This window comes from Panthera onca, chromosome C1 (genome assembly GCF_046562875.1).
Source record: "Panthera onca isolate mPanOnc1 chromosome C1, mPanOnc1 haplotype 2, whole genome shotgun sequence".
NCBI lineage: Eukaryota > Metazoa > Chordata > Mammalia > Carnivora > Felidae > Panthera > Panthera onca.
This window is the reverse complement of record NC_138346.1, coordinates 36,102,228-36,390,585: the sequence shown is the minus strand read 5'-3', so window position 1 is coordinate 36,390,585 and position 288,358 is coordinate 36,102,228. Positions and strand designations below refer to the sequence as shown.

At 39.0% G+C, this 288,358-nt stretch overlaps 1 protein-coding gene across 1 annotated transcript; it reads right to left on the bottom strand.

Annotated features, from left to right (window-relative positions):
- Positions 1-95,510: 95,510 nt before the first annotated feature.
- Positions 95,511-253,579, bottom strand: FTCDNL1 (formiminotransferase cyclodeaminase N-terminal like). Its single transcript, XM_060622835.3, has 7 exons — positions 253,464-253,579; positions 250,440-250,529; positions 228,386-228,399; positions 227,222-227,389; positions 104,157-104,329; positions 101,099-101,186; positions 95,511-98,126 (listed from the first exon to the last, which is right to left on the bottom strand). Exons 1-5 carry the CDS (start codon positions 253,574-253,576, stop codon positions 104,217-104,219), a joined length of 498 nt encoding a protein of 165 aa, XP_060478818.2. The 5' UTR covers positions 253,577-253,579; the 3' UTR covers positions 95,511-98,126; positions 101,099-101,186; positions 104,157-104,216.
- Between the last annotated feature and the right edge of the window lie 34,779 nt (positions 253,580-288,358).

Here is a 288,358-nt window from a genome sequence, read left to right as displayed (position 1 = left end):
ATATTGTGAATTATGAATTGATGGAACAGCCTGGAGACTGTTTAGTCTGAAGGCCTGAGGCTTAATAGTCGCTACTCAGTACAAAATGTTCCAAGGCTGCCATTTCTTTACATGCTACTCTGGTAAAATTTCTTTTTGGTTTCCATATATTAATATTTGAAATACATGAATTGGTATTTTACTATATTTGAAGTCTTATGAGATCTCTCTTTAGAAAAATGCTTAAAAAGAGTCCAAAGTGTGAATATGGTTTTTTTAGGGTCATAAGCAGGATACCATCGCCTAGTCTGGGTTTCTCTCCGTGACCGTGTGGCCTTTTATTTATTTCTTGCCCTAGACTCCCTCTATGTCAACTTTGATTGTGTCATCAGAGTTCTGAAGGACAAATTTAATCACATCTCTGCCTTAAGAATATTTATCCTCGGGGCGCCTGGGTGGCTCAGTCGGTTAAGTAGTCAAGCTTCCCGCTCTTGATTTTGGCTCAGGTCATGATCTCGCCGTTCGTGAGTTTGAGCCCTGCATCGGGTTCCTCACTGACAGCACAGAGCCTGTTTGGGATTCTCTCTGCCAGGCATGCTCGCTCTGTCTCTCTCTCTCTCAAAATGAAGAAATAAACTAAAAAAATATATATTTATTGTCTCCTTCTAGGCCTAAGAATGAAATCCTAATTCCTCAGGAAGACATGCAAGGCCGTCTCACTTTTCCCTGGGAAATCTTCGGCTCTGTGTGCTCCATGCCAACAGAATCATGGCCGGTTTTGTTCACCATTTTCTCACAGGTTCAAAGGCAGCCAGCACAGGACATGGAGAGAAGACGGCAGGGTGGAGACTGGGGTGAACTGGCAAGCACATGCCTCTTTCCGAGAGGGAGGAGGTACAGGGGCTGCTACCCAGCTCCAGTCGTTTGTTGCCATGTGGGAATGTGGGCCCAGTGTTGCCAGATCTTCTGATTTTTTTTTTCAAGAGAAGCCAGAAATCTGGAATTTTATGAGAAATCTTCCAATTTTTAAATCTTGGCAACTAATTCAAAATATTTTTAAAACACTGCATGGGCCAAAAAGAAAAAAAAAAAAAGAGTCTGCCAGCTGAGACTGTGACCTCTTTGGTAAGAGCCAGAAAGTGTTCGCTATTTACCTAGCCCTGTGTTCCATCCACACTACACTTCCTGCCATTCCCCAAATATGCCACGTATTTTGTACTCCTCTTCTGCATTGATCTTGCTGCCAGGAATGCCCTCCTCATACTCCACTTGGAAACTCCTACTCATCCTTCAGGACCCAGCCCAAATGTCACCTTCCCTGGTGAGGTCCACCTTCCCCAAGGAGGGATCATCTGCTTCCACCTGGACTGTCGAAGCCCGTACCATGTATATGGCGATCCTTACGCACCAGGAGGGGCTCTCTTATGAATCTTCTCTGGCATCCAGAGCAGGGTCTGGCACATAGTAGGCTCTCACTAAATGTTTGTTGAAGGATGTGTTCCCATCAGAATGAATATATGAGATTTCCTGAGGAAATAAACACTTTTCAGTTCCTCTCATCTTTGCCATGTTGATTTCAATGTGGTAGGCAAATCCATCTGTGGGTGCTGGTGTCCTTTTTCAGTTCTACACTACGTGCAGACGGTACTCTTTTTGGAGCTCTCCACGGTTACCACACTCATTGGCTTAGGGTTAAAGCATAGCTAGGCAGATGGCTATATAACTATTTGTCTTAAATGGGCTAAATTATTCAGGTTGTTTTTCAAGAACTTAAGGTATAGTAGAAGAGTTGTTTCTTCAGTGACCTGGAAGTGAGTTTTATAGAAATAAAATTATTCCCTGCTGAGTCAGGTAGTTCCAATTTTAAAAATATGCCTACTAATTTTGTAGTTTTGTAAGCTTACCTTCTCTGTGAGAATTTCATTTCTTAAAACTGTTTGAATTATGTTTGATGTACATTATGAGAATAATGCCAGCCTAAATGATTTCATATGAAAAATGAAAGCCACTCCAATCCATCCTTACCTCTGTTAAAGTAAAACCATAAGGGCTTCTAATTCCTAATTTCCTGTATACACCCCATACTTCCCAACAAACAAGCCCATCCACATAATTTGACCACATATCCACCCACACAAAAAAGCCCACAGATTCCATACACATACATGCATATAAACAGAGAAATACACTAAGCAATTTGCATATAATCATTCTGTCTACACAATAATATTCAAAGTAGACTTTCCTCCTCTGGAATTCAATACACTCGAATGTTAATTAGGAAATCGCATTTCTCCTGTTTCCATAAATCCATACACTCCCCTCTTTTATTTTTCTAAAATTTTCTACTTATTCTAGGATTAAGACATAATGTGTCTGAAAATGTGAAATGGTTTTGAACAAAGGGCAAATTGTGTTCCTAAAGTTATCAACAGGAATTTACTCTCTTATTCAGGAGCTGACTCATTAGTGAATCAAGTAAGATCTGAAGGACGATCTCCCTACCCATTATTACTATCATCCCGATAAAATCTGAAAGAGCAGAAAATCAGTTAAAAAGAACCCCCAAGGACAGCAACTTTTCTTTAATAAGAAATTTCAAATTCGACATGATCCAAAGGATGACTAAAATGCATGAAATAGGAAATTCCAAACAGCAAAAAACGAAAAGAATAAGGCTTTCAAATAACTTGTTTCCCAAGTCAATAAGATATATCATTTTTGCATGATGATTAACAATAGATTACTATAATATGAAAATGATTATATTTTCTCTACATGATTATGGAACAGTATTTGTTCTTTGTTCTATAATCTTTTCTCCTAAAATACACCACTAATAGGATTACTCAATTAGGGTCTCAGGAACTCCAGAAAAAGGTCAGGATAACACACAATGCTATGCTTGGCAGTGAAGTCCAACCACAATTCCAATCTCCCTCCTCTGCCCTCACACACAAGGCTCCAGGGGCAAAAACATGCCAAGTCATTGAAGTGTCACCGATTAACTTAAATGACAGTAAGACTCCAAATGAATGAAGAACTGAAAACACGAGTCAATGATCTCAAAGGTCAGAATTTTGAATTCCAAGCTGGTGGGATCTTGGCCACTGGCTAGCAATAGGCATCGATCCCCTACCCATTTATTTATGTTCTCTCATAGACCCTGTGGCTGCAAACATGATTAAGATGTAGGCTTTCAGAGCACAGGGCTCCTGGTCTGCAGCCAAAAAGGTCAGACCCCATTGTGTGGGTATACTGGATTCCAGGCTCTCCTGGGTTCCGTGTTTCCTTAGTCTCCCACCCAGGACAGGTGCACTGTTCTAAGGTGCTGTGCACCATGTTTCACCTTGGTGGTTTCCTAGTCCTTTCTGCTATTCTTGATTCCTATTCATTCATTATAAAGCATTTTCAGGAATAATTGTGATGGCAAAAAAATTACAAATGTCTCAATTGTCAAAGAGAAAATATAATACTGTATCCACAAGTCATGGAACAGAAGGAACAAGGATATAGTGGACTAGGGTGAAGTTAGCTATTAGTGAAAAAGGAAAATACTTTAACTAGGACTTTCTTGCTCTCATTCAGTGAAGCTTGTCCATAATTTTAATTTTCAGAGACAATAGGGAAACACCAGACAATGAAGGTAGTTAGGATTTCCAGATGGGAAACTCTAGCAGGTCATTTTTAGACTAAAAAATCTGCATCTTTCCTTTTAAGGAAAAAAAAAACCCTTTGGTATGATGTGGTCATAGACATGGTTCACTATTAGGTTATAAATTTTAAAAACCTTATTAGGATCCCCAAACCAGGAATATAAAAGTACAGTTTGTCCCCTTCCCCATAAAGACATATTTATTGGCATCCACAGTGAAAAAAAAAAAAAGGCTTCTGAAAGTCCCAAATGTATCTAAATAAGCAGTTAAGAATACACAATGTGCATATGCCACATCAAAAGAGGTATTGTAATTTAAGGACTGTAGGGTAAAAATAAAACCCAAATCTGCCACAGTTGCATAGAAATGTGTTTAATCCTCTGTCTGAGTTATTTGGTATGAAACATTACCCTGCCCCCACAAACCTTGACATAGACTTTGGTGGAAACTCAGCCAGGCCACTGGTTTTTTGCAGGCTCTGTGGTAGGGTTGGCCAGTCTTCATCCCCTCCCAGGGCTACCATGCTTTAAATAAACTCATCTGACTTTAAAGGAATGTTATACAGACAGATTGTTTGTTTGCACTTGTATTTCTGAAATGGAGATGCTTCTGCTTTTGTTAATATGGGAGCAGAAAGCTTCATAACAAAGAACAGAGTCAGGAAAATCTCATTTGTACCTGGTAGAGGGACAATGTGGGTAGGCCCACATACTAAATTCTCCTTTCTTTGGGACTACAGTTGTCCTTTAGACCAGTCAGGAACTCTGGGCTCATGAGGCCTCCACATGGTATGTGGAGAAATCAGGGGCATTTCCCCCTAAATTATATTAGCAATGCTTTGGTGCCAAATGAGTGATTTTTTTTTTTTTTTTTTTTTTTTTTTTTTTTTTTTTTTTTTTTAGTTCCAATCACATGTGCCTATAATGATCATAATACTAAGTAAAAATTATTGACATAGCAATAGAACTAAAATTGGTTTTCTCCACACTTTCACATGTTTATTAAACATCTACTTCATGCCAGGCTTTGTATTGACTCAAACAGATACATGAAAAGGGCATGCATGTGGGGCAGTAAAAATAGTTCACAAAAGCTAGACAGTGAGTGCTAGAAGGAAATGAGTGCTTTGAGGGAACTGAAAAGCATTGTACCAGAATCTCAACTTAGCCAAAAGACAAGTGGTTAAGGCCAAAAGGCAGAGAGCAAGACAAGAATCTCAAAAAATGTCATCATCCTTGAAATCTCTCATGAAGCTACCCTATTAGTGCCCATGTGCCATCTGTCAATAAATTCATCCTGGACAAGCTTTCCTCCCATCTTCATAGAGAGAGCTGTTTTTCCTGTTGAGTACCAGATTTTAAAAAATGTCTTCCATTTCGAATTCACATTGTATAAGAAATACATGTATTTAGGCATTGTCATCCCATTCAGAGTGGTGAGATGTCCACCCCCCAGAAAGGCACAAAGAAACTCTTGAATGAAGGTAACCCAGAGTCATGTCTCCTATCTCCCACTTGCACTGGAGCATGCTCTCATTGAGTGAACTGGAGTGCAAGTTTTGCCTGCAGCATTTCAGTACTGAAATTGTAATTTCTGTCACTCTTGACTCTTCTATAAGATACTAATGGTTGATTTTTAGAAAATTAAAGGAAAGAGTGTGAACAATATCACTTGGCCAACATTTGTGGTTTAGAATGGCTATTGTAGCTTAGAGGAGGGGTAGGAGGAAGGGATACAAGTGATACATTTGGATACTGTTGCAAAGGTTTTCATCAAATGGAGGCTGTGGGTATGGAAAGGAGAAACTTCAGAGAGAAAAATGTGGGTGGTGGAATTGACAGGGTTTGTGATTACCGAGATAAAAAGGGTGAAGCAGGGGAAGGTAGGAGTCACCCTAAGATTGATTTTTAACAGGATATGCAAAAATTTGACATCATTCTTACAAACAATTTATAACTTGGGCTACTAACCCAGAGGCACATATAAAAAAGCTTGCCATTTATTATATGGACTGTACTACAATCTTTTCCCCAATATCTCTGTTGTGAAGAACATACAGATTAGGGTTTAGTATTTATTTGCGTGCCAAAGTTTTTATGTTGCTATCACTTGAAGTTATGAAATAATTTTTTTAAAAGCCAGATTAATTTTGGTAACGAGGATATTAGACTGGTATATGGAGGTACAGTGCTGGTGACTAATTGGCTTATGACTTCACCTGTTTCCCATGAATGCCTGCCACTGACAAATCAGCGAATTATGGATTCTACCAGGTACAACAGAATACTGTTATTAGCAAGAAGTAATTAGGGTCAAAGGTCTTAGTTGTTCATTATGTATAATATAGCACTTTTCATAAAAACAAAAATGTCAGCTTTGACTCAAATTTAAGGAGACATGCCATTTACGGGTGTTTTCTTTCACTGTGGTTTATTTCTAGCATGAATTTGAATCCTTTAGGATTAGGATCTGGTATTTGTACCTGTGGCTGAAGTATGTAGGAAATTAAAAAAAAAAAATCAATAAAATTCTATCTCAACATTCTGACTAGTTAAACTTAATACTACCTGCATTATATCTGTTGAGGACTATATTCTCATCCCTTCTATTTTTGAGCCCATCCAGGAAAGAATATCTGTGCGTGTGTTTGTGACATTGATTATTACCATCAAAGTGAAATTAATTGTGTTTGTTCAACTTATTTCTAGCTCTTCAGTGATTTTAGTTAAAGAGACATGAATGACTGTATCTTACATTAAGCGATAATGGTATGTGGCAATGCTGAAATTAACTTTCTTGTCAGATTTCCTTTTAGAGAATTTTGTCTAGGGGCTGAGATATTATATAATATACCCAAGGTAAAACTTGCCAGGTATTTACCTTCTGATTATTCTAACACTACGATTAGCCTTATCTTTAAATTACAAGACACACATCTTTTTAGCATTGAGTAGCATTTACTATCAAATCATGTTATAAAAATCTTTTTTTAAAAAAAGAGACACTTCATCTATAAGATGGTTATATAACAGATAACATTACTCCCTAAATTAATAAGAGATGGGCAAAATTTAGGAACAACATTAAAAAAACTTAACCATTGAGGAATACTAAAAGCTGAAATAAAGTATATCTATCATTTTAATGTCCTAAATTGTTTTCTTTTCAAGAAGGCCTGAATATAGTGAAGCCTATTCAACACAATGAAAACAATTTTCAATTTGGCTATAGGAAACACGCTGCATTCAAGTAAACATTCTCTTTTAATGACTGAAAATGACGTTACCTTAAGTCAATAATGGATGTCAAATTAAAATATGCTCTGTACTGGGTATGCAGTTGATCTCAGGTATAGCCGATTTTTATTTCTACCTTTTAGCAAGAATACATCACAGGTCTGAAGTAAAACCTTCTTCAGCATAAAGTGCATTTCTGGACTATTTAAGTTTGGTGGGAGAGGTAATAAAATGGTTGGTATCTTCTCAATATCTGCGCATCCAAAAAAAGAGGGATCACAGTTTTGATCAAGCCCTGATTAAGAAAAAATCCCACTATATGTAGGAATGAAAACAAGCTAGAAGCATGGGAACACAACTGAGAAAATTTCCCAGTGCATCTGGCCCCTGGCACCGTGATCCCAGAGGCCACTCTGGAGGGTGCAGGAGCCTCCTAAAGACGGGGCACATGGCCCCCTTTCTCCTGAACTCAGGCAAGTCATGTGTTTTCCCTGAAAATCTGGGCCCAACTCTCGGTTTCCTCCTCTGAGGATTCTATACCCTAAGTTTTCTCTGTAATGCTAGAAGCTGGCCTGGATTTCCAACATTTCAACATCCTAATTAAAGGAGGATTGTCTTTATCCGGCTGGCAGATGGAGTTGCGGCAGAGTCTGCTCAAACTGAAATGTGTTTGCAAGGCCTTCCCTGTTGGAGACTTAGCAGGAGAAGCAAATGTACTGGGCACACCTCCCATGGCAAGTCACTAGGTGGGTAGACAGGTCCTCAGAGAGACAGAGATAGACATAGAGAGATAGGGAGAGAGAGCCAGAGACAGGGGTAGAGACAGAGAGAGAAGATGGGGATAAACAGAGGGCTAATATGACAACTTGGAAGTCTTTCCAACTTGACGCCCTGCTCTAGCTTGCTACAGGATGGTGGCTAATATCAGGGACCAGAAGTGCAGCAGACTATCTTGAATCTCTGTTCTGTCAGTTATAGAGGTTAATTCTCTGCAATTCAGTTTCCTGATGCATAAAATGGGGGCAACACAATTTTACCAGAGGGATAGTATTAAGAACACACGAGGTCTTAATTTAAGGAGATCATTTAAGGATTTAAGGAGATCATTTTGCAACTGATATTGACACGGTGTCTGGTCTCAATAAATAATTTTATATTATTAAATATAAGCTAATTGAGTTTATCACTATACAAGATATTGGAGATATAAATTAAATTGTTGTTATAGAGTGGCTAGCCTCAATGCTACTGATTTTGGTTAACTCTGAGATGTAGCTCACCAGATTGTGCCATTAACGTAGCACATAGACACCAGATCCATGGGTTTCTGCTTGGAGTACAATCTTAATTTTGGACCTAGTAACAGCTAAAGGTTTAACTTTCAAGGACATCTACTCTGAGTTTTAAATATCAATGTCAAGGTTAAGTTCTCTGACAGTTTATTCTTTCTGGTTTTACCATACTTCTACAGGCCAGGTAAACATTCTAGGAAAAAGTAAAGTATAAAATGTTGAGGCTATAGACTGGCTGTTGGCCCAGGGGTGAGATGATGGTGTTCTTTCTCATCCCTAATCTTGATATCTTTCCTGAATCTCTTTGGAATCAAAGTCAGGGTCTTAACAATCAAGTTGTCCCTGAACTGTCAGCTATGGTGTTGACTAACAACAGTTTCTCACTAGAGAACACTTGAATAGCCACAGACTTCAGGAAGCAATATATCATCTTCACTTGCAACATTTTAGCCAAGTGTGTGGCCAAGGAGCCTTCCAGGAACTGCCCTCTAATGGCCCTAAATTAAACTCCTGTAGTCATCTACCTGGCAATTGTGGCAAACGGAAAATCTGTAGGGGATGGGACCTGAGAAGTCTCAGGGACAACTAAAAACATAAAAGAAATTGGGGACAAAAGCCCTCTTCTTTCCTCTCCCTCCAACTCTTCTACAAATGGAAGAAAATTTACCAAATTCATTTCTTAAGAAAGGCATTACTAGTGGCAAGTATTGTCAGGGTGCAGAACAAGTGGAACTCTCATGTACTGGGGGTAGAGGTGTAAATTGGTACAATCGTTTTGGAAAATCACTGGGCAGTTACTACTAAGGGTGAACTACGCATACTCCTTGACTCAGCAATGACACTCCCAACAGTAAGGCGTACATATGCCCACCAAAACCACGTACAAAATGTTCCCTTGTGGTATAATAGATACAAACTGAAAGTAACTCAGATGTCCACCAACAGTAGAATGCATACGTAAATTTCGATAGCTATACAATGAAATACTACATGCCAAAAAATTAAATAAAATGTCATTACACACAACACAACAGATGAATTTCATGAACATGTTGAATGAAAGAAGTTAGATACCAAAGGGTACACACGGTATGTTCCATCTTACCTAAAGTTCAAAACAAGGCAAAATGAACTTACGGTGTTGGAAGTCAGAACAGTGGCTGCTCTTGGTACGATCATAACTGGAAGGGGCCCAAGGTGAAAGAGGGCTTGGAAACGTTTTGTTTCTTGACATGGATGTTTGGTTATACAGGTGCAATCTCTTTGTGAAAATGCGCTGTGTGCAAACTTGTGATTTGTGTATTTTTGTGTGCAGCTATGTCATATATCAATAAAATTTATACAATAAAACAGGATAGTCTCTTGTGCAAAGACACAAAGGTGGCCCACACTTCGGAGAGATGCTTTGCTAGTTGAGCCAGTGCTCTGAGAAGGGACATTAGAGGCAAGATCAGCACACCTGAGTTCCACTTAAGGCATTTGAACAAATCACTCGTTCTCTCTTGGCCTCATTTTTCTCTTCTAAAAGAGGAAGGATGTCACTAGAGGTCCCTAAGATTTCTCATGGCTTTATCGTGGGCATAGTGGCCTCAGAACGAGCACACTTAACCACCAAACTTGTTGCATGCGTCAGCTGGATAACAGGCAGATTGCAGTCTCTAATGTTCCCCCCGAGGTGAATCCCGCTTCCTCCTCAGATAGATTCTTGGGCAGTCTGATAGAAACTACATTAGAATAGATTTCTAGAAAAGATTTTTTTTCTCTGGTAGCCTGTATCCTTTCAATGTTGGATCTCATTAAGCAATAATCCCCCAAAGAGAATTCATCTTTAATCCTAATAGAAGTGAGAAGGGTTAAAGCAATAATTACACTTGAGGTAACCAATCTAAAGGCATTAAGGAAGCTTTTCGGGTAGGAGCCGGGGCGGGGGGGGGGGGGGGGGGGGTGGTTTGGGTGTGTTCTTGAAGCTGCCAAATGCAGCATTGGATTTTTGATTACCTATTGCATTTGACTTCCTAACAAACTGGGATTATCAACAGCCCCTTGCCAACTAAATTCTAATGAGGAGGTCTGAACTGAAATTAAATGCAGATAGTTTAAATGAGGCCTTATTATGCTAACCATGTTCTTCAGCTGGGCCAAAAGCTTCTCTAAATTGGGATCTCTGCTTTCAGATGGCTTTTCCCTTGCCCCACACGGGGAGGAGGAGAGGCTCATTTCATCAGACCCCTCTCCCTGGGCCCCTCTTTTCTTACCTTGGGACAATCTAGAAAACGTATTAGGATGGAAAATGTTTTGCTGAAATTTTTTTGCGTATAATTTCCGAGAAATTTCCAAAATAGCAAGGGGATGCTGACTTCCCACTAGGACTCAGTAGAGTATAGCAAATCAAACAATTTTCCAAAAGGCATTTTCCTACCACTCATCTAACCACATTTCCCACCCCACAGAGAAGTACTGTGGCTGCAAACAGAATTAGATCTGAAATTCTCGGAGTGAAATAGGTATGTTTTCACATGTTGGAGGGAGAAGGGAGCAGAGAAACACTCCAGGACGAATTTTTGAGTAGGTCACAGGGGAAGGTGGGAAATGACAAAGGGTAGCAGTGCAATCAGGAAAGAAACAAAGTCACTTACTTTCTGTAACTGAGCTGAGGTGGGGTGAAGACATCGGCACCCTGAAGCGCGGGGACAGTGACGTCTTGAGCAACCCAGAGAACAGTTTCAGATTCTACTCTCAGTGATCTGCGGGTCTTGTCTAATCAGGGAAACTTTATTTTTCACCATTCCTTGCTGAGCTGTGACACATGAAAATAATTACTGAGGTTAGGGATGGAAAATATTTATTAGGTCAGCTCGACCATCCTTCCCACTATGTAGGCCGGCTCCCCGCTGGGCCGGGAAGACATAACTCTGACAACAACCTGGCCAGTCCCTGTCTCCCAGCACCTGAAAAGCAGGTTATTTGTTCCTTCTTGATCTTTGCTGGGTTTATGAATGCCAAGGAGGAGAAGAAAGGAAGACAGCAAGATACAACCCAGCCACAGGAAGTCCTGTCGCCCAGCCACTGACCAACTATTAATATGGGACGTGGTCCGATTTGGTTTCAGAAGGTTGAGGTCCAGCCCATCCTTGATGTCTCCCCTACTGTTTGTTTATGACAGATGCACGAGGCCACATTTAAGGTTGGGAGTTATTTCCAGGTGGATTTCATCCTGTGCTCATCGCTTTTCCTTGGGCAAGACCTGGCTCCCCAGACCTGGCGCTCAGCAGATCCGTGCTGAGGGGCCTGCATGCTCCACTGGTTGTCACTGAGCCAAGGAGGAGAGAGCTGGTCCTCTCTCTCAGTTTGCCAAGTCAAGGCACTCCCCCGAGCCTTCTTCCTTTCTGCTGTTTTTCTTCTGCATGATTTCCAGCTCGCTAACATTGAACCTGTCCTAAAGAGACCAGGGAAGCACTTAGCAGCCTAAAGATGGTCTCTTCAGAGCCATAGAGACAGCGCTGCCCCCCCCCCCCCCCCACCCCGTGCTGGGCCTCCCAAATAAACAGCTCTCCTCAACCCCCCACCAGCTCCCGTCTATGTGCCCTTGTTTCACGCGGAAGTCCGGGGCTGGTTCTCTACAGGGCTCGGTGCACAGAGGCATTTAACCTATGTAAAATGGTGCTCTGGCCTCCCCACCCCTCCCCGTATGGCCAGGGGTGCAGGGCCGAGGGGGCTTCGTCTCCTCAGAATTGCCGGCACACGCTGAGAAGTAGCTCAAGGGCCCCACACAGTACTGGTCTCCGAAAACAGCCCAGAAGAATTGTTTCAAATTCCTATCCAAGCCCCAGAACATGTAAGGGGAAAAGGGAGCAAAAGTTGCTATAAAATCAAGGAAGTGACTGAGGAAAATGTTATAATGATTGCAGATATGCACACTGAGTGCTACGGTTGCTTGTACAGGTGGCGCAGGGTAGGAATAAGCGTACAAGGAAAGACAAATGATCCATACAGTCTGCTTGTCCACATACAAGAAGGACCTATACGGGATGTTTTTAAGGTAACTGAAAACCGTCCACAATTCTCCGGGGCAATTTCATAGGTGGAGAGGGAGATCTTTTCCTGGCGCTAGATAGGGCCCTAATATTACCCCAAGCTGTTTACATCCTTCAGGGCCGCGAAGCAGACCCAGCGATCACTGAGTCCTCAGCTCTGCCCTAAGACGCTGTGTCTACTAGTGAGTGCGGATTTACATACAGATCTTCTCACAGAACTTTGAATATGCTGAATTTTAATTAAGTCAAGTCACCGGCCTCCTCACTCCCTCATCCACATCTGCTGCCGGTACACAGTATACCCCAAAGCCTTAAAGTCCTTCCCACACTGCAGCTAGGAACATGTTGTTCCAGAGAGAAATGTTCTCCCGACAGGAACTGAGGCACTGAAATCGAAGGTTCTGTCAACCTTTCAACTGACCAATTTAGTTTTTTTTTTTTTTTTTTTTTTTTTTTAACGTTTATTTATTTTGGAGACAGAGAGTGAATGGGGGAGGGTCAGAGAGAGAGGGAGACACAGAATCGGAAGCAGGCTCCAGGCTCTGAGCTGTCAGCACAGAGCCCGACGCGGGGCTCGAACTCACGGACCGAGAGATCATGACCTGAGCTGAAGTCGGACGCTTAACCGACCAAGCCACCCAGGCGCCCCACCAATTTAGTTTTAAAAAGTGAGGGAGGTCATCGCAACCATTTAAAAAATCCAACTTATCATTTTTACTAATTAGTTAACTGTATGCCATGAAGCCTTTTCTCCTGAATGTTGACTAGCAGGTATTATGATCATATAGAATCCTGGGCAAAACATAAATATGAATAAGATGCCATAAGTGATTGGATATGTGCAATTAAAGGTAACAGTTTTAAAGCAAGAATTTCTCAGGGGCGCCTGGGTGGCGCAGTCGGTTGAGCGTCCGACTTCAGCCAGGTCACGATCTCGCGGTCTGTGAGTTCGAGCCCCGCGTCGGGCTCTGGGCTGATGGCTCGGAGCCTGGAGCCTGTTTCTGATTCTGTGTCTCCCTCTCTCTCTGCCCCTCCCCCGTTCATGCTCTGTCTCTCTCTGTCCCAAAAATAAATAAAAAACGTTGAAAAAAAAATTAAAAAAAAAAAAAAAAAAAGCAAGAATTTCTCAGACTCAAAAAAGAATAAAAATTTTAACTGTATTTCGAGACTCTTCTACTCTATGTCAAAGCTGAATTATATCTCTTTTGGTTTTACATTTAACTTTTTTTTCCCCCACAGCTCCATACACATTGAGGGGACCATAGAAGGATACTTGTGAGCCTCATTTCAACAGATTTTTCTAATTCATTTTAATATCCATAAACACTTCAATTTTCTTCCCTATTCTACTGCAAAAAAATTATGCTTTTTACTTTTTCTTTTTGGAAAATAAATTAACCAAAATGTAACGTGATATTTTGGTGAAGAGTGCAACTGACATTAAATGGTCCACGTGGCATTACATTATGTTTTCTGTTTTGTTCTATGCATCTTTCTAATACAGGCTAAAGCTGGTGTTCATGTAAATTGCTCTGGTTTTATAGAACAGGATGCTGCATTCTTTTTGAAACTCAGGGCTCTGGTGCAGTAATAGAAAAAAAAAGAGGCAGCAACAAAATAATGGGCACCGGCAATCAAACTATCATTATAGGTACATTATGTGAGGGGTGCTAAATTGGTAGAAGGCCTTTATTTTTAATTTCTGCTCATCTGTTCACCATTATTAAGCAAGCTTAGACACCAGAAGAGATTTAAGAGTGACAGAGGGTAATTATACACTTTAGGAAAAGATATTTTTCATCATAGGGTTAGAACCACACCAGGAAAAAATATCCCTTCAGGATTTTATACAGAGCCTCAATGTACATTTTTGTTTGGACAGGTACATACTTTTCATTTTATATTCCAGTTTGTATTTCGCATAAATGCTATTCCTATTATATTTTTACAGTCTGGCTATATAAAATTTCATAGTTGTTTTTAAGGGCATTATTTTAATAAATAATTGTTCATTTTGTACTCCGTACTTAAAAATAATTCACAATGCAGTTAATGAATTTCCAATTTTCCAATTACGGTAAGCGTCATTGGGATGAAAATGTGAGCATTTTACACATAATTGGAGACTTTGGTTAAGTGGAATTATTAATGGCACAAACTCACAGAAACTATACCAATTGTAGCAGTTTTATTGGCATATAACTGACATGCAAAAAACTGCATGCATTTAAATTGCATACTTTCATAACTATTGATATATATGTGATAGATACATGCATATGATATATATATATACATATATATATATATATATCTACATATAAACACACTCTAACGAAACCACCACAATTACAATAAAGATAGTGAGCATAGCCATAACTCCCCCCAAATTTTCTTGTGCTCCTTCCTATGTAATTCCTCCCTTGCATGCCTCCCTACCCTCTGCCCTAGGTAACAATTTACCAGCCATCACTATAGTTTAGTTTGCATTTTCTACAGCTTTACTTAAATGGAATCACATAGTAATATACTCTTTTTCTGGTTTCATTCATTCAGCATATTTTGAGATACATTCATGTTATTGCATGTATTGATAGCTTATCCCTTTTTATTGCTATTCCATTGTATGGATATATCACAATTTGTGTATCCATTCTCCTGTGGTTGGACATTTGGATTGTGTCCAGATTTTGGCTATTATAAATAAAGCTGCTCTAGACATCCACGTGCAAGTCATTGTGTAGATATAAATATTCTTTTCTTTGGGGTAAATACTTAGGAATGTCATAGCTGATTCATATTTCCTTATTAAGAAACTGGCAAACTATGTTCCAAAGTGGTTGCACCATCTTCTATTCCCACTTCAATCTATGAGAGTTCAAGTTGCTTCTCATCCTCATCAGTATTTGGTATGGTCAGTCTCTTCAATTTTAGACATTTTATAGGCATAAAGTGACCTCCCATTCTGGTTTGCTTTTTTTTAATTCCAGGACTTACCATTCAGTGTTACATTAGTTTCAGGTGTGCAGTATGTGATTCAATAATTCTATATATGACTCAGTGCTCATCACAAGTGTACTCTTAGTCCTCTTCGTGTATTATGCCCATCCTCACCCATCCACCTCCTCTACCATCATTTTGTTTTCTAAAGTTAAAAAAGTGTTTTTTGGTTTGTCTCTTGTTTTCTTTGTTCATTTGTTTTGTTTCTTAAATTCCACATAGGAGTAAAATCACATGGTATTTGTCTTTCTCTGACTGACTTATTTCACTTGGCATTATACCTTCTAGATCCACCCATGTTGCTGCAAGAGGCAAGATTTCATTCCTTTCCATGGCTAAGTAATATTCCATTGTGTGTGTGTAGGGGGGATTGCATATCTTAGGTTGCTTGCATATCTTAGCTATTGTAAACAATGCCTCAATTAACATAAGGGTACATATATCTTTTGAATTCGTATTTTGGTATTCTTTGGGTAAATACACAGTAGTGGAATTACTGCATCATATGGTAATTCTGTTTTTAATTTTTTCAGGAAACTTCACACTGTTTTCCAGAGTGGCTACAATAGTTTGAATCCCCCCCAACAGTGCAAGAGGGTTCCTTTTTCTCCACATCCTCACCAGCACTTGCCATTTCTTGTGTTGTTGATTTTAGACATTCTGACAGATCTGACAGGTCTTCTTTGGAGAAATATCTGCTTATGTCTTTGGCCCATTTTTTAATTGTCCTTTCTTTCTTTCTTTCTTTCTTTCTTTCTTTCTTTCTTTCTTTCTTCTTTCTTTCTTTCTTTCTTTCTTTCTTTCTTTCGTTTTTTTGTTTGTTTGTTTGTTTTGTGTGTGTGTTGAGTTGTAGTTCTTTATATATTTTGGATACTAACTCCTTATCAGATATGTCATTTGTAAATATCTTCTTCAATTCAATAGGCTGTCTTTTAGTTTTGTTGATTGTTTCCTTTGCTGTGCAGAAGCTTTTTATTTTGATGTAGTCTCACTAGTTTGTTTTTGCTTTTGTTTCCCTTGCCTCAGGAGATATATCTACAGAAATGTTGCTAAGGCCAATGTCAGAGAAATTACTACCCATGTTCTTCTTTTTTTTTTTTTTAAGTATTTTTATGGTTTCAGGTCTCACGTATAGGTAGGTCCTTAATCCATTTTGAGTTTATTTTCGTGTATGGTGTAAGAAAGTGATCCAGTTTCATTCTTTTGCATGTTGCTGTCCAGTTTTCCCAACACCATTTGTTGAAGAGACTGTCTTTCTCCATTGGATATTCTTACCTCTTTTGTTGAAGATTAATTGACCATATAATTGAGGATTCATTTCTGGCTTTCTATTCTGCTCCATTGATCTGTGTCAATTTTTGTGCCAGTGCCATACTGTTCTGATTACTGCAACTTTGTAGTAGATCTTGAAATCTGGGATTGGGATACCTCCAGTTTTGTTCTTCTTTTTCAAGACTGCTTTGGCTATTTGGGGTCTTTTGTGGTTCCATACAAATTTTAGAATCGTTTGCTCTAGACCTGTGAAAAATGCTGTTGGTATTTTCGTCAGGATTGCATTAAATGTGTAAATCACTTCAGGTAGTATAGACATTTTAACAATATTTGTTCTGCCAATTCATGAGCATGGAATGTCTTTCATTACATTGTGTCATCTCAAATTTCTTTCCTCAGCACCTTATAGTTTTCAGAGTACAGGTCTTTCACCTCTTTGGTTAGGTTTATTCCTAGGTACCTTATTATTTTTGGTGCAATTGTAAATGGATTGTTTTCTTAATTTCTCTTCCTGTTACTTCATTATTAGTGTATTAAAATGCAATGGATTTGTGTATATTGATTTTGTATTTTACTGAATACATTTTACTGAATTCATTTATCAGTTTATTTATTTACTGAATTTTACTGAATTCATTTATCAGTTCTAGTAGTTTTTAGGTGGAGTCTTTAGGGTTTTCTATACATAGCATCATATCATCTGAAAATAGTGAAAGTTTTACTTCATCCTTGCTGATTTGGATGCCTTTTGTTTCTTTTTGTTGTCTGATTATTATGGCTAGGACTTCCAGTACTATGTTGAATAAAAGTGGTGAGAGTGAAAATGCATGTTTTGTTCCTGATTTTAGAGGAAAATATTTCAGTTTTACACCACTGACTATGATGTTCACTGTGAGTTTATCATATATGGCTTTTATTATGTTGAGGTATGTTCCCTCTAAACATACTATGTTGAGGGTTTTTATCATGAATGGATGTTATACTTTGTCAAATGCTTTTCCTACATCTATTGAAATGATCATATGGTGTTTATCCTTTCTTTTGTTGATGTGATATATCAGTTAATTGATTTGCGAATACTGAACCACCCTTGTATCCCAGAAATAAATCCCACTTGACTGTGTTGAATGATTTTTTTAAATGTATTATTGGATTCAGTTTGCTAATATTTTGTTGAGGACTTTTCTCATTCTGGTTTTAATTTGCATATCCCTAATGGCTAATGATGAGCATCTTTTTACATGATTATTTGCCATCCATATATTTTTTTTGGTAAGGTGGCTGTTTAATACTTTTGCCCATTTTTTAAAAATAGTTTTTTTCCCATATTATTCAGTTTTGAGAGTACCATGTTCTACCTAAGAAATCTTTGTCTAATTCAAGGGCACAAATATTTTCTTCTATGATTTTTTTCTAGAAGTTTTATAATTTTAAGTTTCGAGTTAAATTTTGTATATAAGTATGGATGTAAGTTCATTATTTTGCATATGAATTTTCATTTGTTCCAGTATGATTTGTTGAAAAAGAAAACACCTTTATTTTCTCTACTGAATTGCCTTTGCACTGTGGTAAAATATCAGTTGTTCATGAATGTATGCGTCTATTTCTGGACTCTATTCTGTTCTATTGATCTATTTATTGTTATACCAGTATTGAGTCCTCTGACTTATGAACAAGGTTTATCTCTTCATTTACTTAGATTCTCTTTAACTTCTCTCAGTAATGTTATACAGTTTCAGTACACAGGTCTTTCAAATCTGTTGCCAAATTTGTTTCTAAGTATTTCATATTTTTGAGGTTATTATAAATAGTATTACTTTTTAATTTCAGTTTCTGATTGATTGTTGCTAATGTATACAAATACAGTTGATTTTTATATATTAATCTTGTAGCCACCCACCTTGATTAATTCACTTATCCTAGCTCTTTGTAGATTGCATTAAATTTTCTTCATATATGAATATGTAGTCTGTGGAATAAAGACAGTTTTAATTCTTCCTTTCCAACATGGCTGTCTGCTTTTTCTTTTTGTTTGAGTGCACTGGCTGGAATCTCCAGCACCATGTTGAACAGAGGTGGTGACAGTGAGCATGCTTGTCTTCTTCCTGATTTTACGGAGGTTTTCAGTCTTTCACCATTGAGAATGATGCTAGTTATAGGTTTTTCAAAGATGTCCTTTATCAGGTTGAAGAAGTTCCTTCCTATTTCTAGTTTTCTGAGAGTCTTGATCAGAAATAGGTGTTGGATTTTGTCAGTTCTCTTTCTGCACTTATTGAGATGATCATATAATTATTCTTTTACAGTTTGTTTGCTTTTCAAATGTCACACCAACCTGGCACTCTTGAGATTAACTCCACATGGTCACGGCATTATCCACTTTGTACGTTGTTGGATTTGATTTGATAAACGTTTGTTTAAAACATTGTGTTACAGGCAGAATGCAGAGAATTTTTAGGACAGTCCATCTTCTCTCTGTAATACTATCATGGTGGACACAGGTCATTACATAATTTGTACAACACCAAGAGTGAACCCTAATGTAAACCATGGACTCTGGGTAATAATATTGTGTCAATGTTAGGTTCATCAATGACAACAAATGTACTATTTTGGTAGGGGTTGTTGATAATGGGGGGAGTTTTACATGTGTGGGGCAAAGAAGTATAGAGATAGCTCTGTATCTTCTACTGAATTTTGTTGTGAACCTAAAGCTGCTCTAAAAAATAAACTACTAAAAAAAACTTCTGGACATGGATAGTGGCAGATAGTCATGCAACAATGTGAATGTACGTAAAACCACTGAATTGTACACTTTAAAAATGGTTAAAATGCTAAATTTTGGTTTGTATGTATTTTACCACAACAAAAGTTATCATAAGGTCTTTCATGAATACAAAAGAATATAACACATAATAAATACATATAAAAATGAGCACCTATACCCACCACTACATTAGGAAATAAAGCATTATCATACATAAGTCTGGGTACTCCTCTGAGTGTCACTCTCTTCCTCCCAAGGATAACTACTCTTCTGGTTTTATGTTTACCATTCCTAGGCTTTTCAATCTTTATATATCTCTAACAAATATTTCAGTTATTGTATGTTTCTATACTGTGTATATATAATACCTGGTAGTACCTCACAAGTGTTCCTTCTTACTCAAAGCTATGATTTTCAGATTTATCCACACTGTTAGATGTAACTACAGTTCATTTTCATTGACCTTGGAATGCATTAAGTAAATATACCACATTTTGTTTATCCAAAAAAAAAAAAATACCAAGTTAATTTTTGTTAAGTAAACTCTATGCCCAATGTGGGGCTTGAACTCATGACTCCAAGATCAAGAGTCCCATGCTCCACTGACTGAGCCAGCGAGGTGCCCCAATACAGTGTTACTTTAAATAATATGATGTTATTTTGTTCAAATACAGTGAGTATCTTAAAATTTGAACCCTGGTTAATTCTTGAATGGTTCAGAACAGAAAACCTATAGGATCCATAGAATTTTTAAAGAAAAAAAAAATGCTTTTAAGATAAAGGCTGATGTTGAACTTCTATAACATTTATTATCTGCACTACACACATTAAGTAATTGTACACTGCCTGTACCGGGCTTTTTTAAGTTTATTTATTTTGAGAGAGAGAGAGACAAGGAGTGTGCATGTGTGCGAGGGTCGGGATATGGAGGAGCAGAGAAAGAGTGGGAGAGAGAGAATCCCAAGCAGGTTCGACACCATCAGCACAGAGCCAGATCTCACAAACTGTGAGATCATGACCTGAGCTGAAATCAAGAGTTGGACGCTTAACCAACTGAGCCACCCAGGTGCCCCTGTATATATTGTTTTTAATTATAGAACTTATTTACTATTGCTTCTCCAGTTAAATTATATATCTTTTAGCAGGAATCACGTTCAATCTACCTTCTGTGCTCCTCTCAGCACCTAGTACAATAGATGGCTATCAAGGCCCAGAATCTTACCAGAAGGTGTTTAATAAAAATACTCACTGACTGAGATGGACTGATTGAATAAACTAATTTCTGCTTCTCAGTGTCCCTCAACCCTGATGATTTCAGGATTGGACTTTTGAGAGTAATGGAAAAAGTATTAAAAATTACACTTTTTTATCTTTTCTGCCTCCAAGTCTTGTCTTATCTCCAAGCATGAAAATAGTCAATAGAGAAAGAGTGGGAGGGGCTGAAATTCAGAGGTGGGGGCAAGTATAGTGGGCTCTAGGAAAGGCCACTGGGTGCTCGCATATCTTGGGGTCAGGTCACCTATGCATGCAGATTGGTAGCATGTGGAGAATTCAGGTCTCAGCTATGAACATAAGAATAGCAATTGCAAGATTAGATCACTATTATTAGTTGAAGTCTATTGAATTTATACTCATGCTTGAGAAGTAACAGTCACAAATTAATGGCATTTAAAACTGTTCTTGTCTTGGGTACTGAAAAGGACTTTAGACGTCCAGAAGAGCTAGGGTATCTTACATACAGTGCAAACCTACTTGTATAGGATTATACTACTACTTGTGTTCTTTTGTTTTTATCAGTAGATGGATATAATTTTTATATCTAACCCCTTATTAACATGGAAGACAAGAAAAAGACTGGAAGTATATGATACAAAATTTTAACACAGCTGATAGAATTAATTATAGGTAATTTGTGTTTTTCTGTGACCTTAATTTTCCATAATAAATATTTCTGTAATATTTATAGTTGCTTTTCAGTAACAAAAGACTTTTAAAAAATCCAATTAAATAATACTAATGGTTATGATGCTAGCCATGTCAATAGCCAAGTCCTTGAACTAGCTTACCTGCTAGAGTCAATCTATTCCCATCTTATGTTGCTCAGTTTGCTTCCCAGAAATCCCAAGTAAATGACAAAATTTTGTCACATCTGTAGATAAAGTAAAATGGCAGTTTGGAATATAGAATTAGAATTTACCAAATTCTTTTTACAGAGCAAAGTAAGCGTCCATGAAAAAAAAGTAAACCAACCTGAGTTCATTGCCTGGAATATAAAAATTCAAAATCAAGAAAAGAAAAACAACCAGCCAAGATCGCAGGAATATCTGGAAAACAAGTGAGGCAAAGGTGATAGTTTGGTCAGAAGTACATCAGCCAAAACCAGAAGGGACAGCATGAGTGACTGAAGTTGATATCATGGATCAGTTGCCATGATCCCTAACCTATCAGTTGAAAGCAAACATCTCTGCCCTGATTCAGGATAGGTACCACAAAGAATGACACAATAATGCTTATCCTTCCTAAGGATGGCAGAATACTAGTGTTACCCAGTACATGCTGGTATCTAACGGCACTAAAAATGATGAGTGATGATGATTCATACAGGTTTATTAATAGTCACCATATTTTTCGTATGCTGATAAGCAACTTTCAAAGAACATGAACACCAGAGAGTATATCCTCAATTATGACACATTAGGCATAATTTGTTCTTTTATAAGTCAAAAGATTTTTCAGCTCTTAACAATGACTAAAAGTCATTGGAGTATATAAAAATTCTAAGGAAGTGTTACTTATATATAGGATGTTAGATTGAAATCTTGGAGAAATCTGTTTTGTAATAAATTATTTCCTTGCCTTTGTACAATACCATTTCCTTAAAATGTGTAATTATGAAAATAATGCATATACAAATATATAAATGGCTAAAATCATAATAAATAAAAATACCCATATATCCACTACCAAGGCTTTGAAATCCCTGTGTAACTTTCCCAAATTGCATTCCTCTCTCACCTCATGACAACCCAATCCTGAATTTTGTGAATAGAATTCCCTTAAGTTTTATCATATAGGTATGTCCCTAAACATTATATTGTTTTGTTTGCATAGTTTTGAACTTTGTATATGCTGAATCATTGTGTATTTGTTTTTCTAACTCCACATTAAGTTTGTGACATTCACCTATGCTGATACAGCTAACTGTAGTTCATTCATTTTTTCACTGCTGTAGAGTACTTCATTGTTGAATATACACACTAGGCATTATATATTGTGTCCAAGTTAGAAAAAAACTCCAATCATTTCCTTCTTGAGAAATGGTGCAGGGTATGTGAGTAAGGCTCACACCTTAGCTTTACCAGTGTGACTTTTGATTGGTTACTTACCTCTCTGACCCTCAGTTTCCTCATTTGTATTGTGAGGATAACAAAAATAGTACCTATCTTAAAGTTGTTACAATGATAAAATGAGCTAATACATGTAAAGTGTTTGGAACAGTGTCTGGCTCATGTTTAAGTGCTCAGTAAACATGATCCACTATAAGAGACAGAGATTTAGAATAAAGTCTAGATGTTTCTGTAGATTTAAGTGTATATAAGAAGCATTTTAAGAACTGTCAGTTAATGAGCTAATGAGAAAAGCATTGTTCCTAATACTTCTGGAGAAGAGATGACAGATCTCATCTCTTCCTTGTACCATCTGCAACATTAAAGGTAATGCTAAGTGGAGCAAAAAGGAACAGGAAGAAGGATAAGCTTTCAGAAAAGATTGTACTACTAGCATCCAGCCCTTAAATGAAAGAGGTGAATATCTCTTATTTACACTGTAATCATAGACTTCATGTAGCAAGTCCATTAGGATATAAATTTATGATGTTCTTTAAAGAAAGTTTATCATCATAAAGACTTCTAAGTGAACTGAAAGCTCAATGAGTAATTGGAGATTAAATCATCATCTTATGGAATGAGGCCAATTTACTGCTAAAAAACTACAACCATCTCCACTTTTACCCTGGAGAAGAAACAAACAGAAGGAGGGAGCGGAGGTAACTTTCGACTACAGGAAGCATTTATGTGACACTTGTGCAGAGAAAATGAATATTCCTTAGCTGTTCCACAAATGGGAGAAAAAATTTAGGATTTTTAAAGCAGGCTCCTTTATTCATTATTGGTTACAAGTTCATGTTGAGTGCAGAAATGAGCCTCATGAGTAAATATTTACTTATCCTTTTCAAAATCTGTTACCCTTGCATTTATATGGAAGATAATAGAATTATAGGAATGGAAGTGATCCCACGTGCTGGGCATGGGTTAATATATTGCATTTCTAGTCACTGAAAGACGGTGAGTGACATGATTCCAGAGACTGTATGTGTCTTGGCCCTTTTTGTAGCTCCAGGCTTAGCAGAGTGCTTGAGGCATTGATATGTGGATGATGCTCAGTGAATAACTGTGGAATAAATACATGAACAAATTCCTGTGTTACCTTGAAATGATACTAGTCTCAATTATTTCATTGGTGTAGCAAAGTACATTTCAGTGCTTGTCAGTTAATAATTCTTATTGCTAGGAAATTCATCTTTATACTACACTCACATCCCAATGCTATAATCAAAATCAGTGGTTTCCAGCCTTTTCAAATACAAAAGGCCCCCTTTTAATGGCAAACATCACACCAGAAACTATTGTTATACTTTTTACATTTAGTATTTGATAAAATATATTTGAAGATCCTTTATTTAGTTTTCAGTGTTTGTTTATTTGCTTTTGAGAGAGAGAGAGAGAGAGAGAGAGAGAGAATAGAAGGAGGGGAGAGAGAGAGGGAGAGAGAGAGAGGAAGACACAGAATCCAAAACAGGCTCGAGGTTCTGAGCTGTTCAGCACAGAGCCTGACACGGGGCTTGAACTCATGAACCACGAGATCATGACCTCAGCCAAAGTCATACACTTAACCAACTGAGCCACCCAGGCACCCCATAAAGATCCCTTTAAATAATTCAGTGCCAACCTCCCTCTCTGTCCTTCCCACCCAGAACTGGAATCCACAGATTGTAAATCAAGTTCTAGATTCAGTTCTTGCCACTCTTGTTCTGAATAGAAAGAGAAAATGATAACTCTGTATCCACTCTATGAAAACTTCAATGTGATCACTAATCACAGTATGTCACTCTTAAGTATCTTTAAACCTTTGCAAAAATAAATCCCTTTAATCTTGCCTCTCAGGCTTTATTTTTCCAGTACTTTCACTTTTCATAGACTTTTCTGAACCTTCTCCAACGTTTCCACATTTTCAAGTTGCAGAACCCACAAGTGGTCACAGCACTCTGGTGGTGCTCATTTAGTAAGTGTAACAGAGTGACAGGCTTCTTACAGATGGGCACTTTTAAATATAGGAAACAGCAAATAAAAATACAAATCAAGAAATATCACTGAACAACTCTAGCCTATGATGTTTAGTGAAAAAGATATCACAATAATCCATAAAGTTATTGTGTTTCTTGGACCTTATCGTTCCCATACTAGTGTTGTTCTGCTGGTAACAGGATACACAGTTCATGTCTCTAACCCATAAAAATGCAGGAATGAATCCCATATGTACCTTTGCCTAGTCTTTATGATGTAGACTCTGATTAGCCTCTGGGCCACACAAGTTGAGTTAACGTGTCTTTCCAAACAATTCTGTTATATCTCATTGCTTGGACTCCTGTTGGCTGGCTGATGAAACGAACAGCTGTTCTCTCTACTTCCTCAATCCAACTATAGGATCTTGGAGTATGTTCCTGGGAGCTAAACTGTCACTTCCTTGTGCAGCCTTTTAAAGCATTAATAAAGCACACATCACATCATTTTTATCAGTGGAGGTGGGAATTATGAGCAAACAGGAGATTTTTGAAAATCCTGGGTTGGCTGCAAGTTGATGTGGTAATTTATCTAACCCTTAGAGCCACTGCACTGTGGAAGAAGTGGGGGGCGTACGTGCTCGGGTTTTGTTCACATTACATCTGAGAGTCCCAGCTGCACTGGAGGACAGACATATTAAAATCATGAGCTAGGCGCTTTCTCAATCTGAGAAATCTTTTCTTTCTACCAATGCTTTCTCTGACTCAATTTGAATTTAATAGAAAGAGCAACAAACTTGAATCACAAGATGCATTCATTCCTGGCTTTCCCCCTTATCATCTGTGTAGTTTTGGGCAAGTCAGTACTTCTCTGAGCTTGTTTTCTCTTCTCTAATATAGGAATAATGATGTCTGCCATAAGTGTTATTTTGAGGATCAAATGGGACAATGTTCAAGGATATGCTGGATACACTATAAGGCAGAGTGAAAATGGAAGGTATTATTGTAATTATCAGCAGCAGCATCTCACAGCCCCATGATTTATGTGTGACTTTATCTTCCAGTGATTCCATAAAGGGGTTGGCAAAATAAGCCCAGTGGGCCAGATCCAGCCCATGGCCTGTTTTTGAACAGTCTGCAAGCTAAGAATGGTTTTTACATTTCTAAAGAGCTTGTAAAAACAAAACAAAACAAAAGCAACAAGAAGCAACACCAGTGACAGAGACCATATGCTATGCACAGAACCTAAAGTAATTTACTATCTGGCCCTTTACAGCAAGTTTGCTGACCCCCAATTCTACACTGAAGGACCATGAATACAAATAGTCCATTATTTTATTATTGATGAATGGGCACAAAGATTCTTCGATCACATATGAAAGATTTAGAAAATTCTCAAATCACATGGTTCGGGAGGTCAGCAAATTCATGTACTCAAATTGAACTGCGGGCACAAATTACGTTAGGAAAGACCCAAGGACTGCACATTTCATATTTTTGTTTTCCCCTTAATAATCTGCTGCAAATAGAATTATCTCATCTCTCTTTCCCCTATCACCACAATCTTCCAAACCTCTCAATCCAAACTGATACTGGTGGCAAAGAGCCTCTGACATAATTAAATTGAACCATATGGATTCTGGATCAAGATTAAGAAAAAAATTAAAGCGTTTATTGTGTTGAAATTTCTTATGCCAATTTTCTGCTAAAAAGGAAGACTCAAAAGGTCAGGGACTTTGCAGTACAGGCTTAGTGGTATATTAGTTACAGTAATTCAGCCTGAAAATTCCGGCAGAAATAAATACAATGGAATGCCATGAATTACAAGAGACCACAACTTTAATCAGATCATGGGAAAAGAAAAACATGCATTTGCCTATTGACAGTTGATAAACTGAATCCTGAACTTGTTTAGAGGCTGAGGCGCACCAAGGGCTCACCACCAGGGCTGTTATGTTGAAGCAAACATTTTGAGCTTCCATTTTTTTTCCCTGCTGGTTGTGATATAAAGGCATTCAGGGCAGAATCCTATCTAATTCTTCTTGCAGCTACTCATTATATTCATTTAGTGGGTGTTCTCTGAGTCAGACAATACCCCAAAGCATGGGAACCAATATGGTTACATGGTAAGAGAACGACAGAAAACTTTATGAATTATTTTGCTCTCATTTCAGATGCAACATTACAAAACATAACACAAACTTGTGCATTCTGATGTCACAAATCTTATTGACACCAATTTATGGTAGAAAACTCACAATTAAAGAGAACACTATGCCAGGCATATAAATACTCATTAAATTAATTTTACATCAAGAACCTTACAGAATTCTCGAGCTTTTATTGAAACAGAGTATCCAGATTTTATATGAATTTCGACCCATAAGAATCATGCTTAAATTTATAAATCCTTTAGCTTCTTCAGATCAGTCAGCAATGTCAAAGAATTTTTTTTCTAGCTTCTTAAATAATTGTTTCCAAAATTCATATAGAAGACAAATAGATGGTAATAGTCAAGGAAGTTTCTTCAAAAGAAAAATAATGGTGTAAAAATTCTCCCTCCACACAGTAAAACACACTCTAAAGCTGCAGTAATTGATATGGTAAGGCACCAATACAGGAATAGGAGATAGCTCCCTGAAGTAGAATAATCTAGAAAAAAGCTACTGAATGTGAAGGAATTTACTCTATGGGAAAAGTGGTATTTGGGATCAGTAAGTTAGAGGCAAATGGTAGAATGAATTGGAAAAATGTTTGGTCATATATAAAATACATATAAACCATATATATTTCTCAAACCATATATAAAAATTAATTATATAATATTGTTATAATTATTTTAAGTATCTTATTTTAACTATTTTAAGTGTTAAAAAAAAGAGTGTATGAGGCACCTCGTTGGCTCAGTTAGTTAAGCATCTGACTTTGGCTCAGGTCATGATCTCATGGCTTGCGAGTTCAAGTCCTATATTGGGCTCTCTGCTGTCAGCATGGGGCCTGCTTCAGATCCTCAGTCCCCCTCTTTCTCTGCCCCTCACCCACTTTTGCTCTCTCTTTCAAAATTAAATAAACATTTTTAAAAAATAAGAGTAACTTGGCAATGAGAAAGAATAAAATCATGCCATTTGCAGCAACGCGGATGGAACTGGAAGGTATTATGCTGAGTAAAATAAGTCGGTCAAAGAAGGACAGATATCATATGTTTTTACCCATATGTGGATCTTGAGAAACTTAACAGAAGTCCATGGGGGTACGGAAGGGGGAAAAAGTTACAAACAGAGAGGGAGGGAGGCAAACCACAAGAGACTCTTAAATACAGAGAACAAACTGAGGGTGAGTGGGGGGTGGGGGAGAGGGGAAAATGGGTGATAGGCATTGAGGAGGGCTCTTGTTGGGATGAGCATTGGGTGTTGTATGTAAGCCAACTTGACAATAAATTATATTTTAAAAAAAAATAAGAGTATATAAGACACAATTTTAAAATAATACTTGAATGGTATGACCAGTGTCAAAATCCATAAAGGAAACTATGGGAAAGACTTGATAACATACAATGTCTAAACTGTTTTATGATGCAGGTGACATTAACAAAGTTGAAAGACAAACAGCAAATAAGAAAATAACTGAACCATACTTGGCAAAGATTTTCCTAACTACACAAAGATCTCTTACGGATCAACTATTTAAGAAAAAGATGAACACTATGACAGAAAAACATGAATAGGCAAGTCACAAAAGAAGTACAAATGACCTATAAGCACATGAAAAGATGCTCAGATTCATTGAGAACTAGAGAAATATAAATTGGCAACACTAAGATTAAAAAAAATTGCCTTTTGGGGCTCCTGGGTGGCTCAGTCCGGTAAGCATCTGACTTCAACTCAGGTCATGATCTCACAGTCTGAGAGTTCGAGCCCCACGTCAGGCTTTGTGCTGACAGCTCAGAGCCTGGAGCCTGCTTCAGATTCTGTATCTCCCTCTCTCTCTGCCCCTCCCCTGCTCATGCTCTGTCTCTCTCTGTCTCAAAAATAAATAGACACATTTTAAAAAAATAAAAAAAAAATTGCCTTTTTTGAAGGCAATCTGGCATTATATATTAAAATTTGATCCAGTAATTTTACTCCTAGAAATTTAACCTACAGAAATTATTAGACAAATGCACAATGAAATATATTTGCACGTGGTAATAACAAAAGCTGTGACAAAGTAATAATTTACAGAGAGCTGGCTACCTAAACTACATAGGACAATAATTTTGAAGAGAATGATGAAAACTATTTATATAGGAAGAAGAAATATCTAGAATTATGTTCACTTAATATTAATATGTTCACTCATCATTTCTATGTAGCATAATATTTTTTCTCCAGATTTACTTTCTCCAGATTACTTGATTAAAACAATAATGCACATGAATCATTTAACAATAAAGCAAAATCTATGTCCTCTCATGAAACATATCCATGACTTTTTAAAGTGAGAAAAGCAATTTACAGGACAGTATGTGTATCGTGATCCCATTCAAGTAAAAGTATAGAACGATTATACAATGAAAAGAAAAAAGAGACCAGAAGGAGGTACATACTAAGAGGTTTGCTGTGGCTGAAAAGAGAGATTACAGATGTTTTTTCCTATTTGATTTTTTCTTTTCTTTCTTCTGCTTCTTTTTTTTTTTTGCTTGAAATCTGTATTGTCCTTGTAATAATAAAAAGACAGAAACACTATTTTTCAATGAAAAAAGATTGAATATTTGAATACAAAATGAAGGCACCAATCAAGATGCCACACAGTAGGTCTTCATTAATTATTTTTGTTTGTTTATTTGTTCAGAAGATCGACCCTTAAAAGCAAATATTAGGGGTGCCTGGGTGGTTCAGCTGGTTAAGTGTCCAACTCCTGGTTTTGGCTCAAGTCACGATCTCACGATTTGTGGGTTTGAGCCAGGCGTTGGGCTCCACGCTGACTATGCGAAGCCTGCTTGGGATTCTCTACTTCTCCCCTCCCCCGCTCTCTCATTCATTCTTGCAAAATAAACTTTTAAAAATATATAAAAATAAATTAATAAAAGCAAATATTAAATCATCAGAAGAACTCAGGCTTCACTTCTATCTCATTCCTGTCTGTTTGTCTCTCTATTGTGAAATGGCGATGGTGTTATTAGCTAACCTACTGAATGGCCACAAAGAATGAGAAAATAAGTTTCTGTAAGTATAATGTGTTACCTAGTTTCTGCTTTAAGTGAATAACAATTGTAAAATTAATAAATGACAAACTTTCTGATTATATACCACTGCTGTCCAGGGCCTTCCTGTAACTCATGCCAAATTTCCATTAGCCTAAATGGGAAACATCTTCAGAAAGACTGAAATGTTGGCATAAGAATCACTTTTTAACATGTTCCTTCCTGGGTAAATTACTTTGTGAAAGAATTAATAATTGGCCCCATGTCTGGAGTGCTGAAGGAAGGGCTGTATATAGCCTGCAGTGAAATCTACAATGTTAATGCTTGTTTAGGCAGTTAATAAAACATACATGCCTATTATCCAATAGTCCATTAGGGCTCCTTTAGAGCCACCACTGCTGCTTTTGAATCTGTAGAAGACTGCACCAGAAATATATGCTGTTCCCTTATAGAACAGAGTAAGTTTTAAATTGTTACAGAGTGTAATTTAAATTTCTACCCAGGTTTTTTTAAAAAATGGACATCTGGTGAAAAGAGTAATAGTTTCTCTGCTTCACTGTATAAAGAGAGATATCAGCACCTCCCTAACATTGCAAACAGGCAGCCAAACATCACACTAAATGGTTTTGTGGAGCCTGTATAGAAAATTAGCCCAGGTGATGATTCTACATGGCCACAAAAATTATAACTGATCTGACCTCATTTATAAACCATGAAGTTTATTTTGGTCCAGTATTAGAGTATAGTCGTCCTTATCACATTACCAATAACTAAACACCTGTCTGTTTAAGGTATCCATGTTTGAAGCCCTATGCTCACTCAGATTGGAAAGTACTGTCATGAGCTCAGGCAGCTCTTTCTTTGCCTGTGCAATATTTCTGCAGAACGCCTGGGAGTGAAGGCATTGGGAAGGTGGTGTGTTTTCTGTTTTGGTCACTAACACAAGTGTATGCAACAGTAACACTGAAACTTTAAGCGATTTATTGGTGCTACCCATGCCAGAAAATGATGGGGAAAAAAGAAATAAGTTCAAACTCCATTTCCTTAGTGGATGAAAGGTAGATATGTGGGTAGTATCCAGTGGAAAATGAACATGTAACCAGGGGAGATTCCAGAACTACCTATTGGGATGGAGATTAAAAATAAATGAACCAGGGCTGCAAGAATAATCTTTCCCAAGCTAAGAAAACAAAGAAGAAGAAAAAAAAGAAGGAAGAGGAAAGAAGGAGGAGGGGGAAGAGAAGAAGAAAGATAGGAAGATGGATTGGAAGGGGGAGGGGGAGGAAGAGGAGAAAGAAAAGGAGATCTTTTTCCTCCTTCCCTGTGGAAAGATATAACAAAGAATTCTATTTTCTTTTTTTTTTTAAACAAGCTTCTACTTTTATTCTTTTTTTAAATGTTTATTTATTTTTGAGACAGAGAGAGCATGTGCGTGGTGGGGTAGGGGGCTGAGAGAGAGGGAGACAGAGGATCCAAAGCAGGTACTGCACTGACAACACAGAACCTCATGCGGGACTCCAACTCACGAGCCATGAGATCATGGCCTGAGCTGAAGTCAGACACTCAACCGACTGAGCCACCCAGGCGCCCCAAGTATTTTCTTTTAAATGGGATGTGCTTTAACTTCTGTAAGCCAGAAACACCACCATCAGTCAACCACATTTATTGAACATCTATTTTACGCCTTTTTTAAAGCTGTCATTAGCCTTTGATAAGGTCAAAAACTCACATCTGCTAGACCCCAGAATTCAGATGTCACAAAAGTTTGACATCTCATCATCAAGGACAAGAAGATGATAAATAAATTTCTATACAAATTTAGAAAGCATGTTTCTAAACTGTTTACCCAGGACATTTTTAGGTAGTTGAGGAATCATGCGTATGTGTTATATATTACAGTTTCTTCAGAGTTTTCCATCTGGATAATTATATGTCAGAGATTGGGGGACTATAGTCTCGCTTATTAAACTACACCTTTTAAAACTGAATTTTGCTTGGCCAATTCCTTCTTTCACATACTGAGCCCTTGTATGTGGTAGCCCTGGTGTTACAAAGGAGAGTAAGACAAAGCCCTTGCCCTAAGGTGCTCACGTTTTACTGGGGACAACACACGTAAATAGGTAAATTCTATCTTTGTGATAACTGTCATCCATGGCAAAGGGTGTCTTTTCACCACTCATTCTTGAAGACATAATTTAAAAGCAGTCATCTCTTAGAACCCTTCAAAACCTTCCTTGTCACAGGTGGAATTACCCACTCTCAAACCATCTTACTTTCCATAGTACTTCACCTTATTTCTAGCAGAACACGGATTTAGTATTATGGATTATGGATTATGGTTAATTATATATATGTATATACACACACACATATATATAATTTTATATATATATATTCATATGTATAATTGAATCATGGGTAGACTGTAAGCAGTCTGAGGTCAGACAGGGGCCAGGTATCATTCATTCTATATCTTGGATCCCAGAATAGTATCTGATTTGCCATAGACACTCAACAGATGTCTCCTAAATTGAACTGGATTCCAATGAGCCATTTAATTCCTGGTGTGTTGGGTCATCTTTTTGTGTGTTCCCTCCAAAGGGAAATTTACAATGGACTGGTAAGCCTCAAAAAATTAATCCTTGGGGGAAAAAATCTACAGTCAATAGTTGGTGCACAAATGGAAATTGCTGTCAGAGCTCTAATATTGTTTTCCTTTTGGTTAACACTGAGCAGACCTTCACGGTAGTGGGGGTGCCACTGGTCACTGAGAATGAAGGGAGCTGCTATTTCCTCATTAGAGCTGTAATCAAATGTAAGGGCTTTTCTCATGGTGCTTTAGTTTACTATGTTAGGATTAATTTTCCATCTTCTTAAAATAATTACTTTATTTATTTATTTTGAGAGACAGAGAGAGAGGGAGAGAGAGAATCCTAAGCAGGCTCCATGCCGTCAATGAGGAGCCTGACGCAGGGCCTGATTTCGTGAACCATGAGATCGTGACCTGAGCCAAAACCAAGAGTCAGGCACTTAACTGACTGAGCCACCCATGCACCCCTTAAAATCATTATTTTAGAAAAGAGTTACTGTACCCAAGTGAAAAAAATTTTTAAAAGTAAGGTGGAAGTTCTAGATAATTCTTTTAAAAAATATGTCAGATTGAGAATGTACTAATACTAATGACTTGTTTTATATAATTTTAGAAATAATGTCTTGCATAGAACAACTGATAGGAAATAAAAGCAGTCAATGGACACAAAGCCTTTTTTTCCCATTGTTATTCTACTCTGACTGCTCCATAAGGTGGTCTCTCATTGTCACCAAACAAAGAAAAATTGGGGAGCTCAACATAGTTTTGTCACTTTTATGTTACCAGATAAGGGCTTTACAAAAACAAAAGTCAGAAATTACTATTTATTATCACATTATTTCATAAAAGAAAGGACTTTCTAACATACCAAACATAGGAGGTCTTAATCTCTGAAGACAGACATTTAAATTGAATAAACTTAGCTTTCAAAAAACCCACTTCACATCCCTATTATTCTTTTTGCTGTTCACTGGTAAACACTTTGGCATGGACTTGCAGGGTCCACTGCTCAATCTTAAGTTTCTGTGCCTTATCCTTCTCTCTCAGTCATGCCTGCATCATTCCATCATCCAACACAGCCTCCTGAGCCCCTCCTGGGCACCACGCACAACTGCCACGACAGCCATCTTATGTGTCCTCCCAGCACTATTGAAGCAATCTGCTCGTGATAGGTTAGGGCTTCATAATCAACAGTTCCATTGCATGCAATTGAACTAGACACATATCACAAGAAAAGTTGGTGATTTTAACAAAGATTTCATGAACTCATAGCATTATCAGTTTGTTTAATGTAAAAATAAAAAAAGACAAGTTTTTTTTGGAGTATACGTTACAGAACAGCAACTGCATTTGTGATAGCACTCTAGCATTCTAGAAGAATTAAGATAATAGAACATATCTTACTAAAGGGATTTCATCTTTAAAACCAACTAATGTTAGAGGCAGTATCTGTACTCTGCACATTGAAAAGAAATTGAAGCAGTACGAAAGAGCATATGGTGAAAAGTCTCTCTCCTTCTTCTGAACCCCAGTTTCTCAGATCCCCTCCCCAGAGATAACTACAGCAACTATGGTTACCAGATTTTTGTATATCTTTCCATAGATAGTCTATGATTATGCAAACACATATATCCTCTTTTTTTGAAACAAAAATGATAGTATACCATATATGTTATTCTCTATCTTGCTTTTTTAAGTTAATAATTTTATCTTAAGGCTGGTCCACACTAGCATCTACAGATCTGCCTCATTCTCCTTAACTTTTGTGTACTATTTCATTGTGTGGTTACACATAATTTATTTAACCAATTGCCTTTTAAGGTTTTTTATAGTCTTGCGCTGTTGCAGATAATAATGCAACCAGTATACTGGTACCCAGATATGTGTGTCCCTGTAGGATGTCTTCCTGGAAGCAGAGTCACTGAGCTCAAGGACATGTACATTTCTGGTACTCTCCTTGCCTTTCAATAACAATTGGGGGATTTTAAAAGATCCATCCTGCTCACCACCTTGCCATCTAGCCATTTTCCAAACATGCTAACCCTACTTCCTTTGTGCCAGCAATTTAAAAAAAAAAAAAATTTTAATGTTTATTTATTTTTGAGCGAGAGAGAAACAAAGCATGAGTGGGGGAGGAACAGAGAGAGAGGGAGACACAGAATCTGAAGCAGGCTCCCGGCTCTGAGCTGTCAGAGCTCAGACCCACAACGGTGAGATCATGACCTAAGCTGAAGTCAGACACTTAACTGACTGAGCCATCCGGGCACCCTATGCCAGCGATTCTCAATCCTGTTGCCCATCACAATAACCATGGAGCTTTAAAAAATACCAGTAACAGTCTCAGAGATTCTATTTCAATCAGTGATTCTAACATGAGGCTGGCGAGTCTACTTCCCAGTCCCATTACTCCTTCTCTGGGCATCCTTCAATCTGTCCTAGGCAGAAAATAACCCTAAACCATAAAGAAAATACAGCAAAAATTGCTCTTGAGATCTGATTGAAGAAGTGTTGGGGAGCCTAGGTGGCTCAGTAGGTTAAGTGTCAAGGGTCCCACTTTGGCTCAGGTCATGATCTCACAGTTCATGAGTTTGAGCCCCACGTCGGGCTCTGTGCTGACAACTCAGAGCCTGGAGCCTGCTTCGGATTCTGTGTCTCCCTCCCCCACTCGCGCTCTATCTCTCTCTCTCTCAAAAAAAATAAAAACATTAAAAAATTTGTAAAAAGTGTTGAATCATTTGTATGAGGGCCACTTATTTATATGATAACTATATATTTATGTACCTTCAGGGGCAGAGGAGAAGTCCCTCCATTCTTGTCTTTGCTCTCAGCCCCCTCTTTCACTTCTGAACTTGTTACCTTAAGTAGCCCCAGAGATGTTGCTGAGTTCTCTGCTTCTTTATTAAATATGGGATGAAAAATCAGTATTAGTATACATCAGGAGCCAAACTGGGAGTGAGGTGTGAGGGTCCATCATGGTCTGAACTCCTTACTACACAGTGGTTAGAGATCATTGGTTTTTCTCCATTTTTCATATATATTTTTTTCCTTTTACTCTCTTTTGCTCTTCCCCTCTCATTCTCCTTTCCTTTTTCATGCTTCTGTTTGTGACTTCTTTAACGCATGTGGAAACTCACTGCTATGAGGAACAAATTATGGCTGATAGTATCCAGTCCGAGTAATTTCTTGATTTTTGTGTCTAACAGGGTGAAGTCAGTGTGTAAGTTTTCCTGTGCTTAATGCTGCAAAGCACCTATCGTTACTCTTCGATAGCCATTCGTGGTTAGAGTCTCATCAGCTCTGGAGGAAAGCTGATGAAATACGTTATCTCTTTACTTTAGCTGTTCATTTACAGATGCTGGAAGCCCCAGTCAGGGTGTCTTTATAAGTCTGCTTTATAACAATGAAGCTAGCTGTGGTAGGAAATTAGTTCCAGCATGTTTTATGGGCAGCTACAATTTTGGTTCAAAGGAAGGAGCACGTAATCTCAACAATTCCAAAAGGGAAACATTACAGGCAAATTCTGACACATTTCCATCTCCTGGCTATTTCAGAAACCACTGACACCTCCCATCTGTATGCTTCTTCCTATGCAGTAAGTTAATAGTATAACAATAACGGATGTACTGGGAAGGCATGGGGGTGGAAGCTGTTCTCTTCTGGGGGTGGAATGATGTGCCCTTAGTATGATAAGCCGATTCCATCCCATTAAATCACAAATCTGTCTCCTCTGTGCATCCCACATGAGCGGCTGAAGAAAAATCATGGAATTGCTAACACTTGCTGCAGCTGTCAGGAAATGATACTAATTAGTTTAATTTGCAATAACACAAGCACTTAACTCTCCAAATAATCTAAGTTAGTAAGTCAGTTTTTATATTATGACAATGTCATGTTTAAGAGACTCTGGAGCACTGCTTTTTTGACCTTTGACACACATTTCTGATAAAGGAACACATCAAAGATGTTTTGTTTTCCTTCTCCATTATTCTTTCATCTGTTTCAGTGCAAATTATTTGATAAATGAGAGGTAGCTTTACATAGGAGAAAAGGAGCTGAGATTGATGCCTTAAAAAGCCCACATTAGCCAAAAGGATTATACTTGCAAAGAAGATACTATTACTATATACAAATGGTGATACCTCTCAGATCACTAAATCTCCTAGAACTCATGAGTTCCCATTTAATTCTATCCATTTTTTCCCCCTCTGTCCTTTTTTGGTGATTGTCAGGCTGGGAGAGGGGTGCTCAACTGGAGAGTTTCACTTTCTCCTCTTTCCCGGCTCCTTCTCTTCTCAGGCAAGGCAGCTGCTCCTGCCCTTTCTCCTGACAGGCGAATGTTTAACGTCTCTTTCTCCTTTTTCTTTTCCATACATTTGGTATCAACATCTCTTTCAGAAGCCAAAGAAGAAAAAGCTCTCAAAAACATAGGTCTACCTATGAAATGGTCTTCATCTGGGGTCTCCTGAGGTCCCCCTGACCTGGGAGTTAGCAGTTGGACAGGCTTTCTGTTTCTCTGGAGTTGCTCCTTCCTTCGTGTCATAGTCTTTTTCATTCCACACAAGACCAGGGGTTTGTGGCTGCTACAAAGCGCGTGAACAATTCCAGACCTTAATGGAATCCTCATTTGATTATCTGTTTAGATCAGGAGAGGTTGCCTGGTGATCTGGGATTCCTGTGCTCAGGTCCCTAGGCTACAAAGAGCTCTTTATCCAAGGGTTTGTTATTTTCATCAGAGGCTCAATTTCTCAGGCACCTTTTTATTTTGGGGGAAAAATATTATAAAGCTTAATCTATCTCTGTGAAGCCTAAAGACAAGCATTAGGAATTTCTGTTGTTATTCAAATAGGTGAAAATTGTCTGGCTTCTTGAAGAAATTTTGTTCATAGCCAGCCAGATTTAAACTCGGATAGTGATTTTTAAAGGGAGGATCAGATATAAGTTTCTTCTTCCCCTCCTAATTGCAGTTCAGAGGTAAAAGCAAAATGTTACTTTCTTCTGGAAGATTTAATCCTAGTCAATGAGAGCTATACTTAAGATCAAGCACCAAATGGCCATAGAATACTGCCTTGCTTTGTCTTGCTTTTTAAATCAATTACTGGGGAAACAAAAACAGGTTTTACAGTTTAAAAAATCTGTAAACATTCAGGTCTCTTTTTCAAGGGGGAGACGAGGGATATGTAGAGTTGATGTCAAATCTAAAAATCCATTCCAAAGATGGATCGGAAACCTTTGAAATGGAGTGGGGGTGGGGGCATTAAAATAACCACTAAATAATTTCAGCATTTGCCCGTTTTGGAAATTCTACCTCACTGGCACATGTATCACTGAAGCCACTACAGTTAACATGCTGTCAATGTTTCCATCATAAATAAGCCTCAGTGTTGAAAGCTTTATAATTTGGTTATAAAAATTTGCTTTCTACTAAAATTTGACAGGATATGCAAGATCCAATTGTCCCAGAGAGAGATTGTTTTAAAAACATTTGGGAGGAATAAATAAAGAAAGATTAACATATTGTGAAATGAGAATCAGAAGTTTTATACCATATTTTTTAGTGGTCTAAACAGTCACATATTTAGATAAATCTTGGCCCCAAAAGTAAAATTTTGGAAAAAATTCACTTATCCATTGGTAACTGCTGAATAAACATGTCTCTAGTGTCCCTCATTACCCAGGGCACTCTAGGTAGTATTTGGTGATGTAAAGAAATACAGACTATATATTATGGATTAATATAGAGAGACTATGGAGACAAAGATGCTAAGATTTTTTTGCCTTGCTCTAACCTGATTTGCTTTGCTTTCCATTGTGTATTTTACTTTTTTCCCATACATTTTTACTAATTCATAGCAAGCACCTATGTTACTAATTGTCGCTCAGCTTAAGGGTAACTCCCATAAGTTTACTAGATTCAGTTAAAATAATGTTAGTGCAGAAAAGTTTAAAAAAATAAAAGAGAGAGAGAGAGAGAAAGGAGAAGATTGGTCAGTAGGAGCCCAGGAATCTAAGCTGAGTCCTGCTGCCAACTGGTTATGTGACCTTGATCATGTCATTTAATGTCTGTGGAGACTTTGGTTTCCTAAACTATAAAATGTAAGTGTTGACGTTTTAGTTTGTTGCTCCTATCCGCACGGTTTTGTCATTTTAGGTGGACGGGGGAGGGGGGGTGGTTGTGGAGGTTCAGGGTTTTCTCAGAACTGTGCAAAGCCTCTGGCTGAATTAATAGAACCTGTGGCTTCCAGAATGGTTTGGGGAGGGCTTCTGTTTCATAAGACCATGCTTTACAGGGAATCCTTTGGGTTTCAGCTATCCCTGTGGCTGTAATGCTTGAACAACAGCAGGGCCTGTGTAAATGGTATATTTCATGAAGCACTTTTGAGTACACAATCTTGTTTAACTCTAACAAAGCATCTACAACCTAGGTATTGACTCCATCGTTTAGTTGAGAACACTGAGATCAACCAGATTCAATTACTTGGCCAAAACAGTAAATGCTGGGGATCCCTGAAGCTGAATTCGGTCCTGTTTTGGTACATTTCTCTCTAGTTCTAATTCCTCTGAGAATGCTTTAAACAAATTAACACAACAAATTAATACAACTTAAATTTAAAGATCTACGGGCAAAGAGGACATGTCTCTATGTGTGTGCATGTTCACATGTGAACAGGTGCTTTTTAGATTCTTGTCCTGTGGCTCTAGTAGTCTCATAAGAGGCAGCAAAATGTCCCTGGGCTCCACCTCTGTGCCTCAGCCCCAGTCAACGTTCAGATGTTGGGACTGAGTTCAGCTACAGGCCTGTTTAATTCCAGCTGCCAGGAGTCTTCCTCTCTCTGGCTTGTATAGCCTCTTCAAAGCAGCCAAGAAATACAGAAGCTCTTAGATTCTTACAGCTGAGTGAGACTTTTTGACATTATTTGGGCCCAGATTCTCATTTTTCCAGAAGAAGAAACAAAAGCCCCAAAGACCTGAGAATTCCTCTAACTGGCTGGCGGAAGAGCCAGGACCAGAATTTGGTCTTTAGTGTCAGACCCCAGCGTCATTCCTATGGCTCCAGGCAGGCTTACCATCTTCACTCCGCAGTCCAATTGGACTTCTGCAGAGAGAAGCCACGGAAGCCTATTTAAATGGGTGGATTAAACTACTCACGGAAAGCCTGGCTAGGGCACCTGAGATAGGCAGGTGTGGCTGCAGTTTGTCAAGCCACCTCTGCTGCTTAGTTCTGCACACATTACATGCATTCATCCCTCCAAGCAGCTGTCTGTTTTCCTTAGTGTCATTCGCCTTCTGCCCCAGTGTCTAGCCTCTTCCCTGTTTCCTTCCATCCCACTCCCAACATATATACATATGTGACATAATGACCACATGCCAACATTTGCAAATCTTACTTAGTTCTTTAAGCTTTTATACATATAATCCTCGACGCTCTGATCTCTAAACCATGAAAGAAATTCAACCTTTAATTCAAAACAGCTGATTTTGGGTTCTTCATGTTCAGAGCAAATAAAAAAAAGCTCTCTGTTTTCATCTATGGTACCCAAACTGACAAAAAAAGCTGTTACATGACTTGCTCGGATTGCAGTAGGACAAAGTGGGGCATGGAGAAGGGGAATAGGGTGAGGGGAATGGAGACTAAAGAGTTATCTACCGCTTTTTTAAAGGAATGAAGCAGCGATACCATCTAGAATGCAAGATGGGCCTCGATATTTCTGGTCAAATATTCAAGGTCTCGGCTTTAGAGAGAAATAAAAAAGAACAATGCATTCCCTTACCAGAAATGTTCAGCAGTTTTGCATCATAAATCAGTTGTTTGAAACCAAAAAAACCTAGCTATTATCCTCTCTTATTACACAGCGACCACAATAGTGTAGTGAAACTGACATTTTGGTCTTTTCCGGGGGGCAAGGCCAGACCTGCTGGGAACGGTACCCACAGTGGACAACATTCTGGTTTTGCTTCTTAAATCCATTATTATTCAGAACCTGCTGTAATCCAGATAACACCCCTTGTTTCTAAGAGGTATCACTTGCCTTTGTGATTTATGTCTACACTTCGGTAAACAGAATTCAAAGATTCTGAGGAATTAAAGAAGGTCTTGGAATCAGGCAAGCAAATTGAAGAAAATAAGCGAGGTGTTGATTACATAGACTCCTCTGGAATACAGGGCTCTCGGGCAGCACGCATGTAACATACGAAATATCCACTCTGTAGAGGACTCTCAGTGCAACCTTCACATCCTTGAGTCCTTGAGTCGAGCTGCATTCACCAACCTCTCTCTGGGAAAATAACATCGATAAGGTGAATATTTGAAGGGACAAAATTCTTTTCTTGCCTTTACTCCAAGGAAACTTACCACAATGGAGCCCACAGCAATTGGAAACATAAGCCTATACCTTGATCTTTAGGCGAGGAAAATCTAACAAAAAAATAAGAGATGGCTTCCGTTGGCTTTTTGGGCTGTAGTAAAAGTGTGCTATGTGTCTCTATGAGATGAAAATTCAGTTTGGGTAACACAGCTATTCCTGACATGGATAATATCTGCAATTAAGTAACTTCACGGGGCCCACTTCTTCCCTGGCAGAGCCACTTTGCATATTGAGGTACACAGGTGATCTCTGTCACTCTTCCCCTTTTACAAAGACCAGCTTCAAGGCTAAATGTGTTTGTTCAAAATGCCTCCTCCCCTCAAGTCACCAGGGCTGCTCACTGTAACCAGTAATTTAGAAACAATAAGAACACTTTTCAGTAGAATTATAATGCGGTTGTCTGATACCCAGAATGCCCCCTTGTCAAAGCTTCACTTATAATCAACATGAGAAATGCAGGGTGAGCTGGCAGTGGCCTTGGAGAAAGGAGTGGGTGGAAGCAGGAGTTTGTGCCACATCAGTGCCTGTCTGATGGAACTTTATTTTTCCCCCTTCAACACATCAATACAGAATTATCCCAATCTAGGCACACACACCCCCACCCCCAACTCAGATTGCTGTCACCTTTCCTGGCACCAGAAATCAGTAACAGATGTACCAGGCCTTGAGTAAGAAAACAGAGATCATCGGGTACTTTGTAATATGCCCCAAACTAATCCTAGAGCTTACATACAATTAAATTAAACTATGTCGGGATTCACGCTTCAACAAAGTCTAACACTTTGGAAAACTCTACCTTTTGGTTTTAATAAGTAAAATATTAAAATTTCCCTGGAAAGAATTCACAAATGCTAGATTTACTCTATATCTCACATTGCTGATCAAAACTCATATTACTGAATAATTACTGCTTATTTCAATGGAGTAGATGAATATGAGACAAAGGCACTCAAATTTTTATCTTCAGAGGTCTGAAGGCTGTTGGTTTTTTGGTGTTTTTTTTTAAAGTGACTTTCATTAGAAACATGAAAGATAACCTTACTCAAATTATGAGAGACCAGGTTCAGGGAGAAGCTTGAAGCTGTCAGCAGGTTTTAGTTTACCCTTGTACAACAATAGAGTTTATTCCCACCTGGAGTGCAACATGCCGTTCTGGTCACTGCATCTCAAGAAATACAGCACAGCCTGTACATCTATCCATAGAGGAATATGGGAAAATGATCCTGGGTTTTAAGGGGTTTCTCTGCTGAGATTAGACTGTAAAAGTAACACATTTCTCTCTGGAAAGATCAAAGCTGATCAAAGTTAAGTCATAAAAGGTGTCAATACCAATCTATCTAAACTCGGATTACCAGATCTACAGAGAAAAATAGTTTTAGGTCAAGTAAAAAGGAGTTCAGGTTTCATTATATTCTTAAAAACGTTGTTACCTCACATATTCGAAAAATCAGATTAGAGTTTAGGTGGGATTATAGGTGTCAATTTCTAGTTGGTTTTGAAGGGCGGGTGGGGCTACCTGGGAACGTCTTTTTAATTTTCTTCTGTGAGCTCATGAGGATGGCTATCACCTCTGACACCCCTGTGTACCGGAGATGAATGGAAGGTCTGACCCAGGGTGGTATTCCCTTTGTTCCCATGACCTGAGGAGGTGGGAGGAATAGGCGTACATTTTCATGGAACTTTCAGGCTACAGTAGTATGGAAACCACAGCCGAGAGGCTTTGGGGGCTAATTTTTTCTAGCAGAAATCGAAATCGTCATGATACATCTCTTATCACAGTATTGTTACAATGGCTATAATTATTTCCCTTACAAAAAGAACAATGCCCAGGTCTGAAAAATCTCGCTAATAATAGCTTCTATATAAATGTAAGAATTGTAGGGAAGTGCATTTTATTTAATGCATAAAATAAAAGCTAAAATAAAATAAAAGCTTTGGTGCCATTTTTTTTTTTTTTTTTTTTTGCTTTAGTCACTGGAAGCCTATGGATCATTAATGCAAATTAAAAACAACAAAGGTTAAAAGTGCGTTGAAAGGCATGATCGAGAATAGCATAAGCCTTGGCCTTTGGATGCCATTTAGCAGGTTTTTCAAACGGGGCGTTCGGAGCCTTAGGTCCTAAGAGGACCCAGAGACAGTAATTGTGAATGTCTCTCCTCTAGGGAGTGTGTTGACCAACTGCCACCACCATTGTGGGACAATGGTGGTGGCGCTGCTAGGGGGTTCACTGAGACCTCAGGGCTCTCTGACCAGTTCCCGGGCTTCTGGGGGCCTGGAAAAATTGAACGTGTAGTTTCATCATGGCTTCCCCTTCTTGAGGTCCCATTGGTGTATGATACCAAGACAGACCCCAGGATTGGCCATTGTCACGTATAGGTCCTCAGCTGCAGCTGTTGAAGCTGAGGGGGTAAAAGGGGAAAAACAAAATGTTTTAATGACTTGTCTAGTTCCTAAGAGCCTGATGCCTGCTTCTTCCCCTGAAAGAAAGATGCTCTTTATAACATGCTCACTATGAGTAAATGAGGAGAACAGAAAAGTGCTGGAAGATTAGGAAGTCAAGCAATGTGTCCCCCATTTCCCCCATCATCCTTTGGGGGGATATGGAAGTATCGTTCAGCCCAGTAAAGCCAAAGAAGTATTTTATTTCTCCCCTTAGATCTGAACTTGGTGGTATAAGCCTCTGGAGTGCAAGCATGCTACCCAGGGCCCCACTGCATTAAGGATTTTAATTTATGAAGGTGTTGGCAGTGGTTCTGCATGTCTTATTTTAGGAAAGTTATAAAAGTTAGTTTCAGCAGGTACTAGGACCCTGGGGTCCCTGTGACCTTCAAACGCCTGACCCCATTCACATCGCCATTCCACCTCTCTGGCAAGACAGTGTTGGACACCTAGGCCTCTTTTGAAAATTGTTAGGAGCAAGGGGAGGAAATAGTCCATAAAGAGATTTTTTATTTTTTTTCTAAATGTTAAGTAAAAGTACCTTATCTCCGCCGCTGCCCTAACTACCTCACTAATTCTGGTAGCAAAGTCATGCTGTTAACGAAATAGCTGATTTAAACAAAGCAGGAGTATTTTTAGAACCATAAAAAAACCTATTCATGATATCTAATTATGCAAACTGTGAACAAGAAGATGCTAGTCTTGCATTAGCTGAGACTTGACTCTTGTTATAATTTGCTCTTTTTTTGCAGCAGAAAGCGGTTCTTCTTTGTCGCTTTACTGCCTTAGCGTGGCTTAGCGCTTTCGGCAGACACAGCACAGGTCACCGCAAAGTGTCTCTGTTGCGTCGGTAGACTGCAGTTAGGGAGCGGGGCAGGATAATGTATTGTGATGCAGATTACGGTGCTTTGCTGCTGCGTGATTCACAGATATGATTGCATCTAATTTCAGAAATAAGTGGAACCGTCTGCTCTTTTGTGTTAGCTGAAAAGCTGTTCGATGGCATTCAAATGACGGCTGCCTTTGCCACCTAGAAAGAGAGAAAAGAAACCCACCCATATCACAGCAGTAACTTTCCTCATTGTACACCTCAAATTCAGCACCATATTGGTTTTTATAAGAATTGTGGTTCTTTTCATCTTTCTTCCGAGCAACAGTATGGCCCCATGTTTTGGGGAGTGGGTATGTTTTATTTTATTAAATTTTCTCGCCTCTTCCTCTCTGAGAAGGACCGTGCTACACGGTTCGTTTTCCTCACTTGCTCCTGTGGTTCTGTAACAATGTTCTTTGGACTCTTTGAAGAAAACATCTCCGTGTAAACCCTTCAGTGAAAAGTTCCTAAGAAATGACTTAGCATCCACATTTGGCCACCGTTATGAGGCCCGTGGATAACTAGAGACTTCACAACTGAGAAATAATTACGCCTCCGATTATTGATCAGATCCATGTAGGTTGATGAGTTTTATCCGTTTGTAGGTTTTTGTATAGCTTTCCAGCTCCCTGGCCTCCTCCACTTTGAAGGGAGGCGGTTCCCCAAAAGCAGAGGAATCATGCACACACTCTTTTCCTCTTCTGTGACCACACACAGTCCTCATCCCTTTATGAAATCAGCCTCCCCGTTTGAGTTTGCATGCCCCTAATTATGTGCTTTCTTAAATGTTTGTTTTCCGTTCCTCTAACTTTGGTTTTGCATATCGCTCTAAAAAAGCCCACAGAAACAAGTTAACTATACTTTTCATTCCAAAGAGAAATTAAACCTAGGTAACAAACCCTTTGGCAGGAAAACAGTGGGATTTCCCAACGAGCCACATGAACGCAGAGGATTTTGGAAGCCAGTGGTCACTGGGGACCCACAGAGCACAGAGGTTAACGTGAGGGAACATCCGCCAAAGGTCTGTGAAGAAGCAATCCACAATTTAACACTGACACTTAGTTTTGTTCGGACTGCAATGAGACCAATCACAGGCATGTTCCCCCTTCTGATTTAACGCGGAAAAATTCAACCCTGCGGATAAGCACAAGATTAAGAATATGAACCCAGTGGGGGGAAATTTTTAAACAGAGGCAACTCCTTCTGGCTGACTCACTCACTCTCTTCATGGAGGCTAACCCTATCTCCCCACGCTGGAGAGTTTTTGATGATCTTTTGATCTGACCCACAATAAGTATAAATCCGTGTAACAATGAGGTCTCCGAAGCTGGAGCTATTGTATGCATGTATACGTACTCTTATTCTCTCATATGATCCTTAGACATTATCCTCTATTAGGGCTTTGAAGTTGAGTCAAGTGGCATTTTATCTGGGTGGATGAGAGTGTATGATATTATCATTCATATAAAATTCTACTAGGTTTTTGGGGGATGCCGCTGTTCATCCTGTGAATCCCCAAACTGCCTGATGCCTAGGTCATTGGCACATCTTTCTTTACTGGTCTTCACAGCAAGGAGCAAAAGGGCTGAAGCTGTCCGGCTGCAGCCAGAGCATTTAGTAAGATGTCACAGGAGATTTCTTCTCTAGCACAGTGATTATCAGAAAGCACCTAGCAGGCATCCTGAGTATCCAAGACAGAAGGCCCAGTACCCCTCTGCATGTACACACTAGGGTCTTTACTATGGAAAGAACATAATTAATAATTATCTCACTGACCCAAAACTCTAGGTGGGAGAAGCAGCTCATTAGGAAACATGAAGTTTTCAAAGAACAGAGGATTTGATTCCCCCCAAACTTTAAGTTAATTATAATATTTGGAGCCCCTGGGTGGCTCAGTCAGTTAAGCATCCGACCTTGGCTCAGGTCAATGTCTCACACTCCGTGAGTTCGAGCCCCATGTTGGGCTCTGTGCTGACAGCTCAGAGCCCGGAGCCTGCTTCAGATCCTGTGTCTCCCTCTCTCTGACCCTCCCTCATTCATGCTCTGTCTTTCTCTGTCTCAAAAATAAATGAACACTAAAAAAAATTTTTAAAAACTAATTATAATATTTAAATAAATTTTATTCTCACAATTAACAATCTGCTTCAAACACCACAACCTACAAGTACATGGAGAAGAATATAACTCCCACCAAATACCTTTCTCACCTTCACTTTGCACATCTACCCAGCTTGAGGTGTAAAGCCAGAAGAAAAGCAATATGGCTGGGAGTGGGGGCCAGGAATCAGTTCCTATATTAATTCACATTTAGGATAACATAACATAACATAACATAACATAACATAACATAACATAACATAACATGACATAACAACATAACACATTTAACATAAAATATAAGTTTAATTTCTTTAAGAGGGTGTAAGTTAAACTCTTTCAGTAGACACAGTAGGCAAAAAAGTATTCTTTATTAACCCAGTGAGAGAGCCTTACTGTAATGCAGAGATGAGGTCAAGAAGGTAAACAGGACAAGAGGCCAAATGCACAGAAACAATAGTGTCTTGAGTTGAAAACTAAGAAATTTAGGTTCCCTCCTGGCACCAGTCACCTAGGGAAAGCCTCAGGTTCACCATCTATAAAACGGGGAGTTATCCTACTTTCTATCTTCACAAAGATACACTACTATCCTATCTTCACGAAGATACAAAAATTAAGAAGTGTCTTGAAAAGTACTTCAAAATATATACTATTTTAACCTACTGTCCACCACTGGGCCCAGAGCACACAGCTCGGATTTAAAGGTGGAAAGGACATGGGGCACCTGTGGGGCTCTGTTGGTTAAGCATTCGACTTCAGCTCAGGTCATGATCTCCTGGTTCGTGGGTGTGAGCCCCGCACTGGGCTCTGTGCTGACAGCTCACAGTCTGGAGCCTACTTCGGATTCTGTGTCTCCCTCTCTCTCTGTCCCTACCCTTGCTTGCACTCTCTCTCTCTCTCAAAAATAAATAAACATTAAAAAAATTTTTTAAATGGAAAGGACATCAAGAAGGTGATTCTAGTGGGACAAGGGTCTGCAAATTCCATGGCAGCACTCAAAGAATGCCAACGATGGTATTAGTTATACCTGGGGAGCACTGACTGGCATTAAAAATGCCCAAGTTACAGAGGGCAAAGGACACTTTCCATAGAAAACTTACAGAGAATGGAATGGCAGGTGTGTGGCTGTGGCTATTTCCTTGCTGTGCGTAGGGGTCGCCTTGTTATCGGCACGGCAAGGCCTAAGCCTCATGTTTAGGAGCCGAAGTCTCTGTGTGTGGAGAGAGGTCTTAGTCTCCAGACACAGAGAGGAACAACTCGACCATTGGGGAAGAGCTAAGTCCATGCACAATATTGCTAACTGGCCTGCAGAAGCCCTCTCAGTTGACACTTTCCTTCCTCTTCCTGTGCCTGGCTCAGACCACATGCCAGCATTACTTAGGGAAGGAGATGATGATTCCCTGTCATTGTTTTTGAGTAATGAATGGGCAATTACCAAACTCTTCTGGAAACTCCTGTCTTCTCAGAGCCCTAATGGAGCATTTGATTCCGAGTATTGGGAACACAAATAGCAGTGAGGGTGCCCACATATTTCAAAGGCTGTAGAAATTATATTGCACAACGTAAACCACCAGAAGTTAAATGGCTTTCTGAAAGGATACTGCTGGGATATTTTTCATCACTTTTATAATATTTTTTTCCTTGCTGTCATTTAAAATAGATCCTTGGAAACTTGAAACTTAAATCTGTTTCCTTACCAAAAGTTTTCCTTTCAGCATGCACACTCACACACAGACACACACATATAACTGCTTTGTTATTTTAGGATCACTCATGGACTGGTGGCACTGATTTTTTTTTAATCAGAAAAACACATAAAAGCTTTCTCTCCACATATTTTCCCCACACACGCTGTGCCTCACAATGGTAAATTAAAGCCACGTAGACAAAAGAGAGACATCCTCACTTATTATATAGAAGCCCTCTTTTTACATAAGTAGCCATTAGAACTATTTAATTTGGGGGGGGCTATTTCTTTAAATATTTAATTTGTAAATAAAAACACATAAAAAATAATTGTATTAGGTATAAGGTTTAAGTAATGTTTACAGCTACAGCTGCTAACTAAAACAACCTTCATGCTCTTTGCATAAGAAGGCCGGCAAGTAAATCTGATTTTCATAACAGCTCGGATCCACATACATTTTTCTTGAAAGTCTACGAAAATATGCTTTGTATTAGCTCTGCTAACTTTATATTCGGTTTTTCTTTTAAAAATTTAATTGCATTTCCCATTGTTTCTATTGCATTCTTATAACACAATTTGTGTTCCCTTTGGTAGCTAAAATTACACCTGTAACTGTCCAAAACTATTAGTAAAGTCAGCTTAGCCTGTGGGATAAAGTATCTGTCTTGTATTTCAGACAGATTGTGTTCCAACACCATTGTGGTCAGATTTTTATTAAAAATTCTTCATATTTCTTTTCTCTTGGTGCCAAACAGATCGCTACATTTTCAACACTTAATCATCTTCATCATCTAAAAATATTTCCACATTAAACGAAAATATTTAAACTTCTTTTTGATGCAGCAAAACTTAGCACACTGTACAAAGTCTGGTTTTCATAAAGTTTCGCAAAAGCTTAGTGTGCATATAGAAGTGACTCTATTGTAAATAACTGTCAAGGTCAACTCCAGAAGAAATGCAATGGTAGCAACAGAATGCTTCTTTCTCTGAGATTTCAGATGAGCTACCTCAGCAGGGAAGCTCGTTCCCTTTTTCCAAGGAATGTCTGGAGAGTTAGCCCTGCTGATGTAAAGTTATGGCTTCCCTTAGTGGAGACACTTCCCTCAGCATCACTGAATGTTTCAAACTCATTCAAGAGAGGGGGGAAGTGCACCAAGATGTGACCCTGTTCCCAAATGGCCCCAGGCAAAATCCTTAAATACTTGCTGCTGTAATAGTCAGGGTCCAATCAGTAAAATAGAAACCTCTCTGAGCATTTAGAACAAGAATTTTAACACAACGGATTGGTTACTCTCCTGTTGCAACACGGGGCAGCCAGGAAACCCGAGATTAACATCAGTGAGAAGCCATGGGCTCTCCTAGGTTGGAGGGACAAGGGAGGAGGTGAAGCATGAGCCAGGCAGGAGATAGTCACTGGCTGAGATATTACCTGACGCAGAAGAGGACAGCACGGCTCCTAGGCCAGGGCTATAAGATCTGCACTTGAGCGTTTTAGAGTCCATGTGCTGTCCTCCAGTTGTGGGCTCCCCACCCTTGCCATGGAGGGAGGAATGTCTGGGGCTTCAAGGAGGTACAGGTGAAGCCAAGGGCAACTATTTGGGATGAAGGGGATGGAGCTTGGACACACAGACAGGGATATCTGCATGTGGGCATGGAAGGTCACAGGAAGTGAGTGGCAGACCAGAGGCTGGGCCAAAGCATTGGTGGGGGTGGTGCAAGGGGGTGGAGACCAGGGCCAAGTCTACTTGCACCACCATGGCCCTGGAGGCCAAGAATTCTCCAACTAGCCTTCCAAGTCGGTGTGCAGGGATAACTGATGCAGTAGGAAGAGAGGGTGTGTTTCGTTTATCAATTTGTTACTTTGCTGTATAACTCTTAAATATTTAGGCATGTGGACGTAGGGTATGGGGACCTCCATTTGACCTTTTATCTTGGACTCTGTGGATGTGAGGCATAGGCCCAGGGAGGGAAGAAATACCTTTGGCTTCTCCTTTCCTCTACCCCTGTGATCTTTCACCAGCGCCTGCCACTGCTGAACCTGACAAGGCAGGCCCCCTATGATGGCAGCCGAGCAGAGGAGAGGGGGACAGTGCCCCGACAGAAAACAGGCTTAGGGCTGCGACACTCTTTGCTGCCTGCTGAGGGTCTCTGAGCTCCCCAGGCCAAACTGTATGTCCCTTTTAGGCTAGGTTATACATCTGTTATTTATAGCAAGTCTTAAACTTCTATCCCATTCAGTTTTTTTTTTTTTCTTACCCAGATTTTCCTCTTTCTTCCTTCTTCCCAAACTCCATTAACTCACTCCTATGAGGAGCGGCAGATTAACCCCCCTAGCACTTCAGTGTAAATGTGTCTGTTAAATATTTTTCCAGGTCTGGAAGGCTGGAGGGAACAGCCTGTCTAGGAAGAGATAGGAGGGAATAGAATGGCCATCTGGTGACTTTCTGCAAAAGTCATTCTGTAAAACTATGCAGATTATAAGATACAAATAATCAACGACAGTATCAGCCCTGGGGAGCAAATGGTACAATAGTTAAGATGAAAATTAAAAGCTGGGCTACTGTCTGGACTGAGCAAACGTATTCAACATCTCTGTTCCTCCATGTCCTCATCTGCAAAATAGGGGTGATCATAAGACAATTTTTCAGGATTGGAGGGAAGTGAAGTATATAAAGTGCTTAGCACGGTGCTTGCCTAACATAGAGCTATCACTCAATGAAGGCCAGCTGTGAAGATTTTGTTGTAGCCTGAATAGTGGCCCCATGAAGGTATCCATGTCCAAATCCCCAGAAACCTATAAATATACTACTTTACATGGCAAAAGGGATTTTTCAGATGTGATTAAGTTAAGGTTCTGAGATGGGGAGGTCATCCTGGATTATCCAGGTAGGTCCAGTGTAACCACAGGGTCCTTATAAGAGGGACACGGAAGGATCAGAGTTGACACTAGCAGATGTGACAGTGGAACCAAGAGGTAGGTTGCAGTGACGGAAGGAAGAAGCCAGGGGCCAAAGAATGCAGATAGTTTCTAGAAGCCAAAAAGGGCCAGAAACGGATTCTCCCCTGAAGCCTCCAGAAGGAACAGAGCCCTGCTGACACCATGATTTTAGACACTGATGCCCAGGGTCCAAAAGAATAGATCTGTGTTGTTGTAAGTCACTAAGTGTGTAGTAATTTCTCACAGCAGCAGCAGGATACTAATACAGATGATTATCTCAGATGATCTGGAGGTGCCTGGGAGGAGGGAAAATTCAGCTGATTTTATTTGAAACTTCTTTTTTTTTAAAAAAAAATGTTTATTTATTTTGAGAGGGATGGAGAGAGCACACGAGTGAGCGGGGTTGGGGGTGGGGCAGAGAGAGGGAGAGAGAATCCCAAGCAGGCTCCGCACTGTCAGCACAGAGCCCTATACAGGGCTCGAAGTCACAAACCATGAGATCATGACCTGAGCCAAAAATCAAGAGTCAGAGCTTAACCAACTGAGCCCCTTATTTTAAACTTTTAAATCTAGGAACAAATTAAGGATGGCAGAGAGACAAACTTACATGGTACAAGATCTAATAGGAATAAAGAATTTTCCTATACACAGGTGTTCAAGAAAGTTGGCTGTTCTCTGATAAGTTACTCAGTTGTACGGGATTCAGGGTTAAATCTGGCTTTCTTTTCTCCGTGGATAATTTTGGGCATGAACAACTTCTCCTTGCCTATGGGCACCCTCTATGGAAGTACATAGGAGCAATGAGGAGCAGGGGTCTGGCAGCCTGGGGAGAAAGGTCTCGGAAGACTGCTAACCCACACTAGCTGACAGTATTTCACATATTTTGTGGTAGTAGACAAAAACATTTTGCAGATTTGATTTTTCCCTTATCTTATTCTTCTTTGGAATTTAAAGCTTCTTACCTTTAATTCAATATCCATCTAGCAATCACGTATTAAAGACCTACTCTGAGCCCCATGCTGGGCAAAGTACAGGGAAACATAGATTAATGACAGAGGAAACCTTTCACATGAGGAGAAAGGGGATGAGGGGAACGGGGCAGATGAGTCACAGGTAATTACAATAAAATAGGATGTGAACTACAATATATAAATGAACAGAGTGCTCACATACCTAACTCAAGAAGTCAAAAAATAATTCTGAGTGGAAGTACTTTATGTAGGGTTTGAAGGGTGAATGGAAATCGACCAAGTGGAAAATACTGAGAAGAAAACATGTGCAAAGGAGCAGTTTCAAGGACATGATGTGTTCAAGAAAGATTCAGAATTAGAGGTGAATTAGGGACAGAGGGAAGATGAAAATGGAAAGCTAGTAAGGATCAGATTATGAAAGGTTTTATATGCCATAGCATGGAGGTTAGAAAGGCAGAAATAGAAGAGGCTGAAGAGTAGATGGATTTATGTGTGACTCTGGGGTCTGATTTTGCCACTTATTAGTTGTGTGATGTTGGGCAAATTATTTAACCTCAGTTTCTTCATTTATAAAAGACAAATGGCTAATAAAATAGAAAAATGGAAACATCTAGATTTGTGAACATTCCTCTGTGTTTCCTATCCTTTCCCCCAGTTACTGTATTCTCTCTCTCGTGGTTTTCCTTCCCTACACCCACACCTCTGCAATAGCTCCTTTGAAGATAAACTCTCCTTCGTTTGTCCTGATCTGAGCATGCCGTCTCTTTCCTAGACACTGGCTGAATCAGTCCATAAAACATGTGGCCACATGATAGGATTTAGATTCCTTCCCTCCTTCCCTTAAGGATCTTGGGCTGCATTTCGAACATTACTGGGAACTCCTGAGCTTTTTCATGCAAGAGAATGGATTCATCTGTGTTGCTGTTTGGAAAGATGAATATGATGACAAGTAAAAAGGACCTTCAGATGGGAGAAGGAGAAGGTAGAGCGGCCTAATCATCAGGCCCCAATCTGAAGATCTTCCCGGGGGGTCTCAGGATGCGGCAGATGACTAGTCATAGTGTGGAGGAATAAGTGTCCCCTGCCTCTGTGGCTTCAAAGAATGGTAGGTAATGTCACTCTTCGTTAAAAATAGGAATCAAGAAGAAGTGCAGCAGAAATTGCAGAAAATCTGAAGGAGCAGATAAGGGATCACTTCCTTTCTCTCACCTTCTATTTGTGAGAAGAGGAAAATGAGGGGAAGGATGTGGGAAGAAAACAAGTAGACGGCAGCAAACTCAATCACTGTGAGGGAGTGCGGACAGACACCGAGGAGAGCAGCACCGGTCACTGTGCGTGAATGTCTCCCTCTATTTCTATTTGCTAAAGAGGATTGAACTACACAGCCAGCCCAGTCTTCTCTCCTGAGATTCCACCACATACCTGCACTCAGATGTCCCAAAGGAACCTCAAACTCAAAATGTCCCACCTACCTGACTTTCTATGTTCCCAGCTTGGTCAGCAGCATGAACATCCATCCAGTCGTCCAGGTTGGAAACACAGGAGTTCTTTTTGAGGCTCCACCCCACCATGCCTCACCAGTCAATGACTAAGCTATCTTGGTTCTGTCTCCTCTCCTCACTCCCCCCCACCCCACCCCTCCTTCCAGATCTTAGTTCTGATGCCCAGAGCCTCTTCGCTGGACTATTGCAAGAACCTCTAAATAGTATCTTCACTTGGTCCTTTTTGAGTCCATTCTCCACATCACTGTCAGAATGATCCATCTAAAAGACAATGGGAGTATTTCATTCCCTAGGTGAATGCTTCAATGGCTTCCTACTCCGGTTGTCCTGGTTTTAAAGACCAGACCCTTAGAGTCAACAATCTCTGGCCTCACAAAGTAATAAAAGTGGAGGCTCTCCTGCCAAATTGCTGGGTTCATATACTGGCTCCTCACTCTTTGGACGTGTGATCTTGCGGCCTTGATTCCCTTATCTCTAAAATGGGGATACAGAATAGCAGCTCCTTGGCAGGGTTGTCGTGAGATGCTTGGTGCACATTATATGCTCCATGAGTGTTAGCTGCCATGTCTCCAGCGCCATTTCACGCCTTTCACACATTTCCTCCTTCTGCGTGAATCATACTGAACTCTTCTGCTTTCTCAATTGACCCCGTGTGCGTTCAGTGCTCTCTACCTGTACTCCCACTGCTTCCTCCTACACTTTTAGTCTTCATCAAGGACTTGTGTACATCTTCCCTACCCCCTTCCAGACTAAAAGCTCTGCCAGAAGCTCCCACGTTTCCTTCCTAGTACACACTACGCCCTTATTAAGTAATTAATGGTGAAACGAATAAATAGTATTTACTGCACTTTATGGAAAGTGCTTTTCTCAGTTTCCCTCACCGTAGGTCTCAGTGTGTATGAAAGTTACTTTGTTCACCATTGAATCCTGGTATCTGGTAGACAGAATGGCGCATAGTAGGGGTTAAGGAAATATGTATTGAATGGACAAATACATTTGCCATCCTAGATAAGTACTGACTTTTGAAATCTACTTATACACTCAAATGGATCCATCATGACTCATAAAATTCAGTAAATTTTGCCAATTTACATTAGAGGATCTTTAAAAAATTTCATGTTCTAAGTCTTTTACTCTTTCTATACTCATTCTTTAATTATCAGATGTATTAGATAATTTTGAACTTTGGGGATTTATTTACTTTGTATCATGTGGCAAAATGTTTTTTGATGAATTTTAGACCTTCTCTCTGATCCCGCCAATGGAGTGGCTATCTCAGGTTTTTGTAGGTATGCAAAAAGTTATGCTAAAAGCAAGCTATCCGTGCGACCACTTTATAATGTCAAGTAAACAAAAATATCTCAATAATTCCCTTGCCTTTTATCATTTTCTTTTTTAATATTAGCAAAACTGCCAACCAAAGATCACTTTCATATTTCAGATGGGCTATCTTTCACTGGATTACATTAAAACATTGATTAACTGTAATCCAACATTCCACTATCTAGGGTTTACTTTTTGCTTTACGCTTGAGGAAAAGAGTCAAAAGACAAAGAAACAGGTCAGTTTTAGTAAAAACAGCAACAACAAAACACCAGTAGCATACATTCGGGGGCAAATGCATATTAATGCAATAAAATAAACTTTCCTTTTTTTTTTTTTTTTTTAGGAATCATGATTTAGCAATACACCAAGTCACCAAAGATTCGATTCTTTCCCTCCATTCTATCTAAAATGGATTCAGAAGAATTGAATCACTCATTTAGATTTTTCAGAGAACTGAAACAAAAAGGTTGCTGGTTTGATCTTTGTTTAAACAAAAAACTCGATTTTACTTTCACTCCATGTTTCTTGGTAAATTGTGCTCTTATATTTTTACTATTACTTTTAATGACATCTTAATAAGCAAATGCTTTTGATTTACAATAAGATACCTCTTGCTGAAGAAGCATTCATTACGCATGGAATAAATAAATGAATGAACAAATAATATATATTAACATATTAATATATTTTAAGCTGGATCTGACTCCTATAGTAAGACATTTATTTGACTCAGTCCAATTCTGTGTATTTCATAAATGAAAGAGAAATAGGTGACAGTAAACCAAGATGTTTGGAAGACTTATGGAGAGGGAAATAGCTCAAACCCCTGAAAATAAAGCTGTTAAATATTACAAGCGCAGCCATGCCTTGCTAAACTCATTTTTCAGGACAGAAAAGCAGATTGTGGAATTATTCACGCCAAAGTAATCCTTGCCTAATTTAATCATCGAACTAGGTTTCCTAATATGGATATTTTTTTAGACTTCAATTTGTTACATAGCTAACTTATTTTCTAATAGACTATGTTGGTAATAAGAAAATGAATTACACGCTCTTGGCAGAGAGATGACAAGTTAGATCTGAATTTATCCCCCACAAACTTGGTACCCCCTTTTAAATTCAATAAGCTTGGGATACCTCTATAATATATCAGGTCTGGATGCCGATTATAAACAGATGGCAAGCCTCTGAAGGCCAAGCATATAGGATCGAGCACAGGCCACGCCACGCTTTTATCAGGAACTGTCCACAGGCATCATGGGAACTATGCATGGTCCAGGGGATCCTGCAGAAAGACCACTCAGCTTCCTATTTTAGCACCTTCTAAATGCATAAATCCAGTTGCCTTAGCATAAGTAGGACCTAACACCCCAGTAAATTTAATGCTCCACCCTGGGGAGGATAGTAACACTCATGAAGAGCTGACACATCATCAATTGGATCTGAACAATGAGATAGGAAAACCATTGAATGAGGTGTCTGGTTCTGAAAAGACCCGGGTCTTTCATTATTCCTGTTTCCAAACATGAACCATGAGAAATATCAAAGCAAAAAAAAAAAAAAAAAAAAGCAACAGTTACTATTTCATCCACTCTCCATTCACAGCAGGGACTTATTCAAAAATAATAATGCCTTTCTATGACAGGAAACCTAATTATGAAGAGCATTAAACACCAAGAGATTGCCACCCTTCACACTGGCTGCAGACCGTTTGTCTCACTTGTCAAACATGAGTTCATTTTTGACACTGATTTCTTAAATTTCTGCTGACTTGGCAATCTGCAGCCACTTCTCACAAGCTCTGTAATATCTTAAAGACTTCACAGCTAAGCAGTTAGAAAGGATTTGGGGTTTAATTCAGCTCACTGACCTGTTTAAGAGAATAACGGAAATAAAACAATTTTCAGCTAAAGGCCCGAGAAGGCCTCTCTCCTTCTGAAAGGCTCTTTGTATCAATGCCATGAATCAAATGGTTTGTCTAAGTGGTTATTCTGTACCACCGGTGAAGGCCCAGCAATGTAGCAGTGAATCACATTTAATAACTTGTGGTTAGCTGTCATGAACACTTAATTTGATGTTGAACACAAACCCTGCAGGGGCAGAGGGGGCTGGGGAGGAGAGGTGGGTTAGGAGTGGGGGGCAGAGGGAGTTAAGATCGACTTGAGATGCTGCGGCTCCTTTCTCCCCCTGACTCGGTGGGGGAAGGATGCGGATCGCGTCTGCGGGTGTTTGTGCGCGGCTCTGCAGCCAGGCAGGAGAGGGCCTTTGCTTGCCGGCTTTCACCCACCCCTCGAGTGTTCCTGGGGTCCCACTCGCCCCCAGAAGGCAGGCTAGCCCAGCGCTGCAAGAACATTGCAGACTTTTCCAGAGTGCTATTGGAGAGCTGTGGGGCTGGCTAGAAGAATTCAAAGCGCTCAGGGAACCCACAAAAGATTTCTTGCAGCTTTTTAGCCGTCTGGCAGGCAGTAGAAACCCCTCTTGTGTCAACTGCTAAACACTGCTGTCCCTGTGTCCTGGATGGAATGCGTCAAAACTCGGGAATACCGCAGCTTCACATGTTGGCCATGTGTGCTGGCGGCAGCGGGCTCCAGCCGCTTCAGACGTTTTAATTTGTCACTCAGGAAAGCAGATGTGTCAGGGAGTTGGAGGACGTGGGAGGTGACCACAGCGAACTCCCCGAGGGGCTTACCCGGCCGGGACTCTGCCCAGCCCCTCCCCTTCGGAGCGGGGCTGAGGGGACCGAGGGCAGGGACAGCGCGGGCGCCTCCCACAGCGGCGCCGCCCAGGGCTCTGCCACACGACCCTCCCTGGACGCCGAGGCACCCCCGCTTGCTCTCTCGCACGCCCCTGTGTCACGCTCTGTTTCTCAGAAGCACTTTCCAGCCAGCTCCTCAATCCCTGGTCCTCTGTCTCCTCTAGCCAGAGTGCTTAGGGCTGCACAGGCATCTCTCCTGCATATCCCTAACTTGGTGCCAGGGGCTTTCAAGGGCATTTCAAATGCTACTTTGCAGGGACATGAAGGAAGGAATAAATCTTGACGATTCCCCATCGGCCCAAGCTCCTGATACCTGCTTCTGAGGAAACCAGAATTTGACATTAAAAAAAAAAAAACAAAAAACAGTAGTCCTGTTTTGAAAGTGTAGCACTAAGTGTGTTTTCGGGTAGTGTGGACTGATTTTACAGCAAAGCAAACTTTAATACATCTAAATAACACTAATTAAGTCGTAACACCTCTGAAAGCATTAAGCACACCCTTGGGATGCCAAGAACCCTGGAGTCATTAGAGACTTTATCTTACTTCCACAGCACCTCACCTCCATCTACCCCTGCCCTGCACCCACCAAGGCACCCCTCACCCACCAGGACACCAGCGCATTGCCTGGCTCAGGGTAACTCCTAAATCGATGCGTGGCACCAAATTCCTACAAACTCAGATGACAGGATGAATGTGAAAAATACACATCTCTATTTTGCATATTTTTATTTTCATTTATTTGTAGCAAAAACAGAAAAAAAATGTTTACATTAAAAAATAATCCAAACCCATGGAATAAAAGTAGCAAGCCAGTAACTACCCCATAAAACACACCTAAAAAAAGAGAGTCATAATCCATGAAATAAACACACACACACACAAACACACACACGCGCGCACACACACACACACACACACACACACACACGAAGCTTCTGTATTCTAAAAATGTAACAGGTACATTCAAGTCAGAGCTATGGCACCAAGTTCTTTGGAACAAACTAGTCCCCACAGTAATATTAGAAAAACAAAACCCAAGAATATGCAACAAGAAAATCAACACTCAAAGGTGTAATTGTGTGTGTTCGCTTTAGAAAAGACACTGAAATAATAAAATTAAAAGATTCTAAAACAGGAAAAGTCTATAATGTTTGCTTCATTTAAATTATTTAATGTTTCATTTCAATGAAAATGAATTTCATCTCATTTAAATCATTTAATACTTTGGAATTATGAGGAAATGGGAGACACAGCTGGTTTCACGACATGCATGAAGCCCTAAGCTGGCTGGTCTATCCCAGGCCTGAGATGAAAACTTACCTGCGCATCCACGAACGCTGTCTCACCCCCTTCCTCCCACAACATCTATGAGAATGGTAATCATTTGTGGCAACGTTAAAGGGCAGATGTTGAGGCAAATACAGGTAAAAATCCTGAGCAAATGGATACCAGAAAGAGTCAGAGGAGTCCTCATGGCTAACCATTCCACAAAAAACAGTTCTTATTTTAAGAAGTGATTTTCTTAAACCATTTAAATTCTCAGAACATTATGGGTAGACCGAAAATATGCAGATAAACACATTAAAATATTTTAAAACTATTTCCTCCTTTACTTACTTTCCAAGACCCGAACTCGGATTTATGCTTCTCTTGAAAGAATTCCCAAGTCTTCTTTTCCAAGCAGCAGCACTAGGCCTTGGTGAGGGCACTGTGATTGCGAACCGAAGGCAACAGAGAACACGAGAATCCAGGATCTGAGGGAGCTCTGGTCTTCTCGACGTTCAGCGCCACATCTTCAGGATTTGGCTTCGGCAAGAAGGAAGCAAGTCCTCATTCTTTCAGGACCATAATTTTTCCATGAAGACGCTACGTTTATTAGTTTCGGAGCTGTTAATTTGACACTTGCCTTCTTAGAGTTTACCTAAAAATAGGGTGTGGGGGAGGGGCAGGAAGGCAAAACCAAACACTAAAATGTAAAGGATTCTGACTAGGATGGCAAAAATCATGTCATTTATAACATTTCAGTCAACAGGCTTACTGCATGCCACATCTTCATAGAAATCCTATTATCAAAGCCACCAGACACTATATTTGCTTCCTAATTATAGACCCTGAGCTAACAGTTACTTTTTCTTCCCTATAATAACAACAACACTTTGTATTTATCTAGCGCCTTTCTTCCAACAAGCTCAAAATGCGTTGCAGACATTAACTCCTGAATCCCAGGCCTCTGGTAAGTGGCATCAGTGATATCTCTTTATCTCTACAATCTGTTGTTGGAGAAAATCAGGCACAGAACAGCCAAGGACTCAGAGAGGGACCTGGTGAAGGAGTCAAACTCTGGGCCTTGGAGCTTCCTCCACTGTTTGCTTCTATTTGGTCAAGTCCTCCTCGACACACCTGAAAAAACCAGGGGAATTCTTGGGTCCGATGAAACTTCCATTTTGGGCATTTTCCTTTCTTCCTTTGCTTCCTGATCATGACTTGTAAAAATTTTTAGCAGGGCTCTTCATTAATTCTGCTCTTGAGCTTAGCCACAAGGATTTTAATCACATCTATCATCCTCTACCACCACAAGCAAGCCCTGGGATGCTTAGGGCCCCCAAAAGCAAGAAACAAAACACAGGCCTTCACCAGGGAGGCTAGGAATTGCCTTTTAGACAGATTTAGCTGGAGGCCTGGGATTTTTACTTTACACTGTTACTGAAAGTTTCCAAATGGATTTCCTCAGTGGGCTCCTTTAAAACTTAACTAAAAATAAAACACAGGATTGCAGAATCTTGAAGTTAGAAAAAATTTGGAGGCCTTCTAGAATTCCCTCTCTAATACTGCTGACATACCATCATTCAGCTGTTGCTTGAACATTTCCAGTTTTCAAGGAACTCAGGCAACAGCCCATTTATTTTTATAATAACTTTCATTGATAGAAACGTCTTCATTATAACAGGGCTGAAGTCATCTGCCTTACAATTTCATCTCATTCAAGCTAGTGTTGCCCTCAAAAACCCAGCTTATAATCAATCACCCTTCCACAGATCAGCCCTCCAAAAATTCAAGGATACAATATAATTTTCCCTTTTAAGTTTTCTCTTTGCTAGGTTAAGCCCTCAAAGTTTTTAGTACTTTCTCACCTGACATGTTTTCCAGACGCTTCACCTTTGTTAGGGCCTTTTTTTTTTTTTTTTTTTTTTTTATTGAGTTTTACCTGTCTCTGAAACTGGGTTGTGTTCTGACCAGTACAAATCACCACAGAATTATATCCCCTCTTATATGGTCCTCTCTGCTTCTAGTAATGTAATTTAGGGTTTCGTCAAGTTTTGTTAGCCATAACACTCTCCTGGCCACTATTCATTTGGAATTCAACTCAGCCCCTGGGTCTTCTTCATGTTAAATAAGAGTAAAGCAGGCCTCCTTCATTCTGTTCTCAGAGAGGTAGATTTTGAATCATTGGTTTCCATTAAAACTAATTTGGTTAGTTTTAGGTCCAGCATCCTGAAATCTTTCTGATTTTTATTTTGCCAGGTTGGAACTATTTTCTCAATATTCGTATCTCAAATGTATTTTATCTTTTTTTAATGCTTTCAGTTGTTCATTGATGTACAAAGTTCCCTGTGTAGCTGGTGTTATGTTAGGTAAGAGAAATGTAAAAATAAATAAGATAGTTGTCCTCAAAGCATTCACCATCTAGAGAGATGTAGAGATGGGGAGCATGAGGCAGGAGGCTGGAGAGATAGGCTGGAGTCTGCTTATGATGGCCATCACTTATCCCATTAAGGAGACTGCACTTGCCCTTTAGGCCTCAGGGGATTTTCATGCAAGGAGAGCAACCTGACCACATTCTGTGTTAGAAGAACATCTCTGTCAGCAGCAAGGATGATGGGTTGAAGGAAAGAACATTGGAGTCAGGCCAGTAAGGAAGCTATTGCAAAATTCAGGTAAGAGTTAACAAGGACTGGAGTACTATAGCTAGGGCAATGGGAGAGAAGAGGAAGGAACAGAACTGGGAATTTTTAGAAGGTGGAACCAGCAAGATTATGTGAATTATTAAATATAAAGAGTAGGAAAAAAGAGGTCAAGAGCATTCTCAGGATTTCAGTCTCAGTAACTGATATTATTCACATGGTTTAGAAAGCTTAAGGGAAGCAGAAACCTACTCAAAGGATAGACAGTTGAAATTGGAAGCTATAGGTTTACAATTTTCTTCAATATTTCTCACTAGCCTGGGATCATTATGAAAGGAAAGGGAAGGCTAAATTATTCCAAAGGTAGGATATTGGTAGGTCAGAAGTAATAGAAGACCAAAGCCTGATGCAATAGTGCATGTGAATGTCACCAGGGGCAGTAGGCCCAGGGGAAGAGAAAGCTGATATGCAGTAGGTATAGGGAAGAACCAAGACATGGGAAATAGGAAAACAGTTTTGGTGGAAATTCAAGAATTGAAAAGGCCAAAGCTCAGGAAAATTATGTGAGCCATCTAGATCACTGAAAAAACTGAAGTTCTCAGTAGTACATTCCCAAAAAGCTGTTTTTTGGGTTGATTTCAACCCATTAATCAATACCAGCTCTAACTACACTCTACAATCATCAAGGTGACATTCCCTCAACTTCTCCATAAGGCAATCATGTGTGGTTTTATCAGATGTCTTACTGATAATGCCCATTATGTTGAGAATACTTCATTAACAACCCAATAAAAAATGAAAAGTCCTTTTTCATGAAGGTTCTTAGTGATCCTATGTTAGCACCTGGTAATCACTGTATTCTTTCCTAAATATTTATCTCTTTGATTACCCATTCTTGAAAGTTGGAAATAATTAATAATCAAATTTATCAATCTACGTTTTCCCCATTTCTGAAAATCAAGAACATATTTTTCCAGCTCTATTCTTTAAGTAATTCCCCCCTTTCATCATTATTTCTCAAAAATCCACAGGTGTTTATGAGATCACACCATGAAATGTTATTTAAAGTTCTGGCTGTGACTTGCCTAGGCTTTGAGATGTGAAACTGGTAGATTTTGCTCTAGGATACATCGCCTTCTCTATTTTCTTAACCAAACTTGCACTACTCTTGCCAGTTTGAGGAAAATTATTTTCCTTAATAGACCAGATGGAGTCAACACAGGGGTTGAGAAGTTCTGCTTCTTATATGCCACCTTTTACATGACAAAATGTCCTAGCTTTTCCTTGTTTCTTCCTCTTTTGCAAACAAGCTTGAATAGTTGTTTGTGTTTTATTGTTTATGGGGGGGGGGGTTATTTTTGTTTTTTCTGGTTTTGCAAGTCCTCAGTTCCTTAAGGATTTTGGCTTTCCTGGATCTAATCTAATTCCTATCAGTCTATTGTATATAAATCATTGGGAAATGTCTTAGGACAGGTTTTATCAGAATCAGCCCTGACACAAGGATGTATATGCAAGGTGTTTGTTCATGAAGTGAACCCAGGAAAATCCAATGAGGGAGTGGAGGATCTACGCAAAGGGAAAGAAGTCAAGCAAGGATATAATTCAAGCAGAGGCCCAGCCTCAGCCTGATTGTGCTGTGTTTTGTCCCCAGCCAAAGTAAGGGAACTAGGTTTTCATAATCCTGCACTGGTCAGTCATTAACTAGGGGTACAGGTGGGAAGAAGGCGTGGACGGTGAGTGTGTGGGGGGAGAGTAAACTGCCAGGTCACTCTGGTTCTCTGCATGGGAGTGTGTGTGTGTGTGTGTGTGTGTGCGCACGCACGCACACACGTGCACAGACGTGCGCACATACAATAGTTCATGGGCAATCTTCACTAGTTCAAGACTAAGTTCAGTAGTTTAAGGGAAATCTTTTGAAGATAGATAGTTACAGGTGCTAGCTGATAGAATCAAAGGCACACAGAAATTGAAAAGGGAATCTAAGGGGTTTGTATTGAGTATTGACAATGTTCATATATTGTCTATATATGACAATATTCAGTGTCATATTCAATACGTCAAATATTCTATTTTTATCTTTTTTATACTTCTCTTTGACACCTGAGGTCATCAAAGGCTTCTTTGTGCAATCAAGTTGGTTTACAAAATGTCTATCTTTTCTGTGACAGGATCATTTGTGTCTGTATTGTCGGAATCCCTCTTTTGGAAAGCACTGCTTCTTGAGCTGTCTTCTCCTGTACAGCCTTGGACAAAACCACTCCCCATCCCAAAGATGCTCACACCAGAAACCTGCTGTCATTCTTGACTCTGTTCCTCTCCATCAGCAACCCCCTCTTCCATTCACATTCACTTGAAAAGTCACCCATTCCTGTCCTTCCTCCCTGCAAAACGCATCTCAAATCCATCTACTTTTTTCCCATTTTTACTGCCTAGTATGAATCATCATCACGTCTTGCTTATATTCTCATCAAAGTTTCCTAACTGTTCCGTAGTCCTTCACATTTGTGCCCCCTAACCCATTTTCTACACGGTGACTGGAATGATCTTCTTACAACATCAGGCAGACCGTGCTGGCCTGTCCTGAAACATTCCAAAGCACTCAGGTGAAAGTCCACTCCGTTCTGTAGATCACAAAGCTGCTGCCTGCAACCTGAGCCATGTCACGAGCCCTGTGTCCCTGTTTACTGCACTTCTGCCACACCTCCCTATATTTCCGTTGTGCTTCCTGACCTCGGTGACTTCCTCCGTGGTGTTCCTTTGTCTGGAATGTCCTCCCTTCTGCTCATCACTCCGCTACTTCCTCCTGATCCTTCAGATCTCAGTGTCTTTCTCTACCCTAGGTAAACCTGGTGTCCCAACCTGTTATTCTCTCTCATGATATGCACAGCACAATGGGAGGAGAAGCTATGGCAAAGCTCTTTGCCTAGATGGTATTTATCATAGTTTGTAATTAAATATTCATTTATGTCTTACTTCCTTGGTATTGGTCTCCCCCCTTAGACTGTAAGGCTCATAGAGGAAAGGAATGCATCTATTTTATTCTTTGATGTATAGCCAATAATAGCTGTTGAATAATAAGTAAGTTCTTATTTTCCAAAACTGTTTTGAAATCTGTCATGCTATATTGAGGACACAGACTTGAATTGCAAAACAATAACTTCCATTCACAAAACAGCCATTTTACAATCAGTGTGAAGAAAAGCTATGAAAAGGTGGCAGTTAGGACCTCATGCAAGGACCTACATCTTCTGACTTGTGGAGGCTTCTGCTACTACAAAGAAATTCTTAGGACTTAAAATCTCCCAAAGAGGAATAGCATAGAACAGGGGTATTACAGACTGAGTCACTGAATTCATATGTTGAAGTCCTGGCCCCCAGTAAATCAGAATATGACTGCATTTGAAGATAGGGTCTTCACAGAGCTAATTAAATAAAGATGGGATCAGTAGGGTGGGGCCTAATTCAATATGGTACCCTTATAAGAAAAGGAGATTAGGACACAGACCCACACAGAGGTAAGATCATGTGAAGACACCAGAAGATAGCCATCAAAGCCAAGGAGAGTGGCCTCAGAAGAAACCAACCCTGCTGATACTAGATTTTAGATTCCTGGCCTCCAAAACTGTCAGAAAATAAATTTATGCTGTTCAAGCCACCCAGTCTATAGTATTTTGTTATGGTAGCCCAGATTGATTAAGACACTTGAGGGAGTAATATCTAAGGTTGAAAAGAGTGTTTTCCTTGACATAGCTGAGGGCTCCATAAGAATGGGTTCCCTCTACACCAGAGCAGCCCAAAAGTTCCAGGATTTTCTCTACACCTGGAGGTGGAGTTAGAGCCACAGCCCAAAGGACTCCCTCTTACTACACCACAGAAAAAGTGGGTTTAGATCTGAGGTCTTCAGTGCAGGTCCACCGAGGAGCAGATACGGCCATTGCCCACAGGGCCACAGTGATTAAGGCAATGTGACAATTATAGTCAGAGTTCTTTGTTTTTTAAATTTTTTAAATATTTTTTTTTTTGAGAGAGAGAGAGAAAGAGGAGGGAGGGGCAGAAAGAGAGAAGACACAGAATCTGAAGCAGGTTCCAGGCTCTGAGCTGTCAGCACAGGGTCCCACCGGGGTCTCGAACTCACGAATTGTGAGATCATCGCCTGAGCCAAAGTCGGTAGCTCAACTGACTGAGCCACCCAGGCACCACCAGAGTTCTTTCTAATTTGGGAGGTAAAAAGTGTGTTTCACCTTTACACTCACCCTTCCGTCTCTTTCTCACTGTGCCCACTGAAATGATCACTGTAGGCAGTGGTCTCCACTTATGATTCACAAGGGAGTTTATCAGTTTTCATTCATCTGAGTATGTCTCAATCAACAAAGGAGTGGGTATGTCCACAAAACTGGGTCCAAAGATTTTTCAGATCTAGGATCCTCAGAGATCCCATTAATTTAAAGCCTGACTTATTTTGTCTATTATTTCACAGTATGACTCTTTAAAATACATTGCTTTGAGATAACACATCTGCCTTTTGAATGCTAAAACTCCATGAAGGTGTGTGCGTGTGTGTGTGTGTGGGGGGGAAATCTATATTTGATCAGATTTATGACATTTAGTTTGTCATTTTAGGATAAAGATTCTTCTAATCTTTCAACATATATATATGATTAAGTGAGCTTAATATTTAATAAATTTTGACTCAAGTTCAATAAAACCTTTGTCAGTATTTCTTTAGCTTTAGTTCACATATTCTTTTTTTTTTAAGTTTATTTGTTTACTTGGAGAGAAAAAGAGAGAGAGAGAGAGCACACAAACACGGGAGAGGCAGAGAGGGGATAGAGAGAATCCCAAGTAGACTCTGTGCTGTCAGTGCAGAGTCTGATGTGGGGCTTGATCTCACAAACCATGAGATCATGACCTGAGTTGAAATCAAGAGTCAGAGGTTTAACCCACTGAACCACCCAGGTGCCCCTACTTCAGCATATTCTAATTATTCATTAAACTAGTAGCAAAGTTTTATTGGCAAGCCAACTGGGCCTAAAAAGGAGAAGTAGGATGATATTGAGCAAAGGAAAATATAGGATGTAAATCAAGTGAGAAACTACTTAAAAAGGGAAAGCTGGATCATAGGGAACTTTGAGCTGGGTGGTACATTAGAAATCCCTCATTTGTTCAAAGAAAATAGGAATTAAAAATGGGTTGTTTACATTTTTTGCATGTTTTAGAAAACATGTAGATTCTTAAATGCTTAGAGAATTGGGAACAACAGTGAAAACATATTTTATATATTTAAACCCAGTATTTAAAAACTAGGTTTCTATATAAAGCCTATTTTGCACTTATAAATATTAAAAGCTATGTGTTAAAACCTGGTCCCTGTGCACCCATAACAGCACCTCGTCAGTGACCCCAGCCCAGCCAACTGCATTTGTAGGCTGCATTTTGTGTGCCGTCAAACATTCCACATCTGCACAATTTTGCACATCAATTTTCCTCTGGCACGTTTTGAAATAAAAAAATGCTACCATTATAGATGAATCGATATTAAAAGAATGATACTCTTTGGGAAAAATAATACATAAATTTCCATATTATTATTAACATGATAGAGTTCATTCAATCTCTCAGAAATCTTTATCCATCCAGTAAGCTGATTCACATTGGGACTGAGAGATGTGCAGGCCTATTAGGGCAGTTTGTTTCCCACTGAGGCCGGGCACAGCTGGCAAGGGCTGGAAGCTGTGGACTTCGCTGTGATTGCCACACAGGGTTGACCACTGTGTGTCCAGCAAGTCAGAGCCTGCCTACATCTGGGACATGAGCATTGGGAATGTGACAGATCCACAGCGGGGAGGGAGAACTGAAATGGCAAACAGAACAAGAGGAAACAGCAGAGGCACAGAGTTAGAGCCAACCACAGCGCTGTCTCCTCTCTGCTCCATGACCTGGGAAATTCTAGAACGTTTCTAGGCCCTGGCTTTCCACCTCTCCAACATGGGGGAAATAATACTAACCTCTTGTCTTAGATTGGGATCCCAAGGTGACAGACTGGGAGGAGTTAATTGTGATGACGTACATCTCAACAGCAGTCTTAGTGGGTCCTCCGGGGATCTCCTGATGAGTGAATAAAGCTCTTCAGAGTTGTCCTGTAACTGAGACAAAGGGGCACACCAACCAGTCACTGTATGCAGACAGCTCCCCTCCTACAGAGGCAACTTGACCCCGGAAGAGGAAGCTCCCTTCAGCTGATGGCAATCCTGGGAGGGGCTCACCTGAAGCCATGAACAGGCACTAATGCTGGCAGCTGGGAGAATAAGAAGCTTCCCCGAAGAAAGGGTTTGGGCAGTACCCAATATTCATCGCATGCATCCTGAGACACTCATGTATAAGTACAGCCCATCTGGAAACAGCTCCTCCAGGATTCTCGATGGTTTCTCTTCCTGGGAAAGCTGACAACGGGAGGCATAGTGGATGAACCAAAAGCCCCCAACATTGCAGCCGGTACTAAGGCTACAAATGGTCCTTGTGTCCCTACTCTACTACATGTTCTAAATTCCCTTTACCTTTTAGCATCTCTGCTGGTCTAAGTGGCTCATGTGGTGGAGGGACCCAGATGCCTACTCCTGAGTGGTCTGAGCTTCTGGCGGCCCTTCTGGCTATGGCTGTTGCACGTGGCCATTTATGGTCAAACTTGGGGAACTGAGTACCAAGAGATGACCCAGTGGATGACCCGAGTACCATGTGAATTCTTCCCTTTTGTAGCAGCTTCCATGCTTCTTCTGATGGTTAAATTATAGCTGCCTCATGGTGACTCCCTTCTTTGCCTTTGGCACACAGAGATTAAAGTAACCAGCTTGCAGCTGTAGCTTCAAGTTGAAAGGCATTCTTGCCGCGAGCCCCACTGGAGGCATTTTTCCCTGTGGGAACCAGGACCACTAGATCCTCAGAGCCCAGAACTGCAGAGCTGGGCAGCACAAATGGTACATTGTGTGGATCCTGCAGCTCCTTCAGTGTCTAGGCTCCTCCCACCCTCAGCAGGCCCAGTAGTATATCCCTGGTCAGGTGGTGTTGGGGTGTATCCCTAATTAACTGTCAGCAGCCATGAGTGGAGCTGGGGGTAAATCCTAAGGCAGGAGCAGTGTGTTTTCCTACAAGACAGAGGACTCTGCTCCATCTTCAGACAAGGGGAGTGATGCCCTATAGTAGGGAGAAGTGGGCTACTTTTGCAGGAGCCAAGGGTCCAAGGACTCCTGGGGTTTTGGGTGTTCTTTAATGCATTCACCCAGGTGACCTCATTCCAGATTAATGGGTCTCATTCCTTCCCAATCAAAGCTCTGACCTTGACACAGCTGACTTGCTGGAGAGCAGACCATTCAACCTTCTCTGGTTCTCAGCTATGCTGGTAATTAAGTCCTGAGACTGATCCTCTCACATTTTCTTCTCTCTGGCTACAGGCAATGTGATTGTCCTTTCAGATGCTTCTGAGAAGGCCCTCTGAATTCACACTTTGCTTCAACTTGCTTCACTTTTTATTGTCTTTCTTCAGTGTGTTGATCACACTCAGCAAGAGTAACCTAATTCCATTGCCTTTAAAATTACAATTGCACTGCTACAACATGCCAGGGACTGTCCACATTCCATGTATTACCAGGAATGGAGACCTCATTGCTAATTAGTTGGCAGATGACCTAGTTCCAAAATCCCATTTTAGAGATTACTTTCCAGGACTATTCCCGGCACCAAGGTCTTAAACTGGGTTCTCAGGGAGGCAGAGTCTGTGATGTAGATTTGCATACAGAAATTCCATTGGATGTATTCCTGGAAAGAGTACGTGTGGGGAGAGGGTAAAGAGAGAATAAGACTGAGCAGAGGGAAAAATTGAACTGCAGTGAAATAGCCCCAGCTAATCTGGGGGATCTCTAGATCTGAGATGACCCTTCAGAGTTGCTTGAATTGAAGTGAGGGGACCGGGCCTGTGTTGCACCCTTACTAACCAAACTGTCATTGGATATGAGCTCCTTTGGGGAAAGAACACAGAATTGTATAAGGCAGCTCCCTCTGGCCTCACTAGGTGCCATCAGCTGGCAATAATCCTGGTGGCTGGTAGAATAACCTCTGTCCTGAAGGAGGGGCAGGGAGAGAAATATGGGGCCTACTAATGCTATTCTGAAAATTTCATGAGATCATGAATGTGGAAGGGCTTTAAATTTGTTCAACACTTTATAAATCTGTTATTTTCATTATTTCATAATTTTGACTTGGATTGGCATGGGCATGGAATTAACCGCCATAGTCAGTAGAAACTGTCTCTTTTAATGACAAGTCATTGGCCTTCAAATAGTCTATCATCTAATTCTAAGACTCCAAATTTCTGGTAGGTTTCAGAAAAATCTCTCACTGAGCATCATGAGGAAATGAAGGACCCACATTCGACTTCTTGTTTCCTATCCAAGATTTTTCCTTTAGTGAGCAGTTCTGAACATCTGAAGGGTTAAAGGCTAGTATCATTGCAAAGTTGAAACAGAACCATAAGTTTAATATTATTTTAAAGTTAAAGTGATTTAACATGACACCAAGCTTGAGTTAACATTCTACATGGTTGTAGAGATATTAGGGTTTAAACAGATGTCAGCAATTTTTTTAGAAAACGGAAATTGAGTTCTACAGATGGTGAAGACTGAAGGGCTCAAAGTGTTGTATAAAACATGTACACTCGAGTAAAAAGTAATCATCTTTATATTTCAAGTTTGAAGACGCCCTTTTGGTGATGAGGATAATTTTCAAGCCGATCAGACAGAAATCTATTTACCTTTTACTTCCATATCATACTTTTATTTTTCCTCTGCTACATTTTCTAATTATGGAAGGTATCTGTGAAGTAATATAGGACTTTATCCTTTCCCAATTCCCACCTTTATTCTACCTAATTTTTCTATTAGCGCAACATTATTCAACCTGCCTCATCACATTTTCCATAGTAACAGGCCATGGTGTTGTAAAAATCATTGCCTTCTAGACTTTTATTATTTTCTCTATGTAGTTGGACTTCTTTTAGAAACTTGCAATTTTCACACATTTATTTTAATGGAGATGCTCTTGCCATTTAAGGAAAGGTTTTCAGGGATGTAAGAAAATATTTAGGTATGTGAGTTTCACTCACCCTCATCAGTTCTTGCAGTTATACTATTTGGAATCAGAAGATAAAATTTTCCATAAATGATGAAACAAAATCTGCATTTTAATTTTTTATTTTTTTAAAGTTTATCTATTTAGGGGGTGCCTGGGTGGCTCAGTTGGCTAAGTGTCCGACTTTGGCTCAGGTCATGATCTCACAGTTCATGGGTTTGCGCCCCGCATCAGGCTCTGTGCTGACAGCTCAGAGCCTGGAGCCTGCTTCAGATTCTGTGTCTCCCTCTCTCTCTGCCTCTCCCCCACTCGTACTCTCTCTCTCTCTCTCTCTCTCTCAAAAATAAACATTAAAAAATTTTAAATCATAAATAAAGTTTATTTAGAGAGAGAGAGAGAGAGAGAGCACTCACATGTGAGCAGGGGAGGGGCAGACAGAGAAGGAGAGAGAGAATCCCAAGCAGGCTCGTGCTGTCATCACAGAGCCTGATGTGGGGCTAGATCTCACGAACCTTGAGATCATGACCTGAGCTGAAATCAAGAGTCAGATTCTCAACTGACTGAGCCACCCGGGCATCCCAAAATCCACATTTTTAAATGAGGGAATGTAAAAATACAACATCAACAAAATTATCACTTCCTGTTTTCTCCCAATCAGTTTTAGGTTTTTCCAAATATATAATCAATCTTCTGTACTTAAAACCCTGACTGCTGGAGAAGTATAAAAAAAAACACACCCCACAATTTTGTTTGAACAGGAGGAGATTCCAGAGACTGGAAAGAGGTTGAGGAATATGGGATCCACTGTGGAAAACATGTGGGACATAAGATGCCTCCATTTATAGGTGTGCTGGTTTCTAGCCTAAGACCCTGGGAAAAGTGTGTTGTAACAACAAAGCTACCAACCCTGGTGGAGAATATCTGTTCTATTTCCAGTACAAAGAAGATCCACACATAAAGACTGCCCCTGACTCCCAAACCATCTTACCCTTGAGGGCCAGAGTTCTCATTCACAACTGCCTGTCACCATACCCAGCATCCTCTTTCCAGTAGGTTCAGGAAGGACTTTCAGGGTCATGAAGGAGTTGAAGCCATACTAGATAAATGTCTCTTCCAGCAACTCCCAGTGGGACCACAATCCCTGCTTCCTCTACCAGTCTCCATCTAGAGAGTTCTATCACTTTGAGTCTTTCTTTCTCTCTGGCATGGCTCTACCTTATTGTCTTTAGAGAATATCATTAGCTGCTTATTCCCTGGTCCCCTTCCTCAGCCTTGAGGTTGTCTTGTTTCCCCTCCTTCCATCTTTTGAAAATCACCCTGAGTCCTATCCTTTCAGACATGAGGGCTAGACTCTGTATCACTCACTGTTCTTCTTTACCATCCCTTCTCAACAATGACACCAGCCACCTTTTAGTTAGCTCTGTTCCTTATGATGACCCTATAAGATTGAGTTTTACTTCAACTTTCTAATGAGAAAACTGAGACTTGGAAAGCTAAGTAACTTGTTCAATGCCACAAAGCTAATAAATGACAGCACTTAGACTATATACTTCTCCCAGCATTACCCCCTTCAGCACATTACCTTCTGAGATGAAAAATAAGATTCTTATCCATCACAGAGATGGCAGGCACCCATTCCCACCACACTTCCTGCACACTTCTCATGTGGCAACATCAGGGTAGGTGGAAAAGGAGGACGGAGTGACTGCAGACCAGTGAAATCAGATATTTCTGAGCAGCTGTGGGGAGAGTAGAATTTCTCAAATAATATTGCTGCTACCGATGCCTCCCAACCCGAGGGCTGTGATTTACCAAACCAATAAGTAGGTTTACTTGAGAACAGACCAGAATTCTCCTGGATGTCCAGGAGAAGTCCCTGGATGGTTGTCAGTCACTTCAGCCTGAAAAGTGGAAGGCAATTCAAGAACCCCCCACTGTTCCAGCACTACAGATCCTAGTATCAATGAGATTGAAAAGATAACAGATCCTAATGCCTCGCTTAAGATGTCCAGACTTCCCACACAGACACCATTAGGTCAGGATAGCTACTAGGATCTGTTATTATTTTTTTTTTTCCAATCCTATGTTAATAGGATCAGCATTGCTTGAACATTGAGAGCTCCTGGAACCTCATTCCACTCAGCTCACTAAGTGGCAGATATCTGTTTTATATATGAATATCTTATTGCCATTTTAGCCTTTATATTAAACCTATTTTAAAAGCATAGCCCAAAGCCATCTCTGCCATTGGCTTCTTTCTCTTTGCTCTTTTCTTTGAGCTACAAACTGAGCACATCAATAGCTGCTCTGAAAGCTTTGATGCTTCTTTGGCAATGACTTCAGTCCTCTGCATTTACCACAGAACGGCAGTGACTGTCTTATGTGGAGAAGCATATTTGTGGTTGATAAAATGCTAGTTCAATAGGGGGGAAAAGTGAATTGATTATATTGAGCGTTTTCATAACTGTCACTTTTCTAAAAGACAAAAGAGAATAAATTTTGGTTCCTTCATCTATTCCATATATACACTGATTTTTAATTACAATCAAACATTATTAAAGGAAATCCAAGCGAAACCAGGGAGAAAATTATAACTATGGTTTAGTACATAGGATTCCATTTGGGGTGGGGGAGGTTGGCAGGCGCTTTCAAGCATTTACATTTGTGCAATATTTGATTATGTACACAATTACTCTGAAAGTATTCTACTCAGTATACTTACATGGAGAATAATACGTGGTACGTAAGGTTCTGCAACCCTCTTTTACAGTCTGAATTCTGAGAAATAAGATTTCTACTGCCCTCTGCCTAAAAGCATGGTTTAATTCTATCATATCCTACTTTTTCATCCCAAAGATTTTTTAGCTGAACAACTTTGCCTTTGGAACCCACCATTCTTCTTCCAAGAGAGGCAATGTGATAGTGGTTATTTATGTGCAGGGACTCAGCGACCAAGACTGTTTAGAATCAAGGCTGCATCACTTAGTAGCCTTATTAGCCTGTGGAGCTAGTTCCTTAATCCCTCTCCATTTCCTCAGCTGCAAAGTGGGTATAAAGCACTATCTGCTTCATAAGATCATTGGGAGTAACAAATGCAGTCCTGAGCACCAAGTTATTGAAGATAGTAATAATAAAAGTTAGTTGTCATTATTACCAGGGCGATGACAGTCCTCAGTGGAACCGTGGGACAGACCATATTGTTTTAGAAGGCTCACTTGCCACATGAGAAGTAGTTTGATGGATGTGAGCAAAATCCCTATAGAGATATGGATTCTGCTTCTGAAAATGGTTTCTGGAAATGCTCCTTCTTCTGAATGACCAAGATGGTTCCAAGTCCTGGCAGGACAAACTGAGACCATGTTCCTTTGACTGACTATGTAAATGAATCCAAAACTAGAGTCAAGCTTTAATTTTGACATTATTCTTTCTTTTAAGGTGATTTATCCTTCTGGGCCCTCCTAAGCTGTGGTGATAATGACAGCTGGCACTCCAGGAATACTTTTCAAACATGGAAAAATTATTTGGCATTGGAGGGTGTTTGGGTAAAAAGGAGAGGCCTGCTTTGAAACTAGGATTTACAGTCACCTCTGGGCTCTGCTGCTGTTTCTCTGTTGATGTGCTTGTAATTAGATTATTTCATCAGCGTTTCTCAGTGAGTGGTCCTCTCAATCACCAGGGGGAGGGTGTTCATGAAAAGTGCGTATGCCTGGGCCCCACCCCAGACTTTTGGGATCAGAGGTGGGCAATCTGCATCTTAACCCGATTTCTGGGTGATCCTCATGCACACCCAAGTGTGAGAGCCTCTGATATCAAATACCATTGTGCATGTTAATGTCACTACTGACATTATTTCAGCTTCGAGCACTTCTCACTTTGTTTTGAGGAGAAAGAGATGGTTAATACTTAAAATTATGTGTTCATTCATGGGCTATGGGCCTTACACCTTTACTTCTCTGTACATGGGAGTTATGAGAGCTCCTGAACTGTTTTTAATGTAAGAATGAATAAATGTTTAGTGTTTGGGGATCTCTGCTAAGAGGTGGTGTAAATGTGCCAAGCATTATTATAGGAGAAATATGTAGGTGGGGTTGACATATGTGTGCCCCAAACCCCCATTTGCCATAATTTAAGAAAATAGATACCGAAGTGGTGCCAGTGAATCTTATAGCTAAGCTACTGTTTTGGCTCTGTAGAGGGAGGGCATGCTTAGCCCAAGGGAGCTATAAAACATCAGCTGAGCATTGATGGAGTTGGGAGTCAAATAGAAACCTGTTCTCCTGTGAAAACATGCACATATGTGGAATTGCATTGCTATAATCAGGACACGACCAAATTCACAGATGTGCCCAATTTTCTGTTTCCTCTATATTTTACCAGTTTCACGGCACAGTGACAAATGAGGAAAGTACTAAACCGATTTTGCATAGCATATCATAGAAGCTGCTCACAAATCTCACTGGTGGGAATGAACCTCACAAATGTTAATAGTTAAGTGCTACATCTGTCTAATCCATCTCTGGGACACACTAAGCTCTCTGTTACTTTGCATATAGCAAATTGAAGAAATACCATTATTCTAAGTCAAGTTTAAAAAAAAAAAAAGAAAAGATTTCCTTAACAAAAAAAATTCATCTCTCCCCAATGATTTTCCTCCTTCTATTTTCACATTTCCAAGTGTGTATGATTGATAATTATAAAATGGAATCAGAAAAGAATAGCTGACTGAGGAAATCAGAAAAGGGGGAAAGATAAACCCCGAAGTCTTGTCACTCCCACTACATGTGTTTCTCACTATATTTTAGCTCCTAAGATTCTAGGGGGCTCTTAAAACTCCTCTACCAATACCCAGAAGAAGGAAGGCAGGATTTTCATAGTTTGAAAAAAGAGAAAAAAAATATTGTAGTGGACAATTATTTTTTCTGACCATCAGTGTCCACCCTCACTCCCACTCTCTTTTTCTTTCTTTCTCTTTTTTTTCTTCCTTCCTTCCTTCCTTCCTTCCTTCCTTCCTTTTTTTTCTTTTTCTCCTTCCTTTCTGTTCTTTCTTTCTTCCCTTCCTTCCTTCCTTCCTTCCTTCCTTCCTTCCTTTTGGTAACCAGATTCCAGTTTCCTTTGCAGGAAATCACCTGACTCCATTAAGTGCAGTCTTGAGGGTCTGTCAATTAAGATATCCCTTCTCTCTCCATCCCAGTGATTGAGTGCCTGACTCAAGCTGGGTCAATCAGACATGCTCTCCTGAGCTTTGAGCCTTCAGCACAGGATAACAAGGATGGCTGAGTGCTCACTCCTAGGAGCAGTGCCTTGCCAATACTGTCCATTACTGCCAATATTGTCCATTTCTTGTCACCCGGAACCCCAGAGCTGCTCTCAGTCCTGAACTTTTCCCAGTATGAATCTTCACTCAGCTTTTCTCCTTTAGCCCCTCCATATCTTTCCCATACATTCCTTTCTTTCATAACCTAGCCAACGTTCTTCACTGTTGCTTAGAATCAGAGGTGTCAATCAAAATCTTCACCAACTGGCTTACCAGTGGGAAAAGGCAGTGACTAAATGGGCCATGTCCCTCAACAAAGAGAATGGTCAGGGTGCCCACCAGTGGGCTACTCACAAGCAAAGGGCTTTTACTAAAGATATTAGATCTCAGTGTTATGCTTAGTTTAGGAATAGTGGTATTTTAACCTGAGTCACCTGAGGTTTACCTGGATTCATAGAATAGAAATAAAAGATGGCAATATTAAAAAGAGAAGGGGGAAGATACTGACAACCAAGCAAGGATTGTCAGAAGGATTGGTAATGAACATGATGTTGAGTAGCATAAGTGAAAAGCTGCACGATGAGCAGGTCTGCAGTAAGAGTAGCTCTCAGATCTGTAGAATCCTAGAGATTCTTTTGGGATTCCCACAAGACACTACATCCATGGCTTAAGAAAGACTTTACTTGGGTAGAAAAAAGCAGTAAGCATACACAACTGTAGACAAATTTTCTTTACTGAGGAATACCAATAAATGGTATTGATAAATCCTTCACTGACTTTTACAGATGCCTTGGGAAATTAGGATAAAGTCACAACCTCTCCAATTAGCATAATGGATCCGTGAAACTGTGAAAGACCAGCATCTGGTTTACTTGTGGGAGAAGGCAGAGTTATAGCACAGGAAGGTATGACGCTGAAAGTTAACAATGGACCCGGGTAGAGTGTGTGATCATGTGATTGAGTCAGTGCCTACCTTTGCAGCCTCCTTCCTCAGCCAGGCACGCTCCAGTGCAAGCATATGGAATTAGCTCCAGTTTCCCTAGGGCACCATGCTAGTCCATGTCTTGTACAACCATTCCTTTCACCTGGAATGTCCTCCCACCTTGTCTAACTGGGGATGTCTACTCTTCCACAGCCCTCGGTTCATACGCATCTCTGTGCACTCTAGAAAAAGCACCGCTTGCTCAAGACACTTCATTCTCCTGCCAGAAAATTGTTGAAGTATATTGGTTTTTGTTAAAAACATTTTATCAATATTATTATTATTATTTTTTTTTAACTTACATCCAAATTAGTTAGCATATAGTGCAACAATGATTTCAGGAGTAGATACCTTAATGCCCCTTACCCATTTAGCCCATCCCCCTTCCCATAACCCCTCCCGTAACCCTCAGTTTGTTCTCCACATTTATGAGTCTCTTCTGTTTTGTCCCCCTCCCTGTTTTTATATTATTTTTGTTTCCCTTCCCTTATGTTCATCCGTTTTGTCTCTTCAAGTCCTCAGATTAGTGAAGTCATATGATTTTTGTCTTTCTCTGACTGACTAATTTCACTTAGCATAATACCCTCCAGTTCCATCCACGTAGTTGCAAATGGCAAGATTTCATTCTTTTTGATTGTCGAGTAATACTCCGTTGTGTGTGTGTGTGTGTGTGTGTGTGTGTGTGTGTGTGTATCACATCTTCTTTATCCATTCATCCATGGATGGCCATTTGGGCTCTTTCCATACTTTGGCTATTGTTCATAGTGCTGCTATAAACATGGGGGTGCACGTGTCCCTTTGAAACAGCACTCCTGTATCCCTTGGATAAATGCCTAGCAGTACAATTGCTGGGTTGTAGGGTGGTTCTATTTTTAGTTTTTCGAGGAACCTCCATACTGTTTTCCAGAGTGGCTTCACCAGCTTGCATTCCCATATCAATATTATTATTTTAATTCTATTGATAATTATTATTTAAAATGCACTAATCTGTCATAAATACTGCCCCTTATGTTCAGCAGCACACAACCTGCATGCTCATCTGGACGGCTCTGGACGACAAAATATCCAGAGATGCTCACAAAGAAAAAGCTCAAAGCTTACAAACTTCATCTTTTCCTTGTGTGTGTTCCCACTCTGTGTAGAATGCCAGCTCCACTGTGCACCAAACAATGGTTTTGAATGCGTTTGTTTATATACCTATCACCCCCACAACAAGGGGAAACAGTTGAGAAGAGAGACCTTTTCTTATTCACCTCTGTAACTCCCGTGACCAGCTAAGTATTGGTAAATGATAAGACACTCAGTAGATTTTTGTTGAAGAAATGTTTATACATAGCGCCCAAAGCAGGGCCTTGCACATAAATAGCATTGACTCAGTTAAACTTCTGGAAACAAAAATTGGTGGTATTGGTACTTTTATACCAGCCAGTTACGATTTTGGGGTGGGGGTGGTGTGGGGGAGGTGAGCACACACATACGTGTTTATGTGTGTGTTGAGATCTTAATGATAGCATCGAATTCAAAGTGAGGGTATTTTCATCTTTTAATACTGTGTCCTACTAGTACCTAACACAGTGTATATGCTCAATAAACATTTGCTAAATGAATAAATGAGTGATCATGAACGAGTCAGTGAGTGAATCAGAATGAAGAAAGTGTCACCATCACTCTTATTTACAGGCTAGCAATATTGAGACTTGCTTTCTTAATGAAGTGTGGAGCTTAGTTTAAAAGTCTATCACATCATGATAAATGTTTGAGAAAGTATGTTTTTCCCTAATATAAAAGAAACATCTCTCTCCTATTAATATGGTAGGAGTACTGATGCAGAGAAGGGTAAAAGCCCATTATATTAGGTGCAGAATAAAGCGTTGCTCAAAAAGTTAAAGGATTTTCCCTCAATTTTTTTAGTAAGATTGATTAATTGAATGTTGACTGTTGATTGAATTGATTAAATGTTGCACTGGCCTTTACACTGTAATGTCAGCAAATACACTGACCGGCAGAAACACTAAGCACTTCTGCACTCCACGTTCACCAGAAAAGATCCAAGTCTGTAAGAATAGCTGAAAGCAGGAATTTGTTTTTTAAAAAGAAAATCAACATTCAGGAACTAGTGCTGTGCCATCCCAAACTTAAAAAACAGCACTCAGTTAGTTGAGTGGCCAACTTCAGCTCACCTCATGATCTCACGGTTTGTGAGTTCGAGCCCTGTGTTGGGCTCTGTGCTGACAGCTCAGAGCCTGGAGCCTGCTTTGGATCCTGTGTTTCCCTCCCTCTCTGCCCCTCCCCCACTCATGCTCTGTCTCTCTTTCTCTCTCTCAAAGAATAAATAAACATTAAAAAATTGAAAAAAAAAAAACAACACACCATCAGAGCCCATTCAGTTGAAATTGACGTTGGCTGTGGATAATCCTCATCATGAAAGATCTCATTTTGTTCCATATATGCTATTTTCTAGGGTTGGAAAGTAAGTTAAGACAAGAAGAACTAAAGGAAACATGCTTTCTGGTTAACTCTGAGACAGCTCAAAATTCCTTTAATCAGAAGACTCAAACATTCCAGTTACTCCAGGTTTTACTGGCTTTGAATTGGTGTGGGATCAGCAAACTCTATGATAGTCTATTTGTCAGTGGGATCAGGGAAGCTTTTCAGTGACAAGAACTTTTCAAAACATTGACATTAGGTTTAATGGAGAAGACTAGGTCTTCTACTTATGGTGCAGCAAATGGGTAATGAATGTGTGTCCACACACTCACTGGGGCCAGCAGACATTGCCAGGTTATTTTCCACATTGAGTGTTAAGGGCATAATACCTGGAGCCTCTGAGATTTCCAAGGACCTAAAAAACAGTTTAAAAGACAAAATTTAAAAAAATTATTCAAAATGCAAAAAAGGCAACATGAAATTAATAAATGTTTAATTAAATGTCTCCAAAACATAAGACTATATCAAATTCATTTAGTGTTAAATTTAGAATTCATGAAATTTCCATTATATTTAAAAGCAATTTGTCAGCTAGATTTTATCATTTTGCCAAGTGATCAAGAAATCAGTCAACTGTGAATTAAGTATGCTATCTATAGCCAAATAATTTTTAGCATAAGAATATAAGCATCAATTTTATAAAATGTATAAAAATTATACTATGAAATGTGGGTACATTTCCACATATTTGATATCAGGTGCCCTTGAAGAGAGATTGCCTGGGGTCTGCAGAGGGGGCTCAAACCCATGGTGATTCTATCACTTGTAAGAAAGAACCCAGGACCTGATGCATCTTTTGTTCTCACTCTTCTCTTCTGGGGTCAGCTCACGCAGCAGGAGGCAGTCATTCAGCGTGGAAAAGCACTGGATTTGGAGTCAGAAAACCAGGTTCAAGTTCTATGTGGGCTACCTCCTTTGTTATATGACCTCAGGGGCTGAGGCTCTGCACAACTAATGGGCTCCATCCACAAAAAGGAATAAAATGAGACAATACATTAGGTTGTACTAGATGAAACATCTATTTGTAGGGCAAAACAGACTTCCACCGCAAGTTTCCTGTGCCTCAGCCTAATATTTGAAAGCATTTTGCAAAGAGTAAGTAATTACAGGGATGAAGACACGGAGAGACTTAGAAAAAAAAAAGGAAGGGAGAGAGACCTTGGTGAATGCCTAGATAGACTGGGAATAGCAGCGTGAGGGTTACAGAACCACAGCACCAAGGCTTCTAAGTTTCTCCCAGCCAGAGGCAACTCTTTGATCCCTGGTCTGGCACCCTCTGTGCTAACAATTATATCCTCCTTGCCAACATTCCCCCCAACTGTTGCTACTTAGAGGTCTGTGGACTTATATGTACCCCCAAAGCACAAAGAGATATGACTTTGACCTCTGGCCCCCCCGTCCCCTCCCCTTCAAAGCAGATGCAGAGAACAGGGTAGGTATGGTGGGGGCAGTCTAGAAATTTCCAGTCCTAGAAGCTGGCATTTACTCTGTGAGGCTGACAGATTCAGAACTGCTAATAACCTATAAAATGTTTCCACATCCACCTCTGTTTAAAACTCCACAACCACTGGTTAGATGATGACTCTATGTATTCCATATGGATGTTGCCTTAGAAAGTCCTTCTTTTAGGTTTGCAACTTGTAGAAGCATAGTCTTCTCAGCTTGCTTTTATTCATGGAAGAAGAGACATACCCGGGGGCTGACAGGACCCTGCAGGGGAAGAGGCTCCTCCCCTCTCGGTGAGGAAGGGGAGTCCCTTATTTTGCTAGACTCATTTCTTCGTTAATTCAACATAATGATTACAGGTAAAAGACGAGCAAGTTTTAGATAAAAGGCCAGAGGTTATCACAGGAAGATTTTCAGTTGGCTCTTGTGCTAAAAGAGGAAGCTTTGAGGGTCAAGCTCCTCCCTGCCACACACTTTCCTTCCTCACTCTCAAAGCCTCTTTCCACTTCCAGCTCTGCCGAGGGTGAGAGGGTATCAGAGAACTTTGTAGAAGCTTCCAGACATTCTCAGGATCCCCTGACTGCACACTTGCTTGGTTAAGGGAGAGGGAAAAAAGAACTTAAAAGAAAAAATAGGGGGAAGGAGAGAGGAGAACGAGCTCTCCTAACACTCACTTGGTTGTGGCTCCCGGCTGCTGAGGGTCACCTATGAGTGGTTCCTGAGGCATGGGCTGTGACCACCCTGCTATCGATTAATTCTTTCCTCTTATAACGTTGGGCTTCAGTATACTTAATGAGGGAGAAATAGGATGTGATTTTTTTTTTTCCCTTCAGAACCACTCCAGTACGATCTGCAGGATGATTAGCGTGGCTCAGCCTCAGTTGGGATATTATGGCTTAAATTATTCCTATTAGTTTCCAGCTGACCTTGGAACACAAACATTACATCTGATTTCAATGAAACTTTAGACTTTGTTGTTCTCAGTCAACTAATGAAACAGTTGAACCTTCCCATGACTTGCGGTAATTATAATAAAGGGTAAGTATTATCACGAATAATGCAAACTGATTTACAAGATGGCAAAGCGAGATTCTGGAAGCTGTGCACCAAGACATAAAAAATGTGAACCGAACACAGAAAAAAAAAAAAAAAAGTAGGGCCTTCTAAAAGGTCGATCCATTACTGCCGAAATACAGCCCCACCTGGCAGCATTGCTTTGTACAGTGAGTTTTGGCACAACTGACTGGTTACAAGAAACATTATGTTAACAGGAAAAGCCACTTTAAAAGTCCGTTTGATGCTTAAAGCTCTCAAGTACCCCCTAAACGTTTAAACCAATACTCCAAACTGATTAAAGCATTTACGGAAAATAAAAGTGTTTTGCCATGGGGGGAAGATACTGGGGATCTTGGTTGTTGTTGCTTATTTGTTTGGTTTTACTGAGGTGTAGAGCAGAAACCCCAAATTTGACAGATTTCCCAGTTCTAATTTAGTTTTAAAAGTTTAAGAGTTTATGCCACCCCAAAAAATTTACCCAAACTCAATGGATTTTCAAATCAAACATTATGACCCTCCTGCCATAGGGATGTGATGGTGCCCTCTTCATGCTTATGTTCTTAGTACTGAATGTAGTACCCGGCACATAGTACATGCTTAATAAATGAGTAATGAAAACTAGTGGCCTAAAAAGTGGGAACTCGGCCTCCTAACTCACCTTGGAACACTCTACCATCATATCATATTCAAATGGACATTTCACAGACGTTTCATACACACTGTTTTCTGGAACCAGAGTGTCATATCTCAGCTTCCTGTCCTCCTACTCCCCATGTGCCCAGTGAACTCCTGTTCATCCTTCAGATCACTTTTCCAGAAGAATCCCAGACCTGTGATGCCCAAGGCTCTGGATCAAGGCAGTCTAGGTTCAATTTCTGGCTCTGCCACTTTAATAAGTGACTTGACTCTTTTGTGCCTCAGTTTCTCCATAGGTAAAGTGGATTTTTGTAAGGATTAAGTGCGTTAATATGTATCATCTGCTGGTCACTCAACAAATGTCAACTCTTAGTGCCTTAAGTTACTTGTCACACTGTACTGCAATTATTTGTTTCCTTATACTCCCTTTGCTCAATTCCATCTCATCCCGTGTGGGCCTTCTGTCTTTTTATGTTTGTACTCACCAGGTTTACAAAGCACAGACTCTAAACTTTATAAGCAATAAATACTTGATGATTCAAATAAACCAAAACCAACCCATTCCCTAGGAGGGTGGTACGGCTAATTTCTCTCTTCTTCTTTAGGGAGGTCCTTCCAGTTGGAGAAGGTCATTTGGGTTAGAAACATATAAATTCCACTTCCTGTAACTCACCTTGGTGGGAATGAATTAGAGACATTAAACTTCATCTAGAATTGTTAAACAGCTGGTGTTTCACTTCGGCCAGGCTTTCTTTTAGAGACATACACGTTGACTTGCAGTGTGATTTTTGCTTTTAAAAAATGGTCGCCTTTCCTTGTTATTATCTTGAACAAACGTACATCATGCTTGCTGTATTTCATGTTCTGAACGGAAGTCACCTCCTTCGTAGCTTGCACAGCCAGGGTCAGGGAAGAGGAGAGGTTTAGGGTATACACCGCTTTCTTCCCAAACTATCATTGATTGGAAGAATCTGTTTTTACCCCAACTTTTAACCACATTTTAAAAACTTGTACAAAGTGTTTCCCCAGTTTCTGTTCTGACTGATGTCATTCCCCAAGAACCTAAGTATTTAAAGAAAAATCATAGTAAAAAAATGCACTTTTAGGCCACAAAACGCAGCATAAAACTGAAGCTATTTTGTTGTTTCTAGAAAAATAATTGCTTATATACTGAACCCTTGGTGTTAAGCTCTAGCATTAGGTTAAAAAAATGTGGACATATTTTTAGAAAAAAATCAAAAAATACAAATAAAACTATTCCTTGCATAGGGTAAAATCTGTGACTGTGGCAAGTAAGTGACAAAGGCTTGAGAAACCCTGGGTCAGAGAATATTCCTAAAGTTATTCAACTCTTCCATGAGGGCAGAGGAGCGTTACATCTTGGAGCTAGGATTTCTTCCCCAGTATCTCTCTCTCTGCTCCTGTTGGTGCCTACTTAGGGAAGCAGGACAGTCATGCTACTCATTGGCATTGGTATTTGGAGGTCTTGAAGCCTAGCCACTAATGAGGCTGTCATTATACAAGACAGTAGGAAACGGGTCCCTAGCACAGTCTTGCCTTTCTCTCTGCTATATCAGAAGAACCTCAATTTCTTAGGACCCTTATGCAAGTCTTTTCTCTCAGCCGAGAGGATGCAGGTCTTAGTTGATGGGTGGATATTTTTCTTTCCTATTATGGAAATGAACCACTGAGTTGCCCTCAATAAAAGCAGTTTGTCATTTAACCATAGGGGAATTACAGACAAAAGAAGTTTCTTAGATCATTGGGTCCACCGCCTGCCAGCCTGGGACCCTCCCAACTACCACAGTGTTATTCCCAACTTTAACCCACTCTGTTTTCTGTGTCCCAAGAACTTCCCTCTGACCACTGCTATATTACTTGGGTGGGTCACTTGTAGGCAGGTTATTCTTGAGTGTCTGCACAATTGTTCTCATAGGTAGTTATCAATCTTGATGCCCCATGGTGAAGTATGACTTTTGTTCTTCCCCCACTTACAACAGACAATTCCTAAGTGCCTACTTTGCACCAGCCCCTGAGGCCAGGCCGGGAGATATGATGCTCAGGAAGACCCAGTTCCTGAGTGGCTTGGCCTCTACACAATGAGTTATTTTCACTTTTTCTTCTCTTTCCAACCTCCTGATGATCTTGGATTATTCTCAGGAGGAGTCCCAGGCCTACTGGGAAATAGGGCCCAATTGTGTGCAGGGAATCCGCTTCCTCTGCAAGCTTCTCCTCAGGCATCCTCTGCCCCTGGACAGGCTCCCTACAGACCACCACATGGGAGGTCCACCTTCATCCCAACCAACCTCCATCCCCATCCTCCAATAGCTGATAGCAATTATTTCCAGGTGACAAAACATTTAATTTGCATTTGAGCCTTATCTCTGCTTGTGAATAGAAAGTTCTTGTTTTCTTTTAGAGAAAGGAGGCTTTTCCAAGTGTCCAAAATTGTATTCCACATTGTACCCACGCAGAAGGCTAGTCTGAGGGGGCAGAATGGACAAATTATTTGATTATGGTCAGGAAACCTTATCTTGAGGCCCAACTCTGTCACCACCTCCTTGGATGATCCTAGGCAAGACACTTAACCTCTGTGAGGCTAAATGGCCCACCTTATAAAGTGGAGCTGCTCTTCCTCGGCTATCCTACTTCAAAACATAATGTTTAAGCTCTCACTGAGGGGTTCCAATAAAACAATGTTCATGAAAGTGACCATGATTGCCAAGTGCTCTGCAAAGGCCAGTAATATGATTGCACGGTGACACTTTATTTTGTGTAGAACCCCACTCTGCTTGTATCTATGGGGTGTCTTTTTGTCCTTTGCATTCCCTCACCTCTCCTGCTGAGGCCCCACAGAGCCCCTATAACTTCCGGGGCAAAAGCAGAGTCTGCTTCTCTCCAAAAGCACAGATGGTCTTGCCCCATCCATGTGCCAATTCTGGTGGTTAGGCCACTGGTGCCAGCACCATGAGGACCTAAAATGCTCTACGAGACGGGTGCTGAACCTGGGCCTGTGTTTCCAGTGTTCCATGACTGGGTGTTAGCAACTTGATAAGCCTAATGAAGTGTTTTGCAAAGTCATATGCCAATGCGTGTTTCCTTTTTTGTCTGTTTGTTTTGAGAAAGTATCTATAACTTCCATCAGATTTTCAAAAGGGCCCTTAGCTCAAAAAGTTAAAAAATTCACTGCTGTAAGATAGCTTTTTAAAATTAGTACATTGACATGGATTAGGTTGCTTCATAGCCAGGTAGGAAAAGCATGGATAAAACACTAAAGTCTTATTATATGCTTTTTAGTTGGGAAGTTGCCACTTTAAGAAAAAGATTCTCAGAACCTCCATTTTCTTGGAGTCCCATTTAAGGGTTCCAATGAGACATCAATGCAAGTGCTCTGTGAATTGCCAAATGCTATTTAAATGAAGTTTTACCACACTTTCCCCGCCTTTGACATTTTTTCCCTCTTATCTCTACATTTTCCATTTCCCTACCACTTATATTCTTTTTTGTAATCTAAGATACTTTGTGCTTGTACATTAATTGATCAGAAAAATTGAGAATCAAAATATAAGATATATAATGGTTACATATATAATTACACATGTAATTTTTAATATACACATATACACATAAATGTTCTTTTATAATTTTTGTAGTGTTCTGTATTTTCCCCTTTGTTTATTGATTCCCATTTCTTTCTATTGTTTATATTAATATTTTGAATTATTAGAATTTATTCTCTAGTATCATAGATCCTGAATAAGGCAAGACTTATTTGTTTGTTTTTGTCCAAAACAATCCCTTAGAAGAAAGGAAGTTGTCAAATATTTGAGCCCAAATTATTTCATATCACAGTACACCTTCTCAAATATTTTGCTGAACATCATCATAGTTTAAGCACCTGATCTACTCTTATGTAAATCTTATGTAAATGATACCTGTAGCTTGGTGATCTCATTTTATTCAAGCATATAAAGAAATGTTTGAGAATTAGTTAATGGGTAATATATTTTCTGAATTTCTGCATGTCTTCACATTTAATTAGTAGTTCAGTTGTGGGAACAGAATGTGAGGCAATCATTCATTTTTTTTCTTATAATTTTGAAGGCATTGCTTCATTGTTGTCTAGCACACAGTGTTGATGATGCAAATTCTGTTGTTCATCTGATTCTTGATCCTTTTAGGTAGTAGGGTAGTCATGAATCCTGCTCACCAACTATTTAGGATGCTTTTCCCTTCCTAGCACTTGGTAAAGTTACTTCTTGGACCCCTTGAGCTTGAATGGCGTCATGTGACTAATTCTGGCCAATGAGTTGTGAGTAGAGGGATATGTGTCACTCCCAGGCCAGAGGATTTATTCTGAGAACCTCCAGAACTCTCCCTTTTCACTCCACCATGGCAAAGGGCAATTTCCTATGCAGTGAAATCATTAGCCTAGGTCCCAGAGTGAAAATCGTTATGACCCAGGAACACAGCCTTTCCATATCTGTTGTATATTGTGGAGATATTCAACCTCTCTTGTGATTCTTTCTCAGCTCCCCAAACCCTCGCTACAAAGCTTTGGGCATAAATCACACACTTCCTTTAGAGTGCAATATTCGAGCTTTAGTCTAGGTGCATAAGTTCCTACTACCAGACACTATGGTAGGAGTGGGACAGGGATGCTCTTTTAAAGAATTAACCCAGTGACTGGCCTACCTTGCCCTTTGCATTTAGTGATGTCAAACATGGAGCCTTTCTCGGGCTCCTAAAGATGTCCCTTACTTATTTCCAGTATTTTGGGCTATGGTTTCTTTGGCTCTTTCTGTCTATTCTGATCACATATGTTTTTGTATTCTAGGAATTCTTCAACATTTTTGACCAACATATGGTTTCCAACGTGGTTCTGCCTTTATTAAAAACAAACAAACAAACAAACAACAAACAAAAAACCTTTACTGTCATCTCAAAGGGATCTTTGGAGAGAAAGGAGAGGTAGTTGCCCATGCTCAGTCTGCCATTTTTAATTGGAAGTTAAATATTCACTTTTAAATGAGTTTTCTTTCCAGTGGAAAGAAAAAAATCATATTGATTCTGAATTGCCTAAGTAGAAGGGCAATATATGAGAACCTTGAGAATATAAACTATCTCCTTTTCCTGAGGCCTTTAAAAAGCAATTGTATGAACCTTTAATAAACAACTGTACTTAAGTTTTAGAAGCACAACTTAGAAGGACATGGCAAGGTTATAGAGGCCTAAAAGGATGTAATAAAGATGACTTGAGGCTTGGGCAATAGGGTTTTTGAGAAGAAGTAAATGGAATTAGTACTATTTATTTTAGCCAAATAAAATTTCAGAGTGTCCTAATATAGTAATGCATAAAGTGCTAATGTGCAGATCAAATTTTCTGTATCTCTACTAATGCCAAAATAAGTAGAAACTGAATTTAACTACATAAAAAACAAAAAAAAACTTTAGATGAAAAATACAAAAACAACTTTCTGAATGTTAGAGTTTTTAAAATAGGCAGTGGAATATCTAAGGAGGGTACAGAAACCAGTTCTCCAATTCTTACCAAAAAATTGGGAGAGTTGGTTCCGGTGTAGGTCGGTCTGAAGATAGGAGCCTGCATTAGGCTCTGTCCCTATGACACTATGTTTGTCTGAGAAATTAAGTTGTGGTAAGTCTTTGGCACAGTGGAATATATCATGAACTGCCTATAAAACCGTAAGCAATCTTGTCCTCCATCATCCTTGTAACATGACATAATTCAAGAGAAGACTGAAATAGTAATGTGTTGTGTTGGAGTATTTTTGGCAACTATTAAAAAGCTCACATTTAACTTTTCAATTATGAACTTGAGCCTTCCTTGGAAGTTGTCTTCTTCCCATAAAGTCTTCCCAGATAATGTTTTCCTAGCAACATCTGACCAGATAGCCTAACACATACCCTTGTTAGTTATAAAACATAAGCTGCTTATTATTCTCTATTCAATTATCTCTAGTGGTACAGTTTTTTTTTTTTCTCATTATTCATTGTTTTTGATAAAATTGCCAGCATGGAAAAACAGAAGAAGAGAAAAAAAATAAAGACTATTTTAGCCAAATAAAATTTCAAATTTTCCTAATTTAGTAAGTTTTCAAATGCATAAAGTGCTAATGCGCAGATCAGATTTTCTGCATCTCCACTGAGGCCAAAATAAGTAGAAACTGAATTTGCAGGGAAAAAAGATTTAGGTAAAAAACAAAAAAAGACTCCAAATGTTAGGATTTTTAACTTTGGCAATGAAATACCTAAGAAAGGGATAGAAACTAGTTTTCCAATTCTTAACAGCCTTTTCTTCTCCTGGATAAACTGCACTCGTTCCTTTGACATTCAGCAAATATTCACCAAGTTTCAGGTCTTGTGTTAGGTCCTTGGTGAATGAGAGTGGATGTGAATAGCTCAGTCCTTGTTCTCAAAAAAGAGCTTATATTTTAGTAGCAAAAACAGACATTAAAGAAGCAGACAGCTAGGCAGTGAGATTCAGCAATTACTATAATCTGCATTTTTCAGATGAAGAAACTTGGACTTAGCTTAAGTAACTCATCCCAGGCCATACATCTTTTTGTGAGTTAGATGGAACAGATATTGTATTGTACAAGAGCATACAATCTTATGATAGAGAAAAGACTGGCTGAAAAAAACCCAGTGAGAAAGTTACTGATGAAGTGTTAATATGAGCAACATAGGAAATAGTGCCCTAAAAGTTCAAGAAAAAGGTAGAAACTTATAGACATAAGCTGACACCGGTGAGAAAGTTCTTTCAGAAGAATCAGACCTCAATTCGGGCTGTAAAGCGGTGGTTCTAACTTGAGCATGCCTCTGGCAGGCTTGTCAGATTGCAGTGCTGGACCTCACCCCCAGAGTTCTGAATTCACATCTAGGATGGGTGCTGGTATATAGCATTTATAACAAGTTCTTCTTCCCACCTTCACCTGCTAGGCTGATGCCGCCAGTCCAGGACCACACCAAGAATCTGCTCTAAATCAGTGGTTTTTGAACAGGGGTGTGGGAAGTAATGTTGCCCCCAGGGGACATTTGGCAGTGTCTGCAGATATTTTTGGTTGTTATACCTGGGTGCTACCACTGACATCTAGTCAGTAGAGGCCAGAGATGAAGCAAAACATCCCACAATGTACCGGACGGCCCCCACAACAAAGAATTATCTGGCCCAAATGTCAATAAGTGTTGAGGCTGAGAAATCTTGCTCTAGAGCTCAACCTTGGCAGCCTATTAGGAACCCCTGGGTAGTGGGGGGTGGGGGGTGGGATAGCAGGTCCTGGGTGGCTCAGTCGGTTAAGCATCCACCTCTTGATGTTGCCTTAGGTCATGATCTCACTTAAGGTCATGATCTCCCCATTCATGAGTTTGAGCCCCACATCGGACTCCACGCTGATAGTGCAGAGCCTGCTTGGGATTCTCTCTGCCTCTCCCCTTCTCCCTATCTCTCTGTCTCTCTCAAAATAAATAAACATTAAAAAAATATTTCATTTTTAAGTAATCTCTACACCAAACAAGGGGCTTGAACTCACAACCCCAAGATCAAGAGTCACACACTCCCCCAACTGAGCCAGTCAGACGCCTTTATGTTAACGGTTTCTTCATTCTCTTTGTTCTATAGTAATCCATTGTAAAAGTATTTCACAGTGTCTTTATTCATTCTAGTATTTGTGGGCATTTGGGCTTTCAGGTTTTCATTATTATGAAGAATGCTGCTATGAAAATTCTTACCATGTCTTTTGACACACATGTGTGCATTCCTTGGGAATATACATTTAGGAGTGCTGTATTAATTTAGTAGACATGGCCAAAAAAGATTCCAAAGTGGTTGCCATCACCGCTACCACTGGTGGATGGACATTCCTGTTGTTTTACATTTTCAACAACACTTGTTGTCATCTTTTTTCATTTTAATCATTCTGGTGGGTTCACAGTGATTTCTCATTGTGACTTTAATTTGCAATAATTCCCCTGATGATTAATGTGGTCAAGCACCTTATCATATATTAAGTATCCATTTGGGTATCTTCTTTGTGCAATGCCTGTTGAAATTAATGCCCATTTTTCTATTAGATGGTAACTTTTTTTTTTGATTCATAGTTTTTTGTGTGAGTCCTTTGTTGTTTATATATATATGCAAATATCATGTCCCACACATGGCCTGTCTTGATCCTTTCTTGGTGGTTTTTAACAAAAAGAATTCTTAATTTTAATGTATTAATGTATTAATTAAATGTATAAATTAAATCAAAATTTAGGACCTTTTTCCTTTATGGTTAGTACTTTTTTGTGTCCTGTTTCAGAAATCTATGTCCCAAATCCATGAAGATATGTTCTATTCTCCTACATTGCCTTCTAGGAGATTTATTGCTTTACCTTTCACATTTATATGAACAATCAAAACAATTTTGTGATTGGTGAGAGGTAGATGTCAGGGTTCATTGTTTTCCACATAAACAAATGAGCTTTGATCATTCATTAAAAAGGTCATACATCCTTGGGGCTCCTGGGTAGCTCGGTTGCTTAAGCAGCTGACTCTAGATTTCAGCTCAGGTCTTGATCCCAGGGTTGTGGGATCGAGCCCCACACTGGGCTCCATGCTGAGTGTGGAGCCTGCTTAAGATTCTCTGTTTCTGGCCCTCTCCCCCACTCATGCTCTTTCTCTAAAATAAAATTTAAAAACTTTTAAAAGACCATTATTTTCTTATTGTTATAAATCAAGTATCCAAATATGATTGGTTTTAGTATTGTGGTAATTCTGAGATCATAGATGAGTTATATAGAATTAGTATTAGTTATTTCTTAAATGTTTGGTAGAATTCACCAGTGAAGCCATCTTGACCTGAAGTTTATTTCCCCCCTCTTAGGAAGATTTTTAATTATATTTGATTTCTTTAATAGATATAGGATAGTTTAGATTATTGCTTTCTTCTTCAGTGAGCTCTGGTAGTTTGTGTCTTTCAAGGAATTTGTCCATTTCACATAACCTGTATTTATTGGAAACTCTTAGTTTTGTTAATCTTTTCTATTGTTTTATTGCCTATTTCATTTATTTGTGTTCTAATTGTTTCCTTTCTTCTACTAAATTTGGCCTTAGTTTGTTCTTTTTCTAGTTCCTTGAGGTGTAAAGTTAGGTTGTTTATTTCAGGTCTTTAGTTTTTCTTGATGTATGCATTTATAGTTACAAACTCTCTTAGAACTATTTTTGCTGCATCCTGCAAGTTTTGGAATGTGTTTTCATGTTTGTTTGTCTCAGATATTTTTTAATTCCTTTTTGATCTATTCTTTGATATTGGTTGTTCAGGATATGTTGTTTATTTTTTATGTTTCTGTGAATTTCCCAGCTTTCTTTCCATTGTTTCCATTTTCGTAGCATTGTGTTTAAAGAAAAACTTGATATAATTTCTATCTTCTTGAATTTGTTAAGACTAGTTCTAGGGGCGCCTGGGTGGCTCAGTCAGTTAAGCGTCCGACTTCGGCTCAGGTCATGATCTCACAGTTCGTGACTTCAAGCCCCGCGTCGGGCTCTGTGCTGACAGCTCAGAGCCTGGAGCCTGTTTCAGATTCTGTGCCTCCCTCTCTCTCTCTGACCCTCCCCCGTTCATGCTCTGTCTCTCTCTGTCTCAAAAATAAATAAACATTTAAAAAAAAAGATTAAGACTAGTTCTGTAGCCTAATATATGATCTATCCTGGAAATTATGCTATGTACACTTGAGAAAAATGTGTATTCAGCTGCTGTTGGAGGAATTTGTTCGATATATGTCTATGAAGTATGTTTGTGTACAGTATTGTTCAAATGTGCGGTTTCCTTCTAGATTCTCTGAACGATCTATCCATTATTGAGAATGGGATATTAAAGGCCCCAACTATTATTATATTGCTGTCTATTTCTCCTTTTAGTTGTTAATATTTGCTTTATGCAAGTAAGTGCTCTGTTGTTGGATGCATAATTATTTACAGTTGTTATATCTTCTTGATGAATTGACCTCTTTCTCATTATATGATAACCTTCTTTGCCTCTTTGACCATTTTTAGCTTTAAGTCTCATTTGTCTAAGATAAATATAGTTACTCTGCTTTCTTTTTGGTCACATTTTGCTTAAAATATTTTTTTCATCCCTTCATTCTCAAGTCTATCTGTCCTTAAAGCTAAAGTGAGTGTCTTGTAGGCAGTATTTTGTTAGGTCTTGTTTTTTTATCCATTCAGCCATTCTATGCCTCTTGATTGGAGAATTGACTCCATTTATATTTAAAGTAATTGTTAGGTAAGGACTTACTGTTGCCATTTTGTTCATTGTTTTCTGTTTTCTAGATCCTGTGTCCCTTGCTACCTCTCTTTGTGATTTGACGACTTTTTGTGGCCACATGCTATGACTCCTTTATCATAATCACTTGTATATTTACTACAGGTATTTTCCTTTGTGGTTACCAGAAGGTTTACATTAAAATTTTTATAATATCCTATGCTATGCTGATAATAACTAGCTCCTGGTAATCATAATTCTACTTTCTGTCTCTATGAATTTGGCAACTCTTAGTACTTCATTTAAGTGGAATCATGCAATATTTGTCCTTTTGTGTCTGATTTATTCACCTAGCATAAAATATTCAAGGTTAATCCATGTTGTTGAGGGTGGGGGATGGGTATTGAGGAGGGCACCCTTTGGGATGAGCACTGGGTGTTGTATGGAAACCAATTTGACAATAAATTTCATATATTGGAAAAAAAAAATCCATGTTGTTACATGTATAAGAATTCCATTGCTTTTAAAGGTTGAATAATATTCCATTACAAGTATATACTGTATTTTGTTTAACCACCCATCTTTCTGTAGATATTTGGGTTGTCTCTACCTTTTATGTATTGTGAATAATGTTACTACATACAATGGTGTAAAAATATCTGTTCAAGTCCCTGCTTTCAATTCTTTTGTGTGTATACCTAGAAGTGGAAATGTTGAATCATATGGTAATTCTATGTTTAATTTTTTGAGGAATCAACATACTGTTTTCCACCAAAGATGCACCATTTAATTCCCACAGCCAATGCACAGTGTTCTCATTTCTCCACATCCTAGCCAACACTTGTAGGTTTTTGGTTGGCTGGTTTGTTTATTTATTTATTTAAATGTTTTTATTTCTTTTTGAGAGAGAGAGAAAGAGAGAGAGAGAGAGAGCAGGGGAGAGGCAGAGAGAGAGGGAGACACAGAATGTGAAGCAGACTCCAGACTCTGAGCTGTCAGCACAGAGCCTGATGTGGGGCTTGAACTTGTGAACAGTGAGAACATGACCTGAGCCGAAGTTGGATGATTAACCAACTGAGCCACCCAGGTGGCCCTGTTGGTTGGTTGATTATAACAACCATTCTAATGCATGTGAAGTATATCTCACTTTGGTTTTGATTTGTATTTCTCTAATGATTACTGATGCTAAGCATCTTTTCATGTGTTAATTGGCCATTTATGTTTCTTCTTTGAAGAAATACTTATTAAAGTCCTTTGCCTATTTTTGAACTGAGTTGTTTGTTTTTGTTGCTGTTGTTAAAGAGAAACATTTTAAATAAGATAAACTGCTATAATATTGTCAGGATATACAGGGGCACCTGGGTGGCTCAGTTGGTTAAGTGTCCAACTCCTGATTTTGGCTCAGGTCATGATCTCACAGTTTCTGAGACTGAACCCTGCCTCAGGCTCTGTGCTGACAGCATGGCCTGTTTGGGATTCTCTCCCCTCTCTCCCTCTGTCTGCCCCTCCCTTACTAGAGTTCTCTCTCTCTCCCAAAACAAATAAATAAACTTTTTTTAAAAAGCAGTATTTCCTAATACAATGTTGCCAAAAAAGTTTTTGAAATAATTAGCAGTGCATATGTCTCAAAAAGGACTTTTATCCAGGATATATATCTTTATATATATATAAACTACAACTCAAAAAGATAAACAACACAATTTGAAAAGGACAAAAGATTTAAACAGTTCACAAAAGAACATATACAGATGGTCAATAAACACATGAAGAGTTGCTCAACATCACTAGTCATGAGGGAAATGGAAATTAAAATCACAATGAGATACCATTACACGCCCACAAGAATGACTAATATTAAAAATAAAAATACTACTAAAAAAAAAAAGTCTCATCACCAAAAAAAGCAGTTATAAGTATGGGGAAAGATGTTAACAAGACTTGTTGTGGTGACCATTTCACAATATATATGAATATAGAATCATTAAGTTGTACACCTGAAACTACTATAATGTTACATGTCAATTATACCTCAACAACAAAACAAAAAAGAAAAAAAATAGTACTAAATGTTAGTGAGGATGTGGTAGAACTTATACACAGTTTTTAAATGGTGCAACCAGTTTGGAAAAACATTTTGGCAGTTTCTTAAAAAGTAAAACACATTTATCATACAACCCATCAATTTACTCCTAGGTGGTTACCCAAGAGAAATGAAACCTGTCCATAAATAAAAACCTGTAAATAAATGTTCAGAGTGGCCAAAAGGTGGACACAACTTAAATGCATACGGATGAACAAACTGTGATAGTCATAAGATGGAATATTGCTCGACAATAAAAAGGAACAAACTACTGATACCTGCAACATGGATGAATTCCAAAAATATGATGCTGTGTGAAAGAAATTGAGCCACTAAAAAATACATACTATATAATTAAATTTATATCAAATTCTAAAATAAGGAAAACCAACCTACTATAGTATACAGTAAATCAGACCTTGCCAAGGGCCTTCAAGGGAGGAGATGTCCTGCAAAGGGAAACAAAGGAACTTCTGGGGATGGTACAAATATTCTATATCTTGATTGTGGTGATGGTAGTTCCATAGATGCACACATTTCTCAAATTTCATCTAAATGCATACTTAAGGGGCGTCTGGGTGGCTCCATCGGTGAAGTGCCTGCCTTCGGCTCAGGTCATGATCTCACAGTTTGTGGGTTTGACCCCGCGTCAGGCTCTGTGCTGACAGCTGGAAGCCTGGAGCCTGCTTCAGATTCTGTATCTCCCTCTCTCTCTCTCTCTGCCCCTCCCTCACTTGCACTGTCTGTCTGTCTGTCTGTCTCTCTCTCAAATATAAATAAACATTTAAAAAAATAAAATAAATGCACACTTAAAGTGGGTGCATTTCATTGTATGTAAAGTGATACCTCAATAAACTTAATTTTTTAAAAAGTAATTTCTTTTAGTAACCAAGAAACTTTGATGATAATCTAAGTTTCCTGACTATAAGGATATATGTGGGTCTGACCTAAGTATGACAAATCAACACCTTACAACGGAGGAAGGCATGTAAGTACCTGGCTTTCTTTATTCATCAAGTGAAATAATTGCCCATGATACCATTAGCAAAATAATTACATGTATTCTTTCTTTTTCAGGTTTTCTGAATAGGCCACTACATTTCAAACAAATGAACTGAAGAATAGAATAATATATATTTAAAAATGTTTGAGTTACCAGAGAGCAAAAAAACCATTATTTACCACATTCCCCAAGTAAATGGAATAAGGCATTTCAAAATGATTTCTTTTGTATTTCAAATATACTCTGTTATGTTGAATAGCCCTTTAAACATAAACCAAGCACATGGGAAGTTCCAAGGGTGTCAGCCAGGTCTTCAGTTCTGTTATTGAGTTCTTACACAAAATTGTACAAATTCTGTTTGCCATTTTGTGTGGATAAAATAGATAAGCCTAATGAAGAAAGTTTATCTTTAAAGCATAAGGAATTAATTGAAAAGTAACTCTTAAAAATAACATATAACATTTTGATACTAGGAATAAAAAGGATAACCCAGCCATAAAAACATACTCTTGTATTCTAAGATTAGTCTCAAAGGATAAGATATTGTTACTATCTTCTGAAAATAAATCTAATTGTTGCCTTGAACATATCCTGGATAGAATGTTGTATCTGATGGTGTCATCTCCTAGGGTCTGAGGTTTTAACACTAAGAAAATGTTCTTGTTTTCTTATATTTTCATGACAAAATAGCATTCTTGTGAAAAGTACTAGATTACAAAAAAGGGAGAGAGAAGCAGGGAGAGGGGAGAAGACTCTCACCCAGAATGTCAGGTTTCAGGAAGATATCCTAATGGCCTGAATCTGTACATTTCTCTGTGGAGGTGTGGCTTCCACAGTGTGTCTGTCTACAGTGAGCTGTGGAATAATTATACAAATTGCACTGACTCATTTTACTCAGGTAAACTCAACCCTTAAAACTAGGAAGTGCTGCCAATTTGACCACAAATCTATTCTTTAAAGATCTTTGAGAAAATCTTTTTTTTTTTTTTTTTCTTCTTCAAGTTGTAGCATGGGATCCATTAGACAGCGAAGCTCTTCTGTCGATCCAGAAGAATGTCATGTCTGAGTCTTTTGATTTTCTGGTTTTGAATTATACATAGTCATGAAACTCAAGGCTTGTCTTCCCTCAAAGCTCTTCTACTGTAATATTATGATTTACTAGAAAGTTACTTACCATATAACACAGCTTCAAAGACCAGGTCCCCTGTATTTGCTCCTTGGAGTGTTTCATTATAGCAATATGGATTAATGCCAGTTGTTACACCAGGAGAGATCAAACCGAAACTTCCACAGAAGTCTAAGTAACGGGAATCTCACAGGGAGTGATAGATACTACGATTTGCTCTTCAGTGACTGATGGACCATGTTTTATGTTTAAAAAAAAAAAAAGGTAACAAAATTGAGCAAGCCCCCCAGGCATAAAACAAACTGCAAAAATAAATACAAGGAGAGTAATTTACAAATTTAAAAATATATAATCAATAAGGATGGGTGAATATGGCAGCATTTTGAGATAGAACTGCATTTTCAACTATTTTTAAAATGTTTCCCATTTGGCAGAACCCCAAATGGGCTTTGCCAAGCACTTTTTCTTCTTAATTTTTAAGTGCGTATGTATTTCAAGGAAAATTTAATCCATATGTTCCTCTCTCATTTACACAATTTATCAAAATGTTGCTTTGAATGAGCCATTTAATGTCTAAGAAAACTGAAATACTTCTCCCCCCCCACCACCACCACCAATAGTAGTTTTTAGCTTTTTTTTTCTTCCTCAATTAAATATTGTTTGGTACTATACATGAAGCTAATTGAAAAATATTCAATTCTGTTTTAATATTCAGAATCAAACAAAGTCTGATAAAATTAAAAATAACAGAAGATACACTCCCCCCACAGTACTATATTTTCAAGTTTGTAAAAGCCTTCTCTCATTCACATGGTTCCTATAAATCAAAGAATGCGAGAATGAAAAGTTCCCTCAGAAATGTTAAATTTTTTTTCCCCTCACTTTAAAAACCAGGAAACTGAGTCCCAGAGAAGTTTAAGAATCTGCCAAAATCACAAAGCTAATTAGTGGCGGAGCCAAGACATGTATCTTCCCGTTCCAGTGACTTCTTTGGTTTTTCCGATTTTAATTAGGATTTTATCTATATCTAAACACACAGAAGTATCAGTATGATACTAGGTCATTAAACAACAACAGCAACGAAAACAGTGTAGCTCACTTCTGCATGAAATGTATCTGCCTGCTTCCAAAAGATCAACACCTGGACAACTGACAGGCTGGAAATGAAAAGTTCAACATCTGGTGTTGCCATTGAAAATTTCAATGGCTCCATGCTCCGTGTGATCCTGACTGCATCTATCCTTTACTATCTCCACAAGGGGAGGTGATAGATCCATTTAAAAGAAAAATTAAGTCCCAGTACACTCTCAACCCTTACCAGTAAGATGTTACAGAAAAACAAGCTGATTAGGCTTTAATGATAAGGATATTTCTTCCTCCCCTCTTTCTTCTCCTCTTCTTTCTTCTTCTTCCACTAAAGGGGATCATTCTGGGCTACACAAAAATCTGGTGATGGGCATTCCAGGACAGAACAGAGATATGCCTTCAGGCAAGATAAAAAGGCACAGATTAGTAAATAACTGCTATCCCCAGGGAAAGAAAAGAAGAAGAGAGGAGAGGAGAGGAGAGGAGAGGAGAGGAGAGGAGAGGAGAGGAGAGGAGAGGAGAGGAGAGGAGAGGAAACCATTGGAGCTTCCACTTGCTATCTTAGGAGGCAGTCATGAAGTACACACCACAAATCACAATTAAAAGAACTATAACCTTGTAACTACTCACCAGTGTTGATACTGTGTTACTCTGTTTTATTACAGCAATTATTTTTTTTTAATATGATGGAAGGGGGCATATAATATGTATATGCATTTGGGGACAAAGAAGAGAATTGGAGGACCTTTTTCTAGAGGGAGAAACCAAAATCATACGGTGCAGAGCATCTCAAACACCAATTGTTTAACCTCGGGTATGTTACTTAACTTCTCTTCATCTGTTTCCTCATCTATACAACAGAAATAATATCAGTACCTACTTCATAAGGATTCATGAAATAATACATGTAAAGCACTTAGGACAGTGTTTGCATACAATAAGACCTCAATAAAAATAACTGGTTGCACTGTTATTTTTTTCTTTACACTGAAATGGGAAAACAGGCTGAAATCCTAGGACTTGTGGCAAACAGAAAAAGAAAATACAGAAATATTATTTAGGACTAAAAAAGAGCTTGGAGTCTTGGCTCTGAGTCCAAGCTATTATAAATTTACTGAATTGGGATTCTAAACACAACTATATACTCCAACACAAAACAAGGACTCAATCGATGCTACTATAACAAGTGCTCATATCATGAATACCTGTAGCATTTGGAGCACTGTAGCCCTACCTTCTTCTATCTTGACCTCCAGCTGTTAAAAATAACAGTATATCCAAAGACTGGACAACCAATGGAACCCAATGCAGAACATTCAGGAGCCTTCACAGAATTTCTGGTTCTAGAAATGGTTACTTTGTCAATGACCTTAGACGCGATAGCTTAGGGGTGGGAGTGAGATAATTTCTGAGTCTTTCTTGGTGAAATTTTTCTCTTTTGATTGTAATTTGGTTGGTTTTACCAGATGAATAAATGGATTGAGAAGCACCCTGGCTTAAGAAGAGGGGGACTGTGACGGAAGCCTTGGTCTTGGTTTTGCCTTAGGTGCCACTCTGAAGACAACATTCTATTTCTAGGGGGTTCTCGGTTATGTAAAAATGCGGTTATGTTTGGTGATCATAAATGTCCCTACCTCTCTAACATGTCGTGGACCTATAATGGTATAAAATGCTATAATGTAGCATAAAGTGGTATAAAGTGCTATGAAATGGTATAAGATAGTGAGATTGGTTTTCCTGGTCATCATGACTTTATTGACAGAGCACCTTTCTTTGAAAGTTCCATGCATTCTATACAGAACAATTGATAAAATAGAGAGGAGTGTGGTGAATACAATATGCTTTTGCACTGGATCTGTGTTCAAATTCAAACTCTCCCACTTTATAAATAGCTCAATATTGAGCAAATTACTTTACTTCTCTAAGTCTAAATTTGTTCAAACATGAAATATGTTTCACTTTACCTATTTCATTGGGTTGTTCAAAAATTAAATGAGAGAACATGAGTCATGAGCTTACCTCCTAATAGGAGCTCAAATAGAAGAGAGCCAATATTACTGTTGCAGGAAAAGAAATGACGGATTCAAGCCAAAAAGGTCTTTCATCTAAGGGAGTGTCAGATTGCACTATACACATGAATAATGCTCCCCTAATCCAAGAGAGTGTTGTCATTTTTTGTCACATGCTAACATATAATCAGCAGAGACCCCAGAGGAAGCAATGTGGCAGTGTTGGTTGAATGAATTAATAAAGTTGCTCTCTTCAGCCAGGACTCTTGGGCATTGCTGAATACTTTCACAATGTGTAGAGTCAAATTATATCATAAAACTGACCACTGTAGTCTTTCATAGTACCAGACATTTTGGGACTAACGGACATAAACATACATTGATGAGTAAGTGAATGTTTCATATTCAAATGGTTAAACAATTTTAAGTTTCCTCCTGATAGGTCTAAATGAAACGGCTAAAAAAAATTAATTTTTCATAAGTGGGAAGGGGTACATGAGAATATGCCCAAAGAGGCTACTTCTAAGCTGTGCATAGCAATAATAAACAAATACCCTCTAATCAAAACTTCACAGATGGCCAGTTCCCCCTTGATGTAAGGAGACATTGATAATGTAGCCTGGGTGTTATCTTCAGGCTTGACCAAGGGCCATCTTGAAAGGAAGGACTTTGACTTCAGAAGAGGAGCTCTGGTTGCTGAGATCAGGCGGGACCACTGCATCTGAGCTTTCAATTGACAGAAGAAGTCAGGAACCAAGAGACCCAGGATTACTCTGTCAGCTCTGCAACTGCCCCTTGGTTATTATTTTGGTTGCCTCGGACAGTTTCCTATGATTATTGCCAATAAAAGCTCTAAAGTAATTTTAAAAAGCAATGTACATTCTGGAATGGTGGTGGGGAACTGTTTCACATGCTGCAACCAGACTTGAATGTGGGCAGGAAAATCACAAAGGATGGAGGAAAGCAACTGTGGAAGAATAGAGGAAGTAGGGCTGACTCCAGAGGCTTCCGCTAGGAGGAAAGGAGACCATTCCGGCCAGCGAAGGGATTCTGAGAATCCCAGATACTGCGTAGGATCAAGCAAGGGAACTGCTGTCTCTCAGGTTCTAGCAATACAAGTTTTTTGGATTATTTTCTTCAGGCTTACAATCTATTTAAAAATCTGTACTCTACTACAAAATAATTCTTTCTTACAACTTTTCACAGGGCTTTCTGAAAGAGTTTATTTTCTGGGTTTGGGAAATGCTGAGAAGTCCAGCTCACTAGGAAATAAATTCAACCTGATTACTTAACCAAACTTCCTGAATGGCCAATATATGAATTTATCTCCAACTCAAAAATGAACAGAGCATTGTCTTACCAAATGTCATTTCCTGCTTTTGAGAAGAGACCAGAAAGACTTGTGCTGAACCATTTCAGAGCATTTTAGATATGTCTTCAGCTGAAACCTGGAAATCAAAGCAAAATAGAAGAAAAATAAATATGTAAAAACAAAATTTGTGAGCTTTGGGAAACAAGTGGTTTGGGGGAAAGCTAATTTTCAAAGGTCTCCATCTACCCTATGGCCACTCCCTTCTCTTCTAGGACCTTTCCGCCTCTCTTCATTTCAGTTTTGAGTTAGAAATACTGGAACTGATCACTTTTCAGCCTCAATAAGTCCTTGCTAATTATTTTAACATTTCAGGTTCAGGAAACCCAAACCCAATGTTTGTTAAGTGTTCTTTCCCTTGATTTGTATTCCCTCTTATATTTCAAGGGAAGCAGGGTCCATGTGTTTCTGATTCATTTTTACTTAACTCATCAAGACATTGTTTCATGAAGGCCATTTGATGTCCAAAGATTCTGCTGAACCTTTTGTTCATTAAACCATATAGCCAGTGAAGCAACACGCAGTTTATAACAAAAGAACAGAATTAGGAGACCCAGGAACAAACTATCCTACCTCTGTCTCTCATGTGCTTTCATACAATGATAAATCACTTTCCTCGATATCTGTGTTATCTGGGGGAAAGATAACAATGTTTTATGCTAGGTTTAGAGAATTTTGTAATAAAATATAATTTTGGAGAGTCTTTGTAAAGAGTAAGGCATGTTATAAACCAATACCAAAATAGCTCTCGAGTTGAAAGAATGAGTTTTTGCCGGATGTTGAGGCTGTTATACTAGTTTTCCTGGCCAAGTACCACAACTCAACATTAAAATTTCAAATGGTGATTAGACAAAACATAACGTTTCCACCTGAAAGCATTAATTCTTATACGGATTTATACACTGGGAGAGTTCTAGATTTCCTACTGGTTTCCTTTTTGAGCTAACAATCACATTGCCAATTTGTTTAAGGATTTGCAGAAAGTTGAGAGGTAGATATTTGACATAGAGAGATGTTCCTGTTTTTTACTCAAAGACAAATTATCCTAATGTTTTATTTTAGAGCATGGAATACTGAAGTCAAACTTACTCTAAATGGAGTGGCAACAAATTTAGCAGGTATCAACAACAAAATAATTTGTTTTAATTCATTCATTCATTCATTCATTCATTCATTCATTCATTCATTCCAGTTTTCCACTAGGTTCATTATCCTGCAGTTAATTTGCTGCTCTCTGGGTATGCAGGTGGCACCATGATAGTTTACCAAGCCTGCAGAGGACAAAAGAGAATTCAAGGATCAGTTTTGACTGGGGTCAAGAGCAGAAATCAAGGGAGTTCTCAATCAAAATGACAAGGAAGTTGCAGGAAACATGTTCAGGCAAACTAAGAGGATTTGCCTTTCTGGCTTTTTGTTTCAGGAATCTAGAAAAGAAGAGAGTGATCATAGGATTGATGAAGACCTTTGAAAATTAGCTTTTTACCCAAAGCACTTGTTTCCCAAGCTCCTAAACTATGCACGTACGTATGTATGTATGTATGCATGTATGTGTGTATTTTCTTTTGATCACTTGATCTCCAAGCCATGGCCTAGTATCGGGCAAAGGGCCCAGTCAAACATGGCACAATCAGCACCCAGAAGAGACTGAGACACACATGCAGAGGGTCAGTAGACATGTATGCAGTCCGCTTTTCTCAAGCTTCCCAGGAAGAGGGGTGGTTGGACTGGGCATGGCCAGATATACCATGGGTGCACTGCAGGAGAGGCACCTAGCCCTGCTCCCGGTCTTTTTATAGAGTTCTCACGAAAGCAGCCTTGTGGTAAGGGGGGAAAAACAACAGCTACTAGCTGCTCAGGGGAGGTACATACCAACTGTCCAGTACCAATATTCCCTGGAGATCTCACGGCAAGTTGAGACCAGCCACTTACCCTCCTGATAAAGTAAGAGGTATTAAATAATACCAGCCAGCTCCTGCCAGGGAACCTAGAGAGATTCACTGGACAAGCCTTCTGGTCTCTCCACAATTGGTTAGCTATTGAAGCCTATTAGGAGAATACCCACTACTTGCCCAGGGACTGGGATGAGGAAATCAAGAAAGACATAACATCTGTATTTGATCCATAGCAGGGGAGGTGGGACAACTGAAGGCTTGCCTTCCAGGAGTTCACAGTCTAATGAGTGGTGTCAGAACAAATAATGACCTCACAACATGGGAAATGAGTTTATAGAGGTATGAGCACCATCAGTGATAACAGCAAATGACGTGGTGATCAACTCTCATGGCGGGAGGGAGGGTTTTTGGAAGCCTTCCAAAGACATATATGCTTATGGGAAGGCAGGCTATGGGTGCAGGCTGAAGGAAGCGCATTCCAGGCGGAGGGAACTACATGTAGGCAGGAACCCTAATTATAGCCAAGCCGAAGAAAGTTTGAAAGAAATAACCTCCTCCCACAGTTTTACATATTCCAGGGGAGTCGAATCCTAAGAAGCTAAAGTCCAACAGTGTACCACAGTTTTCAAAAATTCCACAAATAATTAAGCTATCTTCAAAAGTGAAGATTCTTTTAGAACCCTCTGTATTCATGAACTGCCCCTCAAACGTCATGTGTCCCTTTCTCCTACCTGAGTGGCCTGGTTGATAAGGTTATCAATTGGTCACTGAGCTTGGGCGGTATTAGCTAAACTGCCCTTGCTAGTTGGCTTTCTTATCTTTTGGCTTGGGTGTTCTTTCCAGAAATAACCCAAGTACCTTATATACCCTAAAAGAAGCATAGAAATTCCTTCTGGTCAGGCCAAAGAATATAGCTCCTAGAACAGAACTCAAAGTTCTGAAAATAAGAGAATCCTTCCTTTTAAGGTTGACTGTATTCACAATCATTCCTGCTTTAGAATGTGAAAGGTTTAATCCCAGTTGGGTCACAGTGTCGTGTCCCATGATCTGCGTCACAGGAAAGTTGACACACTATCTCCTTTAAAGGCTTACACGTCTTTTCTCTAAAAAAAAAAATTATTCTGTTTGTGTCAGGGATGCCAGTGCACTCCGATCACCTGCTAATCGACTTTCATTGTAGCTTGTGTGCCCGGGTCCTCCTCCATCTCTCTTCCTCCTCAGCCTTGAAGTGAATGAAGTGACATTCTTGGTAGCTCTGGAAAGGCTTCAGGGAGTCGTGAATTTTCATATTCATACCTCTCAAGCTGGTGTGAGAGGGGCTTTGCTTTTGCTATTTAACAGGAGAAATGGAAATAAAATTTAGAAGTCCATCAATAGATTTATTACTTGTAAACCGTAACATGTTTTGAAAAGCATGATGCACTTAAATGGGTGAATCTGGCTGATGTTAACTTAGCGAGAGTATTTGTTACCTTGCGGTATAGCAAATCACCCCAAAACTCCGTAGTGTCTAATAATAATAAGCACTTCTCTTTCCTACTTCTGTGAGTCAAGAATTGGGGAATGGCTCAGCTAGGTGGCTTGGGGTCTCATGGGGTTATAAGCAAATGGCATCTGGGCCTGGGGTGGTTTTGAAGGTGTTTTCACGTACAAGCCTGGTGCCCTAGCTAGGATGACTCAAACAGCCGCTGGCTCGAGCAAGTGGGGCTCCTCTGGATGGTCTCTCTCCATGTTTTCTGTATCATGGCAGCGTTAGGGTATCTGAACTTCTCACATGGCAGCTCAGGCATATTTCCTAAGATACAGAGTGAGGGGGAACCTGTGTCACTGATGCCAATCTAGCTGCAGAAGTGTGTCAGGAGACTGCTTCCTCTCATTCTATTTGGTAGCACTGACTCACTGAGTTTGGTGCATGTTTAAGGGAAGGGTAATTAGACTCCACTTTTGTATTGCAGAAGGGTCAGAGAATTTGCGGTTTTGTTTCAAAACAATCACAAAGGAAGTCGGGAAGAGGGGAGTGCCAACTGAAAATGACAGATAAATAGAAAAATATAAAAGCTAATCATCAGAATTTCCAGACACTTCTTTGAAATTTGTCATGAGTCCAATTCAGACTTTTAAAAATTTCTCAGTATCATTTTTGCCTTTTACCTAGTTTCTAATTTCCTGTGACATATATCTATTTTTTCTCAATGACATCAATTTTCTTTTTAATTTAATTGATTAAATCTTGTTTTGCACCTACTAGATGGTAGGCATGTGCTAATTGGGATTCAGATGCAAATTTATACAATCCATGCTTTCGAGGAGTTCACAGCCACAACTGCAATTCCTTGTGACAACTGCAACATTAGAAGCATAAACAAAGCATAGAGATGAAATAGACATGGGAAAGGAAAGAAAAAACTGGATAAATCCTACCATATATTTTCATTCTACTTCACAGACTTGCAAAATGAGACTTTCAGTTGCATCTGTTTTACATGTGCCATGAACCACATTGTTAATATTAATTTATAAAGTATTCCCCAAGGTAGTTCTTCAGTGCGCAAGCCAGACAAAGATTTTGTGAGGTTAAAACACAGAGATCTAAGCATAGGATTCTCATCTAGGTATAAATGATTGAGATGTCATTTGGTTCAGCCCCACGCATACAAGCAGATCTCAGCCTAGCCCAAATCCATGGAAATCTATTGTACTGTTTTCAGGATGGTACTAATAGGAATAGCTCTTGCATTTGATATGGTGAAAGATATTTCCTACACTGCAGGAGGCCCTGTTGTACCATCAGGTATGAACACCCTATGAGGAAGTATGTGCAGAAAGAGGAGGGCACAGGACAGCACCTCAGGGTGTACTCAGAGGCTAGAAGAGGAGGAAAGTCACTGAGGAGATAAGACTGGCGGTCAGAGTTAGGAAGGTAAAGAGGAAAAGAACTAAGACAGCACAATGTCATGACAGCCTAAGAGGGGAAACTTTTCATAAGGAGAGGAGCAAGAACCCTGGCAATGAACTATGTGGGTCAAGAAGAATGAAGGCTAAGATTGGGGGCTTCTCAAATCACAAAGGAGTTCAAGGAGGTCATTGATGAACTTCACATCATATCTTCAGTCAAGTGAGGAAAAAGCTGCCGAGATGGCCCCAGATGACTCAGCACAGTGTTTTACCAGACAAGGGGCCCTCTGGTTCTACCGGGATTGCAGCACACTCCTCAACGCGATTCAACAGCTATGCGTTTGAGCACCTACTGTGCTTCTAGCCACTTTTTAAGTGACTGCACACTCCCCACCAAAGAGACTAAATTCCTTAGCCTAGTATTCACTGCTTTCCAATATCATTAAGCCTGGTTTATCAACTACTATTTCTTCACATACACACTTTATTTTGTCCTAATATGATTATGCTAAAAAAAAAAAATGTCATGCTTGGGTTTTTATTTCTCTCTTGCTGCCAGGGAAGAAGTCCAAAGAAGCTAATTCAGAGATTCACCATGGTAGGAATGTGTTAGAGGAAAAGAGACTGTTTAGATAAAAATTTTAGGCAGAATTCAGGAAAAAAACTAATCTGGTTAAAGCACATCAGCTGAAAGGGCAGGAGCTGATTTCCCAGAAGAGCTCTTAATTGCATTAGAGTGTATCAGAAAATTGCTTAAGCATTTATCAGGAATACTAATTTCTTCCCAGAAGAAAGTTGGTTGTGAACTCTCTCACACAAGAAGTATTTTATCCCAGACCAAGTATAGGGCAATTTTCTTTGCCATCTATTTACCCTTCCCCATGAACACTTAATCCTTTCTCAACATCAGAACATATTTTGCACCTGCATGGCCACCCCTGAGTCCCAATCCCTGTCACTTCTTTTTGCTCCAGGCCAAGATCAAATGTTCTCTCCTACTTATCAAGTTTTTTTTTTCTGTTCTAAACCACAGTTCTTTTATTGCTACCCTTACTTTTTATTGTTGTTGACTATATTCATATTTCTTATTTGAACTATAAGAAATTTTATCTTTACCTCTGGATGTACTCATTAATATTAAACAAAGGTGGAATAATAAGTGTACAATCCATAGTATGCAAGATGTTTTATAATGCAATCTTCAATATATTGTACTTCATGGAAATATTTCATGATCTAATTTATCACTAGTCAGATTAGATCCAGTGGTGAATCTTCAGTATGAGTCATGGTATAAGATGGATGCTTCATGTTTAGCCATTGCACTCTTACACCTGCCAGCAGGAAGGGGGAGGGGAGAATGACACACCCCTTCTTTGTAAGGACACTGTTCAGAAGTTGCACAAAATTGTCAGAATTGTTAATGCACCGAAAAGCCAAAGCACATTTGATTATATCCCATTAGTTACCACTCAGTCACTTTACACCACCAGTAGTGAGGGAAACTGAGGAATGAGCACTATTTAAAAATCATGGGTTCCACTACTAAGGAGGAAAAAAGAACAAATATTAAGGGAGAGCTAAAAGTTTTTTCTTATACAGCAGGCTAATTCTAATATTTCCCAAAAGTCACTCATCAGGAAATTCCTGTTTTAATTTAACTTGTTTTTCCACGCTCCAGCATATTCATTCCTCTTGGCTTCTCAGTAAATACTAAAGAGACCCTGTTTTTTTAATGTAGCAAAATATCAGTTCCAAGCTCTAGGACTATATATATATATATTGCAAAAAATGGACCACTTTTATGTAAAACATCATGGCTCCCAACAGTTTTTGATCATGTGCCACATTCAATAAATATTAACCCCCATGGTATACTTACATTCATCTATTAATATATTTATAAATGTACTACTACATTGTATTGTATAAATTATAAACATCCACAAAAATTAAAATTGAAAAGATAAGGAATGAATACAAATAAAAGTTCTAATATTTTCTTCACTCACACCAATGGACTTTCTTAGGCAACACCAAACTAACAGATTTTAAATATCTTGACTTAACGCTCTTCAGCTATCACACACATCACCATCATTTCAATTGAGAATTCGACCAAAACCTAACAGAGAAGGCTAGGACAACATGCTAACTATATGTTGTTATATTGTTATGTCCCACATGGAAAAGAAATAACAATTGTTGAAACTCCCACATTTGGGGTCTGACAAACAAATTAAGCGTCTCGACAAAATGTCTGCATTGAAAAACCCATTTGGGCTTTTTCACAACATAGTTGACTTTGTTAAAGAGTTCAATGTCTTCTTGTTTATGAAGTTTTAATTCTACTACTATTGGGTTACTCAGATGGAATAAACAAGGAACACTGCTGTTCTGCTCATTGTGGTCATGAATTACAGGGCCCTGGAGAAGCATGTTGAGGTACTTTGGAGTCTCGATTTCAATGTGCTGTGTGTATACTCTATGCTTCTATACAACATGAATGTAGACTTTCAAGTTTTTCAAACGAAGCTATAGTTGAAGTTGCCGGACCAGTCACGTTGCATTTCCCTGAGGGCAAACCCCAAGATTGACAGCTCTCCCTTTGTGTTACAGAATGAAACTGAGCAATCAGGACCAAGCAGACCCCTGCCACATAGCTACTCACTGATATCAATTACTTGGCCTAATTATCTTGACAAAGTATACTATTCATTAAAATTTTTCATTTTCTGAAAACACAAAAACAATAGAGACTGCAGGAAAAAATGATCACGCCATCTTGGAATTGCTAATACCTAATATGTAGACTTTTGATCAAAGAACCAGCATGAACATAACTCCTTAAGAATGAAAAAAGTTAAAAAGCAATTTAGAGAAAATTCAAATATGGCTTTGTGAAGAGAGGCTTCAAAGGAGAGCGTGGCTTAAGAAAGATGGGGGGCTCTAAAAATGGAATTCCGACACATTATGATAAATCAATGTAGAGATAAAGACAGCAGTAAGACTGCTCAGAAACTCTGATGAGTTTAGATTTTGAAAGAATATATATAAAAAATCCAAGGAAGGTCATATAACCAAGGACACAAATTGTGCAATGTATAAGAAAATTGTCAGAATCGTTAATGTGCTGATAAGCCAAAGCTTACAAAAGTGACAGAGGCAATAAAACCTATCATTTCAACTCTATTTAGATCACAGATGTGAACAAGAAGTAAAATGTACGATACTGGAAATGACAGTATAATGCTGGTAGATGAAAGGAGCCTTTCAATCAAGGAAAATTATCTTCAAAACTTAAGAAGTCCAACATGGGTTAAAAGGATACACGGATTGTGAGAAAGAACGGGCTGCTTAAATGAATCCTATATTCCGTCTCCCAGGCATCCCAGGGTGCATCTCCCAGACATGCACCCCAGGATTCTAAGGGAACTTCTAGGCATGATTGTGAGGTGACTTAGGGCAATCACTGAATCACGAAGACACTGAGATATGTCAGGAGACTGAACAGAACAGACTCCCTTTGGATTTTCAGAAGGTGGTCAATATAGGGTTTGGGAGCAGATTCTAGAAACTGTAAGTAAGTAGACATGATATTGTTATCTTGAAGAATCCTGGAAAGGACAATTAAAACAGGTGGGCTGTTGACCCTAACAAAACAAAATGCTGATCAGTAGGATCTGGTGTGTGTTCATAATGAAAATCCACTCCAAATGTGCTTCATTCCCTGTATAGTAAATAGAGTAAATAGATGAGCAGGTAATAAACATGCACCATAAACCTGGCACAGAGGAACTCTTATCAGGTAGTCTCTGTAAACACCAATGTGAGAAGCAACTTTTCAGCAACCTTTATGCCACAAGGGATTTTTTTTCCTTTTTAAAAAATAATTTATTTTCTAAATATATAAGCAATATTTTTTAAAGCATGTGGACATACAGTTCTTTTCCGACTCCAAGATGCAATTCATTTTGAGATACTGCAGCAATATAAAAACAGCTTTTGGGGTTGAGAAAGGAAATACGTTAAATATATAATACATCTTAATTTATGAAGCACTAAAATATGAAAAATGTACCTTAGAATTGAGGAAACGCACACACACACACATTTATAGGACTAAAATCATACATTTCATTCACTTGACATCTGATTATAATCTTTGACTCCATGTCATTTAAAACTCTATAAACATAGGGGCGCCTGGGTGGCTCAGTCGGTTGGGCGTCTGACTTCGGCTCAGGTCATGATCTCACAGTTTGTGGGTTTGAGCCCCGCGTCAGGCTCTGTGCTGACAGCTCGGAGCCTGGAGCCTGGAGCCTGGAGCCTGGAGCCTGGAGCCTGCTTTGGATTCTGTGTCTCCCTCTCTCTGCCCCTCCCCCACTCATGCTATGCTCTGTCTCTCTGTCTCTCAAGAATGAATAAACATTAAAAAAATTTTTTTTAAACTCTATAAACATAATTTCTAATGGATCCATAACACATTATAATTTATTCAGTCATTACTCTATTATTCTGAAAATTTTTTGTTTTTATGTAAATAATTTTGCAATTTATTATTCAGAAATAATTACCTGCATTTCTGATTATTTCCTTAGGACACATTTCTAGAAGTGAAATTATGGAGCAAAAAGATGTCTTAAAGATTCCTGATACACAGTACTGAACTAATTCTTTGAAAGCTTGCACCAATTTACATCACTACCGGAACTGGTTTGAGAAAAAACCCATTTTACTATGATTCAAAATAATCTTTCCTTTTCAAATTCTTTGTTGATTTGGTAGGCAAACAGAGCAAACAATCTCAAATTTTCTTTTAATTTGGTTTGGATTTTATTGACTAGAGCAACACTGAGTATTTGTTCATACAAATATTACCATTTGTGTTTCTTCTGTAAATTGTTATTCTTTTATTCATTTTTCTAATGGAAATTTTTTTTTATTTTGTCAATTAGTATGGGGTCTTTATATATCAATGATATTAATCACTTTTTGTTCAATTAGTTGTAATTTTTTATGTTTTTATAGTAAACATTTGTGTCATTTGGTTTAAATCTGCCTATTCTTTATCTTTTCTTAAGCTCATCCTAAAGAATATATGCTTTTAGAAAGCTTGCAACACTTACTTCAATTGTTATACCTGATATTTAACTTTACCTCTAGTATTTTGTTTATTCCTTCTGTTTCTGGGTAATGTCTTGCTGTTTATTTTGTGTGTGCCTGTGTTTTGCTCTATGATTGGTGTTTTGATTGCTTTTATCTTCCACAGTGATTTGGAACGTAGACATCTTATCTTTTTTTATTTTACTTGTGATTGCTGCTAAGTTTTTCAAATCATATGGGAACTTGTATTTCACAAGATATCAAATTCATGAATGAAACAAAACCTTTGATTCTCTTTGTGTGATATTAGGAATTTGGTATATTTATATTCTCCCTATCTCATTCACTTTACTTCATGCACTTTCTGGCCTTTATTGATATAATCTGGGATTTAGAGCTGGATCATTACTCCTCAATTATTAATTTTCCATTTATAACTTTTAAGATATTTTTATATTTCCTTTCAGAGGAATTATTTTATGTTTGCATTCAATTTTGTTCTCATGTAATACTGATCATTTTTATTTAAATGTATGTTTATTTGGTTTCATTGCTCACACGCAGCAACAGTTCTTTTACATTAGAACCTTAATGTTTCTGGGTCCTGGATATTTTATGTAATTATCAGACAGCTAGATTTTGAAAGGCCAGAACAATAGATTGACCAGATAAAATTTAACAACGAAGATGGAGAAGAAAGGATGGAGAGGTTCTTGACTGGCAATGATTGTAATGAAAAAGACCAGGAGATTTGAGTTGTTATAATCTCAACATGAGGGGCATCTGGATGGCTCGGTAGGTTAAGCATCTGACTCTTGATTTTTGCTCAGGTCATGATCTTATGGTTCGTGAGATGGAGCCCTGTGTTGGGCTCTGTGCTATAAGCTTAGGATTTTCTCTCTCTCCCTCTCTCTCTCTCTCTCTCTCTTTTTCCCTGAAACTCCCTCTCCCCCCGCTTTCTCTCTAAAAATGAATAAACATTAAAAAAATAATCTCAATATGAGCAAACCATGAAAATGATGGTTAATAAACCAAATGTAACTACAATTGTCATGCTAATAAGAGTAAGTCATAGGAAAATACAGTAGTAATTCCACTTTACTAGTGCACTTTGGCTGGTGTACTTAGGTCAGTTCTGAGGCATAACATTTAAATCTAGCAAACATCCAGAAGCACAATTAAGAGAGAGAAGAGTCTAAAAATCATGTCATATAAAGATTGATTGAGGGAACTTGGGGCTTTAAACTGGGAAAAATGAGATTTAGGAGCATGTAGTAGTCATGTATTTAAAGGGCCATGATAGGTAATAAAGACTCATTGTTCCTGGAGGCAGACGTAGGAGAATGAATCAATTTGCAGAGGAGAAGACTTTGACACAAAGGAGAAAATTTCCAACAGTTAGAGCTGTCCAAAATTGATATGTGCTGTCTCACACACTACCATACTTCCCATCCCCTTACAGAGTGGAGGGCATCAGTTGAAGAGGGCATATGACTTACATGATTTAGGCAAAGAAATGATTCATTAGAAATGTCCTTGGGACAAATATATTATTATGTGTGATCTCCCAGCTTTCTCCTCTTTGCTACACAACCTTCCCTCACCCCCACTCCCAATACTTCTAAGGTTCTCTTCTGCTAAAGAGAACCTTGCTTTCACCTGCTCATTCTTCTCCTCATTCATCTTTAAAGAGAGTTCTGCTTTTGCAGGGTAAGGCCCTGGGCTTGTTGTACAGAGATATCAGGTCTGGAGAAGGGGAAGGAAATTGGGAAACACTCTTGCTTGCTGGCTTAGTTTCTAGAATCACTTGGTTACTGAGAATCCAGGAAAAGTATGATTAATATTTTTAAAAGAATTGCCTTATTCTTGAAAAAAGTTAAATGGATAGAATGCTGTGAGAAAAGAGAGAATGGCCAAGCTTTGTCTCTGAATGTTTGCAGGTTTTAGAGTATGAGAAGCTCTGAATGTCTGTGAGATATTGCAGGGCAGGAGAGAAGAGAAAAGTAGATATGATCAAGTTCAGAAGACTGCCACCCTGAAATAAATAATATTCCCTGCCTAGACTGGCTTGAGACAAGAGTCTTATGGAACAAACAAAAGATGAGAAGAATCTAGAAGAGTTTCTGGATCTTATTTACATAGGCAAGTCACAAGACTCTCAGTGGGAAGGAAGTAGAATTTTAAACAAAATCCCTTCCCCCACTTTAAATATTATGCAAATGGATATATGTACTGGCTAGTGTTAATTATCTGGCAAAATGTATAGTGTTGTCATTTCATAATGTGAATCCATTCATTCTCTATTAACTATTCCCTGCTTTCACAAAATCTAACTATGAACTCCTGTGTGTGTGTATTTGTATTGCTTCCTATCACAATCAAAATTGTGCTGCCCAAATTGGGAAAAAAGAGAAAAGCAACACTCTCCTTCAAATGCAGCTATTGGCTATCATAATGGTTAACTTTATGTGTCAGCTTGGCTGGGACATGGTTCCCAGATATGAGGCCAAACATAGTATTCTGAGTTTTTCTGTAAGGGTGTTCTTGGATGAGATGAACATTTAAATCAGTGGACTTTGAGTAAAGCAGATTGCTCTCCATAACGTGGGTGGGCCTCATCTAATCAGTTGAGGGCCTGAATGGAACAATAGGTGGACCTCCCATAAGTAGGAAAGAATTCTGCCAGCAGGCAGCCTTCAAACTTGAACTGCAACATCAGCTCTTCCCTGGTCTCCAGGCTACCAGCTCATCTTGCAGATTTTGGACTTGCCAGCCTCCATAATTATGTGAGCCAATTCTTTAAATATTCTTTTTATATATACACACATCCTATTGGTTCTGTCTCTGTGGAGAACCTTGGCTAATACAGGTTTTCCATACACTGGAGCTATAAAAAGTCACTCCATCTTTTCTTTGAAAGTCTCCATCTTTTATTTGAAAGACCAGACCACATGAACCTACAACTCTGGGCCTACTCTGAGATTTTATATTCTAACAGGCTCCAGATTCCATATAAAATTACAGCACATTGTTTAACAGACACAGTGTTTATATGGACAGGGTTGCAACTCACCAAAACTTTGAAAATGTCTTAATCTACCTACAAATAGATTAGGCAAAAATATTCAGGAAGGTACTGTTTGGGTTGAGTGATGATAATCAAGGCATATGTATATTATGTATATTATCAAAAAATGTGAGTAAATTCTTGAGTTAAAACAGAACTGGTGGCAAGTAATAGATTTCTTCTCCTGCTCAGACCCTTTCACTTAGAGAACACCTATCTAAAATGGATTACTTACCATCAGATGCTACAGTGAGAATTCTTCTATAGGAAGCATTTTATAGGTTCTCTTCAGAACACAGAGAAGATAATCTGTCCTCCAGGAATTCATATTCAAGACAGATTATTCAATGACATCATTTGGGTGTCCTATTCTGCAACTGTAAGGAAGGGACACATTGTTTTCAAAGACCAAAGTCCCTTTCATCTCTCCCCCCACTATACAACTCCATTTAGGTCTGAAGTTTTGCATCCATCCAAAACTATGAGCTTTTAAGACTTAGATCTGATTCATCACAATCCTTTCCAAGAAAAATTATCTTGCAGTTTCTTCCAAATTAAAACAGCAATAGAATGCTATTCCATTAAAAGCACAATGACATTATGTGAATTGTGAATAATATATTAAAATAGAGTTTGTATTTGGATGAAGTTGCTAAAATAAAGAGCAGAGAAGAACAAATGATCATGATGAGTCACAATGCATATGATAGGGCCTGCCTTACTGCTTACATATGCTAGAAAAACAATAAGTCATAGGGTCCTTTTTTGCCACTCAAATATTCATATTCCCAATTAAATACAAGTTCAAATCCAGTGTATCACTCAGGGGAATATTAAAATTTAAATTTCCTACAGCTTTAATAGGCTTGTTTTGAACACTGCCAGTGACAATCTCATGTGACTGACATTTCCATATAAGTGGGAAGTTGGCTAAGTGGCCTTCAAGATCCTACCCAAATCAGATACTCCGGAGCTTTCTTCTGGGAGAATGCAATTGGCTGGTGGAAGGATGAAGTGGCCCATTCACATTCTTGACAGAATTTTCCTTTGATCCTGAATGTATTTTTGTATTCACGCACTCTTAGGGTAATACCTGACTGAGGCATTAAGACTTTCAATTCCCTGTGGAAATCATAATTCTCCATCTTTTGTCTTAGAGCTTACATTTTCTACGGCAGTTTGCCCAGGGATATACGGCAGCCAGCAAAGTCATGTTGTTTGAAAAAACAAGAGGATTGAGAAGTATTCAGTTTGCACACATGATGATCTGCTGCTATCTGTTCTCTCTGGTAGGTGCCTAGAAGTCAAGGTCTATGCCCACTTTAATTGTTAGTATAATCCACCGTGTGTGGCCAGTGGCCTATGGGTGCTTAATAAACACTATCAGGTAAAGTGATGATGGGTAACTGTTGCTGATGTTGTTATCACTTGCCCAAGAATTAGACTACATTATACTTTCAGTAATTACCTCTTATGCCAAATTGTTTCCATATGGACCCAAACATTGCCACATTAGGCTGGATTCACATGATAGCAGTGATTACTTAATTATTCTACTGCGAACAGAGGCCGGTATGCAAAAGAAACAACTTTCACAACTCACTAAACAAACCTTTGGTTTGCAGAGGGTATGATCATGGCCCAGTTGAGAATGAGATGGGAGTGGGATGCAGCAACTTTTACTGAAGACAGATGGCGCTGTAACTGCCCTGCTTTCCAGAGCCATGGCGCCTAAAGTCCCACATCTTTTCAATAAAGCAGTTACATTGCTAACCATCTCAAGTATGAAACCTTAAATGAGGTATACACAAACATGCATTATATCAATAGCATTTTTGTACTGAATCATGTGCAACTTCGATGAAAGAATCTGAAGGTATGGATTGGGATAAGGCATATGCTTCTACAGACTCGGGCATGCTCAGCAGACCACAGCCCTACCCTCCTCTTTTCAGTTAATACTCTCAGTTTCCAAATTCTCTGGATTAAATACCCACAATGTTGAATAAGAACATTTTTACTGAATCTCAGATTAGGTGTCAATTTAGTTGACAGGGGAGAGAGGAGTTGGGGGCAGGGCAGATTTTAGAGAGTATCAAAGTCACTTATAATCTTTTTTTTTAAGTTTGTTTATTTTGAAAGCACACAAGCAGGACAGGTGAAGAGAGAGAGAGAGAGAGAGAGAGAGAGAGAGAGAGAGAATGAATCCCGGGGGAGAGAGAGAATCTGCACTGTCAGTGCAGAGCCCCATGTGGGGCTCCAACCCATGAGCCACAAGATCATGACCTGAGCCAAAGCTGGAAGCATAACCAACTGAGCCACTCAGGTACCTCTAAAGTCACTTACAGTCTTTAAGGAACATTTCACTTCTAAGCATGAGGTACATATAATTTCTTTCTAAAAATTATTAATTTGGTAAATAATAACTTTTGAGAAAATATATATGCTTTTTTAAAATGTGGCAATAATACAGGTGACATATCTAGGAATAGATTTAAACTACAAAGGATGGTTGTACTTAAGCTTCTCCACAAACAGACAAAGGTTTCTGTGGTTTTCTTTTTTCCATTGAGTCTGTAATCTTTTATGATGATCACTTCATTAAAATTTACCACATGCTGACTTGTATTTCCTCTGTGGAGTTGTGCTTCTTCCGTGATGATGTTGCTTTCCCTTTCTCTGGACTGATCTTGACTTGACTGAAATAATGCGCAGTCAAAATAATAACTTAAAGATGTAAAACCTTTTATTCCAGATCATGATATAATCAGCTTCAGTAATCTATAATGGAAACACTAATACAAAGAGAAACACCAACCCAGAGGCATATAAGGAGAAGAAATATTCAGCCAATATTGACCACCATTTAGTGCCTTCGGCAAGAATATGACTCAAGTGACAGGATTTTGAAATAGAGCCTTAGATTGGATAAAAGTGCCTTTATCCAGATACTGTACTACCTCAAGAACCTCCTAAGATACCCTCGTCCCCAATACACACATACATCATCTTTCTCTCTATACTTCAGGCCACCCATCCATTCCATATTATATTCATTTGACTGTACAGATTTTTCTCAGCCAAATGTCTCCCAGAATTTACAGGTAGCTCCATTCTTACTGTGTGGCTGATCAGCATTACAGTCTTGTTATAATTCTAATGTGCTTATGCATGCATATATAAGGGGAAAAATTAAAGCAAATCTTTTAAGTAATCCAGTTAAGTTGCAACCAATTTATATAATTCAGTCAATAAGTGTTTTGAAAATACTATACTCCTAATCCAATGTTGCAGGAATATAGAACCCAATTTCTGCACCCAAGAGCTTGTAATATTAACCAGATACAGAATGCAACCTCACAAACAAAAGTGACAATACAGCAACTGATATTAAAATATAGGCTAGTAGAAGTTTAGAGAAAGAGCCAGTGTGTGAAAGATAAACCAATTGGAGCAATCAAAGGCTCCCCTTGACCTGACATGTTCCTGGAAAGCTCTAGGCTCTTCTTCACTTCATATGTGAGAAAGATCTGACTGAAGTCTTAATCTGTAGCACGAATAGCTATGGAACATAAATCCTACATTTTACTTAGTAGACCACTGGGAAAATTTCAGTTAATAACTGAAAACTAATGTGGGTTATGGCAGGACAGCTGGGGAAGTATCCCAAACTCACTGCACACCCCAGAAGGAAGCCAGTGGGCTATCTCCACCGTTCATCATGAGTGTGAACAGAGATAGGATCATGTTGGTAAAAAAAAAAAAAAAAAAAATCAATTGGTTTTCTAAAAGGAAACCTTGGGTAGTCAGATTTATTTTTCTTTGTCATACGCTATGAATAAAATGATACTCATATCACTGCATGGTTCAAATTATTTCCTGGAGTGCCGTTGAGCTTTGGAAGTCAGTGATTTTAAAGTAATTTTAAAGTAATTCTCGGGGGTGAGGGGCAAAAGGAGTTGGCATTGCACAGTGAAGCATTTCATCACCTAAGCTCCCTCACCCCCTACCCCCTAAAAAAGAGAGAGAGAGAAAAAGAAAAAACTCTTTATATTTTAGGTACAAAAATTCTATTACTTTAGCCTGAGATTGAGTTTCATCATTCCATAGGTTCAGTTAACACACTCCAAATGAAAGAATACAAACAGACATTTGATAAGCTATCTACCATGTATTGAGTCCATGCCAGGTGATTAGACGAATATATTCTGAAATGACTAGCACTTCTTTGACAATACTAATTTATTACCTGTCAAGCTGCAAGGTACGCTTTTGATATGCAGAAGTGAAATAATATTGAAATAAAACTAACACAAAGTTAAAGCAGGAGTCATGCTATTTCAAATAGATCCCAGATGACTACGAAAAACTTATTTGTCTGGAGAATAATAATTAGATAAGTGACACATGGTTATTACATAGATGACAAGCTTCAATGCAGTATACTGTGTAAGTGCTTCTACCCTATTAAAATACAAGACAACACTGAACCCAGGAACACAAATGGAATATAAATTTGGAATTAGGAATTTGAAGAGTGATATATGGCAAAAGTTTGGTAAGTAGCATCAAGGATATGAGTTATTTCCTTCAAGTCAGTTAAGAAAACATCAGGAAAAGTCAGTTTACCTCTGAGTTTCAGACCCATACTTTAGAGAAAATGTGTTATAATTGGTTCACTTTGGGTGAAATGACTGATATTTTCAACATACGAAACCTGTTATTTTGTAGCTGAGGTTTATCCTGCTTTCCTATAGCTTCACAAACTTTCCATTTTAAATTACAGAACTTCCATGCTAATTATAAACTTTTATCTTTAAAAGTGCTGCTGCCTTTAATCATTTGCTGTAGTTGAACCTTACAGAAACAGTACTGTTCTTAATTTTGACCAAGAAAGATTTTATTCGTTTCGCAGAAGCTCAAGGTCTTATTGATATTCTAGGAAGTCTTGGTAAAAGGCAGAATTTGATGCAAAGCAAGATGTTTAAACACAAGAATTTATCCTTAGAACATACAAATGTTTATCTAGGTTAGCAAAGGAAAGAAAAGTTCTCATCGTTTTCTACCTGTGGAATATATTGAGTACTATTTCTCCCTTTCTCAAAATTAGCCATGGCTGGGTTGGCTCAGGTAATGAGGAAAGCTGTAGTCAGCTCATGAGGGGCCAGTTAGCATTATTCTCTTCTCTATCATCTCTAGCTGTGCCCTAAGCTTGAAAATCTGTGCCTCCGTGCCTCTGGAGGTGAAAGTCGAGGGGTAAGTGCAGATCCATCTCCAAAGAAGCCTAAACTGCTAAATATATGTGGCCCAGGGATAGTGGTTCAGTAGCCTTAACCTCAAGTGACAAAGAAACACAGGAATGGATGGGCTGTGGAAGACTACATTAATGCTAGTCATTAAGTACCAGCCAGTGTAAACAGCAACAATAATAACTGTGATTTAATTTAGTGCTCCTTAAGACCAGGCATTGTGCTATGTATGTCCTCCCTCTGTGTAATGTGTTTTTATCTACATTTTACGGAGGCTCAGAGTCTATATAATTTATGCAGTGATGGACCCATGATTTGAAGCAGGCATGCCTCATCCCAAAGCCCATGCTTATAAGAGGCTTTCAAACCTGGTTCTATAGACCAAGAAGATCAGAGTCACCTAAGAAGTTTCTTGTAAGCATATTTCCTGGCCCCAGGAGCCAAAGAATTTGTTTCTGTGAATCTAGGGGCAGCCTGGAAGTTTGGTGTCTCCTTTTTTTTTTTTTTTTTTTTTTTAAACTGTTCTCTAGGGGATCCTGACCCTGATCTAGACTTGGAACCCATTGCTTTAACCAGTGTCTCCCAATCTTGTTCACATCAAGCCACATTAATAATGACACTATCTGTATGGTTTACAGGGAAAGACGGACAAAACTACTCCCAGACAGAAGTGATGGGTCTGGATCTAGCCAACACTGATCCTACCCAGGCTCAAGGGGTCAAAATTCCAGCACACAGGTAAGCCAGTCCAAGAATACTAGTGGGATTCGTGTTGCCTCAGTTAGGACTCCCCAATCTAACACCCTAAGCCAGGCGGTGAGAGCCCTACACTGCTTCGTGTTTTGATACCATCATATAGAGAAACACTTGTATCAGAAACCAAAAGAACCAAACTTATGAAATGGCTTCAAAGTTTCCAAGCCTGTAACCCACTCCCCAGGAAAGGCTGCTGTCCTGAGAGCTATATTACTCATTGGTCTCAATCTTGGCTGAGAAGTGAATTACCTTTCAGACAAAATGTAAGGAGCTTAGAAGTGGAAGGTTGGAGAAGAGAAGGGAGAGAATTTTTCGTCACTTGTTTCATGAAGGTGATTTTTCTAATCTTGATAATACAGAATTAGCCCATAAGCTAGCAAATACTCAACAGATGGATAGGTTTCTTTGAACTTCTCTGTAACGTATAGGCAGGATGGGGCAAGGGTCTACCTAAATGCACTCTCATGCAGCTTTGCTCGTAGGTTTTTGTTTTTTTTTATTAAAAAAAATTTTTAATGATTATTTTTGAGAAAGAGAGACAGAGAGACAGAGCATGGGTGGGGGAGGGGCAGAGAGAGGGAGACACAGAATCTGAAGCAGGCTCCAGGCTGTAAGCATATAACCTGATGTGGGCTTGAACTCAAGAACCATGACATCATGACTCGAGCCAAAGTTGGACACATAACCGACTGAGCCACCTGGATGTTCCTGCTCATAGATTTTTAAATCTGGGTTTGCATTCTGACTCTGTCACTCACCAGCTTTATGATCTCCTTAACCTAATCACGTGAACCTCCTATGAAGACTACATGAGACAGTATGTTGCACAGCAAGCATCCTTTAAATGCTGGCCTTATTGTCCAACCACATTCATTGTGAATGAATGGTAGCCTGCATGGTGAGAAAGGTGAAGGATTCCCCCCTGCCCAACCTTTCTGTATTGTTAGGGTCATGCTGTGAGCAATTAAATGTGACGGGTCCCTTATGTTCTGAATAATGAAGGGCCACCCTGGCACCAGTGCACACCCTAACCATACCACCATCCATGAAATGCCCAAGCTGGAAATCTGGGAGTCACCATGATTCCTCCTGCCTAGACACGCTGGAAGTCTTTCAGTTCCACTACTGCAGCATTATTTACAATAGCCAAGATATGCCCACTGATAGATGAAAGGAGAAAGAAGAAATGATAAACGTACACAATGGATAACAGGTAAAATAGATGAAGGGGGTTAACTTACAGTTAAAAAATAAATAAGTCATACAGATTTAAAAAAAATACAGCATACAGAACATAGTCAATGATGTTGTAGTAACATCATATAGTGACTACACTTAACCTGGTGAGCATTTCCTAGTGTATGTAACTGTTGAATCACTAAGCGGTACACCTGAAACTAATATAACATTTTTTTAAGTTTATTTATTTATTTTGAGAGACAAAGAGCATGCAAACAGGGAAGGAGCAGAGAAAGAGGGAGAAAGAGAATCCCAAGCCATTCCGTATTGTCAGCAGGATTGAACTCACGAACCATAAGATCATGATCTGAGCCGAAATCAAGTCAGATGCTTAACTGACTGAGGTACCCAGGTGCCCCAATATTTTATGTCAACTGTACTTCAATAAAAACAGACCAAAAACCCCACCAATGCCTCTTTGTTCTCTCTCTGTGTGTCCCCTCAGCCTAGAACACTCTATTTTTCATCTTCTTCTCTTCTGGTTAACTTTCTCCCAAAGATGCCAATTCCTTTGTAAAGACCCCCTCTGATGCTAGAGTCTGGCTCAGGTGTCCTCCTGCAGCTTTCCCAACACCCTGTGTGTCCAGTATCTTAACACCCACTGACCTGCATCGTAATCGCTTGCTTCCTTGTCTAGATGAACCTTCTGCTACTAAAAATGTTGTAAAGCGACAATCTTGTCTTTATGTTTATCTCCCCAACACAGAACATAGCTGCTGGCATGTAGCAGCGACTGATAATTATGTGTTGAATAAGAGATTTAACTCTGCCAACCTTTCCTATTTGAAACAAGAAATGTCCTAGGTAATTAAAACTCCATTCTTATTTAACCAAGACCTAGGCAGTGCTCTCAAGTCAACCCTCTGTGTTCACTTTAAGAAAGAGGTGTTGTCTTTAAATTGTTGGCTCCTGGCTCAGGACTGCACAGGATGGGAGAGGGGAAGGATATAAGGTGGAGAACCACAATGGGGTGCCTGGGTGGCTCAGTCAGTTAAGCTTCCGACTTTGGCTCAGGTCACGATCTCGTGGTTTGTGAGTTTGAACCCCTTGTCAGGCTCTGTGGTGACAGCTCAGAGCCTGGAGTCTGCTTCGGATTCTGTGTCTCCCCTTCTCTCTGCCCCTCCCATGCTCATGCTCTGTCTCTCTCTGTCTCTCAATAATAAATAAACGTTTAAAAAAACAACAAGGTGGAGAACCACAGGACCTGAGTTCTATTCCCCTGTAGCACTCTGCAAACATCATTTCATGCATTCAGGCTCAGTTTTTCATCTATAAAAGGAGGAAGGTTAGACAAAAAGACGCTTTTTAGTTCTAAAATTCTGTGTCAGAAAAAGCACATGCCTGGCTTGGAAGCAACATCAGTGCCGTTCTGTCTTTGGTTGATACTGAATTCCTTCATTCAGGGCCATGATGATAAAATACCTGCCCCAAGCCTTTCCAAGTACACATCCTCGAGTTTTTTTGTTGCCCCCTTTTCCTGCCCTCTCTATAACCACCATGTAAAGAGCTGCGCATAAAGAAACTACTCAGGTAATGTTCATTTGAATTAAGTGGGGTCATTTTATTTACCTTAATAGAGAATAAAATAAAAGAATTTTTAATAAAAGAAAATTAATAAAAGAGACTTTTTCTAATGATTTAAGTCTCAGCATTTAGATCAAAAGAAGTTAGGGGTGCCTAGGTGGCTCAGTTGGTTGGGTGTCCAGACTTTGGCTCATGAGTTAGGGCCCTGCGTTGGTCTCTGTGCTGACAGCTCAGAGCCCGGAGCCTGTTGGGATTCTGCGTCTCCCTCTCTCTTTGCCCCTCCCCCACTCATGCTCTGTCTCTCTCTCTCTTTCAAAAATAAACATTTAAAAAATTAAAATAAAAAAAGAAGTTAAAAAGTTGGTGATGTAAGGAATAGGGAGTAAGGCAGAATACTCGTTCCTAAGAAAACTTAGGGTACATAATACAGGACTCCTGTACTATCTTTGTCATTTAGGTATATCCATGTTTCCCACCATCCAAGATAGGAAGCTGGAGGTCATCCCAGTTGTCTTCTTTTTTTTTTTTAAATCATTCATATATCAAATATTTATTTAGCACATATTATGTACCAGGTAGTGTGTTTGGGCTATAGGCAAAAAAAAAAAAAAAAAAAAAGAACAAAGATCTAGCTTCTGACTTCAAGGTTGTCTCAGACAGTTTGGGTTAACAAAAAAGACATAATAATTACAAGATCTATTGCAGATGCCTTCCTTTTTTGATCTATCACATTCAAAAGGTCACACTGATAATTCTCATTTGATCAACAGAAACAGTCTTCTAATATATCTCTTGGCCTATAACCCTACCCTTCTCCAGGACAATTTTCATGTTTCTCTGGAGGGCGATCTGGCAATATGTATCAAAGTCATTGTAATTGTTCCTAATCTGTCAGCTGGCAATTAAACTTTTAGGAATATATCTTAAGAACCTAATCACATATGGGCACAAAGATGTATATACACAACGATGTTTCATGGGCTGTTGTTTATGACAGCAAAAACATATGAAAATAATACATATATCCAATAATTTTTTCTCAATTGGAATTCTTCTCCATGATGGAATATTATGCAATTGCTAAAAGTCATTTTGTAGGGGCGCCTGGGTGGCTCAGTCAGTTAAGCATCTGACTTTGGCTCAGGTCATGAACTCAGTTTCTGGGTTTGAGCCCTGTGTAGGGCTTTGTGCTGACAGCTCAGAGCCTGGAGCCTGCTTCAGATTCTGTGACTCCTCCTCTCTCTGCCCTTCCCCTGCTCACACTCTGTCTGTCTGTCTCCCTCAAAAATCAACATTAAAAAAAAATAAAAAAATAAAAATAAAAATCATTTTGTAGAAAAAAATTGATATGGTAAAATGTTCAAAATACACTCACTGTAAAGTGAAAAAACAGGTTATCAAACAGCTAGTATGAAGCCATTTAAAATATGTGTGTGTGTGTGTCTGTGTGTGTATATATACACACACACACACAGATAGATACATACTACAATATATACATATATAGAAGAGTGATCAGAAAAATCTATACCAAAATGTTAACAATAGTCATCTCTAAGTTGCTGGAGTATTAGCATGTTGAGGTTTCCATTATATGTGTTTAATGTGTTGCATTTTATAATAGAAAATATATTATTAAGATGCAACCACAGAAATCCAATTATGTCGACTCTTTGAGTGATTAATTACCTCAAAAAGCAAAATCCTAACATGGCACCTAAGAGCCCTCCCAACCCAACTCCTGCTTAACTCCTGCCTAACCTCAGTCCTCACGCTCCCTTCCATTCACTTCACTCTCCAACGCTATCAGACCTGCTTCCTCTTTCACCCACTGTGACTTTGCACACACTGGGCTCTCTCCCTGGAATCCCCTCTGCCTTTCGTGACTGGCAAATTGTAACTGACCCTGCAGAGACCACCGCAGAGAGGCTCTCCTCAGAGACAGAGACGCTTTCCCTTCCTCTTCTGCCGCAGGCCTGTGAGGTGGTCACAGCTTCCTTTGCGCTATGTCCAAGGACACCCCCTTCCACTAAGGTTCTACGTTAACTTTTCTGTTTTCCCTACAACACTGTGAGCTCTGAGAAAGCAGGGACCAGGTCTGGGTCTCACCAGAATTAAGCACTGAGGTGGAACATTTTTCAGGGATTCAAAAATTACATGTTAGATTGAAACAAGTGACAGAAATTGAAGGAGGAATTTCTGCTTCCTCTGCATTTTTGGTAGTTAGGCTTCAAGTTCACAGCTGGCTTCCTCTACATTAATTTACTCCAGGTTCTGAACTTTTGGACCCAATGAAATTTGCATGCCCAAACTATACAAGCTTAAGCTCTTTCAAAGTAGCTAATTTCCATCAGATAAGCTCATTAAAATAGTGAAATGACCCACATATACAAATACAGCTAAAGTCGATAAATAAAAAATGAAGAACAGTTTCACTCCTGAGTAAAATGGTTTCGAGATCCAAGAAGAAAAGTGTAGTACTTGTTAAGTTGCATTGCTTTTGGTTAAATGTTTTGGTGAGAATAAATATGGCCAATTTTTATCAACACTAAATAATTGTTGACATAAGAGCCACATTTTGTAGAATTATATTTTTCTATGTAAATATTTTCCTCCAAGAAAACCCCAAACTACTTTAGTCATGCCAATGTTACAAATGGTAAAGTGTAAGTCCAATAAGATCATAAAACTGGAAATAAAAATTATTTTTAGTTTGGTCGTTTTACCAGAATTTCTCAACTTTGGAGGTAAAATATCATTAGCATTTTAAAAAAATTTTTTAACATTTATTCATTTTTGAGAGACAGAGAGAGATGGAGTGTGAGTGAGGGAGGGGCAGAGAGAGGGAGACACAGAATCCAAAGTGGACTCCAGGCTCCAAGCTGTCAGCACAGAGCCCCACGCGGGGCTTGAACTCACGGAGTGTGAGATCATGACCTGAGCAGAAGTTGGATGCCCAACTGACTGAGCCACCCAGGTGCCCCTCATTAGCATTTTTAAAACTGTTCTATACTGTTCTTTTGCCACATCATCATACTATGGGTGATTCTGCCTTAAATGCAAACCCAGCTGAACATCATTCATTATTCATTTTAGCAAATATTATAGCTTTGACATTCTCAAGTTTCTCTTCCTCTATCCCGCGCATGTACCTAACTTTATGAGATTGGTATTTAATGTGCAATTGTCTTCCAACTTTAAAAAAACAAATTATTGACCAATAACAGCAGGGCAAGAGACACAAAAGGTTTTATTGATAGAACTCATAGAAATAACATACTGAGATGACTCTCAGAAATTTCTCCACTCATGCATCTATATTCTTGAAATAGCTTCTATTAAAATATAACAACACTCATAAGGTATATTCTATGCTATTAAGTCAAAATTTAGAGCAAACAAGTAAGGGCAGCAGAAGAAAATGTGTAAGAAGAATGGCAAAAAACGACATTATCCAGATCTTTTTTTTTTTTTTTTTTTTGATGTAACATAGATCAGACTAGCTTCATTCTTCCAAGGCCTCAATAATACTCTACCAGGCATTAATTTTAAAGCCTCAAGCCACCTTGAGTCACTCAATAGAAACAAAAATCTAAGCAGGGGGCAGAGAAGACTAGCAATTTTTTTTTAAAGAAATGCAACTAGAGAAAATGAGATGTGTTTTGTTCCACTAGAAATATGACTCTTCACTTTCCCAATCTAACCAGAGCTTATTCTTGTAATATGAATAATATAGCTGTAACTCATCAGAATTGTCTACATTCTAATTTGAAAAATAGTTCCTATGTTAATCTTTAATAGCCTGTCTTCTGGACCAACAGAAAGAGTTACAAAAGAAGTCATTTACAGTGGCTTAATTAAGGCCTATGAGAAGCATATTTAGTAATGCGGTGCTGTTCTCCTTTTCATCCAATGGCCTTGCTGGTATATAGATCCACCATTTGATCAGTGCATCTGGCCCCAGGGGCTTCATGGTCTGCAAGCCACAACCTACTAATAAGCACCCTCCAGCTTGTTTGCTAAACAGATCAGTCCTGGCAGGCACCCAAAAACTCCAGTCCTTGAAACTTGGAGCTCTTTAACTTGCAGGGTCTATTGTGTGGCAAGCAAGAGAATAAACTATGTACCTCATAAATGCAGAGCAATTATGGATCAGTTAGTAATACAGCTGTGGCTCAAAAGATTGCTTACCTAAACCAAATCGAGGCCTAATTTATTTTTGTATTGTCTTTGTTAAAAACCAAACAAACAGCTCTACAGAGCTTAGATACACAGTTAAGAAAATGGCCCCATTTTCCTTATAAACAAGATGGCAACTACTGGCTAAAAGAAATCATACTCACTAGCTGAAGGTTTTCATTCTGAACCGAGCCATTGCTTGCTGTAGATTTATTAGGTTGTTTAAGGAGACATGTGGAATGTTTTATCTGATAGAAGTTCAATGTGCTGGAGGCTGGGGGACTATATGGTGCTATTTCCAGTTATAGACACCAGGTAAGGTACCATCAACTTCAGGCAAAAGGATTTAAAAACAAAATAGCCTTCATTTAAAAAGAAACAGTAATGGAAATCCTCAGCATACTCAATAAATATTTTCCCAAATGCTTATTTCAATTTTTGGTAAATGAATATTAGCAAATAACCCCTGGCATGAATTCTGAAATGTTCCCAAATCAGTCCTAATTTCATAGGACTCTTTTTCTAATGGCCCCTCGGAGGTCAACTGAACCATGCCTCTAGCAGAATATAGCTCTGACTAGAAAGGACCTCATATATACAGTGTTACCCAAATGCTAAAAGGTGAGAAACTGAAGAAATTTATAACCAAGGTAAGAGTTCCTAAATCAATTCATATCTCTCAACATATTCTTAAAGAAAGAAAGAAAGAAAGAAAGAAAGAAAGAAAGAAAGAAAGAAAGAGCAGCAACAAAGAAGACTACATAAAAACATGCCCTCAATGTGAATAAAACTCTGAATATCCAAACTTCAAACTATTTCAGGTAAAAAAGTATACATCAAATCCCAGAAAGCCACCTTCATGCTCCTATTGCCCTAAGCCTCCAAGAGGAGAAGGGCAGTCTGGGGAAGACTTCAATGGAAGAGAGAGAGGGCAAAAGCCATAGACTGAACTAAATTAACAGAAAGAGAAAGTCCATCCTGCATGTGAAAATGTTGGAAAGGAATCACGGTCAATCAGAGCAGAACTAGGGAAGAGATTTAGTGTCTGCAGGATTAGAGGTAGCATCTTAGAAAAGCAACTTTTCCAGAAAAGGGGGAAGGGGAAGCAGTTAAATGGGAAGGGAGAGGTAAGTGCCTTACAAAACTGCATAGTGATGGGGGAGAAAGCAAGAGTGGAGAAGTTGGGATCCTTGAAGACAAAAGATTACTAAAAAACATCAAAGAATGCATAACTCTTCCTCCCATCAGTACCCTCAACACACACAAACACAGACACACACACACACACACACACACACACACACACACACAAACATACACAGAGGCAACCAGTAAAAAACCACCGACCAACCAACCAAAAAATCTCACCCATACTTTGCCACACCAACAGCAGAGGGAACTCTTGAACTAGGAATTGTGCAAACCATCCCAAATCACCACCCCATATGTAGAAATGCAGAGATGTTAAGAAATTTTTATTTAAGGGGTACCTGGATGGCTCAGTCAATTGAGCTTTTCTTGATTTCAGCTCAGGTCATGATCTCATAGGTTTGTGAAATCAAGCCCCATATGGTGCTCTGCACTGGGAATCTTTCCCTCTCTCTCTGCCCCTTCCCCACTCTCACTCACTACTCTCTCTCGCTCTCTCCCTCTCAAAATAAATGAATAAATGTAAACAAAGAAAAATTTTTATTTAAAAAATATCATAAAATAAAGATTAAAACAATTCTGCTGATGAAATTTACTGCCTCCCCCCCCCCCCCCCACACACACACATACACACACACACACACACACACACACACACTCCCCAGTAAGTCAGGTTCCTTGGAAGCCTCCACTCAGGAGTCAGGACTGTTCTGCTAAGATACATGCTCAGATAAATGTTTGCTTGTGAGGTCATGGCCCCTGAAACAGCAAATGAAAGCACAGAGGCCAGTTAAGAGATCATGAAAGGGAGACAATGTTGGAATGCTCTAGGAGAGGTGGTGAAAAGTAGTAGGATTCAAGATGTATTTTAAAAGTGGCACCAGAATTGTTGATGGACTGCATATGAGATGAGGAGGGGGGAAAGTAAATATATCCTATGGTTTTTGTCTGGATAGCCGGCAGAATGTAGGTACTATGGGCTGAGACAGTACTGAGGGAAGTGAGTGAGAATCAAGAATTTGGTCTTGTTAACTTTCAAATGGCTTCTAATACATATTTACAAATTTCATGGGTTTTATGCCATTATAAATTGTATTATTCTTTTAATTTTAATTTCTAATTGTTTAGTTCCAGAATATAAAATCATACTTCATTTTTATACATTAATCATGTGTCCTGCTACCTTGCTAAACTCACTTATTAGTTCTAGTAAGTTTTTTTATAGATAACTTAGGATTTTCAATGTATATAATCATGTCATCTGTAAGTAAAAGCAGTTTTATTTTGTCTAGTCTAGTACATACACTTTTTATTTATTTTTCTTGCCTTGTTGCTCTGGCTAGGACCTCTAATACAATGTTGAATTGGAGTACTCTGAGTATATATATTTGCCCTATTCTCTGTCTTAAGGGGAAAATACTCAGTGTGATATTGTAGATTCTATGTAGATGCCCTTTATCGTGTTGATCAATTTCCCTTCTGTGTCATTTGGTTCCCCAAGGAAGTAGATGTCAAGACTTGATGAGATGTGCAAGAGATTCACTGGGGGGAAGGATAAACGCGGGGCGGAAGCGAAGTATTCAGGAGAGACTTCATATCTGCTGCAGGTCCAACACCTGTGAAAGGAGAGTAGGAAATACTGGTAGCTAACTCAGTGATATGAACCAAACCTTCACACTTCATGGGTCTGAACTCTTGGTAATAATACCTTTTTCAGGCAGAGATTGCCGCACATGTCCATTCACAGTTACAATAGGGTAAAAGAGTACCAGGCGGTGCCCAGGAGGATCACCTGGGTTCCACATGTTGAGCCTTTGAATATTTGAGTCTGACTCTGGAGCTCAGAGAAGAAGTCTAGTCTGAAGCTATAAATCTGAGAGTCGTGTGGCATAAGTGTTTCTCCAGAATTGATTACACTGTATGGAGATAGCACTCCTCTCAACCCTCAAGGCAGCTGGCTGAGAACTGTCGCCTGGACCCGGCCAATAGCTCCAATAGAAAAAAATGTTAAATATATATTATTTTTACCTATGGTACTAGAAGAGTTATATGAAGAAGAAGAATATAGAGCAAAGGGTTAAGCCCTGGGCATTCTAATATTTAGAGATTTGGGCAAAAAGGGAAAATCTATCAAGGGAAGTAAGAAGAAGCACTCGTGTAGTAGGAGAAAACCAGGACAGCATGGTTTACTGAAGGCCAAGTGACTAAGATGTTTTAAGAAGGCTACAGTGATAAAATGGTGTTAGAGGTTAAGTAAGATGAAGAATTGAACACTAGATTAGGCAAAATGGAGAATTAATAATCCAGCAAGAGTATTTTCAGTGAAATGGTGAGAGAAGTGAGGGAAGGAAGCAGACAAGTTGTCCTGAAGAGGAGCAGAGAAGGCACCTAGAAAAGAGGGGAGGTGTGTGGGGGGATGGGTGAAATAGGTGATGGGGATTAAGAAGTACACCTGTCGCCATGAGTGCTGGGTGATGTATGAAAGCGTTGAATCTCTATATTGTACACCTGAAACATATAACACTATATGTTAACTAACTGGAATTAAAATTAAAACTTTAAAAAAAGGATGAAGAAAGTAGGATGGATTAGTTTTCAAAGACAAGTGTTCTTTACAGAGAAGTCCTATTTATTTCTATAATAAAAGGTCCCAGTGTTGCCACAGAACCTCTTTTGTACCCCTAGCTTGCCCCATTCACAGATTTTTTTAAATCACCTTTTCCATATACAATTGATCCTCATTATTTGTGGATTTCATATTTTCAAATGCCAAAATCAGGATTCATAGCATTTTTGTGGTCATTCGCAGATGTGCAGAATGGTGAAAATCTGGAGTGGCCCAAGGTGTGCATTGCTAGCTGACGTGAACAAGGCAACACACTGTCTCCTGTTTCAGCTCTGAGGCTGTAAATACGTGTCCCTTCACAACCTATGCAGTGCCACATTTATCACATTTTTGTGCTTTTTGTTGGTGAGTTCACTGTTCAAAATGTCCCTCAAGTGTAGTGCTGAAGTGATATCTAGTGTTCCTAAGAGAAAGAAGGCTGTTTATACCTTATGGAGAAAGTGTATGTGTTATATAAGCTTCCTTCAGGCCTGAGTTATAGTTCTGTTGGCCATGAATTCAAAGTTCATGAACCAATAATGTATTTCACATAAAATGTCAAACACACCATACACTGACCAGCTGACAACAGTGTTGTGACCAGAGACTCACAGGATCCTAACCCTGTTTTCCCCCTAAGAGCAGTGATTCAGTGGTTGCCAATTAGCAGCAACTTTATAGAACTTACCTATTGCAAATTAATGAGAATTGACTGTATATGTTTTTCTTTATTTTTTTAAATTTCTTTTAACGTTTATTCATTTTTGAGAGACAGAGAGCGTGAGCAGGGGAGGGACAGAGAGAGAGGAAGACAGAATCTAAGGCAGGCTCCAGGCTCTGAGATTTCAGCACAGAGCCCAACGCTGGGCTCGAACTCATGAACCACGAGATCATGACCTGAGCTGAAGTTGGATGCTCAGAAAGACACTCAAAAAGAAAGTATGGTATAGTACAAAAAGCACTAGACCAAGAATTTCAGACTTTGGTTCTAGTTCTGATTCTTCCAATAACTAGTTGTATATCCTTCAGTGAATACTCTGGCTTCACTTGTTTTCTTCATCTATGAATGGAACTCTTTGAATTAGATTATTGCTAAGGCTCCTGAAAGCCCTAGCATTCTATGACCTTGACTTATCAGGCAGGGAAATTCCCAATGATAGTCACTTCCCAAGAAAGTCTCTCCTGCTTTAGATCTAACCACCTCACTCCGTAAGAGGAGTGCAAGAGGGAATAAGGATCTTTTTTATTTTTAATTTTTTTTTTTTTTTTAAATTTTTTTTTTTTCAACGTTTTTTATTTATTTTTGGGACAGAGAGAGACAGAGCATGAACGGGGGAGGGGCAGAGAGAGAGGGAGACACAGAATCGGAAACAGGCTCCAGGCTCCGAGCCATCAGCCCAGAGCCTGACGCGGGGCTCGAACTCACGGACCGCGAGATCGTGACCTGGCTGAAGTCGGACGCTTAACCGACTGCGCCACCCAGGCGCCCCTATTTTTAATTTTTTTAATGTTTATTTATTCTTGAGAGAAAGACAGAGCATGAGCATGAGCATGAGCAGAGAGGGGACAGAGAGAGAGGGAGACACAGAATCCGAAGCAGGCTCCAGGCTCTGAGCTGTCAGCACAGAGCCCGACATGGGGCTCTAATTCATAAACCGCGATATCATGACCTATGCTGAAGTCGGACGCTCAACTGACTGAGCCACCCAGGTACCCCTAAATAACAATCTTATAATAAGACAAATGAGCACCATATTCTAGAGAGTGCCACAGAGATAAAATAAAATACACTGATTTTAAAAAAAACTGGGAAGTTTTCCCAGGAAAAGAGTTGCTTATGTCTTTGGAAGTCATATCAAAATAACCCCCACATGTTAACAGTACATGTCACATTAAGAAATAGATATTAATGAGGGATTTTAAAAGAAAACAGCCACAGTAGGTTTAAATAGGGTGCAGCCTTCTGATGACAGCTTTGAACACAGAGTGCCAAAATGCAGCCAGACTGAGTGAGGTCTGGGCACATTGCTAAAATTATAAGGAATACAAAGAGTACGCTAAGGTGGCAACCTGAATTCACACTCAGGGTTTTTAATATCAGAAGCAAGAAAGCCATTTGCAACTCTTTGCTAAAGGATGAGGCTCTAAGTGTTAAGAATACAGGCCCATATGTGTAATGACAGAAGGTGAATATCTTATGGGGGATGCAAGGGGGCAGGGAGGGGATTGAAAAGTGAAAAGAATTCACTGCATAATTTGGCTTTTTTTTTCTTTATTAGAAAAACATTTATAACAGTAACTTGAAAAAAGTCAGGAATAGATTTTTTTTTTTAAGTTTTTCCCTGAGTAGCCTTTGGTGCTTTGTGTGGACCTCGATACAGGGTTGTTGGGGACCTACACCCCATCATGGGTTCTTGTTTGTATGGGATCATGCTGTTTTACAACACTGGAAGTGAGGTTTGCCAGCTGGTCTGTGTGGGTCAGAAATGCTATCAGGAAATTGATGGCAAAAATCAAACTGGGGTAGTTTCAAGAGAGTTTTTAAAGGGACCATTAAAAAAAAATCATGTGGAGGGTTGCCTGGGTGGCTCAGTGGGCTGGGCATCCGACTTAGGCTCAGGTCATGATCTCACAGTTCATGAGTTCGGGCCCTGAGTGGGGCTCTGTGTTGACAGCTCAGAGCCTGGAGCCTGCTTTGGACTCTGTGTCTCCCTCTCTCTGTCCCTCCCCCACTTACACTGTCTCTGTCAAAAAATGAATAAATTTTTTAAAAATGTTGAAAAAAGGGTGTGGGGAAACCACAAAGAATAGGGCAGTCCCCTAGGACTGGTAACAGTGAAAATGTTGCCACCCTTCTCTAGAGCAGATGAAGGGAAAGATGGGTTTCCAGATCCTGCGTTTGCAGACACTGGAATGAATCATGAGGAGAAGGTCATGAGAGTCATGAGGAGTCATGAGGAGTCATGAGGAGAAGGTCACCTTGGGAGGAGCAGTGAGAACTGGTCAGTCATCAGCCAGCCCAAGACAAGTCTACAGGAAGGGAACTATAGAACATATATTGCAATTGTACCCACGTCTCACCTCCTGATGGCTTGCCTCTGTTGCTCACTGCACAACCAGAAACCAGAGAGTAAAAGGCCTGATGATGTGGCCCAGCCAGGAGAAGCCAAAACAATTCCAGGCAGAAGTTGCTGATTACTTTCAAGGTAAAGGTAGTCTGAATAAATACACACTTTGGTCAAAAAAGGGAAAAAAAAAAAAAAAAGACCAAGAATGAAAATCTATATCCAGCCAAAGCTAAAAATCGCCATCATTGAATGAACCTAAGAGATGCAAGAATAAATTTGAATTTTGTTTCAGAATTTTTTATTTTTCAAAAAAAATTTGGTTAAATTTCAATAGGGCAAGAGAAACAATTATTCAGAACTGCTCCTAACCTGCTCCCGCAGTCACTGCAGCATTTGGGATATTAAGTTGGCCTTCACTTCAACTGGCACTTTTAGTAATGTCACTAATCTTTTATATGCAAAAATATATAGTTCAGAATATTTTGAGTAGTGTGCTTTCTAGAAGAAACCCTATACCTATAATGCACTGTTATCCCTTATCTTCAAGAACTTAAAAATGGTTAGCAAACGATAGGAATCATTTAGTAACTTTTTAAAAAATGTAGTCTCCATTTCAGGGCTGCCAGAGCAAAGTACTGTAGACGAGGTGGCTCAAAACAACACTGATTTATAGTCTCACGGTTCTGGGGGCTAACCCTCAGAAATCAAGGTGTTGGCAGGGCCACCCTGAGTCTCTGGGAAGATTCCTTCCTTGCCTCTTCCCCTCTTCTGGTGGTGGTGGGCAACCCTCAGTGTTCCTTGTCTTATAGCTGCATCCCTTTACTCTCTGCCTTTGTGGTAACTGGCCTTCTTCCCTCCTGTGACTCCATGTTCATATGATCTTAGAAAGACACCAGTCAGGGAATGCAAATTGATGCAGCCACTCTGGAAAACAGTATGGAGGTTCCTCAAAAAGTTAAAAATACCCTAAAACCCAGCAATTGCACCACTAGGTATTTATCCAAAGGATACAAGGTTGCTGGTTTGAAGGAACACATGTACCCCAATGTTTAAAGCAGCACTATTGACAATAGCCAAAGTATGGAAAGAGCCCAAATGTCCATTGACTGATGAATGGAGAAAGACGATGTGGTATATATATTATACAATGGAATATTACTTGGCAATCAAAAAGAATGAAATCTTGCCATTTGCAACAGCATGGATGGAACCAGAGTGTATTATGCTAAGTGAAACAAGTCAGAGAAAGACAAATATCATATGACTTCACTCATAAATGGAATTTAAGATACAAAACAGATGAACACAAGGGAAGGGAAGCAAAAAATAATATATAAAAACAGAGAGGGAGATAAACCATAAGAGACTCTTAAATACAGAGAACAAACTGAGGGTTGATGGAGGGGTGTTGGGTGGGGGTGATGGGCTAATGGACAAGGGGCATTAAGGAGGACACTTGTTGGGATGAGCACTAGATGTCATATGTAAGTGGTGAATCACTAAATTCTATTCCTGAAATCATTATTACACTATATGTTAACTAACTTGGATTTAAATTTAAAAAAAAAGAAAAAGAAATGTTTGAAGCTGCATTGTAGTGGTGGCTACAAAAATGTATACATTTCCTAAAGGCCATTGAATGGTACCCTTACATGGGTAAATTGTATGCTACCTAAATTACAGCTCAATAAAGCTCAATAAATTTTTTCAAAACCCCCCTCCCAAAAAAAAGACCTCAGTCATCCTGGATTAAGGGCTCACCCCACTGCAGTATGACAGTGTCTTAACTAGTTACATCTGCAACAATGCGATTGCCAAATAAGGTCACGTTCTGAGGCACTGGGGTTAGAATTTCAAAATATCTTAAAAAAAAAAAAAAAAACTAGAAGTTTTCACCTCTGTTTTTCTTTTTATTTCAAGTTCTTATTTAAATTCTAGTTAGTTAACATATATGATAAAAATGGTTTCAAGTATAGAATTTAGTGATTCATCACTTACATGTAATACCCAGTGCCCAACACATGGAAGTTTGCACCTCTTAATCCCTTTCACCTATTTCACCCATCCCTCCACCTCCTCCCCTCTGGCAACCACCAATTTGTCCTCTGTATGTATAAATGTGTTTCTGATTTTTTTTAGTGTCTTTATTTATTTTTGAGAGAGAAGGAGAGTGCATGCAGGGACGTGGCAGAGAGAGAGGGAGACACAGAATCCGAAGCAGGCTCCAGGTGCTGAGCTGTCAGCACAGAGCCCAACGTGGAGCTTGAACCAGTGAACTGGGAGATCATGACCTGAGCTGAAGTCAGACGCTTAACCAACTGAGCCACCCAGGTGCTCCAATATGTCTGTTTTTGTTTGTTTGACTTGTTTTTTAGAGTCCACATATATATGAAATCATACAGTATTTATCTTTTTCTGTCCGACTTATTATATCACTTAATATAATACCTCTAGGTCCACCCATGTTGCAAATGGCAATATTTCTTTCTCAAAATGTCTTTTTGGGAGACACAATTCAAACCATAATAGTGCCATCAACTCAAAATAACAGGCAATTGCTTCTTAAATTTTTTTTAAAAAGTTCTTTAAGTTTATTTATTTTTGAGAAAAAGAGAAAGCACAAGTAGAGGAGGGGCATATAGAGAAGGTGAGAGAGGATCCCAAGCAGGTTCTTTGCTGTGAGCACAGAGCCTGACATGGGGTTTGATCTCACAAACCATGAGATCATGACCTGAGTGAAAATCAAGAGTCAGAGGCTTAACTGGCTGAGTCACCCAGGCACCCCTTAAAGCATTCTTTAGTGAAGTTTTGTAGAATAAAACAAATGTGTTCAGAGTTCCCCATTTTTCACTAATTTTTCTTCATCTGGTGCATTTTTAAAATTCTTTATTATGTCTGGATCTTTAATTTAAACCATCGTGAGCAGTATTCTACTTGGTTTAGATTTCCTTCACGTAAAAATTTAAGTTTACGGTACTTTCACCTCTAGTTAAGATGGAATATAGGAGCCATATTTATCCTTCTGCTTAAAACACCTGAAACACCAGACAAGACATATAAAATGTTCTTTGGGACACTGAGCATCAGGCAACAAAGGAGAATGATTCTTAATACATGGAAACAAACTAAGTAAGCCCTACAATTGATTCAGTTTATAGCCTGGAGAGAGTTTCCAAAACACAGCACAGGGAAAGAGAAGCCAGGCAGTGCCCAGAGATCTGCCAGAGGAGGAGAAACAGGGCTGGGAGTTACCTATCACATACCGTCTCCTAATGGTACTATTAACTCTCAATCTCTTTGCCTCCTTGTTTAAATATTTGAAAGTTCTTGGTAATCATTTTTAACATTGTAATATTTATTCTTAATATCACTACTAATTATTAGTGTGACATTTTAGTCTTATCATAACTATGACACATTTATACTTTGATTGATAGAACTTTAAAATACAAGAAAATGTTTTTCTTACTAAAAGACCTAAAAGGCCTACCTATATTTAAAAGGACTAAGATATTAGCAATATCTGAATGTTAGCAATCTGAATGACATGTCTTACTTGTAATATTATTATTAGACCGATTAAATAAACTTATCTAAGCACATGATTATTGATCATACGTAAGTTCAGGGACACCAGAAATGACATTGAAATCTCATCTATTTTGACTTGCAGTGGCTGAAACCAAAACCTCACAGTGGAATTGGGCCAAATACCAAGACTAAATCAAAATATGGTATATCTTAACAAGGGAATGAGAGTCATATTGACTTTGGACATCAAAATAATTGAATTCCAGAAGTCAATGGAACCATATTTCAAGAAGTCTGAAGGAAAACTTGAATTTAGAATTCTACAAAACCAGGACTAATAATTTTAAGAACACAAAGTGAAGACATGTTCATATATGCAATGATTCAAAAGGTTCACCTCTCATGTCCACTTCCTGAAAACATTAAGGATATGCTCCAGCAATGCAAAGAAGAAATCCAAAGAAAAGGTAAAGTCCTAAGAGTTAAGAAACAGTAAAACAACTAAAGCGTTCAAAGGAAAAATAATCAGTCCTAAAATGAACTGTGTATCTGGCTCAAAAGACAGTATGTCCAGGGGCACTTGAGTGGTTCAGTCAGTTAAGCATCGGACTTCAGTTCAGGTCACGATCTCACAGTTCATGGGTTCGAGCCCCACATCGGGCTCTGTGCTGACAGCTCAGAGCCTGGAGCCTGCTTCAGATTCTGTGACTCCCTCACTCTCTGCCCCTCCCCCACTTGTGCTCTGTCTCCCTCTCTGTCTCAAAAAATGAACATTAAAAAAAATGGTTAAAAAAAACCCAATATGTCCAAAATTAACCATCAATAGTATTTGTCTCCTATTAACATCAGACATGAATACAACATTAAACATGACTATAGTAACAGAATAACATGTAAACCTTACAATTTATGGCAGGGCAAAAATAACGATATGGGAAGAGCAGGGAGAGGAGAGAGGAAGGGAAGTGTGGGAGGTTAATTTCTAAGAAAATGATAACAGATTGAAATGTGATAGATCAAGAAAGAGGCTTAAGTATTTTATTTAAAATGGTAAGCTAAATAATAGAAGAACCAAAAGATAAAGTTTAAACTAACAAATTGGGAAGAGATGGACTAAGTAAGCCAAAGTTCTCATCTTTCAGACCTAGAAAACAATCGATATGATTAAAGTTAATAAAGAGAGAAAGAAAAGGATACACACTTTTTTTATTATGGAGATAACAAACAAAAAACCGAGAAAAGAAAGAGTCAACAAAAGTTACTTCTCTAAGAGTTGAACTACAGGTTGGGAACACAAAGAGACACGCTTGTTTTCTCATTTTACATACTTCAATACTGCCTGAATTTTCATGGTCATGTGTACATTGAACTCTTTATCATGGTTTTAAGGTAAGAATTTTTAAAATGTCTTTCCCCCAAAAAATATGATGTGTAAGATAAAAAACCATATATATTATCAAGTTTATTGACACAAAGTATAAATATTTTTCAGACTTTTTTATTACCAGTCTTATAGTGATATCATATTCAATTCACAATCAGAAGAAAAAAATTATTTTGAAAGTGTGGTCTTTTGTCTGCTTAGAGCATACAACTTAAAGAACCAGGTCTCCACACTTCCTCTTAGCACCTATAATCTGGAAGTCTGCCATATCTTAGCTACAAAGGAGGTCTTTGACACCTAGGTTCACCTGCAGCAATATGAAAGCTCTCTCAGTCCTGAATGGCTCATGGTACCAAATCTTGTCTTTATTCAGTAATTTTATCAGAAAAAAAATTAGTTCAAATACTCCTGGGTAAGAATTTCCCTCAAAATTCCTTAATTGTTTTGACTTACTTTTTTTGAAATATATTATGTTTGAAGATGTTAAATAATCTCAAGTAGTTAAATAATCTCAATAATCTTAATTATTATACATAAATTTATTTTCCTTCCCAGACCTCACATTTCCTAGACAAAAAATGGAAACAACATCCTCTAAATATGTACATGTTATCATGTAGATTGTGGGAAAGATTTTAAAAGTCACCTGAATCTCATTCTTAATGTCCCTTATTGTAATTTCAAACTTTCCAAATATTTAACGCTAAATCTCCAAGACAGAAATCATTTGTAAAAAGCACAAGTAAACACTGCCGAGCAGACTCACTGTCATCATAGGCAGTCTTCATGTCATGAAATTGAAGGGGGTGTGGAAGATCCTCTCTTCCCCAAACACACCCACTACTGGTTCCCAGATCTCACTGTGGGAGCAATATTCTTATGCACTGAACGGTAAAAATGCAAATCCAATATGCCTACCAACCATCCATACCTAAGTGCAAACTGAATTCTCCCTCTTTCCAAGTAGACAAGTTAAAGTTGATGGTGGGAAGAAAGTCTCCAGATGAGAGCAAGCCTGGCTGAGGAGTGCTGGGAAGTCTGAGAGACGAGGACGCCTATGGGGCCATAGAGTGTGGGACCCCTGCAAGACAGAAAGGGCCACAGATACAGGAATGGGCAGCCTCTGCTTGTACAAGGATAGCAGAATAGAAACACAGATGCCTGATTCCCATTGAAGCCATCTCACCTTCCCTGGATACTTGCCTTCAACCTTCTTTTTACCTAAGTGGGAAATACATCTCTACTTTGAGTCGGTGTTATTTTGTGTTGTTGATACAACTAATCCTATCTGTTACATAGGAAATCATCTCATTTAATCATCTCAGCAACCCTAGGAGGTACGTAGTATCATTACCTTTACTTTACAGATGAGCAAACTGAGGCACAGAGAGGTTAGGTTTCTTGTCTAATGTGACATCAATGGTAAAAGGTATTGCCAACAGGGCAAGGAGAACGACAGAGAGTAGAAAAGGGTTGACAAGAGTAGCAATCAGAGTAAGGGCACAGGAATGGGTCCCTAAACCAGCAGATTAATCCACATCCAAAACGCATCCTTTCACATTTTGTCTATAGGAATATCAGTCCTGAATTGTCTGAAGTCTTTAGAAATTGACTACCACAGGTAAAATGGGATCCTCAACTATACAGCCTATACAAAAGAAAAAAGCAAGAGGCACACATAACAGATTTTAGAGCAGAGAAGTAGCAGCCTCAGGACACCCTGGTAATTGACGGTTCCCTTTTAATTCAAGATTGGGCACAAACACTATTTTCACTCTCCTTTCAAAACTTTATCAATTGGTTTTCCTGCTTTACTAAGTGTAACGAGGATACTGTTAGTTTTATTTGACAAATGATGATCTAGAAATTGCTCCAAACCATTACGCCGGATAAAACAGTCACCTTGGCAATTCAGAGGCCATGGTGGCCACCGATGAGCTCCCGATTTCAGACCTTGCAATTGACATCCTGGGTCTCTGTTTCCTCATTTATTAATAAAGATGGTTGCACTACTTCATATTTTCTAAGGCCTTTCCAAAAGTCCTAATTGTCAATGATTCTGAATATAATTATATCCCGTATAAATGAAGAAAAAGTAGAAGGCGTTTCCCGAAGGTTTTTTTTTCTTCGTAATTCCCTGTGAGGAAGTTGTTTAACTAACCCTGTTACCTAGCCTCCCTGCACCCTGAAACAGCAGCATGCAGTAAAAACATGAGATTGATGGAGGTTCCTGATTATTTAGGAGCTGCTTAAATAGGACTTTATTATAATACTATTTACCATGAGGCCTGAGAAAATTGGTGGGATTAGAGTTACAGCCCTAATAATTTGCCTTTATAGATTTAACCTGAAATAACAGGCTGAAAGGACAAATAAAATTAGCAGTTTCCTGAATAATTCCTGGATAAATGTAAGTATAAAATCCTGTTGAAAAAAAAAAGCAACAAGTTGGTAGCTATGGTTCAAAAGAGGCAGAAAGGGAAATAGGTAGGGTTACTCAGACCCCAATTAAGGTCTTGGCAAAGTTCTGGCTCCTGTAGAGTGCCTCACCTTGGAGCCGTTCTGTTCCTTTTCTTGCAGTGTTAGGTGTCAGAATGACAAATGTCTTTCTTTGTGGGCAAAACCTCCCTCATGTGGCACTTTGCCAGGTATCCAGTAATAAGCAAGATGGGGGGAGGGGGAAGCCCTCTAAGGAATCCAACAGGGACTATGAATTTAGTTTGTGTCCTTAATATAATCTCATTCATTCATTCATTTATTCATCCACTCATTCATTCATTCATTCATTCAAGTGCCTTCCTTTTGTTGGCATTTGTCTAGGGGCTGTGGGACACAAAAAGATCTAGAAACTATAGAAGATATAGCTATCTCAGTCATCATGGAAATGACTGTATCCCTGATACTTCAGCTTCCACCAACAGAAGGGTGTTTTTAAAAATTTTGTTTTACTGGGTGTTGTATGGAAACCAATTTGACAATAAATTTCATATATTGAAAAAAAATAAAAAATAAAAATAAATAAATAAATAAATAAATAAAAAGAAAATATATTATCAAAAAGAAAAATTTTGTTTTTACCTTTGCATATTGATTTAGTACTGACTTTGGCAATTTTAATGTTCATCCTTACCTTTACCTTTGCCTCCCAAACCTCCATCTTTGTGTCTCCTTTCTAAAAAATTTTTCAACGTTTTCCAATATTTCTTTAGAATTGCTCAGAAGAGAGAGAATCTCACGGCGGCAAATGGCCACATGACAAGGAGACATTTTCTGCTTCGTCAGGCATAGCAAAGCCTGTTTTCACTGTCATTTCATAGAAAAATATTACAACCAACAAGGACTGTTTCCAGGTCTTTATAAAAGCACCTTTCTACTAAGAGGAAACAAATTTCAGCGGTGATGCAGACACAATGGATTAGGACTAGCTCACTCCTATGTGATCATGAAGGTAAGCAGGGCAGGATTTCAGAGCTCTTCAAGGGGCAAAGCTTCACTCCCAGGGCGGGACAGATTAAACCCACTTCATCACTTCCAGCACTGTCAGCAGTGCCTGAGCATCCTGGCCCAGTCATTTTCAAAGAACAAGATCCTGATTACAGATGCAGCCAGGAGATCTACAACTGACTAACTTGCTACTCTACCAACCATGGGAAATAGGCCAGGGGCAAAGGCTGTAGCAACACAATCATCCCTGGATTCACTGCTCAAAACGTTCTCTTAATTCTCCTGCAAAAAATGGCCTAACTAATGTTTCCAAAGAACTTTTGAATTGTATGATGCCAATGAAGCTGTCCTTGGGAGTTCTTAATTTCCTGTAATAAAAATTGGGCAAGACTGATGAAGAGAAGAACTTTATAGCATAATATGAAATTGGATTTGGCTGGTGAGTTACTATGCACATTAGTTTCCTAGAGCTGCCCTCACAAATTACCACAAACTGGCAATAAACAGCTTAAAACAGCAGAAATTCATTGTTCTGGAGGGCAGAAATCCAAAGTCAAGGTGCTGGCAGGGCTGAGATCCCTTCCAAGTCTCTCGGGGAGAATCCTCCCTTGCCTCTTCCACGTCTCGTGGCTCCAGATGTCCGTTGACTTGTGGTGGTACAACTCTAATCTCTTTTTGTGTCTTCACATGGTCTTCTTCTCTGAACCCTTTTCCATTCTTCTCATCTAAGGACATTTGCCATTGGATTTAAAATCCGACCTCAACTAAGATGATTTCATCCTGAGATCCTTAACTTAAATTTTATCTCTGTAAATATCCTTGTCCCAAATAAGTTGATATTCATAGGTTCCAGGTAGACAGGTCTTTTGGAGGCCATTCAACACACTATACTATGTAATTCTTTTAATTAGACCTTATCCACTTCAGAAAGTTTTGTACTGGACGCTAGTTGAGATCTTCCTGCTCTTTAAGATACAGATGTAATTTGCTAGAATCCCTATTCCATGCCCTGGGAAAATCTGCAGATTCCCGGAATTGGGTGAGAGAGATAGGCAATAACCTCCACAAATTAATTCAGTTCATAAATTGTCTCAATGTCTATTATTTCTTTCCTTCACTTTGTAGACCCAGAAACACAATTTGATCTAGTACTTCAATTAAAAACAGCCATTCTCACAAGGCTCTTACAGAAATAACAGATTTTAGTGGATTATAGATAATAGGGGGTTGAACACAGGAAGGCAAATCCCTTTAAACTGAATATAAGAAATTCCTGTTCTTAAATTCTTCAGCCACATTCCCTGCGACTTGGCCATCATCCCTCTTCTCTTTCTTTACTACCTTCTCATTCCTATTTATTTCTTAGTAGGACAGCTTCATTACCTACCTTCTTTCCTCTGTCAGCAAGGCTTGCCCTTAGGGGCTTACCTTTTACCCTGACATCTTATTAAACTAGTTTCCTTTTAGGGACAGTCTCAACCTGAGAAGAATTCTGGTATAAGCTATCAAGATTCTAATCCCCTCTTCCCTGCCTACTGCAAATCATTTAAGATCTATTAGAAAAGATCTTCAAGATCAAAACCTCTGTGCTAACACTGTTTCCACAGGAAAATTACAAATTAACCTTACTACTTTTTACAAAATTTATTCCAGGGCTGCTATTGAGACAATAAAAAAGAAGAGAGGGAAAGTGCAAAAAAGAAGAGTCTGTATTAATGACTAGAGGACTTGCTGCTACGATCATATCGAATCTGATCTGTAATTTAATCACACTGAGGCTGTACTGATTCCCTCATTTAACAATATGAAGTCACAGGTCACTTTCTTCCTTTCTTCGGAGAAATGTGAGCCTCTACCAAAGCTTGTGAGCTGCAATACTCAGAGTGACACTAAATAAGCAGCAGGACATGATTGATTAATATGTGCTGATTTTCCAGGTTTCCAACAGCCCTAGACTACCAAGTGCTAAAAGTGCAACCCCCAGCAGGATTTGTCCTTCCAGATACCCGGGAGGGGGGAGGGCAGGGAGCGGGGGGGGGGGGGGGGGGGGGGGGGCGCGGCGGCTAAGAAGAGAAAGGTGTGAGGAAGCAGCTGTTGCCAAAAATGTGGATAGACCTACAACACTGAGGTCTAAGGCAAACAGTCAAGGCCATTGAGAAAAGAACCTTCACTTCCTCAGTCAACTACCTTGGGATGAAATGAGAGAATAGACAGTGTTCGGAAAATAAAAACTGGAATGTATAGAGACGATGGCTTAAATAATCCTTTTAAAGGCACAGGTCTGACACACGAATGTCTATTTCTGGGATTAGGCCTGATTTCAAAGTCCATCCATTACCAGGTCATGGCTCATTGATGCTGATGGAATTGTAGCCTAAATGGAGATGAAGGAATGAAATGGCAGACTTCAACAGCCAATCTACCTGAAAGAATTTATGTCCAGAGAACCGTATTTAAAAGATGAAGAAAGGGGCACCTAGATAGCTCAGTAGTTAAGTGTCCGTCATGATCTCTCTTGGGATTCCCTCTGTCTCCCTCCCTCTTTGTCCCTTTTCTGGTGGTGCTCTCTCTCTCTCTCTCTCTTTCAAAATAAATAAACTTTAAAAATACATATATATAAAATTAAAAAAAATTTTTTTAAAAGATGAAGAAAAAGAAGTTAAGAACAATACAATTAAATAGATGATCTGGACTCTCACATTTTACCCCTTCGTTAACATAAAAATAGTGCCCCCTAGGAATTTGAGTTTTCTGAATCAGTTACTATAGCACAAGCTAAGGGCTTACAGATAATTGCGAGCTAATAAGTTCTCCACCAGGAAACATCCCTGAGAAGTCATCTATGTCAGCTCCTTTGCTATTAGATAAGAACACTGTTATACTCTTCTTAGAGAGGAGAAACAAATTTGCTTTAAACGTCTCAAAAGGGGGACTCATAGTTATCCTGGATGTAACAATTCTCATGCTGACTCTTCTTATGTTCACAGTTCTCTCTGTAGACAGACAGCAGTGATTGTCGCAGTTACAATATTATCATGTTCAAAGACTCCATTGTAGTCTTCCTTCCTAGCCCTTATTTTTGACTTCTCTAATCTTTTTTAGCCTCCTCGAATCTCCCATTTATGTTCTTCATGTTTCACCCTAACTGTGAATACCAAATATGAGCTGTCCTCCAGGAAATTTCTTTAGGCCACCACAAGTGGTTCACGTTACTTGTGTCCTAAACAAAAAGTTAAAAAGTCAAAAGAACTTGGGAAATCAAGTCAACTCCACAAACATTTACCAAGTACTCATATGTGCAAGGCACTGTGCTAGGTTCGAGATAAGAGAGAAGCAGGTGTTTGTAATAACACAAAAGCAAAAACAATCCTTATATGCAGTGGTTAAGTGACCTCTGCTGCCTCCATTCTTGGAATGCTATGGGCCAGTTACAAAGTCAGGCAGATCTATGGGTATTGATATGATCACATTTCTAAGACAGATTGCTGAATGACATAGATAAGTTGCAGAACAAAAGTAATAATAGCTAATTCTAATATAGGTCTTGGCATGTGTACTCAAAAACCAAAACTACTTCAACAGTCATACATGTAAATACAGAAAAAAGGAAAAGGTGTCAAAAAATGTATCCCAAACAACTAAACACAGGATTATGGTTACCCAGGAGACTGAGATTAGGAGAAGTGATCAAGGGAAAATTACCTTTCTCCGTATTGCTTGATTGGTTTTATGACCAAGGGAATTTATATATTTACTCAGTAATTAATAACTTTTATTTAAAGGATTAGTAAAAGTCATGGCCCTTCACTTCAAATTGTCCATAACTGAGTTGGGGTGGTGGTGAGGAAAAGCAGAGGGAAGCTGTTCAATCTAATCCACAAAGCTATGCTGGGCAGAATAAGTGAGAGGTCCAGTTTGTTACAGAAAGGACAGAGCACATCCCCCAACAATGACTTCTCTGGGAAGATGGTATGTGACATAAGCTTGAGAGGTGAGGAGAAGGCAAATGTCAGGATACTGGAGCTGGGGGGCATTTTAAGCCAAGAGGATAGCATGAGAAGAAGGTAATGGGCAGTAAAGAGGAAGGCAGGCAGTGCTTAATTTGACAGACAGCAGGGAACCTTAGAAGATCTGTGAGCAAGGGGTGATGTAATTAGGGGTGCGGCTGAGGAATGTTAATTCTGCTACAGCGGGAGGTGCCTCCAACTGAACTGAGGCTGGAGTGGCCCAGCAAGAGTACCTCTCCAGAAAGGTAGCAACAGCAAGAGAGAGAGAAGAGAGATGCCTGAGGAGTACAAGTTATGGGTATGGGAAATGGCAGAATCTAAGATGATGCCAAGGCATGAAGCCTAAAAGAGCATCACTGAACATTTAAATGTGAAATATTCAGAAATATGTCTCATAAATGGAGCTACTGCATCTAGGAAAGCAGAAAGATGGCAGTTGAAAACCACACATGACAAAAGTTAGAAACCACCGATGTCAGGAGCCGGAAGCAGAACATCCGTAGGATAATAAGTTGTCGTTTCTTCCTGCTACATCTGCCAAAGCACAGCTACTCAAAGTGTGGTCCGTGGACCAGTGCAGGTCCGTGAGCTATTTGTTAGCCTTGTGTAAGGCTATAGGAATTGAAATTGAGAGACAGTATTTAGAAACTTTTATACCAATTTAACGGATTAATCTTGTGTTTATTGTCTCTAATCATTCTTCAAATTGCACTTATATTTTTGTTATGTCTTTTAAATTTCATTTTTCTAGCAATTCATTATTGTATTCTATAAAAGTTTCAACCCACAAAAGATTGAAGGGGAAAAAAACTCATTCACCAAAAATAGTTTGAGAATTACTATTATAGATATGCTTCACACTTAAAGATTTGATAGTTCTTTTTGTTATTTCACTTTATCCTGAGAAACATATTCAAATAAGTACTACAAGCCTGTTTCCCCCAATTTTACACAAGGAAAGACCCAGTCTTAGAAGGGTTTTATAAATTATCATAAAATCACACAAAAATGCAGGGGGCTGATGAGGGGTGGGGAGCAGGTCTGGAAAGCTGAGTTTCTGACTGACTATGAGCCAAAGAATTTCCAGTATTCCAGGTTTCCAGAATTTCTAGTATGGTATAGGCCAAAATTGCTTTCTAGAAGACAGATGAACCATTTTGCTTTATAAAACATGCAACCTGTACTGCAGGGTTCTCAGAAGCAAATTTAAGATACCATTGGATAGAGGCAAAAAGCTTCCAACTTTTTACTTTCTCTTAACTCAAGGATCTCAAATGAATCTCAAAGAGCTAGGCTGGCATCAACAAATATTTTAATGAATTACTAATGATTATATAGTAGGCAGGATATTTGGAGATGATCAAACTTTCCCAAATATCCCCTTTTTGGGAAATCTTTTAGAGTTGATATTTAACTTAAAAGCCATCTTTATATCAAATTATTTTTCTTATTTTTGCTCTGTGCCCAACAAATTTGAATGACACACCATCATCAAAGGCTGTGAACACGTTGGTATTTCAAATAGCACCAGAATGATTGGTTCCTGTAAATATAGAATCATGAAGTTCAAATTTTGTTTATTCTCAGAAACAGTGGCAGAAAAAGGATAGCTTGCTGGAGGATTCACCAAGCTCCTAGACAATGAAAGAATTCTAGAAAAATAACATTCTGATGAGCTAAGTGTAAATGAACTAGGGATATGTAGATTAAATTTCTTTTGAGACACACATGGTTTTTTAAAAATTACCGAAAATGCTTGGGCAAATGTGCTAAAGGAATATGCCAAACCCCAAATGTTTGACAGACAGTTGGAGAAATGAGGCCAATACAGAATCTCTGGTTGGTCATCCATTCCCTTTAGGTACTAGCCACAAAGGTGTCTTAGACCCCCATCAAGGCTACAGGAGACTAGAATATTCTTAAGCTACTTTACTAGTCAAACAAACAAACCCCATCAACTTTAAAAAAAACTGATCATTTTTCAGGGAAATTGGTCCTAAATTAGCCTAGTGATTAGCAAGACAGAAACTCTAAGAAAGGCTTGATTTTTAAAGAGAAATTGACCATAGGGCTGAATGACCTAATCCTAATTTTGACTCCTGAATTGATCAAATGTTGGTCAAGGTATGGAGGACAACTACGTGCCACATCACTGACGCTGTGCTTCCGTGCAAGCACACCAACATTAATGACATAGACTAAATGTTCAGCTTTATGAGATCCATTGTACATAAAAGTATTTTATAGAGTAAACGGTTGGTTTGATTTACCCAATAGTGAATACTACTCTGCTTTTTCTTGTTTTTTTTACTTGTGTCTAACAAATTAAAGTTTACAGCTTAAATTATTATCGGGGCCTATTCCATGCTTCCTTGGTTTTTCCCTAGACATATCTTTAGTGATAGGCAGGAAGATTTGTATCTGCCCCTCAGGTAAGAGCTTCTTTTATAGAAATGGGCAAAGAAAACAGGAGAGTTCTTGTTTGTCTTCTTATGTTTGGTAGTGAAAGTGTATGTATCCAGATACCCCATTTGCGGGTTTCTCTCTCACTAAAAATTGTAGCTTTTTGGAGGCAGCATTCTCATCTGCCTCATTCACCACTCTACTATCATTCATAGCATACCCCTAGGCAGAAAGAAGGCACTCAATAACTATCTGTTGAATATTTATGAATGAATAAAGCAGACCCAGAATAATTCGCATCTATTTTTCTCTCAGAGACTCACGTATGACAGTGGACAAAGCCATCATCTGAGTATGTACACTATCTTCTAATAGCCTTTCCCTTCATGGTGCTGAAGTCATTCAGAACGTTCCAAGATTTCCTGCCCAGCAAAGTTGTTGGAATAACCAGTGCCAAACCTGAATAGCTTTGAGACTGTTGAGAAGTGAGTGGGACAGAGGGCATTTTTATCAGTCAATCAGCTCCAGCGGCAACCGCCTTTAAAAAGTGCTTTCTGATAAGTAAAGCTCCCCAAGCCCCGAGGCACTTAAACATTGATCTGTAAATATTTAACAGTGATAAAGAGATATGTGGAGGTAAATGGATCATCCTGCTGATCTTTACAGAGCAAAGAGACTACCCACCTGACTCTTAAAAACATTCCTCAGGTTTTGAGTCTGCTGCCTTTCAGAGCTTCCATGAGCCTCCTTGGATCACTGACCTGCCTTAACCAACCTTAAACAAATACGGGTTTGTCCTCTGGCCTCCAACTTGTTCTTCCAGAGCCATAGGGGATACCTGACTTGCTTATTGGCTTTAGAACTCACAAATGTGGGCACTAACCTTTACTTTGTGGATAGAAGAAAATCTTCTCAAGTATTGTCAGCAGCATTCTCCCTTAAAGGTATAAATAACAGTAGGCCTTTGTCCTTTATTTCATCTTTTCCACTGTATTATAGATTCAGTCCATTATTTAAACCATTTAGCTGCCTTCACAGAGGAATAACAACATTTTAACTTGCTTAGATTCAGTCAGGGAAAAAGCAAAATGCCCTTTCCACAGAGTCAAGTCTGATGATTTGGATTTTGATAGTGAAAAATTGGGACTAATGTCACTTAGCATCACAGTGCTGGCACATCACTTCAATCAAAGGCTGTGTCTGCACTGCCCTGAAACACCCAGATGTCCATTCACTCAGTTCAGATAACCAATCAATCAGCCAAGTCAAATAAGCAGTCAGGAAAACTGGTGATTTAACCGAGTTCAATGGTTGTTTGACTGAACTGATTAATTCAGTTCAAAGCAGTCATCCTGGGGCCCCATGTTGTCCATACCTGCCTCATGGTGGAATGAGCGCTGACTATAGAGGACACACAGAAATATAGGACTGTCTGGCAGAAGGTGACTGGCTGCCAGACTGCTTGACCATAGTACCTGAATGGTCATGGAATAAACTTCCAAACCAGCAACGTGTCCAAGGGGCGTGATGTATAGGGAAGGGGTATAAACTCTGGAATCAAGACTGCCTGGGCTGAAATCTCAGCTCGGTCATTTAGCACCTTTGTGACCTACATGTACCTAACTGTTCTCTGCCTCCAATCTATAATTTGAACATAATATGACTTTATCTTAAAGGGTTGGGTGTTTGATGGATCAGTGAGGTAACATAAAGCACTTAGTAAGCACCCAATAAATGTTTGCCATTGTTTTTATTATTATTATTTAACAGAAAGAAACTTCAGATCAGTTGGAGCCTTCACTGTATGACTAGAATTTCCCAGTGCCTTGGATGCTTTTAAATTTGAAATGATATATCTCCCAGCAAAAACATTTTCATTTGTCAATAAATATTTTATTTTTCAAGAGTTCTCTAGGTACTCATAGTTTATACTAGGTGTAATATCAACAGATAGGTTACCTGGAATTATCCTGTGGAAAACTTCCATATCGGCTCCAAGATGACCAGAAATCTTCTTGTGCTCACTGAAACGTATCATCTTTTAGGAAGGTGAAATATGTGGGAAAAATACATGTTGAGTGGAGGGCGAGGGCCACTGTGTGTCCTAGGTGCGGAGGTGACTTCAGAAGTGTACAGCCTGTGAGGTTTCATAGTGCAGCATGCGAAGAAGTCCCTGCACTTGGTGCAAGGTGCCGCTGTTCTCGTCTTGAGATTCTTAATAACTTGAATAAAAAGCGCTGCAAATCATTTAGCTGGTCCAGACTGGGTGTGGCCTACTATTGGTAACTAAGATTCTAGAGTAACTAATACACCTCCACAGATCAGAGCCTGTTAGAAGATTTTGATAAAATATTGATTAGCTCAGCTGGTGTGATACTCGTAGCTGAAATATGAGTTTTCCTGTGGTTATTATCCGTGAAGGAGCTACTTCAGATGACCATGTGACCATGACTGCCTCACAATACGGACTCACAAGACAGAGCCACAGAGTGTCTCCATGAAGCACTTCACTGGGTTCTCAGGTGGGGGGATGCTGATGAGCAGGAGTGATTGGGGGTCATTTCTCTCATGTGTGATTCACTCGTGTCAGCTCGTTATTCAAGAATGTATGTTGAATAATCTCAAGAGCCTAAAAGTATCTCATACCAAACGCTAGAATAAAGATTTGGATTCTCTGTCCTTCATCCAGCCTTCCTTAGTTCACATCCCATTCGTAAACTCTTGACATGATCTCTGTATTGTTTTTCTACGGCATGAGACAAACCACTGTTTTAAGTTGTTTGATTTTTACTGTGTGATTAGTCTAGGCATGACAGAGAGAAAAGCACGTAAAGCATTATTTTATTTGAAAGCCAGAAGCGCATAATGTTTATTAATAAAGAGCCTGGTTTACATAGATTTTATTATTATTGAGCATAAAATGGTTTATATTACAAGCAAGGGTGAAATTACTAACTAATTAGCCTTTGAAGATCATGTTTAATGGAATATATAAATCTAGGGTGTTGCTTTTTTTGCAAACCTTAAGGGTCTTATTCATTAAACATGCATATATGCAGCCTCTATGCTGAAACAGGGGGCTGTGATACACAGTTCAAGGTCAAATGATTCATTTTGTGTTTCTCAAAGTCCAAAATCGAGGACTTTAAATTCCTTAATCCTTATCAAAGTCAATTTCAATATACAGCTGCCTTAGTGTGAACAATGAATTCAACTATAAATGATGGCAATTGAAAAAGCAAAAGTGAAGAATTTAAGGGCTACATTCTCCCTCTCTCGCTCTCTCTCTCTTTGGGTACTACAGCTTAAGACCCACTTAACTCTTCCAAAGGAACTTTGTTTCTATTAACTTAGAGGGTTGCACAATCTTTGTAAACACACCATTCTCATATATTTCAGTTTAAATTTTGTAATAGCACCATAAAATGTGTCAAGCATTGCAATAAACTATCAGTCACAGGAAGCACAAATTGTATGGGAAAATTACTAGAAACCATGTCTTAGAAGGAAGAAAAAAGCGAAATTCTTCAAGAAGTTGGAAAAATAATCCTAAATGTTTCCTTAAAATGTGTGTTTCTCATTTTTAATAAAAATAAAGACCGTGTGTTTTAAGTCAGATTTCCAGGTCTGAAGCAGTTGTGGCTCCTTTAATCCTCAACAAACGCTGGTTCCTCAAGGCCACTGAAGAGCAGATAACCTTCCCTCTTTACCCAGCCCCCGCCGCTTTGGAGTGAGGGCATTGTTAGCAACAGGGGGCTAGAGCAGAGAGATGCACAGGAAAGCATGCTGCTGTTTCTTTCATCTCAGAAAACGTTCTGTGTGTAAAACTTAGAGGACATTGGGTTCGTCGTATATTACATTGTTGGCTAAAAGTTGACTTGTGACAGATCCTGAACCTAGTCCTTTCACTCAAAATCCAGCTCAGCACAGGTGAATGATTCACTTCAGTTCTGGGAGGCTATAGAGTGCTCATTCGAAAGAATAAAGAAGCCTCATTTGATTGAATGACACCCAGTTGTCTCTCTTTGGTCTCTTGCTTGTTTGAACAGCCTTAGGGAGGCTACAAAAAGCAAAATCGAACCCAAACAAAAAACTCCGTTTAGCTGCTATGATAATACCACAGTGATTTTCACTTACTCTGTGACCATCCCCAAAACCCCAAACTATTAAAACATTAGTCACAATGATGATAAGGCAGTGTGCTGCCATAAAGTCTCCAATGTTCTGTTTTATGAAAGTGCTTTGTTTTAATGTCACGACTAAGAGCAAATCTAGACTTACCAAGCCATAGATTTGTATTCAGGAAATTTGTGTTTAGGAAGAACCTTGAATGTTTGCTCTGGGGGGTCTGGGATTCTTGGACAGGGGCAGGCGTTTGCAGGCTCCAAGTTGGGCCAGCCAGGTTCACGTCATTTAAAGATGAACACTGCCCCCTGCTGGGAAGAGGCCACATTACCTCCAAAGAACCACATTTGAAAGTGAAAAGCCACACTGTGTAACTAGGGAATTTAATTTTTATTTTTTCATCTTTTTTCAGTTCTTAGCTTGACAGCTAAATTCAGAAGAATTGTAACTTTGGAGAAACATTATTGCATTTCAAGACAATCTTATTCTTGTTACTCAGCCCATTATTATGAACTACCAGCCCTGGCAGAGAATCACCCAAAAGAAAGGATAAGAAAAACAAAGGCAGTGACTGTGGTAACTGGGGGGGGGGGGGGGGGGGGCTTTCGAAATAGAACAAGACATGGAAAAGAGAAAACTCTGCAAAAGGTTTTGATAGTTGATAGTTCGACTGTAGCCAGCGACACCACCAAAAGCTAGAGAGAACCAAAGCTAAATTATCGTGCTCAGAAGAGCTCGCAAACAAGTCTGAATCACCTTATTTTCTGCCCATACCTTTTCCCCTAAACCGAGCACCCCCGACAGAGCTGCCTGGAAGAATGTGTGGCGCTTAGGGCTGGAGACCAAGCCCTAAGGAAGGGGTAGAACACTACAAGGACGTTCCACGCCCTGCCCTCACCCTGACTCCCTTCCTGCTTCCTGGGGTTTAATGCAGTTGAGCTGAACATCAAGAGCTGCAAGGGAGAAAGACTTGGAAACAAAGAGCTGCCTGCTCATCTTGCCACCTCAAAGGCAGTGCATTTTGTGGAACCTCCGGAAGCCCTCTTTGGTGAGGAAAATGTGTGGCTCGGTTGCTGAAGGGACCCTGTAAAGCATAGCTCAGATTCATGTGACAGGGAGCCGACAGTCCCGGGGAGAGGTCACAAGTGACTACTCTCGATTTTGAAAGTCCAATCATGCAGACTGAGGAAGCACCCATTTCCCTGCTGCTAGAAGACAGCACCAAGACCTGCTTTTATTGAATGGTTCAGCAAATGTTATTGAAGGCCCACAATATACCAGGTTCCTCTAGTGTTTAACAAGTACTCATTTTGGGAGTTCTGTCTAGTTCACAAAGTACTTTAATGACATTCTATCATCACAATTCCTGGAGGCAGGAGACAGTACTTGTCACCTGTACAAGTTAAGAAATTCGGAATTAAAAAGATTAAATACCTTGCTCATGGTCATGCAGTTAGTAGGTTGAATAGACCCTGTGTTCATCCTACTTTATACATCTCTAGACTTGACATAGCTCTGCTTCTCAAAGTCACTGTATCTATCTATCTGAAAGAATAAGACAGGAGAGAGAGAGAAATGTGCTACACTGAGTAATCCAAGAATTCTATTAAATATTCACCCAATTTGTTGATAAATTCCCCGTAAGAAGTAGGGCACTGGCCTTCAAAGCACCACCATGCTTTGTAAATAAGAACTAATTCAATATTTTAGTTTTTAATTAACAATCCCTTTAGATTATGTGACATTTTCATTGCCCAATTCCAGAATAATATTATACTTATAGAACAAATTATTATATTCCTTTGAAAACATCTTTCCTTCATAGAAGTTAACCCTAAATAAAATATGATAATATGCCACTCCCCTCCTTAAAGTTATTCATGATTCTCTGAAACTGAATGTTAATAGATGCTCAATATAAAAAGTATTCAAAGGGCGCCTGGGTGGTTCAGTTGGTTGAGTGTCCGGCTTCGGCTCAGGTCATGATCTCACAGCTGGCGAGTTCGAGCCCCGCTTTGGGCTCTGTGCTGACAGCTCAGAGCCTGGAGCCTGCGTCTTCTTCTGTGTCTCCTTCTCTCTGCCCCTCACCCACTCGCATTCTGTCTCTGTCTCTCTCAAAAATAAAGAAACATTAAAAAAAATTTTTTTTTAAGTATTCTAAAATCACATTAGTTTAGAGAAAGGTTCATTTTATAGCCTCCTCTTGGTATACTAACAGCTCTAAACAAAATCCTACAGTAAGAAAAACTATTTAATTTTGTTGTTAATAAACATTTCTCAAACTTATTGGGCCACAGAATTTTGTTAACAGAATATCTACTAACATATCAAGGAATCTAGGAAATGCAGTTTAGGGAACACTGGCTTTCAGGATAAAATCTAGACTCTTCAGCTCAGCACATAAGCCTTTCATAAACCAATACTTGCCCACCAACTCCAGCTTCATTTCCCATCAGTCCCCTCCATGTGCCATGGACCATGGCTGTTTCCTGAATTCATCTTGTTCTCTCATGCCTGTATGTCTTTAAAAATGCCAGTCCTTCTGCCTGGAACATCTTTGGACTTCCTTTTCTACCTGGCCATCTCCTAACCATTCTTTCAAGTCTCAAATCAACTCTTCTCTTCTCTGAAGACTCTCCTTCCCTAACTTCCCCTAGGAAGATTTAGACACTGCTCCCTCTGTATCTGGACCTTTATGGGTACCTCTCTCCACTCACCACATCAGTGTGTACTTTTTCCTCTGTTTCCCCACTAGCTCTTCCAGGGACTCAAAAGTTATCTGTTCCTCAGGACTTATGGTACCTGGAACACTCATGGATCCTTGCCTGGTGGATTTATTCTGGGATTTCCTTCTTTATTTACCATCCTTTTTTTTTTTTTTAATAATTTTTTTAATGTTCATTTATTTTTGAGAGGGAGATGGAGTGCGAGCAGGGGAGGGGCAGAGAGAGGGGAGACACGGCATCTGAATCAGGCTCCAGGCTCTGAGCTATCAGCACAGAGCCTGATGCAGGTCTCGAACTCATGAGCCCTGAGATCATGACCTGAGCGGAAGTTGGATGCCCAACCGACTGAGCCACCCAGGCGCCCCTAACATCCTTTCTTTACTAAAGTAATTTTTTTCCTTCATGAAATTACACAAAGTAATCTTAAAAGTCTTGATGATACTACTAATAATAATAGTAGCTAATATTTATTGAATGTCTACTATGGGTCAGGCTCTACACTAATTATTCTTACCAGACTAGCCTATTCAATTATCACAGACAAATTATATGAATATATGATTATTTCCATTTTACAAATCAGGGAATCAAGGCACATGGAAGTTAAGTAATTTGCTCAAGGTCACACACAACAGGTGAATGCAGAGCTAGGATTATTCGTAACCAAAGATTCTCTTAGTTCCTACATTATAGTATGCTCATGTCTATTCAAACATGGAAAAGGTTCACAGCAATAGAAATAGAAAAACAAAGTATGAGTTTTCCTCCAATTCCCCAAGGAAGAGAGGGAAGGCTTAGATATCTGCGGTACAATGTAAGGAGGATCGTAGAAGCACTACACACAGGTCTCACAAAGAAGCCACCTGTCCGCTTCTAGGGGAAAAAAAGAGAGCACTATAAAAAAGATTAGAAATGTTATTTATTCATAAAAATGAAGCAGCCTTCAGGGGTTACCTGCAGTGCCAGCTGGAGGCTAATCTCTGATCAAACCTGTTCTAGAACTGGAGCCGATGGAGGGGCGCCTGGGTAACTTAGTCGGTTAAGGGTCTGACTTTGGCTCAGATCATGACCTCGTGCTTCATGAGTTTGAGTCCCACATCAGGCTCTGTGCTGACAGCTCAGAGCCTGGAGCCTGCTTCAGATTCTGTGTCTCCCTCTCTCTCTCTGCCCTTCCCCTGCTCGCACTCTGTCTCTCTCTCCCTCAAAATAAATAAACATTAAAAAAAAAAATTTAAAACTGGAGATGATGGGAATATCAATGGCAGGTGTATTAATAGTAGTTGGAATCACAGTCATGTGGCAATAACAACCACAATGACCACTCCAACAGCTCAGATGTATCTGTCCTCACCCCTGCAGTTTCCCCTTTACAGGTAGGGAAAGTGAGGTTCGGTGAACTCCATCATGGCTCAAGGTCACCCAGTTAGTAACACAGTTGAGTTCATCTAGATCTGACATCAAAGCCACTTGAAACACTCCAAGAAAACCAAGCAGTCTTTAAAAGCCCACTAGGCTTTAAAAGCCCACTTCTGTGATACCATGGTTTGTTCTTGTATTTTTTCTTGAATTTTAGCCTGGTCATCCAAAACCAGTGACATCTCTTGAAACAGAATGTTAAGCTTATCTCTATTGTTGTTAACATAAAGCACAGATTCACTTAACACTTGTTCACTGATTGATTAAATGAGGCCCAAGAACAAATGTGTCTGTCAAGTGGCCAGAAGCCCTCTGTGACCTTCAAACAGCTGTCAAAGTCAGCCAGTGAGAAGGCTCCAGGCATTTCCTAGACCACATTGGAACCCAGGCACTTTTGTTCTACCTCTGACTGGCTGCAAACATTCATTAAGTCTTTTCTCTGGGTCTGCAGTACCTTAGTAACAAAATGAGGATACAGATTTCTCTGAGCGTCCTTCTAGCTCTAAATTTCTAGAGTGAGATTTTCATCCCTGAAGGAAATAGGAATTTCCCCAAGAATGCTGGCATTCCCGGTAAATAATTTGTATTTTTGGTACTTTGCATAAGAATTTGAAAGCCTAAGTACCAGGTTTCCAGTATATAACTTGGCTTTAAAAATACGTGAATAACGAAATAGATGGGCCCTCTTTCTAATTAACATGCCCGTTGTCTAGGCTTTCCAATCATAAAGCAGGCCTTAGGTTTCATATGTATCTTGTGGCATAACTGACTGCCACAATTCAATAGTAATAATGGTGCTTTAAATAGAAGTCAGAGATCTTTGACATGCCTTACATTGCCACCACCTTAACACATGAGAAAATTCTTAATTTTTAATGCCCCTGCTTCAGGAAAACTCCCCCGTGGCTGGGCCTCAGAGATGGCCCTGGATGCTGGCATCTTCACTTTAATCTAAGAGTGGAACTGTTTTACCCCCTGTTATGGACTAAAGTGTGTGTCTCCCTGAAATTTATACATTGAAACCCTAACTTCTGATGCAACTGTATTTGAAATAGGTCCTTTAGAGAGGTAATTAGGGTTAAATGAGGTCAATTAGGATGGAGCCCTAATCCCACAGAACTAGCGTTCTTTTAAGAGGAAGAAGCTGCAGAGGTCTTTCTCCGGACACAGCAAGGTGGCCCTCTGCAAGTCAGGAAGAGAGGCCTCAGGAGAAATCAACCCAGCCAACACTTTGGTTTTGGACCTCAGTCTGCAAAACTGCAAGAAAATAAATTCCTGTTGTTTCAACCACCCAGTTGGTGGCACTTTGTTTCGGCAGCCCTAAGCGGGGTTACACATTCCCTAAAACCAACACTGTGAAACCCCTAAAACAATTCCAATTTTTATTCAGCAACTAAATCAGGGCAACTTGTTTTTATTATTCCAGAGTTTATGGATTGAAGCAAAATTTCTAAATTCTCCTACCCTCATCTCATTTCTTTCCTCTATCCCCACAGCCATTCTGGGGGTAAGAGATTTGATTGTCCCAGAACTCCTCCTTGTATCCCAGCCCTGGAGACTTGGCCACAGGCCAAGGGACAGGAAAATGCCAAGTCCTCACAAGAGCCCCTCCATTTTGTTCTTAGAGAACAAGTCCTTGACTTGCCTCTCAGCCAGTATCATTCCCAGACATATCGTGGAAGCATGGCCACTCAGGGCACCAGGATCCAGAATTTCCCACTTTATGCATATGTCTGCCTATCTGCCATGTTCCCCATATGTCATTGTACTGCTTTGCCTGAGGACATCTCTCCCCTGCTGTGCCGAGGTGTACTGATATTTTTCCACCCATTCTATCATTCAGGAGATATTTATTGAATGCCTTCTAGATTCGAGGCATGATTTCAGGGACTTGGGAGATTACAGTGAGCAACATAAGCAAAAATCCCATCTTCATGGAGTTTATGTCCTAATGTAAACCCTTCTGATGAAATAAGTTCCAATGGAGCAAAAATTCTCTTTTATTTTATCTTATTTGCTTTTTCTTATTTTAACACTGCTCTTTATTTTGCCCTCTCCTACTCTACGGCAGGTTTCTGTCTTTAACCATTTCCTTGATCTGCTCTCCCATTTCCTCAAGAAAGCGAGTAACATTACCACAAGTCCATTTTACCAATAGGGATGTTGAAGGACAAAAAGTAATTGAATCTGCTTTTCCCAAAGCACTCACACACCTCATATCAGTGCAAGGTTTGGAAATCAGGATTTCTAAAGTCTGGAGTACAAATTAACCATCAGAAAGCAAAGTACAAGTGCTTCATATTCTTAGTTTCCACTTAAGCCCTGTACTGGCAGTAAAAATACAAACAAAATTCCCCATAACTTCTCCACAGGGACCCTTCTTGGCTGATTTCTTATAACTCCACTGCACTGGTTCAGACAAAATCAACCAAGGTCATCACAGTGAAATGCATATTGCACGCTGATTGGAGAACCTGGATGGGAGTTACAAGCATGAACTCAAAGCCAGAACACTGAATTTACTCTGTAATTATTTTATTTTCGACTATAGCAAGTCTCAATCAAAGTGCTATCCTGGGCTCAAAGCACTGTTTTCTAAAAACATCTAAAAGCCAACTTATACTTACGTGTATAATGTACATATTAAATATAAATGATTCAGCAACATGGATCAGATTTTACATAGTGTAAAACTCTCTTCTTTAAAGTTAACCAACCAAGAAATTACCTTTATCATATTTAAAAATGTGTTTGAAGATAAAGTCTTTTTTTTTTCCTTTACCAAAATTAGTTGACAATTGTCAGTATCCCAAGGTTTTAAATTAAAGCAGAAGACTTTCTCTAGGCTGTGGTCACCACCCTCTGCACTGTACATTCATTCTTAATTCCTCTGACAGTCTGTCTCATTGAAAGCTCACCCCCTCCAAAACTAAGGCTGTGACAGCAATGCCAGTGAGGGGTGGGGGTTGGGGGAGGAGTGTGTTTAGGGATCAAAAAAAGGATGGAGTCTAATTCCAAGAAACTTATCTTAGAGAAGTTGCCTAGACTTGGCCTTCTTCCATGGAGGGACAAGTGAGAATCATTTCTTGGACTGGTTGTACAGAGTCAAGGCAATCTGGTCATTAAGGCAGCACTTAATTTCCACGTCACAAGGTCCAGATCACCACAGAAATCTAAGTCCTTGTCCTTGGACTGCTACGAGGTCAGCATCTAATGTATACATGAAACCAGCTTGGTAGGCATTAAAGATAACAGGCATTGTTAAAAATCACTACTGTTTGGCCACCATACTTCAAGCTGGTTTTCAAAAATCAAACTTAATCTTCCTACCAAGGGCTCAGATTCTCTTGAAGACAAGTTGAAACACTAAAGCCTCATGCCTGAGATAATAAAAAGACAGCCTCCACTGCGAATCCCAAGTAGATAGCCAGCGCATCCCATGAACAAGAAAGGTGTTCTTTGTGTTTATTTTTCTTTGGGAAATCAACTGAAAAGACTCCAACCCCGGCACCCCAGTTGAAGAAGAGAGAATGTTCCTTGTGTTCTGCCAATTCGACATCCTTCTTAAACCCTCCTCCTGCCTTCATCTCCCACTACCTTAAACCTGTCAGGTTGCCAAGGTCAGATTCAGATTGACGTTCTGATTCTGTTAGGCTGGTGTTGGCATGAGGAACATCCTGTTTCAAATAATAAGGCTTATTTAAAAAAATAATAAAGCTCCTTGGACATCAAATGACTCTTACAAAACAACAATTTGATGAATTAAGTGTAAATGAATCAGAAACATGTGTATTAGATTTCTCTCAGAATACGCATGGGCTTCAATACTCAGAGGAAAGTGCTTGGGAAAACGTATTCTGAATTGTCCTGTACCCAAAATGTTTGAAAAATAATCTCAAACTTACGCGACAGCTTCCCCACCCCAGGTCAAGCCAAGTGATAAATATATGTATATAGGTATAGCGCATGGTCACAGAGACGTTCACAGCTCTGCTGCCCAGAGTAATAACTATGGTATATGGAGTGTGCCGTGAAGACAGGCTGTGAGGCCTCGGGCTTGTCTGTGTTCCCACTCACACAGGGTTTGTTTTTGTTTGGTTTTTCATATGAGAGAAGAACGTTGTAAAGATTTCCACTACCACTCACCCACCCCCTCCCAATCATTTTATTCCCATCGCTGAAACCCTCGGGGAGAATCTACTGTGTGTGACAAAGAAATATGTCTTTTCTCTGTGTTACAGACCTTGGATCGCATCCAGGGCCCCCTTTTCCCCGGAGGCCAGCTCTCATGGTTTATGATTTGCATTTCATTGCCATACACTGAACCCAGCAAGAAGTAGTCTGAACCAGCAGAATGACGAGAGCTAAAAGTAGCAAGCAAGAAGTCTCCATTTTCCAGCTCATTCTGCAGAGTCTGCATTGCCAGAAATCTAAAGCCAAATATGATTTAAAATTTATACAAGCAAAGAACATCAACACTAGTACACTCAGTCTCTCTTCCCTTCCCCTTTCCTAAGACCCTTCTTGGCCTGGGAGTCTCTATTTTATGTTTAATTTAATTTGGATTGCTAATTATTACCTTTTCTCTTTCCTCTACCCACATTTAATCTTGTCATCTACTTTCACAAGGTCCTTATTTTCTTGAGCTCTCTTTACCCATGAATCTTTCACTTGTAAAACTGAACAAAGTCAACTTCCAGGATGTGAACAATATGAATTTGAAAGAGGAAAGAATGAAGAGTAGTCTCGTATTTGGAGGGAAAAATTCAATTTAGAAGGTATTAAAATACATAAAATATGCCCTATATAGGGAAGGAAAATCTATTCATCCTGTCCTGTACATCATCAGTCTTACAGATGTTAATGAAAGAGTTACAGGAAAGATTTTTTTTTAATGAAGTCATCTCTGATATACCGATAGGTTAGTTAGCACTACAAAATAAATCTTCTAATTTGAAAACAGGACTCTTTCCATAACTATACATTTATTTCTTTTAACAGATATCAAAATGTCTCCATGGGGAAGTCTTACTGGCATCTCCAAATAAAAAGTAATCTGCTTTCTCTCCTATAGTTCTACGTTTGTTAGAAGAAACCTCCTCTTTCCACACACCATGTCCGAGAGGCCATAAAGAGCGATCATTTTCTAAATGCTTCCTTTTTTAGCTCACCCCTGAGCCCCTCTGCCTGAATTTGTACAATCACATGCTAATCTGTCCCTGATCTATATGTCAGTCCAGCATCCACACTGCAACCCTAATGATGGTTCTGAACACACACCCCTGAGTGTGCCCCTGCCCTGCTAAAATCCTCCCATGTCTTCCACTGCAGGGGAAGGTGGTTCTCAAGGGTCAAGGGATGGATGGAAAAGAATTTACCCAGATCTCCCCAGGAAACTTTTTTTAAAAATATTTTTTTCATTTTTATTTATTTATTTTGAGAGAGAGAGACAGAGCATGAGCAGGGGAGGGGCAGACAGAGAGGGAGAGAAAGAATCCCAGGCAGGCTCCTCACTGTCAGTGCAGAGCCTGATGCAGGGCTCAAACCATCGAACTGGAGATCATGACCTGAGCTGAAACCAAGAGTCGGATGCTTAACCATCTGAGCCACCCAGGCACCCCTGCCCAGGAAACTTTTGTACTCTGTACCATTTCTGCAATAACTGCCCCTCCTCCCTCTTGCCTGGGATATGCTATGAGAGTTTGAAGGGGACCTGGGAAGGTTCTAGTTCATTCATCCCCTTCCTGCCAACCTCCTCTTCTCCCTCACCACTAACCCCTCTGACCTAGAGGATGAAGTCCAAACTCCTCAGGGCACAGGAGGCCTTGCAAGAGCTGAGGCCTGGCGGCCATTCCCCACCCCTCTGCCCTGCACATACCCCATTGCAGCCATCCCAAGCTCCTTGCCCATCCAGACTCTCTCTGTTTCCATATTAGTAGTGCCTGCTTCTCCCTCCATTTGAAACGCTTTCTTTCCTGGCCATTCCCCCGCTTCTCTATCAAACTTCAACTCATGAATTCCTACTGGAAGGGGCTCTTTCATCACCTGGGGCACACTGGCCCTTCTCACAAGTGTGTTACCTATCTTTTTCCCAGTCAGGACTTTCTGAGACCAGATCTTATGAGTCTTTGTCCCCCCTAGTAAGTGCTTGATGTTTTTTGAATGACCACATGCACTCATGTGCAAATAAATAAATGGGTGAAATCATGGTAATCAGGACTATATGAGCTGATTGATCATATATGTTTTGCAAACAGTTTGTAGTAATATCATATTATTATACAATCAATCCAATTTGGCCACTAAGCCACCAGCAATAACCAGAGTATGGTACAACTGAAGTAGTTATTTTGGTTATCTTAACATGTAGACAAGATTTAGCCATTTGTTGACTGAGTCACACATGAAATAAACTCTCCATCTGAAAAAGAGTATATACCAACTATTATGAATTTTTTAAATGCTAACATTTATTTATTGACTGCTTACTATGCACTGGGCAGTGTCTTAAGTGTCTTATGTGTACTAGTTTATTTTGTCTTACAAAAACTCTAAAAGGCACATGAATTTCTGGTGCCCACTTTACAGATGAGAAAGCCACGTACCCAGTGGGCACACCGGGACACACACAGCCCATGTTCTCACCCACTAGGCTATACTGTCTCTCAGGACACAGATGGCTAATGGGTGATTTCTACTAGAAACAACAAATGATTTTTCCAAAGTAGAGCCATAATTAAACTATCTTTAGCTTCACACTTATATTCAGATCAAAAAGACACCAGAAATCCCAGTTGCTCTGCTCTAGATCCTGTCCCTTCCATCGTTCACTTTATTCATAATATATAACACACCAAAAATCCGGCAAGAAAAAGTTTCCAACTTGACCAAACTGATTTTTCCCCATTCCCCTGTAAAAATGACCTCTCTCTCTCTCTTTTTTAATGTTTATTTATTTTAGAGAGAGAGAGAGAGAGAGAGAGAGAGAGCATGAAGGGGGGAGGGGCAGAGAGAGAAGGAGAAATAGAATCCGAGGCAGGTTCCAGGCTCTGAGCCATTCATCACAGAGCCTGATGCGGAGTTTGAACCCCCAAACCATGAGATCATGACCCAATGTGGGGCTGAAACCCACAGTGAGATCATGACCCGAGCCAAAGTCAGACGCTTAAGTGACTGAGCCACCCAGGAGCTCCTGTAAGATCTCTAAGATGACCTTTACTTAATCATTATCTGGAGAGCAAAAAATACGGGTGCCCTGCAGCGTCAAGTACACTGGGTTCCAGAAATAACCAAAGAAATGTACTGAGGGGCAACACAGAATCCGAAATGAACGGGAGAGAAAGGGAGGGGCCCCAGGACTCTGAAATGAACAGTGTTTCCGTGGCTGACTGTCCACACATCCTGATTTCTCCTCAAAATCTGAACTTCTGAATAAAATCCACTACTTTACCTGCCTGTCAATATTGTTTATCCAAGACAGGAAAATTGACTGAAAGGAGATAAAAAAAACTTATTTGCAGTCATGCTACCTTTTGCTACTTCCTTTGGTAACCCTGTATTATGTTATAATTACTACAAAATAACAATGAAAATTAAATCAATAATAGTTCCTCTTTCATAAACGGTAGGAGGGAGGCTTTGATTTCCCATCCTTACCTTCATGGCCCCACCTGTTTCTGAGTGAGTGAGAGAGAGAGAGAGGACACCTCCAGCCCTACCACACCCTGGGTTGAGCCTTCTGATCTACCAGGAAATCCTATAACTTTATGGACCTGAGATTGAATTCTATGCCCAGTTCCTCAGTGGAAAGTGGACTATTTAACCTCCCTTCACCTCTACGTCTCCATCTGCAAAGATCTGAAATAATGCAGGCCACCAGCTGCCCTCACAGGAGAGATGAGAAGCAATGACATTAGGTGAACACCATCAGCTTTCTGAAGGGCTCAGGGAATTTGGAACAAGAGACTCAGCGTGGACATCAAATAGGGTTTCCTAATCAAAGGACTTTGGGCTGTCCATATATCTTCAGAAACAGGAGCACTGCAACACCAGCTTTTCTATTTGTTTTTTGAAATGGTGCCCAAAAGAGAAGAGGACAAGACATGACTGAAGGATATGATCGCGGCAACCCTTCTGGTGACTGTCCATTCAACATCTGTCCAAGGGGAGGTGATTATGGGCCCTCAGATTGCCGAGTCCATTATCATTAGCGCATTATTTGGCGCTGAATGCGTTGAAAGGACAGGTCAGGCCACAGATGTCTTTGCTAAACGCAGAGTAACCCCCACAGTCCAGCCTCCCGTTCCAGGTTATGGTACAGTGAACCGCGGGGCGCCTTTCCCCCTTCTGTGTACCCCGCCTCTGCTAACACCCACTCCTGGCCCCCACCCTTCGTTTCGGAGTTCACAAACTGTTCCTGCCAGTTTAAGCAAAAAATGTTCTGAGAGGTAACAGGGCCACGGTAATTAATTTTGTTCCTTGACTGGAAGGTGAAAAGCTTTTTATTATGTAAATTATAAATGTCCTGAAGGGAAACTTTATCTCCCTCTCACCAATGAGCCCATCAGGCTGCCTGAATCAGGATTTTTTTTTTTTATGTTTATTAGTCTAGGGGGGGCAGTTAGGACGTTTCATAGCTTCTAAGTGCTGACATTTATCTATTGCTTCCAAATAAGCCTAGTGGCAGGGAGCCACGGGCAGATCAGTAAATATGAGTGGGGGGGGGGGGGGGGGCATTCTGTCCACAGACAGGCAGAGAGCAGGGGAGCACCTCAAGGCCTGAAGGCTGGGTGGGAGCCTGCCATTATCTCCAGACTCAAGGCTCTTGCCTTTCTCATTTGTTGCCCCCCCATCCTCCTCCCCACCATGATTCCTCCTTACCTGTCTCATCTCTGCCTTGGGTCAGTGACACCCTAGAGCTCTGTGCACAGCAGACTCTCCCTGGGGCTGAGGATGCCCTACTCCTCCCTCTACACGCTTCCCACATCCCCAGCCATGCTACTTCTGGTCTTTGGGGACTGTTCACGCTCTCAAAAGGACACTGGAACTTTTTTTCCTCCAGAAGGACAAGTTTGTACACTGTGATGGTTACATTTAACACATCACCTTGGCTAGGCCACAGTGCCCAGATATACGGTCAAACATTCTGGATGTTTCTGTGAGGGTGTTTTTGGATAAGATTAACATTTAAATCAGTGGGTTTTGAGTAAAGCGGATTACCCTCCGGAATGTCAGTGGCTATCTTCAATTAGCTGAAGGCCTGAATAGAACAAAAGACTGACTTCCCCTGAGCAAAAGGGAATTCTGCAGCAAATGGCCTTTGGACTTGAACTGCAAGAGGGGCTCTTCCCTAGGCCTCCAGGCTGCTGGCTCACCCTACAGACTGGGGACTTGGCAGCCTCCAGAATCACTTGGCCAATTCCTTATAATCTCTCTATCTATAGATAGAAAGTCATAGTAGATACAGAGTAGATAGACAGAGACAGAGTCTATTCGTTCTGTTTCTCTGGAGAACACTGATGACTATATATGCCAACGAGAAAATATATATATATATACATATATATATACCCACACACACATACATATATATATATATAAACACCATTCCACTCCAAAAAGTTAGGGTATATGGTAGTGATTTGGGTCTAACAGGCCTTGAGAAAGACTGAGTTTTGGCTTTCTTATTTTATACAACAACATCTCTTTATCTATAGCTGGGCTGTCATATAACACATCTTTGGCTACGGGGTAGAGCAGAAAGTGGATGGAAATGAAACAGGAAGAGGTGAAATGAGCATTTCCTAAATAGTCCAGATTTGGTGTAGGCTCTGGGTAGGTAGAAGGGACATATCTATCATAAGAGGCTTATAGGGAGAATTTCACCCTCAAAGGTCTAGGTACATGGTGGTCGGTGCAATAGTGCCTCGCTTTCCTGAAGCTTATAGGCTAGTGAAGAACTCAGGGATTAAACAAATAAAGTCACATATAAATGTTCGTCAAGGTATCTGCTGAATCCCGTTAGAGGAAATAAACCTGTTTCATTGTAGACTGCCAAGTCAGGAAAGGCATCTCTGGAAAAACAGCATTTCAGAGAAATCGACAAAACACATAGGAGTTGCCTGAGTTGGGGAGAGCACTTCAGGTAAGGCAGCAGCCGAGGTGGAGCTTCTAGGCAGGAAAGCTCTGGATGAAGAGCAGAAGGGGAGACAGGCTGGAGTGCAGGCTGGAGTGCAGGGACCCTGGCAGGAGGTGTGGTGGGCCCAGCCACACCACAGGGAAGCCTGTCTGCCCTGCAGAGGAAGCTGTGTTTTCTCCCAGTGCAGTGAGAAGTTTGTGAAGTATTTCAAGCCCAGGAGTGACATTATCCTAATTTATATTTGTAAAAATTATCTTGGCTACCTCTGTGTGGAAAATAGATGGGAGAGTACACATGGCAAGACCAACATGACGGCATTCTCTTGTCACTGCCCTGTCCAGCTGTATTTCCAGGTGGTAGATCCAAGGAAGCACAGTCCAACAACCGACAGTAATGAATACGTAACTCAAATCCTTAACTTATTTTTCTTAATAGATATGGAAAGATCCCATCATAATCCACAGTAATCCTATATTTGGAAACACAGGAAAGCCTGTATTTGCCTTCTCCCCCTTAGCTTGTTAGCTTTCAATCAGAGAGACTCTTGCTTATAGGAAATAGACCTAACTGAGGTATATGCTTTAAACATGGAGAGATGGGAGAGACAAAAAAAACCATTTGGGCTGAATATTGAAAAAAATTTGTGAGAGAGGGAAAGGGGTTGCTAGTAAGTAAGATGCTTATTTGGGGCTTTTTTTTTTCTTTAAAAAAATGTTTTTAAATGTTTATTTATCTTTGAAAGACACAGAGAGACAGAGCACAAGCAGAGGAGAGCAGAGAGAGAGAGAAATCACAGAATCCTAAACAGGCTCCAGGTTCTGAGCTGTCAGCACAGAGCCTGACACAGGGCTCAAACCCACAAACTATGAGATCATGACCTGAGCTGAAGTTGGATACTCAACTGACTGAGCCAGCCAGATGCCCCTCTTGTTTTTTTGTTTTGTTTTGTTTTGTTTTTGTTTTTTTTTAAGAGCAGTTTCCCAGGATAGAGAATCAGGGAGAAGGCCAAGGGAGATTTGAAATTATTACTGTGGATTATGATGGGATCTTCCCATATCTATTAAGAAAAGTAAGCTAAGGATTTGAGTTATGTATTCATTACTGTTGGTTGTTGGACAGTGCTTCCTTGGATCTACCAACTGGAAATACAGCTGCACAGGGCAGTGGCAAGAGAATGCCATCATGTTGGCATGTGGTTCCTGGTATCTACCATTCCTCCATGACTAGACCACATAGAGTTCTTTATAAAGGGTCATAACTTTACAAAGGGATGCTTAAGCACCCAACAGATGAGAGCAATAATGGCTTGGATTTCACTGGGAGAAACTAGGGCCTGACCTTCTTGTGGTGGCGGAGACATAAAGCAGAAGAGGGAGCAGAGCTGATATTGCTCCCAAATAGCAGTTCTCTCTTTCTTCCATAGTAATAACATTTTTACCTCGGCATTTGGGCACCCAGAATATAGATTTTAATTCCAAGCTTCTTCTGGAATTGAGTGTGACACACAGCCAAATTATGAATAATAGGAGAGTAGCGGGAATAAATGCAACTTCCAGACCACACCTCAAAAGGGAAGTGGTGTACTCTCTCCTGGCCCCTTATCTCCATCTCCATGGACTGCACTATGGGTACAGTGATGAGCCATCTTGGATGACAGGACCATGGAGCATACTAGGGGTGGAGGAGCTGAAGACACAAACAGCCTAGATATTTGACACCATGGATCCCACATCCCACCAGGCCCAAATGGCTAGTGCCTGGGCTTGTATATAAGAAAAAAATAACTTCTATCTTTTTTAAGCCATATCCTAACTAATGTAGCCTCCAGTGCCTTACAATTTTCCCATCCCCTCCATTCTAGAGGTATGGGGGTTAAAGAACAAGAGGAGAATCTTCCCACAACCCCGTTCACAGATCGGAGGACTCAGGAGACCCATCACTGTGCCCAGAAGTTAAGGTTAGCAGTGATTTACAAGGTTAGTCCATGTCCTGTAACTACTTTCTTAGTTTCAATTAATTACAAATTAAAACACACACACAACTTAAAAAAAAAAAAATTCCCAGTATCTCTTCTTTTTAAAACAGTTTAAATGCTTTCAGTGTTAGAAAACTCTACCCAGGCTTTGGAAATCTCTGCAAAAGACATTCTCAGATAGTTGAAACTGTGAAATCCATCATATAGAACGTGATATCTGAGTAAAAGGACCTTGGTTTTACTAGCAGCCCCACAAGTGACATCAGAGTTAAGCAGCCTGAGCACTTTAATATTCTGTACCTCTATTTCATGTTTTAAAAAAGAGGGGGGAACAATAGCAACTTTCCTAAAGAAATATTGTGAGAATTATAGCGTCATACAGACGAAGGGACCAGGTGCCTGGTCCAAGCACCATCCAATGCCTGTTTCCCCTTCATCACTTCCTTGATGAGAAGGTTGCCATCTGCTCAGAGGCTATGTTTCTAGGTTTTAGACCTCACTATTATTCTACTTAGTGCATTTGATCCATAAAGCAGTAAAAATTTACTGAAAGCAATGCCTTTACTCTGTCACACTGGTTTTTTGGTTTGTTTGTGTTTTTGTTTTTGTTTTTTTGTAGAGAGGGCATGAAAAACAAAAGCAGCATGGAAAAATGAAGGAAGGATAGACTTTGAAACCAGATGGATCTGGCCTTGAACATCAGGTTCACCATTTATGTGACCTTGGACAAGTCACTTGATGACTTTAAACTTCCACTTCCTAAGATATTGTAATACATATTTTAGGGATCACAAATCAACATAAAATGATACACTGTACCTGAACATAGCAATTGCTTTATTATTACTTAATCACTTCATTATTACATGACTGTTGTTGCTGCTACTGTCCCTTGATCATTATCATCATTATAGCCATTCTAGGGACAGTGTGGCTAGGCTGCCTCAGTACAAATCCCAGTTTCACCATTCACTACCTATGTGACCCTGGGTAAGTCACTTAACTTTTGTGTGCCTTCATTTCCTCATCTGTAGATGAAGAGTGATAATAATACATCGTATCACACATTTGCTGTAAGGGCTAAGTGTATACAAAGATATAAGGCATTTTGAATAGTGCTTTAGTAAGATTAACCATTATATACCTGTGACCTTCTGTTATGATTAAGGAGTAACAATTTACAAAATAAGAAGGCCTGTTTTCCAGGAAGTGAGTGGAACCCTTCATATGCACGAAAGTAAAATTAGACATAACCGATTTAGAAAAACAGTTGCACAGAGACAACTCTTAACTCTATGGTAAATGAAGAGGATGGTGAATGTGGGTATTTTGGAACAGTGCCTAAAAGAAAAACCTCTTATGCTTGTCCTTTAGAGTACAGCTTCTCTAAATATGCATTTCATTTTGGTAATATTAAATGTCTTCAACATGAAGCAGCAGTATAGGGAAAGGGAAACAATCTGAGGTTTCCAGTGGGCAGATGGAAATTGCACATGTGGAAGGCTTTCAGACATATTTTAAATAAAATCATAGAAAATTTTTACTTAAGAATCTTCTCTTAGATCTCTTTAGCACTGCTGGTGAGAATGCAAACTGGTGCAGCCACACTGGAAAATAATATTGAAAACAGTATTTTTTGAGGTTCCTCAAAAAATTAAAAATAGAACTACCCTATGACCCAGCAATTGCTACTACTAGGCATTTACCCAAGGGATACAGGAGTGCTGTTTTGACAGGGCACATGCACCCCAATGTTTATAGCAGCACTATCAACAACAGCCAAAGTATGGAAAGAGCCCAAATGTCCATCAATGGATGAATGGATAAAGAAGATGTGGTGTGTGTGTGTGTGTGTATATATATATATATATATATATATATATATATATATATACACAATGGAGATATATATATACACACACACACACACACACACACACACACACACACACAATGGAGTATTACTTGGCAATCAAAAAGAATGAAATCTTGCCATTCGCAACTATGTGGATGGAACTGGAGGGTATTATGCTAAGTGAAATTAGTCAGAGAAAGACAAATATCATATGACTTCTCTCATATAAGGACTTTAAGATACAAAACAGATGAACATCAGGGAAGGGAAACAAAAATAATATAAAAACAGGGAGCAGGACAAAGCATAAGAGACTCTTAAATATGGAGGCCAAACAGAGTAAGGTTACTGGAGGGGTTGTGGGAGGGGGGATGGGCTAAATGGGTAAGGGGCATTACGGAATCTACTCCTGAAATCACTGTTACATCATGTGCTAACTAACTTGGATGTAAATTTAAAAAAGAAAAAGAAAAAGAAAAAGAATCTTCTCTTAGAGTTTTCTCACTGCTAACTGAGCAGAGAGCCCCAGGAGAAGCCATGGTTGACAGAGCACGGGAGTGAAGACTGGCTTCCTCCAGTCTAGACTGCATTCTTCCCCCAACCAGTTGGCTGGATTCAAGTGTATCACTTAACATCTTGGAGCCTGTTTCCTTATGTGCAAATTGAGGGCTTCATTAGAACTCTAAGATCCCTGAAATTTCTCACATATTAAGATCCCCTGTTAACCTGGCCAGATACACATTAGCAGGCAAGCAGCACTGCCTGGTTTTAGGGATAACTTTCCTAGATTTCTTATTCCATGTTCTACCAAGTAATTTCAGCGTGTTAAGAGCATTTTATCGTAGAGATCTACAAATGAAAGGATATAGCGTCAGTCAGAGCAGGCTAAGTTGTGCTGTAGTAGAAATCCCAAATATCTCAGTGGCTTTCAACAATTGTTTTCTCTAGCACTATGTGTCCATCAAGGCACAGCTACTGAGCTACTCTAAGTCTTTGTTCCACGACCTAGGCTGATGGAGCAGTCTCTGTCTGAGCATTGTTGCCCCTCTGGCAGAAGGAAAAAAGACTTTTCAAACAAGGTGGCTCTTAAAACTACTGTGTGGAAGTTACACACATCACTCCTACCCACATTTTATTGGTGGAAGCAAGTCACATGGTTTCTCCTGACTTCAACAAAAAGGGGATGAATAATCAATCCCACCCACAGGGAAAAGCAAGGGGGGGGGGGGGACGGAAAATGACAAACACTAGTGCAATCTACTACAGATGTCAATGAAGAATTTCTCTCCTGAAATGGAAAATGATTTGCTCCTAAATGGAAGGAAGAACCACCTCTTGTGGTGGGGAAACATCTATACAGGAGTATTTGGAACCCAAGTGCACAAATATGAGAACACATCTAGGCAAACACTAGCAGAGGAAGCACTTTCTTTTTGCTGTTTTGTAAAAGAGAAAAATGCCAAAAATAAATCAATAAATAAGGAGGGAAAAACAAGGAAAAGGGTGCTGTTAGGGCTGGAGGGAGAGACCAGGAGCCGGGGAAACCCAGACTTGGAGAGATGACACCATTTGCTGCAGCTCCAGGCGGTTCCAGCTAATGACTGTGCGCAAGCAAAATGTGAATGCAGAGGATGCCAGCAAGTACATAAAAGGCAGAGAAAGAAGGATCAACATGTTTTGCTGCCATTTCCAGGAAAGAAATGGTGTCCCCAGCAGCCTCCCACAGTAGATGACCAGAAAAAAAAAAAAAAAAGAAAAAAAGAAAAAAAAGCAAACACAAATAACACTCATTGAAAATCTGAGTCGTGACTACTGTGTTTCACAGCACATCCTCCCTCAAATCCTGGCTACGAACCAGCCCAGCCACTTGAAGCAGCGCTGGCAGCCTTGCGCTCTCCTGGCACCGGGGATGCGTGGCAGCTGGATGGCTTGTAGTCAGTGTAGTTTTGCAGCTGGTGGTGGTAGCAATTGGCAGACGCTAACTGTCCAGATGGGCATTAAATTTTCTTTAATGTTTATAATATGTCAAAAGAGAATAATCCCTATGTCAAAGTGGTTTAGAAACTTTTACTCAGGAGCTTACGGAAATTCCTTTCTGACAAGACGGAAGTTGCTTTATTTCAACTACGTATGTGAGTTTTATCCCCTGAATTTAGGTTGGGTGCTCCTCCAGCGATGCAGTGCCCTTTGGCTAAAAGAGGCTGGGGAATGTCCAACCTATTCCCTTTCTCAGGTTCTCCACAATCTGTTGATCTGGTGAGCCCACAGTTAGCAGTATGGCCACAGGATTTGAACTGAGGGTCCAACAGGAAAATAAGGTGGTATTCTGGCATTTTTATGATTCTCAGAGGAACCAGTACCATTCAGGTAACATTAAAATATTACGAATAAAGTAATAACTGTATTGTATAGAAGAAAGAGCACTGGGCAAAACATTTTCAGACATGAAACAAGCAAGGGATTAATATCTGAAATATGTATCTTTAAATTGCTATAAATCAATGAGAAAAACAAACCAATAACCTATTTTTAAAACATGCTTAGGATATAATATGCAATTCACAGAAGAGGAGATGCAGATGACCTGTATGTTACAAAATGATGATCACCCTCATTAGTGATTAGGGGAAAGCAAGATACCATGCTCATCAAATGCACTGGGGACAAACTAAAGACTGTAAGTATCAGGGGTAGAAAGGATGTGAGGAAACACTCTCATACTTCATATACTGCTCGGGGGGCAATAACCAAATATACAGAGCAGTATAGCCACTTTGGAGGGTAACTTCTCAGTATCTATAAATTAAAAATACACAAACCTATGTATGACCCAGGAAATCCTTCTTCATATCCACCTTCTCCTCCCACCCCCGTCCAAGGGCACTCACACATTGCCGGCATTCCCTGAGAGCTTGTTAGAAATGTTAGAAATGAAGTGGATGTCCCATCCCGGGACTACTGAGTATGTGGAGGTGGGGCCCCAGAATCTATTTTAACAAGCCCCTCTGGAGATTCTGTTCCACTGCTCAACTTTGAGGAGTGCTGTGTCATAACACCCGTTGTAACGAAGGAAAATGGAAACAATCCAACTGTCCATCACATGCCTTGGCTTATTTATATTTCAGAAAATTATCCAGCAGTTTAAAAGAATAGGGTAGATATACGCTGATCCAGAAAAATATCCAAGATGGTCATACTGCAGAACCACATGTAAAGTATAATGTTAATTATGTTTTTTAAAAAGTACAGAATGTTATCACATGTTTCTACACACACATTTCCACATACACATGTACACGTATGCATAGGTATAAACAGTCAACAAAATGTCTGGAGAATCCACATTAATTGATAATAGTTGTTATCCTGGGAAGGATATTGGAATTGGGAGGGTAGTCAAGGAAGACTACAGTTGTTTTATCTTCTGTTTTTTTGTGCAAGAAGAGCTCATATATGTACTATTTGTGACACTATTATTTTTATCTGGAGACCCAGGTTCTAGACCCAGTCTGGGCAGCATCCTGCTGTGTCATCTGAAGCAAGTGCCAGCCTCCTTGGACTTCAGCTTCTTAACCTGCCAAACTAGGAATTGGGCAAATTAACACCAGCATCCTTTTACTCAGCTTTATCATGCTATGGTTCTTTTTTTCTTTTTTTTTTAAGTTTATTTATTTATTGTGAGAGAGAGAGCACAAGTGGTCAAGGGGCTAAGACAGGAAGGGAAAGAGAATCCTAAGCAGGCTCTGCACTGTTAGCGCAGAGCCTGATGTGGGGCTTGAACTCACAAACCATGAGATCATGATCTGAGCTGAAATTAAGAGTCAGGGGCTTAACTACAGAGCCACCCAGGTGTCCCCATCATGCTATGATTCTTGCCAGAGTTGTCTGAGTATGAAAATCAGATTGCTTAATAAATTTGACTAAAGAAATAAAGAGATGCCTGCATTTCTGTGTCCCTTGAGGAACTAGTTAATAATTATTTCCACATGTCATCTTAGGACAAATGACTTACATGAGATTTCCTGTGTTTAAATATCATTGTGACTGAGAAGCTATTTATTTTTAAAGTAAATGTTTAGAGACCTGATAAAACAAATTGCTCCCCCAAATTTTTCAAGGGCTTGGATTTAAGTGAATCTTCAGGACTTTGGTTCCAGTAGCATCAGTGTGTAAAAATAAATAATATGACTGCCCTGGCAGAATGGATTGGCTTGGATGATAATCATGCATGTGGTGAGCATGTAATTACATTGGGCACATAGGTGATGCCAGATTGAAGACCTATAGTGATAGTATCACGTTTCCATTCTAACAGAAAAACTAGAGATTTGTGTCATTCACTCTGCATTTTTCAATTTTACATATCATTTTTTTTTTAATTAAGAAAGAGAAGTTGCTTGTATCATGTATGAACCTGGATTGGTTTTGACCAAGATACAGAGAAATCTAAACAAACCAGAATTCCCATAGGGAGATAGATAGACAGATAGATAGATAGATAGATAGATAGAAAAAATAGGAATTAAACAGAAAAAAACTGTATTAAAAAGCAAAGAAAAAGGCAAAGCTAATTATAAAACTCAATCAACTTTGACCCTTAAGAAAAAGTCCTGCTTTCCTGATCAAATGCAGTATTCAAACACAGCAGTGAACCAGAAAGAGCTTTAGAGACCATTAACAACCCTGTCATTTTATAACCAGTTAATGATAAACTGGGGACTTGAATCCAGTTTTCCTGACTCTTAAGCCAGAGATCCTTCCTGAGTGTAAACAGAACACACATGAATGCCTTTAGCACCTGTATACAAGTGGATGAGTCAAACCAATTTCATAAGGAAGCTATTTTTGAAAAACAGAGTTAAATGCCTCACATTGTATATCTTCAAAGTTAATTTTTAAAGAAGATTCATGGGGAAAACATTCTTTTGTAAATATAAACACAGTATACTTTTTATTAGAATTTAAGAATTCTAGATATGAAGTAATTTTCTATTAACCTTTAAAAAAATAAAATGGTACAAGGTACTCCACATGTGCCATCCCAGACCTATTCTCCATCTTTCTCTGCTCTGCTGTGGTCCCTGGAAGCTGACCTCCACCTTCAAAGTAGGCTCCCTTGCCTACAGGCTTCTGCTGGGTTTGTACAGTGGGAGTAAGGCAGGAGAGATTAGTATTTGGAGGATAAAGTGAGGTGAGGGTCTTATCCCTTTGCACCTCGGCCCCCATTCCTCTTCCACCTCCTCACTGTCTTGCTGGCAGTGGCTACCTGGCAGTCTCCTCTCTCAAGGCTCCAAGTTCTCTCTGGACTTGGTGACACTGGTCCCTGAGTCCCTCACCATCCCTTATTGGTGTCCAGCCCATATCTCTATAACTAGCCCCTTCACAAAACCCTTTTCAGTTAATTCCTTAAATACACCATCAGTTTCCTGCCAGGACCCTCTCTGCTCACTGCACAGAGTAATAAGAAGCCTGTAGGTAGGTATCTATGAATACTGGTATAAAGCCAACAACTGGCAAATGAAGTCTCATGCCATCCCCGAATAAATCCTGGACAGGGACACATCAGGTCTTGCACAATTCAAGTCTGCCTCTCTGCATGCGCTTCCCCTGTGTTGGGATGGGTCACCTGCCAGGAACCTGAGCATCTGGTGAGTTCTTGCTGGGTGTATGAAGAATGCAAGGGCCTGCCCACTCTTGACCCAGATCAGTTGGATGAGATAACGTCTCTCTGCAGGACAAAGAGCAATCTTGCTTGCCGTTTGTTATAAATAAAGCAGTGGGATCCTGAGCTCAGTGTTACTGGTCTGTACACAAACCTACTGAGTACTCAGCATCCACCTGGCCCATCTATGTTGCCCCCATGGGACTTGGGGAACAAAGGGAACTGATACTGTGATGTTCAAGCTGCTTGCTATGCTGAGTCTGACCCAGAAGTCTCAGGTCTTTGTCAGTGTCCACGAAATAGGAACGGGCTAAACTATGAGCTTGTAAGTAGGGTAAAATCTCAAACCCCGACATCCTCATCTACTATACTTGGCCACACTGGCCTCTTCCCTCCCAAGACACACAGCTGGGTCCCAACTGTAGGATTTTGCACTTTCTGTTCCTTTCTTGTGGACTGCTCAGTCCCAAGGTCTTCCCATGGCCAGTTCTGACTTTTCTCAAGCCCCAGATTCCTTATCATCTTCCCAAAGAGGCCCTCCTTCACCATCCAAGCAAGACTGGATCCCATAAAAAACACTCATTTTATTTTCTTCTTAACGTCTTTCAAAGATAATGCCTGAACGTTCTTCTGAACGTCTTTTCAAAGATAATGCCTATCTTTCCCCTAGTAAAATGTAAGGTCCAGGAGAAGAGGGGTCTTTTCAGTCTTGTTCTCTATCTCCCCAGAACATGGAATAGTTTTTGCCCCAGGGAAGTAGCACAAATGGATATTTGATGAATAAATGGATAACTGAATGAATGAATGAATTTCTATAATGTTATATTTTATTGTGTTATATTAAACATTCTTTGACTTTTGGGTGTCTCATCTGTACAATGATGGTAAGAAAATAATATGTCTTGTGTCAGATATATTATATTATATTATATTATATTATATTATATTATATTATTACATTATATGTATCATATAATTGTATATTTGTATAAAATAACAAATTTCATCTTATATATGTTCCATATAACAATCAAATAGGATAATATAACAATAACCTGAAGTACAATATCATTCCTATAAAATGCAAGATTTAGTTTTAGCATAAATGAATATATGCGAGGTCAACCTTAATATTTTGTTGTGTATATAATTTAGAGAGATAACATAATAGTTACTAGATGCATGTTCAACTCAGAAAGGGGATGCTAGAGAAATGAAGGAGTGAGAGAGGCATTTCTCAACACATCTAGTTCTAAGTAATAACATATCAGTGTCCTCTAACCAAAAAGCACTGCAAAGGGGCCATCCAGTTCTAAGTCACCACAATTATAGAGACATCCTGCAGAGATGACAAGGCTCCAGTGACTTCCAGGACTTTACCCTCACTAATGAGGTAGATTCCACCAATCCTTCAGGAAAACCAGGCTCATTGCCTGATGCTCCATCTGGGGTTTGGAATGTTCACACTCTCCTCTCCCCCAGCATGACTTGTTTGTACTGAGTTTTGCAAAGCCTCTTGCCACGTGGGTGATTTGCATCCCTATGCTACAAAATAAGTCTGGTACAATATTACAAGGTGGAAGAGGACAGAAGGCTCCCTGCTTTAGATATTTGTATACAGCCCCCAACAACTGGAGATTCACTGGTGGTCTTTGCAGAAGAAATAATGATGCCTTCCTCACCTTTCTTTCAGCTCCCTCCTCGCCCTTCCCCAGCATTCCACTATCCACTTCTGTTCCCTGACTGCATCTGCCTGGCCTCCAAACCATTTCTGGTGGTCCTATCCAGGGATGGGGCATTCTAAAGGCTTCAACATACAGACCATTTAGTAAGAAAGAGCCTCATGCACTGCTGAGAAGTAATTAGAAAAAACTTAAAATTTTGATACCTGTGACTTCATAAATACAGGGTTTTATGGTCAGAACTGGAGAAATACCTATGAAAATTTGAAGTAAATAATTCCTAAGACAACTTCCCTCATCTGTTAGGTGACAGAGTTAGAGTATTTATTTAACAAATACTTCCAGAATACACACTACATGCCAGGCAATGTCCAATATGAAAGACACTACTAAAACATCACTAAATTACTAAATGTTACTTTGCTTAATCCTCACAAAAACCCTTTGAAACAAGCACTATTATTCCCCCATTCTACAGATGAAAAAATTGAGGCACAGAGAAATCAAGTTACCTGCTCAAAATCACACAGATGACAAAGCAGCAGAACTGGGTTCTGACCTCTGGCAGCCCGGTTTTCAAAGGCCATCTCTCAACCGGTGTGCCATGTGGCCACTTAGATTATCACCAAATCTCATATTGTGCTAACGTTCACGATTTGGCTTCCTCAGTGTCTTAGTATCCGGTATGTTCTAACATCTAATATTCATAAGATAGATTATTTGGCTAGATTCTCTCTTTCTGTCTGATAAGCCTGCTTTCTGGATTAGTGTGGGATACAGGAGAGGGATGCCACTGTTATTTGGAATTCAAAGCTATCGAAAGCTACCCCTTTCCAGGGCCCAGAGAAGCCAGCCTGCTATTTATTTTACTGGAGAACTTACTATGACCACTTTAAAGAAAACATCTCCAGTGGACCCAGGCATGTGGATCCTGCAATCCAGATGTGCCTTCAGTTGTGATAGCTCTGAGTACACGTGGGACTTCAAAAACCCTGGGCCCTGCCCACCAGCTCTTCCCTGGCACCCACTTTCCCCATCCCCCTCACTAGCATTCAGACCTGGACAGGCACAGCCTTGAGACTTCTCTGCTCTGGATACACAGTCCTGGTGAAGCTCTCTTGTGTCATCCAAGTATAGCTTTGTGAATGGTCCAAGGCCTGACAATACACTTCAGTGTCACTCATGGCTAAGCGGCCCACATCTAGAACCTGAATCCATCTAAGTCTTCCTTTTCCCATCTCAACACCCAGATCAACAAGATTCAGTCCCAAAATATACCACAGCAAAAAAGCATTGAATAATAACATAAGTAGTAATAGGCAGAGCACAGATGATTTTTAGGGCAATGTAGTTATTCTATATACTACTGTAAAAGCAGACACATAATTTCACATACTTGTCCAAACTCACATAATGTACAACACCAAGAGTGAACCCTAATGTAAGTTATGGCTTCTGGGTGATAATGATGTGTCAATGTCAGTTAATCAATGGTAACCAATGTAAAACTCTGCTGCTGGATGCTGATAGTGGGGGAGGCCAGGGAGAGTGTCGGGCAGGGACTTTGTGGGAACAGTGGGCTTTCCACCCAATTTTGCTATAAACCTAAAACTTCTTTTTAAAAAAAAATGGAATCTATTTAAAAATGACATGAATCTCTATATCAATCTCCTGAAGAAGAGCAAAAAGAAAATCCCACCTGAAACTACAACCACATGGCATCTTTTCTGTCTCCCCAAAGACTTCAGCCTGCTGTGGTTTTTCTGCCTTGCCATTGGGTCCCTCTCTCATCCTCTGTCCCTCTCCGATTCTCTTTCTACTCATAGATGCACACGCATACACAGCAACATGTAATTCAACATAGCTTCTCTTTTATAGTTTCCCTCACACCCCTTATTCCCATCATTCAGCAATGTACAGACAGCCTGGACAGGCCCTGCATGAAACCTTCAAAGTGTCCGGCTGGAAATGCTGTGAATGCAAGAAGGTAGCATTGTAAGAGCAAATTTAAATTTAAAATTGTACATGGTACAAAACTGGGTGATTTTAATGATACTAAGAGCTTCACTTTACACACAGATTTTGAAATAATGTGCATCCCCCACAAATAAACATTTTATAAAGATTACCTTAAAACTGATAACATAAATAAACTGTGAACTGAATTTAGCCATTGCCATGGCCTTAGCCACAGGAACCTATGAACAGAAATCCCACCATCCTTTGGCCTGAGATGTGGCCTTGAACTATGGCAGATTAGAATTCCATAAGGGCATTGGGATGTATCTTTTGATGAAATGAGAAAGATGGTTGTTATACTTTAATAATTTTGTTCCTGCTATATAATTTAGGTATCATGGCTATGTAGATAATCACAACATACTAAATTATAGCTTTAATACAGAATTCAGTATTTCATTTTCTACTTAAAGTGTTAAGTATTTTCCAAAGAAAGATAATGTATCCATGCACAAAACCATGCATTTTCAGCATATGTGGCCATGAACTGAAGCGCTGACTTGATGGTTAATAATGCGTCTAAGTGTACAGACTATAAAGACAGTAGTTTCTATTGTTCAATAACATGTCCTATTTAATTGCTCTGTTATTGAATAATAATCCCTAAAGAATTTTCACTTCCAGCAATGGTTTCTGACTTTCTTTTGGTGTCTAGACAATAATGATTTACTGAAATGTAGTGGGGGGGGCAACTTAAGAAAAGTCCTCAAAAATATTTAATATTTATAGTTAGTTATTGGAGTTAGGGGGAGGGAAGAGATAACAAAACAACATCGTGGGTTGCCACTGAGTTTCCAGATCAAAGCAATTTTGACATAAATATGATTTCATGATCAAAAACTCCAATGTAAATTAGTGATATGTGATCAAGATGACAATACCAGGATCAGAGGTGAGAAGTCTATGAAGTCAAAATGCTTTTCTATTAAAAGTTCAAAGTAAAGTGACAAGTAATCTTTAAGAAACAAAAAGTTCCTGAAAATTCTATTCTTTTCCACACCAGGTACCATGTTTTCCATGAGTATTCATAAATAAGTACATCAATCACAGTTTTCAGAGAACCCTGGAAACTCAGGGTTCAGAAGCCTTTAAAGCCTTATCTTTCACTTGGCATCTGAATCTTATCAATTTGATCTCTTGTGTCTTAGCCACCAAGCATTAATGGGAGCCTTGGAACCTACTTGAACCTCTCTCAATACCACTTTACTCCATCATGAGGTAGCTTGGTTGGAATTAAATTTCACCCTCTGATATTAACCCTGTGGGACAGATGAAAGAACTGCATTCGTTAATATTTGTATAATCTTTTATTTTTTTAAGTTTATTTATTTATATCATGAGAGAGGAGAGAGAGAGAGCACAAGCAGGGGAGGGGCAGAGAAGGAGAGACAGAATCCCAAGCAGGCTTTGTGCCATCAATGCAGAGCCCGATGCGGGGCTTGAACTTACCAACAGTGAGATCATGACCTGAGCCAAGATCAAGAGTCAGATGCTTAACTGACTGAACCATCCAGGTGCCCCCAGTCTAACTTTTAAAACCTCCAAACAGGGGCACCTGGGTGGCTCAGTTGGGTAAGTGTCTGATTTCAGCTCAGGTCATGATCTTGCGTTCTCACAGCCTCCGAAGTAGGCTCCAGGCTCCGAGCTGTCAGCACAGAGCCCGACACAGGGCTCAAACTCACAAACCGCTAGATCGTGACCTGAACTGAAGTCAGACGTTTAACCAACTGAGCCACTCAAGCGCCCCACAAACAAAAGTCTTTTACAGTCATCTCAAAGCCTTTCTGAAGGAAGAATCTACAACCCCACTTAGTTTTACTGACCCAAGTAAAATCATGAAGAAGGTAAACTTTGTCTTTGACATTTCTTTCATCTTCCCCTTTTGAGATCAGTTTTTCTCATTTGGAAATCAGAGACGAGAGCATTTAAGGAAGGAGAGGGAGACCACTTAAAGAGTAATGGTAGGTGTCTGATGCTAAGAAAGCCCCCAGAAGGCAGGCCCTCCATGGACCACAAGGTGTATCACAGGACACTGAAGGCTTTCTAGGACTACTTCTAATGTGAAAAGTGAGAATTCGACTTTTATTATTATTTGTTGAGGCTCCAGCATTCCTCATCTGCCTGGCACACACTTGGTAAGAATGAAAAGGGATGAGTGGTGTAGGAGTTTGCCCCTCCAAAAAGGGAAGTTCTGAATGACGGGGCATGGCGAGCACTCTCCCCACAGCCAAGAAACACTCAGAAGTGTTCTCCAGGCTCTTTCACACGCCCAAACGCCGTGAACAATCGGCGGTGGTCCTGCAATGAAGGGCCACTGCTCAGCAGCTGTATGTGTGCAATTCCCCTTCCTGACTTTCCATACTCCCTACAGAGAGCTCTCCACCATTCCTTTGGTTTGCACTTGTATACCTGGGAGTGCAGGTCTCTGGCTCTGCTGGATGCCTTCTCTTTGCTTCTATAAATCCACTTTTCACCCTTTCTCAACTGTGCCCCAAGAGGCTGACCTTCATGGATCTTCCAGTTGAATTCAGCCAGGCAGAGGCTCCAGAAGGAAACTGAAGGCACAAGGAGAATGAGGTTTGGGTATTTGTGTCCCTCACTCCTGCCTGCTGGGTCACGGTGGGTTGACTGCCATCAGTGCCTCTACTGAAGGCTCCCCTTCCTTTTCAGTCACTCTGAAAAGTCCTTTCATGGTAAGCATCTAACCTCCTGCTTGTTCAGGCCTAAAGTGGTAATGACACACTTCTGCTAGCCCAGGGCACTGCATCGTGTCCGTTCCTTTACTTAAGCCTCGGCTATCCTTGTGTAAATGTCCTCTTTTTTTTTTTTTTTTTTAATTTTTTTTTTTTTAACGTTTATTTATTTTTGAGACAGAGAGAGACAGAGCATGAACGGGGGAGGGGCAGAGAGAGAGGGAGACACAGAACCGGAAGCAGGCTCCAGGCTCTGAGCCATCAGCCCAGAGCCCGACGCGGGGCTCGAACTCACGGACCGCGAGATCGTGACCTGAGCTGAAGTCGGACGCTTAACCGACTGAGCCACCCAGGCGCCCCAATGTCCTCTTTATTAAAGTCTTCTCAGTTACCCAGTCTGACTGAATCATCGATTTTCTGCCAAGAGCCTGATTTTCCCTCAAACCAGGAATGATCTACTAATCCTTTCTCTACCTACCCAAATCCTACCTATCCTCTATAGCTCAGCTCACATTTCAGTTCAAATCTCACCTCACACTTGTGGATTCTACATTGACATCTCCCATCTGAGGTTCTTCAGACTTGGCATCTACAGCTCACAGCTTATCCTCTGTTTCAGCCTCTTTTCCAGTCCTCTGTTTCAGTTTCAGCGTCACCATACAGCTGATAACATACTTCGTGTGTATCCTTACAACTGAGCACTACGTAATGGTGCTGAGTATCAGGCACTCAGTACAAGTCCTTCTTGGACTGTGGAGGTCACTCCCTCCCTTGAAGGTGGCATGAGTGCTTGCGTACCTGAAATCTTACCAGCATGCCAAAGGATCATAGTTAGAGTAAGAGGAACTAGGGAACTAATTTGACCCGATCTCTCCATTGTGGTGATGAGAAAACTGAGGCTTAGAGAGGTGACCTAATAGCCCAACATCTCACAGTCAGGAGGCAGCAAAGCTGGGGCCCAAAGCCAGAATTTTTTTATATCATTCTTTGCCACCCTGATACTAGTTATAGTGTCTCTGTGTCTTATTAGCAAAAACTTCACCTCTCCACACCTGGATCCTCAGTATATTCCTTCCTTTTCAAAGACAGCATATATTTGTTTCCCTAGTGAAATACAATTTTCCTGAGTCCCCCAGAGCTATTACCTATTCATGCATTATCCCTACACCTACCACTTTGAAAATTTACCACCCAGTCAAAGACTGGAGTCTATTCTTCTGTGCATATCTGAGAAGGGAAGAATAGAGCCCTTTAGCTCTTTATTTCAATATTCTCAGACAAATCCAAGCTAACAGAGAGAGTATTCTGGCCACTGTCTGTAGCTTCACTCACAGCTACATGCTGAATAGAAAAGGGATCAACGACCCACATTTAAAACATTCAAACTTACACTCTCTGACCCATGAGGAGCACCTGGCATACACATGGAGAACTGCACGGGGCCATGAGCCCCTACTCTGCTGTGGAATCCAGCTTCTTTAGAGGTTGAAACACTAGAGTTCTGAATATTCAGACCAAATTCAAACTCCCAGTACATGTGCACACTGAAGGAGCCGACCTCCTCTCAAGTCTCTGACTGCCACGTGCTAGGAACCCTGGATATGCAGTTGTGAATTTATTCCCTACTCTGATGGAGAGTGAGTGAGAGGCATGTGCATTAGTCACCTGAAGGTTAACCAGACACGAATGTCGAGATTAGCACTTTATTACACCATTCAGTCTAGTCACACAAGTCAACGCGAGGACAGCAGAGAACATGAACCATGGTGCAGTGCTATGGCCCGTGACATGACCTGGAACATCGCAGGGTGGGTTTCAGACAATGAGTGAGCCACCACTTCCTATGTTAGATGCATCATTTGGTGCAACACTTTTTATTACATTAAAGAAGGCTCCACATAAAAATGTCAGCAGCATCCAGTTGACTCATGGAATTGAGAACTGTGCATTAGCTGCCGATTTAAATTAATTTTGCTTCTTGAACCATGAAAAATAGTTCTTTGAACAAGAATTCATGATAAATACACATGTGTAAAAGGCTTTTAATCATAATTATTTTAAATACATAAAACACGGTTTAAGACTCTCAGCCTCATTAATTTCTTATGGTATTAAAGAACAAAAACAAACAGTAAATGAGAGAAGTAGAAGTCATAATTTAAATGTATTACACATGGTCATTTGGCTCATTAAATGAAAAGATTCTTTGTAAACTCTGGGCTATGGAATATTTCTCCATTAGCCAAAGATGAGGAGAATTTTACAATTTTCTCATTGACAACCAATGTTTGATGTCATTTAGATCTTAAAAGAATACCACCTACAATTAAAACAGTAGAATTAGAATAATGTAATCATTTTCTAATACCCTGGACTTCCTTTTTCACATCACTTAACTCTTGTTTTCTCTGCAGAGTCCTAAAGAGCAGGGGTCACATTGTCAAGACATGGCACATAGTAAGGTCTTAGTCAATGAGAAAATGGCCTTAGGTCCCTTGGGAAAAAGTACAGATGAGCCATTACCATACACACTTGCCATGTATACACATGATCCTTCCTCCTAGAGACTGGCTTCCCCTTTCAGGTCTGAGAACTAGCTCACGTCCAGACGCTGGTAAGGGATTGCGACTTTTTTGTGAGATGCTTGCCCTTAGCCTCCTTGAGTTCTTTTCACTGCATAGATTGAAAGAGTCCTTTGCTGAGATTATCTGGCTGTGTTCTAGTAACCATCTCCACAGTTCTACATGGATTACATCCCCGTATTACTACAACCTTGCAACCTACAACCTGGCATGGCCAGCTGGAGACCAAGGGACACTTCAGCCGATGTTGAAGTTCAAATGTGAAGGTGGCCTCCTGGCAGAATTCTCCTTTCTTCAAGGAAGGCCAACCATTTCCTATGAAAGTCTTCAACTGATTGGGTGAGGACCACCCACCTTACAGAGCACACTCTGATTTACTCAAAGTTTACTGATTTGTTTTTTTATGAATATTTATTTAATTTAAATTTTAGTTAGTTAATATACAATGTAATATTGGTTTCAGGAGTAGAATTCAGTGATTCATCACTTACAAGTTTAACAATTTAAATGTTAATTTCATGTTTAAAATACCTTCACAGAAACATCTAGAAAAATATTTGACAAAATATCTGGATACTGTGGCCTAGCCAAGTGAACACAAGAAATTAAATATCATGCTTATATGATGGAGATTTCTGAGGGGAACAGGGCTCCAAAGCAGATCCAAAATCACTTGAGAGAGTTTGGAAAAGGGGCTGGCTTGGGATTTCAATGGTAGTGAGGGGGTGGGGCCAAGGTGAGGGTTCCCACAATCAGGGGTTTGCATGGTTTGAACCTCCCTCCAGCACTAAGGGGGGTAGCACCCAGGCTTCCTTAACATGAATGTCGAAATGTGGGGTACAAGGGGAAGAGGGGGGTGAACCTTAAAATAGGTCAGCAATCACACATCAGAAAATGGAGTCAGATGGTTACAAAAGGGAATGTAGATTTTACTCAATTCAATGGATAGGAAAGTATGACAAAAGAGGCAGCAAACTAAGAGGAAGAAATATGAACCAAAGCAGGTTTAAATCCTGCTGGATTAAAACTGCAAACACCTGCCACTTAAAGAGAAAGCCCACTTGCTGCTACCACCATACACAGTGCAAACTAACCCGGGGTATCATAGATGGCAGCTGGAATGTAGCCAGCCAGTGCATTCCTAGGTCCAGAGAGGAGCCAGGCCATGTCTCCCTCACACATCAGTGATTCTTGTTCTTTACATATTGAAAACATTTTTGAAGAAGCAACAACCCAATAGCCAGTATGTTTCTACTTCCTAGCCAGGAAGAAAAAATTGGGAATGCAGTAGAAATGTAAAAAAATAGAGAAAATCTCCACCCTGTGGGATTACCCAGAAAATTTCCATTTAGTCTCTAACTTTGCCGAGAACCATTTTGTACTTGACGTTATTTAAGGTAACAACATATCAGCGTCAAACTCCAGTGCCCTCCATTCCCAGTGTCTAAGGGCACCTGAGAGCACTTGAGGCCCCTTTAAGCCATTACAAGACTTTAATTCGGCCTTCCAGGGAGCCAGGAGGGTGGTGAACTCAACAAGCCTATAAATTAAGTCATGAGTCTTATTTTCCCAGCAAAGCAAGTTCAGAATGTACCATATAATTCTCCAGGCTTGACATACCTCCATTAAAGGGGATGCCCACTGAGTGTGGGATTACAAAAAGAAATTACAGATTTTCTAATAAATGCTTCAAACTGCCAAGAAAATCTGGTTCTCAGGATATTTTTTTCCTTTGCGGCTGAAAATAAACATGTTCATTGCTTTATAGTTTCCTGAAATGATGACATTCTAGCGTAATTGCAAATTCTTGTGACAGGCAAACAACATCTCCTGACTGCAATGATCTATGAAGCGCATTTATAATGGCTCAGGGTAGCCTCTATCAGTAGACACCAGTATCAAGTAATCATCGCAAGGACATTTTTGCTAAGAGGCACTTGCTCATGTATTTTCCCATCAGATTACAACTGAAACCTCTGCTCAGTCTTAAACGGCACCTGTCCAAGTTCATGAGCACAAAGACTGACAGTAAAACAAAGACTTGAGACAGTACTGGTCTCCTGATCATTTAAGAGAAAGCCTAACTGAAATATTCACTACTGCAGTCAGATGATAGTTACAAGGAGAATGAGGGGTTTTTTTGTAAGTTGGCTAAGTCATCTGAGCCAAAGGCTTCATTAATGTTCACTCAAGTAAAACTTCAAGACTAGAACTATAAAGTTGAAGTGAAACATATTCTAGATGAGTTATTTGGTATGCCAAAGAATCTAAATTTCCCAAATTTACTGGACGATTATGTAAGTGTTCTTGTCAATTAACTAGGGCTGGCATCATTGCTTCATGTGGAAGGTCTACCCATCACCCACATTCACATTCCCAATTCCAGTCTATAGGTCTCTCATGGACCAAAGAGATGCTAGAGCGTTCGGGCTCTACTACATGCCTGCAGCACCTTCAGGATACAATTCCTCTCCTCCCTGAGCAGGTCCAGCCCTTCTCCAGCCAGGTTACATTGGAAATCACCAAGTTATTGGTCTGGCAGCCTGCAGGCAGGAAGGCAGGGCATATTCTAAGTGAGCCACATGCTGGCACATCATGTTCAAGCAATAAGGGAATACCAGCCTTCAATAGGAAGGAGTGGACCGCTTCTGCAGGCCTAAAGAGTTCAGATGAATCTGGGGATTCAAGGTTTTTGAGTGTGTCACCCCACAGGCCTCCATCCCAAATCTCAGGGTCCCATTCTTTCCCAGCCATGGCCCTAATCTCAATGCATCCAAACTCTCAGAGCTAAGAAATGGCCTATGTGATGCTCTAGTGCCTTTATCAGTTAAGTCCAGGTTCTGATTCTTAGTCTTTTCTGCCGTTCTATTACAGGAGCTGACAGCATCCTTATATGCTAGCAAGTAGGCCCACTTAGAGTAATTACCCTCTAAACTTGTCTTGTTCCAATGTATCAATGGTTCCCAGGAAGAGCAATCTGTTTCCAAAATCCTTATAATTACTACTCTCAAATTCCACCGGTGCCTTCCAATCTATACATACCCTTTCCCTGCTCACCACCAGGTAAAATTTATGAACTGCATCAAAACCATATGCCAGGGGGCTGTCGGTACTCCATCTAATACTAGCAATGGAGGTCCTCACTGTCAACCAGCAGCACATGATTCAGCTCTAAAACGTCTGCTGTAGATTGTGTTCCTTGGGAAATAAGCTTTGAGACCCTGGGACTTGCACGCTAGAGGTTTATTGAGGGACACTGACAGAAACACTGCCTGTCTGGGGTAAAGGCAGTAGGATTAGGCAGAGGGAGTTTAAATGTGATGCAGTTGCATTAGAGGCCTCAGCCCGTCCCTGGGGGTCAGTCAAGGGGGTCAGAGCAGGGAAGCTCCCTCAGAGTTGCCCTGGTTGTGGCAAGGATGCTCAGGCTTTGTAGCACACGTCTGCCAGTGCTTGTGTAGACTCTTTCCAAGGGGGAACCATGACTTGGGCAAGGCAATTATCCTTGTCTGGGGACAATTCCTAGGGAGAAACTCATCTGTGAGCTGTCAGCAACCAACTGTCCTAGCAGCTGGGAATTGACAGTTTCTAGAAAGGGAGATCTGAGTGGTTCAGCATCCACTATGTCATCGGAGAGGGATTCGTAGCCAGAGAACAGTGAGAACACATAGAACACACAGAACACATACCCAGTTAACTAGAATTGATGGAGACATTTGGTATTCATTTGAACAAAAATATTAAAATTACACAAGGCTATTCATCTGAAGCTCAAAATTAGGATTTCCCAACTATATAATGACATGGCAAGGTTGCTCACCACTGTTTGCTCTTTCATGTTCCCCAACTTATCTGTTCTGCTTCACTCACTGTTTGAGCATATTCTTGTGTAGTTTCACAGATCTCAAATGTGAGTGATCTGAATTATTATATATCATAAGATACTTTTCTTACTTTGCTTTCTATAAGGGTCTTTGAATCCTTACAGATTCTTAAGTTGCAGTGCTTTTCAGTCATAACCTGTATATTGTTTCAAATCACATTTTTATAAAGTTTTACCTATTACTGGCAATAATTCACATGATGGGATTTAGTCGCCAACAGAACAATAATGGTGCCGGAAACAATTTTTGTGTTACACCCCTGACTGCAGGGTAGTGAAATGACCACAGATTTGAATATTGTCTCAATTCTTATCTGGGACAACAATAGGCTGCCTCCAGCCTTATTTATAGTATATAATTGGGGGTGGGATGGGGTAGCTCCAGAACTTTAAAAGAGGATGTCACTTAGCCCATTTCCCAGTTGCCACATCAGTTGATTAAACTTTATAATTTTTTTGGCTCTTACGTATTTACATATATTCCCACTTAGCCCTAAAGACCTTTGAACTCTTAGAATCTCACTTCTTCCCATATTTTTATTTGTGGCACCATTATTATAGACATTAAAATGATGTCTAGCTGGATTCTGTGTATCACAAGACCATCTGGGTCCACAGTCACAATTTCTAAGATGATCCTTCCTATGATGCTGATTTAATATACATTTTCCATATTTCATTAATTTTAAGGTACATATTTTTTCACACTTTAATGTCCCTGAAATCAGGGTATGTCATCGAATTCCTATCAGCCAGCTGTCAGTCTTGAAACATTATCATTACTAGTACACTGTACTAGTTTTTTATTGCTGCTGTAACATACTGCCACAAACTTAGTGCCTTAAAGCAATACAAATTTATTACCGTTCTGGGCTTCAGAGTCTGAAAGAGGTCTCATTAGGCTAAAATTAAGGTGTTAGCAGGACTGTATTCCTTATGAAGGCCCTGGAAAAATCTGTTTCCTTGTCTTTGCCAGTTTCTAGAGGCAGCCCTCTTTCCTTGGCTCACAGTCCTCTTCTTCTGCCTTCAAAGCAGGTCAGCTTCTCACAGTGCATCACTCTGGCATCCTGTTCTGCTTCCCTCTTCTTCATGTGCAGATCCTTGTGATTAGGTTGGGTCCATAGGGATAATTAAGGATAATCTCCATATTTTTAAGGTCGACTGACTGAGAACCTTAATTCTATCTTCAATGTTAATTCCCTTTGGCCATGTAACCTATTCACAGGGTCCAGGGATTAGAATACAGATAGCTTTGGTGGCCATCACTCTGCCTACCACCCATGTGTATATTAAAACTTGCAGAACTGGTGTCAGAGGTTTGGAAGAACATCTCAGAGACAATAGTGAAGCATTCTTTTAAAATATACTGCTTCTCTAAGACTCTTAATGTCACAGAGGATATTTTGTGGGGGGAAAATGTGAATATCAATAACTATGATTTGAAGGTGACTCAGAAAAGTCAAACTCTTCCTAGGAAGAAGCTTGGGGAAAACCTCATCTAATTTATTTCATTTATCTGTTCCATTTTATCTATGACAAGAATAATGTATAATTAAAAATCTGTATCTAAGGAAGTCCAAAAGCACTCAGTGACTCCATCAAACATAATAACATTCATATCATAAGGAGTCCCAGAAGAAGAGAGAGAAAAGGGAGCAGAAAATTTATCTGAAGAAGTAATAGCTGGAAACTCCCTAATCTGGGGAAGGAAACAGACATCTAGATCCAGGAGGCACAGAGAACTCCCACCAAAATCAACAAAAGAAGACCCACACCAAGATATACTGTAATTAACTTTCCAAAATACAGTGATAAAGAAAAAGTCTTAAGAGCAGAAAGATAAAAGAAGTCAGTAACTTACTAGGGAAAATCCATAAGGCTAGCAGGGGATTTTTCAACAGGAATTTTGCAGGCCAGAAGGAAGTGCGGCAGCAGTATAAAGAATACTCTATCCAGCAAGGCTATCATTCAGAATAGAAGGAGAGATAGTTTCTCACACAAAAACCAAAAGAGTTCATGACCACTAAATCATCCCTGCTATATGCAGAAGAGGTTATAAGCAAACCAAATGGTAACCATATATCAAAAACTGCTAATAAACATGGAAAGAATAAAGAAAAAGAAATCCGGGGCGCCTGGGTGGCTCAGTAGGTTGGGCGGCCAACTTCGGCTCAGGTCATGATCTCACGGTCCATGAATTCGAGCCCCGTGTCGGGCTCTGTGCTGACAGCTCAGAGCCTGGAGCCTGTTTCAGATTCTGTGTCTCCCTCTCTCTGACCCTCCCCCGTTCATGCTCTGTCTCTCTCTCTCAAAAATAAAATAAACGTTAAAAAAAAATTTTTAAAAAAAAGAGAAAGAAATCCAAATATATCACTAAAGAAAATCAGCAAAACATTAAAGAGAGAAAGACAAGAAAGGATCAGAGAAAAGCTCCAGAAACAACCACAAGTAATAAAATGGCAATAAATACATACCTATCAATAATTACTCTGAATGTCAATGGGTTAAATGTTCCCAATCAAAAGACATAGGGTGTCAGAATGGATGAGGAAAAAAAAAAGACTCATCTATATGCTGCCTAACAGAGACTCATTTTAGACCTAAAGACATCTGCAGATTGAAAATGAGGGGATGGATGGGGCGCCTGGGTGGCTCAGTCGGTTGAGCGTCCGACTTCGGCTCAGGTCATGATCTCACAGTTCGTGAGTTCAAGACCCACATCGGGCTCTGTGCTGACCGCTCAGAGCCTCGAGCCTGTTTCAGATTCTGTGTCTCCCTCTCTCTCTGCCCCTCCCCCGTTCATGCTCTGTCTCTCTCTGTCTCAAAAATAAATAAATGCTAAAAAAAAAAAAAAATTAAAAAAAAAAAAGAAAAAGAAAATGAGGGGATGGAGAAACATTTATCATGCAAACGGATGTCAAAAGAAAGACAGGGGGCACCTGGGTGGCTCATGTGGTTGAGCAACAGACTTCAGCTCAGGTCATGATCTCATGGTTTGTGGGTTTGAGCCCCATGTCAGGCTCTGTGCTGACAGCTCAAAGCCTGAAGCCTGCTTTGGATTCTGTGTCTCCCTCTCTCTCTCTGCCCCTCCCCCACTCATTCTCTCTCTCTCTCTCTCTCTCTCTCTCTCTCTCAAAAACTGAATAAACATTAAAAAAAAAACACTATTTAAAAAAAAAAGCCAGAGTAGCAATACTTATACCAGACAAACTAGACTTTAAATTTTTTTAATGTTTTTATTTTATTTACTTATTTATTTTTGCAAGAGAGAGAGGAAGAGAGAGAGAGAGAGAGTACAAGTAGGGGAGGGGCAGAGAGAAAGGGAGACACAGAATCTGAAGCAGGCTAGAGGCTCTGAGCTGTTAGCACAGAGCCCAACATAGGGCTCAAACCCACCAACCGTGAGATCATGTCCTGAGCTAAAGTCAGACACTTAACCGACTGAGCCACCCACACGTCCCCAGACAAACGAGACTTTAAAACAAAGACTGTAAAAAGGGACAAAGAAGGGCACCATATAATAATAAAGGGAACAATCCAACAAGAAAATATAACAATTATAAATATTTATGCACCCAACATTAAACCACCTAAAAACATAAGACAGTTAATAATAAACATAAAGGAACTAATCAATAATACTACAATAATAGTAAGGGACTTTAACACCCCACTTACATTAATTGACAGATCACTGAAACACAAAATCAACAAGGAAACAATGGCTTTGAATGACATACTGGACTAGATGAACTTAACAGATATATTTAGAACATTCCATCCTGAAACAACAGAATACACATTCTTTTCAAGTGCACATGGAACATTCTCCAGAACAGATATCAGGCCATAAAATAGGCATCAACAAACTAAAGAAGATCAAAGTCATACCGTGCACCTTTTCTGACTACAACACTATGAAAACAGAAGTCAGCCACAAGAAAAAATCTGGGAGGACCACAAATAATGGAGGTTAAATAACATTCCGTTAAACAATGAATGGATCAACCAGGAAATCAAAAAATATATGGAGACAAACGAAAATGAAAACACAACAGGCCAAACCCTTTGGGATGCAGCAAAAGTGGTTCTAAGAGGGAAGTATATAACAATACAGGCCTATAAGAAGCAAGAAAAATCTCAAATAAACAACCTAACCTTACACCTAAAGGAGCTAGAAAAAGAAAAACAAACAAAGCCTAAAGCTGCCAGAAGGAAGGAAATAAGAAATATAAGAGCATAAATAAATGATATAGAAACTAAAAAAACAATAGAACAGTCGATGAAGTCAGGAGCTGGTTCTCTGAAAAAAATTAGTAAAATTGATAAACCTCTAGTCAGACTTATCAAAAAGAAAACAGAAAGGACCACATAAAATCACAAACGAGAGAGGAGAAATCACAATCAATACCACAGAAATACAAACAATTATAGGAATATTATGAAAAGCCATATGCCAACAAATTGGACAACCTAGAAGAAATAAATGCCTAGAAACATATAAATTACCAAAAGTGAAACAGGAAGAAACTGAATCAGCAATCAAAAAACTCTCAACAAACAAAAGTCTAGAACCAGATGCTTCACAGGGGAATTCTACCAAAGATTTAAAAAGTTAATACCTATTCTTTTCAAACTATTTCAAAAAATAGAAAAGGAAGTAAAACTTCCAAATCCATTCTATTAGGCCACCATAACCCTGATACCAAAATCAGATAAAGACACCACCAAAAAAGAGACCTACAGGCCAATATCCCTGATAAACATAGGTGCAAAAATTCTCAATAAAATAACTAGCAAACCAAATCCAACAATACATTAAAAAAATAATTCACCACAATCAAGTAGGATTAATTCCTGATTTGCAAGGGTGGTTCAATATTTGCAAATTAATCAATGTGATATATCACGTTAATAAAAGAAAGAAGGACCATATAATCATCTCAGTAGATGCAGAAAAAGCATTTGACAAAGTAACATCCATTCATGATAAAAACCCTCAACAAAGCAGGTTTAGAGGCAACATAATAAAGGCCAAATCTGAAAAACTCACAGCTAATATATTCCTAAATGGGGGAAAAAACTGATAGCTTTTCCTCTATTGAAACGAACAAGACAAGGATGTCCATTGTCACCACTTTTATTCAACATAGTACTGGAAGTCCTAGCCACAGCAATCAGACAAGAAAAAGAAATAAAAGGCATCCAAATCAGCAAGGAAGAAGTAAAACTTTCACTATCTGCATATGATATGATACTATATATAGAAAACTCGAAACAATCTGCCAAAAAACTGTTAGAATTCATAAATGAATTCAGTAAAGTCACATGATACAAAATCAACATACATAATTTTGTTGTATTTCTATACACTAATAACAAAGCAGAAGTTGGAGAAATTAAGACCCAAAAACAATAAGATACCTGGAATAAACCTAATCAAAGAGGTGAAAGACCTGTAGTCTGAAAAGTATAAAACACTAGTGAAAGAAATTGAAGATGACACAAGGAAATGGAAAAACTTTCCATGCTCATGGCTAGGAAAACAAATACTGCTAAAATTTCTACACTACCCAAAGTAATCTACACATTTAATGCAATCTCTATCAAAATACCAACAGCATTTTTCACAGAACTACAACAATTCTAAAATTTGTATAGAACTACGAAAGACCCCAAAGAGCCAAAGCAATCTTGAGAAAGAAAAACAAAGCTGGATGCACACATTTCCAGACTTCAAATTATATTACAAAGCTATAGTAATCAAAACAGTATGGTACTGGCACAAAAATAGACACATAGATCAATGAAACAAAATAGAAAATGCAGAAATGAACCCACATTTACATGGCCAATTAATCTTTGACAAAGCAGAAAAGAATATCCAGTGGGAAAAAGGACAATTCTTCAACAAATGGTGTTGGGAAAACTGTACAGCAATATGCAAAAGAATGAAACTGGACCACTTTCTTACACCATGCACAAAAACAAATTAAAAATGGACTGATGACCTAAATGTGAGACCCAAAACCATAAAAATCCTAGAAGAGAGCACAGGCAGTATTTTTTTTTTTTTAGGCAGTAACTTTTTTGACATCAGCCATAGCAACTTCTTTCTACGTGTGTCTCCTGAGGCACGAAAACAAAATAAAAAATAAACTATTATGACTGCATCAAAATAAAAAGCTTCTGCACTGCAAAGGAAACAATCAGCAAAACTAAAAGGCAACATATGGAATAGGAGAAGGTATTTGCAAATGACATTTCTGATAGAGGATTAGTATCCAAAATATATAAAGAACTTATAAAACTCAACACCCAAAAAACAAATAATTCAATTTAAAAATGAGCACAAGACACGAACAGACATTTTTCCAAAGAAGACATATCAATGACCATCAGATACATCAAAAGATGCTCAACCTCACTGATCATCGTGGGAATGCAAATCAAAACTACAATCAGATACCACCTCACACCTGTCAGCATGGCAAAAATCAACAACACAAGAAACAACAGGTGTTGGTAAGGATGTGGAGAAAGGGGAACCCTCTTACACTGTTGGTGGAAATGCAAACTGGTGCAGCCACTCTGGAAAACAGTATGGATGTTCCTCAAAAAAGTTAAAAATAGAACTACCCTATGATCTAACAATTATACTTCTAGGTATTTACCCAAAGAATACAAAAATACTAATTCAAAGGGATACATGCACCCCATACATTTATAGCAGCATTATCTACAGTAGCCAAATTATGGAAACAGCCCAGTGTCCAACGACCAATGAATGGATAAAGATGTGTAATAGTATTTGACCATAAAAAGAATGAAATCTTGACATATGCAAATCTTGCCATTTTCAACAATATAGACGGAGCTAAAGAGTATTATGCTAAGTGAAATGAGTCAGTCAGAGAAAGACAAATGCCGTATGATTTCACTCATATGTGGAATTAAGAAACAAAACAAATGAGCAAAGGAAGAAAAAGAGACAGAGACAGACAGAGAGAGAGAGAGAGAGAGAGAGAAAGGCAAACCAAGAAAAAGACTCTTAACCATAGGAAACAAACTGACGGTTACGAGAAGAGAGGTAGGTGGAGTGATGGGTAAAAATAGGTGATGGGATTAAGGACCTCACTTGCTGTGATGAGCACTGAGTGATGTATGGAATTGTTGGATCACTATATTGTACACATGAAACTAATATTATACTGTATGTTAACTAACTGGAATTTAAATAAAAAGTTAAAATTTTAAAGAGAAAAATAAAAAAATAAAGAAATCCAAAAGCAATCTTTATGTAAGTACAAAACAAAAATTCTAAGTGTTAGGAAGAAGTATTGAGTCATTGAATTATGTAACTGGCAATTTTTTTCTCAATGGTACAAAAAATAATGGTATGACCTAGATTCAATGGCATCTTGAATTAAATAAAACATTGAATAAAACATATCCACAGCCAATTTAAATATTTTCATAATGAAATAAAAACATAAATCATATGAATATATATGAACACATTTATATGTTTTCCAAGGACATAATTTTGTCTTGTATGCCTGTGGTTATAGTGTCATTACCACTAACTGTAACATTAGAATTGTAAGCATTGCATTTTTTTTTTATTTCTTATAAAGGAATTTGATTTCTACATTAAAGAATAGGAGCCAAAATGTTATGAAAAGTCAACATGAACACAAGTTTGCAGATAAGGTGCATAACCACAAGAGCTAAGATGCTATAAGAAGGAGAACGTAAACAATGTCCTGTAAAAGACAGAAGTTCATTTTTCTCTCACATAATAGGTTAACAGGAAAGGCCCTGGCAGGGATACGGCTTTTTCAACATGACTATTCAAGGACCAGCTTCTGTCCAGCTTGCAGCTCTGCCATCCCTAGGACAGCTCTTCCCTTGACAAGAAGCAAGGACTGGGATAGCTGTATTGTAGCTGAAGAGAAGGGAAAGAGATAAATTGGAGAGAAAGGGACTTTTTTTGAGAGAGAGAGTGTGTGTGTGTGTGTGTGTGTGTGTGTGTGAGCAGGGGAGGGGAGAGAGGAGAGAGACAGAGACAGGGAGAGAGAGAGAAAGAGAGAGAATCCCAAGCAGGCTCCAGGCCCAGTGCAGAGTCTCGACATGGGGCTTGATCTCACTACCATGAGATCATGATCTGAGCCAAAATCAAGAGTCAGATGCTTAACCAACTGTGCCACCCAGGCACCCCAGGGATTTTTTTTTTAAGTAGAAATTTTAACAGGGCATACTCTATGATCACAGTATAATAAAATCAAAAGTAAATAATAATAAAAGAGTGACCCAAATCATCTAAACAACTTAGAAATCTCGAAATGCTCTCTCAAATAAACCTCAAAAAAACCTTAAATAAATTTACTTCAAAGATGAAGTAAACAGAGAAATTAGAAACTGTTTAGATAATAAAGATTATGAAATAAAGTAAGATCTTTGCAGGGGAAAATTTAAGGCTTCACATTATTTGTTTTTACAGGAAAAAAAACCTAAACATTAAAAAGGTGCTCCCTCTAAAAATATTGCGAAAATAATCACAAAATAAACCTAGAGAAACTAGGAAGCAAAATAGAACACACAACAGAAAGGATAAATGTATCGTAAAAGTTCATTCTTTGAAAAGATCTAAAACGTGATTTTTTTTAAAAAAAGGGACTCAAAAACTTGATTAAAGATAAAAACAAAGATAACCAAAACATGCAAAAAGATGCATAAAAACCACAGAAACAAAAGAGATTAAAAATCATGAGAATACTGTATATAACTTCATAGAAAACAAGTTTGAAAATCTAAAGGAAATGGGTGATTTCCTAACTGATTATAAATCACCAAATCAACCTAATAAGTAAAAACTTGAATATGGTAATTACCACCGAAAAAAGTTATCATTTCGAAAAAGTCACCAAGGCAATATGGTTTTATACAATATTTAAACAATTACAATTATGAACTTATTTAAATTAGTCTAGACTATGGAAAAAGATGTAAAGCTATCAAATTTATTTCATAAGGAAGTAGGACCTTGATATCAAAATCCAGTAATGATGGTAATACAAGGGAAAAAAAAACTAGATCAATTTTACTATGAATTTAGGCAAAATTCTGAATAGCAAAAATAACATCAACTTGCCAAAAGACTAGTATAGTATGACCAAGGGTGGTTTATTCAAGGAATTCAAGGTGGCTTAATGGTAAGAAATCTATCAACGGAATCCCTTACATCTACACATTAAAGAAGAAAAATCATTAAAAATATTAATAAATGTCAAAATGTTATTCGTTAAAATTCAGCAGTCCTCTCCAATTATAAACACTAAGAATAACAGCAATAGAAGAAAACAACTTACAATGCAGAGTGTTTATAAAGAATCAAGAGCATAGAGATGCCCGGGTGACTCCGTTGGTTAAGCATCTGACTTCAGTTCAGGCCACGATCGCACAGTTCACAGGTTTGAGTCCCATGTTGGGTTCTTGTGCTGACAGCTCAGAACCTGGAGCCTGCTTCAGGTTCTGTGTGTGTCTCTCTCTCTGCCCCTCCCCAGCTCGTACTCTGTCTCTCTCTCAAAAAAAAAAAAAAATTTAAAAAGTCAAGAGCATATATTATTCTAAACAGTAAAACATTGCAGTCACCTTAATTATAATTAGGAACTTAGCAGATATGCTCAGTATCTCCATTATTATTTGCTACTGTCTTAGTTTTTAAAGAAAATAAATAGCTGGCCTAAAAACTGGACAAGAAGATGTAAAACTCTTTATTTTCTGTTGGTAACATGAATGCATGGTAATGAGAATGCAAGTTAAAAAAAAATTCAGAATTAACAAAATTGGCAAGATAGCTGAATATAAGATAAATATCTAAATGTCAACATCTTTTTCCCAGTTAGGTATCTAGAAATGAAAAAAACATTATATGTACAGTAGCAACAATAAAATGCATAAAGTAAATTTTCCAAGAAAAATACAGGACATTTATGAAGGGACAATAATACCACTGAAAGATATCAAATAAGGTCTGGCTAGTGGAAGGACATACCAGATTCTTGGAAAAGATTTAGCTCCATAAAAATGTCAAATACATCTTGTAATGTCATTCAGTTAGAATTTCATAGGGTTTGTTTTGGAGAGATGGGAGAAGGATTAGATAATTTTATCTTAATATATTTTTGAAGGGCTATGAAAAATATTTTAAACTTGTGTATAGCATAAAAACCTGAAAGGCAAAGAGAGAAACAATGCATATAGAAAAACGTATTTGCATCACAGATGATACACAAAGGGATATATATGTAATACACAAGGAGATTTCACAAATGATCTTCTTAAAGGTAAAATTTAATAAACGGGCAAGGATATGAATAAGCCAATTCTTAAATAGATATAAATTTTCAATGAACATATTCTTTAAAAGCATCCAAATTTTCAACCAACAAACTCATTATTAGTCAGGAAAATTCAGGGGAGCCTGGGTCAGTTGGTTAAGGGTCCAACTCATGATTTCACCTCAGGTCATGATCTCGCAGTTTGTGAGATCGAGCCCTGCATGGGGCTCTATGCTGACAGCGTGGAGCCTGCTTGGGATTCTCTTTCTTCCATCCCCTGGTCATGTACGTGCTCTCTCTCTTGCAAATAAATAAATAAACATTTAAAAGAAATAGTCTGGAAAATTCAAATTAAAGTAACAATGAAACTTTACACCTATAAGAGTAGCAAAACCTAATGAGAATTCTAACACTTTTTGCTGATAAGGACAGGGAGAAAAGATACTTGTAAATACTGGTAGGTATAAATGTAAGGTGTTACAGTCCCTTTGTTTTTTGTTTGTTTGTTCTTTAATTAACTTATTTATTTTGATAGAAAGAGAACACATGCCAGTAGGGGAGGGGGGGAGAGAGAGAGAGAGAGAGAGAGAGAGAGAGAGAGGATCCCAAGCAGGCTCTGCTGTGCAGAACCTGACATGAAGCTGGAACTCACAAACTGAGCCAAATCAAGAGCCGATGCTCAACCTACTGAGCCACCAAGGCACCCCTTATTATACTGCCTTGGGAAAGTAATATGGTAACCTCTTTGAAAGTTTAAAATAATTAACATGTTTTTTGACCCTGCAATCCCAACCTCTTGGAATCTCCTTCCACAGAAACAAAAACACCACCAGTAAGTGAAGACATGTGTATAATTATTTTAATTGAAGCATTATTCATAGTAGAAAAAAATAGAAACAAAGTGGTTAAATAAATTATGGCCTATTCACAACATGGAATATTAAGTACCCATTAAAAGGAATAAATAGGAACTACTGTATATCAATTTATTTGGAAGGACTTCCACAGAATCCTGCTTTGTTTTTGTACACGCATACATAGGTCTGTATGTAACAGTATGAAAATGGAGGAAAAAAATAAAAGACTACATACCATTTGTTAACATAGATTACTGGGATAGAGAAGGGATGTAGGAATCCAGCAAAAAGAAAAAGAAAAAGAAGACTTTAAGAATGTGTAATATGATCAAATTATACATTTATGTAAAGTTATAAAACTGTATGTGTGTATAAACATTTTTTAATAGGAAAATTTAAATGTCACCTGTTTGGTTGTGATTGAAAACACATGCATCTGAATTAAGACCCAGGGGAAAGACAACATCATAAAGCACTACAATTTAGTCACTATGGTAACTTGCAAAGTATTTTTGCAGAGCTGTTCTCACAGCTCCCACACGTACAATCAAAACAAATATGCTAAACACTAAAATTTAAAGAGAATTGGTCATTTTATGTGTTGTATTAACACATTTAATAGTGTCATTGTACATAATGTGAAATTTATGTTAAATCCATATAATATTATACAGTCAAGACCATCTACTTTGTTTACTTTGATAGCTGTGGTTTCCAAAGGGCTAATAGTATAAAGAAAAAATGCTGATGCTACAGTACAAAGTAATGAAAGAGACTACAGGAAAATGTAAGGTGTGCCTTTCAAATACATGCATATACACATACTTGTATGTATATATACCTATTGCATATACTATATGGTATAGTATATACTATGTTTGTATGTACTATCAGCTTTTAACAATCACATCACTTAGGTGTGTTAATTTCCATTACAGTGCTAAAAGAATTAACTATGCTACCCTTGTTTATGCAGGTAAATGATGTGAAATGATTTCCATTATGAATTTTGCCTTTTTTCTTCTTACAATTTTATATGTAAGAAAAAAATTCACTGCGAATTTTGTTGAAAAGGAAAAAAAAAATAACCTAAAAATGGTGGAAGATGGATTTGGGGGAAAATTATAATTTTTCTATTATACTTGATGAATTGTTATCAATTTTCACAAATACTTGAAATATGAAGTCCCAAAGCTATTGTACAACAAAGTCTCATAAAGTAGTAGGTGTTCTGATAAATTTAGAAATAGTTGATACTAGATTTTAAAGTACATGGAAGATTGTTTCCCACCATAGATCTCACTTCCATCCAACTATATCTGGTATTCTCTTAGCCTGAAAGTCCCTGTCTCCTTCTTCAAATTTTACCTCCCCCTTGAGAAACCTTCCTAGAGTCCTTCCACCAGAGAATTTTTTTATTTTCCATCTATCCTCACTAACCACTGGTGCTATAATGAGTGGTTTGCATATTCTTCTCCCTGCTTGGCTGTGAGCATCTTGAGGTAAAAAGAAAAAAACAAACAAACAAACAAACAAGGCCAGGTCCTCTCTGGACCTTCTGTGTTAACAGCACACATGCCTACCAATGGCCCATTTATGTATCACTTATTTCCCATTTCTGTGCTCTTGCTCATATTTCATTCTTTAATATGCTCAATCTCCTCAGTAATCTGCATTTCCTGCACAACTGATCGTCTTTCCCTCTGATGCTTTCTTGTCTCTACAGTCCATTTATGCCCAGCATAGAGATTTATCTCCTTCTTGTGTCCATGCACTGCTTCAAATTGCTCTCTAATTACTCCATATGTGCATACTTCACATCCAGAGCAAGATCCTAAACAGAAATCGTGGGGACTATTTAAAAATTTTTCAAACATCCTAGTACTAAACATAAGTAATCTAATCAACAATTCTGGTTAAATTAAAGAACATACCCTTTTTTCCCCTCTCTTTAGATTCTCATTGTACCATCAAATATGTTATTAAATTTATAATTTTCTGATTTGTATTTAATGGATGGATTAGGGAGCACATACACAGACAATGACTTCAAAATGCTTCTGGAATCATACAATGGGGACAGCAGACCTTGAGAAAGTGATGAAATGGGCCTTTCTTTACTACCTTAGAGAGAACCCAAGTTCTTTCTTCCTACTAGAGACAGCCCTTGCTCCTAACTGCCACACTTGTATATAGGGAATTCACATATCCAACTGCCTGCATGTATCTCTATGCCCAAAGTTCTCTTAGAAACATGATGAAACTATAGGAAATGGAAATGATACATGAGGTTGAAAAAATAATAATAAATTAGGTGAAATACGAATAAAGAACAAACAACCCAAGACATAATTCTTGTCTAGTCTTCCACAGAAACCCTCTGAGAGTTGGTGCAAGTTGCCTGGGAATAGATAAGGGAGAGGGATATTTATTTGAGAAGCAACTGGCAGAAACATAAAATATATATGAATGTTTATCCTCAACTTTAAAAATAATTACCAAAAACGAACTAGAGAACAAAGAGGGGATAAAAGTATTTTTAAGCTTGGCATAGTGCATTTATATAGACATTTTGCCCTTGTGAATCTTTACCACAAGATCTTATCCATTCTTCAAAGCCAATCATGATTTCACTACAAAGACAAAACTCTAAGCCAGTTTTTGATATAGACATTCTCATTTTAAAAAAGCAGGGTCCAGTACTGAAATGTATGTGTAGCACACATGAATGAAGGGAGGGTCTAAATAGCTGTTGGAATGATATTTATTCCCCCTAAACATATGGCATTGACATCAAGAACTTACAACTACTTGGGCCAAGACCTAAAACCAGCTGTAAAGTGAATCTGCTAAACAAGTAGAGAAAATTCCTGTGTTGCATTAAACTTCAGTTTCTTTCCAGAGCTATTATTTTAACAGATACTCATTATATGTTCATTTCACTTCATTATCATTTTTTTCTCTGCAAGGTTAGTTCAAAGTGTAGGACCAAAATCTTACAGAAAGAAGCGGCATAGCAAGATCTGTATCTCTAATTAAGCTGGTAGAAGATCGCTTTTCCATACATCGCTGTCCAAATGAATCAATACTCCAGCTGATGTATCTTAGATAGAAATCTTTACACTTCATCACTGAAAATACAGATGCCCTAAAAAATGTATACTTCAGGATAAGTAGTAATAGATATTAACCTTTTGATCTATTTGAATACAGATTGGTAGACAAGTTGAGAGCTGGCAAATTTTTAATACATTTCCAAAGCTACTTTAAAGGAACTGGGTGGATTTTACTCATAATAGTGGGCTGGTTCTATCTGCCTAGAAGAAAGTAATCTTAATAAAGTATATAAAAGTTTAAAAATAAAAAAGCATTGTGGCCAAAGCAAACATTTCTCATTTGAGAGGAGAAAGGAGTCATGTATTATGGGGATCAGTGGCCCTGAGAGCCCAAACTTACAGGATAATGGTCACATTTCCAGTTCTCTGTGGTAGAAAATCTTGCCGCCTTTAATGATACCAACAAGAAGTTGGTAGCCATTTACTTTTCTGACTTTTTCCAGTAGAAAATTCAGCTTTTCTCACCAGTAAAGAATATTAATATCTGCCACATTTTGAAACTATTTAAATAATCCATTCATGTTGCCATTTTCCCATTCATTTTACCTTCTTGGAGAGAATAGCATGCAGGGAGGGACTTCGGTGTAGGACTGACCCCAGATCATAGGCTGGCTTCACCATTCAAAGCTCTGTGGGCCTGAGCAAGTCACTTAACTTCAGTTAAAGCATCAATTTCCTTATTAGAGAAAGGACATCATAAAAACTTTGGACTGTTGCAAAATGCCCAACCCAATGCTTGCCACACAAGGTACTTAATAAATGGTAGATGAAAACACTGCTTTTCCAAGATGGTATGCACCAGAGAACACTCTCGTAAATTGTCTCTTACCTACTTGGTATGCTGTGCCAAACATGATCGCTGAATACAAGGTGGCTAGAGGTGAAGGTTTTACCTGCTTTATTCTCGTTGTCTTACTGCTTGCCTTTCCTCCCATATAAGTGAATTCTGTTCTTTCTGCCCTCTGCTCAAAAGGCATCTTATCAATAAGGCCTTCTCTGACCACCTTACAAAAAAAGCAAATGCATTCCAGGCTTGATTTTTTTCTTTTTCTTTTTCTCTTTTTTTTAAGTAAGCTCTACGCCCAACATGGGGCTTGAACTCATGACCCTGGTATCAGGAGCTACATGCTCTACTGACTGAACCAGTAGGAGCAGGAGCCCCTCAGACCTGATCTTTAAACAGGATTAAAAAATAATCCCATCTCCTTACTCTGCTTTATATCTCTATGTGGTGCTTAGCATCTTCTGAGAATTTTTCTATTTACTTGTTGATTTGTAGACTATCATTAGGCAGCAAGCTCCCTGAGGGCAGGGGTCTTATTTCATCTGTAGCCCTATTTCTTAGAACACCACCTGACACACAATAGATCCTCAATAAACGGTTACTGAATAAATACTTTTGTGAGAAGAATAAGCTGCCTCCTGCCAGGTAATGATCTGGAAACACCAGGAGACTGGCATGTCTTCCAAATCCCCTGTTGGATCTCCTTCAAAGAGGGAGACCCTCTGTGTACCTGCAGGCTGAAAATGACAATGCAGTTTGAGGAATGCATGTTCCTCTGATCTGTCAGTGCACTTGTCTGTATCACACTGTCATTCGGCCTTCTTTTACTTGTTTGGATAAGTGCCAGTTCCCTTAATTTCAAGTTTTGAGGGGAAAAGTACCATGTTTATAGAATTCTCTACCACCACTTACTTTTAGGTGCTTAGTGAATGCTGAGAGGTGACGATTTTTGCTTTGTGGAAAACATGCAGCCCTCTTAATTTTGGCCTTAAAGACAATCTCCATTGTCAATCTCCATTTCAAGAAATGGTACACAACATTTTGGGAGGTATCTTCAGTCTCTTCCAGAGATTTATGTTATGATAAGAATACAACAGAACATGCAGAAGTGATTTTAAATTATGTGATTTTAAAATTTTAAATAGGGGGCGCCTGGGTGGCTTGGTCGGTTAAGCGTCTGACTTCGGCTCAGGTCATGATCTCACCGTCCGTGAGTTCGAGCCCCGCGTCGGGCTCTGTGCTGACGGCTCAGAGCCTGGAGCCTGTTTCGGATTCTGTGTCTCCCTCTCTCTCTGCCCCTCCCCTGTTCATGCTCTGTCTCTCTCTGTCTCAAAAATAAATAAACGTTAAAATTTTAAATAGGATTAAAAATGGCTTTTTACTCTTTTGTTACTGCTGTTTTAAAATCTTGTGTAAGTTTGTCATGGTGACAATAAAAACAATGACCATATCAAATAAATCCAGAAAAGCAAAATTTTATCTGAATTATTTAGAATGTTGCTTCAAATTGCTACTTTCCTATGTATCATATTAAATAATGAACTAAAAAAATCAATAATAATCCAAATACACTCATTCATGGACTTATCCTCAACTGAAGCATATTTCTCTAGCAAATAGTACCGTCATTGGAGTTAAAATATGTGAACTGTATTTATAACACTCACAAATTATATACTGCTTAAAATTGACTTTATTGAATTACAATTAAGAGACTATTGACCTTTTGGATGTTGAGTGCACTTGCTTTTAACTTTAAACAATCCACTCTAGGTCAGTCATTTCTTCAAGTCGATGTTGATTTTAATGGGTAATTGAAGATTTCAGATCACATACTCATAAGCTGATTCATTGTGATTGACACAGTCCCTGCTGCTAAAGTCTGGATCAATGGCAAATTTACTCATATTACAAAATTTGTTCATGCAGTGGTTTCCTTTTGTTAAGTACTATCTTTAAAAAAAAAAAAAAATTCTGGGGTGCCTGGGTGGCTCAGTCGGTTGGGCGGCCAACTTCGGCTCAGGTCATGATCTCACGGTTCATGAGTTTGAGCCCTGCATCGGGCTCTGTGCTGACAACTCAGAGCCTGGAGCCTGCTTCCAATTCTGTGTCTCCCTCTCACTCGGTCCCTCTCCCCCTCATACTCTGTCTCTTTCTCTCAAAAATAAATAAACGTTAAAAAAAATTTTTTTAATAAAAAAATTAAAAAAAAATCTGCTTACACCAAAACGCCTTTTCTAGCTCAGAAAACAGGCAGTAAATATTTAACAGTCTTTAAATTCCTAATCCTTTATAAAGTAGACTGTACTAAATTGCAGGACGATATACTTTAAGCCCTCATTGACCAACTCCACACGGTGACCTCTAAATGTAGGGAGTAGTAACACTCCCTCCTTTGCCACTTCTCAAGAACTGACACTAAATATTCCAGAAACAAGAAGTAAAACATAAACAAATGCTACATTTCCTTTTATTAAATATCAGGATCACAACCACAATTATAGCAATAGAGCATTATTGATGCTCATAAGATGCAGCGATTATTTTTAATGAGAATATAATATTGAATAGTTATGAAAGATATACTGATCTCAATTTCATTTTCAATCTATGTTCATTAGCAATAGTCAGGCTAAATCTTATTTAAGTAGAAATGAATTTCAATATGCAGATGAATGAATCAATTTATACCATAGGTGAAATTCCACGAGGTAAACATGTATTTACTCGAAGTAAGTAGAAAGCTACATCTTCCACTGTCTGGGTAGGAATACCTGAAATTTCATGCTTTTGAATGCTTTAATTCTTTTTTTATTTACTAAAAAGTCACACACCCAAAATGCTATTTTAAAATCAAAGAAATCTGTTCTGAATCTCATTTTACTATTTAATAGAGCAGCTGAAAAATGACTTAAAGATGTGGCCATATGGTGTGAAAATCCAGAATCAAGGAAAGAATGAGATACTATAAACATGTAAAAAGCAATAAAAGGAGGCAACTCTGAGCTCAGTTAATGAAAAGCTGATGATGGAGACTGTCTTTTATTGATGACATTTGAGGACAGTGACTCACTGGTGTTTTCCAAAACATGAATTCTGCATCTCAAGTGTTTGAAAGATTCAGCTAAGTCTCTTTCCCTCAGCCTGGGATTGTTTGTACAGAAAGACTCCATAGAATAAATTACTGAACCTTCCAGCACAGCTCAATTAACTGAATAAAGCAGGGAGAGAAAGCTCCAATCTGGTAGCCACAGAACAGAACCTGGCATCATTTTTGCTTAAAGAGTTTACAAGTGGATCGTGGGGCATTTAAAAGACAGCCAGAATTTAATAGTAAAGACGACAGGAAGAGGTGTGAGCACTCAAGCTAACACTTCATCCTCTGCTAATGTTTCCATGGGAAGTGAGAGTCAGGTGTTTGCATTCTGGAGTCATTTTATTGCCTGTCTTTATGAAGAATTTTGGTGTCTCCACCTCGTTTCCCCAACAGCACACATAAGCAGAGCCAAACTCTGTGCTCCCTAGAAGTTCCAAACAGTTCCTTCTTTAAACGCATCCCCTCAGTGTAAGTCAACTTCATGCAACAAAACCTCAGGTCAGTTGATAAGTGATTAAACTATCTATGCCTAGAGAGTCGTCTGGTTCTGACCCAACACCAGGGCTCTGGATTCAGTTATTTGCACATTAATTTATTCAACAAAAATTTTCTGATGCCAGACATTGGAATTACCAAGGTGAACAAAGCAGTCTCTGTGCTTAAAGAGCTCACAGTCTAGCAAGGAAAATACCCTTGCAAACAAAATTTATAATAAATGAGTTAGGTACACAAGCCAAGGTACGTAAAGTTTTCAGAGACTTCCTTCCGAATTGGGGAAGTGCTACAGGTTCTGCTGAGTTACAGTTTACTCATGTCCACAGAGCAATTTTAGATTTAACTTCTTAGGAAGCATGTGGATGCTTTAAAGCATTCTGAGATGCTTCCCTTACTTCCTTGAAAATGTGACCCTTCCCACCCACCTCTTCCTCTTAATTCCAGCATGTGGGTGGCAGAGAGAGATCAGAAGGGACTGCTCTGAGGCTGACTTGAAGAACAAGGAAGTTAAGACTCTGCCCCTTGGCTCTCCCAAACCACTTGGTGACAAGACAACAATAAAGGAAGAATAATGCTAACAGTTGTAGGGTTTGCTTACACATTAACAACTCACTCTTGCCCCTGACCATACATGATCCCACAGTCAAATAAGTCAGTAGCTGTGGAAGTTGGGAAAACCACAACGTAAAAGCTGAAAGCACCACATTGTATCCAATGGTGTTTTCTTACAAATAGATGACATCCCCATCAGTAGCAAGTGCTAGGAACACAAAGAATGACTGAAAGATAGGAGGGGTGGGCATTTGAGAAAGGAAAGAGATGTTTTGGAGAACGAGAGGAAATCCTGACACACCCACCTGACCCTTTTCCCCCCAGATCTCTACGTCTCCTTTCAGCCAATGCTCCCTCCTGCCTGGGGAATCTGGCCTCATTCCAGTGGCAGTGCCCTAATGTGCTACACCAAAAATAAAACAAAGGATACCATTCATCTTATTTTTCAACAACTGGTTTCTTAGTTGGGAAGAAAAACTTGGCAATCATAAAGCTAAGTTTTTTATTTTTATATATTTTCTTCTTAGTGTCAAAATAAACTGAAAGAGAAAAAAAAAGTTTGCCCAATGGTAAGAAAAGAAAAATACACAAAACCCTTCAGAGCTCAGTCGGCCACACACTGCCATTCGACTGACACCAAAGCGTGGAATGCAACACTCTCAAGCTCTCCCAGTCCACAGATCTGCCTGCCTTCTGCTTCTGTAAGATGTGGCTACTTAGGGAAATTCAAATAGGCTCCCAGTGTTAACTGTGTTGCATATTTACTTTAATCAAAGTGACATTTCCCAGATGGTGTCATCTAGAAAACCTCATCTGAAATGGGGAGTATAAGAGAACTAAGTTGCACATTCCAGGGAAAATTGGATACAGGTGTTCCCCCATTTTAAGATGACTCAGTTTACAAAAATACAAAACCATGAAATGGACACACTTATGGCACGAATGGCCACTACCCCCACCACCTTGGAAATGGGTACCCATTTGAGGCACCAGACATCCATATGAAGGTGCGAATGAATCAACAGTAACATCTCTCCATGACCAACTGCACAACCCTAACACCCTCAGGGATTCATCCTGAACCTAATGTTTTGTGTTTCCAGACACCACCTCTGCCTGGGAGGAAGAAAGGTGAAAAGAGGTCTGGAGCAAAAAGCTCTTCTAAGGTGCCTCTGAAAATCAGGCAACCTAAAGGAACTAAGTCACTGACTATGCGTGCTGAGCCCCATGTTATAAACAAAACAGCTTCCTCCACGGAGGCTGAAGCATACTGATGACATTCTCTTTAGTAATTAAATAACTGTAGGGGCGCCTGGGTAGCTCAGTTGGTTAAGGGTCTGACTTCGGCTCAGGTCACAATCTCACGCTTCGCGAGTTCAAACCCTGCATCAGGCTCTGTGCTGACAGCTCAGAGCCTGGAGCCTGCTTCAGATTCTGCATCTCCCTCTCTCTCTGCCCCTCGCCCACTCACTCACTCTCTCTCTCTCTCTCTCTCTCTGTCTCTCAAAAATAAACATTAAAAAGTAATAATTAAATAATTGTGATATGGGCTATGAAAGAAAAGATGGAACATATAATCTAACCTGGTGGTCTCAGAAGACTTTTCTAAGGAAATGTCTCATTGTTCCAGAAACTAGAGAGCAATGTGTAAAAAGCATGAACTTTAGAAAGGCCAGACCTAAACCTGGTCCTACAACTTACTAGCTATATGACTTCAAGGAAGTTACTTAATCTCTCTGAACCTTGGTTTCTGAACCTGTGGTACAGAAATAATACCAATATCAGATGGATGTTGTGAGGATTAAATAAGATAATGTATGAGTCAAATGCATTCGGCACACAGGTACAGACCTAGGTTCTGTGAGGCCTGAAACCTATACAAATTTGGGTGCCATCTTGAAGAAAAATAATCGTATGGTTACAGATGTTACTGGGCTTGTTGCAGCGATCATTTTACAATACATACAAACATCAAATCAATATATTATATAAGTGAAACTAACATAATGTCATGTCAATCATACCTCAAAAATAAACAAATGAAAATTAGATACTAAGCTCATAAGTGAATTTAGAATGAGAAAATAAATTAAAATAAATTATACATTTTTAAAATCAGAGAATTATCATTACTGTAAATTCCTGAAAAAATAACATGGCATGTTTACTAATTATCTCTATAATGCTTTTCTACATGTTTCCACTTTTATGGCTGCATACTCTTTGATCACCTATTCAAATAACAATGAATTGACATTTATATAGAGAGAATATAAAGCAAATTCATTCTTTTTTCTAGAATGGTTGATAGAAATCTGTTTATAATTATTAACATTTGGAATGCAACGTCCCACACGGACACACTCTTTTTAGTTTTACCAGAGATCTGTTCCCCGCCCCCCCCAAAAAAACCAGGAATCTTGAGTTCTATTTTATATGATTACCATGAAAAAAGCAAATAACCTAGTGTATTTACAACTGTATATACTACATCAACATGTATATTTCTGCAGGACAGTTTCTGTTTTAGATGGGCATTATTAAGAACCACATCCTTTGCTTACAGTTTTATGCTACTAAAAATGGGAAAGATTTTCCAGAGACTAGCTTCTAGCTCCATACCTCCTGAACCTTGTTTTCCCTCCACAACTTACATATTTCTGGTGCTAGCACCAGAGGACACATTCATTTGTGACAATCCTCTTGCCCAGCTTTGTGGTGAGCCATCACAGTGGGTGAGAGGATTCCTGGAAGCCATTCCTACACTGGAGAAGTTGGCACTGACTTAACTGTGTATGGAAGTAACTATGAACCCATACGTATATCCTGCTAAATCCAAATTATCCCCAGCTCAACTTCCCCTTTAACTGGGTCCGAAAATGCCCATGGCGACTCCCAGAATCAGCTACATAATTTGTGGGACCCAGTACAAATGAAAATGGGGGTCCTCTTCTTAAAAATTATTCAGAATTTCAGTGACAGCAGAGCATATAAACCATGCACAGGACCCTGTGCGGTTGCACAGGCTGCAAGCCCACGAAGCTGACCCTGGTCACTCTAATACCACCTGTCATGAGAGGAAGTTTAATGGAGAAGTATAATTGGGAAGAGACACCAGTTTGAACAAACTGTGGCAAACACATCATATGTTTGCCAGTGTTACAAAATCATATGACCTTATGAGCTTATTACCAGGACCTGTCCAAGGCCTTACAAGGGCTTCATTCAAGTGAGGGCATCTGTAGCTTACATTTCATTCACATCATGGTAAATCTGCACCACTAAAACATAGTAGGTGCTCAGTAAATGCTGTGAATGAAGCCCAAGAGACTGTACAGTGTAGTCAACAAGACAAATAAGAGATGAATAAACCCCTGCCACAGCTCAATGTGTCCAGTCCAAAAAACATCATTGCATAAAATGTGGGGAAGTGAATTCAAAGCAAAATAACCCAAGTGACTCTCTACAGTCAGGCAGCCAGGAGTGCTAGGGTACTGGCTGCAAACTCAAATCCACCTGGTCCTAGCTGCAGTTTTGGCACCATCTGGTGGCAATTTTCCTCCCTGAGTTAAACACTGATGGGGACAATTTTAAGTCCCGTGACGGACTTGACTCTTTGAGGACAGTGGGAGCAATTTCAGAAATCTCCTAATTAATTGGAGTAAGTTTTGTGCCTCAGTTTTGGAAATTCAGCTGGGACAAGTCTGAGGGTGTGGGGCTTCCTCCTCTGCTTCCTCGCTTGAGGAGGCAGGGTTGTGCCTAGTAGCACACTCCTGCACAGGATGCAGTGACAGTCCAGGGGAGGAAGCTATGAGACGGGGCGCTGATGGATCTTCCAGATGCAGGAAGGAACAAATGAGAAAGAATTCAGTATATTCTAATTGTGTAAAAGACAGAGCTGGATGAAATTTTAAATGAAAAAAGAGTAGAGAAATATTGGAAAGAGGTCTAAGGTCTGGAGGAAATTTCAGGATTCTGTGGTGGACTATCCCATAGAAGTACCACAAAAGGGGAGGATCAACCTCCTGGATGTACGAATCTAACTGGATCACAAAAAACTAAAGACAAAAGCTAACCAGGACCAGGAGGAGAAGCCTGGAGTCCATGGGAACTGTTTAGGGTTAGAGCAGTGGTATAAATCTACAGGATATGGGATATGGTAGGAAAAGGATCCTGGTTGACCCAGGGAGCTAAAAGGAACTTGGAGAATTTTATTACTTTACAGTCATTTACTCCAGAGAGTTGTTGTGAAATCATATAATAGTACCTGACACCTCCTAGGAATTCAGTAGAAGGTAGTCACAATTAATGACGCTAACAGAGCTCAGGGCTCACTAAAGACTTCTTTTCCTGCATGTTGCTATTTTATCTTCCTTTAATCCTTGTGAAATATTGGTGTGGACATCATAAAGGAAGATGAACTATTAAACATAATTTTGGGACAATTACCACAAATTCATTATGCTTACTGGACACAATATAGTTTTACAGTAGTAGGTCCTTACTAGACTACATCAATAACAATGATTACTTTTTCCAAAGAAGTTGGTGTTCATGAAGATGTAAGTACCTAAGAAGTTAGGAAACAGTGACTGGCTGCAGTGACTTCCTTTCTACTAAGAAAAGCTAGTAGGACGCTACCCAGAAGGTTTGGGAAAGTTATTTGGCTGAGAGCCTACCATCAGCTAAAAAACATCATTTACCTGGCAAGGGAAGATGGTTACAAAAGGAAAGACACATAAATATCATAACTGAAAAGAATTTAATTTTAAAAATTATATTAGTCTACATTTTTAATTGAGGAATAAGCTACCACATGAAAGACATTCATTGGAAAACTCCACCCAATAGTCTACCATGATATTTCGCACCCTTAATGCAGGTCAATATTCAGTCTCCCTGTTAGCTGAAGGAATAACAAGACTGTCAAAGGGAACATAGGATTCAACAATAAAGAAAACATTGAAATTATGAGAATAAAATGCTAATGTCAAAAAAAAGCAAGTAACCATCAATGGGTTGTTTTCAATAAAACTATATTTACACTCAATATTTCCTGCCTTATTCTCCCTTCCTTCAATTCAGTCTGCTGATAGATTTATTTCTGATAGGATCCAGTCAGGAAACCAGTAACTGAATTAAGTATTTCAAAAGAGATAACATAAAAAATTGGTCAACCAAAATTGTTGGAAAACAAAAAGAGGAAAAGACAGAAAATGGTAACCCTGCGATACAACGACAGGAAGCAGTAGGCCGTAAGGCTGAAGGAACAGGGGAGCCTGGGGTTCTCAGAGCCTAGAAGCTAGAGGAGAGCCCTTGCAGGGGCTTCTATGGAACAGGAAGAGGCCAGTTCTGAAAATGTCAGAAAAAAAGTGTCCTGGAACGGGGAGCCCCTGTCAGTTCGAGAGCCACTGCCGGGGTGGGAAGCAAATAGGGAAGAGAAAGTCCCTCTCCTCCTCCAGCTCCACAGCCTCCCCATCCAGCACCCCATACTGGCAGAGCCTAACAGGAAACCAGCTGGCCAAGAAGAAATTCGGTGTGCAGAATCCCAGTGGTATAAAGCAGTGCACGGAAGGAGGGGCGTGTGGCTGAGAGACAATAGCTGGACAATGCGCATACTACACCTTTAGAGAGAGAAATTTATTCCATGCTGAGGTCTCTGACTCACACCTTAATTTACAACAAACTAATTTGCCTCAAAATGCTGCAAACAGGGACAAAAGAAGTGGCCGAGTTACCCAATGTCAGAGTGAGTCCAACAGAACCACACTCACCAGGGCTGCTCCTTATACCCTAGAGAAGTATTCTAATTCTGCCCTAATTGTTCCTACTTATGAAAAATGGGCTCCTACGAAGCCATATGCAGGCCTGCTTAAAACAATAAGCTTTTCTAACCCCTCGAGCACGACATATTCCGGGAGCATGGTCTGGATGCTTATCAAACAAGTTCCTGGGCTGTTCTCTGAAGTTTCTGGGCAAGTACAAACAGAGTCAAATAAATGCCTTTTAAAAGCAAGGCAGTGGAGCACGTACCCTGTCAGTGAGATCCTCATATCCCCACAGAGTAAACAGTAACATGAGAATATTTATACTAAACAAAATTGTATATCAAGCCTGCTTTGGCTCAGCCAGAGGGAATGATAAATTCCTTGCAGATCTCTCATAGAGTGGTCCTTTGTGGGCCGTGGACGCCACTTCCAAGACAGTACAAACCAATTATAGAGCAAGGCTTTTCATTATGTTGAGGAATGAAAATACCACCCTCCCCCATTTTGTTTTATTTTGCAGTTATATTTTATTTTGCCCACCCTCTGCCCTTTATGCTGAAAGTAGTTTTTATTTACTGTTGAGTCGAGCCCAAATTCAGGTTGGAAACAAATGACAACCCACTGCGCAATAACAATGGCAAAAGTCCTTATCACCCTCGGAACCTAGCTTTTTGCTTTCCTTGTCTCTCTTCTTAAGAAACTGAACGTTGAAGTTTAAAGTGGGAAAGAGCAAAAACACTAAAGAGATGATAGACTGTAAAATCTATTCGTCCACATGGATTTTGTTCCATTTGCAACAGGCACAAGTCATGGGCAAAGCCATCTGGCAGGAGCCAGAGGTCAGAGGAGCTATGAAGCCACACTCCATACAATGTCCACTTTGTGGTCCGATGAAAAGAAAAATACCGCGGAAACATTTGCATGAACCGTCAGTTTGTTTTTAGGAGGCCAATAAGAGAAAAGGTTAGTATGAGTCAGGGTACTTCTTAGCTCATTTTGTCAGATTTTCTCAATCCAATTTGATAATCCTTAGTTGTTATAGATCCATCCCAGCTATTTCCACCAGTTCCTGCATAGGAAAAGCTGGTGATACATGCTGTATCCAACCATAGGATCAACCTTCGGGAACGTACAGCTGTTTCAAATTTTCTAAAGAACCATGATGGAGCAAGGCAGAAGGGGGGAGAAGAGAGAAAATAGAAGGAAAAGGGGAATTAGAATATGAACAGGAGGTAAGAAGTATGATGGTGTTGGTTTTGAAAATTATTTAAGGAAAATAGTAAATTACCCTTTTTTAAATAGCTGAATCAAAGGCCAAATTTAATTAGCTCTATTTTACACCATTAACTAAACTTCATATATAGTTGCAGGGTCCATAATAATAGATTAAAAGGGAAAAACAGGTCTCACGTTTGTATACTGTAACAGATATTAGAAAATTGCCAACATTTTATTTAGAAAGTGTAGGCTTAGTGAAATTATCTTATTCACATGCTTGTTTTTTTAACTTTTCTGAAATTAATATACACTTTTTAGTAATTAATTGTGGTAAAATATACGCAGCATAAAATTTACCATTTTAACGATTTTGGAGTATATAGTTCAGTGGCGCTTAAGATTCACATTGCTGTGCAACCATCCCCACCATCCATCTCCAGAATTTTTTCAACTTCCAAAACTGGAACTCTGTACCCATTAAATAGATGTTTGGTTTTCAATGGGCCTTGCTCGAAGCCAGTGGTCTGGAATGCAGTGATAGGAACCTGAAGAAGCTAATCACATAACTGGCAAATCTCTCAACTCCTACAACTCCAAATGACTCAGTGACATCATGTGTTTTTACCCTCTCTCATCTGTTTAATACTGATGCAAACTTCTACTAAACCAAACTTCTACAAGAGATCTGGAAAGAGTATGAATAATACATTTCATTTGTACATTACAGGTCTACCAAGTACTTCCGTTTTATTCCCTCAGAATACAGCCCTTCATCAAGGCGAGAACTATTTTCCCTACTCAATAGGTAATGGAACTGTGGCTACATGGAAGGTGAGAACAAAGAGCAGAACCCTAGTCCTCTAATCCATTGACCAGTGCTCTCCCCCTACTAGGCCACATGGCCTTTGCCAAAGTAAGAGAAGAATGAACTGTTTCTGCTTCTCAGCTCTCATCTCACAGATGGAGGAATTGGCCCACTGGGTCTAAATGGACAGCATTTACTCTCTTCACTATAGCAACTAAACTTCTTTATGACTTAAAACCATACCTACTCCAGCATTTCTCTATCTTTGTGGTATTTATATTGACAGTGAAGAGAAAACACTCACAGAATCACAATTCTGTAGTAAAATTAATGTGATCATATTCGAGTCAAATGCAAGTAAAAAACATAAGGATAGGTGACTAAATCTTATAAAGAGATTAAGTTCAACCTCTTTTTTATTTTTTTATTCATTAAATAAATTCCTATTACATGTTCCTCCTAGACAACAATACAACAATCTTTCTTGCTAAAAAAAAATCTATGGAAAAATTTGTTTCTTTGTGCCTTATGGAGAGAAATCACCTTGTACTAAAGCAATATAAATACTAAAGATTTACATAAAATTGCCAGAATCAACAAGTGGCTTCTCTTAGTTCACAAAGAGGCTACATATTTTTATTTCTTTCAAATGAAATTCTTCCACTAATACCCTTCTCTTCACTCAAAAGCAATACATTCCCTAAACTTTTAGACTTTCCATTTAAATTCCAAAAAAGATAAACACAATTCCTTGAAGTCATGCCCAATACCACCATTCCATCTCCCTATATAAACATTAAAAAACTAGACAAATCTGGCTGTTGGAGTTACCTCTAGATTGAACAACAGGTCATCATAAAAGTGGGAAGGCAGAAAAGGACAATCATGCTTTGAAAAAGGAATTGTATTTTCTAATTCTCCCCCTAATGCTTTAGTCATTTAGTGTAATCTTTTGGTTTTTGTTTTGTTTTATTTTGTTTTTGTTTGTTTTGACAGAGGGATATGCATGTGCAAATGGGAGGGGCAGAGGGAGAGAGAGAATCAAGTAGACTCAATGCCCAGTGCATTGCCTGATCTGACAGGGCTTGATCTCAGGACTGTCAGATCATGACTAGCCAAAATCAAGAGTCAATGCATAACTGACTGAGTCACCCAGGTGTCCCAATACTTGATCTTTCAAAGTGTACATTTAAGAAAAAAATGATTGCTTGAAAACTGAGAGTTGAATACAAAACTCAGGAATAAAGAGTTCAGGAAATTAACTGAATTCATTCAATTAAATTGAATCCATTTTTAGTTTGTTCACAATAATTAAAGGTAGTTCAGCATCCACAGCCATTTTATCCAGCTGATTCAGGATGGCTTCTAAAGTACACAAGGGCATAAATAAACTTGATACAGAGTTAGGTTCTCATGAAGCAAGACGACAACTAGAAATACCATCGGGTGATTATTGACAATCTATAAACACCTGTTTTTGTTGAACAGAAAATGCTTCCAATTTTCCAATACACAGCTACAACCAAGCTCTTTGTATCTTCCTTTTATCCTCATTGGCCAAAAGAAAACTTTGTAGTGATGGTTATTTTCCTTAACATTTTAGGGACGCCTTAGATTGGATCACATGAAAATACCTCCCAGTATCTTCTAAACTTCCTCAATACTTCCTTTTATGGCATATTCAGCACAGTTCTTACACACTTGGGGTGTAAATCCAATTAACACACTCCCCATAGTACCAATTCCCGGATCACTCGCCAACTTTTTAACTTGAGCTTCTATGTAATTAGGAGATACATAAGAAGATTGATCCCAAGGACACTGTAAGCTGTGTATTGAAAGGTTTCTGAGGTTTCTGTAGCTTCTTGGTCTTCAAAACGCTCTACATTGCAAGCTATCTCAATTTTCCCTTCATGAGGAAAAGTCATTGTTTGGACGCCATTCAATCCCTGGCATTTGAGCCCCCAGTGGCACTAGTGGTCTCTTTTCCCAAGGCCAAGTCTTGAGAGTCTATAGTAACACTGCAGCTCATCACATATGGGCTGGCTCCAATGCCCAAGTTATTAGAGGAGCATGCTAATCAAGCAAAGCAAAAGCCTCATTTTTGAAGGTTCTATCCTTTAGCCAATTTCAGTCCAAGGAATTTCCTTTATTTTATTTAAAAATAGTACAAATATTCCTCATTATCAACTCCAGAATTTTCTAAAAGTTATTTATTTATTTATTTATTTATTTATTTATTTATGTATTTATATATATGCTTATTTGTATATAACAGAGCTATCTGAGCTACAAGCAAATACTTTTATCTACTCTAAAAGTATTTGGAGGACACTTTTTCTAGAATAGTTAAGAAGAACCCAGACCTTCCAACATTTCAAAAGAAAAAGGAAAGCACACTTGATAACTAAATATCAACAGCAGTAAAAGGTCTTGGAGGTCACATCCAAGGCCATTTCAACAGGGGTTGCAATTCAATGCCAAGCCTCAGGGTCAGGAAGACAGGAGTAAATCATACTGTGTGCCCATCCCTTCCTCCTCAAATACACACCTGGCATCATTGAGTTAGGCTAACATCTGATTCAAATTAATCTCAACAACAGTCTTGATAAGGGAATAAGGTCACTAAAAAGTGACAAACAGCCTTGGAATTGGGAAGGGCAAAGATACTTGTGTGTCTCATGACAATGTGGATTTGACAGGCTTTGGAGCATTATGTATACCTTTTTTGGTATAACCTGTTGATGGCACCTCTTTCTTCCATTTCCAGCTTCCCAAGTGACTGGGACTGACATTGCCACTCTAGTGCCCTGTTACTCTAGAGCCCAGGGGCAAATGTCCTGCTTTTCCCTGCTTCAGGGATGGTGTAGCTCATGTTACATAAATAGCCCTGCTCTAATTATAGTTTGTGTTATAAGACGGACAACTTGGTTAAATTAGCATTGATATAAAAAGCTTAGGTTTGCAATTTCTTCATTTGGGGGGAACCTTACATTTCTAAAAGCAAAGCTGACTAGAGATTGATGGGGGATAAAAGGCTGACCTCATCTTCAGCATATGACAATTCCTTAGCTACTACTTCAACATTATTTTACTGTCATTGCTTTTTCTTGCTACTTTCAAACTTATTACTCATGATGTCAGTATCCATCAGAGATATCCTGCTGAGTTCACTTTCTCCCAGACAGCCGTGGTTTGGGGGTTTTGCTGCCTAGTCTGTGTACTTTCATACTAATAGACGTTTTACGGAAAATCAGCACACGGAAACCACATTTCATCTTTTTCCCACACATGTACATAATGAAACATTTCAACTCCCGAAGCTGGGCCTCCTCCTACTGGGAATTCTGCAGGAATGAATCAGATTACATTTCTCCATAATGCTGATTTCATAAAAATTAAATTTCCTAACAGTCAATACATCTCTCTCTCATAATTTCATATACCAATCACTTACTCTAAATATCTTTGAGAATTATATCGGTTTTAACATTTCACAGAGTACGATTGGAAATTTTTTTGTCAATGCTAATGTCATTCATTAACAAAATATCCAAGCATGGTTTCTCTCTCCTCTACCCCCCAACAGGTAATGTTACAAATAGTCCTATTTCCTCAAAGCCAATATACATACCTTACTCTGACTAGAGACGGGTCCTCACCTCTACCATCTTTGCAACAAATAGTTGGATCACACTCAGATTTTGCTGAGGAATATCCATGTACTAGGTTATACAGTAAGTTCAACTATTCGAAATACATATTGGACCCATTGTGCTTTGCTATTCCAGAACTTCGATATGCCAACATTCAGATATTCACATGTAGTTTATCCGAATGGGGAACAAGTCACCTTCAACAGAAATTTCTTCATATAGACCCCAGGCTCTTCTTCCCCACACTACGGTGGCATGGGCCATTCCATCCCTATAGTCACAGGACTTTTCCGCTCTCCTACCCAGCAAATTCTTAAAGGGCCTTTTACCACCATGAGCCTCATAACTCTCCCCTTTTTAGTAGACTTTGCAAAACTGATCATTCTTGCTAGTAAATGAATTCATTTCCTAAGATAAATTGTTAAAGATTTTAAAAAGTTTAGATATTAAGCTTATAGTGCAAGAGTTCCATAAAGAATACACTTGTACCAACAATGATTTATTTAATTAAAATAAAAATTCCCTCAAAAGCCTACTTTAAAGTTAATTGTTTCTGAGAAAAAATAAAATTAAACATCAGAAGTAACTTTTATATTCTTTTACCTAAAATAAGAGGTAACCAATGAACACAGAATGATCATTTTCTGCATATGCCCTTGATATATGTATTTTAAATTCTGTTAAACTTTACTTACACAATAAGTTATTTTGTTTTAGTGCTTTACCTTATTCAAGCAGTGAACACACAGAGACATTCAATGAATCTGAGAACTTTCTGACCTAATCAGGTAGTAGTTTCCTCCCTATGGGGTTATGAGGCCACGACCCATTTCTCCCTTGGAAAAAAAAAGAGAGAGAGGAAAAAAAAAAAAAAAACTTGCTTTCTGCCCAAATGCATGCTTTTCCAATTTCCTCAATTTAATCCTCCCCAAGTCCAACACCAATATGGTGATCCAATTCTAAAGAATCTAACTCTGCATTTAAATCCAGCAGTCCCATTGACCTTATTCGAATGCTGAATTTGATTTTTTATGCTAATTTAAACTTAGTGAGAATTTTTAAATAAGGGAGATAATTAATCCCAGCAAATCATATTTCTAGTTAAATGTCACAATTAAAGTAATTCCATTTTTTGCTCTAAAATTAGAAACCTGATGTGAAAGTTTGTTTCTCAGTTTGCGGTTTCGCTAGGCTCCCGCCTCCCGCAGATTGGCACTCGGCTGCTCTGGCGGCAGCATGAATCTCCTCACTGCAAAGCTGAAATTCCAATTTTATTCCAACGCAACTGTCAAAACGCCCTGAAGCAAGCTAAAAACAAGGAAAAAAATCTTTGGTATGGTTTCGCTTTCCATGTGTTCTTTAATGAAAAATTTATCATTCTAAATATTGGTGTTTACTCCTAAATACTTTTTTTTTTATCAAAAAGAAAAAGAAACTGAGATTCAGTTGCTATTATTTCACAGGGATATATAACAGGCCTGATGTTTTCCTGACAATTCTGTTATTTTCTTGTGTGGAAACACAGTATTTATCATATACTGTATGGCTGGTGATTCAGATATTGTAGAGACCTTATGGTGAACTGATATAGATGTAAACTCTTTATGCCAGATTGTTTAAGCAGAAAAAAACCCAAATGCACTTAATTAACATCTGATGTGTAGCTTTGCAAACACAAATGCAATATTTGTGTTTGAGCACTGGCAGTAATGACTGTGAACTATGCTATTAATGTCTGGTTTAAAGATGCTTGCGGTAGGACCACGTCTGGAATAACACAAATAAAAAACTGCATTCAGACAAAACAATAGTGAAGAGCCCATTAGAAAAATGAAGAAGCAGCACTCAAAAGAAACACATGTATTTTTTTTTCCCCTTTAGATCAAGATTATTTTCAAAAATAGTTCCGAGCACCATTATCTTCAATCAATTAAAGGTGAAACAATTCTACAGATTTTCCTCTACAGAAAGATTTTCATTTTAAGGGGTCAGAAGTTGCTTAGGGATGTGTTTAGAAGTTCTACTTATTATATTAAGCTACTCTTCGGTGGGTAATATCAAAACATGAGTGAGGAAGGAGTTGAGATGGTGTTTCTGGATATTTTGCATTTTTGTATTTGAAGAGAGAACTTCAATAGTTGCATTGCAGTTTGAATAAATACAGAGACTCTTGTGGACGGAGGTGCGACTCCCTCATTAAATGTTTTTACTGAAACCCTGCTGAGTGCCAGGAACCATACAGGTTGCTGGGTATGAAAACACAAAGAAGGTTAAAATAAGATAAATCCTAGCCTAAATGTGGTCCTTGTTTCAGAGTAACAAACACAGGAACAGACAGACTTGGAACGCAGGTTCAAAAACATAAACAGCTATTACACCAAAAGCAATTAGTCATCATTACCTATTGGTCCTTTACGTTTTTAAGAACGTGCACTAAAGGGAAACCGCGGCCGGAACAGGACATTTGATGACTAAAGCTGTAAAACGCAAACATAATTGCTAAGTCTGATGCTCCCATGGCATGAAGAACGCAGGACTCTTATGCATGTGGTTGGATACACAGAAAATAAAGCTAAGTGAGAACTGTGTGGCACAGGGTGGGGAGTGGCACCCCAGGAGTCTGAATTCAAGTTCCACCTCCTAAGGATGCTGCTTCTGCTCAGCTGTCTTTTGGGGAAATGGCTATGATGCTTTCCCACTCTGCGAGGAATTGTGAGCCTCAATTTCTCAACTTTGAATCTCTCAGAGTAACAACAATTCAGAAAGAAATTACAGAGGTAGGTACACATTAGCATCATCATGGAATGAAGTCAGCCCAGGTGAGGGAACCTCTGGTGACTTGCCTGCTCCCAGGTCTCCCATAGCAGAAGAGCACCCGTCACCAGCTCATGTGGCAACAACACCTAAGTCCTTCACATTTCAGTTTTAGGTCACATACTTAATTACACATTGAGACGTTCATTTTCCCTCATCCCAACTAGATTTGCAAGCAAACACAGAAAATTGTGAAAACAGGTTCCTTAAATCAAGACTCACTCTCCACTTAGAAATTATTTCTCAAAGGCTAGACAAAATTTTTTGGTGTGGAGTAAATTTGGTTGTTCAACATCAAGAAAAGTGCTCGATGCTGCAATTCTTATTTATGGAGAGAAAGGGAAGCAGGGGCAGCGCTCAGTAACCCATTTCAATTCCAGGACATACCAATTCCTCCATCCACGATTCCCATGAAACCACACCTCAGAGAACTGTCCTAGTATTTTTAAACAATAATGCATATATGCAGGTCATTCATACAACATATCAGCCAGGAGTGTTTAAGTTATCTCATAAATGTTTAGGGTTTTTGAATATATATGTATAAAGTATTTATCTATAGACCTAAAAGTATCAACTACTACTGCTTTGCCCTTATTTATGTTCCCTATGAGTTAGCCAACTACAAACTTTTAAAAAGAACCTGGCTTAAAAGATTTTGCATGTTTGGCATTGACTAAGGGTGGTTTGTTAATCATTTCTGAACTCACTTTTTTTTTCTCTCTTCTGTTTATAATATTCTGAGGGAACTTCAAAACAGAAACCTGTTCCCCTATAGGTTCTGCTTCCTCTCGAGTAGTTTAGTAAGTGTTCAGCTCATAGCACCAACCATTTCTACTTAATTTTTTTAAGAAAAGGAATAAACACAGCCAACAATGTGTTGAGACTTTTCTGTTTTGATGGGAGGAATGAAAAAATATGCTGAGAAATACTGATGTCAATTTAAAAAAAAAATGTTAGAAGAGTATATTAAGTCATTATATTAACAAATAAGAAGGGAATTGGTCATTGTTGGAAACTAAATTCACTGAAAAATTAGATGAATAACATCTATCTTAATGACAGAAGTGTTATAAGTTCTCCTTCAATAGATACTGCTTTAAAAAATTAAAGCATTTACTCCTTCCTACATAAATTTTTTAAGGGAGAATTCATACAAATATAGTAACCTAAGATTTCAGTTAATCATATCTCAAACTTGAATTACAATCTGGTTTGTGAAATATTAGAAACTAATTATTTATCCAAATTCCTTATTTACAGTTCCTCCTTGAAACATTTCATTTTTCTGCTCTTAGCATCTGCTTTGAGCCTCCTTAAATGAGGGGTCTCTGGATGAACATTGCCTGCCTCACCTTGGCAACTCTTGTAATTTTCATGTGTTTTGTACAAACTAAGGTCTCTATCTTGTCAGGAGATATTAGCAATAAAGACATGGGGGAAAAAAGAGTTGTGCTAGTTTTTCCTTCTTATCTTAAACCTTCCATCAAACCCAAACTGAATGAATACACTGCAACACAGGTTTTATAAAACTGACCACTGCAAAACCTTAATAATTGCCCTTCAAGATTGATTTAGAGAAAATTTGAAAGTTGGAAGCATTAAGAATTTAAAAATTGTTTTTCTTATAAAATATATGAGATAAATAAAATACATGCACATATATTGTACCATACTGAAATCACACTGTTTATACCACTTTAATTATTTGGCCCTGACACTGGCTGTCCCCTTTGTCTGAGACTCTTCTCCACATCTCCATGTGGCTAACAGTCTCACCCCTTCAAGTCTTTCCTCCAGTACTGCCTTCACAATGAGGCCTACCCTGGATTATCTCATTTAAAATCACAATTCACTCTTACCCCAGAACTCATGATGATGCCCCTTGTCCTGTTCAGTTTGTTTTTTTTTTTTTCTTTTGGCCACATCACCTATCATTTGCTAGCTCACTATAGAATTCATTATTTATTAGGCTCATTATTTATTATCTTTTCACCCCCTTCCCACTGGAATATAAATTCTTTGAGGGCATATAAATTCTATTTTGCACACTGACCACAGTGCCTGGCACATACTAGGTACTTAATAAATATTTGTCACATTAGCCCATTAGTTACAAACTCTTTCTACATTGTGTTGTATTTTCCATATCACTAAAAATTCTTCCAAAACTTCACACCTAATTGCTTCTATAGTAATCTTTCATTTGGGGATGCTATAGTTTATTTAATCATTCCCAAACACTGAATATTTACAATGTTTCCAGTAGTCGCTATTATAAATAATGTTTTGATAAACATACTTGTGCATAAGTACATGTACCTTTTATTATTTCTGTAGGATTTATCACTAGAACTGGAATCCCTGTAAGGCAGTTATATACATTTTTAGAGCTGTTGATACATATCTCTGACTCACTTCCAGGAGGTTTTTTTTATACCACCATTAACAGTATGAGTGCCTCTAACTACATCTTTCCCAGAACTAAACATTACCTTTAAAATACCATCTTTAAACATTTTCGTGCCAATTTGGGCATCTTAAAGTCTTAACTTAGGATTTGCAGATGTTGATGAAATTATTCATGTAAGTCATAGATCTCCGTGTAGAGTAAAATAAGGAAGACATTAGAAATCCCAAAGGGTTGTCTATTTCAAATCAAAAACATGTAAAATAGCTGATGATGGAGTTGAGACACAGATAATCCCAACCACAAGCAATTCTTTCATGAGACTGGGAAGCAATATTCACTTTGGGTTAAACAATTACAAACCAAGTTTGCTCCTAGGAGACTTAATATGAACATTTAACCTAAATATGCTTTTTCTATTGGGTCCCAAATACTGACCCATTCATTCTCACTGCACTGCAAAAACAAGAATTAAGTTTTTCAAGGGTTTGCTTAACCTAATGCTAAAGCCAGTTCTTCTGTCCCCCAAGACTAGCAACCTGTTTCTAACTCCCATCCACCTGACCAATCCCAGTCACCTGGAGCTGCACTGGCTGGGTCTGTGGCACGATCCCTTCCGTCTTTAGTGAGCTCAAATTAGAAACCAGGAAACAGATTTCTGAAAGTTAGTTACAAGCCTTACACTTCTACATCTGTGAGACAAATTGTGGGAAAATATGTGAGGTTCAAATTGGCAGGGAGCAATCAGTTTCTTCCTTTTTTCCATAACTAAATACTGAAAAACATTTATAAATCACGTTTTAATAAATCTCTCTACAAAGAATTGTTAAAATGGCGCTTCAGTACTGTATCTGCCACTTACTAGCTGTGATTTCAGCTTCACAGTCTTGTGAGGGAGATATAATTATTATGTCCATTTTATAGATATGGGAACTAAGGCTTCATGAGATTAATGGCCAATACACAGCCAGGCCAGGATTTGAGCACAGCCTCACAGCTTATGCTTTTCTCATTGTACTTTCTACTTGACTGTACACATCATTTGTTTAAGAGTGGAATTGTGCACAAGGCCTGTGGGCAACCACGGCTGAGCTGTGCCACAAGGAAATGTCCCCGCCTACCTCTTGCCTCTTGGGCATCTGGCATTTTAATAACTGCTAGATAGGTATTAACTGACTACCAAAATGCTGCTTGACATGATTTAATCTGTGACCCCTGCAGAAGGCATTTGAGAAGGAAAGAATTAAGACTCAAACAAATGGCATTAGCATGGAAAAGAGCAGGGAACAGGGAGCTGGATTTGGACAGGGGCACTGCCTGTTCCTAAGGGAAGCCCTAAGCACAGGAGAGGAGTGGAGCAGCAGAGAGAGGCAGGAGTTGATGAGCTCCAAGGAAAGAGAGAATACCATTCCCAGTGTTTGTTCTCTCTGTTCCAGGAGTCCACTGCCTCAAAAAGCTTTTCCTCAGGGTGGCTCTAGAACTGATTTCAAGCTGTAAGCCTCAACTTGGCCACACGGGATGTTCAAGTACTGAGAGACTTTCATATCAGCTCAAAGCAGCCTCTGTTCAAGTCCCTATACCCCAAGTGTCCCCATCACACCCCAAAGATACAACCCCACGCTCGGAGGCACAGCAGCAGACCTCCAGGTGCCTTCCCCGGTGTCAGGAGCAGCAACCATTCTCATCACCAGCCATGCTGCAGGGCTCATTAAAGATCTCGAATATCACCCTTGGGAGTTCTCATCGAACATGTGACCAGGTTTCTAGCCTCTCTAGTCAGCTTATGAAGGCATGGGTGAGAGTAAAAGCCAAGAGAAGACCCTCATCTGATTCATGAAGGAGCCCCCAACCATAAACCCTTCTGCTTATGTGGGAGAGACCAAAGGAAGGGGACCTCAATATTCTAACAAATTTAAAAACAAAAGCAGAACAAAAACATAATGAGAACCTGTTAAATCACATCTTCGGGCAGGTGCAGCTCCCGGGTCAGATCCAAGAGTGCTGAAATCTCTCCTCCAAAGCCAGTCCAGTTGCTTCCTTCTCTGGAGGAAGTCGGCCTCGCCAAGGAGAAACACGCCACAGCCAGGAACATGCAGAACCAAATTCTCAGCAAGGCCTATGAGCAGTGGGAAATTTTATCAAAATTAAATTGAAATCAAACCCAATAAAAAAAGTAGAGCATATGATTTTTTTATTGTGATAAAATACATGGAACATAAAATCTACCACTTTAACCAACTGTAAAAGTACATTAAGTATCCTCTATCACTGTATAACCATCACCACTAAACTTAATTTACACAATTTTTAAAAATCAAAGCTTGGGTCAAATTAATTTTCCCTTGAAGTTAGCCTCATGATAAAAGTTTGTCTTTGTAGAAGGCTAAAATCTCCAACCTACAATAAATCTAGTTTCACATGGTAAATTCATCACAAGAATTAATGAACTTGGTGCATTCAATTTTTGGACAATTTTATAACAGTGCCAAATTGCTTATATTGTTAAGAAAAATCAAAAGTTAAGAGTAAAAGGATCAGATCTGCACTGTAACCTCTAGCTACATGTACTATTAAATTTAAATTCTAGTTAAACTAATTATAAAGGAAAAAATAAAATTGTCACTATTTGTGAGTGACATATATATAGAAAATCTTAAAGACGCCATCAAAAACCTGTTAGAATAAACGAAATCAGTAAAGTTGCAACATACAAAATCAATACACAAAAAGCTGTTGCATTTCTATACACTAATAATGAACTATCAAAAAGAGAAATAAAGAAAATAATCCCGTTTATAATTGCATCAAAAAGAATAAAATACCCAGGAATAAGTTTAACCAAGGAGTTGAAATGTGAAATGTATATTGAAAATTAGATATTAATGAAAGAAATTGAAGACAACACATAATAACAGAAAGATAGTCCATGCCCAATATTGATTGGAAGAATCAATATTGTTAAAATGTCCACACTACCCAAAGCAGTCTACAGATTCAATGCAACCCCTATCAAAATTCCAACTACATTTTTCACAGAAATAGAATACACAATGCTAAAATTTGTATGAAGCCACAACAACCCTGACAGCTAAAGAAATCTCGAGAAAAGAACCAAGTTTCTCTGTTCTTTTCATCATGCTCCCTGAGTTCAAACTGTATTACAAAGCCATGGTAATTAAAAAAGTATAGTATTGGGGTGGTTGGGTGGCTCAGTTGGTTAAACTTCCAACTCCCGATTTCGGCTCAGGTCATGATCTCACAGTTCATGAGTTTGAGTCCTGCATCAGGCTCTCCGCTAACAGCCCAGAGCCTGCTTGGGATTCTCTCTCTCTCTCTCTCTCTCTCTCTCTGCCCCTCCTGCGTGTGCGCGTGCACTCTCTCTCTCAAAATAAATAAATAAACTTAAAAAAAAAGTATGGTATTGGCATAAAAAACAGACCCATGGATCACTGGAACGGAATACAGAGCCCAGAAATAAACCCACACATATATGGTCAATTGATTCAGGATAAAGGAGCCAAGAACATATAATGGAGAAAGGACAGTCTCTTTAACAAATGGTGCAGGGAAAACTGGACAGTCACATGGAAAAGAATGAAACTAGAGTACAATTTTGCACCATACACAAAAATCAACTTGAAATGGATTAAAGACTTGAATGTAAGACCTGAGACCATAGAAGTCCTAGAAGAAAATATAGGTAAATTCCTTGACATAAGTCTTGGCAATGATTTTTTTAATCTGACACCAAAAGCAAAAGCTAACAAGAGCAGAAATAAGTAAGTGGGATGACATCATACTAAAAAGCTCTTCACAGCAAAGGAAACCATCAACCAAATGAAATGGTAGTCTACTGAATGGGAGAAAATATTTGCAAATCATGTATCTGATAAGGGGCTAATATCCAAAATAAATAAACAATTCTTACAAGCATAGCAAAAAACAATCTGATTTAAAAATAGGCAGAAGACATGAATAGACATTTTTCCAAAGAAGGCTTACAGATGGCTAACAGGCACATGAAAAGATGCCTCAACATCCTCAGTCATCAGGGAAATGTAAATCAAAACCACAGTGAGAGATCACCTCATACTTTTCAGAATGGCTATTATCAAACAAGTGTTAGTGAGGATGTGGAGAAAAGGGAACACTTGTGCGTTGGGATGACATCATACTGTATGGGAATATAATTTAGTGCAGCCACTATGGAAAACAGCATGGAGGTTCCTCAAAAAATTAAAAATAGAACTACCATATGATCCAGCAATTCCACTTCTGGGTATTTGTTTGAAGAAAATGAAAACACTCACTTGAAAAGATATCTGCCCCACTGTGTTCATTGCAGCATAATTTATAAAAGCCAAGAGATGGAAACAACCTGAGTGTCCACCCATGGATGAATGATAAAGAAATTGTGTCACACACACACACACACACACACACACACACACACACACACATATTATTCAGCCATAAAAAAGAAGGAAATCTTGCCATTCATTTGTAACAAAGTGAATGGGCCTCAAGGGAATTATGCTAAGTGAAATACATCTGACAAAGAAACAACAAATACCATATGATCTCTCTTATATGTAGAATCTAAACAAACAAACAAATAAAAAACAAAAAAACAGCAAACAAACAAAAAACAAGCTCATAGATACAGAGAACACATTGGTGGTTGTCAGAGGTGGGGTGTGGGGGGATTGGGAGAAATGAGTGAAGGGGAGTCAAAGGGTAAAAATAAAAAATAAAATTTAAATAAATAAATACAATATAATTAAAAATTAAATGTGGCAGTGGACACATTTCAAGGGTTTAGTAATCACACATGGCTAGGAGTCTCCCTATTGGACAGTGCAGATATAGAATATTTCCATCATCATAGAAAGCTCTACTGGATAAGCACTAAACCAGATATTCTGTAAGGAAGTCTAATATTTAAAATTAATTGGAGGGTACTCTGAATGACAACTTGTTTTGATCCTCTTCCTCCATTCCTTATTTCTGGATTTCCTGTCTCTAACCTTACCTTCCAAGGCAGATTACAGAATTGTTTTCCTATTTATTCTGGAGGACTGCTTCAGAGGACTTCTGTTTGCTGCAGACGGCATCTTTTCATGGGGCTAATTGCAGTCCCCTGTAACCAAGGATAGAGATGGCATACATGTCGGTTGGATATATAAAATTTAGGTATTTAGAGAATTGTGGTATTGCCTTAGGATGGCAGGAGTATGGGCCTTCTTTATTTAGAGGTACGTTATGGAACACCAGAGGATAAGATGGGGCCTCTAGCCACAACAAGCATAGAAAATCGGTCCAACTGCAATTTTAGAGTTGGCTGGTTTTTTTTTCGTTTCTAATATAGACCACCATGTTGGTGGGAAGGGTAAAATGTGGAAGATACTTAAAAACATTTTGTACCTCTGGGGTGCCTGGGTGACTCAGTCAGTTAAGCATCTGACTTTGGCTCAGGTCACGATCTCGCGGTTCTCGGGTGTGAGCCCCGCATCAGGCTCTGTGCTGACAGCTCAGAGCCTGGAGCCTGCTTTGGATTCTCTGTCTCGCTCTCTCTGCCCCTCACCTGCTTGCACTCTGTCTCTCTCTCTTAAAAAATGAATAAACATTTAAAATTTTTTTTAAAAATATACTTTGTACCTCTGGGTTGTATTAAATCTAGGAACATGTTCTTTCTTTGAGTCAGGTTGGGACTCAAGCATTGGAAGCCCATGATTTTATACACACCACAAAGAAAGTCTCCAAATGTTACTAAGTGATCTCTGCTTCTTTAACACTACATCAAGATACCAAAGGACCACAGCTGGTGGGTGTGGCCAGGTGCTCGGGACACACAGCCAACTGAGGTTTAGGAATTATAAAATAATGTTTAGGCAGTTGGTTAAATTCTCCCTCAAATCTGGAATGGCAGGGGGTGGGCATGGTGAGAACATTTAGGAGAGTTAGGGTATTAAGACATCGTAATATCTGACTACTCTCCAAATTGTTCTGATCACCCATATCTGCTCCACGGTGACTTAGAGTGACTCATACTTTGGCTGCTGCAGGAGTACAGAGCACAAACTGTGATGCCTACAGTCTCCCCTCCTAAACAGTGTGATGTGCTTTCTGGCTTTGCCCAGCTCTCTGCCTATCCAGGCCAGCACCTCCATCTGGAACTATCATTCTGGAGCACTGCATACATTTATAAAGCCCAGAATGTCTTCAAAGAAGTATTCTTGGAGCCTGGTTCCTAAAGACCAAAGCAGTGGGAGAGATTTACAGGAGCAGCCCCCAGCTGTTAGTCAGCAATAGGGGTTCAAGGACAGGGGTGCATTTTGGTTTAGTGCAAATAACATGCCTTTTGAAGCCAGAAGATACCAGTTTGAATACAGTTTCCGCTCCTTAATAGCTATTTGGGATCTTGAACAATTTACTTGATATCTCTGAGCCTCAATTTCTCTGTAAAATTAAAAAAAAATTGTTAAGCTTCCTCTGAAGCACCAACTCCTTATCTAGAAATGTGGCAATTAAAAGGAATAGGAAAAAGCATTTATCCTGCCTTTCCTGTATAAATTGTGTTTCAGGGTAGGTAGATAGCCTGAACTGATGACAGATTTTTTTTTTAACAGAAAAAAAATCCAACTAATACATGTGTAAGTACTGATATAATTAGAAAGTTGTCATTTCATAGCACCTAAGAAAATAATTATTTCAGACAAAGATAATCAATAGATGAAGCCCTCCGGAAAATTCCAGTAGTAACAAAGGTAATTCATCTTTGCACCACCAGATCTGAGATAACCAGACATTATCACATCTTGTTACAAGTGTAGCAGAAAGCTCTAGGCCCACTTTTTAAGAATTTTTGCCAAAAAAATACTGAACTTCAAACCAATCAAGCCTCTAAATCTAACTTAAAGATTATAAAAAATGTGAGTGATGGAGACAAAATTCAATGATACCACAAGAGAGTAAACAGATTCAGGACAACTTCCCCAGTTTCTACAACCAGTAATGGCAGGAAAAAAGGGAGTGGGGAGGGTGATGCAGGGCGACTGGTCTAGATCAAAACTGAGAAAGAGACAATAAATCAATGCTGTGTGTGAATGAGGTGTACATTCAGATTCAAATAAGCCCATCACAGAAAGACATTTGCCCGGATTATACACTGGATATTAGATGGTACCAAAGAAGTATCATTTTTCCAGGTGTAAGGACACTGTGGTTATGTAAGAGAATGTCCATATTGCTTAAAGATCTATATTAAATATGTAGGAATAAAATAACATGATCTTTGGAACTTGCTTTAAAATACTTCAGTAAAATCAAAGGAAAAGAAAGAGGAAGGGTAAGGAATGGAGAGCAAAATAAAGGAAGAAAAAAAAAGTAGAGAAACAGCTCCACAGAATGAAGGAAGAAATTTAGATTAAATAAGCTAAGAGAAGCACCTAGCACAATCCCTGGTACACAGGACTCTAAATGCTTGCTTCCTTTCCTCTTTGCAAGCCCACCCTACTGTTCTGAATTCCAAAAATTCTAGATACCTTCCTGGATGGGTGTGTCCCTACCTACTAGAAATCCCTAAATATTCTAACAACACCCCCCTTCCATGCTCTCTTCTACACAAAATCATGGTGGAAGGAATCTAACTTAATTTTTGTTCTTTAGTGAAGCCAGAAATGGAAATATTTCATTATTTGAATACAGTGAAAAGACAACAAAGGCCAGAATGATAGAGAGTAATAAGGATAGTATACGACACTCTTCATATTCAAGGAAATACCATTTTTGCTTCTAATAATTACAACTTAGGGGCCCATGGCGGGTGGGATTTGTAATTTTACTGAAAAGTAAATTTAGATTGCCTGCATTTTAAAGAAAAGCATCAATTTAGTCAGAAGCTTACTAGCAAGTTATTTTATTTGTGATATAAATTACATATTCAAAAGAGCTAGTTTTAATTTTATTATTTTATATTCACAATTAATCTATGTTAAAATCATCCCATGTTAACTTCAAATGATCACACCATGCAAATCAAACACATTTTGATACACAGAAGATAAAGATTCTGAATACTTCAAGCTCAAGCCCGTGGGAAACTACGACTCATCAGTTTTCGGATAAGTGACATTATTATTTAAAACAATAGTTCCGTGTGCATTTCCTGTAAAGCTGCCACTTCCTCTACAGTGGAGTCCAATGTTTCCAGAGCAGGGACTTTCAGCACTTTCAATGAATCCCAAAAAACCAGGACTTCTGAACTAATAATCTTTGTTTCATAGATGTGCTCTCCCTCCACTGAAATTCATTTCTCCCTCTCATGTGTTCACACAGTATTTTACCGCTTTTATACAATATAACATCAAATCTAACCTACTTGTATTATATAGTTAATTGTGGACTTTTGTTCCTCCATCCAGGTTTCATACTCCCTGAGGCAGTGCCTTGTAGTTAACACTTTTTAGGTTGAGTGAATTGAATTTGGTTCCTAAGCGCTTTGCAGGCATTGGAATAACTGCAAACCAGGGTGAGTGGTGTCCATTCCAAACATACAAAAGAGAGTAAAGGGGTTGCTATGTTAACGAAGTGAGAATTGGGTTTAACAGCAGTGGGAGTACAACATATTCTTAGTGAGAAACCATGGATCCGTTTTCCACCATTATCTTCATGTTTTACAAGCTGCCCTCAGAACAACAGTCCCATCAGCAGCTGTCAAAAGCTACCTGTACCTATGGGCTGCCTCAACCGGTCAGTACCATCACACAAGGCAAACATCTGGATCACCTTGCGCAGAAAGAGTATGATGCCATCATGCTGGTCTTGAAACAAGCAAAGCAAAACCCTGCAGCTTCCTAAATTGTGCTCTATTTAAAGAGTAATAGTTTGGGGCGCCTGGGTGGCTCGGTCGGTTAAGTGTCCGACTTCGGCTCAGGTCATGATCTCACGGTCTGTGAGTTCGAGCCCCGCGTCGGGCTCTGTGCTGACAGCTCAGAGCCTGGAGCCTGTTTCCAATTCTGTGTCTCCCTCTCTCTCTGCCCCTCCCCTGTTCATGCTCTGTCTCTCTCTGTCTCAAAAATAAATAAAAAAACGTTAAAAAAAAAATAAAATAAAGAGTAATAGTTTTTCATTTTTCTTCCATTTTTGACAATTTTTTCCCACCATCATTAACGGTTCTATCAATTTTCACTAGTTTTCTCTTGAAAAGGCTGATAGTAACAATATTTTCTCAATATATTTGAACCCTCCTGATTGGGTGACCTTATTTACATTTCTATGCATGTGCATTCATCACTTTTAGTCTTAACTTTAGAGACATCTATGAGTTTGGTTAAACCTCTTTGTAAAAGGAGGGATCGATGCAATGAGATGCCTCCACTCAATGAGAAGTTTAAGCTTCATATTCTTAACAAAACACTTTTCTCTGAGCCTATAACAGACAGACATAAGGGTGGCTGAAATGCAGTATTTAATGAGAAGCTACAATAAAGTTGTATGTAAAGACAGTAGTTAAGGATCTGCTTAATTAAATGTCTATGCCTTCCTTACACTAACACATACTTCATGTCTCCAGTGGTATTTAATATCATCCTTTTCCCTTCTGCTTTTGTTTCGTTCAGGACTTAGGACTATTGGTATAAATGGAGTTAAAATTTAACTGTTAAACAGAATTGCATTTCAGCACGAGGAACATAACTGACAAACTCAGTTTTGTTATGTTTTTAATAGCAGCCAAAAGACACAACCAGGAAAAAAACTCAGGCCTGTCATTCCTTTTCTTCTAGGAATGGGTAAATTTTTTTTCCTCTGACCGACGATATGATGTGTGGCTTATCATAATTACTTTTAAACCGGAACTCTGATGATACCTAAACAAGAATCAACTTTTTTCGTAAGTACACAGCAATCAGAAAGAGTATTTTTCAACCCTATCACCTCGCACGCAGTAACAAGTAAAGGGAAAGAAGCACAGAATCTAAAAATTAAACTGGGTGCTAGACTTGAAATCTTACAAGCGTCCTATGGTTTTAGTCTAGCTCTCTTCATATAGCCAAGTTTTTTGTTTAGTTGATTTTTTATTTATGTATTTTTTAATGAGAAGGGGAAAAAAAAGATTCTCTACCAGAAGCCATAAAAATCTCTCAGATGGTAAAACAGATAGCCCTAAAAGTTTTTGCCTAAATTCATACAAATACCTAAAATAAAACTGGCCGATTCATCTCACAGTCCTTTCAAAGAGAAGTCATTTCAAAATACAGCATCGTAGTGTCATACTGCACTGCCTCTAATTAAGTGCAGACTAGGGAAAAATTATTCTTCCTTCAGTCCACGGAAAGGGGTGGAAATTTCTCTCTTTGCAATTCAAGATTATTTTAAAGATAGACCATTTCTTTTCCAATATCTTCATCAAACAGAGCTGTTAAGAATTGTCTCTCAACCATCCATCCCCAAAGAGCACGAAGATACCCAGTATTCACCCCATATGCTCGGCTTTGAAGTGTGAAGCTGGGACCGTCCCACTAGACTCTTCCGCCACCATCAAAGCCATCTCATTACGCCCTGCGCTGAGAGTTAAAGCGCGGGGCCCTAACCGCTCCAACACAAACACTGCATTAACAAAGCAACCACAATATTCCTCCCCCACATGGCTAGAACTTGAAGAAATTTTTACCATATGTACATATGCACGAGATACGAAAATTTATTATGCTAGAACATCATTGAGAAGTACATTAAACATGCTGACTAGAACTGGATGTTATTCTAAGGGACTGAAAAAAAAAATAAAATGCAGCTGATCTTTATGATGAAAGAAGAGAAACATCAGGCTGAAAAATGAGATCAAGTGCAATTCCTAAATTGCATTTCTACTGACACATTCTGTTGCCTGTTCTTTCTTGAAGTAGCAGAAAACAATTTTGGGGGGGGGGGGAACAAAACTCTAGGGGACATCACTGGATGCTACTGTTCACTCTGTCATGTTCCATTCCTAAAGGGCAAATAAGCGTACAAATAATGATACACTGATAAAAGAATCTACGATTCAAAATGAACAGAACTTGCTGAGAAAAAGTAATTTCACTTGTGTCTCTGAGTTGTCAGTTTTTCACTGGCCTGGCAGTAAAAAATAAAGTGCAAAGAAAAAAAATTTGTTACCTACTATGGAAATGAGCTCATGGAGAAATGAGGGTAAACACTTGATAAATTTTCATGTAAAACTTAATCTGGCAAAATATGTTAAAATATTTGTACCTAATAATTCCATTCCTTTCTTTTTGCACTAGAGAAATTCGTGCATTTGTGCACAAGAAAGACTATTCAAGAAAGTTCACTACTGCATTATATGTAGTCGGGAAAGATGAGAAATAATCTGAGTGTCCACAAATAGGGGAATAGGAAAAAATGTGATGTATTTACACTTTGATACTATACAGCATTTAAAAGGAATAAACTAGAACTATATGTAATACCATGCATGGATAGATTTCCAAGATATCTTGCTGAATGAAAAAGTTCTATTTTGATAGCATTTATATTTACACACACAAGCAATACTATATTGGGTTTATGACTATATACATACATATACATATACATATACATATACATATACATATACATATACATACATAAACAAAAGCATGCAGAAATTCTGAATTCAGAGTGAGAATAATATACTCATACCATAACTTGGCAGGGAGTGTTCAGGAGACCAGAGATGGGGGTGATGGTCAGAGGTGAATTTTAATCTCATGTGGAAAGCTTGAAATTTTGAAAAAGAATTAATAAAAAGTCCTAGGCAAGGTCTAATAAAGAGTTATGAGGATCCTTCATAATGCTACTGTATTGATGTAAAAACATGAGGTTCTTAATATTTCTAGGTCTGTTTTCAATTACAGAATGAAAAAATTCACCTATCCTCTATCTTTATTATAAAAATAGGAATCGCATGCCCCCAAACTCTTTATGTAGCATATATTTTCATGAAGAAATAGGTATCCAGGAAAATACATAGTATACTAATAGTTTGGGGATACATTTTTTATGTATTTTCATATCCTTGTATATGACATACTTTCATAGAGATATATATACAAAAGCTTGTTATTCCTGTGTAGGGCATATGCTGATATAATTACCACTTGTGTAGGCATGATATCGTTCATTTAAAGAATTATACTTTCCTGAGCGACCCAGCATATGTAATTTATGCTGTATTCAGTAATACGATGTTTTAATCTGTCCTATGGTGTTCCCTAATTGTTTCAGGTACAGATTCCATTGCCCCATCTTTCTTAGGAGAAAGTACTCCATTACACTCCTCTGATAGTCACAATACCATTAACTATGGTAAATGGAAAGATAACAGGCACTCCAGTACCGTCTGGATGTTCACAAATACTTCTTCATGTATCTTCATAATATTTCTCTGAAATAGGCACTGCATATTATTTTGCAAAGAAGAACCAACAGGGAGAAGTTGTCTACTACAGATCTTAGAATTTTAGAGCTGAAAGCACTTTAGAGATCTCCTGCTCAAGAGGTTTTCAAACATCTTGTCTTGCAATCCTTTTACTCAAAAGGCACCTTAGTTGGAATCTTGATAACACAAAAGGGAGAAGAGGGATCTGCTCCCTTTATGGCGGAGGGGAATAGCCTGGCCCCAACCGCTCAGCACCCTCCTCTGCAAGGCCACGGACAGTTGCCACAAACAGTGACGGCTACTTAGTGGTGGGAGGCAGAGTACCAGGACCTTTACACAGGCATTATTTCTCATAATTGTCCTCACAGGAGGACAGTATTCCCCATTATATAGATACAAAAAAAAAAAAAAAAAAAAAAAAGACTATAAAAGAGACTAAAAAATTTTCCTGATGTCAGCTGGCAAATAAGTGGCAGATCTGAAATTTGGATTCAGGTTTATTCAGCCTCAAAAATCCTTATTTTGACCACTTACCAGTTAGCTTGCCTCTCTAGCCACCCAATGTGATGCAACCCTTTAGTTCATGCTGATGAAAAATGCACAGGCACATAAACATGCATACGTAGGTGGCACTGAATTGGGCATGTCACTTCCTATGACTCTCCCTCTTAAGTAAGGGCCTCTCCCTTTCTTTCAAGCAGCTATTGAGAAGCAGGGGATGCCCCCAAAGAAAAGTTCAGATGGGACATAGCAAAGCCTTGGGAATGGCTCTGCCAGAAGGAATCTTTCTGCTGGCTGATATATCATCACTGTGTAAATAGCCTTCAATAAACAGAAAGCCCACTCCCCACAGCAGCGAAGAGTTAATTTGGCTTTTCCACCCAACCAATGTTCCCCAAATTGTAAACAAATAGTCTGCATGAGTTAGTTTGGTTTCCTTGTATACGTCTGGCTCCCACACATCTTCCTGACCACTGGCCACCAACCACACTCAACAAGCTCTCAGTAATTACAAGCCTCGCCCTTACTTTCCACCATTTGCGCCTTAAACAGGCCACGTTCTCCCAGTGCCCTTTCCAGTCTCCCTGCTCTTCACCATCTCTCATTGGATGCCCATTTCCACAGAAACCATACCCACCTCTCTATATCTTCTTTTGGGGAAAAATGTTTCTTGCTCACTACTAACATTTCTTCTACAAGGAGAGAGTTCTGCTGGTCTTGCTCGGCTGTTAGAAGTTAAATTGTGGGGGCACCTGGGTGGCTCAGTTGGTTAAGTGGCCGACTTCGGCTCAGGTTATGATCTCGCAGTCGTGAGTTCGAGCCCCGCGTCGGGCTCTGTGCTGACAGCTCAGAGCCTGGAGCCTGTTTCGGATTCTGTGTCTCCCTGTCTCTGACCCTCCCCCATTCATGCTCTGTCTCTCTCTGTCTCAAAAATAAACGTTAAAAAAAAAAAAAATTAAAAAAAAAAAAAAAGAAGAAGTTAAATTGTGCCCTACTTCAAACTCCAAATTCATTTGTTGAAGTCATAGCCCCCAGGACCCCAGAATGTGACTTTATTTGGGAATAGGGACATTGTAGATAAAATTAGTTCAGAGGAAGTCATATACTGGAATAGAGTGGAGCCCGAATCCAATATGACTGGTGTCCTCATGAAAGAGACATCTGGACATAGACAATACACAAAGAAAATGACACATAAACTTGAAGAGGGCCATCTACAAGCCAAAACAGAATAGGTCCTTCTGTCCTGAACCTCAGAAGGAACCAACCCTACTAACGCCCAGATCTCAGACTTCTAGCCCCCAGAACTGTGAGATAAATTTTTGTTGTTTAAACCACCTAGTGTGTGGCACTTTGTTATTTTAGCCCTAGGAAATTAACATTGGCCATGCTCCCTCCTAAATTTCATTCCCCGATGGGGACTTTGGGAGAGAAGCTGGGTTTGCATAGGCATACCCTTCCTCCTTCTTCCTTCTGGGGAGCTGTCAGCAGGAAACACACATTCTGGCCCACTCTTCCTTGCCAAAAGCTTTCCACAGGCAGGCCTGTGCTGCCCAGTGCTGCCTGTGACTGGCTGGATGAGTCTGTCTAATTCTCTGCTTGAGTTAGCTCATCTGTCAATGTTAGTTTCATCAGTATTAAAGGTAGTATTTCCCTTTCTCATCTGCCTTTCTTTACCATTAAACTGGTTCAAAATTTGGGAAAGGAAAAACTGTACTATTTATAACAAACACCCTCCTCTCCAACCCTGACCCCAGTCCTCACCTTCTTCTAGGCAGGGAGTGAGGTGGCCTCCTCCCTTCTTTTTTCTACTGCAATGGTATAAACTTTTTGTACTGGTTTTCCCAGCCTTCTCCTTTTGGTTGTCAAAAATTCAAACATGAACACTGACTGCTACTTCCTCATTCCCACTATAAAAATTCTACACCCCTCAAGGTAGCAAATAACTCAGCAGGAAACACACACGCATTAGGCTCTGGGGAAAGAAGTGCACAACAATTAATATCTTAAGATATTATCTTACTAATTAAAGCTGGAGAATGCGTTTTTTAATATATGCAATTTTAATAGTGAAACAAATGATAATTGATCTAATTGATAACAATGTTATAATAATATGTTGTTGTCATTACCATTACCACATGCTCTGGGTCTCCTGAAGAAGCACACCCTCACTTGATCAATGGATAGCAGGTAGAAGGGCTGTCCACATGAGGGTATGGACAGACTTGGGTTGATGTATTTCATTTCACAGGCCCATCAATGTCTTAGCATCACTATGTCATTTCTTTAGAATTTTCTAATTCTAGTTACCTTGATATTGGAAGTCACTGCAAATGCTAGGAAGCAGGGATTAAAAGGAAAAGAAACCCAGGAAAAGAATTGCCAAGGACAAGGGACCTGGGGTCAAAAAGTTAGCATTGGTGTCAGTCACCTGCTATAAATCCCTTATTAGGTCCACATTCTCTAAGACACCATGAACAATCACATAAAATCAATCACTGGGTACTATACATACCCAAAATCAGAAAACCTAGAGCCCCTAAACTTTGATGACCCCTAGGGATGTCTTTACTAGTAAGGGGAGAGTGTTAATGTCTGCCACAATGATCCATGGTTTCATCATGAGTATGCTGAGACCCTTTACCCAGGTGAACGGGTGGGAACAAGGAGGCCTTCCAATTTTTAACTATAAATCTTACAAGTGACTTATAGACTAGGAAAGAATTATAGGAAGTGTACAGTCAGGTAGCAAAGATTTCATGTACTCCACCCATTCATCCCAATTAGAAGATTCTTAAAATATAGTCATTTTTGTCAATATTTCAATAAATCCTATTTGATACACATCAATAATGAAATGGGGAAGGAGGGAGAGCCAGTACAATGGTGTGTTATCAAGCAAGTCAACATTGTGAGCAACTGGGGCTTGGCCTTGCTGGAATGGGTCTCAGGATTGTCCAACTGAGGGACAAAAGCTCAGGTCCCCCCACTGGTCATGGCTTGCCTCATGGGGTGCTAACTTGCTTGGACTTCAGGTTACTGCAGAGTCAAAGTGAAAGAAAAGAGTACAGTGTTTTCAAGTATGGTTGAGTTCACCCATAATTGCCAGTCATGGAAGAACAGGTCAGTTTATCCCAGTTCTCCTATTTGGCCTTATCCTTCCTCATCAGTACCTCTGTTTTTGCATTAGTAGATATAATCCTGTTGCATTTATTAAACCTGTAGCAATATGCATTTATGAACAACCTGGTAACTCCCTTTTGCAGTTAAAATGTGCTAAAGTCACTGGAAATCAATCTTAATATTTTAAGTACTTTCCCAATGCACAACCCCTTGTTTTTTAAGTTTCCTTAGAATATGGTGCCAGTTTCCTAAAATTCTCAAACTAAATTCTATGTCCTAAAACTATGTTAACATATGCTCGTAAAATCAGCCACTGTTTTTATGCTATGGCAATGAGGGCATTGCTGATGGTGGAGAGAATTATATTAGAACCCAGCATCTAAATTGACTAATCTCAACCAAATCCAGGGCTGTTTTATAAGACAATCTCCATAGCAACTAGAGAATCAGGGTAGAAAATTCTTGAAGTGGAAAGTTGTGCCTGATTTGCCAGATCAGCCCATGTTTTGACAATCTGTAATAAGGTAATCAAAGGGTCTCAAGACTATCACACAAGTGTTGACATCGTGTGAATCTGCCATGGCACATGTCCCCCAAGTCATAAAAATACTCGAAAAAACATCTAACAAGGCTGATAATTCTAATCAAATTCATTAATGTTTTATATATATTTATAGATAAATCAAAAAAATCAAAATCAATCATGTAAGATCTATTTCTTTATTCATATAACTTACTTAGCTAGCACATTATCTTTCCAGTCTTCTAAATAATGTCGGTTTATCTGGCATTGTACAAACATTATTTCATCTGATTAATGACATAAAACAAAAAGCAAGCTTCCATATCATTTATAAAATTCAAAGCTATGGTCCAGGCTATTTTTTAATGTTTATTTATTTTTGCGAGACAGAGACAGAGCATGAGTGAGGGAGGGGTAGAGAGAGAGGGAGACACAGAATCTGAAGCAGGCTCCAGGCTCTGAGCTGTCAGCACAGAGCCTGATGCAGGACTCGAGCTCACGAGCTATGAGATCATGACCTAAGCTGAAGTCAGACGTTTAACTGACTGAGCCACCCAGGTGCCCCATGATGGTCCAGACTTTTAAAGTTGAATATCATGAGCCTACATGTTAGGTAAGCCCATTGCCACCAACAAATCACTGGGAGAACTTGCCTGAGCACCTTCTGTCCTGACCCCTCCCCCACATTTTCACTCAGTCCTTCTCATGAAGGTTTTTGTGTGAATGGGAAACAAGGTCATGTTTCAGAAACCCTGGCTCCCACATGTAAAAACACTGAATAAGGAAGAAATGAAAAACATACAGGAAGCACTATGACCCACAGCAACCCTTCAGAGAAAATGCTTATGAAATATGTATAAAAGCCCAGAGATTGAGACTAAATATCTTCACTATCGAGTTGGACATAAGACAAAAAAATATATGTTCCCATAAACTTACCACTGATTCCAAATTAGGTGAATTAAGTGTTCTTGAATGATACAAACTAGTTAAAAATCATTGAAAAGAATTACAGAAGTAGGGACTTCCAAGTAAAGAGGAGAGTGTAGGCCCTTATCTTATGTTTACTTTCACTTCCTCCAAAGAACCCCAGGAAAAAGATGGGAAAGGGATACTTTTTAAAAGCAATGACTCACTCGGACAAATGGAAGAGAAATGGAAGTGGAGGCAACAGCACTGGAACTTGGAAAACAACTACATGAGTGACAAGGGACTTAAGAGCCCCAAGGCAACAAGAGGGACAGCAGAAAAGCAACCTGACTTATACCACAGGCACCTGGTCATGATCAGAAATGGCAGCCTTACGTTTGAAAGGAAGCTAACAGCAAAGCTCAAAACAGGAAGACTGGTGGGAAGTCTGTTTAAGCAGCAGTTAGAGCAACACCCCCTCCACACAGACAGGCAAGTGCCCTGCCTCCACCCTGGCAGAAGACACAAGAGGTAAAACCTAAGGCATCTGGGCTGGGGAACACTGGGCACGGCTGAGGGCAAGGATGATTAAGGAAAAGAAGGGAGCTTAGAGAATAGTCACAAACTAAATGCTGACTCTACCAGCCCTCTTCTACAACTCATTTCTTAAAACATACACAGCTGTGTCTACCCTGTGGGCTGACAATTGGAAGATACTTCTCTGGGAAACTTCAACAGCTCAAGAGGAAAAGACCAAAAAAACCAAAATACTAATTGAGGGGTTCTCCAAAGAAACAACCCAGCCAGATGAGTCTACAGCTGACAAACCCCACCTACTGAGAATACTGAGAATATCCAGGTTAGGGGCAGGGGTTGGAAAGCAGACACAATGCAGGAAGAAGAAAATATCAAAAAGTATCCACCGATACTGTATTCAAGAGATATGACCAGATGTTACTTAAAATAATAAAATAAAATAAACATTCAAAGAGTAAATAAAAGCATCTGGAAACTAATACAGAAGAAATGAAAAACTTACTGAAGGCTTTGCATATAAGGTAGGGGAGGGAAATTTTCCAGAAAGTATTATAAAAATATAAAGTGATGGGCAAAAGAAAGAAAATAAATGTAGAGAACCAACACAAGAGTTCCAATATCCAAATAATGTGTCTTCCAGAAAAAAACTCAAAGAATGGAAGAAATCATCAATGGAATAATTCAGGAGAACTGTCTGGCACTGAGGAATAAGAGTTTCATGGATTCGGGGTGGCTGGGTGGTTCAGTGGGTTAAGTGTCTGATTTTGGCTCAAGTCATGATCTCACAGCTCATGAGTTCAAGCCCCGTGTCAGGCTCTGTGCTGACAACTCAGAGCCTGGAGCCTGCTTCAGATTCTGTGTCTCCCTTTCTCTCTGCCCTTCCCCCACTCATGCATGTTCTCTCTCTTTCTCTCAAAAATAAATGAACATTAATTTTTTTTTTTTTTTTTTTTTTTTTTTTAAGTTTCAGGAGTCCTTGCATGGCTCAGTCAGTTAAGTGTCTGATTTCAGCTCAGGTCTTGAACTCACAGCTCATGAGTTCGAGCCCCTTGTCAGGCTCTGTGCTAAAAGCTCAGAGTCTGGAGCCTGTTTCAGATTCTGTGTCTCCCTCTCTTTCTCTGCCCCTCCCCTGCTCACACTCTGTTTCTCTCTCTCTTAAAAAGAAACATTCAAAAAAAAAATTAATAAATAAATAAGTAAATAAAAAGTTTCAAGGATTCAAAGGGCCTAGCACATATCTAGCATAATAAATGAAAAGAGTGTCATACAAAGGTGCATCACAGAAATTTCAGAACACAAGGAATAAAGTGAAGATCTTACAAGCTTCCAGAGAGAAATGACAGATCACATACAAAGATCAGGAATCATAATGGCTTTAGAAGTCTCAATAGCAACATAAAAATAAGAATTCAATAATGCAATATCTTCAAAATAAAGGAATTATTATTTCTAACCTAGAATTCTACACCTAGTCAAACTACCAGTGTGAAGGTGAAATGAATGGAATTTTCAGACATGCAAAGTCTCAAAAATATACTGCTCCCACCTTTTTTAAAGAAAGCCAGTAAAAGATATGTGCGACTAAAACAAGGACATAAACTAAGGGGGACAAAAAAGAGAAAATAAGAGATTTAGGAACCAGTGTTTCCAACACAGAGAGAGGTGAAGGGAGCACCCAGGATGATAATAAAGGGAGATGCTGTAATGACAGTTATCCTCAACAAATTTAGGGTTTACTGCAACCGGTCCTGATTGGAACAGGTCAGAGAGGTATAGATGATGGTTCTTTAAGATAATAAAACTGATAGAACATTCAATACGTGGAATGCTCTATCTAAATGCATGGAGAGATCCCATTATTAACAGAGTTTGGGGTTAAACCAGTGATCAATATATAAAAAACGAAGTAAACAATCAAAAAGATAATGATCAGTTCCAAAAAAAACAACAAGTTGCATAGAAAGGGTAAAATGATAACATTCTAAGTACTTCATTACGAATAATATTTACATAGTTGTAATAATGTAACCACTAAATATTTATCCAAATTTTGATGTAACTATATCTAAAAGAGGGAGAATTGGGAAGAGTGTGTGTGTGTTGGGGGTCAGGGGTAGGGGTGGGGGTGAAAGGAAGCTAAATTCTCACCCTCTGTAGGGAGAATTCAATAGACAAGGCCTAAAACTGAAAAACCAAAAAGTACCAGTATGAGTTGGTATTTAGATATCTGGAGTTGAATCCTAAATGATAAAACAAAAGAGTGGAAAGTACTTGGCTCTGGGGAGAAGGAAATTAAAGTGATATGGAAAGGGGATTATGTAGGTACTTAGAGTTTTGGGAACAAACCCTGTAAAATATTCAACTTTCAGCTGTGTGTGTATCATTTTAACAATAACAAAGAGGAAAAAGAGGAAAGGAAGGAGGAAAGAAGAGAAACAGGGAAGGACACAATGAGGAGGTGGGGAAGGGAGGAAAGAAAAAAATTTAGAGAGACAGTGGAGATAAAAATGAAATATAACCTAATAGATCAAATGTGATTTTAATTGAAAATGAAAACCAAAGTCCAAAACATTTTTGAAAAAGTATAAGCTTAAAATAAATACAGACTAGATCTCTGTGTCTCCTAGCTCTCAATTTTACATCTAACTGCCAAATGGCAGCATGTAAAAAATGTATTCATGCTCTTTCCCCAAAATCCTCTTTCTTCCATCATTTGTAAGTGATGACACTTTCATGCCACCACTCTGTTCCCACCCCTCAACATCCCCCATTCTATTCTCTCCACTCTTGATTCTGTTATCACCACCTTTCCAAACTGGTCTGCCTGCCTCCTGGCCATCCTCTATCATGCAGGCAGAGTAATCTTTCTAAAATTCAAAGCCAATCATACCGCTTTCTTGCTTAAAACTCTTCTGTGGTTCCCACTGCTTTTAGGATAAGGTCTGAATTCCTTAACCTTGCATATAGGACTTCATGCTCTGACCTCTAATTATCTCTGAAGATAATAAAAAATTATCTCATTTTTTAACATGCCCAGGAATGCCTCTACCATCACAACTCATCTCTAAGTTCTAGCACGCCATGCTGAAGTCCTTTGCAGGTCCTCAAACCCAGGATGTTCTCATCTCTGAGCCTCTGCATTGCTGTGCTCTCTATTCTAAAAGTTCTTAAACTAAAATTATATGCAAAATTATGTGTGTCTGTCCCTATGTACATATACACAAATGCACATGCATAAAACTTGCAAATGATTTCGACATTTATAAGGCCCTGAACACCAATTTTGGGCCTCATTTTAAGAACTCATTCCTTTGGGGCACTTGGGTGGCTCAGCCAGTTAAGCATCTGACTTTGGCTCAGGTCATGATCTCATGGTTCATGAGTTCAAGCTCCATAGTAGGCTCTATGCTGACAGTTCAGAGCCTGGAGCCTGCTTCTGATTCTGTGTCTCCCTCTCTCTCTCTCTGCCCCTCCCCGGCTCAAGTTCTGTCTCTCTCTCTCTCAAAAATAAATAAACATTAAAAAAAAAAAAAAAAGAACTCATTCCTTAAGTTACAAGAAAGCTTACAGGTGCTATAAAAAAGTTCTGAAATACATCATTCAGAATATTTGCATATAAAGCGTACATGAATCACACACGTAAATATTAACTATTTTGCATGTCACTGGAATGTTCTCCATTACCCTTCCTCCCAAAGAAAGTTAGTTAAATTATTATCTTAAAGTTGGTTTCTGGGGCGCCTGGGTGGCTCAGCTGGTTAAAGCATCCGCCTTCAGCTCAGGTCATGATCTTGCAGTTTGTGAGTTCAAGCCCCACGTCGGGCTCTGTGCTGACAGGTCAAAGCCTGGAGCCTGCTTCGGATTCTGTGTCTCCCTCTCTCTCTGCCCCTCACCCACTCATGTTCTGCCTCTCCTTCAAAAATAAATAAACATAAAAAAAAAAAAAAAAAGTTGGTTTCCGTGAGAAGGTGTTACCCTAGTGAAAAATGTCCCTTCACTGTTGTGAGAACAGCAAGATCCTAGAATTGAATACTTCTACCTCATAAGAATGCCTGAACATGCTATTACAACAACAACAACAAATAAAAAAAGCTTTAAAAAAATGGATGATATTAGATGAACAGCTGTGTCGAAAGGGGAATGTAAAAATAAAAACTGCATGTTGCAGCCATCAAAATAGTAACCATGTACAGTATATGACTGTTTTTAATCAGATGAAGATTGAAGCTATTACATTTCAAATCAAATGTTATAAATTACTTCAAGAACGCAGCTGAGCTCTCATTTAATTAGAAATGTCCATGTTTAAATCATGAGGTACAGTAGCTGCCAATGAAGCAAAAGGGCAAGGGAAGGGAGAAATACTGTGTCCAGACCATCCGACTGTCAACTGTCTCCCACGCGGGATGAACATCTGGGGAGGACCAGTCCTGATGTAATGGAGAACTTCATGTACTAGCTAATTTGAGATTTAATGTAATTGAACATAATTGTTTTGAAGACAATTAAAATCATTATTCAGGTCTGGACAATTCTGAACTCTTTGTTTTCGTGTGAAACGTATTTCCCCCATGCTGAATTTTAACTCTTTCTTGGATAAAAAGTACAGCAAATTTTGGGCCAAGACTTCCCTGGGAAATAATCCCTAGATTGTGAGGTCACATTAAAAGGCAGCACAAGTGGTGAGGTGCTCCTCTGGAAACAAGTCTCTTTTACTAGTGCCAGTACTTGATGTAGCTCAGTCAGAGTCCAAATCTACATCCCAAATGTTAGACAATTCAGTATGAAATACATGAGGCAACATCATACAGGGATTTCTGAGGTCATACAGAGAAGAACGCAATTATCCTAAGGCGGACTTTCCCCCAAAGGTTATGAGCCTCTGCATCTCGTAATTAACCACGGTGCAGCTAGACAGTCCAGGCAAAAGGTCTTTCTTTTCTCCCAATTTGCCTAATTCAAAAACACCTCAAGTGACATAGCTCAAATTTTCCAAATTAAACTTACCCCTGGGGCTGAAATCAAGCATGTGACAGTTCAGTTCCAAAGCAAATCTTAAAGAGAGTTGTACATAGGGAAAGAAAGAAAAAAAATCAGAGGAAAAAGGGGTAGGAGTTAACATTTAAGTGGTTTTTCAACCTCATCATTACCCCTGCTCAAGAAAATAGGACACAGATGGGCCAAACACACCATTGTTCTGCCTTGAAGAATCTAAGGAACTCATTAGAAACTACTGTTGTTTTTCCTCATGATCTATGGCAAATCTGTAAGGGACAAATGGTTGATTTGCCCCCATCCCACAGCATTTAGTGTTCCATAGTGTCATGGGGTGGAAAGTGGAGAGAGAAGTCACAAAGCCACGGTATGCACTGCAACCCATGAAAGTCTATTATTGATATAATTCTTCAAGGTCGACTCTTCCAGGGAGTGGAGGAATGACTATATTGTCACAAACTGTTCTGATTTGTTTAAAAAAAAAAGTGGTTTCCAACCAGGAATGACACACTACCCTAAACTTTCTCTTACTTAGGCCACAGCTCCACACTTGTCCGCTTGTACACGAGATAGAGTGTAAATGGGAATGAGGTCCACTGCTCCCAGGCAAGGTGGATCCCCTCTTGAGCCTCCATATTCACAGACTTAAAAGCCTCCACGCTGGCAGCCAAAACGGAATTGCCTTAAAACATGAAACTGGAAACAGCAATCACTAAACTTTCAATCGCATCTAAACCAGCAGCTATGATTTTACTGTCTTACTAGTTGTTCTGGGTTTTTTGTTGTTGTTGTTGTTGTTTTCAATCTGTATAGAAGACTGTTTTTATCCAAAACAAAGAAAAATAAAAGATCAACAGTTCCCTTTTGTCCTCCCAATTGTCATAAAGTTTCGTATTTCTGCCAGCTCTTTATTCCCCAAAGTAGAAGAATTATGCAATGTTCATCAGTCTTAAATAACTTTGTCAGTTTTTTAATTGGTTACTTTCAATTTTTTCAATTTTACCAAATTAATCTGATAAAATTCTATGTTTTCAGAATGTTTTATGATTATGTTAAAATATACACACATACATTTTTTGAAGCATAAGTATTTGATTTTTGCTCTTATTCAGTAGTTAGAGTTTTTCATTGAATCATTACATCGAAGTACATATTATAAACACCTATACTATTGCTACTCTGAGTTTTCATTAGTGTAATATGACCATTTTAGCCATAGAGATAAATAACAAAGAAGCAAATTTTACATCCTATGATTAACATTCAAGATAATCAGTCCTATGCTTGCTGGAAGTTATCAGTCAGCTTTTTGCTCTCCAAACAAATACACCTTTTGAAAGAAGACACTCAGTTGAAATCAGGTTTACTTGAAAATATTTGGAACCCTTTACTAAGTAGTATTAAGATAATATAGGCTTTTCTTTAAACAATTATGATTCTTCCAATTCAAGTTTTCCTATTAAATCTGAGAACATCCCTATGAGACATGGAGCTCATTTCATTTCAACCCATGAACAACTCAAGATTTCAGGCTCCCTGGGGCACCTGGATGGCTCAGTCAGTTAAGTGTCCAACTCTGGATCTTGGTCTCAAGATCATGTTTGTGGGTTCGGGCCCCACATCAGGCTCTGCACTGATGGCTCTGAGCCTGCTTGGGATTCTCTCTCTCCCTCTGTGCCCACCCCCCCCCCCGCCCCCCACTTACACATGTACTGTGTCTCTCAAAATAAATAAACTTAAAAAAAAAAATAAAAGATTTCAGGCTCCCAACCCAAAACACAACTGTTTGGCATATTTCATTATTTCATTCCATGCCAAGTTATTGGTGAAATTAAGGCTGATTTCTACACTATTACTTCACAGGTTAAAACCAGAAAAGGTTTCCTTAACCACATTTGATACAGGATCATCTTCAGTGAAAGAATATTAAACCTTGGACCCCATTGCTCATTTTACTAAAGAGAAAATTGGAAACATTTGAGATATACATGTTCAGAAGAATAATGAAATGCAGTTTTAAGATAGATTCTCGGGAGTATTAGGATTTATACAGGAAATCAGTGATTAAAGAACATTCAGGTCTACCTGAAACTTATCCTTCATCAAAAGACATATACATAAAGACACCGAAATCTTACCTAACTCATTAACAGAAGCTGCTGTTTAATGATTGATCTGTTGTAGTCTTGATCAGAAAATGAAAATATATTGAGCACTGATACTTCAGGATACCTGTGCCCTGTAAAAAAAACAACACATACATGCTAGAATTTTTTTTCTGTGATGAATCCTTAATAATTTAGATCTTCTGGTGCAATTAAATTTAGTTTAACAGAAAAATTCTGGGGGGTGCCTGTGTGGCTCAGCCAAACTTCCAACTTCAGCCCAGGTCATGGCCTCACGGTTCGTGGGTTCAAGCCCTGCACTGGGCTCTGTGCTGACAGCTCAGAGCCTGGAGCCTGCTTGGGATTCTGTGTCTCCCTCTCTCTCTCTCTCTCTCTCTGCCCATCCCTCACTCACGCGCTCTCTCTCGCTCTCTCTCTCTCTAAAATAAATAAACATTAAAAATTGTGTTAAAAAAATAGAAAAATTCTGGTATTTGACCTTTGAAGTGACATTGGCTAATCATGAAATTCCCAGGTGGTAATGGCTACTTCTTATAGTGTTGCTATATAACTAGATTATAGTTATAACTCTATCTGGTTACTATATAACCAGACGGCTCAGCTCAGATGCTAGCCTTTGGTGTCTACACCAGATCATGCCTTGGACTTGGACTCGCTACTGAGTTTGCCAAGGTTCTCTTAACTCAGTCTAAGATGGTAGCCTCTTCTTTCAGTCGCCACATCACATTACTCTAAATTCTGCTCCTTCTCCATCTTGTCCTCTAGGCTTTGCCAGTTTTTCCTTCGAAAACCTCCAAATCAAACTGTCTGGATAAAAATCTGACATTTGGTAAAACGAGGATAGGCCAATTAGTGTCTGAAACACAGGCTTCTGGGATGTATGCACCTGTCCATTAGAAACTGTTCTGTCTCCACCATCTCCTTTCAGAGGCCACCAACATCCTTCAGATGTTAACGACTTCCAGCTTTTGGTGGCTTATGACTCACTTGAATGTGTAACCTGGAGGAGAAAGCTGCTATACACTTGTATGGCAGCCGCACATTACCCCAAAGTTATTTTTAAAGTTTACAAGCCTGGTTCAGCCTCCTTAAAAGTCCCCCTTAAGCCTACAAAAGCAAATTCAAAGTGAAGGACAAAAGTTTTCAGGCAGTAATTAAACCGTTAGCTATGCTATTATACCTTTGTCGCCCTGTCCCCTGGCAGCCTAACAATTAATCTTTTCAGAGGAGAGGAAAAATAAGTTACACACAGGAACTACAGAGCTTATAGCAGCCCCACACCATTAATTTTAATAACACGAAAAGATAAACATATGTCACTCACTCATAGCCAAATGAGCATCTATAGAGCCCTGCCCTGGTATACATCTAAAATAACTCAGGTTCCTTTACCTAAGACCTTTTAGGCTACTTAAATGTTTTCACATTGCTTAATCAGAAAAAATATGGACGATATAGTTTTATTCCACCCACTTAAAAATAAACGTCTTTAAAATATTTGTAAAACAACAGGTCATTTTCTTAACTAGTGCCACCTTCCCTCATTTTTAAAACTGTAAAAGATGAAGCCAAGAACACAATTATACAACCTCTTACTTTATGTATTTTTTCAACATCCTCTAGCTCCTGGAAGAAAAGAGATAATTTTATTTTTTCATCCTAAATCTTCTTCTGAAAAGCTTTTATTCTCAGTTTCATAGGATACAATTGAATCAAATGCTAGAAGAATGAAATCCTCTCTCCTGCAATTTCTTAAGCATGCATATAGAAAAAAAATTACTGCTGGCAGTAGGAACTGTCAATGGATCTCCGCAGAAGTAAATTGTTTGGTGTTTGTAATGGAGTATAATAGCTATAATTCCACTTGAGCTGCTGCCACTAATAAGTTGATAAAAACGGGAAGTTGAGACTCAGACGTCCATCAGTATATGGCTTCCACAGATGTCTGTGCACGTTCACTTAATCACAGAGACAGGTAGCCCAATCCCATTAGAGGTACTATGTCTGACAATGAGAGACCCAAGCTGGCTCTTCCCACAAAGACAATGGGAAAGCATAGCTGCAGACTGACTCCAGAGGGACTTTCTTATCGGCAATTTATCAGGAATTTTCTTAGACATTTGCAGCTCCTGCAAAGTTGTAAGGCGGTAACTTAAATGTGCTCATCATCAGAAATGGGCTAGGGGAAAACACTTCCTTCTCATGAAAAATAGCCACCGAATCAAAAATGACTACCAGAAATTAAAATATACTGTCTCAAATGCTTCAGGATTGTGACTCTAATGCTCACCTGTTGCCAAAAATTTAAATTTAATATACTTAATGATTAGAAGTCTGAAAATACACTGTTTTGTGTGCATGAAAGTAAAAACAAGTGGTATCTAGAACTGTGTGTCACCACATGAACATATTAACAAGAGTAAAATAAAAAGTGGTATCTCTCACAGGAAACACTGGCCCAGGGAGTAAGGAGGCTTGAGTTCCAGTCTTCTGAATTGCTGAGTGATCTTACACACATCACTTAAAGGCAATCGCCTAAGAGTTTTTATATGGAGAAAATGGAGTAGAAATAATAACGTTGTAATGAAAGTATGGGCTTTGCTGGCAGGAGAGCTTTGAAAAGTAGCTGGTATTTGGCAAGTTTATTTTTTATTTAACCTGTCGAATAAAAAGCATAAGGTACAATTATGCTCATTCTATTAATGATCACATAAATGGCCCATGAGGGAAACATTAAACCTTTATGTAAATATATCCTCCTCAGGAGCCTGAAATCTTGAACAACGCTCATCTCAGACACTCGCTCTCCAATGTGAATCAGTGCGCTGCTGAGCGTATGCAGGCTTTTGGAAAAGAGCACATGTGCACATCTGAGTAACCGACCTATCTCAGTATCCTGGGGTCCTGCAAAAGCTGTAACAGCCCAAGAACAAGGAGGGAAGTCTAAGAAGAAAGAAGAGTGTTCTGTAGCACTGTCTGCATTATACAAAAATTACTGTATTTATCAAAACACTACATATTCGCTTCAATTGTCTGTTGTTCCTACCATTTTTTTTCAAGAAGAGCTGCTTTTGCTATGTTCTCAACAATGTATTTCCTTCTGGCTTCTGAAATATTTAGTAAACAGGCAGCCAAACAGAGCCCCAGTCTGGAGGAAGACATGGTGATTTTTCTAGGAGAAAAAGTATTGTTCATTTTGGTCTCTGTGGTGTGTTCATATTTTCATGTTCATTAACCTTATAAAAATTAGTTTTTTGGAAACCAAGCAGTCATAATATGAACATTTCACTATTTCATTACTGCAGAACACCTAAAGGATAAAATCCTCAGATCCAGTCAACCAGGAAACCATGCGTAGGTGGCCACACACGTATGAACGTAGGAACATAGTTAACACTACTAGAACACACAGGGCAAGTTACTCAGCCTGAATTGTCATGGAAATGAAACTTTTTTGTTAAAGTATGTTATTCCCTTTGAAACATCATCTTCCTTAGTTTATCCTCTTTTTGAGGTCTGTCCTATTTATCAAATAAGCATGATCCTCTTGTTAAATGAGACTTAACCAGGGAACTGTAACAAAGAGAAATGAAGATTCTTATAAAAATTATTTTTCTGGCAAAAAGAAAGGTTATCTCTATGGGCCATGCCACAGGCAATATATGAACAAATAAAAGGGACTCTTTGGGTGCTTTAAGTGACAACTATTTGACTAAATTCCTCTTATACTTCAGTCTCCAAAATTCCTGTATCAGTTGAAAATCTTTTCACAGGATTCTCTTCCTGGAACTGAAATCTGATATATATCCTACGTGAACCAACAATGCCAAAAATGTGACTGATCCTTTTGGTGAAAATGCATTAATTACACAAGTTTTGGAGGTTGCTTTGATTCTTTTTAGTACCTAGAATGGCATTTTTCAACTCTCAAATATTATTGACTAAAGAAATTTAAATATCTCGGGGCGCCTGGGTGGCTCAGTCGGTTAAGCATCCGACTTCAGCTCGGGTCACGATCTCGCGGTCCGTGAGTTCGAGCCCCGCGTCGGGCTCTGGGCTGATGGCTCGGAGCCTGGAGCCTGCTTCCGATTCTGTGTCTCCCTCTCTCTCTGCCCCTCCCCTGTTCATGCTCTGTCTCAAAAATAAATAAATGTTAAAAAAAAAAAATTAAAAAAAAAAAAAAAAAAGAAATTTAAATATCTCAAAATAGTAAGAAAAGAATTCCCCTTTTCAAGACCAGGCCATATTTAGGTCTCTTTTAAATATCATAACTAAAAATAAATGTGGCCCTCACGAATTCATTCAACAAATTATTTGATAAGGGTTATTTTGTATCGGGTAATGTTCTCAGTGTGGGGAATACCGCAGTGAATGGTGCCCAAGCCTGAGACAAACTTTAAGCTTATGAGTTTTGGCTAAACCGTGTGCTCTCGTGCAAATAATAGTACTCTCGATGCATCAATCCTCTGGCTTCTGTTCACTAGGATTGTTCATGGGCCTAATCATCCTAACCTAGAGGGAACGCAAGGCTCCATGTTAGTTCAGGTTTGTAAGCAAGTTTTCATCTTGTGACCATCATCTCATGATTGAAAATTCATGAAAATACGGTCATTAGGCTTTTGTAGACATTAATAACATTGTTGTAATAAAGCAGCTCAGACCTCTCTCTTCTGTGTAAACAAAAAATTGCTTTACACAAGGGGTGTGGGCGTCTTCTGGCTTTCATTTGTTTTCAGTGTGTTTATGTAGCTTAATTGTCTCATCAGGCACTTTCCCAACATAATTATGCTTTTTAACAAATGGTGTTTATGGCAACCCCTAACAGTGCAAAAGAAAGGATTAGTTTCATCCTCTCATTCCACATTTTGATTCCCTGTGGACAGTTAAATCACACAAAGATGGTGTTAGAAAAATCTACCTTCACAGCAAAAGCTGAAATTAGCGGCCACCGGAATTTTGGAGAGCAGTCAAGCTTGTTAGTGAAAAGGGTAAGTGTTTCCCTGCCTCTTCCACTTACAAAGTAACCCAGAGCAACCCCGCAAACACTCTGTGGTTTGGGAGACGGCGCTCCTAGTGCGCCCATCCCTCCAATCCCAGTTCGATTACTTCCGGCCATAAACCAAAAACCGGCCTCCCCCCCCCTCCGCCCCCCGGGGGAGGAACCAGCAGGGCCAGCGCGGAGTGGAGCAGTTCGCGACAGTTCCGCCAGATCACCTGCCTTCTGCGTACGCACCACCGCTCGCGCTGTTAGGGCCGCAAAAAGACTCCCCGAGGGGGCGGTAGCGCGTGCTCGGGTTGGAACCCGCCGCTGGGTCTCCCTGCGTGGCCCCGCCCCGGTTCCGGTGTGAAGTGGCTCAGGGCCACGTGGGCCGAAGGCTAACCCGAGGGACTGGGCGCGGGCCTTGGGGCACTCCCTCGCCGCCCCGCGATCGGCGTCCACGGGCCGCGGGGCCCGGGAGCGAAGGACGGCCGGCGGCGGGACTGCCCTGGATCCGGCTCTCGAGCAGCGCCCGCGCCTCCGCGTCGGGGAGAGAACCGACCTGCGCGCGCGGAGGGGTGGCGGAGTAGCACGGTGCCGAGTCGGGGTCGCCCCGCGGGGTCGACGCGCAGCTTACGCCGCCGGCCCCGCCCCCCACCCCGGGCGCCCAGCTCGTGCTCCAGCCCGCTGCACGCCTCCGGGAGCCGGCTCCGCCGGTTGCTGCCTGACCTACACTCCGCGGGGCCCCGCACCCACCGCGTGCCGGCGGCCCGGAAGCCTTAACGTTCAGCGTGGAATTGCCTTCTCACCCCCTCTGCTTTACCTTGGGATTCTCCACAATTGTCTCTTGTAAATGAATGACTTTTTTTAAAAGGGCATTAGAATCTAATGATGAGGTCATTACCCATTGATCATACACCAGCAGGGGGCTCTTTGGCGCACATGCAAACGCACCCTTGCAGTAAAGTCTCTGCTGAGAAATGCTGCCCGGGAGCGCTTGTGAGTAGGCAAGCGCCGGAACCACCCCAGGACAAAAGCAGTACTAATACCTGCCCACGTACTTACGAGCTACATGAACCGGGCATTAATAATTATTTCTCTTTTTTGTAGGCCAGTGAACCTTGAGAACACATTTACAAAAAATTAGGACCTGTTTTTTTTTTTTTTTTTTTGATATATATAGCAAGGATTAAATGTTACCACTTTGATCTGGTTTCGTTCCTGAAGTGAAGTAATCACTAAATAACTACTTTGACAGAATAAATTAATTTTTAAATCTATTTTTTATTTTCTAATTATACTTTTTAAATACAGATTTGAGGAAATTAACATTTATGTGGACATTTGGTTTCTAGCCTAATGTGGCATAAAAATAAGTAACATAATGAGTGTTAAAAAAAATCAGGTTCATGATGCTTCTCACATCATCATCATTGTACTTAGATGTCACAACAGTATTATGTGCGATTGTGTCAGATCCAGCCTTCTCCATCTCGGAGTGTTGGCAGGTAGGAGGGCTGTTGGCAAGAGGAGGGGTGTTAACCTCAGGATCCTGGATCCATTCCAAGGCTGGTAATTACATTCTGCCAGCCAAAATTCATCCCATAATTTTAATTGGATAAATCCTTTCTGGCCTAAGCTACTGCTATGCCTGTCAAACTGTTGCCACATTTCACCCCAGAGGTGTCTGTGTTTTAGTTGCAAGAATGAGTCCCTTTGAGGTTGGCTTATCAATTTAAATCCTCAAAGTGCTTTGGGATCCTATGGAATTAAATATATATTTAGGTATTTTTTTCTACTGAATCTGCAACAGACATGCATAAGATAGACATATACCCATGTTAATGCCCAAAAACCAATACCCATCTAATGTCAACAGATAATTTCAAAATACTTTAACTAGATTGATGTCCCTAACTTTCTCTTTTCTTCTTTTGAGAGCTTTTATTGCCCATAGCATTAGCTTCCAATTAACGGTGGTGTAACCAACCTTTCCTTCCAAGGAGAACGGAACTAAAGGCCCTGTATCTCACCTTTCCAAACAATTCTGTGGTGAGACTACTTGCTACAATGGAAGATAAAGTAACATTACATCTAGGCTTATCTGTCCCTTCAGAGAAAACAGTATGACACCTAGGGGCTTCATGGGTCTAGCTGTAACAGCTGCCAGACCTAAACTTTCTTCCCCACATTTCCTAATCCTCTCGATGAGAATATCTTTCCCCTGACAGGACTGCTGGGGCATTAAGTAAGATAACATTTCTGAAAGCATCAACACCCAGCAGTTACTCAGTAAACCTTAATCCCTTTCTCCACTAGACTGAGGTCAGACACAGGAGAGAAGGCAGGGTCCCAAGTTCTTTGTGGAGGAGGGCAGGGTCTGCCTCTGCTTGAGGATTGTAAACACAGAAAAGACAAAGAGAAAGATGCCAGCAAGTCTGATGAAAAGTTCGGCAGTAAGATTGAAAGTCTTATTTTGTTCTCTTCAAGGATAGAAAAGTACCCTTGGTGTTCGTTTAGCTCAACCACATGTAATCCTGCCTTTTTCATTGTTTGAAAGAGCTTTATGTCACAGGTACTATGTATGGGCATCAAACCTCTCATTATTTAACTTAGCATGCTTGGAGGAGTTTGGGGGTGAATACTTTTTGGGTGAATGTGTTATTCTGATTCCTTGTTTTTCCTACTAAGTCCACGTTCAGAGCATTTGTTCCTTCGCTCATATGGTTTCTGTCCAAAAACAAATAAGCACTGGAAAAGAGCACAGCTAAAAGTCCCAGTTTCAGTTCTATCTGTGATACCTGTTTCCTAATACTCCCATCAGGCCCTTGTAAGACAAAATAATTTTCTGTACCTTTCATTTTCATTTTTACAAACAAGGAGAGGGTAGTTCTTGTAGAAGCTGTCCGTGGCCCGTGAGGGCTCAGGTGGATAAAAGGGGGAGGTTGTGCTCTAGTTTGGGTCCACAGAGCTGCTGGAACCTGACTCAGGCACTTACTCGAGCAAGTCTGGGATTGGGGTGAATGAGTGAGGCACTCACCTCTAGTGCAAAATTTAAGTGGGTGCCAAAACACTTGGTAATGCAGTGTCTTAAACAGTCAAAACTAATGCAAAATAAGAAATCTATGGTGAACAAAATAGCAACATTTTAAGTAAAGACAGAATCCTACCCTGTACTTGTCCAACTTGGTCTCCCTCACCTCACCCTGATCCCTGCCCTGTGGTTGTGTTCCCCTTGGTACAGCCTGTTCCTGATTGTAGGGTTAAGAGGAAACGGCACCACTTTGCCCTGCCTGCATCCTCTCTTTGTGTCCCCAAAATGGGCAACAAAACCAGAAATGTCAAGGGTAGAAATTTCCCAGCCAGTGGTTATATATTATTTATAGTCTGTTTGAGAGTTTTCTAGTCCTCCATATATAGGATAGTTGGCCAACTTATCTCAAGAGAAGGCAGACCTTTATTAGTACAAGCAAAAGAATCAACTCTACTAAATACATTTCCCTACCTACTTACCTTATACATTTCAAAATATGGTAATTAGAAAGTTTCCTATTGGGAAATAATAATTTTGAAATAATGTTTTAAATAACATTTTAAATAATGCTATGAGTCTCTTTTATATCTTCGTATTCCAGCATTTATCCTGTTCAGGAAAATGTGATAATTTTGCTTAGACAGAAATCTAATTCCTAATGCAATTTTTTTTCTTTGAAGATTTTACTTTCACCCTATTTTTTGTACTTTATCATTCTGCCTTCTTCATGGAACATGGAAATATTTTATTTCTTCTCTGATATAAATGTCCTTTGGTAAATGAAAAATTTTAACAAGTGACTTTAGTTATCATTCTAGGACAAGTTAAATGCAGAAGTGGTTTTAATTCCTTGTATTAAACAATTTGAATCGTGATATTATGCAATATGTGTTCTACTAGTCATTTTCTAAAAGAGCAAATGGGTTTCACTGCTGCCATTTTTAGTTTGTAGTGGGGGAAGCTATGCTATTAATTTATTTAAAATGAATATAATGAGCTTAATGTCCACAAAGAAGTTATAACAACTAACAGAAATAACTCCATTGCCCATATACTGCTGTCTTAATTATGGGAAATAATCTCCAGCCATTTTTGTCTTAATGAAGGAGGAAAAAAAGCCCACAGGATTTCCAGAATTAACCTTTTTTCACCTACATTTTTGGGAAATGTCTTTCCCTTTACATAATATGCATTCGGTTGGCTAAATTTGCCATAAAAGACCAGTAGACTGGAATGTAAGCATAGTTATTAGCTTAAAGTGGAATCACTTGTTATGCATTCTATTCATTCATACTAGGAATATCTCATGTAACTAGCCAAAAATTAAAAGTCTATGACCTATCCACCCCTTAATTCATTCTTTGCCTTTTTATACCATGTACACCATGTTTTATACCATGTATTCCTTTTTATTCCATGTGGTCATTCAGTTGTGCACTCCTTTATTATGGAACCTAGGCACTGAATGCAATGAAGTGTCTCTTAGAGCCTCTCTCCAAAGCTGTTTTTTATAGCCATTAGTCATATTGCAGATGAAAAGCAATTCCTAAAATAGCCTTGGAATTTTTGCTGAAAATTTGTTTTAACTTATGGGGGCTACATTAGAATTATTTCTAAAACTATAATTCACAAACTGTATCTTATTATATCCAGAAAAAAAATGCTGGGGATATTTAGAAACATTTTCCCCTAAGTAACATGAATTTTTGTTGTGTCATGAGGTTTTGTCAATAAATATTTACTTTAAAATGCCAACCACTAGGTGATGACTGCCAATTTTCATTAAGAAAGATAATACATCTGTAATGCCTGGGTGGCTCAGTCGGTTAAGCATCTGACTTTGGCTCAGGTCATGATCTTGTGGTTTGTGAGTTTGAGCCCTGCTTCCGGTTCATTGCTGAGCACTCAGAGCCTGGAGCCTGCTTTGGATTCTGTGTCTCCTTCTCTGTCTGCCCCTCCCTTACTCATGCTCTGTCTCTCCCTCTCTCAAAAATAAATAAACATTTTAAAAAATTAAGGAAAAAAAAAAAGAAAGATAATATATCTTGTGATAATCCCAGTAGTGGCCAGTCATGCTCCATGCAATTGTAGACAATTCTCTATTATTGTTGTATATGCAAGAGAATGTCAACTCTTACTGACGTCAAAAAAGCAACCTCCTCTATGCACAGGAATCAGAGACCTGAACAGAAGCTTCTGTGAATGCATGTGATGTCTGCATTTCCTAATTCACATGTGTGTTCAGAGTCATTCCTTGCTTTAAAAAAAAAAAAAAAAAAAAAAAAAAAAAAAAAAAAAAAAAGCCCTTCTAGAGAGAACCACTTCTGCTCTTCAAACTGAAGGTTCAAATGAAGTTTTTCCTGCTGATTTGTTTGTTTTTTATTATATATCTCAGGGTTTGAAGGGATTAACTTTTAAATTTATTTTTCCTTAAGTAGAAAATGGCTAATTTCTTAAGAAGAGGTGAGCAAGATTAATTTTGGGGTGCTGTTGTTTTTAATGTTTTCTTTATCCGACCTTATGCCTCTCAGTTATTATGCACCTCTTTTAGCTTGAAGTTCAATGTTTTTTGGAAGGGATTAGAAAATATAAATTCATAGAAGTTCAGGTCAGAAAAGCCCTTAGAAATCATGTGGCACTTCCTCATAACCTTTGTTCAAATGATGTCTGGCCTGGAACAGAGACAACAGACATGGAAGCAGAGCTTGTGATGAAGCACAAGGTTGGGGTGGGCATTACCAGTCACCTTCACTCTTTGCCCCCATCACTGCTTCTTCCATGGCCACTCTTTGAACCCTAAGTTGCCTTGGGAAACCACCAGTTAGTTCAACTACTTTTCTGGGGCCTGAAATCCTTTTTATAGCAGCATGCAAAGATCTCATCTTTGGAGATTAACTCTCTCTTGAAACAAGTCTGTGATGCTGTCTCAAAACATGAGTGCTGTGGAAAATTCACACTTTGAATTATTGGGTTTTATTTATTTTCTTTTTTAATGTTTATTTATTTTTGAGAGAGGGAGAGAGAAGGGGCAGAGAGAGAAGGAGACACAGAATCCAAAGCAGGCTCCAGGGTCTGATCTGTCAGCACAGAGCCCAACACGGGGCTTGAACTCACGAACTGCAAGATCATGACCTGAGCGGAAGTTGGACGTTTAACCAACTGAGCCACCCAGGCGCCCCTAAATTATTGGGTTTTAATAACAATTTCTGTGGAGGGGAATAAATATGAATGGATATTCAAATCTGAAATGATCCATCAAAGGTTTTTATTAATACTCAAGAAAATATGATACAGAAACTGCAAGGATCACTATTTGGGGGAAGGAGAGAAAAGGATTCAAAGAGACGCAATCAGACCGATATAGTGAGACAACAGGCAAGGATGGAAGGGCTTAGTTCCTGCATCCCTACCCAGTTCAGAAGACTGTAACACAGCCCCGCCTTTCCCAGGGCCTCTGTCACCTTTAACATCAGGGTTTTCATTTCTGTTTGGGGTACAATGATGGCAGTGTTTCTCATAGGAGAGTTCTATTTAGATATAGGGCCCATTTTTCTTTTCTGTATTCCCCACCCATTTTTTTTTTTTCTTTTATCTCATCATATGTCATTTGATCTATGGACTTAACATTCTGAACTTGACTGCAGTGGGGTTTCAGCTACCTATATTTTAAAGCTGAATTTCAATTACAAATATAAAAATATTAAATGAGAGATATATCATGAAAATACATTTTATAAATCATACTCAAATTATATCAAATATTCAGTTGATAACTACTAATTTTACTCAAGTGAAATTCAAGCAATTATTAATCTTTAGGTTCTCTTCATTTATCAATGTATGACATAAAAGACTTCAAAGTTTTATTTCCCTAAAACACTCATATTTTTAAAGTAATTATTCAAATTATAAAACACATGGTAAATTACTTAGATCTAATTAGATTATCTAAAACTTATTGATAAAAGGGCCACCTGGTGGCTCAGTTGGTTAAGCATCCAACTCTTGGTTTCTGTTTAGGTCATGATCTCGTGGTTTTGTGAGTTCAAGCCCCACCCTGGTCTCTGTGCTGGCAGCTTGGAGCCTGCTTGGGATTCTCTCTCTCCCTTTCTCTCTGCTCCTCCCCCACCTGTGCTGTCTCTATCTCTCTCAAAATAAATAAGTAAACTTTAAAATTTTTTAAAATAAGTAAAACTTATTGATAAAAGTAGAAAAGGTTAAGGAAAAAATATTTTTAAAAATTTATCCCAGGTACAACCAAAAGTAATAATTGACATAGGAATTAACCAATTGGGGACTCTATTCTACAGAATAACTTGATCTTCTCAACTATATCCACCCTTAAAACAAACACCAAATATATTAATGGGAATATCTTATATTTTGTTCATTATAATGAAAGAAAATATATGTGAGAACACAACTTTTGTGTATAAAGATATTTTCTTTATAGATATTGCAGTTTTAATTGATAGTTGTAATATCAATCTAAGAATATACAGCATTTAACATATCTAATGGACTGTCTTTATAATTACAAAACATAGTTTTAAAGCTAAAGGCAATCTGAAAGGTATCTCATCAAACACTTTAAGGGTGTGAAACCCAGGCCCTAAAGAGGTAAAGGGACCACCACATGTTTAATATCACTCTTCTGTTTTAAGTTTTGGTACCTGGAGGATGAATCCAAGGCCCTTCTCAGTGGGACCCCATTCTACCTTTTTAAAAGTTTCGCCTTTCCTTTTCCCAACCTCCCTCCTCACTCTAATCTCCTGCCACAGCAGCATATGGCTCACCAAACACACTTTGGACTACTGTATATCTCTGGCTTAGCTTATGCTTTGCTCAAAATTTCATTCTACGACCACCCTTCACCCACCCAGTAAACAACTTCCACCCTTGTGAAGACTTCCTGAATTCTGCCCTCTTCTCCAGTGTTCATCATGCTCTGCTATTCTCAGAATATCCTACATTTAACACTGAAACACTGATCACATATTGCTATATTATTTCATAAGTGTCTTGCTCCCTCATAAGGTTGAACAGTAATAGTATAATTTTTGTCTTTTTAATCCCTAGACCTTAGTCTGGTCTTGAATCATAGTAGACACTTTGTAAAAATTTGTTGAAGGGATGAATCCATACATGCAGAAATCAATGAATATATGAACAAATTAATGAATGAACAGACAAACCAATGAAAGAGTGAACGAATAGGACAAGTTCCTCAACCTGGGCACTATTAATCTTGGGCAAGATAATTCTTTACTGTGGATAAGTCTTTCCTGTGCATTGTAGGATACTCAGTGGCATCCCTGACCTCTACCTACAGATGCAAGTAGCAGTCTCACACCGATGTCGTGATAATCAAAAATGTCTCCAAGATGTTGCTAAGTATTCCCCAGGGGTAAAATTGCCCTTGGTGGGGTATAGCTGAAATAGATGGAAGGCTGACTGGATGCAGCCATTCAGGTGGAGGGCAGAGATTAGAACTCTGGTCTCGAGACACCGGGGCGGCTCAGTTGGTTAAGCATCCAACTTCGGCTCAGGTCATGATCTCATCGTCCATGAGTTTGAGCCCCGAGTTGGGCTCTGTGCTGATAGCTCAGAGCCTGGAGCCTGCTTTGGATTCTGTTTCCCTCTCTCTCTGCCCCTCCCCCACTCGTGCTTGTTTGCTCTCTCTCTCCCTCAAACATAAACATTAAAAAAAAAAAAAAAAGAACTCTTGTCTCTATTTCGGTCCAGTACTTTTTCCATTATGACAGCCCTGCTGAGATCCAAATTCAATTCTTAGTCTTCTCATAAGACATTTTAAAACCTAAGACCAATAACAGAATTATAGAAGTATAATTTTGGGGACAAAGTATTAAAAAGCAACATTAGAAGTAAAGGTATGCCTTTCTTATATCAACTAATCTGGTTGACATTACTTTCTTTAAAATGGCATTTACTTGTAGTCAATATTATTAAATGGTACTTCTTTGGCCCTGCCTAAAAGTTGCTCCTAGAAGGCATATGGTTTTCAAAAATTTTCTAAACACCACTTCATAGCACCATCTTGTGGATTTTAGAGGAATTCATTGACTTCAGTTTAAAATGTCTAGTTATTTCTCCAGAAAGGGAGACAAAAAAAATAGAAAAACTGTAAAAAAAAAAATTAGGACATTCTTCACTTATTGAAATGTTCTACCAAACTCTGAATCAGGGACTTAGTTAAGTTTGTTTTTGACTTTGGTATTTGGCCAAGATTTCAATTTGGCTTCAACTACAGCCTCCCTATGGCCTTTGAAAAGTCAAATAGCCACAATCCTACATCATCATCATGTCTGCATCATGTTCAGACAGCAAAGCAGGGGCATAATGCCAACAAGGAAGGCCATTCTAATGTATTTGTTAACATTTGAATATTCACTTTGAATGTATAGATAAAACTTGGAATTAAAATTTCCTTATATGCTGGACATATTGGAAGAGCAAAGTATTACAAAATTAGGGAAGGTTATGAAAGATGATAGTTATATAGAAAACAAGAAATTTTATTTTATTTTTATTTTTTTATGTTTATTATTTTTATGTTTTTTATGTTTTATATGTTTATGTTTATTATATCTCTCTTCGAGAGAGAGAGAGAGACAGAGCATGAACAGGGGAGGTGTGGAGAGAGAGTGGACACAGAATCTGAAGCAGGCTCCGAGCTGTCAGCACAGAGCCCAAAGTGGGGCTGATACTCACAGACTGGAGATCATGACCTGAGCTGAAGTCAGACACTTAACCAACTGAGCCACCCAGGAACCCCAAAAACAAGAAATTTTAAATTGTTAAAATGAGAAATAGGGAAATAGATTGACAGAAATCTGAATATTTGTTCCCGTACCATATCAAACTTTAAAAATTCTATTTAGTGATGGGGTGCTGAGTGACTCAGTTGGTTATGCATCCTGCTGTTGATTTCGGCTCATGTTATGATCTCATGATTTGGCGGATTGAGCCCTGAAATGGGTTCTGCGCCAGCCCTGAGCCTGCTTGGGATTCTCTCTCCGTCTCTCTGCCCCTCCCCCCCCCCGCCAAGTAAATAAGCATTAAATAAAAATTCTGGGGTGCCTGGGTGGCCAAGTCATTTAAGGGTCTGACTCTTGATTTCAGCTCAGGTCATGATCTCATGGTTCGGGAGCTTGAGCTCCACATCAGGCTCTGTGCTGACAGCATGGAGCCTGCATTCTCTCTCGTTCCCTCTCTCTTTGCCTCCCACCCCTTGCTCATACATGCTCTCTCTTTCTCTCTTTCAAAATAAATAAATAAACATTTAAAAAAGATTCAATTACTGACATTTTTGTAATGTGAAAGTGTAGTTGTGATTACATTTCACATTTCTTCTTAGATCCAAGTTCATTCTATGATGATATCTGGTTTCAACCTCTAACAATTGTTGCAATACTAAGCCTTTTGGCATTCAACCTAAATATGTGTTTATATAAATCTATTCTAAATCTAAAAGGACAGTAAAATGAAAAGAAGATAATGTAAAACATAATAGATTTGAGGTTTCTTCTCTTTTTCAAATATGTGAGTTTTACTTTCTGACTTGAAAAGAAAATATTCAGCACAAACTACCAGGAGCACCAAATGCTAAGGGCAGTGTGGGAAACCTGTATGGAATTGCTGATATGGAAAAGGCATTTCTATTAACAGATGTAATTAAATTCTAATTTTACAGACAAAATGTTCAATTGGTTATAATTCTTATTTGTTTTTCCCATCCCAATACATAATTGCCTTCTCTTCTCCATGAGATAAAGTGAGCATAGCCTTACACTAAAAGCTTTTGTTCCCTGATACCTCCTTTGTTCATCTCTTCAAATGGAAACACCAAGAATTGCTAACCAGTTTCAGCCTGGGGCAACTGGGTAAGTTACCATTACTTTAGAAAATGGGAGAAGGCAAAGGTATTATTAAGAGAACTTTTCCTGCAGGAACTTTCACATAATTGTTTTGACCTCAAAGTAACTATTTTATGTTACAGGACAGTAGACTACTTTGCTTGCCTGTGTGCCTTTAAGTAGAGCCCCAGCAGGTGGATAATGGCCATGAAATCTAACAACCATGATAATAATTGCAAAGGCATTTAGGTCCCACATTACCGTTGTAAGAAGATGATTGAACTACATTTGTGATTTTGAATTGATATAGAGATGTCCCTGATTAGTAATATTGCATAGTGGAAAGAAATTCAGACCAGAGATCAGGAAGCCATGTTTTTATCCCAGCCCGTCATCATCAAGTGTGTAACATTGGATGAATGACACAGGGTCTCTGCTCCTCAGTTTCCAAATCTGTAAGATGAAGGAGTTGGACCAGGGCTTCTGTCGTCCTTTCCAGTTTAATAGGTTAAGATTCTATGAAGTGGTCTATTGGGTAGAAGCATAGCCCAATCTTCACATTCTCTTTCTTCTGAGAGTGGGTACCAAGGGATGATTTGAATAGTGTTGCCCTGTGCAGTTTAGGAATCTAACAAGACCATCTCTAACTACTTCTAGTGATTAGAAGTAGAATTACTATCTGCCAAGTTTTTTAAGTTTTCTTAATGCCATTTATTTTCTTTATATACATCTCTGCAGAAATATTTCATTTTACTTGTAAATATTTCCTTCAAATTTCAGAGCAGAGCTCCTAATTCTACTATTCAAAAATCTAGTTTTCAATTCTCTGAACTTTTCATATTTTACAAACCACTATCACATATCCTGTAAAAAATCTATTCTTGAAGAGGTCCTGCTCAGCATTTACTCCCTGAGGTGTAAGTTTTCCACAATGAAAACAAGATTGCATCTCACCACATAGTGTATTGTCTTCTTGGATATGTATAATAGCCACCATAATTTTAATGATTAGGAAATACATCTTTATCTTTCTTTTTTTTAATATTATTTATTTTTGAGAGAGAGAGCACGAATGAAGGAGGGAAAAGAGAGAAGGAGACAGAGAATCTGAAGCAGGCTCCACGCTGTCAGTGCAAATCCCAATGTGGGGCTTGAGCCCACAAACCCTGAGATCCTGACCTGAGCCAAAATCAAGAATTGGACACTCAACTGACTGAGCTACCCAGGTGCCCCATCTTTATTTTCCTATTGTTTTTCTCTTGGTTTAGTTTATTCTAGTTTTGTTAATCAGGTGGGATTTTTTTTTGTAGGGGGTCTATTACTTCTGGAAATGGATTTATCCTTCTAAGCCTATCATTTTATCCTGACCTAACACAAAAGCCATTTCTGTGAAGATGTGATGCTTCTCTGGATCTTTTCCAGCTCCTTTGTTTTTATTGTGTTTAATTATTTCTTCCTAGAGACAAAGAAGAAATTCTGAACTTTCTTTCTAATCTGATGGTCATTTGACTGATAAGTGAACTACCTTAATCCAACATTTACAGACTCTCAATGATTCATGTATCTCCTATTCCGTTGCTGCAATTATTACTTCAATATTTGATACATTTAATTCAAAGGTAAACTAAAAACATTTGAGTTGAATTTGGTGGGTTCCTTTGTGTTACCTTGGTCAAACATGGTTTGGGTAGTGAAAATCCATGTGCAATATCAACTGGAATCAAAAGCACCCAAATATGAAAGTTGTGTGCGTGTGCGTGCGCGCGCACACACGCACACGCACACACTTATCTGAGAACTGAGATCAGTGTAATGACCTGGAATTTGCTGCAATAGGAAGTAAGAAGGGATAACACTTTTACTTAATGCTAACCTCATACCCTATGCTAACATCTCACCTACTGAAATAATACAGTGACTTCCTAAAACCGGAATCCAGAGGTGCCTTATGTTGAACATTAGGCAATTGTTGCGACAAAGGTAATGAGCCAGTAAATCTCAAAGTTAGGCATGGTTTTAAATTTAACCTATGGATACACCAGGCGTGCATGGGTGGCTCAGTCGGTTAAGCATCTGACTCTTGATTTCAGCTCAGGTCATGATCTCATGGTCATGAGTTGGAACTCCATCAGGCTCCTCGCTGGGCATGGAGCCTACTTAAGATCCTTTTTCTATTCCTCTGCCCCTCCCCTCCCTGCACGCACTTGCGCATTCTCTCTCTTAAACAATTTTTTTTTAATTTTTTAAAAATAAAATTAACCTATAGATGCACAATAATAAACAGTGTTGGGGGCAACCAACACTGGCATTGAACATGAAATTATATTGTCAAGCATTCTGGTAAATATAGTCAAAATATTTTTGGTAAATGAACTTCTTACCATTTCTATGTCTTTATTAATGCCACAACATGGAGTCACCTATTTTAATATTTTATGGCATATACTAATGATAATTTTATTTCTATTTAATATTTAAAGAGAAGATTTTCACATGTTTTTTTCTCTTCAAGTATCTTATACACATGTTATTTTTATCTTATTTACAAATTAAGCACATTTAAATTACTAATCTACTTTTAAATTTTAAATGAGAAATGCTTTTAAAAAAAGCAACAGGAATTAGACATCGAATGCCCAAAATATTGAAAACATAATCCCTTTAAAAATATCCACCATCTCTCTCCTCCCTCTCCTTCTAATTCAAACTAGTTAGTTTCCTTTGAAGATGTCTTTTGCCAATGTTTCTGCAAACTATTTTTGTTTGAAAATTTCAGGGTGGAATAGTTTTTTAGATGAAGGAAACTGTATTTGCAATTACAGCTTATAAAGTAAAGAAAACCATAAAGTTCCTTTGGCATCAATTTGACTCAAGGTCAAAATTAGATTTCCTCTTCCTACAATATTTGAATTATAAACCTCTCTTCTTGTAAGTAGATTTGAAAGGTCAGCTGGAAATTGCAATATATTGTATGAATACTAGAGTTACAGTACAATTTGAAGTGAACAGCTCACTTAATTTTGGCCTTCTTCCATTACAGTATGATTTTTCAGTCTTAGTACTTAATATACAGGGGGTGGGTTTCAATTGTACAATGATGCCATTGTGGATTTTCTTAATTCAATAACAAGTTATGCTTAAAAATTTTCAGATTAACACTATTAAATATGGAAATCACTTATTTTCATGTCAGGCTGTGTGGTGATACTGATGGTTAATAGTACAAAGAAAGGTATTGGGGTCTACTATGAGACACAATTATTTATAAGGTGCTGTGAGAAAATAAAAAAGGTACCCGTGGAGAGATAATTCCTGCCCTCCAGGATTCTATAATACATAGCTGTTTTTTTAAAGCTTTCATGCCAAACATTTGCAAATCAATCTCCATGAAAATACCCTTTGAGTAGGGCAGCATGGGGATCTGGCTAGAAAAATCACTTCATGTCCTCTCATCAACTTGCATTTGAATGCATCATATTACTTATGATGGTGCCTAAAAAATTCAAACTCATTTTACCTCAATTACTTAATATATATTAGGCTGTTTATTTATGAAGTCACAAATCACTGAGCTGAAAAAGACCCAAAAAAGTCCTCTGAAGAGGCAGGGAAATGTCTCTCTTCCTTGTTAAGAAATTAGACTTTAAGAGAAACATAAAGTCATTAAAGGGTTTGCTATGGTCTGAATATTTATGTCATCCCCAAAACTCATGTGTTGAAAACATAATGCCTAAGGTGATGGTATTAGGAGGTGGAGCCTTTGGGGGTGATTAGGTCATGAGGGTGGAGCCCTCATGAATGGGATTAATGCCTTTATAAAAGGATACAGAGAAGTCTGTGGTCTGTAATCTGGAAGGGGGCTTCATAGAACTCAACCACCAACTCTGATTTCAGACTTCCAGACTCCAAAACTGTGTGAAGTAAATTTCTGTTGTTTATAAGGTCCCCAGTCTATGGTATTTTTTAACAGCAGCCTGAATGGACTCAGATAGGGTTGTTAGGCCAGAATTTAAGATTAATGTAATTTGATAAATAAATCTGGCTCATGATCAAGCAATGAGAATAACATAAAAGCACTACAAAGTAATAAATTCCAGTGCCTGATAAGAGGGCCACACCTAAGTCTTTTCTGCAAGTGGGCAGCAGCAGGTGGGTTATCAAGGCTACCTTCGTTATTTGGTTACCTTTCCACTAATCTCCTTGATTTCCTCAGCCCTCATCCGAGTGTGAAAATGTGCTGAGGACAACTTGGGCTTTGGGTAAAGATATGCTCCTTAGCTTTCCCCCAAGATTATTAAAAACCTGATATCAGTGATATGGCAATGATTTCCATCATAATTTATTGCATCTAGAGCTACAAGTAATTTTTTTGTCATGAAGACAAATCTTTTTAAAAATTTTCTTGATCTATATAGTATAAGTAGGCCTCTTTAAGATTAGACTATCTACATATTAGGCAATATAAATGTTTATTATCTCTGGCTTAAGTGGAGAGTTGTGTGTTTATTGACTTTTAACGTTTCAAGAATGAAAGTAGGGAAGAGTATATGGATCCCATGTATCTAGCTTCAACTATTACCAACATGTAGCCAATTTTATTTCATCAGTACTTCATCCATTTTTCCTGTTCCCCCTACCTTTGCCCTCAAAGTATGATTTTAAAGAACAGACCAGATATCATGTTTCATCCATAAATTTAAGAGGAGGTTTTGATGTCAGTAGATCACTGGTCTCTCCATGACTTACAACTACTTTGGAAAAGTTCACGTTGTCCAAGTGGCCATTTGCTGTCAAGAATCCTTGATCCCGGCCATAGTTCTCTACTCTCAAACATCTTCACTGTGTATACTTCCTACACCACTCACTGTCAGGGGGATTACCTTCAGTTTACCCATGGTTATTAATGTTAATATGGCAACTTGTTAAAAGGTATCCAAAGGAATCACTACTCATTCATCCATCCATTCACTCATTTATTCATTTAATACAAATTTGTTGTTCTAGACACTGGAGATATATGTTGTGCAAATTAGGTAAAGAACTTATTCTCCAAACTTACTTTCTACAGTTCTGATAAAGAGGCAACCACTATGTGGAAGAGTACCTCTTTGGAGAGCTACTGACATTCCTGATTCCACTTTATTTTCCCTCTGGAACACTCTTTACACCCTTATAGCAGCCTACACTTTTCATATGAGGGTTAACAAATTTCCCATATGACTATTGCTGCCATGCTCCCCAGCTCCCACTGCCTGCCCTACAGATTGCTCCAGCAAGGTCTGGAAAAAATGTGAACAACCACATCTTCATCTCTAAAGTATTAATGGTTTAAAAAAAATAAATAAAATAAATAAAGTATTAATGATTTTTAAAAAGTAACTGGTGTCTAAAACTCATGACTTTAAGAATGAAATTTTTAAATAATTACATGACAGCATTCAGAAAATATGTATGTCTCTACATAAAACTGTATAATTTAGTAACTATGATGTGTTATTTAAAAATGAATGACTAAGCAAAATCAGTTCCCTTATATATCAATCTCTAATTTAAAAACTTGATGTTTAGGGCTATAAAAGTTATCTTTGTTTTTTGCAACACTGAATACTATCTAATTCAAATTCCTTTAGAAAGCCATCTGTAGTACTTTGAGTTTTTGTGTTTCCAAAACTGACTTTTTCTCTTGACAAGTACTTGATACAGAAAAACTCAATTATTTAAGCACACAATACATACCTGTCATGAGAAAGAAAGCAAAATAATAAGCAATCACATAGAAGTTTTCTACTTTTAAAAATTTAGATTAAAATGGTTTTAGCTATTTATTTTTATTTCCTCAATCAACAAAAATTAAATTGTAATATGCTATAAGGAATATTCTGCCTTTGCTTCTTGGCAGATTGAGAATAGAAATGGCTTCTAATTTTAAAGATTGAAAAGATTTAATAACTGGATGAATTATATTTTAAAATTCCCATTAATTTATTTTCAAATGAGGAAAACCCACAACTTTGAGAACTGATTATTATGGGAGGAAAAACGGGCCTTGATTTGTAATTGTACCCAAATATGAAAGCCTACATTTTGTAAGCATAAAGATTACATTCTCTTCAAAAGATTTGCAAATTCTCATAGGCACATAACTTAGAGAATGAGAAGATTGTAATTTGAAAAATTACAGATTTCATTGTTTTTTTGATGTGTGAAACCTATAAACAAATATCAAGAGATTGTATTGCAAGACTGAAAATCCCTTGTTTAGTTTTGTAAGGGACATTGCCCTATGTGGGTTACAACCCTAACTTAAAAGAAAAATGCAGAGTAATGCAAAAGACACTCTAATCACTGCATCTAATTACAAAGAAGAATAACACAGTAAAAAAATTTAAGTGTCCTTGGGCAGGCGTGTGGTCTAGTGGTCAGAACATGAGATTTCAAGTCAGTAGTCTAAATTTCTATTTTAAACACCACTTCTAAATTTCTCCATGACTTTGGGCATGACATGAACTTTATTTTTAAATATGAAATTGAGAGTCATGCTTGATAATTATAAACTAGTCTTTTAATCCTCTATGAGAGGTATAAGTCTAATATTATAAAAAAAATTAACAGAGGGACAGGTGTTTTCTTGACTTCTTGGTGATAAAAAACTTACTTGACATCATGCTCTGTCTCTCTCTCTCTCTCAAGAATAAATAAAACATTAAAAAATTAAAAAAAAACTTACTTGACTGAAAGAAAGTTCAGGTAAATATAAATGAATTTAGAAATGTTTTCTTTACCATTTGCCAGTAGCACTGCTATACCCATGTATTATTTCAGAGTTCGTTCAGGGCATTATTTAACAATTGACTTGCTGATATGGTGACTGATTCCAATAGTTTTCCTCTAAATTTCTCCTTTGCTTTTGAGGAAATAGTCCTCAATGGAGCCAACGCTACTCTTTTTATACTAATTGTTATTGTCACTCTAAGGAACTTGTACTCCACCCTGATGTGCCTGCTTTGTACTTTGTTTATGTGTAGTGTTTTTTAAGTGTTCCTCCAAGTGTAGTAAGTACAGACAAATTACCATGTAAGTTTTCTTTGAACTACTGCTAGATTTCTAGGGATGAATGCAGGTAAGTGATTCAAATTCTAACATACCTCTATAAATCAATTACGTCAGGAATTTTCACTGGGAATAATTAACATTTGAATTCAAGGAATGTGATCTGACTTGCAGGACTGTTTTCTTCTTTCTTTCTCTTTCTTCCCTTTCTTTCTTTCTTTCTTTCTTTCTTTCTTTCTTTCCTTCTTTTCCTCTTTCTTTCTTTCTTTCTTTAAATACCTTACGGATTTTTCTGAGTATGATAATCTTGTATGCTTTTTAGTCCTTAGTTTAACTAAAGACTGTGCTTTATTGTTGGGAGAATCTACCCAGTCTAATTTGCTAAAATTGCCAGTGTACAAATTAGAAACAACAAGCAAAGTCAGGAATATCATGGGGTATTAATACAGCATGCAGTAAGGTTATACATGTGGCCAAAATTTCAACCCCAACAAGAACCTTCAGTGTCTGATCTATTGCACATTTTCCAGGCAAAAAGTGATCTTTAAAAAACAGCAATTTATCAAGATAATGCCTCATGAAAGGAAATGGAGACCATTATATGCCAAGTAAAACAGCTTGAGGACAAATCTTGTTTTATGTTTCCCTGATTAGAAATGCAGTGTCAGAACGCCTTGCTCAAGTACTTAAAGCATGATTATGTGGTCCAAATCTCAGGTGAGAAATCACTGAGTTAAAGGATCACATCCCAACAGGGTCAGTTTGGTCTTCTGGCATTATATAGGAGGAAAATTAGAATTGAGCTTTCATTAAATATGTCCTCTAGGAGAGATCTTCGAATGGAATCCTTGTGTGGGCTTGCAGTAGTTCTAACAGCTTTGGAGAATGCCTCTAGATTTTAACATTTATTTATGTTAAATAAAAAAGGGGGAAATCCAACTTATTAAGATCGTGAGATCAAAGTTATCTGTTTTTTAAAACCTGAACATTTAGGAAAATATTAGTAGTAACTATTTCAAATGCAGAAAATTAGTCCTTATTAAGTCCACCAAAGTCCACTTCTCAATTCCTGCTTGGGCCTGTTCATTGAATCTTGCATTCGAAAGCAGTAACAAGAAAGAGAGTAATTTCTTAAAATTTGTTACCTTAGTGACGGGGTTTTGGGGTTATGGTGGGGTTCAGCACCGATGGCCAAGAAAGAATTCTTGAAGATGTCTTTGATGCAAAAAGGTGACTTTATTAAAGCACTGGGATGGGGGCGCCTGGGTGGCTCAGTCGGTTAGGCATCCGACTTCGGCTCAGGTCATGATCTCACGGTCGGTGAGTTCGAGTGCCGTGTCAGGCTCTGTGCTGACAGCTCAGAGCCTGGAGCCTGTTTCAGATTCTGTGTCTCCCTCTCTCTCTGACCCTCCCCTGTTCATGCTGTCTCTCCCTGTCTCAAAAATAAATAAACATTAAAAAATTAAAAAAAAAAAAAAAAAAAAAAAAGCACCGGGATGGGACCTGTGGGCAGGAAGAGCTGCACTGGGGTTATGAAGAGTGACTGGTAATATACTCTCAGGTTGGGAAGGGGTTAGGGACAGTGTAAGTCTCTAAGGAATTTTGGAAGCAACAGGACCTTGAGGGGCTAGGTGTTATTAGGAAAACATCATTTATTACTGTTTAGTAAAACCTCAATCATGAGATCCTTCAGATGTATGTCAGGGGCCATATACTTGGAGTATAATTGCCGACATATACTTGGGGGTTAAAGATAAAGGAGGTTTGCAAAGGAATTTTTATGTATTTAAGGAGACTCACAGGATCCTGAGGGGTGGGAGATCAGGATAATGTTAAGCCAAGATTCCCTTTTGCCCCTAGCAAGTATCATGGAGGCAACTGAGTTCCTAGAGGAAGGTCACTCTGCTTGTCTCAAGGACTCATCGATGGGCTGTAGGCAGTAAGGGAATTTAATTTTTCATTTGCCTTTGTTTCCCACATCACCAGGGCAAGCACTTAAACCCCCTTACATCTTGATGAGGGTGATATTAGGACTTCAGGAAATGGAGTCTATAAATTTCTAGAGATTAGGCTATGGATAAAATGGCCTTTTTCTTGCAGTTTACTAAGCTATCCGTAAACTGAAAGAAACTCCTGTCCTGCATGACTGTGATCTCTATCAGCCAACCATCTGCTTTCTTTCCTTTCCCTGTACTTGGGCATCCAGGAGTGTCTGAGGAATATCACACATATCCCACCTGGGGGTGGGGGACTGTTAGCCTGTACTCTGCCCTCAGCTTGCTCCTCGCTCCCTAATCATTAGTTATAAAACATTAATTTCCCTTTTTGAATCACACCGTTTGATTCTTCCTGCTCTTTATGGGTTTCCAAATTCACCCACCTACCCACTCCCTAAATATACAATGGATATAGATTTAAAGTAACAAAAACACCTCCTACATATATGATGCTGTCCCTCTGAGGAGGGCAAGGTGGAAAAATAATTTTAACCATGGGCATAATGGGTCAAGTTCTAGAATAGGGAGTGTAGGATTTTCACTTAATTCTTCAGAAGACATTTTTCAAAGTATCAATTATAATGATAAATTTTAATTCTCTGACTAGCTTAGTTGATACTTGAACTTTCCCCAAGAGTTCATATTTCCTCCTGTTAGCTCCAGTTTTATCCAATATTACAACCTAATTCTTGCGTTCCAATTCTAAAGCTGCTAGAGTACTTAATACAGACATAGGACATTTGGCTTTGGTGCAGTAGAGCCGGAAACCTAACTGTAAACTCTGGGAAAAGAGAGTACCTCTGTTGTCTCAATGTATTACTTGTCCTATAGCATTCACATTTTGGTTTTGACATAGCAAAGTTATCTCTAAAAAGTTATCATGGGGGGCGCCTGGGTGGCTCAGTCGGTTAAGAGTCCGACTCTTGGTTTCGGCTCAGGTCATGATCTCACAGTGTGTGAGTTCGAGCCCCGCGTCGGGCTCCGTGCTGACAGCACAGAGCCTGCTTGGGATTCTCTCTCTCTCCCTCTCTCTGCCCCTCCCCCACTCACTCTCTCTGTCTCTCTCTCAAAAATAAATAAATAAAACTTAAAAAAAAAATTTAAAAAAAAGTTATCATGGAATCAGAAATAATTATTTTAACAATGGTTTTCTGTCATTTTCACCTTGAGTTCATTTTACATTCAAAGTGTGCTACAAACAGTTCCTGTGTTTGATAACCACAAAACAGAATTTTAACTGTTGTAACTGAGAACCTATAAAAATGGTAACATATATGATAATCACTAGTAAAATGATACATTCTACATTACTACATTAACATGCATTAATACTATCAAAAAACTACATTTAGTATTTTACTAAATGTAATGATTTTTTGTATGTAAATGTAATGAGTATTTTACTAAATTATACCAAATATAGCTTTGTTAACTTTTACAATCATTAATATTTATCACGATAGAATTTTATAACAGAAGTATTTACTGTTTAGGATTAGGTTCAATGGTGAGAGACTAAACCCCAAATTACAGAATTTAAATGAGAGAGAAGTTTCTTTCTTATCTAAAATCTAGAAAGCAGTTCAGGATATTATGGATACACATTCAGACTCAGGCTCTTCTCATCATCTCCAATATTCAGTTTCTAGTTTGTGATTTGATGTGGCAGCTCTACCTCTAGCTGTTGCATTCATAGTCTTGGTAGAAGGAACTAAAAATAGGCATTCCCCACCCAGAACAATTCGTTGTAGCTTTTATGACTAGCATGTGATCATGATTCTTTGACATAGTTAGCATATTCATAATTTTTAATTCTTTTGTCATTGTGTTTGTTTATATGTTTCCTATATTAAAAGATAATTTTCAGGAAAAGGTAAAGTTGTGGCTCTCACACCAAAGCAATCTTGAGAAAGAAGAACAAAGGTGAAGACATAACATTTCCTGATTTCAAACTATATTACAAAGCTATAGTAATCAAAACAATATGGCATTAGAAAAGAAAACAAAAACAGAGACATAAGGGCACCTGGATGGCTTAGTCAGTTAAGCGTTGGACTCTTGATTTTGTCTCAGGTCATGATCTCACAGTTTGTGAATTCACGCCCCACAATGGGCTCTGTGCTGACAGTGTGGAGCCTGGTTGGGATGATCTCTTTCCCCCTCTTTTGTGGCCCCTCCCCTCTCAAAAAAAAAAACAAATCCACTTTTTATTTTTTTTTTAATTTTTTTTAAAAGGTCTTTTTAATTTTTTTTTAACGTTTATTTATTTTTGAGACAGAGAGAGACAAAGCATGAATGGGGGAGGGGCAGAGAGAGAGGGAGACACAGAATCGGAAGCAGGCTCCAGGCTCAAGACATCAGCCCAGAGCCCGACGTGGGGCTCGAACTCACGGACCGCGAGATCGTGACCTGAGCTGAAGTCGGACGCTCAACCGACTGAGCCACCCAGGCGCCCCACAAATCCACTTTTTAAAAAAATTTTTTAAAAAAGACACATAGATCAATAGAACAGAATAGAAAGCCCAGAGCTACACCCATTCATACACACTCAATTAATTTATAACAGGGGAGCCAAGAATATACAATAAAGAAATAAATGGTTTCTTTAATAAAAGATATTGGGAAAACAGGACAACCATATGCAAAAGAATGAAACTGGACTACTATCTTATACCATACACAAAAATCAACTCAAAACGGATTAAAGACTTGAACATAACACCTAAACCATGAAACTCCTAGAAGAAAACACAGGCAGTAAGCTCCTGGACATCAGTCTTGATGATGATTTTCTGGATTTGACACCAAAAGCAAAGACAACATACGTGAAAATAAACATGTGAAACTACATCAAATTGAAAAGCTTCTGCACAAAAAAAGAAACCATCAACAAAATGAAAAGACAACCTATCGAATGAGGGAAAATATTTGCAAATTATATATCTGACAAGGGATAAATATCCAAAATACATAAAGAACTCATATAACCCAATAGCAAAAAACCAAACAATCCAATTAAAAACATGGGCAGAGGATCTGAATAGACATTTTTCCAAAGAAGATACACAGATGGCCAACAGATAACATGAAAAGATGCTTAACATCACCAATCATTAGGGAAATGCAAACCAAAACCACAATGAGATGTCACTGTGAGAATGGCTATTATAAAAAAGACAGGAAATAACAAATTTGGATAAGGATGTAGACAAAAGAAAACCCTTCTGCATTATTGGTGGGAATGTAAATTAGTGAAGCCACTATAGAAAACAGCAATTCCACTTCTGGGTATTTATCCAAAGGAAACAAAAACATTAATTGGAAAAGATATCTGTACCCCCATGTTCGCTGTAGTTGAAATATGGAAGCAACCTAAGTGTACATCAATGGATGAATGGATGAAGAAAATGTGGCACATATATATAACAGAATATTATTCAGCCATAAAAAAGAAGGAAATCCTACCATTTGCAACAACATGGATGGATCTTGAGGGCATTATGGTAAGTAAAACAAGTCAGGCAGAAAAAGACAAATATCTCCGTTATATGTGGAATCTAAAAAAAAAAAAAATTTGAAATCATAGATACAGAGAACAGATTGGTGACTGCCCAGAGATGGGGATTTGGGGGTAGGTGAAATGGGTAAAGCTGGTCAAAAGGTACAAACTTCCAGTTATAAAGTAAGTAAGTCCTGGTGATATTATGTCCAGCATGGTGACTATAGCTAATAATACTGTATTGTGTATTTGAAAGTTGCTAAGAGAGTAGATTTCTCATTACAAGAAAAAAAATGTAACTATGAATGGCGATAGATGTTAAGTAATTTTATTGTGGTGATCATTTCACAATATATACAAATATCAAATCATGATGTTGTGTACCTGAAGCTACTATAATGTTTATGTCAAGCATATCAATAAAAAAAGCAGACACACTTGAATGAGTTTAATCAACTGATCTGTTTTGTAGTCAGCAGTATACTATGGGATTAATATAATCCCATATATATGATAACATTATTATATCTGATAGCTCTTTATGCTAAATTTAAAACAAGTACCATGCCATGGTTCTTAAAATCCAAGGTAATGGAGTCAGACATGGACTTTTCTAGTTACCAGTTGAATGACCTTGGCTCAAACCTAGTTTCTCTACTATAAAATGAATATAAGAACTATCTCAATGGATTTTTATAGAATTAAATCAATTAATAACATGTCTATGTAAAAATAGACCACAATATTGGACACACAATATATACACAAAAAAGGATTAGTTCCTTCACTGTCTTAGAAAGCAAAGCTAAAATAGCTAAAATAGAGCAGTGGCTTTTTTCCTCTCTTTTTTTTCTTTCCTTCATTCCTTCGTTCCTTCCTTCCTTCCTTTCTTCTTTCCACTTCTTTCTACCTTTCTTTCTTCCTTTCTTTCTTCCTGTCTTCCTTCTTTCCTTCCTTCCTTCCTTCCTTCCTTGCCTAAGAATGACTTTGGGGTTGTTAAAAATGGAGATTTCTGGGCCTTATCTCCTGAATCTGAATCCTCAGGTCTAGAGCAAAAGAGCATGAAGATGACTTTTGATGCAGATGGTCCCTAGATCCCTCTTGAGAATAAAGTGGTTCGGGTGACAGTGCACCAGGTGTTGGTAGATGGGGGGCAGTTGATCTCTGATCTAGTTTGCCTTTCTCACAGACTTAACATATGGCTTATGGCAAGATATTTCCTTTCTATACCTCCTTTGGCCATCTGTAAACTGTGGGTAATAACTACACCTTTATCATAAAATACTAAATGAGAATTTAGAGATCAAATCTATTGCTTGGTCCCAGGAGAAATTTTTGTAAGTTTCAAATAATAGAATAACTTTTGTGAGTTAATGACTTGTAAAGTTAAAATTTATAAAGTAATAACTTTTGTTAAGTTTTCAAATAATGGCCAAGAAAGGGAGAGTTAAAGTTTTAAAAGGAATAAAACCAAGAGAAAATGTGTTTGGCACAAGGCAGAAAATTATGTTTGGAATGAGGCAGGACAAAAATTGAAAAGGGACTAGAGACAAGCAAAATAGAGATGCAGCAAAAATATGGGGCAGATTAGCAACCAAATACCAAATCTCGTATGTTTATTTTGCAAATTGGAGAATTAATAGTTACACACTCAGAAAAGGAGAGGAGTTCAAAGGAAAAGTAGCAAAAGGTACAGGGAGAAAAAGAATGAATACACGAGGGAGGAAAACTGAAGGTCACACGCAAAAGGAAGGCAGGGGGGTTCCGAAATTTGTCTCTTGCCTAATTATTACTTTAAAATCCATAAAAGAAAATTCTGCCAAAGGAAAAAAACTATGCAGAATTTTTGAAGGGAAGAGCACAGAACTTAGAGCCTAAAGGGCAATTTGTAGTGGGGAGATTTTTGTTTTAAGTCAGCAAATACCCACACAAGGATTTCATTGAGGGAAATTTGATTATAAAGTCACTAGGGATGATTTAAGGCTCTTTCGTTGACTCAGATGCCAGGATGAAAGACTAACTTTCAGGAATAGACCAATTTAAAAAACATTTTGAAAAAATATGTGTGAGAGGAGAAAAGCTTCTGGCTGTTAATACTATTAAAATAGCATATGGCATTTTCAAATGAACATACTATTTATAACACTGATAGGAAGGGATCACATAAATGGTAAAAATCCTGAAAAAAATTGAATGGGGAAAAAGAAATTATAAAAGCGTAATGAAACATCTATAGCAGAGTAATTCAATTTATTAATTTGTGCTTGTCCTCTCTCTATTTCCCTGTATTTTTCTCTCCCTCCATTTCAAGCAGACAGCTATGCTTTGGATCCCTTTTATCAGGGAAGTTTTGTAGCTACGGTTCCCTTTGTCAGGTGTGATTTAAAGGAAAAAGTTCCATGTATTCAAACTTCTTCCATCTTTTGTAAAAGCTAAAATTCATCAAAAATATTGTGGTAGGGACCCCATTGGGGAGTGGAGAAAGGGCAGCCAGAAAGAAAGGTATGGACTGTGCCAGTTGAGTTTTGAAATGTTCTAAAGTGTTTCTATGCGTGAAGAGGACCCCAGTACTTAACAACTGTTGTGCTTTTTATAGCAGCCAATTTATTCAAGTTGTAAATGTAAAACTAATTTTTCTTAAGCTTTGAGACACAATTTGGAAATCTAATAAATTCACTTTATTTTATTTTACGGTGAATTTCCAAAATTATGGAGTAGTTCATGCTTACAAAAGAATATATGTATATATAAGTGCAAATACACACATATATAAAATGATACATATAAAATAATATGTATGATTTAAAAAAAAAATAAACATCCATATAGCTACCACCCAGTTTAAGAAAAGGAACATTGCCTTGGAAATCCTTCCAGCCTCTCTGTGATTATCCTTATCACCTTTTCCAGAAGTAACTACCTATCTTATTATTTATAATTCCTTTTCTTTCCAAAATAGCTTTTTCCATAAATGAGTGTGTATATTCCTAAATCACATTTAGTTTGATATGTCTTTGAACTTATATGATATCACACCTTATGTTTGTCTGTAATTTACTTTTTTACTAACATTATATTTCTGACAATCACCTAAGTTATTGCCTTTGGTTATAGTTTGCTTATGTTTCAATGTTGTATAATATTCCATAATTTGAATAAACAAGAATTTATATATCCATCCTTCTGTCAGTGGACATTTTGGAGTAGTGGTTATTTTAGTAGTAAACAGAATGAACCAATAACTTAAATCCAGTTTTCTGGAAGGCTCTCTGAAGCTTTTGTACAATTCTGGGATTGTACAATTTTGTATAGTTATTAGGAGCCCCACTAATGATTGAGAATGAATTACTCTCCAGGTTTACTAATCTGAGGGTCAGAGTTAAATTTAAATTGGCTTTAAAAAACAGTATGGTACTTTCTGCAGACCTGAGTTAGTGGATAAAGATTCACACTGGTCTCAGCTGGAGCTTTAATACTATTTGCTGATCCTTTTACTATTCCCCCTTTCATCCCACCTACCACCTCAAGCTGCTACTATAAACTTCTACCATTCTCCTCAGGGCCCCGACTCTTACATTCTCAACTGATGGTCTTGTTTCCTTCATGGATTTCCTGTCCATCTGTCTCCTAACATGATCTATGTCCATATGTATCCTTCCCTCCAGGGTCAGAGGAAGAAGTGTTCCTATGTTAGGAGGAGTTAGCTACTCCTCTGAAAGGCTGATTACCCTCCTGCCTCTTGTCTTCTGTAGCTACCTAGACTATCTGTACTGTCAATTTCCCTGATATTCTCACCTATAAAACTGGTGAAATATATATTTTTTAATGTCTATTTATTTTAGAGACAGAGAGAGCACAAGTGGGTGAGGGGCAGAGAGGGAAGGAGACAGAATCTGAAGCAGGCTCCAGGCTCTGAGCTGTCGGCACAGAGCCTGATGCAGGGCTTGAACCCACAAACCATAAGATCATGACTTGAGCCGAAGTTGGACACTTAACCTACTGAGCCACCCAGGCGCCCCAAAACTGGTGAAATCTTTAGCAGTCTTCATACTAATTGTTTGGTCCTAAGTTCCCTTCTAGTCATTCTGCTTTACCTTTTTTTCATTGCCAACTTTCCAAAAATATTTATTCTAAATTATTCCACATCTCTAGTTTAGTCTCCAAGGCACTGTATAATCTGGCTCTGACCCCCATACTTAATGCTAAAATTTCTCTTGCAAAGGTAACAAAGGCCCAGGCCCCAACTTTGGATTCCTTTTGACAGTTTTCAACACTGCTTTTGACACTGTAAACTAAACCTTCCTTAAAGATCTCCCCTCTTCACCTGTCTTAAGGAATTCCTATCTCTCTGACCATTCATTTTCAAGTTCCATCATTGAATTTCTCTTCCTGGAGATAATTCTTACAGACTCTTCAGAGTTTTGATCTTGGCCAACACTGTTTCCACTTATCCAACACTGTTTCCTTGGGCCATCTTATATGCCTCCATATGTCTAAATCCTAATTGGCATATACCTTCTCCTTTGAGATCCAGATCAATATATTCACGTCAAACTCCACAAGAGGCTGAGGTGAGAATAATGGGAGGACAACCACCTACCTTAAATAGTGAAGTCAGGGTAGACTTCTTTAGAGAAGTGTAAGTTGAAACTTGAAAAAATTAAGAGCTCGCCAAAAAAAAAAAAAAAAAAGGCAGAAAAAAGAGTAAACCAGGTAGAGAAAGGCCACAATCAGTAAGGTTCAAAGAGTTGGTTTTTCTAGGAAATTAAAGACCGGTATGGCTGAAACACCAGGGGCAAAAGAGAAAACAGAAATGAGTTTCCTAATGCTGAACCTGCTCACCCAGAACTGTGCAGCACTGGTCCAGAACAGGCCTCTTCCCATCTTTGCCCAGGGAAAAAGCCTGCCTTTAGAGCCTCTTTTTAGGCAGCCTTATCACCAAAGGGACAAAGGAAAAGTTGAGCTGAGCACAGCCAGTATACTCTTCCTAAATTTTCCAATCAGACAAGTTTCTCTACCTCTCCAGGCAGAATGAATAAAGAAGCAAAGATAGGTATTCTCAAAGGAGTCATCATAATAATTGCCCATGTAATTTAAGCCAGACACAAAAGGTAAAGGGAAAAGGGGATTGATTGATAATGAAAATGGGTGGGATCAGGGTCCTGGGAATCTCAATTAAATAGACAGATTGTGGCTGGGGGAGTTCTACAGGAAAAGAGTATAAAAGGATAAAAGGATAATGGCCCAAAGCCAGATATCAACAGCCCAGATTTCAGTGGTACCAAACTTTGGTTCTGATCGATTCAAAAAAATGACTGTGGTAGTATGGCTATGATGTAATGGAGGAATAGTTGTTGGAGGTGAGAAGATCCAAAAACTGAGAAAGCAGGTGGATAATGAATTATCCACACGAATGACACAGTTCTAGGGATGGCAAAGAAGGAGATGAAGAGAAAAACTGAATCAACAGCTGAAGTCTTCAGTGGTTAAGATGGGAGGGAGAACATTAAATATTGGTGATGAGGGGAAGAAGTGGGAATGAGTTTTGAAGAAAGAAAAGAAGTGTGTGAAATGGTTCGAAAGAGGCCATGGATACAAAGCCATCTACTCCACCTCTTGGCCCGAGATGCTTTGGGTGTGCGAGATAAGACAGCTTCCACATGTGCAGGCTGCAATAACAGCAAGGACTTCAGAATTGAGGCAGCTTTCAGTTGTGCAAGGAAGCATTCAAACAAGAAGTTGAGGTTGTAGGACAGTTTGCTGATCACAGAGTAAGACACTCTGGAGGGCATTTTGAAGATCACAGTGAAAGGATTTGGGAGTTAAGGAAGGGACAAGCAGGTCATCATTCATCTTGTACCCTGCGTCCTATTCACATAGAATACAACCTAAATAGTACTCCCTGAGTCCTGCATCATGAGGGCCCTGGGGCTAGTAACTGAAGAAGTATAAGGGTGGGCGTTTGGGGGAAGCTTGGCCCCAATAGAGATAAACAGAGGTAAACAGAGAACTATTTCTTGCAGTCTGTTAAGAAGGGTGGGATTTTGATTCTAATTTTAAGTTATCAATGTCTTTGTTGGTAATGCAGCTTTGGCAAGGGCTCATAATGGCTTTCCCAAAAGGTACTAAATCCTGATACTCTTACTTTCTAAATATTTCTCAAGTTAATCCTCTTTTCCCTCTCCCCACTTGTCACTGCCTTAGCTGAGGATCTTTTTCTTTTCCCTGGGTTTTTGCAGAAACCAGCATCATTATTAGCCCTGCCCCTATGGAGTCCTGTGTTTCCCCACCATGTCAATGCATATGGCATTTTTCTACCCATGCTATGCTTTCTCGTCCCTTTGTATTTGCTCTCTTCTCCTGCATTGTCTTTTCTCTCCTCTATGGTTATTCATATTTTGAGACCCATTTTGAGTACCATTCTTTTAATTTTTTGTAATGTTTATTTATTTTTGAGACAGAGAGAGACAGAGCATGAATGGGGGAGTGTCAGAGAGAGAGGGAGACACAGAATCTGAAGCAGGCTCCAGGCTCTGAGCTGTCAGCACCCAGCCTGATGCAGGGCTCGAACTCACAGACTGTGATATCATGACCTGAGCTGAAGTCGGATACTTAACCGACTGAGCCACCCAGGTGTCCCAAGTACCATTTTTTAATGCCTTTCCTGACCACCCCCACTATGATCTCACAGACATTACTATTCCCGATTTGTGACTCTGATACTTTGCAGGACTCATTTCTATTTGTCTCCCCAGTTATGCTGTAAATTCCTTGGGCCAAGAGTTATTTCTTATATCTATTTCTATCCATAGTGCTTCACACATAGTAAGTTGTCACTAAAAGTTTGTTGCATGGATGATATAATTCATCAAATAACCCATCCATCTACTATGTTTTACACCACAGGGTATCTCTCGATATTTTTCCTTTTTCTTCTTTCATTAACATCAAAGGAACGTGGTCCCCCACTTTCCTCTCATGTTCAGTCACAAAGCCCTACTCCCAGCTCTTTTATGCATCCAAAAGATGCTATCAGTTCTTTCATTCCCTCATTTATCTCCTCAATCTTTTTGAACTGGCTTTTTTCCCCTCTGCCATCAAGTATATTCAGGTTTTAATTATTCATCCCCAATATCACCACCTTGGCTATGCTACTCCTTGTAGACACTTTATTGTCACATCTTCCCACTAATGTGAGTTGCAAAAGTATCTATTTTTCTGCTTAAACAGCAGCAGCTGTCAAGATTGCGCACGCGCGCGCACACACACACACACACACACACACACAAAACCCCACAAAAACAAAAAATAAAACCCTTAAGAAAGTAAATATTTTCCTAATATTCCATAATTTAGCAAGACTAATGCACAAAAGCGAAGCCAAATTTTAGAAATAACTATTCGTTTTGGCCCATTTAATATTTTAGATAAAGGCTACCTTCTTTTTCAGGCCATGACTTGGTATCTTTGTTGCTCAGAGTCACATAGATAAAGCCCAGAAGGATAGACAGTTCTTAATCTTTGAATGATGACACTTTGAGAACCTGATAAAAGGTACATAGATCCCTACCCAAGAAAAATGCACATTGTCATTTTTTGCTTAGTTTCAGAGGTTCACAGATTTTCTGAAGCCCAAGCATGGACCTAGTTTTAAAATTCCAGTTTAAAATAGCAGTTATTAGAGATGGTTTAAAGGTTTCCTTTGTGTTCTTTATGTTCTAATTTTCCCAAAATGAAGATCTTTTCTGTTGAGATATGTTTTCTAAAAAAAAAAAAAAAAAATCCCATACTATCAGTATACTTAAAAAAATCTTGCAAAATAAATTTATTAAGTAGTGAACTTGTCCCAGACTGACAGACTTTGAATTAGAAATGGTTGCCATAGGGGTGCCTGGGTGGCTCAGTTGGTTAGGCTTCTGACTTCATCTCGGGTCATGGTCTCACAGTTTGGGTTCGAGCCCCATGTTGGGCTCTATGCTGACAGCCTGGAGCTTGGAGACTGCTTCGGATTCTGTGTCTCCCTTTCTCTCTGCCCCTCCCTTGCTTGCACTCTGTTTCTCTCTCTCTCTCAAAAATAAATAAAAACATTAAAAAAAAAAAAAGAAATGGCTGCTATAGGAGGCACTCAGTTTTCCCATCTGTAAAATGGAGTAATTAACATTAATCAATCATTATGTTGTATAGATTAATACTTGCAAAATCCTAATAATTGTGATTTTTCCGTGCTCCCTCTGGGTAGTCTGTTATTTAGGTTGTAGTTTTCTTCTTTAGTCTGAAGCAGATATAATACCACAGCTGTTTCTTCAGCTATTCTGTTTTTTTGTGAAGGAACACCTGCTTAGAATGTACCTAAGGAGTTATTTCTTTGTTTTTTTGATAATTAAAGCACTGCTATGGTGATGGCTGACATCTGGATTCACTTTTAAAGACTTCACTGTGTTTTTCTGGCTCCTGGGAGATTCATGAACTATAATGCATTAGATGGAAATGTGGTGATGTGCTTCATTTTGCAACAGCAATTTTACTCTTGCTTTGTTATTTCCCCACTGCAATGAGTGAGAGCTGCCACTCTGTTACTGCTGCTAAGAGATTAAGGGAACTGAGTTGAGCTCCAGAAATTTAATATGCCATATAATGCCTGATTTATTTTGATTCTGGCTTTGATTCGAATTGATAAACTCACTTGGGACTGCTCTGCAGAATCGACATCCAGGGATTAAATGGGTTTGTTTGTTTGTTTGTTTGTTTGTTTAATAAACTGGTTCTGAAATAATTTCTTTGGGGGAGCATGAAAATCTAGGTCTCTTAACTATTTCCAACATAACAGAGAAAGAAAAACTTGGTAGAAGTATTCTAATATTATAATTTCCTCAAAAGCTATTCTTCAATCTCCACTCAATTATAGCTCATTACACTTTTCTAAGATTTGCTTTCTAGAACCATGTACTTTTGTTTAAGGTGGCTATACATTACATCATCACTGCTCTATCTTGACATTCTTCTTGGCCTGTTACTTACAGGTGGAAATACCAGTGAAGACACATAGATTAGCCAGGGCTCCCAGTTGTAAGAAACATAAGCTAATTCTGGCTGACAGAGCAGAAAAGAAGTTTAAGAGGAAAAGGGTTTAAAGAATGGCTGGGAGGCTGGAGGGACAGTGTGGAACTGAGCTCCCAAAAACAATGCCCACAACCGCTCCATGGAACTGGCCCAGTGAGGTCACAGCCACTACTAACTACTCCAACAAACACTAAAAGCAACTGCTGCCATTTCTACTGCCCACTAGGGCCACTTCTGCACTAGGAATTTAACCTTGCGAACACTCCCACTCCCAAATGTCTGATGCCTTTGCCAGCAAATTGGTTTACAAGCAGAATCTTTCCTTCCTCAAGCTACTAACTTCCAGTCAAAGTCTTATGCAGGTGTGCTGGATGTTGAAGCCCAGGTCATATGTCTGCGCTCTAGCTGCGAGAGTCTGGAAATTTCATTTTCAGAGCTTACCTTGGGGA

Excerpts from the sequence above, each read along its gene's own strand:
- FTCDNL1 (XM_060622835.3), bottom strand. The coding sequence starts at position 253,576 with ATGTCTTCCTCCAGACTGGGGCTCTGTTTGGCTGCCTGTTTACTAAAT. Across the intron at positions 250,530-253,463 it reads GCAGCTCTTCTTGAAAAAAA|AGGGCACAGGTATCCTGAAG; the intron begins ATGGTAGGAACA and ends TGTTTTTTTTAC. Across the intron at positions 104,330-227,221 it reads CCGAAGATGTGATTTAACAG|CAAAAGCAAAGCCCCTCTCA; the intron begins GTTCTCATTATG and ends CCTGTTAAATAG.